We start from the raw sequence: 236,948 nt of genomic DNA on the forward strand, positions 1-236,948 counted from the left end.
AGGAAAACCAATAGGGATATATTTAAAATCTGGTAAAGAGTCAATTAGGTGACACAGTGCATAAAACTTTGGATCTAGAATCAGGAAGTCTTGAGTTCAAATATGATCTCAGGCACCTATTAGCAGTGTGATCCTAGGCAAGTCATTTAATGCCTTTCATCTATAAAATAATAATAGCAACTATCTCCTAAAGTTCTGTTAGAGATGATTCTAGGACTTGTGGTCTTTTAGTGTGGCTGCTATAAATCCTATATAATTCTAATTGTGGTTCCAGCATATTTGAATTGCTTTTTTTTTTTTTTTTCTTGTTTCTTGCAGACTTTTCCTTTTGATCTGGGGGGCTTCAAAATGTGGCAATAATATTCCTATTTTTTTTCACAAATGATTGGTGTATTTTTTTTTTATTTCTACTTTCTCCTTATATTGTATCACTTCAGGAAAAATTTTTTTAAAAATTATTTCTTATATTATTGTGTCAAGATTCTTTTTTTTTTTTTTTGGTCAATTTCAGGTGGTCCAATTATTTTTATATTCCCTTTTCTTGATCTGTTCTCCAGATCTGTCATTTTTCTTACAAGATGTGTTACTCTGTTCTATTGTTTCATTCTTTAGAATCTATTTTGTTATTCCTTGGTTTCTCATAGCTTCACTGGCTTCCCCTTGTCCAATTCGGATTTTGAAAGAGTTATTTTCATCTTTGAGACTCATCTCCTTTTCCAATTAGTTAACTTTTTTTTTCTCACAATTTTCTTGTTTTCCTTGGATGGTTTTATTTATTTATTTTTTTAGTTTATAGTTTTTCCTCAATGTCTCTCATTTGATTTTTGAATTCTTTTTTGACTTCTATAAATTCTATCTTAGTAAGAAGCCATTTCACATTACTTTTTGGGGTAGAAGCTTTATTTTACTTCATTGTCCTCTGAAGATGAACCCCAGTCTTTCCTGTTCCCATAGTAAGTTTCTGTGGTAGGATGCTTTCATCTTAGCTGGTTTATTTTATTTTATTTTTTAATGAGAGGTATTAGTGTATGCACCTCTAATCTCAGGTTGGGGAGATGGTGATACTACCTTCACTTGAACTCTCCCTTTTAACTAGAACTCCAAACTAAGAGCTCCACTCTCCAGCAAGTGACTGCAGCCAGCAGCATCACTGCCTTTCTTCCTCTGCACTCACAGGTGTGCTGGTTCCTTCTTGCCCAGGGTCACTTCTTTGCAGCACAGCTGGGCTTGACATTTCTAATCAGCTGAGGTTCCCTTAGTTTGCCTGGATTCAGACAAAAATTGCACAAACAAGTTCAGGAGGTGAAAGTTTCTGTGCTCAGCTAACCCCAGATATCCCCAGGGGTCCCCACTTGATATTTCTTTGAAGCTAGCCAGGAGGTGTTTGCAGTTTACACCAGTTAATTCTGGGCCCGGGTTTCAGATCTTCTAGGTTTGTATCCTGAGAACCCCTGTTCTAGCCCAAGTCTTTTTGATTTTTCACCAGTCTATATTCGCCCTGAGGTACAAATTTGTTCTATTTGTGGGGGAAATATAAAGAACTTGAAATTTACCAACTTACTACATCATCTTGCCAGAATCCTCCCCATATTGGTCACTACAATCCTCATTCCAGGGAAGTTATACTCTAAATAATTTCTAAAATATGCATATCTACTGATCTGGCTACTTAAATGATCTTGAGGGTTGGGAGTGGAAGGGAGGAGATTCTTAGTTTAGTCTATTTGTACATTAAAGATAAGACTTAAATATAAATCTCCAGTCCTTTGTGCATATGTACAAGACTGGAAATTAAGCCCTCCCTGAAAGCATTTCTGGATTTTTTGTTGGTTGGTCTGCAAATGGAGCTTATGTCCAGGAATCTTATACGAGGAGGGGATTTCATATTATTTTTAAGTGGCCAAACACTCATGTTTATATAGGGATATTTTTATCCCAATTTCCTGTTATCAATGACAGACTAGTGTCAAAGCATTGTGTGTGTGTGTGTGTGTGTGTGTGTGTGTGTGTGTGTGTGTGTGTATGAAGATGGAGAACATCTGAAAGTAATATATGTGATGAAGACAACATTTAGCTTAGTAAAGATGGGATCATAGACTATTCTGGTTGAAAGGGACTTACCATGGTATCTAGACCAATTTTTCTCATTTTACAAGAAAAAGGAAGTGTCCAAAGTCAAAATGGTTTTGAGGGAGGGTCTGGATTGGTGATTCATTGCTATAGTTCCCAATGAGGAAATTCTCTCTACCAATACAATTCTATAATTTGTAGTATTTGATTATTGTGTAACATTCAAGCAGTTATGACTAGAACCAGGACTAGAAGTCAAATATAAGTCCTAGTTCTGTATTTTTCCTTTGCACTATAACCCACTGAATATTGACCTATTCTGTGTTGTTGTTCTTAATCTTCATGACAAGAGCTGCAATTTAGTTTTTTTCATTTAAATCTATCTTGTTTCATTTCCTATCCCAGTTTTGCAACCTTCTCATTACAAGTGACATTTTTCTTGTTAAATAACTATCGCTACTTTTTTTTCCCCACAAAGACAAAGATTGGTGTTATATTCCTTTGAGATTTAGTCTGGCAGCTAAAGGCTTGCCCCAATCTCATGAGGTGTTTCCTTTCTCCTAGTTAATGTCAAGTTCCATTATGGAACTTGCCCTTTCCATCATTAATTGTTAAAACCCTTTTCTTGCTAACTATATGCTCTCCCACTCTATTTCATATTTACCATTCCTGGTTAATTTAGTTTACCAGGATCTATTGTAAATTTATTTTACCAGATTTATTTTATCTCTTCATTTTGTCTGTAATCTCTTCTCCAAAATAAACCTACCTTTTGCCAAAGTGAATGACCACTGTGAATTCTTCACATGACTGAAAACTCCAACATTTGGTGCTTCTCCTAAAGCACATCATCTGATGTCTGCAAATCACATCATTTAGTGCTGCATTAGCCATATCCATATAACTGGTCTTGGATTCCAAATTTTGAAATACTTTCTTTTATTTATTTTATTTTATTTCCAGCTTTCTGTGATTTGGGGTCAAGCCATATTTAAATATCCCTTTCTTTATCTTTCTTATCAATAAATTTAAAAGCAGTCAGTACTTTGTATGTGTCCAAACCTATTGTTGTTGCTTGTTCTTTGTTCTCTATGAAGACCAATGACATCTGAAGTTGATATCATGAGCTGAAACTGAATTGGATTTAAGTGAGGCAGGACTGTGCAGTGTCATTTACCCTCCAGAGCCATTTAGGTCCAGTGGCAAAATACAGATCAGGACAACTGGAGATGGCCTGGATGCAGTGTGAGACAGTGACCTTTTATCTGTTCAATACTACAGATACAGAACTAAAAGTGAAACAGTCCCTAGTCCTATAACAGCTTATAAATGCATTTATAAGCAAAAGAATAATGTTTAAAGTTCCTCTTCTTGGAAATGTGAGAATTTTAAAGAATTGAATTCATAATTTGAAAGGAATGAATACTAAATTGGAAAGTACTATATCTGGTATAGAAGATTTAAAGAATATTTGGAATTATAGAGAGTTGCAAGAAAAGCAAACTTTGAGACCATCCACCTTCCTTTTCAACATTTTACAGATGAGGACACTGAAGTATATAGAGGTAAAATACCTTAAAAAGTCATCTCAAAGCTCATAAGTGGTCGAGCTTGAATTTTTGTACAGTATACAGAATATAATTTTGTAGTGTTTGATTATCACAAAAAATTTTAAGTAATAGTTTTGAAAATAAAATATGGTAGATAGAGAAGCAGACTAGTTTGGTAGGAAAAAGCTCTGGACCTGGTGCTGGATTTGGAGTATAAGAACCTGATCAAATCACTTAGGTTTTCTGGGCCTTCGTTTCCTTCTGTGGTCAGTCACTTTATAAGTATTAAATATTTACTATGTAAATATGTACTGTAACAAATGCTGGGGATATAAAGGATCCAGAGGAAAAAAAAATCAATCCTTGTCCTTAAGAAGGGCCTCTTTTCTTGAAGGGGCAGAGCAGATATAAATAATTAGATATATGCAAGATATTTGCAGAATAAATGGAAGGTAATCTTAGAAGGGAAGGCACTAGTAACTGTAGAGAATTTTGAAAGCATCATGCAAGAAGCAGCATAGGATCTGACTCCTGAAGGAATTCAGGGCAAGTTAAAAAGTAATGTGTGAGGGAAAATATTTAGGCCTCTGGGCCAGCCAGTGTAAAGATGGGGGAATGTTGTGTTCAAGGGATAGTAAACAAGACAGTGTAGATAGAATATAGAATGAAGAAGAATGAAGTATAAATAGATGTGAAAGATAGGAAGGTTCTTTTCCCTTTTAATGATCCTAAACTTTGGCCAAACTCAATGAGCTTGATAATCACTCAATTTCCATGAGATTCAATTTCCTTAAGCACAACTAAAGATTCTTTTTCTATGTACTTCACAGAACCTTTATGAGGTTTAAATTAGATCACTTAAAGCATTTTGTAAACTAAATTCCCATGTAAGTAAATGTAGGCTAGGATTATGAGGTTAAATGTTTGCTTTAAGTTAGGTACTACATAAATTCAAGGAAATATAAATTCATATGTATATGCATATCCACAATAATAGCAATGATTTATAAATCACTTTAGGGTTTGCAAAGCAAACCATATATATATATACACACATATACATATGTGTGTGTATCATGTTATCCTACTGATAAATAGTCAAAGGATATGAACAGACAGTTTTTAAAGAAAGAAATTAAAACTACCAACTGCATATGAAAGCATAACTCCAAATAACTAGTAATTAGAAGAATGAAAATTAAAATAACTCAGAGGTTTCATCTCATGCCCATTAGATTGGCAAAGATGACATAAGAGGAAAATTACATATATTGGAAGAGAGGTAGGAAAAACAAGCACACTGGTGTACTGTTGATAGATTTATGAACTGGTCCAATCATTCTGGAAAACAATTGGAAATTATAGCCAAATAGTTATTAAACTTCTCTTATCCATTAATCTAGCAATATCACTACTAAGTTCATATCCCCAAAGAAATCATAGAAAGAGGAAAAGGATTCATATGTTCAGAAATATTTGTAATAGCTTTTTTTGTGTTGGAAAATAACTGGAAACTAAAGGGTTGCCAATAAACTGGGGAATGAGTGAACAGGTTACCCACATGTGAATGCCATGGAATTAGTTATCATGTGATAAATAAAAATAATAATGGGGCAGCTAGGTGGCACAGTGGATAGAGCACCAGCCCTGAAGGGAGGAGAACCTGAGTTCAAATGTGACCTCAGACACTTGACACTTCCTAGCTGTCTGATCCTGACCAAGTCACTTAACCCCAATTACCTCAGCAAATAATAGTAATAATAATTAAAGTGGTGATTTCAGAGAAACCCAAGTAAACTTGTTTGAATTGATGCAGAATAAAGAGAGCGGAATAATGAGAGTAATTTATATATTAACAATATTGTACACAAGTACAAAAGACTTGGGAACTCTGATCATCACAAGGACCAACCCACCATTCTATAGGATTCATAGTGAAACATTCTACTCACCTTCTTACAGAAAGGTAATAGATTCACTACGGGTTGAGAGATGAGTATCTGTCCATTTAATAAATTAAATTTTAAAATGCATCGTATCATTTGGTCCTTACTAAAACATTTTCCTGAGAAAGAAACTGAAGTAAACAGGTGAAATGATTTGCTCAAAGTAACGCAGCTAGCAAGTTTCTGAGGTGGAATTTGAACTCAGTTTTTCCTGACTCCAGAGCTAGCTCTTTATCCATTGTGCCACTTCGCTATGTGTAAATAGTTTCTATTTACTTGAGCACTATTTTTATCTCTTTTTATACTTATTATTCATTGTTATCTTTTCAAGTGTCTAATTCCGGACTAGATTTGTTATGGGAGGATGGATTTCAGAGGTGGAAAGAGCCATTGAAAGCAAATCCCTCATTTTGGGAGGTTCAGCAGATAAGGGACTTGGCTTTAATTGAGGAGGCGCAAATAGCAATGACAGAGTCAAATTTATTTTGTGTTCTTGCTTCTATACCTGTCAAGAGCGAGACCTGTCAAATCAACAAACCAAGCATTAACCTCCTATTATCTCGTAGAATACAAAGGAAGGCAACAGATTATCCTTATTCTTAATCCGCAATCTAGAAGTGAATATTTGTTGATTGATTTTTAGGTTTTGTTTTGTTTTTTGAAGGCAAAACACTTCTTTCTTTTTCTTTTTTTAAAATAGATCTGAACACTGTGTCCCGACTGAGGTTGGAGAGAGGTCATAGTTAGTTTACAGTATTTTATCCTCAGGCAAAAATACCTGTGGGGCTGAGCCTGATTTATTCGGATGAAACATCAGCTCCTCAGCTCCTTCTGCTCCCCACCCGCCCAGGCTGAGCGCCAGCCCCCGAGCCGATGCTCGGCCCCCTTCTCCGCCCCATTTCCTCTGCTCCGCCATCCCCTCCCCTGGACTTTCTAACTCTTAGGTGTCTACACAGCTTCAGAACTGGGCATGCTCAGTGATAGCAGGTCTCGCATGCCAGCAGTAAAGTTTGGTGCTTAATTAGACCTGCGGCTCCAGTCTGGCTGCCTGCCGTTGGCTCTCAGGGTTCCCTACGCCGGTGCAGTGGAGTGGGAGGGGGTGCTTTTAAGGAGCTTGGTAGTTACTGGAGATGACCGGCCAGGATCTTCTCTGACAACCCTGCTCCTTCGTCCAGTGCACGGCCGAGGGGCCTGTCCATCTGGGAGTCCCCCTCGCCCCCCGGTCGGTCCCGCTGTCCTGGCAGGCGGATCTCACTTTTTAGTCGGCCCGGAGCGAAGCTGCGCAGATATGGAGCAGAGCAGAAGGCACCGGGAACTGCTTATTCTCATGCAACTGGTCCTCGCGCCATTCTCCGGAGGAGGTGAGTGCGGCAATCCCCGATCTGCTGTCAGGGTCCGACTCAGGTCCACGTATGGGGGTTGGGAAGAAGTTGTGTTTTGCCTGCTTCTGTGTGTGCTCTTGAGTGTGTGTGAATACGTGTGTGTACGAGCACAGGCGTGCTTTTGTTTGCAAACGACTTCAGGCTCCTCCCGGAGTTTTGCTTCCTTCCTATCCTTTCTTACAGTTTGGGATTTGTAATCCGGCTGGGTGCTTTCATAAATACTTACTTGTTGATGGCTCCCCTTACACACACACACACACACACACACACACACACACACACACACACACACACACACACACACCCCTCCATCTCTCATTCCCCCCTCCTACTTTCACTGCCGCAGTGGGAGCTCTTGGAGGTAGGTCACTTTGGGGGTCCAAGATCCAGATCCAGAAGAGTGCTTACTTTGGCTTCTTTGCTTTGAAAATTGTTTCATCTGATAACATTTTCCGAGAGCGCCCAGAACTTCCTAAGGATGTTCTTAGGATAGTAGAGTTAAAGTAAGGAGGTATCTTCAAAATTGTGGCATAATTCTCTTATTTTACGTTAAGGAAACCGAGGTCCAGGATGGTTAACTCTGTTGAAGATCACACCGGTAGACAGAGAGCAAACTTTCCGAGTTCTTATGAAATGGGGAAAGGATGGAGATGTATTCCTTTTCCCTTCTTTTTATTATTGAGAATGAAGAACTCGGAAAGGCAGATCTGTAATATCCACCTTAAAAACCAGAGTCTTTGCAGTGACCACTAGGCTGTAAAAGCAGACACAAAACTTTTGCCTAACTTCTTTTTTATCTTTACATAATCACACTCGCTCGCTGTCCTGGGAAATTTTGAGACCAGCAGCAAGTTATTTCAGGCTGAATCATGCTTCAGATAGGAATGATAGGATATAGCTAGCTGAGCTGTTATAGTGCATAGGTGTATATAGTATATACAACGGCTCTTTGGACATGGATTTTAGAGATCATCTTAGTCCAATACCCTCATTTTCCATGTGAAGAAATTTCGTGATTTTAGCAAGCTTATAGAGGAAGTGTTACATCTGAAACATAGAGAATAACTTACAGAGTAACAGACTCTGAGAACTATATGTCCAACCTATACCTAAACAAATTCCTTTACTTCATATATAAATGACCATGTAGCCTTTGCTTTTAAAGATCTTTTCAACACACTAGACTTGCCTTTATTTATTTTTTTAATAGTTTTTTATTTACAAGTTATATGCATGGGTAATTTTACAGCATTGACAATTGCCAAATCTTTTGTTCCAATTTTTCCCCTCCTTCCCCCTCCCTCCTCCCCTAAATGTTAGGATGACCAGTAGATTTTAAATATATTAAAGTATAAATTAAATACAAAATAATAGACTTGACTTTAAACAAGACTGTGATTCAGATCATGCCTCTGACCATTGCTAATTCAGTCAATAAACATTTATTAAGCATTTACTATGTGCTAGGCATAGTGCTAAAAATTGCACTTAACTTCCCTCAGACTCACTTTCCTTATCTGTAAAAGTGGATTAATAATAACTATGTGTCTACCTCAAATGAGATAATGTATGTAAAGTGTTTTTGCAAACTTTAAAATGCTATGTAATTATTTTGAACTTCCAGTGTAGAAGACTACATTACCACTTGTGGTGACTTCTACCACTTTTGGATAATTATTAGAGTTTTTCCTTACCTGAAACCAAGTCCTCTAATTTCAAATTCAGGGTATTTTCCACTATGCCTCAGCTGCCTCTATGCAGAATGCTTAATAATGTTCAGACCACCGGGTACTGATGATCTCTAGATGTTGGAATCAATCCCATTTTTAACTTTCAATCACCTTGAATTTAACCTTAAATCATCTTTGGGGCTTCATCTTCATTTAAAAAAAAAAAAAAGATTATTCTTTTGCACCTATGCACTATAACAACAACTAGATGGCAGAATGGATTGAGCACCAGCCTTGAAATCTGGAGGATCCTAGTTCAAATCTGAATTTAAGACATTTAACACTTCCTCACTATGTTACCCTAGGCAAGTCACAATCCCAATTGCCTCAGGAGGAAAAAAAAGATTTTTGTGTTGAAATTCATGGTAGACTTCCCAGTATTGAAACAAGTTGATGGATTCTATTATGTTGAGCTGTATTGTTGCAAGGACAGAATTCAAAAGCTTTTCCAAATATGATAGCCTCTCCATCTCAGGAGTTTGAGAAGTTACTTGCAGTCTACAAAATCATCAACAAAAAAACCTTTAGCTTTTTTGCTAACTAAACATATACCAGACATTTTTCCTTAGCTAAGTGGTTTCTCTTCCCGTGCCACATGTGGTTTCTGTCTCTTTTCACTATGAATGTGGTTAGCTGACAAATTCAGGGTATAGCTGCAAATGTTAGCTTTTTCTTTCCCAGATAATATTGAAGCAGTTTTGAGGAACCCTTGGAAGTCTTGATTTGTGATAGAAATCCTGTATTCTAAAAGAATTCCAAATAAAAGACCCTTTTTGCATATGGATTACCTGAGATTAGACTCTTTAGTCTGAGGAATGCGGCAGTTTAAGGATTCAGGAATCTTGGCTGTCTGTGACAATTAAAAGCAAACTTTTTAAAATAGCCAGTCAAAAAAGCAAGCTTTAAAAAAATATTCTGAACTTTTTCTTGAACTTTCAGATAAAATCTGCCTTAGACTTCAATTGCATCAGGCTACTGGGGAGACTGGTTCCAGACAATCTTAGAATAAAATGCAAAAGAATTGAAAATAAATTAGTCCTAACTATGTGAACATTGTTTTAAGGAGGAAAATAAAATGATTATAAAAGGGGGAGGGGACTCTGTCATTTGTTTGAATCTCCTGCACGTGATTACAGTGTTTATTTTGATATGGATAAAAGGCTTTGCCTAGATCTAAAGGATGAAGGGAATGTCATAAATTGAATTTTTTAAATTGTTTTTTTTCTTGTGACTTTTCAGTCTGTTGAAGCAAAATAGATTCTCAATCTGAGGTCTATGAATATTTTTCTGGAAATATGTTTAATTCATTTCAACATAATTGACTTCCTTTGTGATCCTGTGTATTTTTTTTTTTTTTTTATGCATTTAAACCTCAAGAAGGGTCCAGAGAGTCACCAGATTGCCCACAAGGGTCCATGGCACAAAAAAGATTAAGAATTTCTGGGTTAAAGGAACAACTTTGGTCTTTTGAAAAATCTAAAGTATCGTTTCCTTTCCAAAAGAGAAAAGAAAGGTATTCTCCCAACCAAAAGTCAAGAAAAAAAATCATACTAGGAAATATATTTAAAGATAGAAATTAGATCATATGAAAATCCAGCTTTCCCTAGTTCTAAAATGTGTTTATTGCTAATAATTGATTTGATTTGCGAATAAGGTAAAAAGAGGAGAGGGAGAGAGAGATAGGGCCCACAGAAGACTGGATAAATGACATCCATTGAGCATTCAAAATATTATTTTAACCATTGGATTCACCTCCTACTACCAGACTTTTAATGGGATCTGCTGAACAAGAGATTCATTGGTTTGCTTTCCATTCCCTTCAGTTCCCAGCGACTTCTAGGGAGACTTTTAATAGGCAGGAGACACAGGCCAGAAAGGAAGCTTAATCACAAACTAGATAGTCAGTCCCTGGTCTTTTATTTGTTAAACTTTAATTTTAAAACATCTAGAGTCTCTTAAATTTCTGTCCAAAAACTAGATATTCAAATACCTTGATCCTCAACTAAAACATATATCATACTTACTGATTTGAGGGTTGGGAAAATGTCCCCACACTTGAGAAAACAGGAACAGTCTGAAGGGTTGCAAAACTAAGGATAGTAACCACTAGTTTGGCTCCAAAATTCCTGCTAATCAGTATCAACTAGTTGAGTAACTGAGAGATAAGGCAAGGCCTCAGGTAAAATGAGTTTCCCCTTCATCAGCTTTATTTTCATTGTCCTTATCAGAGCTTCTTAAATTTTTGCCACTCGGGACCCCTTTTCACCTGAGAAATTTTTATGTGACCCCAGACATATGAAGTGGGCATACAAATCAAACATTTACTGATAATAAATCGTAATTTTATGATCTCCACATTCAGTTGTAAGATTTCCAATGGGATCAGGAACCATAGGTTAAGAAGCTGGAGTCTATACTGTAGTTCTTCTGGTTTTAGATTGTCTTATAGTCAGAGAATTAAACTTTCCCAGATGCAGAATATATCAGGTTACATTATGAAGAGCCTTTTAGTATGGAGAGAATTCTACCTTGGTATTCAGAGAATTTACATTAGAATCCTCAGCCTCCTTTCTATGACATTGACTAAATCCCTCAAACTCTCTTTCACTCTAAATCCAGCAGCTTTTTTTGCTGGGGTAGGGAGAAGCAATTGGGTTTAAGTGACTTTCCCAGGGTGACCCAACTAGGAAGGGTTAAGTGTCTGAGGCCAAATTTGAACTTAGATCCTCAGACTCCAGGACCAATGATCTATCCCACTATGTCACCTAGTTGCCCCTCAATCTCTCTTGGTATCGGGTCAGGTTCCTCAGGAATGAAAAGCTTTTTAATGTTCCTTCCAGCTTTGAACCAAAGAACTCAGAAAGTGGCTATGCATTGTGAATACTCAAGAGTGTGTAGTTAATCATAAAGAACTTTTTTAAACTCTAGAGAAATTATTAACTACTAATGTTTCTCTAAGATAAACTTTCTTAGACAAAATGTATTAAAGCCATTCTTCATCCACCAAAATGTAGTCAGTATCTAAACATGAAATTAGGAGACATTCTTGATATGATAAACAAGCAGAGCAATAATTGAGTAAGGATCAGAACTTAAATATTATGGTCTTTTCTTGCTTAGATCATCTTTTTCAAATTTTATTTTGCTGTGATGGACTTGGTTCTTTTCAACAAAGGTGATTCAGGCCAATTCCAATAGAAGTGTATTGGAGAGAGCCTTCTGTATCCAGAGAGAGGGTTATGGGAACTGAATGTGGATCATAACATAATAATTACACTTTTTTTGTTGTTGTTTGCTTACTTGTTTTTTTCTTTCTTTTTTTTTTTTCCTTTTTGATCTAATTTTTCTTGTGTAGCATGACAAATCTGGAAATAGGTTTGAAGAACTGCACATATTTAAATTATATTGGATTACTTGTCTGGAAAAGGAGGAAGTGAGAGGGGAGGGAGAAAAATATGGAACACAAGGTTTTGCAAAGGTGAATGTTCAAAATTGAAAAATAAAAAGCTATTATAAAAAATTAAATATATATTTTTTGGAATAGGTTTTATTTTTCACCTAGCAGAAAATGCAAAAAATTTGTACCTAAGCCTTTAACAGTGACTTTAACAGTCTCTTTCATTTATTTATTTATTTATTTTGAGACGGATTCTAGCTCCAAAATTATAGCTTTGTGTTCTCTGGGCCTCAGTTTCTTTATCTATAAAAATGAAAGGGTAAGCTCTTTGCTAGTAGATAGCAGATTCTATTTGACATTTTTTCTTTTTGTATTCTTTGGGTTTAAAGCAGTTCCTGAAACAAAATAGGTGCTTAATAAATGTTTGTGAATTGATTGCCTAGGTGACCTTTCAAATAGAAGCCTTCTCACATTAAGATTGTAGAACCTATTATATATTCATTTTCTTTATTCTGAAAAATATTTTGCCAGTTAACTTATAATGTCACAGAATCAAAAAAGAAATAATTTAGAAATGGTAGCTTTGAATTTGATGATGTTGGGGAAAATAGGTCATTCCAAAATTCACATTACAGAGGAATGTCAAGTTAACATCAAGTGGGCGTGTTTCAGTTTTCTTTTGTGAGAAAGTTCCTTTAAGCAGTAACAGTCTCTGAATTGTCACCTATTTTATTTTGTTGTATTTTTAAGCATTCAAATTTCTTAAACTATTTTGCTTAATATTTTAGGCTATTAGTAGTATTAACCATTGAAAAGAGCGACAACAAAAAACAAAAAAATAAGAATGATGTGAAAGCTTCATTTACAGAACTATCTTTCTGTATCTTTTTAAAACTATATTTCTAAAATAAGAAAAGTACTTACTTGTTCTTATTTTATTTAAGTCCATGCTTTGATTTATCTTGAATGTATAGACCAACATTTTCGAAACATCACATATTCCTGTTAGCAAAATTCTTAATGGAAATGGGAAAATCTCCAGTGCAGTCAAAATGTTGAGGTTTAGATTTGGGGTACCTAAATGAAATTAGGGTTTAGTTGAGGTCTAGTGGCAGGTTTGGGGTACAGAGAATCAAGCAAAGCTCCCCTGCAATCCCCTTGGATTCAGAGCAAGGATACACAGTAAATGGGGTCTAGTAGCGGCATGAGTCCCCAATAAAAGCATTTATTGGCCCGAGAGCTAGATTGATAAAAGAGGTTTATTATTAGGTTTGGAAATAAGGAGATAGGTGAAGATAGAGATAAGGAGGGCACCAGACAGAGGGTCCAGTGGACAGAGGGTCCTCACATGGCTAGCATGTTTGGAATCTCTGCCAAGAGGGGTTTCCAGCCTGGCCTTTTTATAATAGAAGACTTAGCTTGAGGGGCTTTTGGGTGTATAGCCCCAAAGTTGGCTCAGATCTGGGTGGGACTGGGACAGGTCCGGATCTTCTATTGGAATTCAAAGGGACCAGGATTTGTGAGTCAAAGGGTAATTACATTCACTAGGAGGGGATGGGAATCTAGAAACTAATCTTTCCCATATCAAAAGGCCCTCAAAGCACTGAACTGAATTATTCAAAGTAACACCCATGCAGTACTACCCTAGTGGGTTTTAATTGGACTTGTAAAAGTAAAGCAAGATTTAGTTCAAAGTAAAAATTTTTTTTTGCCTAAATTATCCAGATCATTACTGGCCTTCTCCACTTTCCTAACCCAACCTCCATTTTCCAAAGGAGGATATTCAGAAGATAGATAGAAAAGATAGATAAGTTAGAAAATATAGAAATAGAAAACCAGAGAATTTCAACATGCTAGCTTTGGAGAAGATTGGGGCCAGGATAATGGTGGTGGTAAGAGGTTTGGGTGATAGAGTATGATGCTGATTATTGGCTAAACATCTTCATCAGTGGGTAGATTTTTCTAATTTTTGTCTTAATCATCTTCAGCACTGGGTGGACCTATTATTGATAATGTGTTTGTTTTTTCTTTGGTGGTTATTGTTTTGTTTTCTAGAGCCTTCATTCTTTCCTCTCCATTTCTTTTGCTTGCTGAGTCTAAAAAGGTACAATAGGAAAAGTAAATTCCTTGGACGTCTTGCCCTTCCCTCTTTAGAAAAGTTAATTCGTCTTTCAGCAGCTATAAAAAAGGGGGTGGGATTAATCCAGTATTTTAAAAATAGTTCACGAGCCCATCATTCCTTTAATTTCTAAGCTTTTTTTTGTTTATGAGTATTTTTAACAGCTCTAGGAATTCAGCAAATAGACTATTTGAAACACTTGTTTTAAAATACTTATTTCCTTAGTTTCAGCATCAGTTCTGAATTTTGTCACATGAACTTTTAACCTATCGTCTCCCTAATTTTGGTGTTTAGTTTTGCACTAGATTGATAGTGCACTAGGTTGCACTAGGTCAAAATTTGTTTCCGTTTTTTTCCAATCATGTCAAGACTTTAATATTATTATAGTTTTATTGGTAATCATTTAATAAGATGTAGCATCAAGATAAAGAGAAGTAAGCTATTCCTACCAGTTGTAGTAGAGGAAAATATTGTGATGTAGACTCAGAGCCAAGAATACTGAGGTTCAACTCATGTTTTATTGATGTTTCTTAGTTATGTGACATAGACAAGCTGCTTAACCTCCTTGGGAGAATGGAGTCAGAAACAGCAAAAACAATGGTTGCCTACTACTGAAAACTTGTGTGATTCATGATCTTTTCATCACTAACACTATTTTCTATTTATCTAAAAACAATAAAACTTCATGGATATACCCTCACAACAAACACTGACATTTAATAGGCTAATCATTGTTAAAAAAAAAAAAAAGAGAGAGAGAGAGAGAGAGAGAGAAAGAGAGAGAGACACACACAGACAGGATGTGAGAGTGACAAAGGTGGTGTGGGATAGAGTACAGAACCATTAGAGATGCATCCTCTCTAAGCTAAACATTCTAAGCTAAAAAAGAGGAAATAGACCAATGCATCCTCTCTAAGCTAAACATTCAAATTCAGGAAAAATGGCTGCCCTAAGGCAAGATGACTATTAGAAGACTTAATGTCACCAGATTAGAGTCCTTCACTGAGCATGAACTAGTTGTGATTAATCTGGAGAGAAAGCTAAGCCAACACACTGTTAACTATGGAGCAGAAAAGGAGTGGGAAGCTTTTAGAGATATGGTGTACAGCACCATCTTTACTCATCTAGGTCAGAACATTCAAGATTGGTTTGTTGAAAATAATAGGAACATTCAGAAGCTGCTAAATGAAAAAAATGAAAACTCCACAGGTTTATTAGAAGGATCATTTATCTCTAAGAAGAGAATTCCTTTAAAAGTTTACATTTCAAGTCTATGTTTCAAGAGATGCAGAATTCTTGAATCAGTAAGAAAGCAGATGAAATTCAGTTTCCTGAAACTAACCATCCAAAGCATTTTTATGATGCCCAAAAGGCTATTTATGAGCCAAAGATCTATAGTACTTCTTAACTATCCAACACTACTGGAGTCACATTGATTAGTGTTAAAGATGTGATCCTGAAGAGATGGACTGAACATTTCCATAATGTTCTCAACAGACCATTATCAAGCAGTGCTGAAGCCACTGACTTTGTACTTTAAATTGGATGTCAATAGCTCTCTAGCCAAACTTCCAACTGAAAAAGAGGTTTTGAATACCATTAGGCTCTTCTTATGTGATGAAGAACCTGTTGCTGATTCTATTCCAGCTGAGATTTATAAGGCAGTGAGTTCTCTGTTCATACAAAAGCTGTCTAAAATCTTATAGATTATATGGCAAGAGTTTATCCCCTAGGGATTCAAGGATGCCTCCATTGTCCATCTTTATAAAGATAAAGGAAATAGGTTTTCCTGTGATAATCACAGGGATTTCCCTTTCTTAATCATTCCTGCAAGATTCTTGTTAGAGTGCTTAATAGTCTGGATGTATATATAGACGCACACAACTTAAGCTTATGTCAGTGTTTGGGAGACTCCAAAGGAAAGTGTGGGAAAGGAGAGGTATTAGATTGCCTATCAAGCTGAAGGTCTACAGAGCTGCTCTGTTGACCTCTTTGTTGTAAGCCTGTGAAACCTGGACACGATACCAGTACTCATTCTAGGAAACTGAATTGCTTCCTCTTCAATTATCTCAGGAAGATTCTGAAGATCATCTGGCAAGATAAGGTACCAGACACTGATACCTTTCTTGAACTGAACTGCCAAGCATTCAGATTCTGCTGCAGAGAGAATTACTCTGCTGGGCTGGCCATGTTGTTGGTGTACCAAATATATGTTTACCTAAAAGACTATTTTACAGAGAACTCACCGAAGATAAGTGCTCACAAGGAAGCGATGCATAAACATTCTCAAGGTTTTTCTGAAGATCTTTGAAATTGACCTTGAGACATGGGAGATGGACACAGGACCTGTGTCTGATGGCATGCCTGCAAAGAAGGCACTGTGCTCTATGAGTAAAGCAGAATTGCAGTAGTTCAAAAGAAATATGAGTACACAAATTTAGAGACATCTCCATTCCAAATATTCATAAAAACTATTTGTGCCTTGTAGAGGGCTGGAACTCTGAAAAGGTATACTTGAATCTAAGACAGCAGAGCACTAAGGCTAATTACCTACTCAGTGTGAGATAATGGTTCTATAAGCACATATTTAGTTGATATGATGATGTGATGGCTCTCCTCACGATTGGCGCTTGTTGAATGTGATGAGATAATCGGAGGCAAGGATTTGAGGGCTGGGGGAGAGGATCAGAGTCTCAGTATGATGAGGAGAAGAGACTTCAAGCTCCAGACTCCAGAATCCAGGATTTGTCTTTAAAGAGCCACATGGCAGCTTGCCTGCCTCCTTCACTTCTCCTCCTACAGACCAAGAATTTTGACTGATCCTGAGGCCCTCCAGAGAGCTAGCCCAGACATTATAGTGCCTAACCTGTGACAGTCTTCTGAGTTCATATTGGTCTGATCAGCCACAATTGGACACACACACTGTACCATTGATTCTAAAATAGTAATGTCATTTTAGTCTACTTCAAGAAGGAAGGATAACAACATCAAGATAAAGAGAAGAGGTAAGGGTGTGCTGGAGGGAAGTATTGTGATATTACGGGGTGGATTTAGAGTCAGGAAAACTTGAATTTAACTCCTATTCCTAACATTTTTTGGCTGTGTGACTTAATCAAGCCATGTAACTTCTTTGGGCCCCAGTTTCTTCCATCTATAAACATAGAATTGATAATACTATAAACTTCCTTATAATATTATTGTGAAACTCAAATGAGATAATGTGTGTCAAAAGCTTTGTAAATTTTAAAGTGCTATATAAATTGCCCTGCTCTCTGGACTCTCCAGCAGACTTGCCATTTTGGCTGTCTTATCATCCTGCCCCTTCAGTTCTTGAATTTAAGTTCTTGCAATTGTTTTTGTAAAGGGTATGTGGTTTTATTCACAATAATGGTAACTTTCCAAATAAGATTGCCTCTCCCTGGCCACCCACTGGCCTATGTAAATTGTTTCTTCTCTGTCCAGCACCATGCTTGACACGTGCTTCCTTCCTTCCTTCCTTCCTTCCTTCCTTCCTTCCTTCCTTCCTTCCTTCTTTCCTTCCTGAGTAACTCTACACATGTCACTTAGTATCAGTTTATGTAAGTCTCTTTAGGCCTTTCAGAAATTATCCTGCTGATTAATTCTTATGGAACAATAATATTCAGTTTCATTCATATAGCATAACTTATTTAGCCATTTCCCAACTGATGGGCATCCACTCAGTCTCCAGTTAGTAGTATGGCATTTTTTAAGAGAAAGTCAAGACTTCAAACATAGAACTTAAATGCAAACTCACAGATAGCCAAAAAACAAACAAACAAACAAAAAAAAACAAACAAACAAAAAAAACAACCAAAACCCAAAACAAAGAACCAAAACTCTTTCTCTTTTACATTTCACTGTATTAAAGTAATTGTTTCTCTGGCTTCTTGCTGTACAAGCAGAAGAGATTCATAGCCCTTTTAGAATGGATTATCCAGGGCCAGGATAAAACATTCTTGTTCTTTTTGGCAATCCTGGGGTTGGAATGCCTCCAGGCCATTTAAAACTGTTCTTTGACCCAGGTCCCACAATCCCTTCCTTCCTTCTACACAAAGGATCTCCTTAGAGATTTTGATGACCTTCTCTTACTTTATTCTAAGTAAGCCATTCCAATTTATTCTTTCTCTCAATACCTGGGAAAAATGTTTTTCAGACTTGATCATCAATTCCCAAAGAGATTTTTGAGAGGATTCAAAATGGCTTTCCCAGGCCTTTTCCTTTGCCTATTTCCCATTTGTTTTGTAAAGTGAGTGGTCCTAGGTATACAAACCATCAAGGAGTTTCTCTGAAAAAACAATTTATAGCAACATTATTTCAGATAGCAAAGTGTTGGCAACAGCTCATGTGTTCAGGCAATGGTATATGAATGTAACGGAATATTGTGTCGTAAGAAATGCCATATATGAAAAAAACCAAAGAAATGTAGGAAACTTGGTGGTGTAGAGGGCAAAGCAGTAGACTTAGACTCAGGAAGGCCCAAATTCTGCTTCAAATATTTAGTAGCTCTATGACCCTACATTGGTCTCTTAACCTACTTCCCAGGATTGTTATGAGGCTCCAGTGAGATAACATATGTAAAGAGCATTGTAAGCTTTAAAACATTATTGTTATTATTATTTTATTATAAGAGGCTTATATCATACAGATTGAAGAAACTAAAACTAAATAATCATATTTGCTATAATTTGTAAAGGATAAATATACAATCTGGAAAAGATTCCAGAAAAGAGATTTTTTTTTTTTAAAAAGGTTCTAGTTGTAATTTGAAAGAAATGGTTTTGTTACTCCCTTGTAGGTTATTTTGCACTTAAATTTTTTTTCTTAACACATTTGAAATATTTGTGTTTGATTGATAATTACATTTACTTTAGTAGATCAAATGATGAGAACTGTATAAAAGTGAATACCTTAGGAAGGTATAGGTTCTTTTTCCTTAGAGTTTTCAAGTCAAGACTGATCACTTATCGAAAATGCTATATGAAGGATTCTTAGTTAAGCAGAGATTAGACTGGATGGCCTTCCATGTCCCTTCTAACTTCACGGTTTGTTGGAATCTTTACAAATTGTTGTCATTAGAGTTGATAGAGACAATAATTATCTAATTTAGCATGGTTCAGTATCATTAATCTAATCCTACAAGGAGAAGTTTTGGGCCAGAACCTGAAACAAGGTACTAAGTAGAACTAATTGATACAATGCTTGTGGTCACACTTTTAGAGAGCTCATATAAGCAAAAAGTATTTAAGTATTCATTGGAGTTCACAAGTATGGGAGATTCACAAAATAAACTTTGTAACTTTGTGAATTCATACCTCCCTTGAAGCTTTTAGGGTCAGAGAGCACTCTGGGAGAAAACCCATAATCCCATTCTCTCAGAAGAGTCATATATAAACTGTCAAGAGAGTTCAGCTGAATTAGATTGGAGAGGAGCACGCTGGGACAGACGCAGAACACTCTGGGAGACTGAGAGCCAGAAGCCCTCTCTCTGAGGCAAGACAGATCCATTCCATTTTCCACTTGGCTGGCTGGGCTGAAGGACAAACCTTTGGATTTGGAGACATTCGGAGGGAGCTCTTGGAACCAAGCAGAGAGATAGACCTCTAAGCTAATTGGGCTATATTGGAGACAATAAAAGATCTGAACTTTTATCACCTGGCTGCATTTGGGTTAATTATTGATCTGAATTGCAACTAAGGCTGCCTCCAAAAAACCTCCCCAAGAAACCTGCTTTCTCCCAGAGAAAACTATTATTTTAAAGAAGAGAAAAGAACACCACAATGGTTCTGGAGGAGGATGGAGTATATTATTCTTTAAGTAGATGCCATTTTTTAAACTTAGTCTTTTTTTTTTTTTTTTAATAACTTTTTATTGACAGAACCCATGCCAGGGTAATTTTTTACAGCATCATCCCTTGCATTCACTGCTGTTCCGATTTTTCCCCTCCCTCCCTCCATCCCCTCCCCCAGATGGCAAGCAATCCTTTACATGTTGAATAGGTTACAATATATCCTGGATACAATATATATGTGCAGAACCGAACAGTTTTCTTGTTGCACAGGGAGAATTGAATTCAGAAGGTATAAGTAATCCGGGAAGAAAAATAAAAATGCAAGCAGTTTATATTCATTTCCCAGTGTTCTTTCTTTGAGTGTAGCTGCTTCTGTCCATCTTTGATCAATTAAAGCTCTCTTTATTGAAGAGATCCACTTCCATCAGAATACATCCTCAAACAGTATCATTGTTGAAGTATATAATGATCTCCTGATTCTGCTCATTTCACTTAACATCAGTTCATGTAAGTTTCGCCAGTCCTCTCTGTATTCATCCTGCTGGTCATTCCTTACAGAATAATAATATTCCATAATGTTAAACTTAGTCTTTAATTTTTTTCCTTTTTAAAAAATATATTTTGTTAATGTCTTATTTTCTACATCATAGATATTTCTCATCTTACCACCCTTTTAGCATTATTCTTGTGACAATGAAAAACAAGCAAAAACATAAAATATAGAAGTTATTTATGATAATATATAAACAATATTCTGATTAAGGAATCTCCCACCTTTCAGTTTTAAGAGTAAGGATATGTCGCATTATCTCTTCTTTAGGACTTTTATTGGTTTTTCCATTACAAAGAGTTCAACTACCTTTTGGTGATTTTTTTTTTTTTAATTTGCCTAGTAATCATTGTTCATATTGTCTTCTTGGTTCTACTTATTTATTCTGTATCCATTCTTATAAATCTATCCATGTGTATCTGAATTTTTCATATTAGTCATTTCTTATATTCATATATCAAAACTTTTTAAGCCATTCCCCAATCAGTGGCTATTGACTATGTTTCTACTTCTTTGTTACTTACAGAGAGGTCTGTTAGGAACTTTGGTTGTTTCTTATATGTTCTGCAGGTATATGCCTAGGTGTGAGGTGACTGCAGAGTCAAAAAATAGGGATTTCAAAGTAAATAAATAGAATCAAATAAAATTCAAAGTATAAAAGAAGCAAGTGCCTTGTTTTGAGGGGAGAAAGGTACTGACTGAATGGATAATATTTATTGAATGAATGAATCATTAAGTGTAGAGAAATTTTTAATATTGAACAAGGCTTTCTTTTGCTATAATTTAAACTTTTTCCTTTTGATTTAAATCCATTCATTTTCTTCCCTATTTTAATTTGACTTTCTGCTTTCTCATTATAATTGACATTTTTCTAGTTGTATATTTAGAATTTAATCTTTTCATTAAGAAAATTTGAGAAAAGCATTCAAAATAATTTAATTTGTGCATTAATAACATCTACTTTTATACTACTTTGAGGTATGCAAAGCATTTTAAATTTATTCTTTTTTATAAAGCTTTTTTATTTTCAAAACATATGCACGGATAATTTGACAACATTGATCCTTGTATAGCCTTGTGTTTAAGATTTTCTCCTCCTTTCCTCCACTCCCTCCCTTAGATGGCAAGCAATTCAATATATGTTAAACATGTTAAAATTTATGTTAAACCCAATACATATATTCTTTAATTGAATTTTCCCAACTATATGAGGTAACTGCTACAGGCATGATTATGCCATTATTACAAGTGAGAAAACTGAGGCTCAGAGAAGTTAGTTAGATGATTTGCTCATAATTACATAGCTAATTGTAGAGTCAGAATTTAAACTAAAATTTTCCCGTCTCCAAGTCCAGCCTTTATCCCTTGTTCATATGGTATCTGCTTTCCATTTTCTTTTATCCTTAGAGAAGAAGGGTATCATGGTTTATTGGAAAGAACACTGTATTTGGAGCTTAAAGAACTGGATTTGACTCCCCAGTCTATCATTTATTCTTTGTGTAACCTTGGCCAAATTAACTTATCTCTCTAGAGCTTAACTTCTTCATCCATTAAACTCAATGATCTCTTAACTGTCTTTCTACTTCTAACTCTTATGTGCAAAGCATAATGCATAGGTAGGTATTGCAAAAGAGCACAGAAAATAATAAAATATATAGATTCAGAATAAGATAAATCAAACTAATGGTCTCTAAACCCCAGTTTTAGTATCATATATAGCAGAGGAAATTATGTCTTAAAATTTAAAAGTCAACTTTTAAAGTGATAAGGGGGTGAAGCTCATTTGTGGATTTTCCCCCCTTTGGAAAAAATAATAACATTGACTTCTTGCTTCTGAATCATTCCATTTTATTGTCGCCCTCAATTTCATCTACTGCCAGTCTTTTCTTGACTCAATGGCAAAATAGATTTTCTGCAAGTATTTTTTTTAAAAAAAGCTACCTTTGGACTAAGATTATCCATGGAAAGTTTTACACTAAAGGAAAAGAATGTTTGAGAAAGTTATGACCGCACAGAGAGCTATAATGAAAAACATTCTGTAATCTTAATAGGTGGAATCTTACTTCAGTAAATTATATACTGGCATATTTATGCCCTCTTGGGCATATTTTTTTCTCTTCATACTGAGCTATTTAAGGAGACTTTGTGAGTAATATCTTTTGTATCTTATAGAGTACATTGGCTCATAGATCTGGAGTTATATGGGACTTCAGAAGGCTTGTATTTTAAATCCCATATTTTATTTTATTTTTTAAAGATAATAGCTTTTTATTTTCAAAATATATCCAAAGATAGTTTTCAACATTCATTCTTGCAAATTCTCCCTCCCTTCCTCTCACCCCCTCCTCTAGATAGCAAGTAATCCAATATATATTAAACCTGTGCAAATCTTTTATACATATTTTCACAACTGTCATGCTGCACCGGAAAAGTCAGATGAAAAAGGAAAAACAAGTGAGGAAGAAAAAAAACAGCAAGCAAACAACAACAAAAAAGTGAAAATACTATGTTGTGATCCACATTCAATCCCCCCAGTTCTCTCTGGGTGCAGATGGCTCTCTTCATCACAAGTCTATTAGAATTTGCCTTAATTATCTCATTGTGGAAAAGAGCCATGTCCAGCAGAGTTGATTATCATATAATCTTGTGGTTGCCATGTATAATGTTCTCTTATGCCCCCTTATTTTAGAGGTGAAATCAAAACCCAGGCTGATAAAACAAACTTCCTAGAATTGTTTACGTAGTGTGATATGTAGCCTCTCAAAGATCCTTAAATTTTTTCACTAACAGCTTTCACATTAGACTTGAAGTCAGAAGGCTAAGGTTAGAAAATACTCTCCAAGACTCACTGTGTGATCATAGGAAGATCATAAAAGTTTTCTGAGTTTCAGATGCTTTATCCATAAGGAGGAGATGATAACACTTGTACCATATCAGTCTTTTTAAGAAGAAAATATTTGCTGTGTGCTATTATTTGGATAGTGGAACTTTTGAGAGCTAATTATCATGGAGACTAGGTATTATTGCCAAATCTTTCTGGCTGGAATGTTCCAGGTGTAGGTATAGTAGAAAGAAAAGTTCTCTTGAACAAATATTTTATGTTGTCTGTAAAGAAATTAATTCCCAAGGAGGTATGAGAGCAGGTCCTGGCAGTTAAATCTAAGATCCAGTCCTATCTGTAGTTTTCTTCATGCCTGTCTAATATGACTGCATCCCAGTGCTGTTGGAACATTAACTTAACTATTTTTTATTTTTAAAAAGTTAAATGGCTTATTAAAAACTTAAAATTGGACATTGCAATCAACTATATTTGCTAAGTAACTATATAAACTTAGCTAATTTTAGCACATTAAATAGCGCAACTTTTCATTTTCTTTGACTTTTTAAAAAATAATTTGACTTTCTTCAATTTTGAACTTAAACACCAAATGAAATGAGCATAATAGAACAAAAAAAAATAGAATTTCACATGAAACTGCAAATATGTAATAAATTCAGTATATAACTACTAAAGTTATTTTGCTTCTCTGTAATTCTTTCAGGTCTTTCTTTTCTGTGCATTTAAAAATGCTACAGTGTTCCCCTTTTGGGGGCAGGATGCTAAACTAACATCTTTACACTGAAAAAGAGAAATAAAACCTTTTAAAAATAAGCATAATGAAACAAAATAGGACAAATGTATTGAAAATATAATCTTATTATACCGGCTCTCAGAAGGTGATTAATTTATTATCAACAATGTTTTGTAATAGTGGTTGAGCACTGTGTTAATCACAAGACTTAAGATTTAAATTTTTTTTCTTTTAATTGTGTATAATTTTTTTCTGATTTTTCCCTTCACTCTCTATCAGTTCATATAAATCTTCTCAAGTTTATCAGAATCCATCACTTTCATCATTTTTAAGGAATAAATAACATTGTATTACATTCATATAGCATAATTGGCTCAGCCATTCCTCAATGGCTGATTAGCATCCTGCTTAATTTCCAGTTCTTTGTCAACACAAAACCAATTATTATAAATATTATATATTGTGGTTAGTATGGATTCTTTTTTTCCTTTGCATTATTTCATAAAGATCTTCTCAGATTTCTTTATATTCCTCATACTTAACACTGTCTTCTATTATATTAATGTAGCATGTTATGTAGTGATTCTTTTATTATGTAATTTCCTTTCTCTTCGTTGGCTGACCTCATGCCCCTCAGTCTTGGGCACAATCCCTTATTCTCCATAGTTTACCATATGAATGGAGGCTGGCCTTTTAAAACATACTTTATTAATAAGGAAGGGGAAATGCTAGAGTCACAGATGGCTGGTCTACATTTTAGCCATAACTCATAATAAGTCCTAAATGAATGTTTTGTGACTGACAGAAGTGCTTTGGTTGATTGTTTTTCTATTCTTGAATCTTACCAAACCATTACAATTGCATTCTGTTCATCTTCTTCCTCTCATGAACATGTGGGATTTGCTTCTGCACCTTACCTTTTCTTGCCAAGAAGCAGATCTACTTATTTCTCAGCCATTCATAAGCCATTCTTTGAATTCTTCCCTTCAATCCTTTTCCAATTCTCATATGCTCCTTTATGTTTTATCTTGCATTAGAATGTAAGGTCCTTCAGGAGATCATTATATACTTCAACAACAATACTATATGATGATCAATTCTGATGGACCTGGCCATCTTCAGCAGTGAGATGAACCAAATCAGCTCCAATGGAGCAGTAATGAACTGAACCACCTACACCTAGCGAAAGAACTCTGGGAGATGACTAAGAACCATTACATAGAATTCCCAATCCCTATATTTTTGCCCACCTGCATTTTTTGATTTCCTTCACAGGCTAATTGTACAATATTTTAGAGTCCGTTTCTTTTTGTACAGCAAAATAATGGTTTGGACATGTATACTTATTATGTGTTTAATTTATACTTTAACATATTTAATATGTATTGGTCATCCTGCCATCTAGGGGAGGGGATGGGGGGAAGGAGGGGAAAAATTGGAACAAAAGGTTTGGCAATTGTCAATGCTGTAAAATTACCCAAGCATATAACTTGTAAATAAAAAGCTATTTAAAAAAAAAAAAAAGAATGTAAGGTTCTTGAATGTAGAAACTGACCAACTAACTTATTTTTGTATTCTCGGTGCTTATCACAGTCTAGCGTATGGTAAGCAAATTTTTTTAGCTTTTTATTTTCTAAATGCATGCATAGTTAGTTTTCAACATTCACCCTTGCAAAACCTTATGTTCCAAATTTTTTTCTCCCTCCCTTTCCCCCATGCCCTTAGACAGCAAGTAATCCAATATATGTTAAACATATGCAATTCTTATATACACATTTCTACAATTATCATGCTGCATAAGAAAAATCAGATTAAGAAGAAAAAAAATGAGAATGAAAATAAAATGCAAGAAATCAGCAACAAAAAGGTGAAAATGCTATGCTGTGATCCACACTCAGTCCCCAGTTCTCTCTCTGGGTGCAGATGGCTTTATCCAATATGATAAGCATTTAATAAGCATTTATACTTTGATTCATTTTCTGGTGTTGTGACTTGGAAAAGAAGCATCACTGTAAATTGGAATGCCAGATTTGCCAGAAGACTTTGATTGAAGTCTGTCCTACAGATCCTTGAGAGGCAGCTAAGTAGTCCAGTGACTAGTGACACAGTGCTGGGTCTGGCGTCAGGATGACTAACCTTCCCGAGTTCAAATATGGCCTCATTCAACTTGCTGTGTGATCCTGTTTGTTTGGGCAAGTCACTTAACTCTGTTTATTCTACTTTCCTCACTTGTAGAAGGAAATGGTAAGCTATTCTACCACTTTTGCCAAGAAAACCACAAATGGAGTCAGAAAGAGTTGCACATGACTGAAAAACAACTTTTTAGACTAGACATTGTGCTAGACTTGGAGTTTGGATTTGAATTCCATTTCTGACACCATCTCTATCACATTGGGCAAGGTATTTTAACTTTTAGAGCTTTAGTTTCCTCATTTCTAAAAATGAATTTATACCTGTGGTCTTCTTCATAGGATCATTGTGAGACAAATGAAAAGTGTTCTCTTTAAAGCATTGTATAAATATTTCTTTTTCCTTTTCATTCAATTCTGTCCCTAAGATTCTCTTCTGGATCCTCTTTTTTTCCTCTATACTATTTTGCTTACTGATGTAATAGCAGTTTCCCATAGTTTTAATTATCCTGTCTTTGTAGGCGATTCTCAGTTTTATTAATGCAGCCTTAATCTTTCTTCTGATCTCCAGTCCCCATCTTTAACTGCTTACTATGCATCTTAAACTCAATATATCTGAGACTAAAATGGTTATTTTTCTTTCAAGCCCTTCCCTCTGTTTAATATCCCTATTATTGTTGAAGGCATCAACCCCCAGATTCATCATCTAGTTGTCATTTTTAATTCCTTACTCTCTCATCCCTCAATGAATCAGTTATCAGATTCTAAGGATGAAACCTACTTTTGTAACATCTCTAGCACATGTTTCCTCCTTTTCTCTGACAGTCCCCTAACCATGATATAGACTTGCCACCTTATCCTTGAACTATTATAATATTCTGCTATTTGCTCTCTCTGGTACAAGTCTCTATTCCATTCCATCTCAGCTAACAAAGTGACTTTCCCAAAATGCAGTGCTGACTTTGTCACCACATTCCACCCCCATCACCTACTCAGTGACTCCAGTGACTTTTGTCACTTCTAGGAGCAAATATAAAATCTTACATTCAGAGCTCTTTATAACTTGCCCCCTCTTCCAATCTTTTTATACCATATACTTTCTCACTATATTGAGTTTTCAATCCATTGACATTAGCGTCTTTATTAGTCCTTGAAGAAGACATTTCATGCCCTGACTGGCTTTTTCCCATGCTTGGAATATTCTTCCTCTTCATCTTTACCTCTTGGCTTCCTTTAAATCCCAAGCTAAAATTCTACTTTCTCCAGGACACCATTCCTGATTTATCATAATTCTAATTCTTTTCTTTGGTTAATTTCCAATTTACCCCGTATATAGCCTCTTTGTACATAGTTGTTTGCATATTGTGTGTTGAAAGCTCTTTGAAAGAGGGTCTGTCGTTGTCTTTCTTTGTATCCTCACAATTAATACAGTGCTTGGCACATAGTAAGTAATGAATAAATGTTTATTGCCTGATTGATAGCTTTAATTAGTTACTACTGGCATTCCAGAATGTAAATCTGTATGGCATCAATAAAGAGTTTCCAGGCAATTCCAATAACTTGTGATGCAAAGTTTCCAGAGAAAACTATGGAGACTGTATGTAGCTCAAAGTATAGTATTTTCACCTTATTTTTGTTGTTTGATTGTTTTTTCTTTCTTTCTTGTGTTATTTTTTTTTCACTTTTGTTTAACAAATTCTACAGTATATCTGTCAATATGCATATTGCTATCTGAGTATTAGATATTCCTCCACTTTATCTTTCCTATATGGATATGGAGAAGTCAAACTTCTTTGAGAAACTAGAAATCTCTTTCAAAAGACTTTTCAGAGACTACATTGTGCAATCTGCACAATGCTATCTGCATCTCCAATATACTGACATCCACAGGAAATTCCTCCTCCACTTGAACTCTGTCCTGGATCTCTTCTTACCACAGTGGCAAATACTTCTGGCAAGCAAATACCTGACATTTTATGACTTCAGTGACGTTTATTGTCAGAGGATTATTGAGGAGGATTTTTAAGATTTCACCTTTTCTGAGAACCTTAAATGATCTTAAAGTATATCAAATGAAATGCATCTTTTTTATTTAAAAAAGCCTATAAAATATTTCCTTTTTCTTGAGATTTTTCTTACTCAATAAGTAATTAATCCAATAAAATCTTATATACTCAACATTTTTCAGTCAATTGTGAAATGGTAGAGAAGTGATTCAGTATAACTTGAGTATCACTTGTTGGAACTTGCTGCTTCCTAATAGTCTCAAAGAAATGCCCTTGATTTGTTCAAAGGTGATTATCTTTTTTTTTAATTTAATTTAATTAATTAATTTATTTAAAATAATTTTTTATTGACAGAACCGATGCCAGGGTAATTTTTTACAACGTTATCCCTTGCACTCTCTTCTGTTCAGATTTTTCCCCTCCCCCAGATGTCAAGCAGTCCTATACATGTTAAATAGGTTACAATATATCCTAGATACAATATATGTGTACAGAACCGAACAGTTCTCTTGTTGCACAAGGAGAATTGGATTCAGAAGGTATAAATAACCTGGGAAGAAAAACAAAAATGCAAGCAATTTATATTCATTTCCCAGTGTCCTTTCTTTGGGTATAGCTGCTTCTATCCATCCTTTATCAATTGAAACTGAGTTAGATCTCTTTGTAGAAGAAATCCACTTTCATTGGAATACATCCTCATACAGTATCGTTTTTGAGGTATATAATTATCTCTTGGTTCTGCTCATTTCACTTAGCATCAGTTCATGTAAGTCTTGCCAGTCCTCTCTGTATTCATCCTGCTGGTCATTTCTTACAGAACAATAATATTTCATAACATTCATATACCACAATTTATTCAACCATTCTCCAATTGATGGGAATCCATTCATTTTCCAGTTTCTAGCCACTACAAACAGGGCTGCCACAAACATTTTGGAGCATACAGGTCCCTTTCCCTTCTTTAGTATCTCTTTGGGGTATAAGCCCAGTAGAAACACTGCTGGATCAAAGGGTATGCACAGTTTGATATCTTTTTGAGCATAGTTCTGAATTGCTCTCCAGAATGGCTGGATGTATTCACAATTCCACCAACAATGTATCAGTGTCCCTGCTTTCCCACATCCCCTCCAACATTCTGCATTATCTTTCCCTGTCATTCTAGCCAATCTGACAGGTGTGTAGTGATATCTCAGAGTTGTCTTAATTTGCATTTCTCTGATTAATAATGATTTGGAGCATATTTTCATATGGCTATAGTTTTAATTTCTTCATCTGAGAATTGTCTGTTCATATCTTTTGACCATTTATCAATTGGAGAATGGCTTGATTTCTTATAAATTAGAGTCAGTTCTCTATATATTTTGGAAATGAGACCTTTATCAGGACCTTTGACTGTAAAAATGTTTTCCCAGTTTATTGTTTCCCTTCTCATCTTGTCTGCATTAGTTTTGTTTGTACAAAAACTTTTCAATTTGATATAATCAAAATTTTCTATTTTGTGGTCAATAGTGATTTCTAGTTCTTCTTTGGTCATAAATTCCTTCCTCTTCCCCAGGTCTGAGAGCTAAACTATCCTGTGCTCTTCCAATTTATTTATAATCTCATTCTTTATGCCTAGGTCATGAACCCATTTCGACCTTATCTTGGTGTATGGTGTTAAGTGTGGGTCAATGCCTAGTTTCTGCCATACTAATTTACAATTTTCCCAGCGATTTTTGTCAAATAATGCGTTCTTATCCCAAAAATTGGGATCTTTGGGTTTGTCAAACACTAGATTATTAAAGTTATTGGCTGTTTTGTCCTTTGAACCCAACCTATTCCATTGATCAACTAGTCTATTTCTTAGCCAATACCAGATGGTTTTAGTAACCGCTGCTTTATAATATAATTTTAGATCTGGTATAGCTAGGCTACCTTCATTTGATTTTTTTTTTTTCATTAATTCCCTTGAAATTCTGGACCTTTTGTTTCTCCATATGAACTTTGTTATTTTTTCTAGGTCATCAAAATAGTTTTTTGGGAGTCTGATTGGTATAGCACTAAATAAATAGATTTGTTTAGGTAGTATTGTCATTTTTATTATATTTGCTTGCTCAATCCAAGAGCATTTAATATTTTTCCAGTTGGTTAGATCAGATTTAATTTGTGTGGAAAGTGTTTTGTAGTTTTGCTCATAAAGTTTCTGATTTTCCTTTGGCAGATAGATTCCTAAATATTTTATACTATCAGTAGTTACTTTAAATGGAATTTCTCTTTGTAACTCTAACTGTTGGGTTTTGTTAGTGATATATAAGTATGCTGATGACTTATGTGGGTTTATTTTGTATCCTGCAACTTTGCTAAAGGTGTGGATTGTTTCTAATAACTTTTTAGTAGAATCTCTGGGATTCTCTAAGTATACCATCATATCATCAGCAAAGAATGATAATTTGGTTTCCTCATTTCCTGTTCTTATTCCTTTAATCTCTTTGTCAACTCTTATTGCCAAAGCTAGCATTTCTAATACAATATTAAATAGTAACGGTGATAGTGAGCAACCTTGTTTCACTCCTGATCTTATTGGGAATGGTTGCAGTTTGTCCCCGTTACATATGATCCTTACTGCTGGTTTTAAATAGATGCTACTGATTATTTTAAGGAAAAGTCCATTTATTCCTATTCTCTCAAGAGTTTTTAATAGGAATGGATGTTGAATTTTATCAAATGCTTTTTCTGCATCTATTGAGGTGATCATTTGGTTTTTGTTAATTTGGTTATTAATATGGCCAATTATACTCATAGTTTTCCTAATATTGAACTAGCCCTGCATTCCTGGTATAAATCCTACTTGATCATGGTGTATTATCTTGGGAATGATTTTCTGTAGTCTTTTTGCTAATATCTTATTTAAGATGTTAGCATCAATATTCATTAGGGAAATTGGTCTATAATTTTCTTTCTCTGTTTTCAACCCGATTTAGGTATCAGTACCATGTCTGTGTCATAAAAGGAATTTGGTAGGACTCCTTCATTCCCTATTTTTTCAAATAGTTTATAAAGCATTAGGCCTAATTGTTCTTTGAATGTTTGGTAGAATTCACATGTAAATCCATCTGGTCCCGGGGATTTTTTTTAGGGAGTTGAGTAATAGCTTGTTCTATTTCTTTTTCTGAAATGGGACTATTTAAGCAATTTACTTCCTCCTCTGATAATCTGGGAAGCCTAGATTTTTGGAAATAGTCATCCATTTCGCTTAGGTTATCAAATTTATTGGCATAAAGTTGGGCAAAGTAACCCCTTGTTATTTCTTTAATTTCCTCTTCATTGGTGGAAAGTTCTTTCCTTTCATTTTTAAGACTACTAATTTGATTTTCCTCTCTCCTTTTTCTAATCAGATTTACCAAAGGTTTATCAATTTTATTGGTTTTTTCATAAAACCAACTCTTAGTTTTATTTATTAATTCAATAGTTTTTTTACTTTCTATATTATTAATTTTTCCTTTTAATTTTAAAATTTCAAGTTTAGTAATTGATTGGGAGTTTTTAATTTGGTCTTTTTCTAGGTTTTTAAGTTACAGGCCCAATTCATTGATCTTCTCTTTCTCTATTTTATTCAAGTAAGCCTCTAAGGATATAAAATTTCTCCTTATTACCGCTTTGGCTGCATCCCATAAATTTTGGTATGATGTCTCACCGTTGTCATTATCTTGAGTGAAATTATTAATTGTGTCTATAATTTGCTGTTTCACCCAATCATTCTTTAAAATGAGATTATTTAGTTTCCAATTACTTTTTAGTCTATTTACAGCCAACTTTTTGTTGAATGTAGTTTTTATTGCATTGTGATCTGAAAAGAAAGCATTTACTATTTCTGCCTTCCTGCATTTAATTTTGAGGTCTTTTTGTCCTAATATATGGTCAATATATGGTCCATGAACTGCTGAGAAGAAAGTATACTCCTTTCTGTCACCATTCAGTTTTCTCCACAGATCTATCATATCTAATTTTTCTAATATTTTATTTACCTCTTTAATTTTTTTCTTATTTGTTTTGTGATTTGATTTATCTAAGTCTGAGAGTGCAAGATTGAGATCTCCCAGTATTATAGTTTTGCTGTCTATTTCTTCTCGCAACTCTTAACTTCTCTTTAGGAAGTTAGATGCTATACCACTTGGTGCATATATGTTTAATACTGATATTGCTTCATTGTCTATAGTACCCTTTAGCCAGATATCATTTCCTTCCTTATCTCTTTTAATTAGATCAATTTTTGCTTTTGTTTGATCTGAGATAAGAATGGCTACCCCTGCTTTTTTGACTTCACCTGAAGCATAATAGATTCTGCTCCAATCTTTTACCTTTACTCTGTATATATCTCCCTGTTTTAAATGTGTTTCCTGTAAACAATATATTGTAGGGTTCTGACTCAGAAGTGATTATCATCAAGATTTTATATAGGAGAGAGAATAGGGATATAAGATAGTAGTCATATCTGTTCTCTGTCATCTTTTTTATGCTAATAGAATGGTTTGAAATTTTTTCTTCATGCCTTTGATATTTTCCCCTTCATATATCTTGAATATTATTACCTTCCTTGGTGTCTTCACAATTTTATTGTCTTCAGCATCAATCTAAGTATATGTACAAATGTGTATATCTTGTATTGGATCTTTGTAGAGACATTTCTTCCTCCAATAAGCACATATGGGACCATAAAATTAGTTTCCAAGTGTGATGAATCTACTGTGCTTGATAAAGAAGATAATTTCTTATAATCATTTTTGGAACTTTTTCATTTTTCTTCTCTTTTAAAGTCTTCCACTTTCATATTCCAAGTCCTTGGAGGGACTTTCCTTAGTTAATTTTGTCTTGCCAAGTTTTATTTAAAATGATTTGACTGTTCATTACTTCTCTAATTTAAAAGACCATACTGTTCATCATAACATTATCCTTCCTTGTACGATTTTACATATGAATTTATGATTCTAATTATTGTCTTTGGTAGTCATCTCTTTCTGTTTAGCAAATGAATAAAATGAATGTTGATTTAGTTGCTTTCAGGGTTCAAAATTCTGGCATTCTTATTGTAGCAGTTGTTATATATTGGTTAAACATCTAGATGAAATCATAGTAGCAATATCATTTATGTTGTCTGTCTCATTTTCAAATTTCTAATAACTGATTTAAATAATTCAAGATAATAATTTCAATTGTCTAAAATTTTTCTTATTATGATTCTTCCTTGTTTCTATTTTTTTTTATTAATTATCATCTCTAATTTACTAATTCTGAGTTCCAAAAAGGTGTCCAGAGAGCTCTCCTATCTTTTCCTATTTGTTAAAATATAACTTATTTCATTCTTATAAAATTATTGGGCACTCAAATGAGATATGTAAAATGTTTTACAAATTTTAAAGTGCTTTGTAAATAGTTATTATTCTGAAACCTCTGATGGAGAATCATCACCACCTGAAGCAACTCATTCTGCTTTTGGAGAGTTACAATTATGTCTGCACCTACCAATTCTTTTATTTAAGAAAGGTTTCTTGCAAGAGAACAATGTGGACTGTAACAACAAGATTATGTGATTGTCAACTGTGATGAACTTGACTCTTTTCAATAATGAGGTGATAGACCTTTGTTGAAAAGTGCCATCTATATTCAGAGAGAGAAGTAGGAAGACTGAATGTGGATCAAAAAATAGTATTTTCACCTTTTGTTGTTGTTTGTTTGCTTGTTTGGTTTTTCTTTTCTCATGGTTTTTTTGCCCTTGTTATCTGATTTTCTTTGTACAGTATGACAAATATGGAAATATGTTTAAAAGAATTGCATACTTTTAACTATATCAGATTGCTTACTATCTTTGGAAGGAGGTTTGGTTGGGGGGAGAGGGAGAAAAATTTGGAACACATTGCAAAGATGAATGTTGAAAACTTGTTCCATGTATTTGGGGGGGAAATGCTATTAAAAATTTAAAAAGAAAGGTTTCATGACATATAGGTCTTTCTTCCATGGAAAGGTAAAGAATAATAATTAGTTCTTTGTATCATATAATTATTTGAAATTAAAACTTCATTTGAAATTATTCAAAAAACAGCAAAAAATGAAGACCATTTTGCTAAAGTAGTAATGGAAAGACTCACTGATTTGGAGTCTAATCTCAGCTCTGCCATTAACAAATTGAGTGGCAACAAATTGCTTTTGACAAATTACCTTCATCCCATTAGGCCTTGATATTTAAAGGCGACTTTAAATAGAAAAGTTAAGACAAAAAGGTTAAATATGTAGAAAGGTCTTGCTTTTTCTTGACATTTTGATATAAATAATTTTATTATTTGAAAATATTTTTACTCTTGGTTATTATATGATAAATGGATTGTCATACTACTTGTACTAAAACTAAACTATTTCTTCTGTGAAAGGTAGAGTGGATTAGTGGAAAGAATGCTAACTTGGAATCTCAGGACTTGAACAGAAATCTCCATGTTCCTATCTGCCATTTGTGTGATGTTGGTCAAATTGCTTAATATTTGTGGACTTTAGTTTACCTTATGTGCAAAAATAAGGAAGTTAGATTAAGTGGCTTCTAAGGTCCCTTTTAAACTTACATCCATTATCCTATGTTTCTTTTAGATGAATGATTCTAGATCTGAAACAAAGCAAATCAAACTATCTGAAAATGGGAGTCATGGGCACAGGGTAATCTAGAAATTTAACTTCTAGGTACATGGACCTGACCCAATGTGTCTACTTCAAGAATTGGCTTAGAAGAACAGGCTAGGACTAGTTATTGGTCCTAAATATCAGGATGGACTCACGGAGAGGTTCTATTTCTAGTAGCAGCCCTCCTCTGCCAATAGTCTTCCTGCCCTGAGAGCCTGACATATATCTCCCTTAATTTCTCCCAGGTTCTTGGGAATTTGCTCAGGTGCATGATGAAACAAAAGAATACTGGCTTTATCTTTACAAATAGATATCAACCCACTGTATCCTGACTATGTGAGTGATATGACTAGTCATATGACTGGGTGAGTGTGTTAATGCCCTTTCTATATTTTGGAAAGGAAGAAATGAACGACTGATACTTTCCTGAAGCAAACTGTGACCTTTTTTTTTTTTTTAGTGGAAATCTGAGCAAAGGTGGCTTACTTTTACAGGTAGAAGAGACTAAGTAGGTGATTTCAAGTTCAGAGCCCTTATAAACTCAGGATTCTCAGAGAGAACTTTAGTTGCTTTTGTAACAGCAAGTTCAAAGATTCTCCTTTTCTCTATCTGGAAGTCATAAGAATTCGAATCCAGCTAGGAGACAAAACTGGAGCTATCTCCATCACAAAGCAAACCAAGAAGATTCTTATATAGAGCTGGCACAGGGCATATTATAAAGCAGGTAACTTCCTCCTACTATTCTTGGTACTCTCTGACCTCAAGTATTCAATGCCTTCATGGTGTCACACCCAGACTTGCCCTTCCTGGCCATGCATCTGTTTCCTACCCTCATTATCAAAGTTTGCCTCATACACTCCGGATACTTTTGTCCTTTGAAAGAACCTAATATATCAATCATACAAAATTTTCACTTCATTTGCATTTTTACAATTATTCCTTTTACTGTGAAAGATGGATTTCAACTAGTGATACCCTAGGTATCATTGCTGGGCAGAAGCTTTGGAGATTGGGGAAGAGATTTCAAGTTTTCCTTGAAAGCCTTTCTTATCTAAGAAGGTCTAACTTTCTACTAGGAGACAGTACTCAGGGAAGTAAATTACTCTTTTATCTCAAAGCCTGTTCTTGAAACCAGAACCAAAATCAAAGGAATGTGGCTTTTTTAGGGGAAGGGGAGGAAAAGGAAATCCTTGGGTTAAATAAATATTAATGCTTCCCTAGAAATAATTCGAATAGAGCACTTAATAACAATATCTGGTTCCGATTGTCTGAGAATAACAGCCATAGGAAATGGCTATTTTCAGTTCTGAAGCTTTAGGTCCTGATGAATAGCTACTTTGCATTGGCCTGCTTTTAGGGCCAATTTTTATTAGAGAATCATAAACATTGCATATTATTCAGGAACCTCCAATATTTTTGGGTCCTGAATCCATTTCTGGGGATATTTCTTTGTGATAGAAATCAAAACCTTGTCTGAGAGCCAACTGAATGAACCCTCCCTTGGAAGTTTTGTTTATTCAACTAAATACTCTCCACCTCATTAGTAAGAATAATTTCTAGTGGACTGACATAAGTGTCAGATTGTGGTAACATTCTCTTTCCTCAAGTATTTATATTGTGGAGAATGTCAATTGTAAATTGTTGGAGAGCTGAAATTATTTTATTGAGGGGAGGGGTTGTTTTTGATTACTTTTTTTCTTGATCTTTGCATCTTTAATCCTGGTATGATACCTTGTGCTTAGTGGGCATCTAATAAAAGGTTTATGGAATTGAATTAAGGTTAGTGGAAAAGAGATAAAATTTCCCCCATGGAAGAATTGATCTATTCATGCTCACAAGGTTTAGTCTTACATTCCTTTATCCTTTTTACCATTTTTCATCTCCAAGGCCTAACTTCAATATTGAGCTAAAATAATAGCTAATATTTATATAACACTAAGTTAAAAATCACAAAATTTAAACTTTGTAAGATTTGCAGGACATTACCTTTAAAAATATTATCCAATTATGCCCAAATGTCTATCAAAGTATACTCTTTGGTCCAGTTGTATCTCTACTGGGCCTATATCCCAAAGAGGATAAAGGTAAAAGAGAGTAAAAAGAGAAAAAGACCCACACATGTGCAAAAATGTTTGTAGCAGCCCTTTTTGTAGTGGAAAGGAACTGGAAACTGAGTGGATGCCCATCTCTGATGACTCTCTGAACTTGGTCTTGTGATGGAGAGAGCCATCTACATCCAGAGAAAGAACTGTGGGGACTGAGTGTGGATCACAACATAATATTTTCACATTTTTGTTGTTATTTTCTTACATTTTGTTTTCTTTCTCTCTTTTTTTGATCTGATTTTTTTCTTGTGCAGCAAGATAATTGTGGAAATATGTATAAAAGAATTGCACGTGTTTAACATATATCTGATTACTTGTCTAGGGGAGGGAATGGGGGAAGGAAGGGAGAAAAAAATTTGAACACAAGGTTTTGCAAGGGTGAATGCTGAAAACTATCTATGCATATGTTTTGAAAAGAAAAAGCTTAAAAAAAAAACTAAAATTGACAAAATAGGAAAGGAGATACAAAAAATAAAAAATAAAACAAAACCTGAGCTTGTTTTTAAACCTCACTTTACAGATGAGGAACTGAGGCAAGCAGTTCAAGATCACACAGTTAATAAATGTCTCGGGCCTGCTTTGAGTACAAACCTTTCTGACTCCAGATCCAGTGCTCTTTCTACTGCAGTATCTAGTTGTCTAGGTGAATCATAACTCTTTTCTTGATGCCTTTTTTCTTTTTTCTTTTCTCCCAGAGGAAGTGAACAAGTGAGTAAATGAGCATTTATTTATTAATTGTCAACCATCTGGTAGCACTGTACTAAACATTATGTAGATACAGATATAAACAATCAAGACAGTCTCTGTACTCTTAAAGCTTAGATTTAGCATCTTACTACCCTTCCTCATCTATCATCCCAGACCCCAAGGGAAAATCATTTCTAGTTCAACTTTGATTCTTTTATGGTAGGTTTTTTCATTGGTCAGACCTCTAAACTTGTCTTTACTCTATCAGTTTATAGACATTTCCTCAAGTTTCTTTGAAGTCTTTTCTTATTGTGTAATAATGTTCTATTACATGGATATGCCAAAGTTTTTCATCCATTTCCTGATTTTTAAATTTTTTTTTTATTTTTTAACACACATTGCTTTAGGAATCATGTGGGAGAGAAAAATCAGAGCAAAAGGGAAAATTCATGAGAGAGAAAAAAAAAAAAACAGAAAAAAGAAGTGAACATAGCATGTGTTGATTTATATTCAGTCTCCACAGTTCTTTTTCTGGATCCAGATGGAATTTTTGGCCCAAAATTTATTGGGATTGTTTTGGATCACTGAGCCATTGAGAAGAACCAAGTTTTTCATAGTTGATCATTGCAGATTCTTGCTGTTATTGTGTACAATGCATTCCTGTTTTTGCTTGTTTCGCTCAGCATCAGTTTGTGTAAGTCTTTCTGGGCCTTTCCATTTCCTGATTAATGGACATCCATTTTTATTTTGTTTTCTTTTGTTTCATTCTACCACAAAAAAATCCTATTATAAATATTTGTATTTTTGGAATCTTTCTCTTTGTCCTTGGCATTCTTTGGGAACATATGTGACAATGATATCACTAAGACAAGAACATACACAGTTTAGTGAATTTAAAAAAATATTTTATTTTCCCCCAGTTTATGCATATTATAAATATGTAATATTATATGTATATAAATATATTATAATTATATTATAAGGATAATTTTTAACATTAAAAAAATTTTAAGTCCTAAATTTTCTGCCCTCCCCCACCTCCTTCTTTCCTGAGACACAATAAACAATTTGTTATAGGTAATACATGTTCAGTCATTGAAAACATACATATTACTATAATAGTCACATTGTGGAAGAAAGATATAGACCTAAAGGGGGAAAAAACACAACACAGAAAATGAAAAATATTATGCATCTTTCTGTATTTGGACTTCATTGGTTCTTTTTTTGGAGGTAGGTAACACTTATCACCATGAGAAGTGACATTTTAAATATAATAATATAGATTGAAGCAGTATGACATGGTGGTTAGAGAGTGCTAGGTTTGCAGACAAGAAGATCTGGATTCAAGTCCTACATAAGATCATTCATTAATAAGAATCACTGCTCTTTAATCAATGGATTCCAAGATATTATGGGGGTGGGGAAACTCAACACAGAAGACTCTATGGAGTCGGCAGGTAAAAGGAAAGCAATTTCACACCCTTAAAATGTCACATAGGTTGAGCTAGATGGTGCAGTGGATAGAACATCAGCCTTCAAGTCAGGAGAACGTGAGTTCAAATCCATAGATGCTTAAAACACTTACTAGCCATGTGACTAGAGTCACTTAACCCCAATTGCTTCACCAGAACAAAACAAAATTGTCCATGTAGCACTTCTGGCTGAAAAAAACTGGTCACTTTTTTTTTTTTTTTTTTTCTGAGGCAATTGGGTTTAAGTGACTTAAGTGACTTGCCCAGGGTCACACCTAGGAAGTGTCTGAGGCCAGATTTGAATTCAAGTCATCTTGACTTCAGGGCTGGTGCTCTATCCATCAAACCAACTAGCTATCTCTAAACTAGTAACTTTTAAAGTTTATCTAAAAGACTAAATTGTCAGTCACTCCATTAAGTGGCATTCATTAAATACCTACTATGTGCCAGGCACTGAACTAAGCTCTGGGAATACAAGGAAAATGAAAAAACAAAAAAATCAGGCCCTTATTTCAAGAAACTCCTAGTCTATTGAGGGAAACAACATAAAAACAACTATGTACAAATAAAGCATATTCAGGATAATTTGGAGGTAATCAACAAAGGAAAGGAAATGGAATTAATTGGGATTGGGAAACAAAATAGATGTCTAGTACCAAGGTCACCCTTTGCATTCTGGGCCATTGCCAGTTGTTGGCGTTTATTTTATTACTGTACGTTGATGACTTGGAGGAGAAAATGAGGATGATGACAATTTGAAGCTCTATCTCAATTAAATCCAGTTTACTTAGGAGTTAAAACATTACCCTCATGATGTCATTGGTCCTCTTTGAGAATAAAGGCTGAAAACAGATACTCATCGACAATTGCTTAAAGAAGTTATAGTGTATGTATGTAATGAAATATTATTGTGTATTTAAAATGCCCAATAGGTTGATAGATGAAAAAATCTATATGAAATGATATAGAGTGAGGAAAGCAAAGTTAAGAAAACAATATATACAATGACTACAATGAATAAATATGTGGAAAGAACTACAAAAAGCATCAAAAGTAAATATGAAATTATAAAGAAAGAAAAGTAATGACTCAAAAAAGACATAAAAAGATCTCTTCATCCACCCCTTTGTAGAGAAGGGAGGTACACATATTTTAGACTTTTTAAAAATGTATATGTCATTTACACTGATTTTCCCCCTCTTTCTTTTCTTTCTTTTTTTTTTTTTGTCATTAAAAATACTATTTGTCAAATGGGATGACTGTGGGAAAGGATGTTGGGAGAAAATATGAGAGAACCAGGAAAGGATTCTTGTAGAAAGTGGAATTTTGACTGAGATACCAAAAAGGTGGAGATGAGGAGGAAAAGAATTTCAGACATGGGAAATAACCAGTGAAAGTCTCCTTCTTCCATCTGCATAGTGTGATGAGCCCTCAGAGAACAAAGGATAGATTTAGTCTTCATCCATGAAGAATAGAAGTGCCTTCCCACGAGTAGTATAACATAGGCTACTTTTCTCACTACTGTTAATAAAAGCAGTGAGATGAAACAAATGTAGGCGTCACGAGATCTCTGGGGAAAGGAAAGAGGTTCTATGGTCCAAAGAGAGAGGAAGGTGAGTAATCTATAAGGGAATACTGTGGAATGAGAAAGGACAAAGGAATTTTAATGACTGCCTGTCCCCAGCTGTGGTGCTGCCAAGAGACAAGTTCATCAGGACCAGTGAAAGGGCATTGAAACAACTGGAAGGAAAGTGAAGTCATTTGGTGAAACTGGTTCTCTCTTACAGTCACATTTTCCACCAGGGAGGGTGGGGATACTGGGCTATCCTAAATGTCCAATCCTACATCCCATGCCTGCCAGTCTCTTAGGAAAACTTTCTTTTATCTCTCTCCTCTAAACTATAGATTCTTAACCTAAAATCCATAGACCTTCAAGAGCTCCATAGATAGATTTCAGAGTAGTGTTTGTAAACTTGGATAGAAAAAAAAAAAAAAACTTATTTTCATTAACCTTTGTTTTCTTTTATAATTGAATATATTGTATTTTGTGCATTTAAAACATTTCCAAGAAGGTGTCATCCATAGGCTTCACTATGCCATTAAAACTGATTTTTTTCCCCTTGGTAGTGATATCAAGACACTTAATCAATCTGGGTTTAAATGCTGTTTAATTTTATTCTGTAAAATAAAACTCTTACTTAATCTGCCTGACAAATAACCTCTTCCCTTTTTGAACAGTGACCTATAGTGACCCATTCTGTGTTTAGGGCTGTGTCCATGTGACAAAATTTTTCTCCTTGAGAAGGTCACTTGCTCATATGAAAAGTAAACTTCTGTCCCTAAAATCTAGACTCTTAGACTCTTAGAAAGTTAGTTGGAAGTTGGTGTTCACATAATCCAATCTCACATAACATGGAGCCTTCTGTAATACTGTGACAGGTCCTTCAGCCTCTGCTTGAACACTTCCAGTGGTGGAGGCCTTAGTACCTAACAATTCGGTCTCTAACAAATAGAAATTAGAGATAGTTGATACAGGGAGAAGAGTGCTGGGCCTGAGTCAGAAAAATCTGAATTCAAATCTAATCTTAGATACTTATAAATTGTGTAACTCCGGGGAAGTCATTTAACTCTGTGGGTCTGTATTTGTCAATACCTGTGGCTAATTAGGACATTCTCATTTTGAATGGAAATCTATTTCCAATGGACATCCAATGGAACCATATACTTTCACATGACAGCTTTTCACTTACTTGAAGACAGCAATTGTGTTTCCTGTTGCCTTCTTTTAGATTAATTTGATTTCAGCATTGGAAGGAATCCTAGAGATTATGTTTTTTAGAATCATGTTTAGATCTAAGGAAAGCATCTGGCTTCAGATAGGTTATTTTACAGAACAGAATTAAACAGCATTAAAACCCAGATTGATTACATACTTACCTCTGAGTAACACTGCCACTTGCAAGAAAGATTATTTCTTTACTGCTATTAAAGAAGATTAAAAAAATATTTTTTTTTCCAGATTTCAGTGATATGTTACAAGAAAGAATACCATACCCGACACCCACAAGGCTTCCTTCTTCAGAGATTTTGCCAGCTAAAGCATCTGATGTCCTTCCAACTAACATGGACATTGCTAGTCTGCTGCTTACTTCAGAGTTGTCTGGGAATCCAAACACAAGACATGCAAAGACCCCTGCGATAGTGCCTGAAAAAGCAAACAGCCTCTTATCTCTTGCCTTTAAGCACACAATAGGACATATAATACTTTCTGAACATAAAGATGTCAAATTCAATTGCTCAATCAGTGTGCCCAATGTGTATCTAGAAACTGCATTTATCTCTTGGTGGAAAGATGGGAAAGAGCTCCTGAGGCCTCATCGTGTGATCACACAGTTTTACTCAGATGATGAATTTACATCAATTATTGAAACTTTCAGGTAAATATATCTTTCTTCCTTCTTCCTTTCCTTCTTATCTTTCTTTCTTTTTTTTACTTTCTTCCTTCTTTTCTTCTTTCCTCTCTCCCTCCCTCCTTCTTTTCTTTCTTTCTTCTTCCTTCTTTCCTTCCTTCCTTCCCTCCTTCCTTCCTTCTCTCCCTTCTTCTTTCCTTCCCTTCCTCCTTCTCTTCCTCTTTTTGCTGTTGTGTTAAGTGCAAAAAAATGTTTTATTAATGTAGTATTATTTCAACATTTCTTTGCCTATTAAGAAATTTGAATATCTTTTCATATGGTTATTGACAATTTGTATTTCCTTCATAAATTAACTAAAAACAGTACTCTTCAATGGAACAATGGTTAAAGGACATAAAAATGTATTAGGAATGTTATTTTTAAAAGTGAATCATAGGATCTTAGATTTCAAGGAGAAAATGACTTTTGATGTCTAGTCCTACTTTTTTTTTACTTTACATATGAAGAACTCAGGTCCAGAAAAGTAAAGGCACTTGTCAGAGCTCACCCAAGTTGTCAGTCATAGAGCTGGGATTCCAAGCCAGGACTTCCAAATTCACATCTCTTTTTAATAGGCAATATAGCATATTAAGAGGCAGTAACATATATATACTACCTCTTAATGGCATTTTAAAATACTACATAATTTTTTTTATTTAAAAGGCTAATTGCCAATTCTAATTATTAGAAATTAACAAATAGAAATTAGAGGCACTTGATGACACAGGGTTTAGAGTGCTGGGCCTGGAGTCAGAAAGATTCTGAATTCAAGTGTGATCTTAGACACTTATAAATTGTGTGACCCCAGGGAAGTCATTTAACTCTGTTGGTTTGTTTTGACAAACTGTAAAGTGGAAATAATAATAGCACCTGTTTTTCAGAGTTGTGAGAATCAAATGAGAAAATATTAAAAGTACTTAGCCCAGTGCCTAATAAAGTATCCTGCAACACCTTTTAAATAAATTACAGCCAATTTTTTTATATTGGCCTAATGTTTCTGCATATTTTCTTTGCTGTAGAGTATAAAAAAAATAAATCACCAATCTTTATAGACTACAAATTGCTATGGCCTGCAGTAGGGTTATTTCTAAAAGACAGTATGCAGTGATACCATATATTGATCAATTTATCTAACATTTTGGTTTTCAAATTTCTACTAATAATGTTAAATGACTCTAAATCCCAGTTATCTGATTTTCTAATTTTGTCCTATTCCACTTTGATATCAAAAAGCAGGTTCATCCAGATGAATATTAAGGGTTGTGATAATCAACAAAAATGATGAATTTGGAATGCTTCTTCATATCATTTTCATTTGGTTGAACAATCATTTGTTAGGTGCTTGTGCTTTAGCTATAATAAGGTAAACAACGTTCTAAGCACAATCAATTTATCAATAAAGCATGAATTTACCAACAAATGGAGTCTCAGTTTCCCTAGTAAGTGGGGAAAACCCCAGATGAGGGGCACAGTTTTATTTTATAGATTTTGGGAAATACAGAACAAAGAATAGAACATGATAGGTGACATCATGGGATTGAGGACAACATAATACATAGCTGAGACACAGGAAATAATGTGACTGGATGGCAGTTAAGAATTGAGGGGCTAGCTACTAGTAACACCTTCTTTTCCTCCTGTGACTTAAGAAGTTCATTGTTTCAGTCCATCTGCAAGATAGTGGCCAAATCTTCTTTGAATAGAAAACCAGACATTCTTGAAGAGTAGCTTGGTGGTGTAACAATACTAGATCCCAATTCCCATGTGGCCATCTCTCTCCCTGTAGGATAGCAGGATTCCTTGAAGCATGAATAGAATATTGATTAGTAAGAGAACTGGGTTTCTAAACTTAACCCTCCATAGACCAGCTTAATTCTCAACTAAGATCAGAGACAGAGAACCATGTCTTAAGCAGTTGTACAACAAAATCAATTAATAGCAAATAAATCAATTAAAAAGGATACAAAATATATATACATATATTGGATTTAACATATTTTAACATATTTAACATATATTGGATTACTTGCCATCTAGGGGAGGAGGTGGGAGGAAGGAGGGAAAAATGTGGAACGTAAGGTTTTGCAAGGGTTAATGTTGAAAAATTATCCATGCAAATGTTTTGAAAATAAAAAGCTTTAATAAAATAAAATTTTAAAAATGATATACAATCAATCTTGATCAATTCCCCTATTATGTGCAAAGCACTATTCTAGATGCTGGGGATATGAAATAAAAATGAAACCATCGCTGAATTCAAGGAGCTTAATTCTGTAGGAAGAAGGGATGTATCATATAGAGAGAAGTAAAAATAAAAAGTATTTGCTAAATAATTATAACTGGAATAGAAGACCAACACTAGGGAGAAGGCATTCACCTCCTGTAGGAGGTGCCCCCTGAGTAGGGATGTCATTGTGGCAGTGAGAAGGCATGGAGATGCTCTTGTGAAAAGGAATGGAGGTAGGAAATTGACCTTGGAATGTGAGGAAAGATCAGCTTGACTAACAGGGAATAACATGAAAGCCTGGAAAGGTAGGAGAAATCCTTGTTGCTTTAAATGCTAAGTTGATGATTTTGTATTTATTCTAGAAGCATTGGGGATCAATTGAAATTATGAGTAAGGGAATTACATGTCAGACCCTGTGTTAAGAATATCTATTTGGTGGATGAATCTGTGAGAAGAGAAAGAAGAAGCAAGGGAGTTAAATAGGAACTTATAGTCTTATAAGACTTAATATAGTCTTATAGACTTAATAGTCTAAATAAGAGATAACAAGAACCTGAATTATTACAGAAGCTGTGTGAGTTTAAAGAAAGAACAGATGGGAGGTCTCATGTGAAAGAATAGACAAAGCTTGGCAATTGATTGACCCTGGGGATTGAGGGAGAGTGATTGTGGATAGGGAGGATTGGAAGGATGATAATTTCTTCAATTTAAATAGGGATGTTTAGAGGAGCTATTGTCTGAATCTGTATGAAGTTTAGATTCCATATTGGAATGAGATGAAATCATTTCATGCAACAATTAACAAATTTCAATGCAGGTTATTCAGCAATGAATGAAAAAGAGATTTTATTTAGTCATAGCAATGGATGTTCAGCAGGGATATATCTTCAGGAGATGGGAACCTAGCATTTATTAATCATCTGTATGTACACGACACACAGTAGGAACTTTATAAATATTGTAAACACTTAAAAAACATTATCTCATTTGATCCTCACAACACTTGCAAGATAGGTGCTATTGTATAGTATCCTTATATAGTTGAGGAAACTGAGGCAGACAGAATGACTTGCCCAGAATCACAGTAGCTAGTAAACATCTGAGACCACATTTGAACTCAGATTGTCCTGAGTCTGGGTTACAGCATGTTAATTGAAGCTCCCCTAGTTTTACATTGCTTATTATAGATTGCCAGACAAGTACCTTTTAAGCTGCTTCAGTGGTTATTTTTTGGATTCAGGCAACCAGAAACTGATGTCAGGAGCCTGGATTTTTACTTTCTTGAGCCAATAAAATTTCAAAAATAGTTTCAGTGCTTTTTAAGGAAAAAAACCTACCCTGACTTGAATGATAAGTGGGAAGTTTAATGTTCTCATCTTAGTTGAGTTTGGGGGGACATAAGGAGTTACATTTTGGATATGGAAATTGAGAGGAGGCAGGTAGTAATAATATGGGATTAGTGTTGAAGTTGGGGGAGAGAGAGTAAGATTAATAATATTGAACTAAATCCTCATATTTGAAGTTTTACTAAATAAAGATTACAAGAAAACTGCTTTTTTTTTTTTCATTATAATACTTTCTATTGTCCCACTGTACATTTTGGGTCTTTTGCTCAAGGACATTTTGCCATGAGTTATTGGTTAGAACTTCTTAAGATAGATATTATTTTGCTTTTGTACTAAAAACTACAGAGAAAGGAATCATCCAAAGCAGGAGCCAAGTATTCCCCCATAATTACTCCACTAAGTAATCAAAATATAATTTTCTACCAAAAAAAACCTTTCTGCTTGTTGTTCTTGGACTTGGTTTTTGGTACAGTTCTATGACTATCAGATAAAAAGCAGGACTGAAAAGAAAGAAGGATATAAAAAGATTTTTCAAAACTTTCTATGGCTCCTTTATAGAAAACAAGATCAAAACTACTACCATCCTACTAGCAATCCCATGGTATGTACGCTATATAGTAGTGAATATGACACGGCCTTCGATCAGTCAATCAAACAATCAAACAAATAGCATTTACCATTTACCAGGTGCTATTCTATGTACTGGGTATACAAATGCAAACAAAAAGAAAGCCCCTGCCCTCACAGAGCTTGCTTTTTAACTGAGGATTAAAAAAAAGATTAAAAGAAACCTGAAAAGCAAGAGTCAGAGGTAGGTGGAGGGTGAAATAGGAGGGATGGCTGTTTTGGGAACTTTCTTCAAAATGGAAGTTCTGGGAAGAACTCCCCATTTGGAAAATGGATCCATAAAAATTGTAATGTTTCACTATTTTGAGCATTTTGACTAGTTATGTCAACCAGACTAGTTATGTCAAACCCAACAAATATTGTTTTTATTAAACTGATAAATTTACTTAATGAATACATTAAGCAGCTCTCTCTTAGCATTGTATACCCACAATCTATGACTTAGAAAATAAAATATTTAATGGCATTATTAAGTTAACAAAGACTGAACTGAAGCCCTAAATATTATAACTAGTTAGAAAGTAACTATTGGTAGTTAGGAAAGATGCCAAATTAGCTTTTAATGAAGTGTAATTTAAGAACCTGGTGTGTTCAAAGAAGCAAAGCATCTGATTTTAAGATCTTCATGCCTTACCAGAGGAAGGACTGATCCAGTTTGAGTTGGCATTTATATAGCATCTTAAGATTTGCATGGAAGTTTACATAGTCTTTCTCTTTTGATCCTGAAAACAATTCTGTGAAATTGGTACTACTATCATCCCCATTTTACAGATGAGGAAATTGAAGCAGAAAGAAGCTGTGACTTCTCCAAAGTCACAAAGCTATTCAGTTTCTAAGGCAGAATTTGAACACAGGTCTTTTTGACCTTAAGATTTATACTGTATCTACTGCACTACTTAGATGACAGTGATTGATGAATATGAATTTCTCTTTATCTGTTTGGTTATACCAACACTTAGCTCATTCTTCTTTTTGAAAAAAAGTTTTATTGATGGACTTTTTTTAAATCACAGCCATTTTTATTTAATTTTAGCCTCAATTAGGCCAAGAACTGAACCTGTTCTTGCAACAACAACCAAAAAAAAAAAAACCCATATAGTCCCTTGCTTTTCTTTCTTAGAAGTAATTTCCTTTTTTTTTTTTCCCCTGTGGCAAGCGTTTTAAGAACAGTTCATAATACAAATCATGCAACTTGGGATTTATAATCAGGTGGGGAAAAAAATTAGATTTTCTCTGTTTGGTCCTGGACCAGAGGACAGAATTAGGAGCAGTGAGTAGACATTGTATAGAAGCAGCTTTTGCTAGAAGTAATTTCCAAAGATAACTTTAAAGATGTTGGAAACTTGGGAAACACAAATAGCATGGGCTCAACAATGCTTCTTCCTATTTGTCAATCATTGGTATTTAAAGCATGGAAAACTGTGTGGGGTGTAGAAAATGTAGAAGGGGAAGAGGAGACAAGGAACTGAAAGTTTCAAAGCCATGCCGCCTTATCAATCTTTCAACTAATGTCAAATTTCTGTTGTGGGAATTGTTCAGGATAGGAAGTAAAAATCTTATGTTTTTTTTTTTTCTTTGAAGCATAAGCAATGTGCAACGTTCTGACAATGGCTCGTACTTTTGCAAATTAAGAATAAATAGTGATGAAGTCGTATCTGAGCCCATCTACATTGAAGTACAAGGTAAGTCAAAAGACAGATGATTGAAAGAACAGAACTGCTTACTAAAGGCTTTGTTAGGATCCTTTGAATTAAAGACTGTGGGTATTAATTCCTCCATTTTAATAGATAAAACACTTATTAAGCACTTATTAGTGTTTTTTCCCTGTTAGACTGTGAGCTCTGTAAGAGAAAGTATTCATTTTTGCTTCATTTTATATCTTGGGCACTTAGCAAAGTATCTGGCACATAATAGGTACTTAATAATAAATACTTACTGACCTTATGAAAGGCCAGATCCTGACCTGGGCATATAAATGCAAGTAAGCAAGGCAATCTGCAAAATCTGTTGGAAAAAAACACACTATAAACAAATGAGAGAGAGAGAAGATCCCTAAATGATTCACATTAAGACTACCTGGCTAAAAAGTGAGGTGGAGGACTGGATCTGGGCAAGATCTACAAGGGGCAGATTCCAAGCTTTCCCTGAGGAGAAAAATGGGGATAATTGCCGGAGATCACATAGCAATGGTGTGAGTAGAAAAGGAAACTGAGATTTAAGTTAAGAGATTTGCTCATGGTTACACAACTAGTTAGAGCTAAGATTTGAATCAAGATTTCTCCTGTTTTAAAGTTTAGAGCTATTTCCACTGAAAAATGAAGTCTCTCTGAAATTGCCTTCATATTTACTTGTTTGCTGTTAATATTTGTTATCTCTTTGGTGTAAATGGATATTTGCTTGCTTGGCATCTTTTATTACTTGTTGTTAGTTTACCATTTACCTAAACCTAACTTAATCTTAAAGGAAATGGAACACAAAGTGGATGAGTATCTTTCTTGGGTTTGTTTATACTGACATTCTGTCCTTTTCCTAAAATCTGAAGTCATGTTCTTTTTTTCCCCTAAGAGATTCATTTTGTTTTGTGATTAGAGAAAGAAGCATTTTTCCCGTGGAAACTTTTTTTTTCTGCCACCCATTTTTCTGAGAAATTGAAGAAGCATTTTTCCCGTGGAAACTTTTTTTTTCTGCCACCCATTTTTCTGAGAAATTGCTTAAAGAGTTAAAATCTCTATATAGAACATGATTTTTTTTTTTAAATTGGTGGAATAAAGGTAGCAGAGAAAAAGGGAATAGATGGGTAACTCAGAATATTGTTCAACATTTACCCAATAGAGGAGAGGAGGCTATGGAATAGCTTCGTTAAGAGAGGTTCTCCATGAGCAATCTGGAATTATGCCCAAAAAGTTATCAAACTGTGCATACCCTTTGATCCAGTAGTGTTTCTATTGGGCTTATACCCCAAAGAGATACTAAAAAAGGGAAAGGGATCTGTATGTGCCAAAATGTTTGTAGCAGCCCTATTTGTAGTGGCTAGAAACTGGAAAATGAATGGATGCCCATCAATTGGAGAATGGCTGGGTAAATTGTGGTATATGAATGTTATGGAATATTATTGCTCTGTAAGGAATGACCAGCAGGATGAATACAGAGAGGCTTGGAGAGACCTACATGGACTGATGCTAAGTGAGATGAGCAGAACCAGGAGATCATTATACACTTCGACAATGATATTGTATGAGGATGTATTCTGATGGAAGTGGATTTCTCTGACAAAGAGACTTAACTGAGTTTCATTGGATAAATGATGGACAGAAACAGCTACACCCAAAGAAGGAATACTGGGAAATGAATGTGAACTACTTGATTTTTGATTTTCTTCCCGAGTTATTTTTACCTTCTGAATCCAATTCTCCCTGTGCAGCGGGAGAACTGTTCGGTTCTGCAAATATGTATTGTATCTAGGATATACTGCAACATATTTAACATATATAGGACTGCTTGCCATCCTGGGGGGGGGGGGGGGAGAGGAGGAAGGGAGGGGAAAAAACGAAACATAAGTGATTGCAAGGGATAATGCTGTGTAAAAATTATCCTGGCATGGATTCTGTCAATACAAAGTTATTATTAAATAAAATAAAAAAAAAAAAAAAAAGAGAGAGGTTCTCCATAGTTTGCCACCCATTTGGAAAAATTTGGGGAACTTGCCTTTGTCAGGATGCCAGGAAAATACCCAAGATAGGAATTAGTCATTATATCCAAATAGCTTCACGTACATTCCTGAGTCTCCCAACAAGCAATTTTCCAACATTCCTAGCAGATCCAAATTAGAATCAATGAGTTATTCTAATCTTAAGATAAAAAAAAAAAAAACTCAAAAGCTTTTGGATTTGTTTAGTTTTTAGCACATGCACCAAATATACATCAATTGGAATGCTTGAAGGTATTGCTAAGCCTGTTTTAAGTGGCTCCATATTTGGGTTTCTAGTGAGAGATCTTACCAGTTAGGATTTTAACTTTTTAGTTGTTCAAATGAGATAATGTACGTAAAAGTGCTTTGAAAACTGTAAAAATGCAATTCAGGTCCAAGGTAACTTTACGGAATTTCTATCTTTTCTATCCTAATTTTTTGCCTTTTCTTTTTTCTCCATCTTTCCTCCTCTGCCTTCCTTTTTTCTTCTTCACTTTTCTTCTTGATCCCACTACTGATCAGCATAAGAACTTTGACCTGCAATGTTTCTGACACAAGCTAATTTGTCTTCTAGATCTAAAGCCTGGTAGTTCCTTATGGCCCTTCTGGAAGGGTTTACCATATTGGTGCCAGATTTAGCTTGAACATCTAATTAGTTTAACCTGTGGTAGCTCAGTATTCCTGCAAAATCAAGTTATTCACTAGCTCAGCTTTCAAAAGAATAGATATTATAGGCATGTGCCACCATTTATTACCTTACTTCTTTCTACCAATTTTTCCACCATCATGATTACTCCTTTCTGATTACTTTCTATTTCCATAATCCTGATGAGGGTATTTATTATAAGTCACATATGTAAAGCTTTTTCTTTGACTTTATATTTATTGTAGTAAAACAAAAATCCTATGAATTTGCAATTACAGCAGTGAGTTACAAATATTTTAATGGTTTCTAATTATTCCTTTTTCAAAATACTTCTTTTTCTAAAAAAACATTTTAACAAATCCAATTCCAAAACCTTTGGAGAACTTATATAGAAAATATAATTGTGGTCTGGGCTAATAGGTAGGTATTAGCTGTTGTATTCTTCTTAATAGACTTTTATCAAGTTCAATGAATCTTTTCCCAGGCCTTAGAAAGTTGTAAAAAAAAAAAAAAAAAAAAAGCAATAAATTACTTTTGTACTAGAATTCTTATTTTTTTTTTCAGGATCTTTTTCTGTCTTTTTTTAATGTTTTTTTTTATTCTCTTTTTAAGGACTTCCTTATTTTATTAAACACCCAGAAAGCATGAATGTTAGCAAAAACACAGCCTTCAATCTCACCTGCCAGGCCGTGGGACCTCCTGAACCTGTCAAAATTTTTTGGGTTCGAAATAGCAGTCGTGTTACTGAGAAGCCAGAAAAATCTCCTTCTGTTCTAACAGTCTCTGGTAAGTCACACTGTGTATTCTTTTGTAAGAATAGTAATCTGTGGCAAGTCTTTAAATTAGAGCTTTTGGTGAGAAACTCTTCTTTGTCTCATCTCTGAGAAAAGATAATTTGGCAGTTAAGATATTATTGGAAGGCAATTCTTAAGAAAACTTTCATTTTGATAATGGGGTCAGAAACCAACCTTCAAGGGGATTAGGAAGTGAGTAAAAGGAGAGGAAGAGGAGACATTGCATGGAGGCATTTTTTTTCTGTGAAAGTGAAGAGAAAAAAGAATCAGTTGAGGGGATCGTAGGGTTAAGTGAGAGTTTTTTAAGAAGATGGAGAAGAGCTAGACATGTTTCTGGGCAGTAGGGAATAATCTACTTCACAGGGTGAATGAGAGGAAGAGAGGCAAAGAGAGAGAGGCAGAGAGAAAGTGAGGGAGGGAGGGAAAAAGGAAAGGAAGGGGGGGGAGAGAGAGAGAGAGAGAGAGAGAGAGAGAGAGAGAGAGAGAGAGAGAGAGAGAGATAGAGAAAGGGAGGGGGAGAGAGAGCAAGGGAGGAAGAGGATAGAATCATCTTGGGGAGATGGATTCAAGATTCGTGAAGAAGGATGTGTCTTGGTAGTAAAAGGATATCCTTTCATCAGATACTGGAGTAGAGGAGGAGAAAATTAATGTTAGAGTTTTGAGCTGTAGAGTTAGGAAGAAATGTGATTATATCATGGTGAATAGACTATATTTTCTCAGTAAAATATCAGTCTGAGTACCCCTATAAGAGAATGGGGAAGTTAGTGGTTAGAGCATAGGATCCTGAGTCTTTCTGACTTAGAAATCCAGCATCTAACATTTAATCCCTGTCTGCCTCAGTTTCCTCAAATATAAAATGGGAATAATAAGTAGTAATATAAGTAGTAAAAGTTATCTATTTTGTTAGGAAAATAAAATAATTAAAACTAACATTGACTTAGCCCTGAGAGGAAAGAATATAAAGGAGGAAGAGTTGATGGTCAGTGATGTCAAAGGCTACGGGAGAGGTCCAAAATGATGAAACCTCAGGAAAAGCCATTGTTTCTTACGTTACAATGAGAGATCATAGAGACAAGATCATGTTGGTAACTTTGAAAACTGTTTTCTCCAGATTCTAGCCTAGTGCTTTGTACACAGTAGGCATTGATGAAATACTAGTTTGTCTTAGAATTATATTTACATTAACAATGGGCCACTGATTTCACTATAGCTTTTATTTTCTAATAGACAAATTTATAAGAATTTCTCTTCTTGCTGAAAATATGTCAGAGGTAGGTCCTGAATCCAAATTGTCCTGATTCCAAGCCTGTGTCTTTATCCACAATACTACACTCTCCAGATATGCTGGAGTGGGTGGGAAAAGACATTAAATATTTTAACAAATATGGTCTATAAGGAACAATGTTTTCCAGTTATTTTCATCATAAATTTAAGAGTTTCTGAAAGTTGTAGGTGATCTTCAGGATCAAGCTATTCAACAGATTGAATTGAAAATTAGAGTGATTTGTTCAAAATCATACAGTCAATTTAGAAAAGCCTGGAAACAGAACCCAGGATTCTTGGGGTCTACTCTATTGCTCTTTCTACAATACTATATTTTCTCAGTTATACTATGACTCAAATCTTATCCTCTATGTTCTCTGTTATATTCTGTGTCTTTCATTTTACTACAGAAAGCTTGTAATAGAAGTATCATTCGCATGCTCTGGTGACAGTATTATGGAATTCTGCCAAAGTGTAATTATGAGATTAGTCATGCTTTAGCCTAAACAATCTTTAATGTGTAGTTTTTAAGTGCTGAGTTCATCACTTCATTGGGTGACTTCAGTAATCAAATGGAGAACTATTTATTTGATATTTGCCAAGGTAGTAAATATCCTTCTCAGTCACTTGAGAAAGTGGGGCCCAGTATTTATTCTTATTTATATAATGACCCCAAATTTAGCTTTAAGTGAAAAACTCTGGCTTAAATTTAGTCTTCTGGATCTAAATTGAAGCCTTTTTCTAAATAATTATAAAGTATTCCAGAACAATTCAGGCTATTTTCTTGTGTTTTTGTGTGGTTGTGTTTTTTAAAGATTTTGAAAAAGTAGTCCAAGTTGATGCAGAAGACTAGTGGGTTGTTATATTTACATTGCCAGCATTTACACCTCAGAAATTGGCAAACACTAAGAGTTAGGACCTGATTTTATTTTGTTCATTATCTAGACTTAAGAAAATGTTATATGTAGATTCAATTTAAAAAGTAAATCCTGAGCATATTCTACTCTACTCCCTTTTGTTTTTTACATTTACAGTTTATTTATTTATTTATTATTCATTCATTCATTCATTTATTTATTTATTTACATTTACCAGTTTATGCCTTGGTGGTGATCAATTACTTATTAGTGGGTCTGGTAAATTAAATTGACCCAAATTAGTATTGACCCCAGGGGATTTACAATTTTAGTACTGGTATGACCAGGCATGAGAAAAATTGAGTAATTTGGATTTATGAAATAGTTTTTAAGTCTTTGAAGCTCCTTCTTCTGTTCTCTCCTTTTAACTTCAAGGAAATCCTGGAGTAGGTATTATTATACCAACATACAATATACATTGATCATTCGGACCAATGCATTTTCATTTATTTCCACACTATCTTTTATGAATATACTGGGTCTTTTTCACTTTGCCATAGAGACACTAGAATAGAAGTAAGTTCTGTTCTCATCCTCTATCCAGAGTTAATTACAAAGTACTACACTCTCATGACCCCTAGGACTGCAGATAATAATAGTAGGTACTTAGTACCAGCCCAATTATCTTGCAGTAGACCATAATCATTTTGAATAAGTGTGTTTTTTTAAAAGCAAGGCTTGGGTTGTTATTTTTTAACTTCGAAGTTATATATGAGAAAAGGGACTAATGTTTGGAATTTTGCTGCTAGAGGATTAGTTTGACAAACTCTTTGTTTAGACTGAGAGATTTAATAAGAATCAGAAGAAAGAGCACTGGACTCAATCAGGGGACCTCAGAATTTGAAAGCTGCTGCTGATACTTATTAGCTGTTTTCTTTCTGTGAAATGGGGTAATAGTACCCATAGTTTCTACCCCAGGGGGATGTAAATAAAATGCTATATCAATGTCAGCAGTCATTATAAAATTACAATATGTAATTTGGTGACCTGACAATCAGTTGGTCACACAGGATTTGTCTGGAGAACCCTAGTAATAGAGAATTCACTACCTCTTAAGACAGCCCATTTGTCTAACTTTAATTGTTGGGAAGGGTAGCAACATGGCTTGGTGGATAGAATGATGAACCTGGAGTCAAAAATACTTGAATTCAAACGTGACTTAAGATACTTATTAGTAGTTATGACCTTGGGCAAGTCACTTAATCCTGTTTGCCTTAGTTTCCTCCTCTGTAAAATGAGCTTGAGAAGAAAATGGTAAATCATTCCAGTATCTTTGTTTAAAAAAAAAAAAATGGGATCATAAAAAAAAAAGACATGACTAAAAAATGATTGTTAGGGACTTCTTTACATATAATTTTAATTGACCTCTCTATAATTTCTACCTGTTACTCCACTTCTGGTCTTGCCTTCTGGAATCAGGAAAAAAAAATCTCTTCTGTCTGCTACATGGAGGTCTTCAAATACTTATCTACCCTGTCTTTCCTTCTCTAGGCTAAATGTCCCTGCTTTCTTAAACTGATCTTTATCTCAAGGATTTTTATCCTCCTAGTCACCCTCCTGTATGCTCTCTAGCTTTATCTTGGTCCTTAAAATGTGGTGTTCCCACAACTAAACATTCTAGCTGTGACCTGCCCCTGGACTTAGTATAGCACTACTATCACTTTCCAAGCCCTTGAGATCATCTCTTTCTTAATGCAGTCTAAGATTTCATAAGTTGTTTTGGCTGCTATATCATGCTGTTTACTTACTGAGATTGTAATCTGGCAGAATGTCTTAATAAATTTTTAGACAATCAACAAATTTTTCCATCTTGTAATTATGAAGCTTATTTTTTGAATCAGTTTTTATACTTATTAAATTTCATCCCATTAAATTCAGCCCACAATCAAGATTTTTTTTGGACTTCTTTTTCAACATTAAGATGGATTTTTACATAGGGAATACTATAAAAAAAAGTATTGTGGGCAGCCCAACGCCAGATATAAAATAAAGGCTCTTAGCCTGTCATTGGATTTAAAAAAAAAACTCTTTCATCTTATACTGAAATTCTGGAGCCCTCAATCCTCACACTTTGTGGAGAAAATCATTAGAACAGCCCTGGTACTAAAAATGCCTTATACTGCCTTATAGGTGAAAGTCCTTTTGACACATCAGGAACAAAATTTCTTTGTTACTATTTGAATTTCTCTTGTGAAAAATTCAGATATATCAAGCAATTTAAGGTTCTAATAATTTGCATATCATTGGCCTAGAATTGTGCTTTTCTAATCTGCTAAGATAAAAAACTCAAAATAGAGAGACAAAAATGCTTCAGTAATTGATCATTTGTACTGATTTAGACAAACATACAAATTTGTGAACAAAAAGATAATGAATTTTTCCTTCCACTAATTTTTTGTCTGATATAACAGTTATATTTAAGGAGCTATGACTAATAATTGCTTTGGCATTGCTGTACTGACCAAGGAAGAGAATAAAATTAACTCATATTTGTGAATTTGACCCCATGAGTGTGGCAGGGTATTTGAGAGAACATAGCCCTGGATCATCAGTCTGAGAACTTGACTTTCAGTATTGGCTTTGCATTGGAAAAATCAGTAGGACTTGGTTTTGGAAAATGAAGAGGTTGGACTGGATTTGGTCTCATTTGTACCTGTGGTGCTAATTGTCATGTTTAATTTACATAGATAGCTAGATGGTACAATGTATTGGTGTAGGACTTGAGTCAGAAAGAACTGAGTTCTGATTCTGCTCCATGTACTTATTAGACAGGACAAATTACTTACCCTTTTTCAGCCTTAGTTTCAGTTTCTATAAAGTGGGAATAATAATAGCGCCTATCTGTGTGGTAGGTGAGCTCAAATGAATTAATATACATAAAGCACCTTGCAAATCTTAAAGCACTATACAAATTCTTATTGTCATTGTTATTATTACCTTAAATGCATTTTCTATTTCAGTTTATTTTGCACAAGCTGTCTCCCAGGCCTGGAATATAATCCTATATCATTGTTCCTTCTTAAGATCGTTATTTTCCTTTAAGGCTCCATTCAGGTATATTCTCTTCCACTCACATAACCTTCCCTGATACCCTCAGGTGAAAATTTTCTCTTCTCTTAAATATTTCCAGAGCATCACACTCTGGCTTATCTTATGTTTATCAGAATGTGAGATAGTTCCATTTCAGTTCTTCTCCATCCCTCTCTCCCCACTGCACTACCTTTTAGAGAATATAAATAACCTCTTGATGATGAGGACTTGATTATGTTATCTTTGTATCTGCATCTCCTATACAATTGATTGCATATAATTAGCATATAATACAGCTTTGTTGAATTTTAATTTGTGGAATGAATAGATGAGATAAGGTAAATATGATTAGTTATGATTATTTCTGTGATCCTATTAATGGCAGCATAGTTTCCCTACTAAGGGTTTCTCTGTACATTCAGTCTGACAAAAAAGACAATTTTAGTCACTGACTTGAACAGATTCTGTGGTGATCTAGATTCAGAATCTCAAAAGGAAGAATCATGGCTAGTAGTTTTGTTGCCTAGATAAACCACATGTAGTGTGACCTCAAAAATGACTTTTTAAGGCAAGTTCATTTGTTGGGGTGGATACAAGGAGAGAAACTCTGGGACTCTGTCCTGCGTTGGGCAAAGACAGACCGTGGAGAAGCTTACTTAAAATGAGGCTGTTGATGGGTGAGGGAATAAGGTGGAGGTGTCCCATGTGGTTTTTCTACATTTATCTACTTTTCTACTTTATTACTTGTCTCTCAGCTTTGTTTTCAATTTCTGAGGGAGGTTCAAGTGAAATCAATACCCTCTAAATTGTCTGTCAATCTCCCCATATGTTATGGCTGTGATTAAAAGTGCTTTGGAACTTTTTTACATCCCCAACAAATTAATTTTATTCTGAGAAGATTTTGAAGTTCACCAGGCTTCTTTGCAATGTCAGGGTATTAACTAAAGAAAGCAGCAAGGGATGCAATGGATAGAGGACTGCGTCTGTTATCAAGAAGAACTCAGGTTTAATACATCTTCAAATTCTTCCTAGCTGTAGCAAGTCTGCCTCAGTTTCCTCAGCTGAGGATGAGGAAAATGAGGATCCTAACAGAATCTACTTCATAGAGTTGATAGAAGAACACTTGATATATTTTAAAAACACAATACAGAACTTGTCACTTAATGAATGCTTGTTCTCCTCCTGTCCCCAAAGAACCCTTGTTTTTGACCTTCAGATACAGTGAGATTTTCTATGTAATTTATAACACACAAAGTAAAATAATTTACATTTAAATATCTAAAATTAATTTTTTTTTTTAGCCAACATTCAACTTCTTGTATCTCCAGATCTACATTTTATCTTTATAGATTTAAGGTCACAGTAAAACAAAAATTAATTCTTCTTTATTAATTGTTTCATTAAGAAAGCTAATATTAGTACAAAAGCAAAAATTGTTTAGGTGATTCAGTAATAGGATTACTTAATGTATAACTAACAGGATTCGAATAACTCTGCTTAAAAAAGAAAAACTAAAAATAAGCCCAAAACATTGTTTGACTTCACTCAGCAATTCTAATTGTCAAGGGGACATCCTGTTACTGAATGTTCCTTAAAACTGTTTCAGAGATACTCTTTGCATACAGTGCCCTACTTATTATTGCTTATAAAGGCTGTTTCCAGAAAAGAGCCAAACAAGAGGACAAGGATGTGTATTATAAGAAAACAAGGTTTATTTTAGATACAAAATAAACATTTCTTAATTGTATCATGGCATTAAATGCAGGAATGAATGGGACATTCAGTGAAACTCTATAGCGATATAATGGGCTAGGCATGCTAGAATTGGGTCCGTAAGGCTCTTAGAAGTTTCTAATCCAGAGAACTCTTTGAGTCCTTTTTAATTCTGAAACTTCTTGTTATACAACTCTGAATTTTTGCCCACGTTCTGTGCCAATGTCATTTTTGATTGCTTTCATCTGCACATTTTACAGAAATAAAGAGGAAAACAACATTATTTTCTACCAAATCTAAATTATTTTCTCATATTTACCAGCCCTACTTTTTCATATTATGGAATCCCAGAATTACAGGGCTGGAAGAGATTCAGTGACCATTTCTTTCAACCTATAATTGAAAAATAATCCCCTCTATATCGTATTCACAAAGTCACCTTTACTGGAAGGTTTTCTTGTAATAAGGAGAGGAATTTTATTCCATTAAGTCCTAAGAGAGCCTTTTAGGTAATTGTAAAAATAAATACATAGGGGCAGCTAGGTGGTGCAGTAGAGAGAGTATCAGCTCTGAAGTCAGGAGGACCGGAGTTCAAATCTGGTCTCAGACACTGCGTGACCCTGGGCAAGTCACTTAACCCTGTTATTTCAGCAAAAAAAAAAAAAAAAAATACATATACATTTTATAGCAACCTTCCCTATTCTATGAGTGGACTATGAAAAGCAAAAGTTCTTCAAATCTTTGATTTCTCTCCTTGCTACTTGCCCAGATATATTTTGATCTCTGAGGTAAGTAATACTTAGTAACACTGACCTGGATGGCAATTGATGATCTTCTTCCTTATCTCCTAAACTGGCATAGCCCTTCTTTCATGCCAAATTGGCCTGGTTTCTTTCCATTGCAGCCTTTTTGTCTCACTATTGTCCACTAAGCCACCCACTAATCTCTTGAAACCAAGCTGCAACTTTGTGCCTCCCACTCATGTTCTAAAAGCTGGCCCTTCCTTAAAAATAACTAAAGTCAGAAAGAAGACTCGTGAAGTCTCAGGGATGGGATGGATTTCAGAGGTCAGCTACTTCAGTTTGTACCATAAATGAATCCCCATTATAACATGCGCATTCTGGTGGCCTCCCTTGGGACATGCTGCACTTTATCAATGTCCTTCCTAAAGTACAGGTTGTGTTTCACAAGTGTCCCTGTTTTATTTTCCTTTTAACTAGGTACACTAAACTTCTCAGGCACCTAGCAGAGAGAAATAGAGAAAGATTTCTAAATGGTAGCACTCTGAACAGCTGGGAGATTATCTTTGTGTGAAGTTCTTTCTGGGAGACCCCCTTCACAGAGCCAAGCCTTGATTTTTGTAGTAAAATCGCATTGCTGAGGAGTCTAAAATATTTTCTACCATTGGTGCTCTTTTAAAAACCTCATTCCACTCACAATACTCCTATAAAATAGGTAACACGTTTCATAGGACGATTCTTTTTGATGAATTTAAGAGACTTGAGTTTTTCCTAATTTAGCATTATTTCATAGTCCTATTATCAGACTTCATGCTGGCTGCAGCTGTTCATGACACAGGAGCCTGAACCTCCCACCCTTCTATTCAGTATTCGGAAACCAAAATGAAGCATTTTTGTTATTTATCGTATCTGTTCAAAAGCGCAGTGTCAGGGAAACACAAGTGGTCTGACTGCCCAAGATTTTCTTCCCATTTTTGGCAGAAGAAAGCTCTTCAGAATAGAACTTGACCGATAGTGCCCCTTTTCTTGAGGGCAATGTTTTTTTCCAAGCTAGTTTTTTTTAAAAAGCCAGAAGCTGATCAAAACCAGCTTTTTTTCCCCCTTTTTTTTAGAGTTTAGAGAATGAACCCCCTCAAAAACAGAATTAGAAAAAAAAAAAACTTTTAAAAGTTTTGGATTCTGTATAATAAACCATAATTTGTTTCTTTGGTTGTTAAAGGTTAGAGATTAGAGAGGCTCCAAAATCCTTTTCAGTTCTACATTGATAATATTCTGATGCTTGTTCTCCTTGACCTTCTTTCTCTCATAGGTCTTACTGAACCAGCAACATTTAGTTGTGAAGCTCACAATGATAAAGGGTTGACTGTATCAAAAGAAGGACAGGTTAATATAAAAGGTAAGTGGAAGAGATATTATTATATACATTTTTTCCTTGCTTTTCATATTGCCTCATGCTACAAGGGGAGGGCACCCTCCTTTAGCCACATGGAAAAAAAAACTTTGGCATAAAAGTTTTTTAATTATAATTAGTTGCACATGTTATAATTAAGCTTCAAAGTTTCTGCAGGACAAGAACCCGTGTGGGATATGTTTTTCAAACCTTATTTAGCACACACAAGTACCCTAAAACAAAATTGAAGAAGTTCAAAATCCTATAAAAGCTAAGAAGAGTAAAAGATTATTTTGTTCTAATAGATGGAGTAAGAATTATAAAGTAATTGGCATTTAAACTCCTTGAAGGAGGCATAAAATTTCATTGGAGAATGAAGAAGGGAGGGATGTTTCCGATATGGAAAACCCTGTTATTTTCAGTATCAAATACAAATCCCTTGCTTGGAAATGGATGAAAGTGAAGGATATGTTTGAGGAAAAGGCATGAAGTCCTAGAATAAATCTGGGATGAAGGGAGAATGTAGAAGATAAAATTGGGAAGTAAATTGGTATTAAGCTGAGGGCCTTGAATACCAGGCTTACGAATTTGTATTTTATTTGGTAAGTAGTAGAAAATAATTGGGAATTTTCAACAGTGAAAAGAATTTAATAGAGTTATGAATTAGAAAAATTAATCTGACATCTATTGAGTAGGAAGAATTGGATGTGAAACTGGAGTCAGGGTAGGCAAGGAGTTAGTTGCAGTGAAAATAGAGTGATGACAGAAATATATGACTAAGGAAACTGATAAAGATTTTGAGTCTGAGTGACTGGGAGAATTGTGATATCATTAATAGAAAAACAGGAAGTTGGGAAGAGAAGTTTTTGGTGGAAGATGAAGAGTTCAGTTTTACACATGTTGAGTTTAAGTTGCTGGTGGTCTGTTGAGGAAGATATGTCTGGGGAGTAGAAATGTGAGGCTATATAGCTCAGGAGACTGATTAAGGATGAAGATAGATTGAGGAGTCATCCTTCTAGAGATAGTCCTTGAGACTGTGGCAGTAGATGAGTTAGTCATGGGAGAGATAAAGAGTGGAAAGGTCATCCTCCCTTGGGAAAGATAGAGATACTTAGGAGGCAGAAAAAAGAAGGAGAACAATCTGGTCACTGTGTGTGTTGTGTGTCAGAGCCCAAGTCTCAGAAGATCCATTAACTGAAGCAGGTTTCTCTGTGTCATCAACAGGCTGAAGAGTTTTCAATATGTGACTTTATCAATGTGAACCTCTTTTAAAGTCATATTCCAAGGTCTCAAGGTGGCTTCATTACAAAAGATATAGTCTATTGCCTCTTTCATAGGTCAACAATTTGATGCATAAAAGGAGTAGGCAAAAAATCTTTTTTATAATAATTATTGCTTAAAAGAACAACCAAATTTCATGTAAATAAATATAGGTTTCAAGTAAGCTATGAATAATTTGGGACAAAAAAATGAACCATGTCATAAATATATCTTAAATCATCTTATAAAGGATGTAGAGCTATCAAAAATGTAGCTTCTCTTCCCCCAACATTCTAAAGTGCAATTTAAACCAGATATAATTGAGAAATATTTAACAAAATAAATTAAAAAGCAATAAAACATAGATAAGGTTAAATGGTAGTTTTCTAAGTCAATATATAGCGCTTCAGGATCCATTAAATTTTGAGGTATATACTACTGATGTGGTTATACTTCTTTTGAAGAGGAACAGTTTGATGTTAAGTTTAAAAGAGGCAGAGAAAGAACTTTTATTTAAAACTACTAAAATCCAAGTATAAACAAGTGCAATTGTCAGAGGTACAGATTATTGGACATTTTTAGTTGGAAATACACGATATGGTGGTACTTCAACTCATTTGTAGAATAGTAATCAAATAACTGGTTGCACAGCAAGATTAAACGATGATCAATTCTGATGGACATGGCTCTCGTCAACAATAAGGTATTCCAGTAGTCTGGTGATGAAGAAAGCCATCTGCACCCAGCGAGAAAACAGTAAGAACTGAATGTGGACCACAACATAATATTTTCACTCTTTTTGTTGTTGTTTGCTTGCATTTTGTTTTCTTTCTCATTTTTTTCCCTTTTTGATCTGATTTTCTTTGTGCAGCATGAAATTTGTGGAAATATGTATAGAGGAATGGCACATGTTTAACATTTATTGGACCACTTGCTGACTGGGGAAGGAGATAGAGGGCAGGGAGGGGAAAAAAGAGAACACAGGGTTTTGTAGGGGTGAATTATTGAAAATTATCCGTGTATATATTTTGAAAATAAAAAGCTATAATTTAAAAAAAAGAAAAAAAATAGAATCAAAATAAGGTAAAAAAAAATTGGTTGCAGTCAATGAGATGGTTAAATACAAACCATTAATTTCATCAGAAAGAGTCTATGAGTTTTTATGTTGTAAGTGAAAAGTAAATCTGTGAGTACTAGGAAGTTTTAGTCTAAGTTACTGACAGTGGTGCATACAGATTGAGGAATCTGAGGAGTAAAGACTAAACACATTGCAAGAGATTATTTAAAAAGGGGGAGGGGGTATTTATGTGGAGAAAGATGAGGGTGGAGTACTCAGCTGAAGGGTGTCAGGAATGAGCTTTGGGAGTGAGATTCCAGCCCATTAGACAAAAGCTTCAATGTCAACCTCATGGAAATATGAAAGATGTGAAACCTCTCAGAAATGCATATTGTTTTGTTCTCTGCTACCACCCTTGGTTTGAAAGGGGAAAATAGAGGAGGGAAGTTTTATAGCTACTTTGCTGATAATTCTCCTTCCTGCAAGCTAATTGGTGATAGTAAGTAGTATTTTGGTACCTGAAAAATTAGCTGATCTTTTCTGCTTTGCTCAGAGCTTTTACCCAGTGTCTTCACTGAGTTATATTTGTTATTAGCTGATGAGATGATGCAAAATCTTGATGAGTGAATAGTTGTCTGTGGTTGTCTTCATTGCTTAGGGAAAACCAGATTAAAGGAAATTACTGCTTAAATTAAGAATATAAACTTCCTCAGCTCTCTTTTAAGAATTATAAATTTTAAAAAAAAAACCTTTTATACTCTTTATTTGGTTTTAGAGCATTTTGTCCAGGAATAAAGAAATAGGAGGGAAACATTTAGTAACTTCCAGTGGTGTAGATTTTCTTGAATATTTTGGTGACATCAAGGCCTAAAGTTCAGTTTTCAGATACATCAAGCACATAGATCCCTCATTTAATCCTCTTTCATGTTTCCATTAAGTGTATATTTATTCTCATACATAGATACTAAATTGCTGGCAGAGTGTATCCCACATTTATGTGTGGATTGTGATTATTACTGCATTTGCCTTGTTTGGGTGCTTGTTATGGTTATTATTATTGTTTTCACTTATTTTTAAATATATGGTTAAATATAAAATCTGATATGTTGTCAATATGAATGTATGGGTTTGTGTAAATGAAAGCATGATTGTGGAGAGTTCAAGAACTATAGAAGTGCAGAAGGGGAATGTATCCCCTAAAATGAGGCTATTTCTTAGTCCCTTGAGAGAATTTGTGTGTAGTCTTGTGGTTGTGATTCTTTTTTGGGAGTTCATTCTTATTAGTTTGAGGATATGTTGGAATGGACAAATAAACCTAGAGAATAATAAATGTGTAAATAATTGAAGTGAGGCACTATTCTGTATCTGGTTACTAAAATATGCCCTCAATAAGATTCTGTAAAATAAATGTAAATTAGTTTTTTTGAGGGGGAGGCATTAATAGTAAAGCAGGTCAGAAGAAGATTTATGGAGATGGTACTTGAGCCAAGCTTTAATAGAAATTTGGGGTTTTCTTAAACTATATATTTTTAAATAATTTACAAGAAAAAGAAGGGCTAATGTGCAAACAGAATACATGATAACTTTCCAATATTTTTTATAGTACTTTTTTAATAATTTGATTTTTATTTTCAAAATACATGCAAAGATAGATTTCAACATTCACCCTTGCAAAACCTTATATTCCAATATTTACTCCTTTTCTTTTTTTACCCCTTTCCCTAGACCTGTAATCCAATATAAGTTAAACATATGCATTTCTTCTAAACATATTTCCACATTTATCATGCTATATAAGAAAAATCAGATCACAAGGGAAAAGATGAGAAAGAAAAAAAACAAGTGGACAACAACAAAAAAAGGTGAAAATTATATGTTGTGATCCACACTCAGTCGCTATGGTCCTCTTTATGGATACAGAGGCTTTCTCCATCACAAGTCTATTGGAAATGACCTGAATCACCTCATTGTTGAAAAGAGCCAAGTCCATCACAGTTGATCATCACATAATCTTGTTGTTGCTGTGTACAATGTTCTCTTGATTCTACTCACTTCAATAGTATCAGTTCCTGTAAGTCTCTCCAGGCCTTTCTGAAATCATCCTGCTGTTCATTTCTTATAGAACAGTAATATCTCATAACATTCATATGCCATAACTTATTCAGCTATTCTCCAACTGATGGGCATCCACTCAGGGAAACAGGATTTTAAGAGGTAGAAGTGAGGAGGGAGTACAATTCTGGCATGCTGGACATCCTGTGCAAAGTCACAGAGATGCAGATGAAGTATAAAAATGATCATAGCAGTTATTATTTATAGAGTTCTTTAAAGTTTGCAAAGTGCTTTATAATTTATCCTCACCAACAGTGGGAGGTAGGTATTATTTTTTTGTTGTTTAGTCATGTCTGACTCTGGCTTCATATGGAGTTTTCTTGGCAAAGATACTGGAGCAGTTTTCATTTCCTTCTCCAGCTCATTTTACAGATGAGGAAACTGAGGCAGACAGGGTTAAGTGACTTGCCCACAGTTATATAGCTAGTAAGTGTCTGAGACTGGATTTGCACTCAGTTCTTCTTGACTCCAAATCCAGAGCTCTATTTGTGATATTATCAGATGAATAATTAGGAAAACTAGAGTTAGACTAGGTCTGAGATTGTATGAAGGGCAATAATAAATCAGAAAAGGTAGATTAGCACCAGAAAACTGTAACTCTGGAAAAACTAAGCATCTTATCCAGAATTACCTTAGAATTTAATTAGATTATAATCTTTTTAGTATTTTGCTTATTATATTAAAAGTAAATATTTATTGTCCTTTACGATACCAATATATCTTTAGATGATATTTAAGGAAAAGAAAGAATAATTTATCATCATAGCGGTAACCAAAGGATCCTAGTAAGGATACTTAAGTACTTTTAGCTTCAAAAAATCAGTGAAGTCTAGGTTTCTAAAGGGCCCTTTCCGAAGGTTCATTTGACAAAAAAAGAATTAAGCTGAAAGTTCATAGCAGAGGAACTGTATCACTTCCTTTCTTCCTTCATTCCATAGTTCATTATTATAATTTTCATGAGAAATGTTAGGAATTACAAAAATCTTTGAGTGAGAGTGACTCTGGGGGGAGGGACAGGGAAAGATGTAAAGGCATAAAACTTAACAATATTCAAATATTCTAGAATTTTTAAAAAAAATCTGAAATAAGTAGCATTTGTAAGAAAATAGACATTTTTAAACTTGGTGCTTAGAGCAGACCTGCAGCTGTGAATTAGAGGATTTGAAAAAAGATTTTCCCACTAATATCTAACCTCCTTATTAAGAACCAGATTTACTATGGTGTGTGCAATGTATCTTCCAATATGATTCAAGTACTCCAAAGAGGAATGGTTTCTTTAGGGCAGCTTTACTAATAATCTATTACTCAATTGTTTAGGGGGAATTCTACTTCATATTATGTTAATCAAACAGAATGCTGATTTTACTTACATTTCAAACTATTCTTCAAATGCAGGGGTGTGGGGTATTTTTATTTTGTAGGTGGTTGTTTTTAAGGCTTTAAATAGAACTGTGAGTAATGTTTGCAATTTTAAGTCAGATGTGGAGTTGAGACTCACCTCTGATACTAGCAGTATAATCTTGGGCAAATGTTGCAACCTCCTTAGGTCTGTTTCCTTATCTGTGTTAAAGACTTTTTTGGAAAGTTTTTTATTAGCATTAAGGCACTATATATAAATGTTAGTTTTTATTAATAGCTTAGTCTAGCAATAAAAGTTTAAAAAGAAAAACAAAGACTTTGGTCTTTTACTAGGCATACCTGGAAGACTTAAGCACTCTTATTATAAAAGAGCTGAAAAAGGAAAAATATTTTTCCAGGGAACCTTGCTCTATTTAAATGGTATGGTGGAAAGATTGGTAGATAGAGAGTAAGAGGATCTGCATTTGAATCTTGGTCATTTATTACTTTCTGATCAATATAGTGTCTACACATAGAAAGTCAGTAATTTATGAATGTTTTGAATTAATCATTCTTTTTCCAAAGTGTGAATTATTATTTCTCTCCCCATATGCACTAGGAGACTTGAACAATAACCATGTGGCTATTTGACAGATTAAAAAAATACATCTTATTAATGTGATTTGCCTTTTATCAGCTAAATTATATTCTCTTATAAGACAGAAAAATGTGCAAAAATACATGCCAAAGTATTTTTAATTGACTGCAACATGCAATATTTTTTCTAGTAATTCTTTAACTCTTGAAGACTCACATGCTTTTGTAGAACTTGATTATGTAATTGTCCTTGATTTTTATTTTTTCCCTTAGCCATTCCCTCTGCCCCAAGTGAAGTCAGCATCAAGAATAGCACTGCACATACCCTCCTGATCTCATGGGTGCCAGGATTTGATGGATATTCCCCCTTCATCAACTGCAGCATTCATGTAAGTCAAGAGTGAAAAAGAAAACTACCATGAAAACCGTGCAAGTCTCTCTTAGAAAGGCTACCTGTGATTTATTGCCATTCTTATAAATGGTATCTTTATTAATGGTATATTTATTCAGCTCTGTTTGTTCTTGTTGTTCACTCATTTCAGAAATGTGTAAGACCTCATTAAACTCAAATAAGAGTTAAGCGTCAAATAGCTAGTAAATATTGGAGCCCAGATTTGAATTCAGGTATCCTGACTCCAGGCCTAGCATTCTATCCACTATGCTATCCAGCCACCCCATCACTTAATATACATTATCTCATTTGAGACTCACAACAGCTCCATGAAGTTGGTACCTGTATTAATTCCATCTTACACATGAGGAAATTAAGGCCTAAAAAAGTTAATTGACTTGTCTACTATTATTAGTAATATAATTAGTAAGTATTTGAATCCAGGTTTTCCTGATGACAGATCCAGAATTCATTATTGCCTTCACCCTGAGAAAATAATATAAACCAATTCATCTGTCTGATCAGTGGTCTCCCTATGGACATATTTTCCACTTGAAGGGAGCCCCTCTCTATGTTCATCTAGATGAAATAAAGATCTTATTTACATAATGATCCCCAGATTCATGAAAATGAGCTGAAATATCTTCCTTCAGTTTCCTAGACAAGTTTCCTGGGTATTGATGTTCTGGAGTTGCATTCCCAAAGACAGATGGAATTTGTTTCTCAATACAGTTTTTCCAAATGCACTAAAAAATGTTAAACATTTGTTAAGGTAGGTCAGCTTCTGTTCTAGTCCAATCCAATAAGCATTCATTAAGCATTCAGTATCTGTAAAACATTATGAATAGATGCTAGGGGTACAAAGACAAAATAAAAAAGCAGACCTTGCTCTTGGGAAGTCTATATAGCTACTGGACAGAATATACATGAATATGTATATCTAACCAAGCTCTAATTGGTCAGCCACAGTCAGATACACTGGGATATCATTTTGGTCCTCTTCAAGAACAAAGGAAAACAAACATATATGTATATCTTAATGTGGGATCTGTATATCTCTATATTTATATTTGTGGAATAGTTTCGGGAAGAACTTGAATCCTAACAACTAAGAGGATACAGATATATGATATTGGCATTTTAAAAGGTAAAAGGGGAGGACAACCCTTGGAAGATAACCCTTGCAAATCATGGAACTGAGAATTGGAGTTCAAAGTTTTAGTAACAACTTTTGGCTAAAATATTAAGTTCATGAAAGAGAATGATATGAAATAATTCTGGAAAGGTAGGCTGTACTTCTTTTATTTGGTGAAATATCTTTTCCTAACTGTTGGAGTATTTAGTTTTAAAACCTATTAAATACTGTTAAATGGTAGAAATTTGCATTGGACAGACTTCCAGCAATTTCTTCCTAGATTTTTGGAAGTATCATCATACTTACTAAACTTATGAATTTGGGAAAAGTTCACTTCCTCATTTTATAAATAAATAAGTTTCTTCTTAAAAAAAAAAAACAAACTCAACAGCATGCCTAATAATAAGAATCTAAGTCTCTTTTATAACAAGGACTTAGTATTGTATTTTTTAGACATGAAGGACTAGGCTCCTAATCCTTATTATTCTAATCTGACTAGGATGAGTGAATAACTGGGTACAGGGATAAAAGGCAAGAAATCAAATGCACTAAAAAAAATTAAAGTTCTATTGTGGGGGAGATAATTTGCAAAGTGGGAACTTTATGGAAAACTGTGTTGTACTAGAAGCCTGAAATTAGAAATTAATTTCTGCTTCTCATAATAGCCTGTATGATAAACTTGCAAGTTATTTAACTCTTTTGAATTGTTTTCTCATTTATGAAATAGAATCAAGCGTTTAATACCTATTTCACATGTTCTCCAGAACCCTTCCTTTGCCCAAAAATGTGTGTCTAAAAAAGCAGCTCAGGAAATGAGGGTGGGAGGTGGCGGGACAAAGAAATTTCCTTTGATTTAGATTTTAATACTTGGTCACCAGGAAGTAGGTACAGCCTTTAAAGCCCTAAAACAAAATGTAATTCCTGGCAAGTGCCAGGAATCCCCACGGGACAAGTGCACGTGATTTCTTGTGCCTCCTTCCAGTGGCTTTTCATTATGAACTGATGAAGTTTGGCAGCTTTGTATAATCTGATGTGAACATGAGTCATAGGGTGAAACCCAAAGCTCGTAAACACCACCAGCCAGGAGAGGTGACTTTACTCTTTCCTCTCCTGAAAAGCTCAGCTCTGAATGTTTTTCCCTTATTAATACATAGGGCATTTGGAATTCCAAACATGTGTATTCACAGCTGCTTGCCCTGGATTTAGATATTCTAAAGTAAGAATAATGATATTTTATGCTCTGTACAGAAATTACAATGATAATCATGATTAAGAGGAATAAGTTACGTGACTTTAAAATCCCCCTGAATTATTATGGCATATTATTAACAAGTGAAAACTGGACAATTGGACATGCTGCAGAGTAGGTACCAGTAAGGACCTTTGACATCTGAGAGCACATGAGGATCTTAGTAGCAAATTGAGATGTGATCACCAGTGAAATACTTTGTTCAGGGAAAAGTCATAACTAGGGCAAGGTGATTGGAGCTTTGCCCCAGGGTATAGAATTTAGAGTGCATTGCCAGCAATCACAGTCATTCATCAGCAAAGAAACTTCAACATAACTGTTCCTTGGCATGAATTAAGAAAGTAGGACGCCAACATGGGGCACACTGTCTCCCCTTCCTTATCTTGCTCCCTTTCATGTGACAGCCTTCCTAGCTACATGTTTCTGACTCTTTACAATGGGGTCCTTACGAGAGATCCTACTTTGTACAACCTATTCCTGGCTTGTAAATTCCTAACCATAGCTGTGATTTAGGGGGTTACTCTGGGAAAGAACAGAGAAGTAGAAGGAAGAAATGGTATAGAGAAAAGAATACTGGATTTTCAGTCAAAGACCTGGATTCAGAGCCTGATTAATAATGTCGCGTTTATATCGCCCTTACTTTGTGCCAGGCACTGTGCCAAGGATCTTACAATCATCTCATTTGATCTCCACAACTGTCCTAGGAGTCAGGTGCTATTATTGTCCTCCTTTTATGGATGAGGAAACCAAGGCAAACAAAATGTGACTTGCTCAGGGCCACACCAATAGTTTTAAAAATAAGGTAATTAGAGCTAAGTGACTTGCCCAGAATCTCACAACAATCTTTCCGAGCCAAGATTTGAACTCCTGACTCTGGGTTGCTGTCTTCCTGACTGGACTGGTGCTCTATCCACTGAACTACCTAGATGTCCTTAGAATCAGGGGTCCTCAAACTACGGCCATGGGCCAGATGCAGCAGCTGAGGACAATTATCCTCCCTCACCCAGGGCTATGAAGTTTCTTTATTTAAAGGCCCACAAAACAAAGTTTTTGTTTTTACTATAGTCTGGCCCTCCAACAGTCTGAGGGACAGTGAACTGGCCCCCTATTTAAAAAGTTTGAGGACCCCTGCGATATACCTACATGACTTTGTCACAGGTCTATAAGTTTGGGAAGTAGTAAGTAAATAACACTGAAAATACTGGAAAAGGAATAACTTGTCCAATAATAGGTAAGCATTTATTAAACTCTGATTAAACTCAGGCACTGTTCTAGGTGCTGAAGAGTCATATGCAAAGACAAGACAGTCTCTGTTCTTAAAGATCTTAGAGTTTATGTGAGGTAAACATGGGAAACAGATTATAACATAAGCGGAGGTAAGAAAATTAAAAAGATAAAAAGTAAAAAGTAAAAACAGAGTAACTGAAGAGAGCATTAACAACTGGGGGAATCAGAAAAGGACTCTGACTGGAGATGGTCATTGAACTGAGCTTTGAAGGGAGCTGAGTATTCCTAGATATGAATATGAGGAAGAAGAGCATTCTAGGTATGAAGGCTAGACAGAGACAAGAAGTAGGATGGTTTCATGGGCATATTGAATACATGAAGAAGATTAATGTGTAATCAGCCTGGGAAGATAATTTGGGGACAAATTATAAAGTCTTTTAAAGAATGCCAAATACATGAGTTTGTATTTTATCCTGGAAGTCGGAGCATCACTGAATCATCTTTATTAAGTTTTGTTTATATTAAATTGTAGAGAAGTTCATCAAAGACATGATCAGCTTATTCTAGGTCACTATACTACCTGGGTCATTTGGAAATCTGGAGGGAGAAGTTAGTATTCATGCCGAGTTTTTGTGTTGGGTTCTGGGATTATTGAAATGAGTCTTTAGTGGATTAAATTTTTGCTATTCGTTTTTTTAAAAAAGCTTTAATGTCTTTTTATACTGCAGTAGTTTTCTGGTACAATTTCTTCCACTTTTACTGAACCAATCTTTGTAATAAAGAATAAGAGGCAAAATCTAATCAATACATGATTGTGACTGCTTTAGCAACACTTCTCATACCTAGTCTCTCTCCCTTGGTGAGAGATGGAAAGTGTGCTTCATTTCTTTTCCTGGACCAACAATAGTCATAGGATCACAGGATCATAGCTTTAGCTCTCTAAGAACCATGGAGGCAATTGAGGAAAGTGATGTGCAGAGAAGAGTGATGACTTGTGGGTTCTATAGTTAATATCTAGGGCAGGATTTGAACCCTCATATTCCCAGCTCCAAGTCTTGCACTCTACTAAATTATAGTTAATCTGAATTTAGTGATTTTTTTTATTATTTTCTTTTTTTAATTAACATTTTCATTTTATTATAAACTTAATAGACCTCAAATAAAATAGAAATTTCAGTATATATAGTATAACAAAAGAAGAACATCGTCATGAACCTCAATATTTACATTATATTCCACTTGCTTTTAACTATATAATAAATTCAGCATGTTACATTCAAAACTGTCGTCTTTGTTTTTTGTTTTTCTGGCCTCTTTGGTATATTTTTTAAAAGTGTGCTTCAATGATCCCCTTTTCTTTATTTCTTTTTGTTACCCTATCCCCGAACTTCCCTCATCTTCCAAGACCCTTCTGCACTCACAATGGAAAATAAAAATAAAAAGAAAGTCCTTATAATATATGAACAGACAAGAAAAAGTTCCTGTAGTGGCTTTGTCCAAAAATGTATCTTATCTTTCAATAGGTGGTTACATGCATCATCATCCATCCTCTGAAATCCTAATTGGTCATTACAATGATAAAATTTTTTAAGTTTTTCAAAACTTTTTCTTTATAATGTTTTTAATTTACAAGTTAGAAGGAAGCTAGGTGGCTCATTGAAGAGAATGCTGGGCTTGGAGTCAGGATGATTTGAGTTCAATTCTGGCCTTAGACACTTACTTACTATGTGACTCTGGGTACCTCATTTAGCTTCTGCTTGCCTTAATCAACTGGAAAAAGGAAATGGTAATCCACTCCCTTTTCTTTGCCAAAAAACCCCCAAAAAACAAAACAAAAAAAACCCCAAACCAAGATCCATAGATAATATAATCAGACAGAACTTAATAACAAATAGCTGCAACATAAAAATTATTTTCCTGATTGTATTTAGTTTATTCTGCATCACTTTTCATAGGTGTTCCCATTTTCCTTTGAAACTACCATTCTATCATTTTTGACACAATGTTCCATTATATTTATATAATTTCATAATTTCTTTAGCTAATTCCTAATAGGAGAACAAGTTCTTTTCCTCTTTAATTGATCCCTTTAGTGTATAGTTTTAGTAGGGGTATTGCTGAGTCAAATATGTTTAAATATTTCTTATTAATTTTATATAAATGGTTACATATTATAAATAATATATTAATATTCTTATTTATTTACATGTATGTATAAAACCTCCTTATCTCTCTGACTTCAATTCTATTTAGCTGTCCTTTAGCTGTCCCAACCTAAAAAAAATCCACATAAATGAAATCTTGGAAAGGGCACCAATATGACAGTTAAAATGCTTGGACTCAACTATTTTTCTAAGCAGGTGACCTTGAACATATTGTTTGTTCTTTCTTCACCTCACTTTCCCCACCTGTAAAGTAAAGCCGATAATCCATTTCCTATCTTCCTTAAAGAATATCCTCTACCAATACAGATTTTCAACTGCTTTATAAATTACAATCCTTATAAAGTGACCTGTCCAGTCAGACAGCCAGTATGTGTCAAAGGAAGGACTTGAACAGTTTCTCCACACTGTGTGGTGTTGCCTCTTGTTGTTCAGCAACATATCCTCCTCTCACTTTTTTGCTCTCATTCCCTCTTTTACTGGTTTAATATCCCTCTTTTTCTGTCAATAAGTAATGGCTTTCTTGCATGTGATTTGACTGTATTACTTACATACAGAATATAGCTCTGGGAGTTCCCTCCTTCACTGCAAATTTCATCCCATCAATTTCTGTCCATCCTGGGCAAAGTTTTGTTTCTGTTCTTTAAAAACTTCCATACAGGAGAATTGTGCAAAATAAATAAAAAGCAATGACTAACTCCAAAGCCCTGTTCTATTGAATGCGAGCTCATGTCTGTCAACACAGTAAAATAATGAGAGCATGAATGAGAAGAGGAGGGGAAATATCCCACTCATTTTTCCATGCGTCACAACTGTCATTTCAGCTGCCTTCCTTTCCTTGTAATCTATCACTGTCAGAGCACATAGAAAGCATTTCCCTTCTAGGTATCAGACAAATTCAGCCAGTGTGAATGACTCATGTTCGTAGAGGTAACATGTGTTCTCTAAAGGAAAACAGAGGAGAGGAAGGGAAATACGTGGCAACTCTATTAACATAGCTCATCAAAGATAAAATTTCAGATAACTTGCTAATTAATGTTAATCCAAATTTTTGTTTTTGTTTTAGGTCAAGGAAGTCAGTCCATTGACTAATGCATCAGTCATGATCTTCAATACATCTGCATCACCTCATCTATATCAAATTCAGCAGCTGCAAGCTTTGACTAATTATAGCATTGGTGTTTCCTGCATGAATGAAGTAGGGTGGTCTCAAGTGAGCTCTTGGATTCTGGGCAGTACAACTGAAGGAGGTAATTAATAATAGATATAAAAAATCAACCTAGCTGACAATTATACAGAATAGCATTAATAATGATTTAATTTGCAAGTAAATCTTTGTTTTAGTCTTTACTTTTGGAGGTGTGGAGGATACTATATTCACTAAGGATTTAGGCTTTGGGTTTTTCTTCACTATAGTATTTTTTGGGGGTAAGTTGCAATTCTTGTACAAAAATTTGATTATTAATGCACCATAGGTCAGGAATGCACTTTTGATTTGATTTTCTGTGACTAGGAATGGATTTATGCTGAGTCTGCCACATTAACTTTAACCCCATTATCAGCAGTAATATGCATTAAAAAAACAAACAAATAAACATCTAATTGGGAAGAGAGCTTATAATGTGTGGTCACAGAACCATTTTTTTCTCTTGGTCTGTTTTTGTGATATCATCAGGGTGGAAAATTCCCCAAGTTGAAAGAAACTTTCCAGTTATACTGATGAGCACCCATTCTATTCCTTAGTGTTTGTTATTTGCAGATCTGATGAGTTTAGCATTTCTCCAGAATAAGGGAACAGCTTTGTCTCTGAAAGAGCATAACACTTTTCCTCAGCTCCTTGCTAATAGTGGCTTTGAGTAAAAAGAGCTCAATACTCCTTCATTAGTGCAAAAGAAGTGCTAAGGATTAGAAGAGAACCAGCTAGCAGAGAATCAGCTTCAAGTCCTACAGACTGTTTTTTAAAATGACCAAGGACATTGAGGTCTAAAATCTAGACATGATTTGCCCTGGGCACATAGGTTTCCTTATTCATGGGCTTCTATGGTAGGTTTCTGTAAATTTGTGCCCATTCTTCTCCATAAACACTACATGTATTGATGGGAGAGTGTGACCCAGCATTTTGAATTTCATATATGGGGAAACTGAAATTTGTACCAAAAATCACATGTTTATTTTGTTGATGGGAAGAGGAACTGAGCTGTTATTATTGATGCATAGAATTCTTAGTTCGTCACCAAATGGCTGCTCATCTATAACCTGTAATTCCCAAAAGCTGCCAAGAAACCAAGATGTTAAACGACTGGCCTGTGGTCACTCAGCAAGTATGTGTCAGAGACACAGGTCTTTCTAGTTCCAAGGCCAGTCCTTATTCACTACCATGCTGTCTTGCACAGAGCAAGTTTTTCCAACTCATTCTCTTCCTTTCCCTATATATACATTATGAAGGTAAGAATGTATAATCCTTGTTTCCACTACAGAAATGCATTAGATTAGAATCTTCACTTCATATATCAAAAAAATCTTCATATATAAAACCTATATTGTAATGCTTGATAACCATTCATTTTTTACTCCAAATTCCTGAGATTTTTCCAAGATTAATTAGTACTTTAAAAAGTTTCAGCCAAAAATGCTACCTTTCCTTAAGGGTTTTGCTGACATGAGGTTCTTACATATGCCCAGTGTTTGAGTAGATGTGAGGGAATCCTTAGATACTTAAGAATTCCTGTAAACTAGGCTTGTAAACATGTGTTAGAAAGAGAATATTTGTAATTTAAAAATAAAAGTAAAATTATTTATAAACCAAGAGCACTAACTAGTATAACAACTATGAGCCACACTAACGAAAATATTGGAAGACTGATAGAATTATAATAATTCAATATTTTGATGGTTATAATATCAATGGGGGTACTCTGTCCACTTGTAAATATTGTACCCATTCCATGCCTGATAATCCTATGATACTCTTGGAAGTCTATCTCAGAAAATCTGTCTATTGTTCAAGAGCTTCCAGATCTCTAGCAAAATACCTATACTCTTTGGTTTCCATTCACTCTTGTTTTACAACCAACCATCTTTGTTCCACAATCATTACAATTTCTAATGACAACTTGTACATCTGCTCCTGAATATTTCTTTATTGGTTACATGATAAAACTTGCTTAACTCAAGCGTTTTCAATTCAAGAAGACTTAGAAGAACAGATCTGAAATAGAAAAGAATAGAGCTACTAAATTATAGAGTCAGCATGGAATAGTGATATAATGCTTCTCTTGTTATCCAGAAAAACTAGGTTCAAGTTTTCTTCTACAATGTGTGTTCTTAACATGAGTCTGTGAAGTTGTTTTATAAATAATAATAATAATTGTATTTTTAAAAATGTAGTTGGAATTAAGTGACTTGCCCAGGATCATACAGCTAGTAAGTGCCTGGGATCATATTTGAACTCAGATTCTCATTTCTCCAAGACCAGTGCTCTATTCATTGTGACACTTAGCTGCATATAACTGAATTTCAACATAATTGGTTTCTTTCGTAATCCTTTGTACTTTATTTTGTGTCTTAGATACTTTATTCTGAGAAAGATCCTTACGCTTCCTTAGCCTCATTATGCAAACATTGACTTCCTATTCTATTCAAACATGTTCTTGATCATTTCTTTTCTTCTATTTCTGATACTCTGGTCATCATTGGTAATATGCCATAGTTTGCTTATTTCCATTCTGCATATTAATTTAGTTCTCTTTTCAACAATTCCCTGTGTGAAAGACCTTTTAATTAAAAATAAAGCAAAATTAAAAACTTTGGGCTAATTTAGTGAAGATTAATTTAAAAAATAATTTTAAATAATGGCTAATCAAAATAATAATTAATAATTAAATTGTAATTAAGTTAAATAATAATTTTTTAATTTTTTTTGAGGCACTTGGGGTCAAGTGACCTGCTCAGAGTCACACGGCTAGGAAGTGTCAAGTGTCTGAAATCAAATTTGAACTCAGGCCCTCCTGACTAAAGGGCTAATTTTTAATTTTTAAATGAAATATATGGTATTGCTTTTTAAATTTTAATCCATATATCTTTTTTTGTTTTATCTTGTAATGGATTCACTTAATAGTATTTTTTTCCAATTATATATAAAGATAGTTTTCACCATTCATTTTTGTAAGATTTTCCATCATGTCTTTTGGAGCCATTTAGCTCACTCAGGGTTCTCTTCAGGATATCCTCTTCATGGAATGAATTAAACTTAGTTATCTCAGTTATCTCACCAGAGTTATATCTCTTCAAATTTTTTGTTTGACAATAACTTTATTGACAATAATTTTACTCAGTTATTCAGAAAAGAAGTTTTCTTAGTCCTTTTGGATCTCAAACAAGTCTTTCTCCAGTCATGATAGTTAAATTGTCTCTTCTCTAAGACATATTACCTCATAAAAAGTACAGTAAGCATATGGATAGTCTGTGTAGTAGCAGTTATTGAAGCTATACTTTACAAGTAAATGTTGCTTCCCTTGACAGGATGTAAGATCAGAGACTGACAGTTTTTTCTTTTTATGGTAAGGTGAAATTGGCTCTGAAGGAGGAGAGCTTCCCTTCAGGTTTTGCCTCTGCAGTTTACTATTTGCATTGACTTCTCTGAGCCTCTGTTAAATGAGGGAATTATACTAATTGTCCTTTGAGCCCTCTTGATTTGTGAGTCTGTGACTCAAGATTTAGCATAATATGTGCACATGGTAGGTGCTTAATAAATACCTGTTGATTGGCTGTCAGTGACCAAATTTCTTTTTAATACTTTTTTTTTTTGTTGTTTTGTTTGTTTCTTTTACAGCTCCATCAGCATCACCTCTGAATGTTACAGTATTTCTGAATAGATCCAGTAATAATTTAGAAGTAAGATGGGAAAAACCTCCACTTAAGCGCCAGGATGGTGAACTCATGGGCTATATGATACTGTACACGTGGCAGGATGCGGAGTCATCTGTAAGTCTCAATTAGAAAAATAAACGCCAATGTGCTCTTTTGACTTGCTCTTTTAGTTTCCTCATCATAGCTGCAATTAAGTAGTTTCTTGATCATTTTCTGTCTGTAAATAGCCTTGGGTTGTTCTCCTCAATCTCTCTTACTCTCAGCAACATTAAGTAACTATCTTTTGAAGGGGAGTGACATAAAATAAAGCTGGAGAATAGATGGGAGTCACATTGTATAGACCTATAAATGCCAGGATTCAGTAGTTTATCCTAGGAGTAATTAAAAACCTCTGAGGCTTTTTGATTGAAGTGATAATATTAGACCTTAACATGATCTAATGTGTGTTTTAGGAATATCAATTTGTTTGCTAATGTATAGTATGGATGGGAGAGAGAAGGAGTCTGGAAAAAGGGAAACAGATTAGGAGTCTATTGCAGTTACCCAGTTAAGAGTCATATAAAGAATGAATAAGCTTTCTGCAGTTGCCTTCTAAAATATATATGGACAATCCTTGCTCCTTACATTTGGAGGATGCTTTTAACTTTTATGCACTATGATTTAAAAATAAATTGGGAGGGTAGGTAATTGGGGTTAAGTGATTTCCCAGGGTCACACATTTTATAGAGGAGTTATATGACTTGTCAAGGGTCACATAGCTAGTACACATCAGGGGTTGGATTTGAACGCATGTCTTCCTGACTCTAAATCTAGTATTCTATCTACTGTACCATCTAGCTGACCCCACAGTAATTATTAATATTTTATTTTACTTAAACATATATAAAGAAAAAAAATCACTTTGTAAACTTTAAAATATATACATTTTATGGACACACATATATGGCAACATCCTCAACATTAGAGAACACCATCATAGAAGGTTATTAAGTTGTTCCAACTCCATTACAAAACTTCCTGTAGTATGACACAGATAAAATACTGAGTTGAAGCCTCTGGACTTCAAATTTCTTTATCTGTAAGATACAGATAATATTACCTTGATTACTTGATTTTCAAGGTTCTTGTGAGGCTCATTATCTAAGAGATAATATATACAATGTGCTTTAAATTTTAAAAGTATTATATAAACACAGATTATCATAGTTAGGCAGCTAGTTGGTACAATGAATAGAGAACTAGATTTGGAGGCAGGAAGACCTGAGTTCAAATCCTGATTGTGATGTATATTAGCTAGGTAACCCTTGACAAGTCATGTAACTCCTCTATAAAATGGGGATAGTAGCAATACCTCCATTCCATAGTTGTGAGAATAAAATGAGATAATATTTGTAAGATACTTAGCAAATCTTAAAGTGATATATAGATGTTAATTATTAACATAATTGTAAATTAATTTTCTTACCTATGAAATGAAAATAATATTAACTTGTCTACCTTACAGAATAACTGTGAGGATCAAATAAGATAAAGCATATGGCTAAGGTATTATTGTGAGCTTATGAGAAAGAGAAAATGTTGTTTGGCACATATCTAGAACTATTATCTCAGTTATACTTTTAGGGAAGTAAGTCTCTTTATCCTACTGGTTTGGTAGTGATATGGACTATTTTAATCCCTAATAGGACCTTGGGTTTTTCTGAAAGTAGGCAATATGTGGTAAAGCTTCAAATTTATACAATAATACTATGAAACTAAAGGCTTGGACCCGGCCACCAAAACAGCAATCCTTCATAAAAAGATAGGTGGCAAAATTTTTTTTTTAATAATAGCGTTTTGTTTTCAAAATACATGCAAAGATAGTTTTCAACATTCACTCTTGTAAAACCTTGTGTTCCAGTTTTTTTCTCTCTCCCTTCCCCTCACCCTCTTCCCTAGACAGCAAGTAATCCAATATATGTTAAATATGTATAATTCTTCTATACATATTTCTACATTTATCATGCTGTACAAAAAAATCAGATCAAAAAGGAAAAAATGAGAAAGAAAACAAAAAGCAAGCAATGGGTGACAAATTGTTGTGCAAAATCTACCCCAAATGTTCACAAGGATTATCTGTACTTGACCTGCGATAGAGAGTTCTGAGTTTGTATTGGTCTAATCAGCAACCGTAAGACATACTGTAATTTGACTCTATTATAATGATGTCATTTTGGTTCTCTTTGAAAATGCAGGATAATGACCATCGAACCATTTTCATATTATTTATTTACTGTTATTATTTATTATTAGCACATTTATGCTTATTCCATTTATTTGTTATCTCCAAAATATTTTTCAATATAGAGAGCAAAACATTTGAAGATATTTGGTTATATTAAATGATTCATGCTTTTCCTTAAAACACAAGAATACATTTTCATTTCCCCTTTTCAGCTCCACATGGCTCAGACACAATGAAATTGAGAAAACAATTCTATTGCCTTGTGACTTTTACACTTTGAGCCATTGTGTAATGTCTGAAATTCGTGACAGTTTCTCAAGTCTTTCTTACAAACTGTCTTGAATTGCCTTTATATGCTTACTGGGATACACTAGCCTTCCTGCTGCTGCTGGTGACTTGATAGACTGTTGATATTGCCCATGAAACTTTTTCACAGACTATAAATAGAAAATATATCAGAAAGTTTGGGAAAGGGGATATCTGTGAAAATTGAAGCAAGGTAGCTTATGCCTTTCCTTCTTTAAAATTTTTTTAATTTTTTTTTTTATTTATGTATCTTAAAATTTCCCCAGTATTTCTCTACATATTCTTATAAATTTGACACAGTTCTTTATATATTTTAGAAATGAGACCCCTATCAGAAAGATTTTTTCCCAACTTTGTACTTGTATTTTGTTTCTGTTAGTTTTGTATGTGCAAAACCTGTTTAATTTAATGTAGTCAAAGTTGTCCATTTTTCAAAAGGCATTTATTTTTAAAAAGCAAAACAAATAACATGACTAAGATCACATATCTCTTGCAAAGAACAAGGTAGTTCCATTACCAATAACTATACATTATTGTACCTCATTGCCCTCAAAGAACAAATAGTAAAAAACAAGAAAAAAAAAAACTCTGTCCTAAATCATTCTGTTAAGTAGGTTATGAGTTGTGTTTTTCTCAGAGGATGAGTCACTTTGGGGGAATAATTTAAGATCTTTATCAATTTCAATAATCAGGGATCAAATGCTTACTCCAATCTAGGTATGCAAAGGCCTAGAGAACATAGTCTCTGACTGGGAATAATTTGTATTCTATCACATTGTTCACTGGCTGCCATCATTCTTGAGTTTCTGTGAGTTTCTTATAAGCTTACTCCCCTTATCTCCCACAGTTTCTGATTAGAAGTGGGCTGGGAAACCTGATAACTGAACTCACTAAACATGTATGTAAATATGGGTCAGAGTGAGAGGTCAAGAGAAAAATGCATAGCATTCCTACAGAGATTTTTTAGCGGCTATTTCAAAGGCCACTTTTAACTCTCTCCCTAGTTTCAGCTTAAGGACTTCAACCTTTATAATAAGTGAAGTCTTACCTTGCCATAGTAAAATATGGTAACTTTATTTTGCAGAATGTGGTAAGCACCATAAAGATCAAAAGATCCTTTTATTGAAAATGAGTGAACTTTCCATGGAGTTGATATTAAAAAATATGTATTTTAAAAGACACTTGGAAATATGGCAGTGATGATGTGTGTTTTCCACTATTTGTTATAAGTCAACTACTTGAAAATCTTGAATATTATCACAGTGCACGTTTTCTTGGCTTTTAAATTTGGACAGTACAAAGTTCTATGTTACAATAAGGCAGAATGCAGGTTTCTGGAGTTTTGGCAAAATTCTGAAATAAATTATTTTCTGAAATAATAAAATTTGGAGATACTAGAAACCAAAAAACCAATCTAATACAAATGCTTTATGTTATAGATTCTAATTGGCAGATATGAGAAATTTATTATTTTAATAGTATTTTATTTTTCCAAATACATGCAAAGATGTTTTTCAATAATCACCTTTGCAAAACCTTGTGTTCCAAATTTTTCTTTTTTTCCTCCTCCTCCTCCCCTCAAAACAGTAAGCAATCTGATCAAACATGTGCAAAAAGAAACATATTTCTGTATTTCTAAACACATTTTCATATTTGTCATGCTGTGAAAAAAACAACAGATCAAAAGGAAAAATATGATAGAAAAAACACTAGCAAACAAACAACAAACTCTCTCTAGATGTGAAGAGCACAAGTATATTGGATTTGCCATGTATCACAAAAGGAGTTTATTTTGCCTATTTTCTAAGTATACCAGATATCAATCTTAACAGTTATCTAACCATTCCTTCACTTGGTTGTCAGAGAATATCTGGTTCAATGTATATCACAAAGCATTTCATTTGAGGAAAGTGGGGTTTATATTGTTCTGAGGATTATCTGATTATTAATAGAAATATTTGTTTAATTGTCATCTTGCTGATCTTGTCCCATGATGATGCATTCAGATTTTGAATATAGTATCAATTATATGCTTATTAATCACTACATAAAGCCAATAGTTTGTTAGCCCTTAATTCTGTGCTGTTGGGACAGAGAATGAGAATAAAAACTGATACATACAGAGGAACCTATTAATTTAATTTTATTTACATTTTTTTTATTAATGCCTTTTGTTTTTAAAATCCTGAACAAATCAAAATTGCCATAGTGTCTTTGGAATTGAATCTTACTTTATAACAAAGAAAAAAAGTTAAGCAAAATACCCAATATGATGATTGCTGGATGCCCTAGAAATTCCCCTTCTTTCTTCCATGAGAGGGAGATATCCTTCATTATTTGTTCACTAGAGTCATTACTGATTGTACAATTACTCAATGTTGGGCTTCCTTTTAATTCTCTTTTCATTAACATTGTTACAATCATTGTATGTATTAACTTCATAGATATTATTTTGATTCCACTTAATTCACTCTCCCTCAGTTCATACAAATATTCCTATTTCTCTGAATTCCTCTTAGTAAAATGAAACTCTGTGACATTCACATAACATAGTCTGTATAGCTTTTCCTTAAATTATGAACATCTACTGTCCTTGCAGGGTTTGCTATCACAAAAAGTGCTGCTATGAATATTTTAGTTCCTTCTTCCTGCCATCAAATGTGCCCAAGTTTCCCATCTTTAAGGAATTTTCATTAAATTCTAGCATTCCCTCAAACTATCCTATTTCTCCTCCTTTTCTTATCTAAATCCTTTGAAAACATTTTTCACACTCCCTTCCTCTATTTCCTGTTCATACATTCATTCTTCTGCTGTTTTCAATCTGATTTCCAAACATATCATTCAGTTGCTATTCCTCTCTCCAAAGTTCTCGATGATCTCTCAATTGCTACATCTGCTGGGTTTTTTTTTTAATCTTCATCCTTCTTGACCTATCTGCTAAATGTGACTGTTGACTGCTCTTACTGCCCGGATACTCTCTTCTCTGGGTTTTCATGACATTTATTGTTTAGTTGTATCCAACTCCTCATGACCCCAAGATCCATAGCATGCTAATGCTGCCAACGGGGTTTTCTTTGTAAAAATTCTGGAGTGGTTTGCCATTTTCTTCTCCATGGGGCTAAGGCAAACAGGTTAAATGATTTGCCTTGGGTCATGAAGTTAGAAAGTAGTGTCTGAGAATCAATCAGAGCTCTGGTCAACCTGACTCTATCTAGGTAGCTTAATGGATCTCTATCCATTAAGTATTAATTATCCATTAAGAATCAGGAAGATTTATCTTCATGAGTTTAACTCCAGTCTCAGAATTTACTGCTATGTGACTGGGTAATCCACTTAATCCTGTTCACCTTAGTTCTGTGAGCTGTCAATGTAAAATAAGCTGGAAAAAGAAATGGCAAACCACTCCAGTATCTTTGCCAAGAAAATCCCCAAAATGTCTCACGAAGAGTCAGACACTCCTGAAATGACTGAACAGTTTCCTGGATCCAGGCCAATGTTCGATCCACTAGGCCATCTACCTGTGTCTTTCATGACACTACTCTCTTGGTTTTGCCTTTTGTCTGATTCCATCTCCTTTGCTGACTTATTATTTACATCATCTTCTTTAGCTATTGGGGATCCCCAAGACTACCATGGGACCCTCTTCTTTTTTCCCTTGATACTTTTCTTTCTTGGTAACCTCATCTAGTCCCATGAACTTAACTATTCAGACAACCCACATATTTACATATCTACTCCAGTCTCTCCTCTGAGGCCATTCATTTTAATTATGAATTTAATTTAGTCCTTCAGTGAAATTTTTCTGGAGTTCTTACCAGACTAAGAAGACTTCTTTTCCTTTTCTGCTTATAATTAAGTAGAAATGTTAATTGATTAAGAAATTTGGGAACAGAAAGTGAGCAAAGGATAAAGGAACCTGAGTGTTCCATCATTTGGATTATTTTTCTATGAGTAATAATATTAATAACACAATAGAATTTCAGTAGCACTTTAAGGTTTGCAAAACACTTTACGATTGTCTAATTTTATGTTTATTACATTCCTGGGATGTTAGAGTTATTATCCCCATTTTACAAATGGATAAATTGAGGCAGACATAGGTTAAGTGGATTGTTTATGGTCATATAACTAGATAGTATTTAAAGCTGGATTTGAATTTAGGTCTTCCTGACCTTTCTTCTCCAATGTTCTATCCATTGTGCCCCCAAGCTGCTTATATCAGAAGATCAGAATATATGAACTACAATTTGAAAAATCTCACAAACACACACATACACACACACACACACACACACACACACACACACCCCTTCAGCTTTCTACTAGAGGCAATACTTTTTTCCAAATTTTTGGCACTATTTCTAATTACAGTGATTGCTATTAAATAGTAGAAATTCATGGATTTTCTTAGATTATTCTCTAGCTTCTTTCAAGGTTTAGTTCATTGCCATTTTCAGGATTTCCAAAGAAGCCTTCCTTAATTTCCTTAATTATTAGTGTTCTTTTCTTCTGAAGATGCAGTCATCAAATCTCTTCACCTTTCTGATCCTTCTGAGGGGTTGGACTGGATCCCTAAGATTCTGTGTAGCCCTGAAATTCACCTGCAAGGGCACTGTTGACATTCCTTGTAAAATAATGGAGGTTATGAGAGGAGACTCGTTTCATGCCTTTGTATCTTGTTGGCAGTGTTTAGTATCCTGGCAATTGAAGAATCAAATGTTCTTTCTAGAACTAGGGCAGATAATGTTTAATCAACTCCAATTGCATAAGAGGGACCCAGATTTGCCAATAGAAAGTCATTTTATGAAAAGGAAACCAACTAGTAATAAAAATTACAATTTTTTATAGATATTTCCTTGGCCTGGTTAAAAACTACTTTTGAAACAATGGAAGTGGAGCAGGTCTTGAGAATTAGAAAACAATGGTTGGAAAGGAATGATTCAAGGAATGATTCAAGCATCACAAGCTTCATCAGCTAGAGGTCTTTGTGTTAAATGCTATTAAAACTCTGTTGCACATTGTTAATGACCCTTGCCTTTTGTTCAGAATGTCCCATTTTGCTCACTGCTCCAGTTGCCTGTGACCTCTTGGGCCTTGTGCCTCCTTAGAGATGCAGGCTTAGACCAATGAAAAGATTGTTTGTATTGCACTAACTGTATACACTGCATAGCATAACAATCTTGTGATGATGGAAGGGTTTAGTGGATCATTATGTGCTAGGCAGAATTCACTATAACATGACTGAGCTCAAATTTTCAGAATGTGCAAAGTGGGAGGGATGAAAATTCTGATTGTTTTGTTGGGAAGAGATCTTGCTTCCCTTGTTTATCATTGAGTCCAAAAAGCATTCTTTTTTTGTTTGGGGGGGATTTTGAATGAGGGGTAATATTTTTGATATCATCTACTTTTAGATAATAATCTTATTTATTTTAAATAATGATTTTAATATAAAGAATTTAAAAAGGAAAAGAAAAAAGCAGAGGAAAAATGACTAATATAATCAATTGAATCTTACAGCATTTGCAGTATGTTCCAACTATAATTCCCCTCCTTTGCACAGAAAATAGATTTTTTTCTCTTCTCAAAGTTCAACTTTCTTGATAATTATAGTTTTGCAGTATTTTGAAAGTTTGAGTGAACCATAAAGTGAGTACATGATATATAATGAGAGTGAAAAGGTAGATTGGTGTCAGATTATAAAAGGCTTTAAATGTCAATAATAGAGTTTATATTTGATCTTAGAAGTAATAGGGAGTTATTGGGGCTTGAAACTAGGAATGTAGTGATCAAATTAATACTTTAGGAAAATCTCTTTGGTAACTACAAAGAATAGATGAGAATAGGGTAGAGATTTGAGATATGAAAACCATTTATGAAGATATTACAATAGTCCAGATAAGAGATGATAGGATGTTGAACTTCAGTGGTTGCTATATGAATAGAGAGAATAGGACAGCTGTTTGAAATGTGAATACAGAAACAAGAAGATTTGATAATAGATTGGCTATGTAGAGTGAGTATAAAAAGTCAAGGATGATGTACTTAATAGAAGTAGTGAAATTTGGAAGAGGAATGGATTTGGGGGTAAAGATAATTAGTCCTGTTTTGTACATATTGAATTTTATAGGCCCAAGAAAGTATAGAAGAAACTAAAGATTAAAAAAGGAGAGAATGTATTCTATATATGGAGAAACCCTGTGAATTTTTGGTTTACGTGGTTTTTAAAGAATTTTTTACTAATATATCTTGCATACATAGTAATGGAGCACACATATAGAAAATGATTTGTACTCATATATTCTGATATGGGTGATAAGAAAGTTCTCACAAATTCTTTGACACTGCCAAATTGTTTAACATCAGAAATTTATCTGACTTTATTAGGAAATGACGTTAAAGAAAAGGTATTACCATATATTTTGTCATGGGACCTGGGACCAATGTATATAGTTATATACAGAACTTTTCCATCTGACTTGCAGGTGAAACCCTCCATATATGTTGTCTCTCCTGTTAAAATGTCAGTTCTTAAAGAGCAAAAACTTCACCAGATTTTTCTGTATGGTTTTCTGATCTCAGCAGTTAGTACAATGCTTTGAGCACAGTAAGCACTTGATAAATGCTTTATTCATTCATACTTCAAATAATCTTGAAACTTACTTAAGAGACTGATCCCTGGCTGTAGTATGTAGTTATATAAAAAATAAATATGAATCCTATGTCCCGCTCCTATTACGCAGCTTAGAATGGTGGTACATAGAGTACTGGCTTTCCCTGCAAATCCTGTGCCTGTTACTACTGTGATCTTGGGAAACAATTTAACTTTCTCCATTTTCTTTGTCTATAAAATGAAGAGGCTGGACTTGATGTCCTTATGATGTTTTCCAGCTCTAGATTTATGATTCTATGACTAAGGGACACCTGCTGATTAGTACCAATCTCATTGGTAAATAGTCTTAAAAAAATGACAGTTAAACATTGTTTCTGCATATACCCACAAGACCCATTTTCTCTTCCAAATTTCCCTACTTTGGTCCTATCATCCTTGACTCTTAATTTTTATTCTCAATATATCCAATCTTTGACCAAATCTTGTTGCTTTCTCCATGTTTTATGCATCTGTCCTCTTTTTTCCATCCATATAGTAATATATAAAAGTCACATATTTATATGTGATGCATGTGTGTATGTAAATATTATACACATACACACATGTGTGTGTTTTCTACATATGTACATATGTATATATGTGTGTTTCTGTCTTTCTCTCTCTCTCTCACAATTTATTATACAACACTTTCCTTTTAACTATTAGCTTCCAAGTAAGAGGTCAAAGTTGAGAGTTAAGGAAAAAAGTTACACCCAAAGATAAGTTTTAGCTGTAAAGTGAATGATCCAATGATCCAATGATCCAATGAACTTTGATGAGTTGCCTTCAAATAAAACAAGGAAAATATCTAAAAATCAAAAAAACCTAAATAATTTCCATTCCCAATCAATGCAGAAAGAGCACTGCACCTGGAAGGACAAGTTCTAGCTTTGCCGTTGGCCAGCAGCCAACATGAGCAAAACATTCACTTCTCAGAACTTCAGACTCTTTTCTGTAAAATGGATCCAACACTTATACTGTCTGTCTCAAGACCCCAAAAGATCTCAGCTAAGTATCTGTCCCTTCTAATATAAATTTCCATTTAAAAATGACAAAGTTGTCAGATTCAAAAGGCTATTCGTTTTACCACTCAAAGATGAATAAAAGATACCAATAGATAGAACCAATAACAACAACAAATTGCATTCTATAAAACAGAATTCTAGTTTGAGCAGCAGAGAACAAGCACTAGATTTATAGATAGGAGAGCTGGGTTTGAATCCTGGATCTGCCACTTACTCCCTAAAGAGTAAAGAGTCTGAACTAGAGCCCCTCTCAGGTCCTTTTCAGCTCTAAATCAGTCCTTCTGTGAGAATATGGATATTCCTTTGACATCGGGAAATGGATCAAAATGCTGGGTGGTGACTTGGTTGTTCCAAAGGTGAGTTTATGTCATATTATTGCCATTTATAGTAAGTAGAGAAGGAGGCTCTGTCCCAGAGATTCTCAATACTCACATGAGTAATGTTAGCTGGGAAATTGTACATGGTAGGAAGGGATATTAAGCTGTTTTATCTCTTGAGCAATTGAGAATATATTGTGTTGTCTCTTCCTTGTTATGTTCCATTCAACCGTATAACATGGTTGTTTGTTTGTTTTTCTGGTGATTTAGATTGGAAAAGATTTGTGACAATTTACAAATAAGTTATTGTTCAGTCATGCTCAACTCTTTGTACTCCTATTTGTGATTTTCTTAGCAATTGTACCGAAATCGTTTACCATTTCCTTCTCCAGTTCATTTTACAGATGAGGAAACTAGGGCTAACAGGGTTAAGTGACTTGGCCAGGGTCACAATTTAGGAAGTATCTGAGGGCCAGATTTGAGTTTAGGAAAATGAGAATTCCTGACTTCTGGCTGGCGCTGTATCCACTGTGTCACCTAGCTGTCCTACAAATACATATACAAACATGTATAAACTCATATAAAACAAGACAAACAAAATGTAAATAATAAAAACACATTAAGAAATAAATATTCCAGAAACTTTGAGTATTAAATAGTTGAGTGTTGAATTTGTCTGCTGGGCAAGCAAAAAGTAAAATGTTACATAATTCCTAGAACCCGATAAAATATTGTCATGTTCATTTGAATTACAGATTTTCCTGGGATTGAATTAAATGAGAAATCTATTATGTGAATTTCTATCTATATGTATGTCATATTGGCTGATATATTAGTGTGGAATAATGGACAAATAACTAAATTCCTCTAGCCTCGATTTCAACTAGATGCCTTTAAGGTCCTTTTCTGCTCTATATTTAGATTTAGCTGTATTTTCACAAAGATAAATCATTAAATAAATTAAGAAAAATCACTAGATAAATCTAAATTTAGATTTAGCTGTAGTTTCACAAAAGTTCAGATGGTAATATAGTAGGCCCTTAATAAATGCCTATTGACTCAATGACCTAAAGGGATAGGGAGTGGAGATATTATTTCATTGACATTTGTTTGTGTTCTCTTGTGTCCAACTATTCATAACGCCATGGATATGTATGTGTCCATGAGATTTTCATGAAAAATACTGAAATGGTTTCCCATTTCCTTCTTCATGTGGCAAACATGAAGCTACATGATTTGCCTAAAGTTATATAGCTAGGAAGTTTCTGAGACTGGATTTGAATTCAAATGCTCCTGATTCCACTACTTAGCTGTCTCTTGGCTTAGAGAACTCACAAATAAGGAAATTCTTCCTGTTAATGTAGGTCCACAGCTTTAGAGTCTTAGAAAGCTGCTTAGAGTACCAAGAAATAGTGACTAACTAAAATCACATAGCCAGTCTGTTTAGGGACAAGACTTGGAACCAGATGTTCTTAGTCATGAGGTCAGTTGGCTTTATCCACTATTCTTCTACTACCACTTTAAAACAGTAATATTTAATCCTGTTGCTTGCTATTTTGGGGAGGGGAGAGGTAAAGGAAGGAGAAAGAAAAAAAATTTGAAACTCAAAATCTTAGAAAAATAAATATCGAAGACAACTTTATGTGTAATTGGAAAAATAAAATACCTTTAGAGATAGGTAGGGTATATATTCTGATCTTCCTCTTATGTAATGGGCTGAGGCTTACACTCTTAAGTCTTGTTTTCTTTCCCCAATACTGTACTAAATATAGAACATTAAAAATAGATGCATATATTATTCGTGTAATTGCCTCATTTCTAAAAAGTTGTACATAAGTCTTTTTTGGTAAATGGTATTTTTAAAGAGCTAAAGGGAGACTTTGTCAAAAGAAATTTTCTGGTGAATATTGCCATTTCTACCATAAAATGCTGAAATATATACCATTTGCCATTCTTAGTACCATACTGCAAAGCCATTATGAGGGTTCCATCTTTGTTGGTATTAATGGAGAATGGGAATATTTTCCAAAATGCTTTGCAAACACTTCAAAGATACTAATACAGATGAGCAACCCTTGGCTTCCTTGCAAGGTAGTGAAGTCCTGATTTATGGATTAGGATTAAGAGACTGAAATGGAAAAATAATTTGCCTAGATTTTCAAAGTAAATGATATCAGAGGAGCTGAGGTAACATTTATTTTTCTCTTTATTCAATTCCACTCTTTAATCTATGTATTATTGTATCAAAATTTTTTAACTTGAATTTTTATTAGGATTTTCGTTCCTATTTTTGGTTTTATTAGGATTTTGTCAAATGAGAGACAACATATGCAATAGTGTCAGATTCAAATGGGAAGGATAGCCACTAATCCATACACATGGCCCTAAAAGTCACATGTAGTTTTAAACTATAATGTTATCTCTGATTTACTGTATTTTTATTTACTTCATTAAATATTTCACAATTACATTTTGATCTGGTTCTTGCTACACTTGGAAGTATTATAAGCTGCATGTATTTGACACCTCTGGTGTACACATTGCCTTTCACTTTGGACTACCCTTTGGACTTGCTTTTGAGTTCAAAATTTGCCTCAGATACTTATTAGTTGTGTGATTATAAGCAATTCATTTAGTCTTTCCGACCCTCAGTTTCTTTACATGTTAATTAGACATTATGAGAGTTGTAAATTTACCACAGGGGCCTGTTATGAAAAGAAGTATCATGGACTGCATAGAGCTCTGCCTCTGGAATCAGAGGATGTGAGTTCAAAGCCTAACATGTTTACTTACTACTTTGGAAAAATTAATTCTTGCTTAGATTCAGTTTTCTCATCTGTCAAAGGAGGAGTTTGGATTCTTCCATCTCTAACTCTCTCATAGGAATGTGATTATTTTATTTAAAAGGTATTTCAACAACAATAAAAAACAAACAGTAGCAAGCATTTATTAAGTGACAGCTATGTTCTGAAAAACTAGTTGTACTCTGAGAATGTGGAAGACCTGAGTTCAAATCCAGCCCCAGATACTTACTATGTGACCCTACTTAGCCCTATTTGCCTCAGTTTCCTCATCTGTCAAATGAAATGAAGAAGGAAATGACCAGCCATGTCAGTATTTTTGCCAAGAAAACCCCAAAGAGGTCATGAGATTTGGACAGACTGAAATGACTCAACAACAGTAGTCTCAGCCTTGAGGACTTGACCATGTGGCAAGGGGAGGAAAGCTAATCTCAGCTGTAATTTACAACAGAGTGAGCTGAGAGGTTTGTGGTGCTGGGGGGTTCTGAGGTGGTCCCATTGCAGCTGTGCCCTGATTTCCTCTTGCGATGCACTGATTTCCCTCATAGACAATGCACTGTTTTGTATCTTATATGCAGAGATTAGTGAACAGATGGAAGGGAGGTTACTGTACTCCTTGTTAGTCAGCGTGCCTATTGTATATTATTTCAACAATTAGCTCTTTTCCACTAGTAAATAGCAAAACAACACTAGTCATTTTCTCAGCTGCTTGGCTGAGTAACTTCAGGCTTAAGAAATGACAGCATATGTTTGGGGGGGAGAATAATGACTGTACTTAATGATATTTTTCCTGAGAAAATTAAAATACAGAATGACTGATCAACATCTGAAGCTTTTGTTTAGGAAGCTTCTAAGCAGTTACATATAAGTGTGTAGCACTTAGATGAAGAGGATCTTAGAGAAAAAAATGCTAAAGGCAGAGAGGGGATTTGGAATTAGGGGATGTAGATTTGAATCTTGGCTACATTCATGTGACCTTGGACAAGTCATTTAGCTTTGCTCTCAGCTTCCTTTTGTGTCAAAAGAAGAAGTTCCACTACATACGAATGTAAGCTACTTCTAACTCTGGTATTCTGTGGGGTGTTTCTAAGGTGATGCCTTTTTTTTTTTTAAGTAACCTTTTGGTTGTTTATTTTTAGTTCCTGGCAGCTCTTACCAGGAAAAACCTCTGGGTGACTGGCATATTCTCCTGTAGACATGAATAATATGGTTGTTCTTTCCTTATAGACAGAGCTAGACTCCACCCTTCAAAATTACGGGGACAAGTGACTGGCACAGAAGTGAAGGTCATAAGAATATGAGAGCCATGAAAATCTGAATTTGGCTTCAGCAGCCTCTGATATTGTCAGCTGGGTGTCCTAAATATTTCTTGCTTATTAGAAATAGGAATGACCTCCTTTTATGGAATTAAACCAGAGTTCCTACATCCAGAGATAGAGAGTTCTGTTTCAAGGTTCCAGTGTTTGCCAGCATATGCCCTTTCTAGCAAAACCCAGTTCTCAATTATGATGGATTTTGTAGTTGGGTGAAAAAAAATGGTTCCCTTGTTCTGCTCCTACTAAATATTGTCCTGAAAAGGTTAGCTTCTGATTCCCAGTCTTCTTTGACTATATAAAAGGTTGCTCATATAGAACTACTGAAGTAACAATACTTGAGGGGAATGAAAGAGAAGGAAAGAGAGAAACAGTGACAGAGAGAACAAAGAGAGCTGAAAGAGAGAGACAGAGAGATATACTCAGAGAGAGATACAGATATAGAAATACAGAGAGACAGAGACAGAAACAGATAATATATATATATTTTGAAAATATGTATATTTACATATATATATAGAGAGAGAGAGACAGAGAGAAAGAGAGAGAGAGAGAGAAAGAGAGAGAGAGAGAGAGAGATTGCATAATCACTTAATCTTTGTTGAGTTTGGGGCTGAGAGGCACCCGTGCAGGTGTAATAGACTGAGTAGAACATTCATTATCAGAGGACCTGAGTTTAAACCCATGCTTTTTTATTTGTGTGATTTGTTTGTGTTTTTCAGACAAGATATTCCACCTCCATCCTCACATACATGCATAAACTTTCCCCTCTATAAAATGAGAGATAAGGATTAGAATCTATTCCCTAAACAATCTCTAAGATCCCTTTTAAAAACTTTAAATCTTATGAGTCATTATTCTCTGTACTTTAGAAATTCATTATTGCATCAAAAAAAAAATGCCTTGCAACATTCCATGGCAAAACTTTATTTGTAAAAAATAGAAGAGAAAGAAATAAAGCTGTTTATATAATTCTAAAAGTAAAAAAACAAACAAACAAACAGTAAAAGATGCCTACAGAATGAGAGAGTGGGGAAAGCCAGGGGTCTTGGGTTCAAATTATGGCTACTTCATTACCTGAGGGAATTCACCAGGCCTTAGTTTTCTCATCTGAAAAAATGAAAGGTTTGGACCTAACAGTCCAGATCTGTGAAGTCTTTGAAAGGTATCATTGTGCTACAACAGTGATGTATTGATTTTTATCTCCCAGCAGGAGCATTCCAAAGAAGTTGATCAGGATGACAGCTTTGCATTTATTTCTGTGTTAGCCACTAATACCACATGTACAGTGAAGATTGCTGTTGTCACTAAGGGTGGAGTTGGGCCTTTCAGTGATCCAGTGCATGTATTCATTCCAGCTAATGGTAAGAGCCAATATCCTTACTTGCTGCCAGAAAGTGGTATTCCAGGTGGCAACCAGATTGTCACTAACTATATCATGGGCCTAGGGAATAATTTAAGACTAAAGCTAGTGTCAAGATACATTTTTTTACAATCATAAAATTGTTTTTTTTTTCCCCTAGTTATCAAGTACTATAATAGCATGCTTTTAAATGGCCTTTGTTTGTTCTGAAAATTTTACCAAAGTATATAGTTCATTAGGAAGATAAATACATTTGGATTAGAAAATTTACTCTTTGGATTGTCTAACTCCTTGGAATGGGAAAAAAAGTACTTCAAGAGATCACTGAATTTTAACTTGTTAGATCAGTATTGTAGGGATTGGCAAGATCTTTTAATTCAACAGGGAAAGAAAAGACCCATCCAAATATTTACCTTTGGAATTAGTTTTGAAATGCTACTTGACACTTCAGTCCATTACTACTTCCAATATTACTTCTGGGAAGGCCAAATGGCCTTTGGATTGCTTATTTTAATATGATACTATCTATAAATAAGTAGATGTGAAAATGTCTCTTTCATTATTTCTTGGCTTATTGATTCAAAATCCTGAATTTTGGTCCTACGCTGTGATTTTGGTGTCTTTTTAATTTTGTTGACTTGGAATCTTAATTTTGCATCAGGTGACATAGTACAAAGTCTTTGGTTTTGCAGTTTAGTAGAACCACTTTTGTTCTGATTGTGACCAATCCTAGTCTAGTTTAAGTCTTTGACTTGCCATAAAAGCCCTTTCTTATTGTATTGTATCTGTTTGTGTTGTTTCTAGTTAGTTAAAATAGTAATGGTATTTTAGATTTTTAATTTGAAAATGACTTTGTTTTTCAGATTTAATAGATTTTGCACCTTCTTCAACTCCTGCACCAGGGAATACAGATCCAATCATAATCATTCTTGGATGTTTCTGTGGAATTATTCTTATTGGACTAATTCTTTATATATCTCTAGTTATTAGAAAGAGATTACAAGAAACAAAGTTTGGGTAAGTTACCAAGTTAAAATTAACTTAAAACAAATGATATTGCTTAATATTACATCTTTTTTTAATTAATTTTTTCCATCATTTCTATTTCTCTCTCCCTCCTTTCCTACAATTAAGAAAGAAAATAATATTACATATTAGTCCTTTCTTGGTTAGTCCTTTGGTGCTCCTGCTGAGCCCAAATTGTCATGTGGTCTATAACATAGTAACCTTTAAGATGATTAGTCTACCAAGTAATACAAAACTGTCTTTACTTAGGCAGTTTCTCAGATATTAACTTTGTTGTCAATGATTCACTACAGTTTGATTTTTATTGAAAGCCAAGCCTAAAAATCACTCTCAGAGACACAGAACCTATAGTATCACTACTATTTAATGATATTCCTTCAATTAGAAACTTAAAAGAAAAACAAAATTAGTGTAGTTGTTTGTTGTTGTTGGGTTGTTTCAGTCATATTTGATTCTTCATGATCCCATTTGGAGTTTTCTTAGCAAAGATACCAAAGTGGTTTGCCGTTTCCTTCTTCAGTTTACTTTACTGATGAAGAACTGAGACAAATAGAGATAAATGACTTTACTAGGATCACACAACATGTAAGTGTCTGAGGCCAAATCTGAACCCATGACCATGAGTCTTTCTGATTCCAAGTTCAAACTTAGCTGCCCTAAACTTATGTATAATTAATTCCAGAAAAAAAAATCTTAAATACCAAGTTATTTTGTTACAATAATCAGAATTTAACTCCTATAGGTTCCAAACTTTTTCCTGATGAGAACTTTTTAAAATAGTATTTTATTTTTCCAAATACATGTATAGTTTTCAACATTTTTGTAAATCTTTGTATTCCAAATTTTTCTCCCTCATTCCTTTACCTTCTCCCTCTCCAAGATAGCAAGCAATCTGATATAGGTTAGATTTGTGCTGTTCTTTTAAATATATGTCCATATTTGTCCTGTAAAGAAAAATCAAATCAAAAGGGAAAAAAATCATGAGAGAAAAAACCCAAACAAACAAATAACAAAAAAAAACAGTGAGAATATTATATTTTGATCCACACTCAATCTCCACAGTTTTCTCTTTGAGGTGGATGGCATTTTTTATACTAAATCTATTGGAGTTGTTTTGAATCACCTCATTATTGAACAGAGCCAAGTCCATCACAGTTGATCATCACATAATCTTGTTGTTACTGTGTACAATGTTCTCTTGGTTCTGCTCATTTCATTTAGCTAATGTGAACTTAAAAAAAATTTTTTTTTCTTTAAGTCTTATATTCACTAATAGAGGAAGACAGCTGGAAAAAATATAGAGTTATAGGAGACCCAAATTCATTCCCCACCACATATGGATGCACTGCTAGATATATCTCTCCTTTGCTATTCCCTTCTGATGGAATTCCCCAAAATGGGGAATAGGAAATGGTGGCGACAATTAGCTTGCCCATAATATGACTTAAATACTAACTAAAATTGCTATGTAGTAGATATCAGTTATCCACTTGGGAACCCCTAATTTACTTGTATTGTTTATACTACATATACTATTTATTATCTAAACAATGAGTGTGTAGTTTGACAGAGTGGAAAAATCTGTCTCTTGGATAGATGATTTAACAGGAGCACATCCCTAGTGTTGCCAATTGTTTGGACCCTACATTTCTTGAGTATGTTTTGTTTTCTTTCTCATATCTTCATGTATGTAAAAGACCCACAAAAGTTGGAATTGTGGTAGAGTAGACTATATCCTGGAATGGAAGTTATGAGATGTTGCTTCTAGTCCCAGATTTGCTACTCATTGTCTGGCTCCTGGGCAGATTACAACCACTTGGATTTTAGTTTCTGCATCTCTAAAATGAAAAGGTTGGGCTACAGGACCTGTGAGGTCTTCTGAACTCTGAAAATCAGTGAGATTAAATTGAGATTTTGGACTCTAATACATTCCAAAAGGATGTGCTAAGAGCCTACCTGTTGCAGAGTATCTAGCTGTGTGCCTGAGGATACAAAGAGAAAATAAAACAAAGCAAAACACCAGACTCTGCTTTTAAGAGCCATTCCACTGTCATTGATTTAGGGTAGGGATCTTGTGTTTGACAACCCATTAGAATTTGTAGTTAAACAAAATGTAATGTGTCCCAACTGGGCAGAAATTCCTAGTCTGGCATCATAAGAGCTATCTGATATATAGAAATAATATTTGCTACTTCATGAAAAATAGATTTATTTTCTTGAGGTCACCCAAAATGAATGATCAGCAAATGAAGAACCTGAGAAATAAAGGAAAAATAAATTCTTGCATACAAGAGGTACTCAAAGAAATACTAGTTGAAAGACTGGCTGCCTGACAAAAAGCAGGAAATATAGCTGTCTTAATATCTTTTGGCACTCTAGTTGCTGTGGTCAAGGGTTTGAATCACTACTGAAAGCTAGACTTCTCTTTCCAGTAATTTCACAAGTACCTCACTACATCCTTCACTTGCTATTCTTTCCAATTCTATTTCCTTCCTTCTTTCAGTAGAAAATTTGCCATGTCTGCCTGTCCCACAAAGTTCCTCTAAACCTTTTTTTTTTTTTTTTGGATCATGAATTTGAAATAATGTTTTTTTTTGGATCATGAATTTGAAATAATGTTTTATTGCTTATACTCACAATATAAGAAACTGATAAATTTCAATTAGTGGTTAATGAAAATAAAGATGTAATATTTCTTGCCATCTAAGTTCACTTAATCCTTGAAATGTATCCATTGCAGGCAAGCAGTCCAAAAAAAAAAAAAAGCATTTATTATGTGCCAGACAGTATACTAAGGGATAAAGAGGGATGAGCAGGGAAAGAAAGTCTATGGATTCCAGTTTAAAAACTTGTTCTAAAACAAGTAATGGTAATATGTTTTAGAAACTTTAGAAATAAAGTCCCGCTTAGATCTTATTGAGTCACAGGAACTTCTTGACATATCACCAACAGTGTTTCTATTTTAGTCTTAGTTGCAAATCACCAGAAATAGCAGCTATAGAAGGAACAAGCTTTGGGAGGAGGGATGCTTGTCTTTTTTCTTAGCCAAGATTTTTGACCTGACCAATGACTCTCCATTCTTTTTGGTTCCTGGAATTCAAGTTGTTTGCATATTGCATTGTAAAATTGGAAATGCAGTGGAAAGAAAATAGATAAGTTTAGTAGAATGAAAATAAAGTTTATCTTTAGGAGAAGAGTTTAAAAAACTCCCCAGAAGTTTTTAACTTGGGATCTGTAGATAATATTTGAAATTTTTTTATAGTTATTTCAGTATAATTGGTTTCCTTTGTGATCCATTATATTTTATTTTATTCACTTAATAACATTGAGATAAGATTCTGAAACTTCACCAGTTAGTTAAAGGGATCCATGACACAAAAGGAGACTTTTTTTTTTTTTTAAAGAATAGTCTGGTGAGCAATAGTCATGATTAGTTAAGTATTTGATTAAACATAGATTAAGTGTTTAGTAGGTCCTAGCATAGATGACTCAGAGTGCCAGATCTGGAGTCAGGAAGATTTATTTTTTGTGAGTTCAGATTTGGCCTCAGATACTATCTGTGTGATCCTGGGCAAGTCACTTGACAATACTTGCTTCAGTTTCCTCCTCTGTAAGCTGGAGAAGGAAATGGCAAACTATTTTGTTATCTTTGCCCCCCAGGTGGGGTCACAAAAAGTTGGACATGATTGAAAAGCAACTGAACAACAATAGGGACCAGACCCTGTGCTAAACTGAGAATACACAAATCCAAACTAGGAAAGACAGTCTCTGCCATCAAAGAGCATACTATTCTAATGCAGAAGATGACAAATAAAGGGGAATTGGAAGGGAAGTTTGAAAGTGAGTAGAGGCTCAATTTTGAGCAAAGTAATATAAAAACTCCTCTTTCAGCTCCAGGGTTCCAAGGAAATAGTCTAAGTGAATGGGTAGAATGGCAGTTAACACTAACATTTGCTATCTTTGTTTTATGAATTTAGTTTTTCAGAAAGATTATCATATATATGTGTATATTATATATAATGTACATATATGTCTGTCTGTATACATACATATATATATTTTTCCCCTCATTTAGGAATGCCTTCAGAGAGGAGGATTCAGAATTGGTTGTAAATTATAAACCAAAGAAGTCTTTCTCTCGACGAGCTATTGAACTCACCTGTAAGTTAATATTTGGTTTCCCTTAAAAGAAGTTTAAATTGTTTTCTCACTGGCAAAGGCCAAATCTGTTGGAGTTCTAAGAAGCACCAACTAAGTGAAAGAACAGCTATGTAGTGTGTGGTGTGGTAAAGGAATAAAGCACTGGGTTGGAGGGAGGAAGACCTGCATTTAAAATCTGATTCTGGTACTTATTGGCAGAATGATCCCAGGGAAAACAGTTAGTCACTCGGTGCTTCAGAGAACTTGCTAGGACTTTTCTACCAAATCGTGGAAAGTTGAAATCTGTTGTCAGAGATAGTTTATTATACTGTGAATTCCAAGCACTAAAAATAAAAACTAGTTACAGTAAAGGATTATCTATCATTCTATCTATTTTGTACATTTTTAACAAGTTGGTTAGGCTTGAATCTGGAGATGATGGGTTAATATACATAGACTTGTAGTAAATAGAACACCAGAGTAATAGAATGAAATCCTAAAACTTTTAGTATTTCAGTGACCATCTCTAGAAAACCGAGTCAGATGTCAAATGCTCAAATGAAAGGAATAAACAAAAAGACTTAATCTCAAGCATTATTTAAAATATTAGTCCCTTGATAACTGTTTTTCAAAACTCAGAGGATTATTTGTCCTTTGTACAAATTATGATTTCTTCTTTCCTTAGAGCACTTTCAGACTGCTCTAATATAATTAGAATTGGAGAGGAGGAAGACATAATGAGAGTGGTTGTGAATTACTTCTGAAATAATGTAAGGAATCATACAAATGTTACATGATACTTTTAGATTTCAGTAGAAGGGCTGTCATAGTTCAGAGATGGGGTATCTAGGGAAACGGTCATCTAGTCAACAAGCATTTCTTAAGCATGTACCGTATGACAGACATTGTGTTTCATGCAGGACCTATAAAAAAACAATAAAAACAAAGTTCTTGCCATCACGAATTCACTTTCCAATGGGAAAGTCACCATGAAAAAAAGTATTTCTTTAGTTGTATTATATGTATAAACATATATACACATACACCTATATGTGTATATGTACATACATGTTATATATAATAAATGAGAGGAAGAATAAATGGAAGGTTATCTCAGAGGAAAGATACTAGCTGACAGATCAAAAGGTGTACAGGGGAGGTGAATCAATAGAATGGAAAAAACTTTATACAAAAAGTAATATTTGAGGTGTCTTGAAGGAAGCCAGAAGTCAGGAAGGAATGGTGAGGAGGAAGAGCATTCTAGGTAAAGGGGGAAAAGGCATGGAGTCAGGAGATAGTGTCATGTTCAAGGAACAGCAAGAACTCCAGTTTTGCTACATTGTAGAGTATACTAAAGAAAGTAGAATGTAATGAGACTGGAAAGGTGGGAAGGGTTCAACTTGTAAACTTTGTGTCCAGTAAAGGACTTTGTATTTGATCTGGTAGAAAACAGGAAGCTATTGGAGTTTACTGAGTAAGAGGATAACTTGGACAGACTTGAACTTTAGGAAAAATCACTTTGGTGAGATAGATTGCAGTGGGCAAAGACTTGAAAGGCAGCCAAGCAGAATGCTAGTGTAATAATAGTCCAGGAATTAGGTGATGAGAGCCTAGAGTGGTAGCTGCATAAATGGAGAGAAGGTGATGTCTGTGAGAGATTTAAGTGGGTAAGTAAGAGGGAGAACTTAAGAATTATAACAAATAGGGGAGTTCAGAAGTGAGGAAAGAAAACAAATTCTGCTCTGACATGTTGAGTTTCAGATGTCTGTAGGTCATCAAATTCAAGATATCTAAAAGACATTTAGTGATTTGAACCTGGAGTTCACAAGAGGCATTAGGACTGAATATATAAATCTAGGAATCATTTATATGGAGATAATAATTGAATCAATGGGAGCTAATGAAATCATCAAGTGAGATAATATAAAAGGAGAAGAGAAATGAAAAGGATCTAGGATGTAATCTTGGGGAATAGTCACAATTTGTGAGTATGGCCTGGATGAGGACATAACACAGAAGACTGAGAAGTTACAGAGAGACACATAGGAGAATATCCGGAAGAAAACAGTATCGTGAAAACCTAGAGAGAGGAGAGTATTGAGGAGAATATGTCATTGATATTGCCAAGTACTATCAAGAAGTCAAGAAGTTTGAAGACGGAGATAACTTTGGACTAGAGAGGTTTCAGTAGAATGAATCAGATATCTAGAAAAGGATGAAAAGAGAGGTAATAGAGGCATTGAGTCTAAATAGTTTTTTTGGAGGGGTTTAACTGATATTAAGAGAAAAGTTGTAAGATTATAGAGAGTAGTAGGTACATTAGGATATAATGAGAGTTTTTTGAAGATGAGTGAGAATTGGTTATATTTGTAGGCAGCAGTAAAGGAAACAGTAAAAGGAAAAGATTGAAAATTAGATAAATAGTAGACATTATGGAAGAGACAATCTCAAAAGAAGGGAGAAAGTGAGATGAAAGGTACATGTTGGGGAAGGTGAGCTTAGGAAACAAAAGAATCACGTCCTCTTTAGAGATTAGAATGATGGAGGTAGTGTAGGATCATGTTAGATGAGATGAAGAGGAGGGTAGAAAAAGTGACATGGGAAGCTCAAGAGAGAAGAAAAGGTTTGAAACAACCCATTTTGTGGAGCTAGGAATCAATTAGTGAACAAGTAGCAGCATTGCCTTGCTTCACTGAGGGCACTGAAAATTGCTAATATAAATTTGTAAAAGACCTAGATAGCCTTTTAGAATAGAAGAATAGAGGTCATAGAGAGGTTGAAGAGTAGTTTTGGGAGCAGTATAGGGGGAGAATAAAAAATAAAAGAGTATGATCCAATCAAGGAGTTTCACAATCTCTGAATATGGAATAGGTCATTTTGGGGTGAGAGTGATGGCAAGATCCCTGTGTAGAGTGAAGGAAGAGTGGAGGAATGATAGGACCATAGTTTTATAGCTAGACAGAAGGGAACAAGCATTTATTAAGTATACACTATGTGCCGAGCTCTGTGCTAAGTACTTTACAAAGATTATCTCATTTGATCTTCACAATATCCATGAATGATAAGTGCTACTATGATCCTTATAACTGAGAAAACTGAGATTGGCAGATGTTAAGTTATACAGCTAATCGATGTCTGAGGCTAGAATTGACCTTGTTTTCCTGATTCCAGGCTCTGTATTCTATCACAACATCACTTAGTCACTTAGCTTTTAGAATTGGCCCCCAAAATTATCCAGTCCATTCCTTTTATTTAAACAATAAGGGAACTGAGGCTTAAAGAAATTACTTGTGCAAAGTCCTATAAGAAGTGAAAGCACATGTTTTTTATGTGTCTTTTTTGTCACCAGAAATAAGTTCTTTGTAGGCACAGACCATGAGTTATACTTCATTTATATCCATAGCATTGTACTAGCCTTCAGCCCTTTAGTAAAGTCAGTCAATGAGTATTTGGTTAGTACTTCAATAAAGTAAAAGTCCAAATTAGATTGAAGTGTCTTTGACAGCAAGGAGAACTATGTATTTTTGTCCACATTCTTAGAGTTTATCACAGTGCTGGCACTTAATTAATAAATGCTTAATTAATGCTTTTTTATTCCATTTCATTTCCTGCAAAGTACTAACCAAATACTCATTGACTGAAGACACTTCAATCTAATTTGGACTTTTGGTTTATTGAAGTACTAACCAAATACTCATTGATTGATCTTACTAAAAATCAAACAAGTCAAAAAGAAAGCTTCCTCTTTATCCCATTCCCTGCTACATTGTTATAGCCCAACATATGGCCAGTAAGGCTGTTAACACTGAGAAATCTTTCCCTCAGGTCATCTGGTCCCTGAAGGAGTATATTCCAATCATCTGAACTATAAGGGAATCCACTGTGATAATTATCATTAGCATTATTTCTGGATAACAATGTCTGAGTCAAGGAAACTCTTAGCCCTTATCACTCTTTCTGCATCCATTTTATTGCTAGCACTTTCCCTTTCTTTATTGTCTTCATTCTATCTGATGCATACATTATTTTCTCATATTGTTTTCCCCATTGGGTTGTAAACCTTAGGAGTTCAGACTCTTTTGCTTTTCTTTTCATCTCTGGCAGGTTGTTTGGCATATAAAAGGAACTTAATAAATGCTTGTTGAATGTACTGACTGAATGAAAAAAAACCCATTGGGGCAGCTAGGTGGTGCAGTGGATAGAGCACCAGCCCTAAAGTCAGGAGGACTTCAGTTCAAATGTGATTTCATACACTTAGTACTTCCTAGCTGTGTGACCCTAAGCAAGTCACTTAACCCCAATTGTCTTAGCCAAAAAAAAAAAAAGAAAGAAAGAAAGAAAGAAAAAGACTCATGATGTTGACAAGTATCTGTGTGCCTCTTTTTCAGTGAGAAGTTTGGGGGTCAGTGAGGAATTACAGGATAAACTGGAAGATGTTGTGATTGACCGGAACCTCCTGACTCTTGGAAAAATTCTGGGAGAAGGTAATCAATTTGGAGCCATTATTAAAAAGCAGAAAAAATGCCACAAGATCATCTCAGTGAATTTGAATAATGTAAAATGTGTCATTTTTACTTGAAATAAAAGGATTAATAAGGATGCTTGTCCTAAAGATTTGCTTTCTGGGGATAGTTCATGAAACAAGATGTTTTAATCCCCAGTAGGGAGAAACACAACTACTCTTGTGAGAGAAAATATCTAGATTCTTCAGTCAGATCCCCATGTGTTTTAAATTGGCTTCTCTGGTCTTTCAATATATTACTTCATTAGGAAACCTGGGTTCAAAGTTTGCCTTAGGCACTTATTAGCTATATGACCTTGGGCAGGTCACTTGTCAGACCCCCCCAATTTCCTCATCTTTGAAATAGCAATTTTTTTTAGACCATAACATATTATAGAAATGTGCACTGTTGTTATTCCTTTTACCTTTCTAATTATTCTAATAAGGACTAACTTGGAATATATTAGAAAAGCTATGGACATGCTGAAACTGATTCAAAGAAGGTAACTATCATCATGAAAGGACTTAACGCTATGTTTTAAAGGGAGTCTTTTAAGTAAGTATTTTTAGGTGAGAGAAGATTTGAGCAGACTTAGGTAGACTGAAGACATAGCAGCCATTGTTTGATATATAAAGGAGGGATTTTCCATTAAGAAGGAAAGATTAGAAAGAAGAGAACTAGAATGAATGAATATAAGTTATAGAGAGACCAATTTTGGTTCAAAGAAAAAGTTTCCTGAGAATAAAGAAATGTTGGAAAGTGGAATGGAATGCTTAAGGCATATGTTCAAATGAAGAAGGCCATTTGTCAGAGATGTGTTGAAACATTAAAGCAAAGAGATTCATCCATTGAGACAATGAGCTAGACTATATGCCCCCCCCCCCCAAATCCCTTTCAACTGTAGGTTTCTGTGATTCTATGTGACAGTCTATCCTAAATTACCTGAAAATAGTTGGTATATCCTCTTTCATTGTAGATCTTAGGCATCATTAATTTAATGATTTTTATTTATAGTATCCTTTTAATTTCTTAATAATCAAATTCAATAAACTAAAAGTCCAAATTAGATTAAATTAAATGCCTTAATTGAGGATTCATCACATGTTGATTATCTTCTTTTATTGAAATAATAGTAAAAGAAGATAATCAACATGTGATGAATCCTCAATGAAAGAGAATAATATCTGCCTTCCAGGAATTTACAAAATAATAGTATTAAATTGTAAATTCCTGGAAGGCAGATATTATTCTCTTTCATTTTTTTTCTTTGTGCCTTGAGCTCAGTAGGTATTTAATAAATGGGCTTGAGAAAAATATTATTGAATTTGATCTAAATTACATTAATTGTAGCTATGATCTCTTATGAAAAGTAGTATTCTTTCTGATCCAGCAAATCCTATCTTACAATTGTTGGGGAGAGGGGTAGAAGTAGAATGGAGTTATAATGGAAGGTATACTAGATGTGAATTTCAGTGGTCTTGGTCAGTGGTTCTTAAACTTTTTGATTTCAGAACTCTGTTACAATTAAATAAATTAGAAATTAAAATCAATATTTTAAAAACTTATTAAAATAAATATATCTATTTATATTAATACAATTTAATAAAATAACTATATTTTCCAAAATAAAAAATTGGCAAAGGATATGGCATTATTATACATCTTTTTGCAGATCTCTGTATATCTGGCCTAATAGAAGAGAGCTAAGTTCTCCTATCTCCTTCTACATTCAGTAGGTTGAAGAACATTAAGAAAATTTGGCTTCATACAAATATATAATAAGAAAAGGGAAGAATATTTTAATAGGCAAATAACTTTCTGATATTATTATAAAAATTGTCTTAATCTTGCATACTCCCCAAAAGGCCTCAGGCACCTCAGGTTTCCAGATCACACTTTGAGAACTGATGATTTAGATCAAGTCCCAACCTTGTACTTGTTTATTATATGAGCTATATGAATACTTTACATCTCTGAACCTCATCATCATTATATATAAAATGAAGAGACTGAATAAATTTATCATTATATTGTTAATTCCCTGAAGATAGGACCATTTTTTTGCATACCCAGAGCCTAGTTCAGTTCCTGGCACATAGTAGGCATTAATAAATATTTACTGACAAACTGGTCTCTAGGGTCCTTTCCATCTCTTAATCCTATGTCCTATGCAACTTACATGTATGGAGTAATGTATAAACATTTGCCTGCTGTGAGTATGTTACTTCTTTTAATCAAATTGGCAATTATTTTGATGTTCTTAGATTTTTTGTATTTGTGAAATAATTTTGCACAGGGTTAATATAAACTGTTTTTTTTTTTTATTTTCTAGGAGAGTTTGGGTCTGTAGTGGAAGGAAATCTTAATAAAGAAGATGGAACATCTCAGAAAGTAGCAGTAAAAACCATGAAGTGTAAGTTCCCATTTGATGAACATAAATACTGTCAAGATATGTTTTTTGCCTTATATATTGTGGGGATATGTGTGATCCACTAGATGTTGAAATACTCCTAGTTTGATCACATAAATAAAATGTCTGCTTGGAAGAGGAAAAGAAGAAATGGGGGAAATTTTGCTTTTGGGGAAGAGGTTGAGAAATAAAGGAAGAAATTTTCAGGTACCATTGTCATTTGTATTGGAAAAGATTCTAGGTATAACCCTTGCATCCCTGCCAGAAGTTTTTGGTTACTTGATCAGATCCAAAATTAACCAGTGAATCAATGGCTTCAACATTCTGGGATCAATAATTTAGTGCTTCAGTGGATCCATGATCACATTTGTATGGCCTTTTCTCTCATCCTGTGTCATTCTTATCCATGTGTTTCTGTAACTCCTCCAAAAGGGCCTTTTCTGGGTCTTTCAGTATTTTGCATATACTATGATTATGTTATATTATTTCAAATTAACAATACTCTTAGTAATATATAATAATATGGTGCATTTTAGTAAAAAAAATTCAAGACTCATAAAGAAAACTGTTAAGCCTACTTATAATGGGTCCACTATTAATATCTTCACTCTTGTCTTTTTATTAATTCACAGCAAATGTTCTGTGATATATTTAATCAAAGTTGAAAGGTAAATTAAATTCTTCCAGTATTAATTGGACAAAAGAAGACAAACCAAAATGCAAAAGTAGACTTTTATACTGCTACATATATTGCCTGGAAATTCATTACAATAAAAAGGAGTGATTTGTTCTATTAATTTATAGCAAAATTTGTTTCTAAGTATGGCCATTCAAACAACATGGACTGGATCTGAATTATTAATCTCTCCTTTCCTTTTTAGGGTTTTTAGATTAGATTTGTGAGTATACACTTCATATGTTTACTTGTAGGAAAGCCAGTATATTCTTTTGCCTAATGGCATGACTGAGGTTTGCATAAGTAGAAGTGAATAAAAGAAGGTAATATATTATGGATAGAACTGCTGAAAAATTTGTTGACCATTATTGTTTTGTGAATATCATTGGCAAGTTGATTAATTGTGATGACCACACTCGCACCCTGGATACCTTAGAATCAGCCGGAGTCAGGATAAGCAAAAGTCTTTAAGTCTTTATTCTTGGTCTTTAGAGGTAGGATTTTATTGGATGGACGCAGAATTTCCATGATCTCCTTCTTCCTCGTTTACTGCCGAAGTGACTCTGGCTAGTCTTACTCCTTCCCCTAGTTCCCCCTACAATCCTCTGTATACACCAATTATCGAGCCAGCACAGGATAGTGGGAAGGGCCATTCCCCAAGCACATGCCCATAGAGTATTGTCCAATTGGTAATTAGCCTAAAGTGCTCAAACTGACCTTAGTGTATAGACTCAAGAGCTTACGCCCTTTACGATTTATTTCCTGGAAATGAAAGAAAAAGACTGATAGGTTTTTTAAAGCTTGAACCCTCTGAATGGGGAAATGCTTCCTTATTTAATACAGCATTTTTGGAATCTTCTCCCTCCTTGAAGGCCTTGATCAATTGTTAGCTGATCCTTCAAGTTTCTCTGATTTTCAACTTCTTCTTCCCCTTCTCCAAGGCAAAAGGGCATGACTTTTTCCCTCTTGAAACTTCCTAGAACATTTTACCATTATTATATATCTGTTGCATTTTATTTGGGGTTTATTTATCAAGCAGAGATAGGATGTGTTATAAAGAGGATTATTTTTCAGGTTAGAACAGATAGCTATTGAAGCCCTTAAAAACCTGAAAAAAGTCTGTGAAATAAAAAAATTCTGTATTTTTGCATATTTCTCATCTGCCCAAATAAATGGCAAGCTCCTGCAAGTAGAATATGATTGTTTTTATAATTCTCTCAGTGTCTACCATTACATGCATATATACCAGACATTCAACAAATGTTGATTGAATTTTTTGAATTATGTTTTTAATGGAGAAAAAAAAAAAAAAACCCAAAACCAAGAACAAATCAAAGTGGAGGGTTAAAAGTGCTTCCTCCCTTTTCCCGCTCCTGTAATTAGGTAAAATAACTTTGAGCTCTAATTTTTTTTCAATTCTTTTTCAGTGGACAACTTTTCCCAGAGTGAGATAGAAGAATTTCTCAGTGAAGCAGCCTGCATGAAAGACTTTGACCACCCCAATGTCATCAGACTCCTAGGTATGCAGACTAGATATTAGAAGTAAGGCCTGAAAAGAGATGGTTCTCATAAAATAGAAGTATTGAAAGTAAACCCAGATGAAGAATTTCATTTTAACAAAATTTCACAGTTTTCTCTCCTCTAACCTTTTCTTGGACTTAATTTTGGATATTTGAAGACAGGAACCAGATCATTTATTTTTCTGTTAGATTGTGAAACCCTTAAGGGACTATCTTTTTGTTGTTATTGTTATTGTCTTAATATTTTTGTTTTTTCTCCAGTTATGTAGTTTTTTAAACAAATTCCAAATTCCAGTTCCAGATTCTCTTCCTTCCTCCCTCTCTCCATTAAGGAGCACATGTGAAACTATGCAAAATATTTCCACAAAAGTCACATTGCAAAAGAAAACATACTCTCCCTTCCCCAAAAAAACCTTCAAGAAAAAGAGGTTTTTTAAGTATTCTTCAATATGCATTCAGACACAATCAGTTCTTTCTCTGGGTATGGATGGTCTTTTTAATCATAAGTCCTTCAGAGTAGTCTTACATCGCTATATTACTGAAAATAACAAAGTCATTCACAACTGATCATCCCATAGCATTGCTGTTACTTTTATACAATACATTTCACTTTGCTTGAGCTCATGGAGGACTTTCCAGGTTTTTCTGAGAGTATTTTGCTCATCATTTCTTATAGAACAATAATATTCCATTATAATCACATATCACAATTTATTTAGCCATTCCCCAATTGATGGGCATCCCCTCAATTTCCAATCCTTTGCCTTAAAAAAAAGAGCTGCTATAAATATTTTTGTGCATATAGGTCATTTTCCTTTTCTTCAAATTTCTTTTCATGCCTAGTAGTAGTATTATTAGGTCAAAGAATATACGTGATTTTATAGTGCTTTGGGCATAGTTCAAATTTTTTGATCATTTATCAGTTGGGGAATGGCTCTTAGTTTATATACATTTGACTCAGTTCCTTCTGTGTTTGAGAAATGAGGCCTTCATCAGAGAAACTTGCTTTAAAATTCATTTCATAATTACTATTGCTAACTTATTGTACCTCATCCCCTTTATTCTAATCGCTCTCTCTCCTTTGACCCTGACCTTCCTCAAGTGCTTTGCTTCTGACCACCCCCGTGTCCTCTCTTCTATCACTCTCTCCCTTTCTCATTTAACTTTTCCCTCCTGATTTCTTGCAGGGTAAGATCGATTTCTATCCCATATTGAGTGCATATGTTATTTTCTTTTTGAGGCAATTTTGATGAGAGTAAGGTTCACTTACTTCCCCTTCCATTCCTCTCTTCCCCTCCGTTGTAAAATCTTTTTCTTGCCTCTTTTATGACAGATAATTTATGCCATTCCATTTCTCCCTTTCCCTTTCTCCCAGCACATTCTTCCCTCACCCCTTAATTTTATTTTTTTAAGATGTCACCCCTTCATATTCAAATCACGCCTGTGAAAATTCTACCTTTTGCTTCTTTTTGTACCCCTAAGACCTAGCACATAGTAAATTTGTAATAATAGTTTATTGATTGATTGCTTTTATGAACAGTATAGACACAATGTGTTTTAAGTAAATTCCTCACATATTCTCTGGGATCCTTAGACTTCATTTTCCTTGCTTCAGGCTGCCTGATTACCATCATCTTCCTTTTAATTTATATCTTCATTCTCTTCCTTTGCATGCTTTAGATCACTCTTGTATTTCTGTGTTTCACTCTATTCTTTTGCTTATCTCAGATCTCCTAGGTCTCCTTATGGCACACTTACTCTCCTGCTGCATCTTCCTCTGACAGTAATAATGGTCTTGAACTCCACCTCCTTGGAGGGTTTGTTTTCTTATATGAAACACTGAAGAAGCCTCACCTACTGAAAATAGACTAATCTAATACTGCTAGAGGTTAGTTTTCCACTACTGGAGACATTTATTATATTTTGCTGGTGATGGAATTTGGATGTTCAAGTCAACAGCTGGCACAGGATCAGCACAACTGGGTACTAAAGCAGGCAATCTGTATTGGGGATTTCACTCCTAGGCCTAATTCTATCCCTGATGTTCTATTTCATTAGTATGGATATGATTTCTCAATAAAAAGGGGTTCCCCACAAACAGAACATTCCCTACATAACACAGAAAAAGTGTGAGAGGAAATTAGATATTGTCAACAGAGCATTTGGGACCAAAATAGTAAATAGATGGAAAGAGTTACAACAATTCATATTTCTGTATTGCTTTGTGGTTTGCAGAGCAGTCTTTTTACAACTTTGTGAGATAGACATTGGGAATATTATTTCCATGCTGCAGATGAGTAGCTGAGGCTCAAAGAGGCAAAATAATTTGCTCACAGATATAGGACGATTGCTTGTCTGAATTCGGCTCAAACTGAGGTCTTTTGAGTTCTTTAGGCCACACTAGGTTGTTTCCCCCACTTTACCTAAGCATGATCAAATCTAAGTTATACCTGTTTGAGGTTAAGGGACAGGAGTTCAGAGTATTTACAACTAGCATAGCACATATCATTAATCTCTGGAAATTTTTTTCTCTTGTAAGATTTATTTTCCTAATTACATTTTTCTTAAATAGGTATTAAAACTATTTTCTTATCTGATGTACAAACAACCTGAGGTGCTGTAGAGGCAATCTGTACTAGGTAACTGGGCTGATCTACATTAAAATTTAGCCACAAATCATCCACAAAGTAATTCACTAGGAATTAGATTAGTTACATTTATGAATTTGTAATTATACAGACAATGACTGTTAAAATTAGATACACAGAAAATTTCCTTAAAATTCCCTTAAACAAAAGCATTTTAAAGACATTAGTTGTATCTGCTTTGTTCTATAGATTTGAGCTTCACAGGAGGCAAAACATCCAATTAATTTTTTTACTAAAAACATAATGAATTTGTCTTGTGGAGGGAGGGTTCTGAAAAAAATCAGATTTGGGTGGGAAAGTATAAAAATGACTCCTCCAAGAGGAAATGATTCTATGGTAACAGCTGGGATCTGACGATGAGCTTCCCCCATGGGCAGTTTCTGTGCTGGTAATCTCCTTCTTTAGGCTGCTCTGAGAAATAATGGAGAAAAATATTTTTTTTCTATGACTAGAAATACCAGTTCCACCTATTGAAACTATTTAATTCATCTAGGCATTTGAAAATATTTCCAAATTATATCTCATACCTAAAAAACTTATTTATAATTACCCTCTAAAGCCAATTGGTGTAATTGAAAGGGCACCAAATTTAGATTGACTCTGCAATGCTCTTCTATGCGATCTTGAGCAAGTTATTTAACTACTCCGTCCCCCAGTTTCCTTTTCTGTAATTTACAGAAAATGCTTACTGGGTTGTTGGGAGTATAAATTGAAATAATGCATATAAAGTACTTGTAAAGTATAAAGTACTATACAAACAGCAGTATATTTTTTTATTACTAGTGATTTGTCTGAACTTTAGCAATTCAAAGTGTTTATAAGAGAACTTTAGTAAGGATCTTTTATTAGATTATGAGATAGGTGTTAAGCATTTGTACAATGATTTTCCATTATATAACATCTAATTTTAAGGGTACAATGTAACGTACAATCTATCTATATTCTTTTATTTTCAAGCTATGTCTTTGTGGTGTGCTTTTCATTGTCATTAATTTTTGTTTACATGAAACTAAGACGTCAGGGAAAATTTCATGTCAGTATGCACCACAACCATTATACTAAATTAAGTTGAGAAGTGTGAAAATAGTAGATAGAATGCTGACTTAGAATCTGGAAGACCTCAGTTCAAATCTTTCCAATGGTTACTTACTAGTTATGTAACTATAAACAAGTTACCTTTCTGAGCCTCAATTCTTTCATCTGTTAAGTGAGGATAATAATACCTTCCAGAATTAATGAATGTGGGTGTCAATAAATCAGTCAATTTTTAAAATTTATTATATCAGATAAGAAAATATATATTTATTATGTTCCAAGCAAAATGCTAAATGCTGGGAATACAAAGATGAGATAATGTACTTAAACAGCTTTGCAAACTTAAAAAAGCCATATAAATAGTATTTATCATTATAAAAATAACTTTCTATAAAATACCAAGGGGTTCTACACAGCAGTATTATTTATAACTTTAATTTATTAAGTCAAATAGCTAGATGACAGTAATCTGAAAATTTTGCAAAAGAATTGGATGCTGTTATTTTTTCTGCTAATGGAATTTATGTTCTGTGAACCCTTCATAGAACTGTTATCAGGGAGTCATGTTTTTATTCAGTAAATTATTTCTCCAGTATTTTGTTCTGAGGCTATTTAACAAAGATGGGTTTCCTCATACTAATTCATTTTTTTAAAAAACAATCATAGGTGTATGTTTAGAAATGAGCTCTCAGCGCATTCCAAAGCCAATGGTTATTCTGCCCTTCATGAAGTATGGTGATTTGCATACCTATCTGCTTTACTCACGATTGGAAACAGGACCAAAGGTAATTATCACATCTATGGTCACAGTGATCCTAAATAGTCTTCTCTATTTCTGGCCAGGAGTCTCTAATTCCTCTATTTTAAGTTGTCCAGAAATCCAGATATTATTATTATCTTTTTTTAGAAAGACTTTTTTTTAAAGTTTGTTTATCCATTTATGTTTATTTATTATTTATTCTAAGTAAGAAATCGTGATAAAGTTCTTAACCAATTTCAGAAACTGTGTGTGTTATTGTTGAATGCAGACTTGAGAGGAATTCTGGGAGGAATTTCTGGGAGGGGAGAAAAATAACTATTAAATGGCTATGTTTGTCTAGAACATGATTTCTTATTGGGGCTCAGAGAAGGAATACATTAGGCAAGAGAGTATATAGTAGTCATGACTAAATGGGCTGATACTGAGGCCTAATTAGGAAAAAAGTGAGAAAGAAAGAGAGAGGGGCTGCTAAGGAGAGAAAAGAGTAGAAAAGAGAATGGAGAGAGAGGAAGGGAGGGAAAGGAAAGAAGGGACAGAAAGGAAAAGGAAGGGAAGGGAAAGGGAAGAAGGAACCACAATACACATGCAAGCTATATGCTGGATAAATAGGAAATAACCAAGAGAAAGCACTAGAATAAAGGAATTCCTCTTTAGGAATTTAGAAGGAACGTTTCTGATAAAAGATGAGATTTTAGTTGGAACATAATAAATATCAAGAAGGTCAGTATTCAGAACATGGCATGGGTGATAGAGAAAATGAAAAGAGGGAGAGATGGAGTGCTTAGGCTAGAGAGAAAGTCATACTGACAGGGAACTGGAGAGGAATCAAAATGAGTGATCCCTGCCTGCTCAGCACATCACTGAAATATCAGAAAAAGAATCAAAGATGGAACCTTTTGAGCCTAATCATTAAATAAATGATGGCATTTATCATGGAGTCAGAAACCCTAAAATTAAGAACTCTCTATTATACAATAGCTGCATGAACCTGTATATGTGACTCCCTCATCAGTGACAAGTTGTTCAATCATTTCTTACTCTCTGTGACCCATTTGTCCAATTTTCTTGGCAAAGTGGTTTGCTATCTCCTCATTTTACAGATGAGGAATCTGAGACAAATATGGTTAAGTGACTTGCCTTGGGTCACAACGCTCAGTATTTGAAGTCAGATTTGAACTTATGAAGATAAGTCTTCCTAATTCCAATGCCAGTATTCTATCTACTATACTATCTAGATGCCAGGTAAAGTTAGGGTAATGAAATATCTGATCCCTATGTTCACTTCCAACTCTGAATTGTTTTCTTTTTTTTTCTTCCTCTCACTTTTTATTAATGTCTTTTGTTTTTACATTATACTCTAGTAATATATTTCCCTCTTTTCCTTATCCAGTTGGACCTCCCTCATAATAAAGATTTCAAAAGCAAAAGGAGGGAGGGGGGAGATAAGCAGTTCACAAAAAACAAATGGCATATTGACCATTCCTGACCAGATATTATTCTTAGACACTGTCTTTTTAACTTAATGAAGGTTCATGTGAGTAGTCATAAAAGATCATTATCCTCTGCTTCTGTTGAAGTTAGGAGAATATTATACAAAGAGATCAGTGTCTTATATATTCAAAACTGCAGTTGAGTCACTGTAGAAAATACTAGGGTAGCAATAATAATTATAGTAATTATGATACTTGCATTTATATAGGGCTCTGAGGATTGCAAGACACTTTACAAATATCACATTTTATCTTCATAGTAGTTCTGGGAGGTAGATGCTATTTTTATCCCTGTTTTAAAGATGGGGAAGCTGAGGTAAAGAGAAGCTACCTGATTTGTCAAGGGTCACATAGCAGTAAGTATCTGAGTCAGGATTTGAACTTAGGATTTCCTCATGCTGTGTTAAGAGCTCTATTCATTGTGCCACACAGTTATCTCTAAGTAAGTATCAAGTGACAATAAACTTAAATACTGTCAAATCTTGGCTATCTTTTAATCTTCTCAGGGAAAGTCATATTCCTCTTTTTTCCCCTCAGCTCTTCTCCTCAGAATTAATGGGATAATTTTTTTTTATTTCCTCAAAAAATCATTTTATGTCCTCAAACCACACAAAATCTTAGCTAAATATAGAAAATACTGCTAGATCCCCGAGCCTATGAATATATACTAATATGAGTTTCTTCTAAGAAATAATATGCATAATGGAACCAAGTGAAAAGTTCTAAGTTAAGTGATACTGTCTTGTTAATGGCTATAGCTCTTTGGTCTATCTAGATTTGGGGATTTGGGGGGTGATAGCATTTCCCTCCAGGAAATAGAGAATAAATAAAATCTAGGCTCAAACCTGACTTTTCCAATATTCTGCTGGATGTCTCCTTTTGGGTATCTTCTTAATACCTTAAACTCAGCATGTCTCAAACTGAGCATATCATTTAAAAATTTTTTTATTTATTTATTTAAATAATAGCTTTTTTATTTTCAAAATACATAGTTTTCAACATTCACCCTTTCAGAATTTTATGTTACAAATTTTTCTCCCTCCCTTCTCCTCCATCCTCTCCCCTAGATATCAGATAATCCAATATATGTTAAACATGTGCAATTCTTCTATGCCTTTGTCATGCTGCACAAGAAAAATCAGATCAAAAAGGAAAAAAAAATTGAGAAAGAAAACAAAAAGCAAGCAAATGACAACAAAAAAGGTGAAAAAATTATATTGTGATCCACATTCAGTCTCCATAGTTCTTTCTCTGCTTGCAGATGGCTCTCTCCATCACAAGTTCTTTGGAATTAGCCTGAATCACCTCATTTTTGAAAAGAAGCATTTTCATCTTGTTGTTGCCATGACAATATTCTCTTGGTTCTACTCATTTCACTTTGCATCAGTTCATGTAAGTCTCTCCAGGTCACTCTGAAATCATCCTGCTGATCATTTCTTATAGAAAAATAAATATTCCATCACATTCATGGACCATAACTTATTCAGCCATTCCCCAACTGATGAGCATCTGCTTAGTTTCCAGGTCTTTGCCACAACAAAAAGGGCTGCCACAAACATTTTGGCACATGTGTGAGTGCATCATCTTATCCCCCAAAATTCACTCTTCCCCATTTCCGTTGATAATGATATCTTCATCATCATTCCACTTCGTCAGGCTTAAAACTCCACAACTGGATTTGATACTTCTTCCTTCTCCCTTACTCATTCCTCTATTCAGTTACAAGTCCTAATACTTCTCTTAGCAGTGTGATTACTATTTATCCTACCTCCTTCCTTCACATGGCTATCACTGTAGATCAGGCCTTCCTTGTCACTTAGCTTTATTACTGTAATAGCCTTCTAAATGGTTTCCTTCTTCAACTTCCCCCTTTTTAAATCTGTCCTTCCCACAGCTAATGCACCCTTTCTGATACATAGATCTAGAGAGACAGCATGGCAGAATCATTTTTTTAAAAAAAATATACACCTAAGGGAGGAAAAATTATATAAAAGAATGTTGGACTTGGAGTCTGGTTGTTGAGTAGTTATTGTCTCATTTTTTGTATTTCTAACTCTGTCTCCTAACGTTGTATTGGTCCATAGTAGGTGCCGAATATTTGTTGATTGCTTGATAGAGTTCAAACCTCAGCTCTGAAACTTACTAGTTCTGTGATGTTATGCAAGGCATTTAGTTTTTTAATGAAATAGGAATAATAATACTTATAAAACCTAAGCCATTGGGTTTTGTGAAGAAAGATCTCTGTGAACTCTAAACTCTAAAGTAAATTCTTGTGTGACTTAAATCATAAACTTCAGTTTTTTATCTTAACGACAATCTCTGAAGTTCCACCCAGCTTTAAATCTTATGATCCTGTGTCACTCCTTTCCTCTGAAATTTGTGCTTTCCAATTGCCTATAGGTTAATATGAAATTCATTAGAGCAAGGACTTTTTCCTTTCTGTCTTTATATTCCCAGATTCTAGAACCAGGTCTTAACTAGAGTAGGCAAAGAAGAAATAAATATTGAATTGGATAGAGCTGATTTGAATTGGATAGTCCTAAGACATAAGAAGGTAGAAAAGATACTAATTTTTATTATATTACTACAAAATTCTTTGATAATCAGTAAACATTGTAGCCTTCTTTCTAATAAATCAGTCAACAAATACTTATTAAACACCTACTATATGCTGGACACAATAAATTCTGTAAGGAGGTATGTGGAAAGCTTCCAACGCTATCTTAGCTACTCCCAATTTTTGTGACTCAGAAAATAGGTCTGGCTTAGGAAGTGATGAGAAAAGTCATATTTACTTAAGATTAAATTGCTGCTTTTTCTTGTCCACACGTATATGGAAAGCAAGAAGTCCTAGAAGTTTGGAAGGAGTTCTGAATCCTCAATGGCTATCTAGCAGACTCAAGTCAGCAAGCCATTGTTGACAAATAAGACAGCTTGTGTCACCTTTGCTCCTTTTTCTCCTGCTCCAGTCTGTAATTTCAAACCAGTAATCTCGTTAACACAAAACAGAAAAACCAATTTGGAAAAATCATAAAACAATATTTTTTTAAAGCTTCCTTTTGCTTTTTAATACCTGGAGACAGTCAGCAGGATTAGATTCATCTTTCTCCTTTGACAGAAAGAGGTAAAGTTAGGTGAAATCCTAGAAATTCTTGAGGTCTGAAAAACTTTAGTGAGCTCATAATCTCCTCAATGCAAAGATCCCCCTGTGACAGTGCAGTTTGCAACCATCTATGCTTTCTCATTCCTTGATACTATTAGCAAATTCTAAGGCAGTTGGTTGGCTTAATGCATAGAGTACTAACCTTGGAGCCAGGAAAAAGGAGATGGCAAATCTTTCCAATATGTCTGCCTCTAAATCCCCAAAAACCAACCTCCCCGCCCCCCAAAGCCAAACCTACAACCAAGAGAGTGTTGTGAAGAGTCAAACATGTCTGAAAAATGACTCAAAAGTCTTTATAGCTAGCATTTGTAACTAGGTTTGCTGCAACTTGAACCCCTGGTATTTATCACATTGGCTTTTGAAATTTTAAATGGTTTGTAGGGCACCGATCTGTGGTTTTACAAGAATACTTTTGTTACCTCCAACTGTAAAATATCTATCTTCCTCCACCTACTCCTCCCATCTTGCTGGAAACATTCCTTAGGTCTTTTAGCAATTTATAGGTACCACAGTTCACTATTGTTATACATAGGCTGTCTTTCTGTTATCCAACACAGTTTTGTAGTTTCTATTATTGTCACTGTTATTATTATTATTATTTGAGGTCATATTTATTATTACTTTGAAAAGATATTAAATGAATGAAAAGTAAGCCCAAAGATCTTAAATAGCCAGTGAAGTAGAAAGCACATATCTACTATCTTCCTTGTAAGTTTTCTTACTGTTTACATCTGATCCTCAAAGGTAACCTTTAGGAAATTAAATGTCAAAGATACCCATTATAAATGAAAAAGACATTTATTTCTAATTTGCTTGTAGTTTCCCAGCAGCCCTATTGCACATGAATAGATTAGAGTTGAAAGCAATTTATAATAGATACAATATGTGGTTGGTATGTAAAATCGTTCAGCTCAAGTCTGGCTTTGTGGGGAAAGTACTGCCAAACTTATGTTCCATGGAAAGGAAAGTCATGGAAAGTTAAGCTCCCCAGGGAGTGTGTGGGTCACACATTATTAACCCCTAGATGGCTGAATGTTTTTGAATATGGATTCATTTCATTGTGACTTCAACTCATACTTTCAGCAATTCAAAAAGTCCTCTCTTTCTAGATGGAAAGTTTTACTTAAATCAGCATCTAACGAACCATATTACACAAATCTGATGGGTGTTTTATAAAGGAATCATGACAGATTCATCACATTTGCAATTATCTCTAGGGAAACATAATTGTAACATTTTAGAGCTGGAAGAGACTAGATTTCCATGTATGCAAAGAAAAACAACTCTTTTATGTGTGTAAATAAAAATAAGTATTCTTACATGGATAGCTGGGTTTGGGGAAACTGCTTGCTGTTGTAACGAATTTGTCTTTGATGGTTAACCATCATCCAGTGGCTGGCTAGCCTGTTAGTAATCAACTTCTCTGTACTTAGTTAAGCCGGTCCTTGGAAAGCAGTCCTAGTTTGTCCCTGGCACTATACTCAGAAGGCCTTCCACAGTGGTAAAAACCTTCCAGGCCTTCTGTTATCCTGACCTAATCTCTTGAGACAGAAGTCAGGATCAATTCTAGGCCACAATGAGACATCAGAATAGGACTTTTCTCAACACTGTACACATGCACAGACACACATAGATATAGAATATATAAGTACATAATATAATATAACCATATAATATATATATTATAAATGTTCATGTTATAAAATATAGCCACATATTAGTATATATTCATTAATGTTTAATATGGCACCATGTCTTAATATCAAAATACCAAAAAGAAAAATTCATTTGTTTGACCCATATAACTTAGAGATAGTGTTTTTATTCTGCTGGCAGTCACTTGACTGATTTCAGGGATGGTTTCAAAGTGTCTGATATAGTACTGGGAATACTGAAATGAACCCACTTTTAAAAATCAGCATACACTAGATATTTAAGTTTTTTCCTTCTTGGATTTCTAATGCTAGTTTCTAGTAACCACATTTTACCATTTTCTGTCTGGTAGGAGAGAGACTATTATTTTCAACACATTTTAGAGCAAAAGTAAAATAAAACCATATGGCTTCCAGACACATATAAGTTAATTGGAAACAGGGCTGTGGATAAGGCTCACTGATTAGTGATAGATAGAACTCCTAGGAAGCAAGGCAATTTCAAGCTGGACAAATAATGAATTCCCTTGTGCATTCTACCAGTATTATCTTTCTACTGGCTATTTGATTACACAGTAATAGTACTGTTTTGCCTTCCTGTTTTATGAAGAGAAAACCAAGTGGATATTTACTATGTCTTAAAATGATGACATGAAAACATTTTTTTTTAAAAAAAACAAAGACAGTCTGAGTTTTAACAGTTTTTTTTTTTTCCCTTTTGGAAGTTTTATTTATGATACCAATAGTATGGAAATTTAGTAATTGCACTCTTTTGAAAAGCAAATGCTTATGTTTGATGTGGTGTGGAGGCCTTTGCTTGTTTCTTAATGATAAACAAAGCTAGAATATTTCTTAGTTCTCTCTTTCTTGTTCCCTCAGCATGTACCTCTGCAGACCCTACTGAAATTCATGGTAGATATTGCATTGGGAATGGAGTATCTGAGCAAAAGGAATTTTCTTCATCGAGATCTAGCTGCCCGAAATTGCATGTAAGGATTTTAGTGTCATCTTCATCTTTTTAAACTCATCATACTTTTTTATGATTTCTCTGTCATAACAGGCAAGGAAACGGTGATTCACTCCATTTTAAAAATTGTTATAAGGAAAAAAATCAGTATATAGGGGAAGATAGATATTTTGTATTTCAGAGAGTAGCACTACAGGTGAAGTTTTGAATAAAAACTGACTTTTACAAAATTGTAGCATCCAAAGGTTAGAAAATATTGCAGGGATCAGCCCGACAAAGTTCTAAACAATATTTGTGAAATAGAACTGGGTCCTTTATATCCCTCTCTTCGTGATTCATCATCTGGATTTTTTAAGTTACACAAAGGAATTAGTATTTTGAATCTGTTGCTATTGAAGTTCAACTTTCTGCTCCTAGGTTACGAGATGATATGACTGTGTGTGTAGCTGATTTTGGTCTCTCTAAGAAAATTTATAGTGGTGATTATTACCGCCAAGGTCGTATAGCCAAGATGCCTGTAAAGTGGATTGCCATAGAAAGTCTTGCAGATCGTGTCTACACAAGCAAAAGTGATGTGGTATGTATGAAAAGCTGAAAAAATAGCCAAAAATGAGGAAAATTATAATTTTTAAAAAAAGAAATGTCAAGTAGACTCTTTTTATTATTTCAAGTAATTGAGAATGTACTTTGAATTTTCCTTTGTGACACCATAAGATATTTTAATTCATGGGAAAAGAAAGCAGCATGGCATAAAGTCAAGGATTTAAAATCAGAAATACTTGTGTTCAGATCCTGCCTCTGAGACTTACTAGCTGTGTGAATCTGGGTAAATTATTTAACTTCTCAAAGATTTGAGGCTGTTCTAAGGATCAAATGAGATAACAGATGAAAAACAGCTGTCAGACTTTAAAGCATTATATAAATGTCAATAAAAGTATTATATAAATGGCACAGTAGATAGAATGCTGGGCCTGGAGTCAGGAACACCTAAGTTCCTAAGTCCAACATTAGATACTTATTAGCTCTGTGAGCCTGAGCAAGTTGCATAATCTCTGTCTGCCTCAATTTTCTCAACTGAAAAAAGGAGATAATTTGTGTAATTGGGTTGTTGGGATGGTCACATAAAATAATATTTGTAAAAGCACTTAGTACATTAGTGGATACTTAATATTTATTCCTTCCCTTCTGTATTACACCTGGCATTCATGAGATCCAAACTTCTTCACTCCAATCACTGACTCTTTATGAATTTAGATATGTCACTTAATAAAAGAGAATGATTTTGATTTTCAGATACCTTAGAAATATTACACAAGGAAATGAGTTAATCTGAGTAAAATTATCTGGAGTCTTCAGAAGAAAAATGCCCATAGCCACATAATGAGTATAATTACAACTTCATTTTCATGTAATTAAGTTTTCTGGGAAAATCACAAGATGGGAGTTGACAATAACAACGAAAGAGATCAAGTGAACATAACATTTCTGGGTGAATTGCTTCTGTATCTTTCCTTACAAGGTTTCCTGGAATGGCTTTATTAAAATTAGTGAGCAGTGAAAGTAGCACCATGTTATTTCCATGTTGTGGGAACATAACATCCTAGATATAATTATCAACATTGTGCATGATCCTTATGTACTACACGAAAGTGACCTTTTCTGATGAAAAGAGTCATTCAGTCTTTCTTGAAATGACATTCTAATTTGCTATTGCTTTGTCGTAGTGGGCCTTTGGAGTGACCATGTGGGAGATAGCCACCCGAGGGATGACTCCATATCCTGGGGTGCAAAACCATGAAATCTATGACTATCTTATTCATGGCCACCGACTGAAGCAGCCTGATGATTGTTTGGATGAACTGTGAGTATTGCTTTTCTTTATCATCTCATGTTTCTGCTATTGTCTTGAAAGTATTACAGATGATACCATAAGCTCCTTGAGACTAAGGATTGGGTCATCTTTTTCTTTTTTCATTAACATGCAATGCTTTGCACATAGTAGACACTTCATGCATGTTTGCTTATTAATTGCCAGTCAGAACTTGAACTTAGGGAGGGAGGTAGCTGCTTAGGGTGGCAGTGATGGGTGCAAGTGGGAAATAATGAGGAACATTTTCTAATTCTCCTTTTTTTATAAATGCACAAAATTTAATGGCAGAAAATTCCATTCCCCAAGGCAAGTGAGCACTTGATAAGTCAAATGACATGTATTAGAGTGACAGCTCAAAGTACCTAGTACTTTGTCAGTGGATTTGTTATCTCACTGATGTGGATACCCCTTCCAATAGCACAGATCACAGCCTATCCATACCATTCATTTTGTATAATTCTTGTTCATATCCTCTCATACATCCTTTCAGCAGTGCAGTCTACTCGGTGCAGTCTACTCAATAAACTAACAGCCTTTCTCTAGGCCTTTTTACATTCTGCAAGTACCTGTGCAAAATGTTGTTTATTCATCTCTTTCTCTTATACTCATTACATGGCCAGTCTACTTCTTTCGCTGACCTTTTATTTCTGATTTGTGTGTGTGTGTGTGTGTGTGTGTGTGTGTGTGTGTGTGTGTGTGTGTGTTTGCTGCACTAACACAGAGAAGGCAGGATTTTCCTTTAATAGATGGGAACTACAGATATCTCATCCTAATTCTGGAACTAGCACTTGAATCTGGTTCTCTTGCTTCCTTAGTCCTATACAATACCATCTTAACAGATGGTACTTTGAACTCCCAGATTCCTATTTGTGTAGTGGGAAATAAATATTTTGCCTGCTTATAGGATGTGAAACACAAATGATTTACTAACTTGTCATATTACTGTCACAGAGAATTAATTTTAATGAATGTATGTTTTGAGTTCAACTCATAAACTGTATTCATTCTATAAAATGCAAAGCAAGTGAATTAAGATAGAAACTGTGCTCTGAAAGAACTTATACTGTAGGAGGAAGAGGTAACAGAAGAGCAAAAATAACATATAAGACCAAAAAAGTGCTAGAAGAGATAAAACCACAATATTCTGAAGTTTCAAAGGAGAGGAGAGAGATCATATCCAGTGAAGAGAAATGAAAAAGACTTAATGAATGAGATAAATCTTAAAGGATAAAATGGAATTAGGTATTAGTCCTTTGATTTCACTATTACAGGGAACTCTCTGAATTTCAGATTGATATCTTATCAATAACTCAGAGGTCTTTGAAGGTTTCCTAGAGTATTAAATGGTTAAGTGACTTGCCTGGGGTCACATAGCCAAGATATCTGAGAGGTGGGATTTGACTCCAGTCTTTCTAGCTAAAAGGCCAGTTTATATCTTGATACCATTCATTTTTTAAAAGAGTGAATGAGGGAGGGAGAAGAGAATTTCAACTGAGGGAGAAGGGAAAGTGTTACATTCTCTCTGGAAGAAATAACATGAGAAAGAACAGACTGGAAAATCAGGGACACACAAAAGAATATTGGGGGTTAGTTTGTTTGGGTACTTTACTGATCATCCTAGTACTTGTGAACTTCATTATTTTTTTAACCTGCAGGTATGAAATAATGTTCTCTTGCTGGAGAGTTAATCCCTTGGACCGACCTACCTTCTCAGAGTTAAAACTCAGACTAGAAAAGCTCTTGGAAAATTTGCTTGATGGCCAGGAAAAAGCAGATGTACTTTACATTAATACACGACTTTTGGAGGACTATGAAGGAATGGTAGAAGACCCTGTGTTCACTCAGATGGACATGGACATTGATCCCAACTATATCATGGCCTCCTGTGCTCCCAAGCCTGATTCTAGTGTGGTCACAGTAGAAGTACATGAAAATCATCTCAATGAAGAACGATATATCCTGAATGGATTGAATGAAGACTGGGAAACTCTTGCTTTGACTGCTCCCCCGTCAGTGACTCCTGAACAAATGAATACAGTTTTATTGGAGGACAAAGTTTTGAGGAATGGAGCAACATGGTCACAGTCTAGCACTTTGCCAATGGGCAACACATTACATGATCAGCTGTTGTATGCAGATGATTCCTCAGAAGATTCTGAGGTTCTGATGTGAAAGAGGTACAGCAGTCAGACTTGGGGGGAATGAGAGGTTATGGATGAGAAAGGTTTATAAATGATTTATTGTCTGAGATGTTTGTCTTTCATCAAAGAAATGGTCTAGCCATTTGGATGTTGACTAATTAAGTGGCCACTAAAATATATAATACATATATATATATATATTTGTATAAAGAAAAATATGTGTATAGAAAGAGAGTCAGAGATTTTATTTTATTAAAAAGTGATCTATTTTATGTCACCATCTCTTGTAGATATGAAAATTTAGGTTTAAAAAATTTCATATTGGCAATGGCTTTTTTTCATATCAAGTATAAAAGTTTTAAAGATAAGCTGTTAATGTTTTCTTTTTTTTCTTTTTGTACATTAATAATAATAAATTTGTACAGTAAAATTTTAACTTTCAGTTTTCTTCTGCTTTTTATAAACAATTCCTTTATATTAATCATGAAATTGTCAGTGTGTTCCTAGTTAATCCCTGCATTGTTCTTCTTGGTATTTGTGTATGATTTTGCTCTCAACACTCTTTGGCTCTCCTCATGTTCTCTCAAATATATCTCCTTCCTCATGGCAGAGAAAGGGAGTTCTGCTAGATTAGTATATATCATACTTTACTAGATGCTCTCACTGTGTCTGATGTTTTAAGTTTAAGCCTTTTTTTGTCACAAGGGAGAGCACTATCTGGAAAGAGCCAGGCTTGAAATGGCTGTTGTTAAAACAAATGGTATCAATAAACAGTTTTTTGAAGAATGATTCTCTTCACTTTATCCCTGGTTGCCTTACCCTTTTAATGAAGGACTCTGCCCTTAGACCTAGCTGAGATACCAAGATGCTAATCTTTTTTTGGCATATCTTAGTTGTTGTTTCAGTCATTTTACTTGTTCAGTTCTTCATGACCCCATTTGGGGTTTTCTTGGCAAAGACACTGGTATGATTCACCAATTTTTTTTCCAGCTCACTTTACAGATAAGGAAACTGAGGCAAACAGAATTAAGTGATTTGCCAGTGGTCACACAGCTAATAAGGCAGGATTTGAATGCAAGTATTCCTGACCCCAGGCTCAACAATCTATCCACTACACAACCTAGCTGCTCAGTATTGGTATATCACCTTCCCCCTAAATCCGTTTTTATCTTTTCATAGACATGAAAGTTGAGAGGAAAACTACAGGAATAAAATAAATGATATTTCATTTATAAATAATAGTTCAATAATAAATTCAAATCAAAGCATATTTATTAATCATCGACTTTTTCAAGACATTTCAAAGTTTGGGAATATAAAAACAGATAGTTTCTGCCTTCAAAGAATTTTTAACTTATTGATAGAAATGATGCTGCACCAATAAATTTGAAACAAATAGAATTCAATAAATATGTCAGAGATGTATAAGCAAACAACTATATTATTCATCCATGGATGAAGGAGATTATTTCTGACTGATGTGGCCATAGCTCAAGGGAAGTTTCTTGAACATGAACTGTTTTGTGATGTATTTTTCCCATTAAACAGAACTCTGGAAGCATGCATTATAATTATTTTATACTATTTAAATCTGGAAGGAATCTTAGAAATCATCTAGTCTAACCTTTCATTTTTCAAATGAGGAAAAAGGCTCAGAGGGGAGAAGTTATTTGTTACACAAATGTTTAAGTCCAGGGTTTCTAATTTTAATGCAACCTTCACTTTTGGTTTGAGTATTCAGTCTCAGTAAAGATGATAATTCTTATAAATTTCAATTTTACTAAAAGTCAAATTTCCCCACCATTCAAGCTTGCTATGAGCTTGTTTATGTAATCATCCTTAGCAATATCTTACTTAGTTTTCTAAAACATCTTCTTGTAAGATCAGATCAACTCTAATTAGTTAGCAGTTTGTAAAGATTCCAACAGGAAACTACTCCCTGATCTTCAAAGTTGACAGATCCTTAAATTTTTAGATATGAAATTATTTCACTCTAAGAAGAAGGCAAGCCTTGGATTTTAGAATATTATATGATCTCACAGAAGTAGTCATCAGAGCTTCAAGATCTTTGTTTTCTAGGATCTTTCTCTAGATCTTGCTCTTTTCCTTCAGTTGAGCAAAAACCCTTGGCTCTACTCTTCCTATTCCCTCTTTACCCTGACAATTTTCCCCTCTTGTATAGTAAGCAAGAAGAGACCTGACTCTGCTCCTGGACTCTCTTCTTATATTCTTTACCTGGGAACCTAGATAGCAGAAGCTTTATGGCCCTACTCTATGCTACCCACTTCTTTCTTGTGATCCAGGATATTAGAGTGATCTGCCCTCCTTGTCTCTTCCTGGTCAACCTAGGAACACCTTTTATCTCATCCATGACTCTCAGTTGACCATCTGGTAAATCCCACTGGGTTTAAGACAAATGGTAATTGGCAATTTGTTGCCAATTTCTTTACAAGAATATTTGTGTCATAATTTTCAGGGATAACTACATATATTACATATTTAGGATTCATGTTATGATTTTATTCTCATTATAGTATAGTATAGTATAATATATACTGGAAATCAGAATTTCCTTTTTTAATATATAGACTTGATGCCTATCAACTTATATGTTATTTAGCTAAGCTTTTCACCTACAGTTTCTGTGCCTGATAATACTGGTAATTTGTTTTTTTCTTTCTTTTTTCTGTCAAATGAAATTTGCTGATTTTTTCCCTAAAACGAACTCTTAGTTTTATTTATTAGTTCAACAATTTTCTTACTTTCAATTTTATTCATTTGATTTTCAGAATTTCTAATTTGGTATTTAATTGGGGGTTTTTAATTTGTTCTTTTTCTAACTTTTTTAGTTGTATGGCCAATTCATTGATATTCTATTTCTCTATTTTATTCATATAAGTATCTAAAGATATAAAATTTCTCCTAAGAACTGCTTTGGCTGCATCCCATAAATTTTGTTATGTTGTTGCATTATTGTCATTTTTTTGGATGAAATTATCAACTGTTTCTATGATTTGTAGTTTCACTCACTCATTCTTTAGGATTAGCTGATTTAATTCCCAATTAATTTTTGGTCTATTTTTCTATGGCCCTTTTTGCATATAATTTTTATTGCATCCGTACTCCATTTCCAAAGAGGATAGAAGGATATGATTTTACAAACATTTATTAACTACTCTCTATTTGCAATGGATGAGAAAGATAAAACAACAAACCCTTACCTCAAGGAGTTGGGATGAGGGAGGAGATACAAAACATTCACAAATAAGTATAAATGCCAGATAAGGATAATAGTAGAGAAATAAGACCAGAGCCTTAGATCTGAGGAGGAAGACAATCTTTTCAATTGGGAGTGAGTGGGAAATAAGGAACTACATCGTGGAAGGGATAAAGTGATCTGAACTCTCAAGGAAGAGAATTCTAAGACTCCTTTAGAAAAAAAGAGTACATTCTAGGTATATGCACAAATATATAGAGACAGACAATCAGAAAATAGTAATCCAGTGTCATAGTCCTCCAAAGTAGTTGTGGTATTGACAGGATTTCAAAAAAAAAAAAAAAAATCAGAAAGGTCAGAGATACATAAAGTAATATAGCTTTTCCTATTCCTGAGGAGAGGAAAGCAAAACTCAGAGACAGGAGCACAAAGAGAGGGACAATGAAGAAAGGATACAACTAAGTCAATAGCTAGTGGGATATAATCCACAAGGAGTATCTGTTGGGGAGGGTCAGTAATGGTGGTAGTAGTAAGGGCCTAGGACTCTGTTTACTAATTTCCTTCAAGTGTTCTCAACTCCTAGCAGTCGTGTAGAATGTCCGGACTGTAGCCGCCCTCACATTAGGGAACTTTCCCAAGAATATATATTATAATTATAAGCAGGTGGTCAGATTCTTGCTACTGTAAGAATGGTCAGTGTCATGTCTCCTGTTAACATAGCAGGAAATGGTTATGTAAGAGACCCAGATATATCGAATATGGAATGGAATAGTTACCAGAAGATTGCAGAGCAGGGGTGATGAGTTAGAAGCTGTGTCCAGTATCTAGTGAAGAGGTCTACAAAGTACAAGTGGGGCTTGATCCCACAGGGGCCTGTGGGCTGACCTCGAGGAGATGTAAGATAAACTAATCAGAGATTGGCAGCTGGGCTCTTCCCTGATACTTGGTCATGGAGCTACAATTATTCGCTAGGACTGTCCCCTCCTTCCCCCTGCTACCCTCCTTTACTGTGCAGACTTAAGGATCTCTCTTACCCCGGAATACTTGCCTCCTGTCCCTTTATACCTCTGGGCCATCACCATTTGGAGGATCTAGAGCAGTGACCTGTGAGAAAAATCGCTGGTCCTTCCCTTTTCATTTAGAGTGGAACATAGTGAGCTGCATGGGGTGAACAAGCATGGGTGGGTTGTGATCTACAACTTAGATCTAATTATATGATCTTTCCCCACACACCAACCTATCTTCCATCTTTTCTGTTTCTATCAAGGAAACCATCCTCTTTCCAGTCTCACAGGGTCTTAACTTTGGTATCATTTTCAACTCTTCATTCTCGATCACCTCACATAAAATTACAGCTAAAAACAATTATAGCTAACATTCATATAGTGGCTTAGGGTTTGCAAAATGGTTGCAAATGATATTTCATTTGCTCCTCACAACAATCTTGGGAGGCCAGACCTATTATGAACTTATTTTGCAGATGGATAAACTAAGGCAAAAGCTAAATGACTTGTTCAAGCATTAAAAACCTCATAAGTATCTAGGTAGTATTCAAATTCAAGTATGTCCTGATTCCAAGTCCAGAATTCTATGCACTGCACCACACAGCTGTCTAACATTTATAACTAGTTACCAAATTTTATGGTTTCTACCTCTACAATATTTCTTGCAATTCTTTAGACTGTCATTACCTTTTGCCTGAATTTCTGCAATAGTCTTTTAATTGACCACATCAGTCAGTTAACAAGCATTTATTAAGCACTTACTAGGTAAGAGGTACTTCATTAAGTTCTGGGGCTATGAAGAAAAGTACACTGTCCATGTGTTTTTTTTCCTCCAAAAATATTTTATTTTCCAATACATGTAAAGATAGTTTTCAAGATACATTTTTGTGAAATTTTTGTGTTTTTAAAATTTTTCTCTCCTCTTCCCTCCTTTACCTTTCCTCTTCCCAAGATAGCAAGCAATCTGATATAGGTCAAACACGTGCAATTCTTCTAAACCTATTTTCACATTCGTCATGCTGTGCAAGAAAAATCAGAACAAAAATGAAAAACCACAAGAAAGAAAAAGCAAACAAAAAAAGTTGAAAATACTATGCTTCTACCCACATCCAGGATCCACAGCTCTTTCTTGAATGTGATAGGCATTTTCTATCCCAAGTCTATTGGAATTGCCTTAAATCACCACATTGTTGAAAAAAGCCAAGTCCATCATAGTTGGTCATTACATAATCTTGTTAAGTTTATACAATGTTTTCTTGGTTCTGCTTCCTTCACTCAGCATCAGTTCATATAGATTTTTCCAGGCTTTTCTAAAACCAGCCGCTTCTTATTTCTTACAGAACAATAACATCCCATTACATTCATGCACCATATCTTATTTAGCCATTTCCCAATTGCTACACATCTACTCAATTTTCAATTCTTTGTCACTATGAAAAAAGCTGCAACAAACATTTTTGCACATATGGATCCTTTTCCCTTTTTTATTATCTCTATGGGATCACTGTCCACATTCCAATGAGGGAGACAACATATGCCTTTGTACTGGGCTGCATTTGGAAAGGTCTCCTGCAGCTACTCCCCTACTTAATAAACTGTAATGACTTTATTAATAAATTATTAACACTAAATTATTGGCTTTATTAAAAATATGTCCTCTTTATCTCATTCTTTTTTATTTTGATTTTTATGTATATCTTATAATTCATTCATCATTAATATGTATTTATTAGAACATGTATATGATTTATAAATAAATATAGCAAGTGTATTCTGGGCCTACTATATCATAGTCAGTCTAATATACTGCCCAACTAAGGGGTTTGGGTGCTTCCTCTATTATTATCGAGTCCTCATTCTAGGTGTGCTTCTCCCACTATTAACTGCCACTAACTAGCACCCCAATTCCATTTAATCACTTAATACTAATTAGAGTTTGCAAAGGGATGTTTACTTCAAAGATATAGCAAAAATACAACAATACAAAAATAAACATACAAACATTGGCATTTCTTCCAACTCTTCAAGGGCACACTCTCCCTTAGAAACCTTGGTTTCTGGAGAAAACTGAATCAATCATTTAAATTTCTATAAAGTATTGGTTGTACCAAGTTCATGTCCACTTTTAGGATTATTTCTAGATGAGGTCTCATCTCAGCCACCCTCTGGGCAGGATCTGAAATTCTATCTTTAGTCTTTCAGGCACCAATGCTGGGATGGCTACAAAATCTGGCCAACTCTCAAACTCTGAAATTCTCCTGACCTTCTGAAACTCACAAGTTCATAGTTTCCAATTTCACCTAAATTAAAAGCTAAAACTAAAGAACAAAGACAATACACCAAGGCTGAGAACCAAGGGCCCTTCCAGTATTGTCTCTCAGCAGACATCATCAACAAAAGGATCAAATAAAGAGAAAACATTCAACGGGAGAGATAGAGGCCAAATAAGGATTTCAGAAAATGCCTCCAGTTCTGAAGCCAAGGAGGCTGCCATTTATGATATGGTTGTACCACAACCAGTTACAGAATGCTTATGTATGCTCTAAAGTGTCTCCAAGCCAATTTCATTATATGTCAGCTAATTACATAGTCAGCTTCCTAGAAGCAGACTTCCCAGCCTCTTCTACATAGGGAATTGCATCAGCTGAGAATTCTGAGTATATTACATTAGTTTATAAGGATTGGGTTTATTAATGCCAGTTTCCTTGTTGAGGTTCAAAGGAGACCCCAAAATTTTGGGTTCCAGGCTGATGATGTCTCAAAAAATTTGCAGGCTTGCACCCATCTCCAAGTGAAGGGGAAAAGTTTATTTATAATTGTAATTATAATTATAATTTCAATTAAAGCAGACTAAGTTCTCAAAGAATTTAGCAAAGAACCAGTAGCAAAAAGACAAATTTATAGGAAAAAAGAGAGATCAGGTGCTTCATGTCACTGCTAATTTTATGGAATTGAGGAGTGGTCTCTGAACGAATTCCATGACTTAGAGGTGGAGTTGAAGAGTGCTCTGATGTGCGACCTCATCCTTGTTTCAGAAACATTATCAATGACCAATAGATTGTTATCAGATAGCCAGCATTGTCTGTGGAACTACAGCACTCCCAAGGCCAGGTGGCCTTATGGTTAAGGCCAGGTAACCATAGGGTTATTGCTACATCCTGCCTAGGAGCTATAACACATCACTGCCCCCTCAAGCAGTTGGGATCTAATTCATCTGAAGCAAAGGGACAAAGGTCTCATCTTCTGGAGCTGCTTCAAACTGCCCAGTGAGGTCTGGACTGAGGAGGGGAGACATATGACCTGAGGATAGAGGCGGCAGCATCCAGGGTGTGCTGAGGCTCAGGATCAGATAACAGCAGGTTTCAGGTTAAACAAAATAGTTGGAAGTTCATGGCCTGGAGCCTAGAAGAGACAAAGCTCATCAAAAGTTTGAATAACAGTTGATGTGGAAACATGAGTAACACACCTTTGTAAGGAGAGGCTTTCTATTCCTAGGACAAAATACTTGAGAGGATCATTTATAAAAAATTATGTCTGTACCACAGGACACATAGTACAAGCAGATGTTATTTCCATACAAGTAACAAACTTGAATAAAATCAACTTTTTTATTGATGTAACACAAAATATCAACAGAACAACAGTTAGGTCCCATAGATTAGGTTCCATAGACAGTGTAACAAATCAGGAACCTAATTTCATACAAATATATATTTAGTAATAAACAGATGACTAGGCAAAATACTTATTTACCTAATTATTTAGGATATAATGACTACATATTTTCAGATTGAAAACAGCAAAATCTTATATACTTGTATTGTGCTCATGGCTTCTACTGACCACTTGCTCTGTTTATAGAAATTTGATATAAGAGGAAAAAAACAGGGATATGATTATAATAGCAACAAAATAGGTCCTTCAAGCTTCAGCCTGAAAGCACATACATGATAGGAGAAAGCACTTAACTCTGTTTGACTTTAGATAATTGACAACCAATCATGCAGTAACAATTCTACCTCCTAGCCAGACATGGGAATAATCAGGTGGGAAACAAACACAAAGAATCACAATTGGGAAACTGAGTCAGAAGGACTCCCCTTGAGCAATGGCCAAGGTTGTCCTCCCAGCTCTTGTCCAGATAGATGTCCACCTGTGATAGTTCAGGATGGCATCCCTCTGAGTAATTTATGGCATTTCTCTTGAATGGTGGGTTACTGACTTAATGATCTATCAGACAATCATATGCAAATTCAAAACTCAAAAGAATATCATTTACAATCCCAAGAGATTTTATCTCTAATAGCAAATTCTACTAATCATAGCTTAGGGGTAATACATTATTTGTGTTCTCATGAAGGTGCAATAAGCAATAAAAGTTTGTCAGGACTCACACACAAAAGAGATTTTTGCTTAATATTTTTAACATGTTTCTCTTTTCTTCTTCTTGAGTTTAAACTCATCCCGGTGCAAGGACCAATCATTAGAAATCATTTCTTGAGATGAACCAAATCAGTTTCATTTGTTCAATAATGAAGAGAACCAGCTATACCCAGTGAAAGAATTATGGGAAATAAGTATGAACCACAATATAGCATTTCCACTCCCTCTGTTTTTGTCCACTTGCATTTTTGATTTCCTTCTCAGGTTATTTTTACCTCATTTCTAAGTCTGATTTTTCTTGTGCAACAAAATAACTGTATGTATATGTATACATATATTGTATTTAACATGTACTTTAACATATTTAACATGTATTGGTCTATTTACCATCTGGGGAAGTGGGGGGAGAAGGAGGGGAAAAGTTGGAACAGAAGGTTTTGCAAGGGTCAATGCTGAAAAATTACCCCTGCATATATCTTGTAAATAAAAAGCTATAATAAAAAAATTATTTCTACACAATATACAAGTTTATAGATTCTTAGCAAACATATCCCTTGATTGGTAACTATATATCCCAAACAAGCTCATTTCTCAGGGCTGATGACCTTGCTTATTACCCTGATGGTTTTAAGAAAACTTACAAGTTTACAAATTGAGGGAAGTTGACAGAGACCTAAGAGAAGGGGCTGAGCTTGCTATTGCCCACCTCAACTATCAGCTTCAATGGTCTGTGCTGTTTGATACCACTCTCCACTCTGTGAAGGGTGGAAAAGGGTGCTGCATACTCTCATATTTGAAGGCAAACTGATAAAGTTTTTACCTGATCCCTTTTGTTTCACACATAGAAATTAGCAGTTTTAATTTTAACATGACAATAACTCCAAATAATGTAGTTAACAAATTTAGAATTTTCTTAAATAATAGCCAGATGGTTTTAGTTGTGATTCCTCTTAATTTTCTAACAAAGGTGGAAATACCTAATTCCTAAATTACATTTACAGAACAAGGCTGATGAAATAAATAAATGTTATACCTTCTTTAGTTGAGCAGTTTATTCTGTCTCCAAGCTATTGAAGTTTTGCAAGTTCTCAGGGAGGGTTCCAGATTCTCCTCTTGGTCCCTTAAATAAGTTTCTCTCTTGTTTTAGGGAGAAAACAATTCTTAAAATTGAAATAGAACAGAATCTCTTGCAAAAACGAATAGGAGTCTCATATTTATTTACAGTAAAGTGTCCAATTTCAACATACACACCACTTTAAAAAGTTATTTTAAAATAGACTTAATTTTAGTTTTTGAGATTCCCTAAATTCTAATTAAAGGTTCCAGTCAAACTGAATTACATTTGGTTATTTTCCAATTTACACAAATCTTTTCTCTTTTGTGAGCCAGGAAAGGGTTAAGTGCCAGTTTTTACTGCCAGAGTCCCCAGAAGTCTGAGTCCTTATAATACAAAAGCAAACTATTTCCTCCTAGAGTTTTTAAAGTAGCATCAAAATGCTTTTCTGTTTTCCTAAAGTTCTCAAATCCTTAAATCTTTTGTTAATACTGTCAGTACAAATAATTACAATTTCCATATCCCTTTAGTGGGCTTTGATTAGACCTCCTTTAAAACTTTTTATTATCATATCTCAAATAACAAATGTCACTGAATTGAGCATATTTTCTTTTTCTCTCTCACTCCTCTATCCATGTATCCCTGCTGCAGTCAAGGAAGGAGGGAAGGGGGAAAAAAAGAGAATGAGACTCTCTTTCCACTATGCACTATCCTAGTCCTAGAGAGCCTACCACACACACACGCACACACACTCAAATCATTTATTGCAACACTGGCGGTGTATGTATGTTAATCATATTTAAAAGCCCATATAAAGTTATCCAATATAAAGCAATTATATCCAATAAAACAGTTAATATACATACAGCATGTTTTATGCTAAGCACTTTTGCAATTGTGATCTTCACAACAACCGTTATTATTTTTCTTTAAAATCAGAAAACTGGGCAGAGATAAAATAATTTGCCATAAATTACATAGCTAATACATTTCTGCAAGTGAAATAGAATAGTGGACTTAGCAAGTGTAGAGGCTGATTGGCTTTCCCACCTCACACTGCCCTGTTTGGTACTTCCAAGGGCACCTGATTCTTTCCAGGTAGTTGCTGGACAGAACCCGCTGAAGGCAGAGGTGGCTGATGTCAGGATCTCCCTTTGATGGTAGTTTCAGGGCCCAGGGCCCAGGAAATGCTGACCATGGGACCTGACTCCTGATCTACTCTCACCTTCCTTAACTGGCTTGAGGAGGTGCTTGGGCAAGGTGTGTGGGGTCCCCAATGCTGTTGTTCCTTCCCTCATTTCTACAGGTGGGGCAGAGTTTGAGCTTCCTTACAGCTGTTCAGGATACTACTTTACGAATCTGATCTGAGATGAGAGGGGCTAACAGAGGGACACAGGCTATATCAATCTTGTTAGCAATCCACACAACTCAGATACACTCAGAAGCATGCTAAGTGAACAGGGTTGTGGAGAGGGTCCCTTAATGCCTTCTGGGGTACTTTCCCTTTTCAGCATCTACCTTAATCTTTTTTTGTAAAGAGTACCATATTTTCCATTCCCAGTGAAGCAAAAGGGGATTCTGGATAAGATAGAAGTCAAGGAAAGGTTAGCAAAAAGTTGTTATTTCCTTAAGTTTTTTTTTTTTTCCTTCTTTCAGAGTGGGTAAATTCTTGAAACACTCTTCAATTCCACAAAATCAGCAAGCAAATCAGTGACATGAAGCACCTGATCTATCTTTTTCCTATAAATATATTTTCTTGCTCCTGGTTCTTTGCTAAGTTCTTTTGGGACATAACTTACTTTAATTGACATTACAATTATAATAAATTTTGTCTCTTGACTTGGAGAGCGACCTGAGCCTGCAAATTCGTTTAAGACACTTTGTAAAGAGTTGAAAAAGGTGTGCTTGAATCACACAACCGAGCACTTAAGGCTAATTACCAATTCGATAGGAGATGACGAGTCTACTAGCATGTTTGGATACATGGCTCTTCTCACAGTTGATGCGAGGTGAATGTTTGGTGTTAAGATAATCATAGGCAAGAATTAGGAGGCAGAGGGACACTGGCCAGAGTCACTTTGCGACAGGATGAGGAGAAAATAAGTTGGTGATTTTGGACTTGAGAATCCAGGAGCCTTGGGGCAATTTGTCTGTCTCCTTCACTTCTCCCCCTAAAGACTTTAATTTATCCTGACTTTGGCTGATCCTGAGGCCTCCAAGGAGCTAGCCTAGACTTAACAACACTTCATGACATTGGTCTGGAACTCCAATTTTTTTTGAGTTCTCCCTTGAAGCCAATGTCTCAGGAATTTTTTCTTGAAGTCTTAAAATGACTAATTGCCAAACCCCTTACCTATTGCTCTCAAAACTTTGAGAATCTGCTAAGATATTATCTTAGTGGTTCTGTAATTTTTACTAGCTAACTTTATTTCTGTAGCTCTCAGCTTGGCCAGAACTAGAGTCCACAGGAAAAAAATCAGGCTTTTCCCTTTTTAAGGTGGGAGTCAAGCATGTTAAGAAATCTTTCCCAGTGTTCCAACTACAACATAGAACTTTTTTCTTGCTGGTTGCATTTTAAATCTTTCTAGGTAACAAAATCTAGCTCATTGAACAAACATGATACAGACATTCTGCACAGAGATGTAGACACAGACAAAAATGACATAGAAGAAGACTGTCCCATCTTTGCCAAAAGCCATAAAATTTCTAATCCTATACGCTTCACTTCTTCCAGCATCCCAAAAAGAGTGAAAAGTTAGCAAAGGTCTCTTGGTTAGGAGAGAACAACGCCAGGAATTATAAGAATTCCAAAGACAAGACATCCCCAGTCAAGTTTGCTGAACATGGAGCTCCTGATGACCCAAACAAGCCTTCCTAGATGCTTGGGGTGTCCTGATTATAGGATAGAGGGAAAAAAGAATGGGGGGCTTACCTTGACAAGAAGGGAATAAATCCAGGAAGACCATACTCTTCCTGTACGGGGCCACAAAATGTTGGGATTTGAGGGAGACCCCAAAAAGGTTGGGGTTCTAGACTGATGACATGAGATATATCAAAAGAATTTGCAGGCTCAGACATATCTCCAGTTCAAGGGGCAAAGTTTATTATAATTGTAAAGTCCATTAAAGTGGGCTAAATTACAAACGAAGTTAGCAAAGAACCAGGGGCAAGAGATAAATTTATAGGAAAAAGAGAAAAAAATGCTTCATGCCTGATACAGTAATTTTATGGCTTAGAGATGGAGTTGAAGCCTGGTTCTGACTTTGTGCATAGGTACAATACTCCTAATTCTCTGGGCAGAATGCATGAGGAACTTTCTGGAGGTGTGTATTTAGGCTTGACTTGTCGGATACTTAATTTTGTTCTGATCCTGAGTCAACTTTAAGCCCCTCATGATTGTTGCTCAATAGTCTCAGAAACTCTGTTATCACTAACTAATAGGCTGTTATCTGACAGCCAGGAATGTTTGTAGCCATATATCCTGGATGTATAGAGTAAACTGGGGCAGAAGAACCTAAGGGAAGAAATATATAATTTCCATCTACATCACTCTCAAGGCCAGGAGAGCTTAGGGTTATTACTACATCTCCCCTAGAAACTGCACCACATCAGTCTGGTATATACCTCATTATTGTCTCAGGAACTTTATTATTACTAACCAACAGATTGTTATCTGATAGTCAGCACTGTTGGAGACAGATGAAGAGAGAATACATTCCATGCATGGGGAATACCTGGAGAAAATGTCAGATGTGAGATGGAGGAGAAAAAAAAGAGACAGAGACAGAGAAACAGAGAGATTTGTGTATGAGGAAGAGCAAGGAAGCCAGTGTCACTGGTTTGTCGGGGAGAGGGGAAGTAGAGTGAGGTGGGATATAAGTTTAAGATGACTGAAAACGTCTATGGCTAATGATAATCTGAATTTATGTAACTTAAAGTTCATAAAGTAATATCACATATTATATTAGAAGCATTATATGCCCCTTACAACAACACTTGAGTTGGATACTATTATCATCTCAGTTTTACAGAGAAGGAAATGAAGGCTTAGAAAAGGTAAATTTGATCAGGATCACATAGCTAGTAAATATCTTAGGTGAGATCTGAATCAAGGTTTTTTTGACTCTTATCTGTTCCAAGACATTGCCTCTCTTGCTAAGGGATTTTTATTTTATTCTATAGGCAGATGGGGAGCTCTGAAAGTGTTTTAGTAAGGAATAACATGTTCATATTTCCATTTTAGGTTTAAATATTTTGGCAATCCAAAAAGAGGATTGTGGGGACTTTATATAGATCACATTTTCACCATTTTTGTTTGCTTGCTTTTTGTTTTCTTTCTCTTTTTTTTTTCTCCTTTTTGATCTGATTTTTTGTATGCAGCATGATAATTGTGGAAATATGTATAGAAGAACTGCACATATTTAACATACATTGGATTACTTGCTACCTATAAAGGAGAAGGTAGGTGGAAGAATTTTGAAATACAAGGTTTTGCGAGGGTGGATGTTGAGAATTATTTTTTCATACATTTTGAGAATAAAAAGCTATAATTAAAAACAAAACAAAACATAAATATTTTGTCAACTATGTAAAGGATATATTGAAGAAGGAGAATCAGAGGCATTTACAATTAGCCAGGTTGAAGATGATGAGCATCTAAAATAATAAAAGTGGCCATGTGAGTGGAAAGGGGAGGGACAGATTCCAAAGGTGGTGCAGAACTAGATTCAACAAGATCTGACACCTTAATAAATGCATGTATTGTGAGGGAACAGAAGGGAAAGGAGAAAAGGAAAAAGTTGAAAATGTCTCATGGGTCTTGAGCCTGAGTAACTGTGAGGAAAATGATGTCCCACACAAATAAGTAAAGTGAAAGAGCAATTTAGGGTGAAAATTTTTAATATGTTGAATTTGAGGTACTGTTTAAATCTGGATGGACATGTCCAGCAAGAAGTTGGAGGTGTATCTCTGAACTGGAGTTCAGAGAAACAAGGATTAGATAAAGATTTAGGAGTTGTGTATGAGAAAAAATAGCTAAATCCATTTGAAAATGGGTAGAGAGAGACATCAAGCTACAACCTGTAAAGACTCCTATGCTTAAGGGGCAAGACAAAGATAATGAACCAGCAAAGAGGCTGAGTAGGAAGTCAGACAGACAAGGAAACAAGTTTATAAGTATCATTTAGATTTTGGTAGACATTTGAATGCAATATATTCAGACAGACTAATAGATGGTAAGCAAATATACTGGGATAGACTTTTGAGGGAGATTCTGAACTCTCCTGAAGATTTAAAGATTAGGATTGAAAGTTTTCTCAAATACTTTAGGACTAAATGCCTTCTGTCCCATGGATTCACATTATCTCAAACTATCTCCATTGTTAATTTTTACCTCTGAGGAAGACCATTATAAATTAGACACCAATCTTTTTAATAGAATTGTTGTTAAGAGAAATAAATGAAAATGCTTGTAATGGGGATGGGGGGAGGTATGTGACATGCATAATGGCATAGAGAGTAGAGCCCTGGACTTGAATCTGTAATATGTGGGTACAAATTCCATCTCTAGTATTTGCTATAATATATATAATACTGTATTTGGAATCAGAAAGACCTGAATTTAAATCCAGCTTTAGATACTTAGTAGCTGTGTGGCTCTGTGTGAATTATTTGTAGAATGGGAATAATAATATTTAACTCAGAGTTTTTTGGAGATTTTAAAGAGATATATCTAAATGGCTTTGTCAACTTTAAAGTCCTATATAAATATAAGTTATTATCATAATCATGATCATCTGTGAGACCTTGGGCAATCACTTTATCTCTTACATATTCAAAAAATGCTTATTTATCTGAGTCAGAGTTGCACTAGAAATGCTAAAGATCTATGACAATTTTTTATTTTTATTTTCAGTTCCAAATTCTTTCCCTCTTTCCCTCAAGAATGCAAGAAATAAGATACCCTTTATGTAATATGAAGTATGACAATATTTTTAAAAGGCCTTTTAAGTGTTTGTCTTTTTGTCATTGAAAAGCCTGAGTGGTCTCATTAACTTAACTATTTAGTGAATACCTACTATGTGCAAGATATCTGATGTTGGAAGTAAGAATAATAAAGAAAAGAGGTCCCTAACCTTCAAATAGCTATTTAATTTCATAATGTAAAAATAGTAAATAAAAACATAAAAATGAGAAATACAGTACTCAGTGCTTCACAGCATACCTTCCTTGCCTTTGTTCCATTTAAGAAAAGGGTTCTATCAATTTTTTTTCAATTCTGGTTCCTTTATGCCATTGTTTCTAGTGGTTTACATAGTTAGATTTTAACTGGAATCTGCTGGCAGGACAAATATGAAATCACTAGACAGAAAAGTGAATGCAACAAAAGTTAGTCAACCAGAGTGGCTAGACTTTTCTTGAGATGTTAAAATATACAAAAGAGAAACTCATTGCATTGATCATTTGGCATGGATTATATGAACCAAGAAGAATGGGTAATCACTTTTTAATTTTTACAATGTAAGTTAAAAGAAGAAAGAAGTTTGAATTTTATTTTGGAAATATTTCAAGTCATTCAAAATTCTGAATGAATTCTGAATTCTGAAGTTTTTGAATTCTGAATTCAAAATTTCTTCTTTACAGTTGTAAAGTATTTCTCATTTCTATTGTTTTGAAGATGTTTACCAGAGTATGTTCTTATAAAAATAAACTTTATATGTAGATGAACATAGTCTAATTTTTTTCTCATCTTCTGAGCTAAAAGAATATTCCATTTTTCTTCTCATGTCTTCAATTCAGTGAGGAAACTGGCTTTTAGAAAAAGAAATCATTATTAAAAGAAGTAGGGGGAGAGAGGTATGTGAAAGAAGGAATGGATGCTATAATAAAAAGAGCACTCAATTTGGTGCCAGGCAGTCTGGGCTTGAACTGTACGTCTGCTAATGACTTACTCTTCGTGGTTTGTTGATGAAGTCACCCAAGGACTTTGAGCTTTCATGTTCTTACCTGTAAAAGAAATGGCTAAGTCATATAATCTTAAAGATTCCTTCTTGCTCTAAGACCTACAAATTTATTTATTTTTTTTAATAGCCTTTTATTTACAAATTATATGTATGAGTAATTTTACAACATTGACAATTGCCAAACCTTTTGTTCCAATTTTTCCCCACCTTCCCCCCATCCCCTCCCCTAGATGGCAGGATGACCAGTAGATGTTAAATATATTAAAGTATAAATTAGATACACAATAAATATATATGATCAAACCATTATTGTTGGAATCCTTACTAACTGCTAAGTAATTAGAGTTGATCTGATCTTACAAGAAGTTGTTTTGGCCAGAACCTGAAACAAGGTACTAAGTAGAACTAATTAAGACAAGGCTTGTGTTCACACCTTTACTCATTGGAGTCCACAAGTATGCTAGCTTCACAAAGTACACTTTCTACTTTCAGGGAGTTCACACCTCCCTTAAAGTTCATTGGGCCAGAGAGCACTATGGGAGAAAACCCATAATCCCATTCTTTCAGAAGAGGCAGATAAAAGGCCAGCGATGAGGGATCTATGGCAGAATACATTTTTTCCTCTTGGCTGGCTGATCGCGCTAGACTCGAGAGAAACGACTCTGCTGCAGAGAACACTTTTGGGATTTCAGTGGAGCTACGCCAGAAGCCCTCTCTCCGCGGCAAGTTGGTGGCTGGGCTCCCCAGAAGGAGATAAGAGAGACCTTTCATCTCTGTCTTGGTTGGAGGCAGAAGAAAGCAGAGGCAGAAGCTGAAGGACAGAACCTTTGGATTTGGAGACATCCGAAGGGCTCCAAGCCTCTAAACCAGCTGTGCTTTGAGAAGAACAAACTCCAACATTTGAACTCTAACACATTATTTTGCTGTACAAAAAGAATCGGACTTTGAAATAGCATACAGATAGCCTGTGAAGGAAATCAAAAATGCAGGCGGGCAAAAATATAGGGATTAGGAATTCTATATAATGGTTCTTAGTCATCTCCCAGAGTTCTTTTGCTGGGTATAGCTGGTTCAGTTCATTACTGCTCCACTGGAACTGATTTGGTTCATCTCATTGCTGAAGATGGCCACGTCCATCAGAATTGATCATCATATAGTATTATTGTTGAAGTGTATAATGATCTTCTGGTGCTGCTCATTTCACTCAGCAGTCTCTCCAGGCCTGTCTGAAATCATCCTGTTGGTCATTTCTTACCGAACAATAATATTCCATAACGTTCATATACCACAATTTACCCAGCCACTCTCCAATTGATGGGCATCCATTCAGTTTCCAGCTTCTAGCCACTACAAACAGGGCTGCCACAAACATTTTGGCACATACAGGTCCCTTTCCCTTCTTTAGTATCTCTTTGGGGTATAAGCCCAGTAGAAACACTGCTGGATCAAAGGGTATGCACAGTTTGATAACTTTTTGAGCATAGTTCCAAATTGCTCTCCAGAATGGCTGGATATGTTCACAATTCCACCAACAATGTATCAGTGTCCCTGTTTTCCCACATCCCCTTCAACATTCCACATTATCTTTCCCTGTCATTCTAGCCAGTCTGACAAGATTTACAAAATTTTGGAGGCAGCAAAGTAGCAGAGTGGATAACATACAAGAGTACTAGACTTAGAATCAGGAAGATTCAAATTCAAATTCTACCTCAGATAATTACTAGCTCTGGGAAAATTATTTAACTCTTTCAGCCTCGGTTTCCTTTTTCTAAAATTAGGATAATGATGGTCTTTATTTCCCAGGGTCTTTTTGAGATTATGTGCTTAAATACGTAGGAAACATCGTACAAACCTTGAAATGCTATATAAATATGTTTTGTATTATGAGGTTAAATTACTATAATCTATTGTTTAATAAGTATTTCTATACCAATACTAAAATATCTCTACCATCTATTGTTGTTTAGTAGTTTCAGTAGTATCCGATTCTTTGTGATCCCATTTGTTAAAAACACTGAAGTGGCTTGCCATTTCCTTCTCTAACCCATTTTACAGATGAGGAAACTGAGACAAACAGGATTAAGTGACTTTCCCAGGGTCACATAGTTGGTATTTTATTTGAATTTAAGAAGAAGAGTCTTTTTGATTCCAGGTCTAGCATTCTATCCACTATGCTGCCTAGCTACCATGTACCTCATTTCAAAAATAATTTGTGGAGATGCAGCCAGTCCTGATTTCTAAGGATCAACTTAATTTAATTTGGCAAGCATTTAGGCACTTGCAGTATGTAAGACACTGTGCTAGATGATAGGAATGTAAGAACAAAATTAAAAAGCACTATTGTCAAGGAACTTATGTTTATAGGTAAGTGGTGTAATGGATAGAGAGCTGGTCCTTGAATTAGGAAGAGCTAAGTTCAAATTCACCATCAGACACTTACTAAACTTGTTACCATGGGCAAGTCACTTAATCTTAGTCTAGGTGTCCTCCTTTATATATTGGAGATAAAAATAACACTTACCTCCCACAGTAGTTATAAGGATCAATTGAGATAATATTTATAAAGTTCTTTGTAAAGTTTAAAAGTGCTATTTAAATGCCTGATTAGGCTCTAACATAGCTCTAACATTCTTGGTGTGTTTGTTGTGTCAAATGTTGGAAGCTTTGTCATTTGGTTGAGGTTGTAGAGTAGAAGTCCAAGTGGGGTCTGGGAAAGGGATTCTGACAGAAATATAGGTCAGAAAGTAGGCTTTTCCTCCTATGCAGACCAAGACAGGAGAAAGCTTCTTGCTGAGAGAAGTCCAGCAAGAAAATGTTTTATCGTTGATCAGTATAATTCTGTCAAGTTTGTACTATCTTCAAGGAATCTACATAAATTCAGCTGAAACCCAAAGTGGACTTTTGTCATTCATCAGTGAGAGAAATTGTTTTCCTCCTTGTTCATAAACTTTTGTGACCTTTTGTAATTCTTTTGGTCAAAGGACAAAGCAAGCCAAAGCATATGACTATTTGCTGAATCAATGAGGAAATGGTTTAAACAGGGAGAAAATCAAAAGTGATAGCAGTCTAACTTCTGTTAAGTAATACAAAACAAAAAGTATGGGAAAAGGGAGGATTTATTTTTTGGTTGGAAGTTTCAATAATAAACTATGTTGGAATTGTGTTTCTCCACTTTTGCTTTTATCCCTTTTCTCTTCCCAAAGCTAACAATAGGAAGATTATAAAGTAAAATTCTCCCTTTTAGCATCTCTCACCAAAATAGAGTGAACTAAAAAATACTTATTTAAAACCAAAATATGTTTACTTGGAACACTAATAATTCCTGCATAAAATGCCCCCTATAACATTGGCTTTCTTGTTGTTCCTCACAAGTGACACATCTCCAAACCCCAGATTTTTGCACTGAGTATCCCCCATATGGAATGTTCTTCCTCTCTTAGCTTCCTTGGTTTCTTTCAAAATTCATGTCAAATCCCTCCTCTCTCAGAGATATTTTCCAGTCCCTTTTGCTTCATCCCACTCATCTGTGCTTTCCCTCTGGGATCACCTTCCATTTGCACTGTATGCATCTTGCATGTACATCATTATTTAAATCTTCCTCTCCCATTAATAAAATGTGGACTTCCTGGGATCAAGAACAGATTTCTACATTTCTTTATATCTTTAGCGCTTGGGATTTAGTATATCATAATGCTTGATACATGCTCATTGATTATTATTATTATTATATGTTATATTTGGGTATTTTGAGGAACCTATGATCTCAAAAATGTGGCATCCCCTCCAAAGGTGCCAGTCATAATCAATCCATGCCCTCCAATCCTGTGCAACCCTTGTCCAATCTTCCTATTACTTCTCCACAGAGTGCCTGTCTAATATGCTGGGGGCCATACTCTAAATCTCGTGACACTACATGATTGCCAATAGACCAAGTAGGATATCCTTCATTCTCAATACATAAGTCGACTCCCTCTTTCTTCTGGATATACCTATCTTAGTATATGTTAGATTATTTCTCCAAAGTTTTGTACTGGATTATAAATCTAGATCTTAAAGAGACTTTGGAAATCAACTAGTCTAATCCTCTCAATTTATCATTGATAAAATTGGATCCAAGGTAGAAAGATTCAGAGTAAGAATGAGAATTCAAGTTCTCTAACTCTTGAATTGGGGTCCTTTCCATCATGACATGTTGCCATTGTAACTCTTCACTGTAAGAAGTTTCCTTGGAGACTGTCATCTTCCCTGGTTGAAGACATATAGTCAAGAAACATTTATTAAACTTCATTTGAATGATGTTTTTGTTAAAAAGATGGATTTGTTTTTATTGAAAATATGAGAAGTTTGATGTTATTAAAAGCAATTTCCCAAAAGCCTTTGAATATACTTTCCTTTTTCCATTCAATTCCTGGCCCAATTTATTGTCTTACATAGGGCTTTAAATTTTTTTTTTTTTTTAAATTAAGATCCCCTTTGGCAGACTGGTGAAGTCTATAGACCTCTTCTTAGAGTAATAGTTTTAAATGTATAATCTAAAATACATAGGATCACAAAGGAAACCAATTATTTAAAACACTTTAAAAAACAGGGGTTAAGGACCCCCCCAGAGTCTTATATCAACCCATAGGAAAATAGATCAATTTGCATTAATATAATTAATATATTCTAAAGTAATATCTAAATGGGTTTTGTTTTATTGATATAAATTATCAATTTTACAAAATTACAAAAATAAAATACTATTGATATAGTATTCTTTGTTAATATATTTCCATGAAGTAAATACGTACATTTACGTTTACATTTCATGTTAAAATTTACAAAGTATTTTCCTGGAAGTAGCCCTATGAAGTAGTTACTACAAATATGACCACTCCCGTTTTACAGATGAGAAAAGTAAACTTTGGAAAAGTAAAAGTAATTGGCCATGGTCATCCTGCTAATAAATGCTGGAGGTGGGATAAGGACTTCATGCTATAAAATGAAAGAATAATATATTTAAAGCTGGAAGACAAATTAAAGACATCATTTAATTCAAACCTCTCCTTTCATTGTGAAACTTAGCCCAGTGCTAGGCTAGTTAGATGTAGCTGACAAAAGCAACTCCATTGTTTGACCACTAATTTACCTGCCTTGTACTAGGAAATTTCCCAAAAGCCTTTGAATATACTTTCCTTTTTCCTTATACTAGGAAGCTCCTATGTACCCAATATTAGGTTATTCAGCTATGTTTAGGCAATGAATGCAAGGCTCTACTGTTAGTTTAGACAACTTCCTCTAATCGAAGTGTACACAATTTACAAGTTTTCCTTAGAATGCATTGGTTGATAAGGGAAGGAGTTGGAGTCCAGACCACCAGAGGATTCACTGCTCCAAGGTCCCTTTTCCACTCAATCCTTATGAATCTTCCCCGCAACAACAATCAGATTAAAAAAAAAAAAAAAAAAAAAAAAAAACACACATAAAGGTCTGGATTCTTGATGGAATACTTATCCCATCATATTTGCAAACCCTATTGTTTTAAACTGGGACTAGATCTGGAGGGAGTCAGACTTGCATACTTGGGAGTAATAAACTATTTTGAGTGCTCCTGTTCTTTCTCAGTGCCTCATTTATAATTTTTTCATATTTACAGATTAAAAAAACACTTGAAGGCAGAGAATTTAAATGATTTATTCAATTCAAATAGAAAAGAAATAAGCATTTATTACACAATGTCAAGCATTTTATGCATATTATCTCATTTGATCATCACAGCATGTGAGGTAAGTGTTATTATCCCTATTTTATAATTAAGGTGAGGCAGACAGAAGGGAAATGCCCAGAGTCATATAGCTGATAATTGTCTGAGTTCAAATTCAAACTCCCGTCTCCTTGCCTCCAGGCCCAGCATTCTATCTACTGCTCCACCTTGATGCATCTAATCTCATACACAGTAAGATGGAGCTGCAGAGTCAATATTATACACGGATTAGCTTGCTTCACCAAGTTTTAATTGTCTTCACTCATTCTGGAGGATAATTTATCATCTATGATCCCATGGCAATTGATAGCTCTCAAGCTTTGCTTTGGGATTCTTGCTCCATTATCCCCAGTTAGAACAAAGACCTCATCAATAGAGTAATGAGAACTTTTTGGCTACCTCAGTGTCCCAGTAGGGAGATATCATCAGTGTTGGAGCAAAGGGCCACATCATCTCCTTAACAAGGCTTGAAATTGCCTTGACAAAGACCTCTCTTTGTCTCTTTATCTCTTTGATGCTTAATGAGGATTCTGGCTAGTTGAGCCCCTGACCTGTGCTTTGGTGCTTCATCTTTAAAAGAAGATGAGAAAGACAGAAGGCTGAGACTGGAGAATAACTTTGTTTTCCAAGTAAGACTCGGAGCAGCAGCTGAGCAAGCTATCTTTTTATTTCTCTGGGGAGGGAGACATTAGGAAAAACATTAGAAAATCACATTAGAAAAAACTAGTCACATTAGAAAAAACCCTTCTCTTTTTATGAGGTGTTAGGACCATCAAATCACATGGCTCTTATGCAAGAGAATCTCAGACTTGCATCACAGAACCATAAAATGGTTATGTCTTGGTATTGTGTGTCAATTTGTTTCCTCAAATGTCTTTTCAATTTAGCAACATTTTCTGTTTTCAAAACCTTGTTTAGATCTGCAGACACTACTTAAACATTATAGGTATTGCCACTTCTGTGGACTTCTACCCACAGTTCATTGTCTATAATCATATAGTATAACACCAATGGCTTAGGGTTGGGCTTATTACATGGTAGCTTAAATTATTAACATTTTGTCTACATAATTTTTTTTGGTCTATCCACCCAAAAGAAGTAGTGGGTTGCATTAAATGTCTTCCTTCAGATAATGGCTGGATGAACACTTGTTAAAGATTATTGATAGAGAGGATTCTTATTCAGTTAGGGGTTAGACAAGATGATATCTGGAGTCCTGTTAGGATGCCAGTTCTGAAGTTCTTACTTAGGATGGTTTCCTGAAGGGGGGGCGGGGATGGAAAGATACATGGTCCCACTTCAGCTTCATAGGAACTTGCAGTGTTTACATTCTATTAGCACAGCCTGCAATTGAGAAGGCATGCCATAGAAGAACACAGTATAGATTTTTAAAGCTTAAAGTACTAAATAAATGGGAATTACTATAATTAAGAAGATATTGAATATATATTAAAGATACTTCCACTTTTTAAAAATCCTCACATCCAATATCAGAATTACAGAGCTGAAATTTACTTATTATCTGTGACATTGGCCAAGGTAGCCAACCTCTTTGAGGCTCAGTTTCTTTCTATGGAAAGTTTTGATTAGAAGATGTCAAAGATTCCATTTCATTTTATTTTTTAAGATTATTATAGAGCACTTAGTTTTACAAAAAAAAAAAATCTTTGTTTTTGTATTTCATTGTTCGTTAGAAGGTTTATTTGCATTCTTAGTCAGGATTCCTAACTATTGCTTTGTGCCAAAGAGAAACATGATCTGCTTTCTAATGATTGAGTTTCTAATGAACTAAAACATGACCTACATTATAACCCAGTGTAACAGAATGAACTATGGAGAAATATGGGGATGATCTATTCATTCCATTTAAATTCTCTGTATTTGTTCTAATGGAATTGTATTTTTGAAAGAAGAAAGCAGAACTCTTAATGACTGTTTTCACTTCCCCCTTTTGAAGAGGTATCCTAAGTGATTTTTCTTTTTTTCATGAAAAAGTGCTGATTTTAAATTTTATACATGTATAAATTGTTTTGTTAGTAACAGAAAAAAAAAGTCTAGAAATACCCTATATGTCAAATAAGTGGGAAATGGTTAAATAAATTGGGGTATATTAATATATTATTGCATAGGAAAAACTAAAAATATTAAGATTACAAAGACACATGGAAGTGAGCATATAGAGAGGGAATAAAACAAGAAAAAATATATATTTCTCATTAACTACTAAATAACTCATTAACTGTATTCAATAACAAAACTATGCAATGTGATGCAAAAGAAGTCAGGAGAACATTTCATATTAATAATTAATAAATGATAACAAAATCCTCCTCAAGTCCCATTTGGAAAAGAGAAAAGAAGGGGACATAGAAAATATGCTATCATTATTACAGACACTTCTCAAAGGCTATACATTTCAAAGAAGATGTTGACTTGTATTGGTATAGGAAGTTACCTCACCCCAAAGTTTTCTGTATTAATGAAATCACAGATCCAATCCTTTTATCTATCCTTATCTACTGTGTTATATAACCAAGTAGGGCATTGGCTGGCTAATGTATACAGTATGGTTCCCTGAATAAATACACATATATTTACTTCTCATTACTACTGTCTCATTTCTGGAGATAGTATCATAACATTATGACCAAAACTAAGGTAAACTGAGGAACAAGGTTCCAAACAAAATTGATTAATTTACAAAGTACAAATCTGCTAACAAACAGGATCTAAGCCCTCTCAGAAAGCTATGCAGTGAGTGAAAGATGAAATGATTGAAGAGAAAATGGTTCGAGCTTCCAACTACATCAATTTATTAAGCAATGGATGCCAATTGCCCAACAGATATCTCAGCTAGAGCTGGACCCCTAATATAGGAAGAGATATATTTTTAAACATTAAAAATAATTAAATGATGTCAATTAAAAGGTAACAATATACTATTAGGCAATCTGATTAGGCAATTTTAGGCATTTGGAGGAAAGATTAGGAACTTTCTAAGTTGGGAGGGGGAGAATGAATAAGTGCAATTTCCTGGACTCAGGAAAAAAAAAAAAAAAGGTATCTTTCTTCCCTTCTTCCCCCCAAATATCTATAAACAATCAAAGGTACATGGAAACAAAAACTGACTGATCACTATGGGGCCAGTTTTCAAATAAGATATGTGGATTACTTGAGATGTACAATTCTGGGAAAATTCTTTGCATCAATCTTTGGATCTGATTGGATTTCTGGTCAACATAATCATAACAGGCACACACAGGGCTAGGTTCAAATAATGTAAAAAAAGTCCCTTCACAATTCCTACAATAGAACAAAGTACAGGACAAAAATCGGACTAGACCTATAACTGAACAGAAAAGGAAATAATAAAGGAAAGGAAAAGGAAATTAAAAAAAAGTCACAAAATGGAATCAGTGTGATTCATTCAATTCTTATCCCCAAACCCTGCTCCAAACCCCTCAATTCCCTCAGCTAAGATGCCAAATGAGAGGGACAACTCTCTACTATAGACAAAAGGAGAAGATACAGAATGGAAGGCAGCATCATAGATGGGAAAAATGGTATGATTGGGAACAAAGCTTGTGGCATCATAGACAGATGTCCTTCTTAATGGGCTAATCCTGCACTTGGAAGAAGGTCATCTACCTGAGAGCCAGTGGTTTCAGAAGGGGCTGAGGAACAATCAATATGGTGTTCATCCCCTGACAGCTTCAGTAGCAATGCCAGAAGCAGGACAGGGGTTTGTATACAGCATTTGTAGATCTGACCAAGGCCTCTGACACTGTCAATTGCAAGGGCTTATGGGAAATTATGTCAAAATTTGTTGTCTAGGGAAATTCATCAGTATAGTGATCCATTTCAAGATGGCACGCTTGCCCGGGTTCTGGGCAATGGACAATGCTCTCATGTTTTCCCATTCACCAAAGGAGTGAAACACGGCTGGGTGCTTGCTCCCATGATGTCAAACACCTTCAATGAGGATGAACATAGCATCAAAGTCAGCTACTGCACTGATGGTAAATTCTTCAACTGGAAAAGGCCACAAGCCAAAACGAAAGAGGAGGGAGCGTGGTGTGTGATTTCTTGTTTGGAGATTGTGCACTGAATGCAGCCTCCAAAGCTGAGATGAAAATGTACAGGTGAATTTTCTGCCACTGCTGTTAATTTTGGCCTAACAATTAACACAAAACATAGGTGAATCCTCAGCCAGCACCGCACCATCCATACATGGAACCAGTGGTTACAGCAAATGGGGAGGTTTCGAATGCTGCGCATAAATTCATTTACCTTGGAAGTGTACTTTTCAGGGATGTACACATTGATAACGAGGTTGATACATGCATTGCCAGAACTAGTTTAGTGTTTTGGAGGCTCGGAAGGAAAGTGTGGGAGAGAAAAGGTGTTAAAGACTACTGTTGCCCAGAATCACAATATCTGCATCATTCTTGACTCCTTACTCTCATTCTATAAATCCAATTCTTTTTTAAAAAAATTTTATCTTATTAAAGCTTTTTATTTACAAAACATCCATGGATAATTTTTCAGCATTGACCCTTGCAAAGCCTTCTGTTCCAAATTATCCCCTCCTTCCCCCACCCCCTCCCCTAGATGGCAGATAGTCCAATACATGTTAAATGTGTTAAAAGAATGAGAATGCTATATTGTGGTCCACACGCAGTTCCCACAGTCCTCTCTCTGGGTGTAGATGGCTCTCTTCATCACTGAACAATTAGAACTGGTTTAAATCATCTCATTGATGAAGAGAGTCACTTCCATCAGAATTGATCAGTCTTGTCATGGATGTATATAATGATGTCCTGATCCTGCTCATTTCACTCAGCATCAGTTCATATAAGCCTTTCCAGGCCTCTCTGAAATCATCCTGTTGGTCATTTCTTACACAACAATAATATTCCATAACATTCATATACCACAATTTATTCAGCCATTCTCTAGTTGGTGGGCATCCACTCAGTTTCCAGTTTCTTGCCACTACAAAAAAGCCTGCCACAAACATTTTTGCACACGAGGGCCCCTTTCCCTCCTTTAAGATGTCTTTGGGATATAAGCCCAGTAGAAACCCTGCTAGGTTAAAGGGTATGCACAAATTGATAGCCTTTGGGCTTAGATTCAAATAGCTCTCCACACTGGTTGGATCCCTTCACAGTTCCACCAACAATGCAAAATCCCAGTTTTCCCCATATCCCCTCCAACATTCCTGATTATCTTTTCCTTTCATCTTAGCCAATCTGACAGATGTGTAGTGGTATCTCAGAGTTGTTTTAATTTGCATTTCTCTGATAGTATAAATCCAATGCCAGAACTTATGGTTTCCCTCTTCACAGCAACTCTCATATGTGTTTTCTTCTGTCATAGCTACCACCTGGGTTTAGGTCTTCACTATTAGCTAAACTATTTCAATAGCCTCTTAATTGATCTCCTTACCTCAAACCCTCTTTTCCCCAATCCATCCTCAATGCAGCTGCCAAATTGATATTTCCAAAGTTCATGTTTAACTATGTAACCCAATAAATTCCATTGGCTCCCTATTATGCTTAGGATCAAATATAAACTCTTCTCATATTTAAAGCCCTTTATAACCCTGCCTCAAATATACTTTTCAATCCTTCCTATAGATTATTCCCTTTTATGTACTCTACCATCAGGTAAAACTGACCTATTTCTCACACATATTATCACATCTTTCCTCCAGATTTTTATGATTGTTTCTTGGAAATATACTCTATTTTCACTTTCAACTCTTAGAATTCCAAAATTTCCTTTTAGGCTCAGGTAAAATACAATTTACCTTCTCTCACAACTACTCCCTCATCCACTATTAATGCCTTTTCCTCCAAGGTAACTTTATATTTGATTTTTTTATGTTATATAAATGCCTGTATTCATACATTTGTCTCTCTGGAGAAAATGTAACCTTCTTGAGGGCATAGACTGTTTAATTTTAGTTTTTTGTAACTCTAGTGCTTAGCATAAAGCTTGGCACAAAATAAGTACATAATCAATGATTGTTGCTTGATTGAAATTATAGAGAAGATTTAGGTTTGCCAAAAAGAAAATTTTCCTAAGAATAAGAGTTACTAAAAATTTAGGTCAGTTAGTACTGAAAGAGCAGGTTCTCTAATACTAGAGAAACAAAGCTTGGATAACCATTTGTCAGCTATGTTATTAAAGGATTCTTATTCAGATAGGGATTGCCCCTTCCAATTTGAGATTCTATGATTTTACGGGGCTATGCAGGGCATATATAAAATGCATTTGTCTAGTGCCACCTTCTGGTAAAATTTATAAAATTTTAGAAATAGTTTGAATTGACCATGTCAATTTTTAAAGACTTTTTCCCCCTATCACCTGAGAAGTTATTAATATGGAGAATAAACAATTGTTTTCAAGGTTAGAGTAATAATTGAAAATATGCTATAAAATAGCAAACTTTATGAAATTTGAGATTTCTTTGCAAGTCCAAGAATTACCATCATGGATTTACAGAACGCTAACAATGGAAAGAACTTTTAAGATGATCAGCTTATAAACATCTCAAATTAGATGGTGGATTTTGAAGAAAGAATTTTAATAAAACTATAATTACATAAATAGTTTTTAATCCTAACTAAATGAAAAAGTGTTTTCTGTAAGCTATATGTTCCCTTCCCTAGGTAATGTGACTTGAGGCTTCTGCCCTTAAGCTTACAAAAAGACAACTTAAATCAATTATTCAGGAAGGGAATGGAATATGTGAGTTGCCTACCAGAGAGTGATTCTGATATTTATATGGAATAATTTTCCTTAAAGCTACAGGATCTCCCACTGGTCACTAGAGGGTATTCCACCTGAAATTGCCTTAACTAGTAGTTTTGAAATTTTTGTTCTCAGTATCTTTATACTATTAAAAATTAATGATGATTTTTCCAAAGAGCTTTTTGTTTATGTGGATTATATTTATAGATATTTATTATATTTGAAATAAAAACTAATTTTGAATTTGTAGACCTTTTGAAAGTGTTTCAGAGAATGCCAGGATTCTTTGAACTACATTTTGAGAACCACTGGGAAATTAGGAAAAGAAATGAAAGCTATCCAAGAGAGAAACATCAGCTTGGAAAAGGAGGGAGAAAAATTGACTGAAAAAACCAATTCCTTAAAAAATACAGATGCTCATCTGGAATTATGCCCAAAAAGTTATCAAACTGTGCATACCCTTTGATCCAGCAGTGTTACTTCTGGGCTTATATCCCAAAGAAATACTAAAGAAGGGAAAGGGACCTGTATGTGCCAAAATGTTTGTGGCAGCCCTGTTTGTAGTGGCTAGAAATGGAAATTGAATGGATGCCCATCAATTGGAGAATGGCTGGGTAAATTGTGGTATATGAATGTTATGGAATATTATTGTTCTGTAAGAAATGACCAGCAGGATGAATACAGAGAGGCTTGGAGAGACTTACATGAACTGATGCTAAGTGAAATGAGCAGAACCAGGAGATCATTATACACTTCAACAACGATATTGTATGACGATGTATTCTGATGGAAGTGGATTTCTTTGACAAAGAGACCTAACTCAGTTTCAATTGATAAATGATGGACAGAAGCAGCTACACCCAAAGAAAGAACACTGGGAAATGAAAGTGAACTTTTTGCATTTTTGTTTTTCTTCCCCGGTTATTTTTACCTTCTGAATCCAGTTCTCCCTGTACAACAAGAGACCTGTTCAGTTCTGCAAACATATATTGTATCTAGGATATACTTCAACATATCTAATATATATAGGACTGCTAGCCATCTAGGGGAGGGGGTGGAGGGAGGGAGGGGAAAAATCAGAACAGAAGCGAGTGCAAGGGATAATGTAAAAAAATTACCCTGGCATGGATTCTATCAATATAAAATTATTATAAAATAAAATATATTAAAAAAATACAGATGCTCAAAAGCAAAAAAAAAAATTACTCAAGAAAACAATTTCTTTAAAAGCAGAATTATTCAAACAGAAAAGGAAATACAAAAGCTAACTCATATCTTAAAAATGAGAATTGGGCAAATAGAAGCTAATGATTCCATGAGACATTAAGAATCAATCAAACAAAATCAAAACAATGAAAAAAATAGAAGAAACTGGAAAAACAACCAACCTGGAAAATAGATCTGACAGAAATAATTTAAGAATTATTGGATTATTGGACTACTTAAAACTATGACCAAAAAAAAAAAAAAAAAAAAAAAAAAAAGAAAGAAAAAGAAAAAGCAAAGCAAAGAAAAGATAAAGAAAAAAAAAAAAAAAAGACCAGCCTGGACAGCATCTTTCAAGAAACCATCAAAGTAAACTGCCTTGATAACCTACAACCAGAGGATAAAAGTTATTGAAAGAATCCACCAATCACCTTCTGAAAGAAATTCCAAAATAAGAGCTCCAAGGAATATTGTAGCCAAATTGCAGAATTATCAGCTCCAGAAGGAAATATTGCAAGCAGTTAGAAAGAAACAATTCAAATACAGAAGAGCCACAGTCAGGATTACTCAAGACTTAGCAGCTTTTACATCAAGGGCTTAGAATATGATTCTCCAGAAAGCAAAAGAGTTGGATTACACCAAAAATCAACTACTTGGCAAAATTGAGCACTATCTTTCAGAAGAAAAGATATATATTCAATGAAATAAAGAACTTTTAAACACTCTGATGAAAAGACTGGAACTAAACAGAAAATTTGATCTCTGAATACAAAACTCATGAAAATCATACAAAGGTAAATAGGAAATTTAAAAAGAATGTTGTTTAAAGGTTAAACTACTTATATTCCTATATAAGAAGGTGATACTTGTAACTTTTGAGAACTGTATCTTTATTAGGGCAGTTAGAAAAGGTATACATAGACTGATGGTGGACATAAATTGACTTGGATGTGATGATATATGAAAAAAAGAAATAAAGCTGTGGTAAAAATATTATACTAGGAGAAGAGGAAAGGGGAGGCAAAATGGAGTAAATTATATCACATGAAGATACACAAAAGACTATTACAGAAGAGGGAAAAAAGGGGGTGGATGAGGATTGTTTGAACCTTAATCTCATTGATTATGTTTCAGAGGGAACAACATTGAGTTGGGTACAGAAAGTTTTCTTACCCTATAGGGAAGTAGGAGGAGAAAGGGAAACGAAAATGGAGGAGGTGGATAGATGGGAGGGCAGAAATAATAGGGGAAAGAAGAAAGAGAAGGGAGGAGGAGTGATAGAAAGGAGGGCAGATTGAAGGAGGAAGTGGTCAAAAGCAAAACACTGGTCAAGAGGGACAGGAAGAAAAAAGTACAAATAAGGGAGAAAATATAATGGAAGGAATAATATAGCTGGTAATCCTAATTGTGAATGTAAGTGGCAGAACTCAGACATAAAACAGAAGCAAACAGCAGAATGAATTAAAAACCAGAATCCTACAAATATGCTATTAATAAGAAAAACATGTGAAACAGAGAGATATAAACAGAATAAAAGTAAAAGACTGGGGTAGAATATAAAATGCTTCAGCTGAAGCAAAAAAAAAAAAAGCAAGAGTAGTAATTCTGATTTCAAACAAAGCAAAAACAAAAGCAGATCTAATTAAAAGAGAAAAGAAAGGAAGCTACAACTTGTTGAAAGATACTGTAGACTAAATTAAATATTCGTGCTAAACATATATGCCCCAAGTGGTATAGCATCCAGATTCTTAGAGAAGTTACAGAAATAGCAAAACTATACTAGTGGGGGATTTCAACCTCCTTCTCTCAGAATTAGATAAATCTAACCACAAAATAAACAAGAAAAAAGTTAAGGAGGTGAATAGAATCTTAGAAAACTTAAGATATAGTTTGAAAGACCTCTGGAGAAAATTGAATGAGGATAGAAAAGAATATACCTTTGTCTCAGGGATACGTGGCACCTACACAAAAATTAACCACCTATCAGGACATAAAAACCTCACCATCAAATACAAAAAGACAGAAATAGTTAATGCATCTTTTTTTCAGATCATGATGGGCCATGAAAATAGAGATTAAAAACTCATCAGAATGTAAACAATATAATCCTAAAGAACAAGTGTGTCAAACAATAAATCATAGAAACATATAATTCCATCCAAAAGAATGACAATAATGAAACATACCAAAAATTATGGAATGCATCCAAAACAATTTAGGGGAAATTTTATATCTCTAAATGATTATACAAAGAAATTAGAGAAAGAGCAGATCAATGAAATGGGCATACAACTAAAAAAGCAAAAAAAAAAAGAACAAATTAAAAATCCTTAATTAAATACCAAATTAGAAATTCTGAAAATCAAAGAAGAGATTAATAAATTTGACAGTAAAAAACTTTTGAACTAAAATAAAACTAAGAGCTGGTTTTATGAAAAAAAACTACAATAAAATAGATAAACCTTTGGTTAATTTGATTTAAAAAAATAAAGAAGAAAACAAAATCATCAGTATCGAAAATGAAAATGTTGAATGAATTTACCACCAATGAAAAGGAAATTAAAACAATAATTAGGAACTATTTTGTCCAATTCTGTGCCAGTAAAACTGACAATCTAAATAAAATTTTAGGATAAATATTTACAAAAATATATATTGTTCAAATGAATAGAAGAAGAAATAAAATACTTAACCCCATCTTAGTTTTTTTTTTTAATTAAAGCTTTTTATTTTTAAAACATATGCATGAATAATTTTTCATCATTGACCTTTGCAAAACCTTGTGTTCCAAATTTTCCCTTCTTTCCCCCCATTCCCTCCCCTAAATGGCAAGTAATTCAATATATATTATACAACATGTTAAAATATGTTAAGTCCAATATATGTATACATATTTATATATTTATATATTTATCTTGTGGCACAAGAAAAATCAGATCAAGAAGGAAAAGAAAACCTGAGAAAGAAAACAAAATGTAAGCAAGCAACAAAAGAGAGTTAAAATGAACACTCAGTTCTCACTGTCCTCTCTCTGGGTGTAGACGGCTCACTTCATTACAAGATCATTGGAACTGGTTAGAATCATCTCATTGTTGGAAAGAGTCACATCCATCAGAATTGATCATTGTATAATCTTAATAACCCCATATTAGAAAAAGAAATTGAACAAGACATCAATGTACTCCCTAAGAAAAAAATCTTCCAGTCCAGATGGATTTACAAGTGAAGTCTACCAAGCATTTAAAGAACAATTAATAACAATTGCTCTCTTGGGGAGATGGGAAAGAGGGGGAGAGGGAGAAACATTTGTAATACAAAGTTTTGCAAAGGTGAATGTTGAAAACTATCTTTGCATGTATTCAGAAAAATGAAATACTATTTTTTAAAAAAGAGAAATATTTAATCTTTAAAAAGGTGCAGTCCTACCAAATTATTTTTGAATTTCAATAGGATTTTATTTTTTCAACTACATGTAGAGATAGCTTTTAACATTTATTTTTCTAAGATTTTGAGTTCCAAATTTTTTTCTTCCTCTATTACCTCTCCCCTTCCCAAGATAACAAGCAATATAGGTTATACATGTACAAACATTTTAAACACATTTTCATATTATTCATGTTGTAAAAGAAAAATCAGAACAAAGGGGCAAGAAAAAAAAGCAAACCAAAAAAGGTGAAAATGGTATGCTTCCATCTGCATCCAGTTTCCAAAGTCCTCTCTCTCTTCTCTCTCTCTCTCTCTCTCTCTCTCTTCCTCTCTCTCTCTCTCTCTCTCTCTCTCTCTCTCTCTCTCTCTCTCTCTCTCTCTCCTCTCTCTCTCTCTCTCTCTCTCTCTCTCTCTCTCTCTCTCTCTCTCTCTCTCTCTGAAGATGGCATTTTTCATCCCAAGTCTATTGAAATTGCCTTGGATCACTGTAGTACTGAGAAGAACTAAGTCTATCAAAATTGATCATTACATAATTTTGCTGTTACTATATACAATGTTCTCAAAGTTCTGCTCACTTTGCTTAGCATTAGTTCATGTAAGTCTTTCCAGGCTTTTCTGAAATCAGCCTACTCATACTTTCTTATAAAACAGTAATATTCATATACCATAATTTATTCAGTCATTCCTAAATTGATGGACATCCTTACAATGTCCAATTCCTTGCCACAACAGAAAGAACTCCCACAAACATTTTTGTACATGTGGATCCTTAGCCCAATTTTAAGATCTCTTTGGGTTACAGCCAATAGTGACAATGCTGGATCAAAGGATATGCAGTTTGATAGTCCTTTGGACATAATTCTGGACCCATTTATACACAAGTTGTAAATGCAACTAGAATGCAAGTGACATGAAGATAGGAACTATTTTTGCTTTATTTCTTTTCATCTCTAGTCTTTAGCTTAAGACCTTGAACAGAGTAAGTTCTTAAAGAATGTTTGTTGATGGATTAATGCTACCTATTTTGCACACTCCTCTGTGTGTATATACATACATATATATCCATATGTATATATACACATACACATATATTGTCTTCCCTGATAAGACTATAAGCTTCTTTTATTCTTTCTACTTAGAATTTCTACCATAGTGGTTGGCTCAAGGTAGATGCTTAATGAATATTTAATGACTCGTTGATTGCTCTTTATTTCATTCATCTTCAGAACATTCTTGTGAAGTAGGAGAAAATCAAATTCTTAACTCATTTTCCTTTTCTTTTTTTTATTATTAATTTGACTCCATTCCCTATACATTTGAGAAATGAAGCTTTCACCAGAGAAACTTCCTTCAAAATTCTTTTCACAATTACTAATCTATTCTCTTTCACCTTCTCAAAAGTTGCTATTGAACAACCTTCCCCTAATATGCCTCTCTTTTGTCATCTTCCCCTCTTCCTGCATGCCTTTCTGCTATTACTTTATTGTAGGGTAATACCCCATATTGAATGTGTATGTTATTTTATCTTTGAGCAATTCTGATGAAGGTTAAGTTCACTCACTTCCCCTTTCCCTGCCACTCTTCTCATCCATTGTAAAAGATTTTTTTCTGGCCCTTTTTTAGAAGTTAATTTATGCCATTGCACTTCTCCCTTTCCCATTCTCCCAGTACATTCCTCTCTCACCTCTTAATTTTTAATATTATTTTTTCATTTTCAATTTACACCTGCCCCATCCATCTATCTATATCTATATCTATCTATCTATCTATCTAGCTAGCTAGCTAGCTAGCTAGCTAGCTATCCTTTTTAACTGCCACAATAATGAGAAAGTTCTAATGAGTTACAAATATCATCCTCCCATGTAGGAATGAAAACAGATAAACCTTAAGTCCTTATGCTATCTCTTTCCTCATTACCTTCGTGGGTCTCTCCTGAGTCCTGTATTTGAAAATTTTCTACTCACTTCTGGTCTTTTCATCAGGAATGCTTGAAAGTCCTCTCTTTTACTAAATTCCCACCTTTTCCCCTAAAGGATTATACTTAATTTTGCTGGATAGGTGATTCTTGGTTGTAATACTGGCTCCATTGCTCTCTGGAATATCATATTCTAAGTTCTCCAATTCTTTAATGTAGAAATTGCTAAATCTTGTGCTACCTGGGCCATGGCTCCACTACATTTGAATTTTTTCTTTCTGGATGCTTGCAATATTTTTTCCTTGACCTGGGAATTCTAGAATTTGGCTCTAATACTCCTGGGAGGTTTCATTTTAGGATCTCTTTTAGGGGTAATGGGTAGATTTTCTCAAATACTATTTTACACTCTGGTTCTAGAATGTCAGGATAGTTTTCTTGGTAATTTTTTGAAAAAGGATGTCTAAGCTAGTCTTTTTTTTTCCATCATGGTTTTCAGTCAGACCAGTATTTTAAAAAATTATTTCTCCTGCATCTATTTTCCAGGTCAGTTGCTTTTCCAATTCTATATTTCACATTTTTCCTGGTTTTTTTATTCTTTTGGTTTTATTGTTTCTTGATTTATAAAATCACTAGCTTCCATTTGTTTAATTCTAATTTTCAAAGAATTATGTTCCTCAGTGAACTTTTCTATCTCCTTTCCCATTTGGTCAATTTTGTTTTTTAAGGCATTCTTCTCATTAGCTTTTTAAAAAAATCTTATTTTTCCCAGTTATTTTTAAAACATTTTTTTTTTACATTTTTAAAAAAAACTATTGGGTTCCAGATTCTTTCTCTTATCTCCACCTCCAAGCCTCATGTGAAGTCATGCAAAACATTTTCAAAAAAGTCATGTTGTAAAAGAAAACATAAATCTTCCACTCTAAGAAATAAAACCCTGAAGAAAATTAAAGTTGAGGGAGGGAGGGAAAAAGGGAAGGAGAAAGAGAGAAAGAGAGAGAGAGAGAAAAAGAGAGAGACAGAGACAGAGAGAGACAGAGAGACAGAGAGACAGAGACAGACACAAAGACAGAGAGACAGAGAGAGGATTTTTCATCTTAAGTCCTTCAGAGTAGTTGTGAATCATTGTATTACTGGGGATAGCAGAATAAAGTTGGTCATCTCGGAACATTGCTATTATTTTGTATACATTTCCTTTTGCTTTACTGAGTTCATGGAGGAATTCCCAGATTTTTCCCCCAAAAAGCATTCTGCTCATCAGTTCCCACAGAAAAACAATATTTCATGAAAATCTTATACAATTTATTCAGCCATTCCCCAGCTGATGGGCATCCCCTCAATTTCCAATTCTTTGCCTCAAGAAGAGGGATGCTACAAATATTTTTGTACATATGAGTCCTTTTCCTTTTTTTTTCCTTTTAAAAAAAATCTCTTTTAGTATTCATGCCTAATAGTGATATTATTAGGTCAAAGGATGTACATGAATTTATAGCCCTTTGGTCATAGATCATATCTTTTGATCATTTATCAATTGAAAATGGCTCTTATTTTTTATAAATTTGACTCCATTCCCTTTATGTTTGAGAAAAAAATGCCTTATCAGCTCATTGTACAAATGAGTTAACTGAGCAAACAGGGTTAAGTAACTTGTCCAGAGTCACACAGCTATTATATATCTGAAGTAAGTTTTTAACTCAGGAAGATGAATCTTCCTCATTCCAGTCTTGGCACTCTATCCATTGTGCTACTTGGATGCTCTCTTTACATGTATAATACATATCAAGTTGTTTGCTTTTTCAAAGTTGGCTGAGAGGTGAGAGGGAGGAAGGGTATTTAAAACTCAAAACTAAAAAAAAAAAAGATAAATTTTTTTTATGTGTAATTGGGAAATAGTTAATGAAACAAATAAAAAAAATTAAAAAAAAAAAAAAAAAAGAGTGCATCTGTCCATAGCTGCAAAAGCCTCTTTTTCCTAATGGTGTAGATGACTAATATGCTGAAAAAGATGGTTATTGGGGGAACTTGGGAAAACGTTTTATATTGAAGAATGCAAGAATAACAGCATTGTAAAGGAAAACAATTTTGAAAAAATTAAGAACTCTGATCAAAGGAATGGCCAAGTATCCTTCCAAAGGACTCACGGAGAAACATGTTATTCACCTCTTCATAGAGAGGAAATGAAGTCAGGAGAATTCAGTGATAGCCAATGTGGGAATATGTCTTTTTTGAATATACATGTTTATGACATGGGTTTAATTTTTAGTCAGTTGTAGAGGTGAAAGTGGAATGAAAGAGGATGCTAAAACAAAAAAGAAAAAGGTCATTGAAAAATTTTTAAAAATCACGTCAGAGAAAAAAGACCAGAAGGAAGCACAGAAATATGATACAGTTTTGAAAATTGTGTGTTGAATTAATTAAATGCTTAAAGGTCAATTAAGCTTACCCTGTGCCAGTACTGTGCCCAGAATTGGGGGATACAAATTATAAACAAAACTACTCATTTTCTTGCATGATCTTCTTTTTCTCTCCTACTTTATATGTGAAAATGATCATGTTATTTGGTGTTAAATTCATAATATAAAACTAAGATGCTTTTGCCAAATGTGTTATGCAGAGTTGATATAATATTTGATGAACTTTATTGATCATATTTTAAGATATAAGTTTTATTAAACTGATTTGGATGCTAAGTACAAGAGTTTAAGGAGGAAATGTTTTTTTAGAAAGTGGACAAACCTAATTGATATAACTCTCAGGAAGTCTGATAGTGAAAAGAAAATAATCCATGAAAGAAAGAATGATATCTAGTTCTAGTAGGCAGGTCAAAAGAGACTTTTGTTTTTGATATTTAAATATTAGAAAGGGAGCGTAAGTAGTGAACTGAGGCCAGCCTTTAGGCAGACCTGAGTTTCCAGTCCTGCCTTTAACCTACATAAAATGTTTCTATAGATATGCCCTCAGGCTTCTCTCTTAAACTAAAGATGAATTGCTCAGTAGGACCAGGTCTACTACCACCAGTACTACTTGGCTGCTATTTCTAAAGTTGTTCCATTTTCATCAATCCATACAGGCAGTGGGTCCTCCTATTACTAGTGCTGCTACTGCTTCTATTACTACTATTGCTGCTGCTGCTGCTATTACTACTACTACTACTACTACCACTACTACTACTACTACTACTACCACTACTACTACCACTACTACTACTACCACTACTACTACACCACCACCACTACTACTACTAACTACCTACCACTACTACTACCACCACTACTACTACTACTACCACTACCACTACTACTACTAACTACCACTACCACTACTACTACCACCACCACTACTACTACTACCACTACCACTACCACTATTACTACTACCACCACCACTACGACTACTACCACCACCACCACCACCACTACTACTACCACTACTACACCACTACTACTACTACTACTAACTACTACCACTACCACCACCACTACTACTACTACCACTACCACTACCACTACTATTACTACTACTACTACTACTACCACCACCACCACTACTACTACTACTACTACTACCACTACTACCACTACTACTACACCACCACTACTACTACTACTAACTACTACCACTACCACTACTACTACCACCACCACCACTACTACTACTACTACTACTACTACTACCACTACTACACCACTACTACTACTACTACCTCTACTACTACTACCACTACCACTACCACTACCACTACTACTACTACACCACTACTACTACTACTACTACTAGTATTGGCATCCTATTTTCATCAATTTAGAGGCAGGAACACATAACTCTCCCTTGGTTGTCCCAAAAGTCTGAGTTCGATTTCAGGCTTGAATAGTTGAATACCGAGCTTTTAAAGCCAAGCTTTAGTCGCTTAATTCTTTGGGACATGTGGCCTCGTTGCCCCTGCTGTGCAGCTTTCTCAGTAGGAGTCGCTTCCTCGCCTGCCCAAGCCCAGGAGCTGCGCCCCCTGCTGCGCTCCAGCCGCTTCCGTTCTGGAGTGTCTGTGCTTCCTCTATTCTTTCACATTTTGACAGTTACCTAGTTGCCGGTTTAGAAACCTTGTGTAGAGGATCCGAGTGCCTGGGCCGGGGCCTAGTGTAACCCCGGCCCTCAAAGACCGCAATTTCCTCCCTCCCAGACCAGCAGACAGTATGGCAGCAGCAACCGCCACCCCGCCTGCCACCTTGCGCCTTCCCCAGACTCCGGCGCCCGAAGGAGGCGGGCGGGTCAAGGGGAGGGGCCGCCGCGTGGCAGGTAAAGGGCCGGAGGGGGGCGGGGGCAGGGGGAGGAGCGGGCGTCACGCGGGCAGCAGGTGAGGCCTTTGCATCAACATGGCCGCCGCCTGTCCACACGGGGGCCAGCGGCTCGCCGATAATGACCCGGCTAGCCGCGGCCCCCGCGCTCTCTCCCGCCGCCGCCACTCGCCTCAGCCGCCCCAACCCGGTCTCCGCCGCGCGCCGCCGCTGCTGCCCTTCGTCCTGTGCTGGCTGTGTGGAAGCGCGGGGGCTGTCCCAGAGTCGGGACGCTGGGCAGTGACCGTCCGCAATGTAAGTGGCGTCTTCGTGGGGTGAGGCCCGGACCGGACGCGGCGCCTCTCGGGCCTCTCTGAGCCGTTCAACCCATCCCCCGCCCTTGTAACGTCAAGGCCAAGGTCTCCTGGTTGGGATCGCTCTTGGACCCAACGGGCGGGGATAGACCTGGGCCGTCCCCCTCGAGCCCCGGCACGGGTGTAGTGCGGGTGGGTGTTTGAGAGGGGCGACGAGCCCCTTGACTCCCCTATCTCCGGCCTGCCGCTTGGCTTCCTTCTCCGAGTTGTATCGAGAAGTGGCGGCGGGGGCGTTGGCTTCTCCTCGTACTGGACACCGAGGACGACACACCCCTGGCCGGGGCTTTAAAGCCTGCTGTAGCTTGCAGTCGCTTCGGAGAGTGGGCAATTGGTGGGGTTTGGGCTTTGTTTTCTTTTTTGCCGAGAGTGCTGGGCTTGGGTTCAGCGAGATGCATTCAAACCTAGCTTCTGGCGGCCGCTACCAAGCATTTATTTCTATAGAGCGTATTTTTCGCCAATATGGGGACACCCGGAAAGGCCAAAACCGACTTGCAAATAGCCACGTACTTATAGTACCCACATACATAGAAGGAGCGTACTGGGTAGATGCAAGGTCATTTACGAGGGAAGAACTTAGGGGAGCCCTGGAATTCTTTCTGCAGAAGAAGGCGGACTTTGAGTTCGGGGAGGCCGAGGTGTTGCAAGCATGGGGAGTAGCTGGGACAAAGGCACAGAGAGAAGATGGTGTGTCCTGCCTTACAGGCTGCCAGGACCAAGGCCAAGTTTGCTGGATTTAGCTGTAGGGTGAGAAATCAAGTGGAAGAAGAGGGAGCTCGGTGGCTCAGTGGCTAGAGCTCTGGGCCTGGAGTAAGGAAAAGCTGAATTTAAAGTTGGTCACAGATACTCACCAGCTTTGTGAGTCGAGGCAAGACACTTACCCCCCCCCCCCATCTTCCCCACCCCCCTTTGCTTTATTGCACTGGAGAGGGAAATGGCAAACTACAGTATCTTTGCCAAAAAAGACCCACAGAGTCGTGCTTTGACAATCAAAAATTGATTTTAAAGAGTAAGAGCATTGGGAGGATAGGGTTATGAAGGTTATGAAGAGCTTCAAATGACAGGGGATCTTGTATTTGATTATGGAGGCATTGGGAAGCCCCTGGAGCTGAGGATAGGAAGGTAGAGTGTGTGACTTGGGCAGATTTTGGATAAATGACTTTTGAAACTGAAGGTGAATTGTAGTGATGACTTGAGACAGTGTTATCTCCAGTTAGAAGGCTAAGCATGCCATGATGACATTATGTGACCCAAAACATGATAGCATGGTAGATCTAAAATTGAAAGGGACCTTATAGGTCTTCTATTGAGTTCCTTATCTTACAGGTGAAGCAGTGAGACAGGTCATATAGATGGTAGAACTGGAATTTGAACCTAGATCGGAGTCACAAATCCAGCACTGTACTGCAAGGCTTATAGGAAATCACTTTACTTCTTTGATCAATTCTTTAGGAATTAATCTACTAAATTAGTGTTAATTAATCTACTAGATTGGTGTGTAGAATTCTCATACTGGGAGTCATAGAATCATAGATTTAGAGCTGGAAAGGTTCTGGGAAGACATTCAGCCCAGCCTCATTATTTTATAGATGAGGTCAGGTCAGATGACTCTGCTGAAGCTTCCACAAGTGATGTCTGAGAGGGATCTGAACTGATAGGACTGCTAATTAATTTACTTGTGTATTTTGCACAGTGTCTTGCGGCACTCAGTAAATGTGATTGTTGACTTTTAGTGAATGTACAATTTACTTCTAGATTGTTACCATATCATTTCAGAATATACTAAGGTGATGGGGGAAAGCTTTTGAGGAAGTGTTTGAAAGGGTAATTGTAGGCTGATTAGATGAAGTGTTTTTGTTTTTTTTTTTTTTTTTTTTTTTTTTTTTTTTTTTTTAACCAGGGAACGCCTTGAAAAAACATAAGGAATTAATAGAGGTGGATTGGAAATGTGTAGGAGAGTAATTATTATAAAATAAGAGAAAGGAAAGGGCATAATTATGGGAAATTCTTGCAAGCGAGATGCAGACAGAGTAGGAAGAAAAAATGGTTGTTTCTTGCTGTTCTTGGATCAAATGACTGATCTGGTAGTTTGATGAGAGTAGCATTTTCTCCATGAGAGATGTTAGTGTGATGTTTTGACATGATCTCACCATAAGTCTGAAAATGATAGCAATATCCTCAGCTAGACTGTGAATGTAGTTCTAGGAGTTAGAAAATTTTCTTATTGCATTAAAGCTATAAGAGAAAAAAAGTGTATCATTCCATTAGAGAGGAGGAAGGAAAATGGCTTGAGTATTCTATTTGTATTTTTCATCTGCCCCTGCAGTGCTTCTAGAGAATCATAAACTGTAAGTGCAAAGCACTACTAACTTCCTGGTTAATTACTTCCTATAAACCTGACTAAGGAATTCTTTCTTTCTTTTTTTTTTTCTGAGTAAGGAATTATTAAAAGTAGGGGTATTAATTTATCATTGAACTTTGGGAGCAAAAATAAATTCTTGTTCTTAATTGTATTAAGTTTTGCCATTTACATTACAAGTTAGAAGTTACGGTCAGAAGTAATTTAATATAAAGAAGGGGAAGAGCAATTACTGAAGGAACTAAAAGATCACTTGAACATTAGACATAGAATGCCTCCTGAGTAGGGAGGGGGAACCATGCTTTTTAAGATTAAAATAACTTTGGTCCCCAAGGGATGATGCTGTAAATTCAAAGAAGAAATTAGATGAGAGATCATTCAATCTGGCAGGAAAACAATTTGTAGCAGTGATTAGTAATATCTTGATGGGAGATACTGAGGCAGCTACTTTACAGCAATAAAGAAATCCTTGGTTCTTTCCACTAATTCCCCTAACTCGCTAATGCCACACATGTTAGCTACATTATAGGAAGAATAGTAGTTGTAGACATGCCTAGGAGTTCACAAGAAGCTAAATCCATGAAAAAAGTAACAATAAACCCATTCATAATACTTTAAAAAAATCCCCAATAAAATCCATGGCCTTAGATGTATATATACATATGTCCAAAGTATTAATAATAAGAAAGGCAAATTAGAAATCATAAAATAAGGATGAAAACTTGTTATCAAAGGTATCACTGAAACGTGGGATAGAACCAGAATATGACTTTGAAAAGGTATCACTATTTCCTACTCAGTGGGAACAGGGTGGAAGAGTAGGTACAACACATACTAGAGGACATACTTCTGTAAGAGATATTTTGATTTTGATGTCTGTAAATCTTACAGTCTGAAATGTCCACAACATTTGGAGATGCATGGTATGAGACATTTGGTAAAAATCAGTGGAGGCAGGAACAAAAGGATGTCATCATTGGGATATAGATTAGGTTGGGAAGCAGATTGGTTGTTGAAATGACATCACTGTGTTAGAGCTTAAAATGCTCTGCCACATGTTGGGCACAAATAATCCCTGTGAACAATTGGGGTAGATTCTCTAAGTTTGCACATCCCTCATTTCTTCTGAGCTACTTCAATCCCGCTTTGTTCATAGAGCACAGCATCTTCTCTGAGAGGGCACACCATGGTGGGTGATCCTGTGCCAATGTCTCTCATGTCTTACAGTTGATTCCAAAGTTCTTCAGACAGCTTGAGATTGTATCACTTCTTCTGACCACTCTGTGAGCGCTTGTGTTGTGTGAGTTCTTTGTAAAAATAGCCTATTCCACTTGGTGACTTCTATATCCTTGGAAGGATAAAACTGCCATTGAGTTACCAAGAAATCCTTAGCTGTTCTTTTTTTATTCAGCTAGTGGCAAAGTGGGTTAAAGTGCTAGATCTGGATTCAGGAAGCCTGTGTAGTCTCAGATAGTTATGAGTTTTGTGATCTTGGGCAAGGCACAACTTTTATTTGCCTTAATTTTCCTATGTAATATGGAAATAGTATTAGCATCTATCTCTCAAGGTTGTTGTGAAGCTCAAATGAGTTAATAGTAAGTAAAGCTCAAGCCTAGAGTGTTATATAAGTGTTAGCTATTTAGTTATTAGCTATTATTATTTTGGGCAAAGATATACCTCCAAACATATGTCTAGATAGTTAAAGTCTCCCATCTGTATCTATTTGATGGCTTCATGCCAAATGTATACTTTGCCTAAAAGATTTGCACAGGTTTCTATGGCTAAGAAGCATGTGAAGGATGCTTCAAACGCAGGTCTTAGTCATTTCAGGTTCATTATTGTATCCACTGTGCTGCACTTGTCTATCAAAAAAGAAGGAAATTTGATTTATTATCAGCCTTTATTAAGACTCAGATTAGTTTATTGTGATGAAGTCCAATATCACATAGCCTTATAGTTATCTGAGGGAGATGAACTTTTACTCCTGGAAGTTTTTAGAACATGCCTTAAGGGTTGAGAATTGGATTGATGATTGTGCTTCTTCACAAATGGACTTTTAACTGATAAACAAATACATTTTCAGTATCTTTGCACTGTATCTGGCATTGAGTGGGTGCTTAATGTTTATTGATTGAGTTTTGTTTCTGAATAACTACCAAGGTAGCTATCTTTTTTTTAATCACTTATTTTTATTTACCTGTTTACTGATTATGGTTTTGTATATATTCTTTAGTAAAGTAGATGTTTTGTTTTTAACTAGTGAAGGAGTAGTTTTATAAACTCTTTTAACATCTTTAGGATAATATGTTTGTTTTTCTTTGTAGGGATCAAGACCATTAATATTTAGGAAAACTATGTTTAATTCTACTGAGATCAAACTTAAAAGTAAGTATAACATTAGTAAGGTTTTTTTCAGTAACCTTGTAAGGTTTTAATTTTGTGTGAAATCTTAATATTTGCAAGACTGAATTTTTCTTAGTCACCCACATTTCCCATAGTCATAAATCTCATCAGCTGAAAAATCACAGATGACTTTTTTTTTTAACTTGTATTCTCCTTTCAATTATATATTATTAGGAGAGGAAGCAAGGCAAAGTCCCAGTCTATTAAATGTTCAGACTGAGAATTAAGAAACCTGGATTCTAGTCTCAATCTTGCCATTATCTAGCTGGGAGATTTTGTACAAGTCATTTAATGTGGTTTTTTTTTTTTTTTTTTCCACCTGTAAAATGAAGAACTAGATGATCACTAAGATTCCTTTTAACCAGGGTCTCTTGATTATAATCCTTTATTCAGTATTGATTAAGGAGTTACTGATTTTTTTCCCCTCAGTGGAAAAGAATAAATGAAAGAGCTTTGTTTTTCTACTACACTTCTTATGTCTGTACAGATGAAAACATAGAAAACAATTGTAGGATGATATAAAACTTGGTGAGTGAAATTGATTATCCTTCTAACAAGTTATACTTATCACATTGGACTTAATAGTATGTATTAGGAATATTTAAGTTTTTGTTATATTTTAATGAAACTATTTCCTTTGTTTGGATTGAATAAATTGATTTTATTAAGTTAAAACAAACTCTTCAGAATGTGTTACTTTAAAAATACTAAGTTTGAGTTTGTAATTTATATTTTTAATGTAAAATGAGATTCTTTCTTTCTAAACAGTTAAGTCATTCAGCTGTCCTGAGCCTGTGAATTTTACCATACAGTGGCATTTGAAATATCATGCATGTCACAATGAATATACTAAATTGGAAGTAAGTAAAACACAAATGTCTTAAGGACTGTATTGCTAATTAGGTTTGGTGGGGACCAGGAGTCTAATGAATTATTAGAATATCAGGATGGGAGATAAGGCTTTTATATTTAATTTAATACAGCAAGCCCTTATCACTAAAATGTTCCCTCTTCATTTGTGCCTTTCTGCATCTTTATTATCCTTCAAGGCTGAATTTACCTGATATAATTTCCTTGAAGTTTCCCTGATTTCTCTGAGAAACCACTTTCCCTGTTATTAATCCTCTTTTCTCCCTCAAATTATCTTAGGTATAGTTATCTATGTATGTGTTGAATCCCATAGAATATAAGTTCCTTGAGGAAAAAGGATTTTTTTTTTTGTCTGTTTCTTTGGCACCTTGCATAGAGCCTTCTATATAGTAAGTATTTAATAGAGTTGAATTTTTATTGTTTTCTTAATTTTGCCACAGATTCGGTTTAGGTTTTCTTATAAGTCAATTAAGCTATCCTTTATGAATACTTAGTTCCCTAATATCCTCAGAAATGTAGTATAGATAAGTTAAATTAATAAAAGTTTAAGAGAACCACTTTTTCTCCAGACTTTAAAATTAAGGATGGAGATCATAAAACTTTAGTAGAAAGAAGAGAATAAACATTTAAGTAAAAAGAGGGGGGGAAAGGGAGAAAGCTAGCAGAAAAATGAAAAGGGTAGTGGAAGGGAGAAATTAGTATTTTCTAACTTCCTCACCATTAATCTCAAATTTTTATCAAATCCCACTCCTGGCAAAGAATGCTATTATTTTTCCATATTTGATTGTATCCTTTCTATCATGTCCTTTGGTGCTTCTCTTAATTCTTTAGCTACTTTTAAAATTGGTATATTAATGTTTTTAAATAATTTCTTATGATTGCTTTTGGAATATCTATGTACTCTTCTTCCCTTCTATTCCTTTTAAAAACATTATTTTTATTGATTTTTTTGTTTTTAGCATTACTTTCTTTTAAAAATTTATATCTGTACCTCCTCTTGGCTTCTGCTGTATTATTGATATTTTAAAATTCAGTATTAATTTTTTCCCATGGAATTCCTGTATTTTGCTCCATTTTTTTTCTAAAATTGAATAATTGCATGATGGGGTTAATTTGTAAAATTTGAACAAGTGTATTGAATTTAATTGTGTTATGACCACTTCAGTATAGTGTCTCACAGAGAGGAAGGGTTCCTTTTCTGCATTTTTGCATTCTCCTATCCTGTAGCTTTTGGGGATGGGATTACTAATAACTTAAAAACCATGTTGCATTTTCACAACTAAAATTATTTTGGGGGAGAGAAAAGTGGTCCAGTAGACATGTGACTGAAATTTTTTTAAAACCTGCATTTCATTCAATCATTTATTAAGTGCCTTTTTGTGGGGACAATGGTTCTAACATCAAGCAGAGTAAATTAAACTGAAAGCATAGATATCCATTAGTCTGAGGAGTCTCCAATTTGAGTAGATACTAATTGTAGTTAAGCATCATATTTATTAGTGATTTCTATATTTCATACTTACATGGCATGTGGCAGTATCTGTCCTTCCTTATGCACTCTGGCATTTTAATATGTACATTTAATGTGGATAATAATGTAAAGAATGATGGTCTTGATGCTGTAGACTTAAATCATCCCCTGATACTGGCTATGTGATCATAGGAAAATTAGCTTCCCTAAGCCTATTTCCTTATCTATGTGTAGAGATGGTATCTACTATATTTATGTCATAGGCTAGGTAGCATTTATAAAGCAAGGACTATTGCCAAGCATTGTGCTAAGTATCAGGGATACAAATGCAGATTTTAAAAAAGTCCTTCCCTTTGTGGAATCTATATCTTAGTGTGGGAAGAAAACACATAACAAGAGATCTGAAGGGGGGGAATGGGTATGATGGAAGCTAAATGAGGGCATGATAGCACAGTCTAAGGAGTCAGAAGCATTTGCAGCCTGTCATGGACAGCTTGACTTATTCTTGGGAGGAAACCCCTGGAAGGAGGGTTATTGTAGTGGAAGGAGAGAGCCCCAGGTGCTGAGAGAAGTTCTTGGATGAGAAGGCAGGGGAATGATTATAACAATGAAACCTTAGCAGGGAAAGATTAAATAAAAAATTAAATATGACATTTTGCAAAATGCCAGTTAATTTTTAAAAATAGAATTGAACAGTTGGATATGATTCTTACCCAGTGCATTTCTCTAGAAATAGCTCATTTTGAATTTACAGAGAGCAAAGCATTCCTTATAAGTAAAATTTCTATATGACCATAGCTTGCCTTTCTAAAAAAAATTACTGATTTTTTTTGTTTTTCTAACAGATCAGTTTCTGAATTTATTTCTTCTTTACTTCCCAAAGATTTTTCTATTTTAACAGATAACAAAAAAAGAGAGAAACAAATGCAGTTCAGCCAACCTATATGTCAGCCAGGTTTAACAGTATATCTAGAATTCCATACCCATGGCACCCCTCCTTTGCAAAAAGAAGGAGGTACATTTTCTCATCCCTCTCTTTGTGGCCTGTCTTCATCATTGTCATTATACTTCATTCACTTTTAGTTTTTTGTTCTTTTCATTAGGGTTTTTGTATTTTTTGTTTTCTCTGCTTATTTCACTTTCTGTGAATTTATCAGTCTTCCCATGCTTTTCTGTATTCTTCACATCCATTGTTTCTTCTGCTGCAGTACTCTCTGAATATATTCATAGATTAAAATTTGTTTAGCCATTCTCAAGTCATTGGACATTGATTTTGTTTCTAGTTATTTGGTATCACAAAATATGCTATTTTGAATATTTTGTTGTATGTATCTTTTTGTCTAAATGGGGTATTTGCTCAGCAATGAGATCCCTGGGTCAGTGTATGTGAATATTTTCGTTACTTTCTTCACAGTTACACATTGCTTTCCAAAATGGTTGGACCAATTCTTAGCACCACTAATGGCATATTAGTGTGCAGAGGATGTTTCAGCAGTCCCTACAACATTTACTGTTTTATCTTAGGTTATCTTTACTAATTTTCTTGGTGTGAGGTGAAATCTTGGTTTGTTTTGATTTATATCTCTTTTTAAAGTATTTTAGAAAAGCCTTTCATATTGTTGTTAATAGTTGGCAGTTCTTTTGAGAACTATTCATTTAATATCCTATAATTATGTATCTCCTGGGGGATGGCTTTTGATCTTATATATCATGGCCAGTATACCATTATTTCATAATTTTATTTTTCCTATTCAGAGATTTCCTTTGTTATTATTGTTGGGTTCACTTTTGCTTCTGCAAAAACTTTTCAATTTCATTTAATTAAAAATTATGTCTTTATCTTGTGTTATCTTCTCTGTACTTCATTTGGATAATAATTCTCTAACCATAGTTGCAAAAGGTAGCTGTTGGATGGGAAAATTCAAGGAGAGGGAGAGAATTTGGAACTGAAAATAAAGTAAAATTGAATTTTAAAAATGGTGGGTTAGGGAGGAATAGAATTTGGAGTTGAAAATTAAATTAAATTAAATTAAATTTAAAAAAAAGAAAGTGCTTGTTCTCTTTCTCTTCTCTTTAATGTGACTTTTTATAAACACTTACATATCCATGTAAGTAAAAATTGAGTTACTTTTTTTTGTTAAATTTATGTGCAGGATCATTTTAAACTATTTAAAAACTTATTTGAATAAGCAAGTTTTGAAACAATTCTAAACTTTATTTGATAGGAACTGTTAGACAAGCACATACTTAGTGGCGATGAAGACTTCTGTGAAAATTATTTCCAAGGAAAACAATGTCGCAAGCAAAAACGTGAACATTTAAATTGTGACAGTGATTTACAGATGTTTCCTATGTTAAATGTGAGTATATTGTGAATTTCCTGAATATTGTATCATTGACAGCTTTTTCTTTCCAGTTAATATAAATGTCAACTAATCACTAAAGAAAAGGTTTTAATTTTCATCAGCTATTTGGTTGTGTGTTTTTTTTTTTTTTTAATTACTATATCCTTGTATATCACCACCTTCTTTACCTCCTGAATTTTCTACTTCAGCTAAGGTAAGTCTTAGATAGAGTCATATCTCTTTGTGACCCACTTGACATTTTCTTGACAAAGATACTGCAGTGGTTCACATTTACTTCTCCAGCTCTTTTTACAAATGAGGAAACTAAGGCAGTCAGGGTTAAATGACTTACCCATACAACTAGTAAGTGTCTGAAACCAGATTTGAACTTAGGTCTTCCTGATGCCAGATTTGGTACTCTATCCATTATCCACCTAGCTGCCCTAGAAGACCCTTAACTTATTAGCAAAAAAAGCCTGATTTTTATACCATCATATTTTAAACAGCAGCCTCTGTTAATTTTTTGATAATATCCCTCCCCCAAAAATGTGTTCAGAAAAGATTTGTGCATCAAAGCATCAGTCAGCAGAACTGCAGTGGGTTCTTCCTGGAGGGTCATGGCATTACGGAGAATGAGAATTATGTGATCCGTTAGTCGAAATGGGGGGGGGGGGGGTTATCATCTTCATTGCAATAGCCAATCACTGAATTTGTTTTCAACATAACATCTTTCTTCTGCTTTAGCTGTTGGCCCCAAAGTTTAGTTGTAGCCTAATGCTTATCTAGTGACCTATTGCAGCAGCTTTGCAGGGCCCTTTAGGAAAATTCTTTGCTCTGAATCTGCCTCTTTTCTCAATTCACTACAATTCTTGCAGGTCCCCCTTCCCTACTTTGCAGTCAAATAGAGAGCCACAGGGAGAAGCCATGGTCCTCTCTTTGTTTTCATTAAAACTACCTCTTTTCTTTGTCTTCCCAAAAGGGAGATCCACCATCAATTTGTAACTTAGCTTTTTTTTTTAATCTGTATATGTATGTATACATGTATGCATGCATACATCTATGAACACACATATTTGTGCTACTCTGAAGTTAAAATTGAAGAATTTTATTACAAAATGAGTCATTTCCACCTCCCGCCATGTTCAGAACTTTATTCTAACATTTTTTTGTATATAGAATGTGTGTATGTTATTGAGTTTTAAGCAACTGTAAGTCTATATTCCCAATCATTGTATATTGTCTATTCTAAATAGTCTGAAAATCATAAAAATTACAAAAGAATTTCAAGAGAATATATGATCCCTGTCATCTTCTTCCAAAATAATTGTCAAATCTAGTGGCACACAAAATCTAGTCTTTTCTTAAATCCCTGTTTTTTAAAATTTCTTCAAATTCAGATCTAAATTATTTTAAGTATCATTTTACTTTTTTGCCCTATTAAAACATGAGGTCTCTATAAAGCAACTAACTTGTGCCACCTGTTATTAGGGAAAACATATCTGTTAACATTTTTCATTGTAAGCTTAAGAAAAGTATAGCAGGACTTCCTTTTGTCCTCTCATATTTAATTTATCCGTTAGTAGTCTTAGATATTTTATGTAGAAAGAGATTCCCCATTTGGTATGTAATATCTTCATCTGCTGTTGCTTTTTTTTTTTTTTTCCTTTCAGAAAGTACTGTAAAATAGTTTTTATTTCAAGTTGAACTTTCTGGTCTCAATGATTTGTTCTCTTTTTTTTTTTTAAGAGTAAAGAACAAACAGTGGTAAATATGAAAAAACTTCCAGACTTGCAAGGATCAATGGTAAATTTAAATTTTTATTTGTTCATAAACTAAACATATAGTACAATAGGATTTTAGAAGACTCTACTAAGGGATAGTCAGTTTCATTATGCTGAATTGCAGTTGATATATGTTTAGGGAGAGGAGGCAGAATAAATGGTTTGCAAATAGTTATTAGAATTGAGATTATTTAAATGAAGATATGTATTGTATTATATCTACATCAATCCCACATTCATTTGTATAGTTTGAAGATCTCTTTGAGGTTTCATTTGATAATCTCAATAAAACATTTCTTTCTTCTTTCTGTACTGTTATTCCTCTGCCTTTTACCTTTTGCCCATGAGGAAGGGAGGAAAAAAAACATAAATTAGATGATGGAAATTAAGCTCATAGAAATGGCTCAGGCAAGGCATTCAAGAGAGCAAAAGCAACAGAATTGAAAAGTCCAGAGAGAAGGGGGCTTTTTTAAAGAGTAAAATGTATTTTGTCCTTTGTCTTTAATCTAGATAGGTTCTTTTGAAATTCTCTAATGTAATTTTTGAAAACACATGTTTTAGAAAAAAATGTTGACAGTAGCTACCAAAAAAAATAAAAGAGGGATGTATAGAAAGATAGAATTTGGAGAGAAATTTGAGAGAAAACTACTCCCTTTTTTTGCTCAGTATGGTAGTAAAGCATTGGAGCAAAGATTTATTTGGATAAAACAAAGATTTTCATCATCAAATCCTTTATGTTTGCTACAAATTGAAAGCAAATTCAACTCATATTTGTTTTAAAAGTTAAGGAACAAATAGTTGCTATTTTAAATGTTCATTTTCCTTTGCTATGAAAGGATTTTTCCTCTTTTATAGGATGATGTTGTAGCTACAACATGGAGGGATGGACCGCATCTCTTTATTATTTCTTTTAAAACAGAAAAGGAAGATACAAATTGGAATTTGAATGGTAAATTACTTATTCTAAAAGCATGGTTTTTTTGTGTATTCAAAGTACTCTGTCTCTTATTCTAAGGGTAACAACTATGTGAGTAATACACCATTTAAGACTTAATTATTACTAATTAGGTTTTAGAAAGTGATTTTTTTTTTTTTTGGAGTGGCCTTAAATGTCTAAGATGAGAGTCATACTCTTTTCCTAAGAGCAAGTTTGCATTACATTTCAAATAAGTGTTTTTAATTTCCTTTTGAATTAGTTTTCAGTAAAAAAAAACTGTTTAAAATGTAAAAACTTAAAGTTACTAAATTTACTCCACACTTGCAAATTTAAAAATTTTTAATTAAAATAGTATTTTTGAGAAGATTGCCAGATATTATGAGGTCTTCAGAATGAATGAATATTGAATGTTTCTAGGAGGCCTCATTGGGCCTTTGAGTGGTTTTGATTTTTTAGAAATTTATTTGTTAAATACATTGACTTCTTCATAAGATATTATTTCCTTTCAGTAAACATTTACTGGAGGCAGTTAAACTCTCAGTAGATAGATCAATTAATCCTACTTGCTTTAATCTACTGGAGAAGGAAATGGCAGATCACTCCAGTGTCTTTGCCAAAACAAACAAACAAAACAAAAACAGAACCCTACATGGGGTCACAGAGTTAGACACCAGTAATAACTAAACAAAAACAATGACAGAACATTTACTAAGAACCTATCACTTGCAAATATTGTTATTTGCGTGTGACAGATACTTTATAAATGTGAACTTCAATGAGAATGCCTTTAGGAGATTTCTAGGCAAGTTGCAGAGATCTGTAATAGTTCTGTAAATAACTATATTGGATCTCTTATAAGAGTAGGTGCTATTTCTAGAATAGCTAACATATCTTTCACCTTTTTGTCTCTTTGTGATTTTTGTCCATATCTTTCTAGAAATCTTGCATATCAGATATACTTTATTGTCTAGGGGCCTTCATTTGGTCCTCTTGGCGTTTTATGAATACTAATAGAGCATTTGAGGTATCCATATGTTATCTTTCATCCTTATTTTATAAATTTATGTCCAGTTTAACAGTGTTTGCCATAGCTTATGTCTCATTGGTATAGACTTTGAGAAATCAGTAATATGTCTATGGAAAGAGTTAAACAAATTAGAACAGAAATGCCTAATTGGGGAAGTAGAAACTGAACGCAGATAGCTACTTCTTATTTCAGATAATGCATGTACACCATACAATAATGTCATTAAGAATCAGAAAGAATTGTTAAGGATTATGAATGTTTGCCAAAAAACTGAGACCTTAAAATCATAGGTGGGATTTTTGTTAGTGCTGCTAATCCAAAACTTTAGGAAAGTTTCACATTTGGGATGTGAAGATCTGGTTAAAAATGGGGATTTGGGAATGGGATTTGATTTCTCGTCAATGGTTCGAAATACAAGAATGACTGATTCCTGGCTAAGGATGAATTGTACCTAATAAAATCTATTAAAAATAGATTGAAATGGAGTAAGATAAAACTGCTTTCATAACAGCCAACCTTATATGGTTATGTCTACAATGTGAAAAGAAAAGAAGTAGAAGAGATAACCAGACTTTCATAAAAAAACAACCCATAAAAGGATACAGAAATAAAACCCCATGACTTTAGATGAGTATTTTCTATGAAGTATAGGGACAAGGCAAAGTAGAAATTGTAAAGTAAAAAGGGAAATTAACATTGTGGATATTTCTGAGATTTGGTGAGATGAGACTCATGAACAGGATATGACTATGAAATATATATGCCTTGAAATATATGGAAGTGTAAAAGAAATGGAGTAGGGTAGGGGGCAGGAAACACAAGAGTAGTATTTTATATGAGGTATATTAAAATTAGAGAAGATTTCCTAGTGACCAGAGAAATATCTGAGAGAGAAATGGAACCCAAGGTAAATAGAAAGCTGAGAGCATCTTTTTGGGCTTGATGAATCTGTTGATATGCTTAAATGAACTACATGTGTACTAAAGAACTGACAAAATAGATGAAAGAGCTATTGTCATCAATTTTTGAAAAAATGAAAGAAAGAGAGATTTTGTGGGACTGAAGAACAACAAATGCCTTAATTAAAAAAAAAAAAAAAAGAGGACGAATGATAAGCAAACTATAGGTCTTTGAGCTTGCTTTTGATTCATGTCAAATTATAAATGTAAAAATAGATTTTAATTTGTTCAGTTTGTTCAGTTCAAAGTTGAAACATGAAAAATGTAGAAGCCACAGAGAGGTAGATTTTGGTATAACATAAAGAAAATCTTTTTAACAATTAGAATTGCTGAAAAGTGGGATGTACTACCTGTGGAAACAATGGGTTTTTCCTTGCAGATGTCTTCAGACCAAGGCTGAATGTTATAAATGAATTCTTTTTTCAGATATAGAGAAGACTAATAGGGTTCTGAGGTTTTGTCCAACTCTTGATTCTATAATTCTGAGAGAAATGAAGAAGAGATTCCATCTAACTTGGAGAAACAATTTAAATTTAGATTAAAATTAGATTTAAATGGATGAAATGACATTTAATTTAGTCTGGGCTTTCAAGTATAAGAAGACTTTATAATAACATAATATAATAATATTTCAGTGGGTGAATATTGAGGTGTGTAGAGAAGAGCAAAAGTAGAAGCATGACTACTAATTATTGGAATATGGAGTCAAAAATATATTTAGTTCTTTTGGTTCTAGCATTAAGCTTGAGAAGGAAAACAGTAGAAGTAAGGTCAGAAAGGTTGTCAAGGTCCTTTGTATTCAGCTGAGGATTTGGGACCTTATTGGTAGGCAAGGTGGGTAATGCCATTGAAAATCATTAAGCACTACTAAGATATGATTAAAGTTATCCCCTATGAAGAGTGCTATGAGGATTAGGTAAATTAGATTGACCCAGGAAGAGGTTGGAGGCCTGAAATGAGTTCAAAGCCAAATGCAGGATTCTAGGTGAGTGAACGGATTAATTTAGTGACAGTGGGAATAGAAAGGAAGAAACAGATGATGGGATTCTGGTAGATAGAACCAATACAACTTGGTGACTGACTGCTTGTAGAGAGGGAGAAGAGGTGAGTTTTAAGCCTGGATGATTTAGAAAATTGTAGAAAAGATGAGGGCAAGATTGGATTTTGGGAAAAGATCCTTTGGTTTTGGACATACTCACTTTGAATTAGGTCCATGCAAGATATGAGAGTCAAGATATCTAGGAGGCAAGAGCTTCTGGTCTGGAGCGCAAGGGAGGACCTGTGATGGAAGTCAGCCCTAGTGAGGTGTAAAGAATCCTGAAGATGTATCCTCATCTAACCTTTAGGCATGAAAGAGGGAAAAGCAACCAGAAATAGGTATAAAAGAAGCAGTCAGAGCTAATGTGAATAGAGGCCTGATCATGAATCCAAAGAGGAAGCAGGTAGTAAGAAATTAAAAGTAGCAAGTATAAACTAATTTTTTGTTGTGAAAGGAAGGTGAGAGATAAGATGAATGTACAAAAAGACTCACAGAACAAGTAAACAGTTTAACCATGGCTCTTTCCACAGCTTTTTACTTTGGAATACAAAAGAGTGCAAGGTTACAAATGGGTGAATATTGAGATCTGTGAAGATTAGGAGGCTTCCTGCTAATTCTATCTCCTCTACTTCAGCTAATTTTCCAAATATTTATTCTCTTTTTTAACCTATCCTCAGTTATTGAATATTCTAAGAATAGGAAAGCATTGGCAATATTATATTAGCTGTTGTGAGAGATCCAGAAGAAGGCTAAAAGCTTTATCTTGTCATTTGAAAACAAGGCATAGATATGGAATAGGTAGCTCTAAAACCAGCTTTTCTTAGATTTAGACATTTAAAAGGCTAGATTATGCTTCCTGTTGTAAATGATATAGATATATTTATAAATGAATTTGGTTTAAATCATTTAACATAGCATGGGATAGATTATTGAATTAATCTGTCAAATAAGTAACTGTTGAAAACTATTCTGCACCTCACTTTGTGTATAAGTTTTTGTTCATTTGAATAAATGAAAAATGACTAAGTATTTATATGTGCTAAATAATGTGCTGGTTATAAAGTTAGAAAGATAAAATAGTCCTTCTTCTCAAGGAACAGTTTTTCTCTTTGCCAGGGACAGTACACATAGGAGCGTAGAGTTACAGGGAAGAAGAGATAGAGAGACCTATGTCATCAGGGTAATGAGTGTGTTTTAAATAGCTTAACAAAAGAAATTGATAGAAAACCTGTTTTTTTTCCCATCAGTTTCTCTTTCGATGGTGGGCCTTCATGGATATATCTCTGCCTCAGAATGGCCTTTAATGATTGTAAGTAGAGTAAAAGGAAACCAACAAATGGTGGGATATTAATGTTAATGTTAATAGTGATAAAGGTGTAATTTCCTCTAAGCTTATTTTACAGATGAGTTAGTTGAGACCTTGAGAATTGAAATGGCTTTTCTAGAATCTCTCAAGTGTCTTATAATGTCAATTGTCCTCTATTTTTGATTCCAAGTACCAAAAATGTATTAAGTAACTGAGAATAATATTTTGACACAGGACAGCCAGTCTTAAGAAAATTGGCTTACATAATCTAAAACTTCTTTTTTTCCTACAGTTTTATATGGTGATGTGCATTATTTACATTTTGTATGGTGTACTCTGGCTGATGTGGTCTGCCTGTTATTGGAAGGATTTATTAAGGATTCAGTTCTGGATTGCTGCTGTTATTTTCCTGGGAATGCTGGAAAAAGCAGTATTTTATGCAGAATATCAAAATGTCAATACTACAGGACTGTCTTGTAAGTTGCTGATCTATTGCATATATGTTATAGAAGGCATTCGATTGGTTGGGTTCTAGAGATCTGACTTCTAGAAATTATTATAATAAATGTGGGAAAGGAAGGAGGTGAAGGGAACCATGTGGTTCTTAGAGTAGCAGTTGGATTTATGTTGGCATATATTCCTTATCATGTAGTTTTTCAAGTATAGCTTGGTTAATCACTTGTTGGGTATGTTATGGAAGAAATTCTTCAAGTAAGAGTTGGATTAGCTGGCACTTAAGCTCTAGCTGGCACTTAAGCTCTTTCCAATTCTAAAATTCTGGAATTCTGTGATGATTCTTTTATTATTTCCATCCTTCAAATGAAATTCTAGTTCACTTTTGTGGATACCAGATGACTTAATCTTCCATGTTTATTTGTATTCACAAAAAATAGTTTATTAAGTAAAAGAATTTTTGTTAGTGAAAATTAGAGATTTTTTTTGTTAATGATCTTTAAAAAATTTATTTTTATTTGCTTACTATTCTCTTTCCCATTTAAATATAACAAGGAACTCACCTTATTTTAGTAGCATTGCAACTATATGCTATTCATATGCATTCATTTTTCACCTTTCTAAGAGTTTCTGTACCCAAGAAGGCTTATAGATGACAAATCTGAGAAAGGGTTTGCTACATGTAATTTTGAAGAAATGAGAAATCTTGCATGTGGAGAATTTCTTCTAGTTCACTATTTTTTATCAGAAGTGATTTGTTTTCTTTTCAGCCCAGGGTTTACTAATGTTTGCTGAGCTGATTTCTGCAATTAAAAGGACACTAGCACGCCTTCTGGTTATTATTGTGAGCTTGGGCTATGGCATTGTGAAGTAAGTATTCGGTGTTATACTATAACCATTATGCTTATGAATTTTCCATTTAATAGTGCCAGTACTTGCCCAATCAAGCTTAAATCCTTAGAATCACTCTTAACTCTAATTTATTCCTTGTCTTAATGTATTTGCTCTTCTTTCATATCTACCCTTTCTTTTCATTCTCATTACTGCTTATGTAGTTTAGGATTTCTTTATCTTTAGCTTGGTCTGTTACAATAGTTTCTTAACCAGTCTTCTTGCTTCCATGTCACTAATGTAATCTTAATAGATAAAGCTGTGCTGGAATAACTTCTTCGTAAACCTGCCATTTATTTTAGTGCTTTTATTTCATAAGTTTATTCATTGTGTGTGCTCGCTCTCGCTCTCGCTCTCTCTCTCTCTCTCTCTCTCTCCCTCCCTCTCTCCCCCCTTCCCAGAAACACACATATGTATTTGCATTTACGTTTTATTATATATTAGTTTCCATGATAGAACAAGAATAGTTTTTCTTAAATTTTTTTTTTTCATTAACTTCAGGATTTATTCAGTTCCAACATACATTTGGGAAAGAGAGTTCTGCCTTTTTTCTCAGAGAAACAAGTGTTTGAATTTTATTGATTCTAATAAAGATATTAGATACTAGAAGGTACTTTTTTTTAATAAGTATTTTCTGTCAGTTTGCTTTTTCCTATTTTGAAGTTGGATAGTGGTTGGATTTTGTTGTTGTTTAATTGGCTCTATGTTTATTGGTGCAGAGAGCTGCTAATAAGAAATCTCAGTCTATAGGAGTAGTCTGTAGTTGAGAGTGTTAAGTGACTTGCTTAGGGTCACAGCCAATAGGTGTGAGAGTAGGATTTGAGCTCAGATCTTCAGAATGTAAAGTCTTTAGGATTCCATTTATTGTCTATATATTCTCAAGACCTTATACAGTACCTGGCATATAGTAGACTCTTACCTATTGCTTATTGATTGATTTTTGACTGAGTCTGGCTCTATCCATTCTGCTCTAGTTACTCCTTATAAAAAGTCAGCAGGAAAGGAATTTTAGTTATTTAGGGTTCTGCATTAATTTGGATCCAAAATCTCTGTTGAAATTATGTCTTCTGAGTTCTAAGTGTGAGTACTGTACCATTTTGGATTTCATTATTACCTAATTTTTTTCTTAAAATGAATTTGGATAGTTTGTAAAACATAAATTTATGTAACTTATTAATTAATTTCATAACTCTGATGGGTAGATGTCAAGTATCCTGAAAATATCAGTAGCGTTAAATTTGTTGACTCAGGGTAATTGAATTTAATTCTGCTTTTACAATTTGTGTGAATTTTCTCAAGATGCATTGTTCTAATGAAGGACTTAATGTTTTAAATTTACTCTGCCCCTAACTCTTGTGTCTTGCTTGGGGAATACTAAAAATCAATTCTTTTTTTTTGTTCACAATTTCTGCAATTTGCTGACATGAGTTTCAATAGCTAAATGTAACCATATAGTTATAACAAGATAACAAGATATTTTTAAACTATGGCACTTCAGAATATTTTGGGTTTTCCCCCTGCTACTTCCTTTTTGATGAGTGCTATGTCGTTATGAGGGCAGTGAGGTTCTCCAGATTGCTTGGTGGAAAGCATGTCTGCTTTATATAGAACCTTTAGATGTTGTCTTAGATGTGAATGTGAAAAATGAATTGATCTTGTAAAAATGTTTTTCCCTCTTTTCTTTTTGCTTTTGATTCTCCTAAACAAAGGAGGCAAAAGAATGGAAAGAAGGCTGAATTGGGGTTCAAAACTTGCCTCTGCTGCCTTACTACCTGTGCAAGTCAATTCAGAAGCATTAAGTACTTACTGTGAGCCAGGAGCTGGAGCATTCTCATAGGGACAAATTTCAGTTTCCTTATTTTTAAAATGAAGGCATTGAACTTGGCTGATCTCTGTGGTTATTTCTAGCCTAGAAGTGAGAAAAGAGACTGATACAGAGCAAAGAAAGCTGGATTTGAAATCAAAAGACTTTGATTTGAATTCAATCTACCACTTACTCTACCTGTGTAACCATGAGCTTCATCTTAACCTTAAGTTTCTCATCTATAAAGTTATCTCAGGCCCAGTTTACATCATGAATCCTACTGATGGTCTTCAAAAAAAAATTACCAGGGCTACTTCTACTTAACACCACAATTATAGCCTCTCATATGCAGATAACCATGCATTCTTTTAATTTTCATTTGATATACTCTGAACAGTACTTTTTAAAAAGCACATTTTGTTGCAATCAATCTATTTTTTGGTCAGTTTTAGGTACTGCTTCCTCAGTCTGTAGATCTAATCTGCATAAATGATTTCCTTTTGCTTCTTTAATCCCTGGATCTCTATTTCAATGACCTGCTGTTTGTTGCTGAAAAAGATAGCTAACTGCAGGAAGAAAAAAAATGGGAACTGTTTCTGTATGATTATTGTAACCAGTGTTTCCTTTGGTTGTATTTTACCTTACTCATGCTTTGTTTTTCTCTTTTTCATTGATTCAGACCCCGGTTAGGAACAGTTATGCATCGAGTGATCGGCCTGGGTGCTCTTTACTTCATTTTTGCAGCTATTGAAGGCATTATGAGAATTATTGGGGTAAAAAGTGGCTACTTTTAAAAAAATTGTTTTTAAGACATGTTTTACTTTGTCAAATATTTTGGTGAGTTTTTCTAGAAATGAATTTACATAGTCTAGTATTCTTATTATATATTTTTAATTGCATACATTTACAAAAAGTTTCATTTGGATTACTTTGATCTTTCTGCTTATGTGATATTTTCATTTTAAGAAATTATCATTATTTTTCCTGAGCATATGAAGAACAGGATAAAGTACTAATTAATGTAAAATATAATTCACTCTGAAAGTTTTTGTATGTACAAATTCTCTACACATTTGATGTATATCTTAAACATCCCATATCCTTTTGTTCTGATTCTCTTTGCTGTGAAACTTTTACCGTGCTTTTTGACCAAAAGCAATTGGAAAGCTTATCTGACTTGTTACTTAAAAAATTGCATGTGAATTGAAAATAGTACAATAGTTTTCAATTGATTTTTATTATCGTTTCAAAGATAAGTATTGGTAGGTTGATATGTAGTGGTACGTAAGAAGAAGGAATATTGAATTTTTGCTATTAAAAAAATTTTAAGAATTAGGGTATTCACTTCAGAAAACATTGTGCAGTCTGAGTACTTGGTTTTCTCATGTAACCTTGCAAATTATTAACCAAATGGACAACCTAAATACTCTTTTGCATGCAGTTGACCAGTTTTGAACATTAAAATATATATAAATATATATAAATATATATATATAAAAGCAGTTTTAACTGATGGCATTTGAGCTGACATTTTGTTAGATCTTTTTTAGATGAATTATACATTTATACTCGTTAAATTTCATCTTTTTAGATACACCCCAGTGTTCAAGCCTATCAAGATCTTTGTGTACTCTTTACATTTGATAAATGTTAATTCCTTTATTAAAGATCATTGATAAGAATGTTGAATAGTACAGGGACAACTAGCCATTTCTTTCCAAATTGACATTGAACTGGAACCACCAATAAGTACTTTTAGGTATAACTATTTAATTAATTAGTCTTGTGTCTGCTTCACTGTGTTACCACCATGCCCACATTTATTTATAAGAATGTGATAGACTTTGCCAGAGGCTTTGCAAAAATCAGTAAATTATGTCTCTAGCATTCCCTGATATGCCAATATAGTAACTTTTCTGCAAAAGGAATAGCATGAGGGTGGCTAGGTGGTGCAGTGGATAGAGCACTAGCCCTTAAGTCAGGAGGACCTGAGTTCAAATCTGGTGTTAGACACTTAATCCTTCCTAGCTATAAGTCTGGCAAGTCACTTAACCCCAATTGCCTCAGGGGAAAGAAAAAAAAGAATAACATGTCTTGATGAAGCCTTCTTGGGTTTTGGGGGTTCATTATTTTATTTTCTGCATGTTCAGTAGCCATATCTTTGATATAGTCTAGAATTTGGCTAGGAATAGCAGTCATCTCTGGGGCTTGTAGTTTTAATGTGCAAGTTTCTTAAAAAAAAAAAAAAAAAAAAGGACAGTATTGTACTTCATCAGTCCTGTGGCAACTCTGCCTTTTCAGCAAAGATCACAAAAAGTCAAGTAGCCCTTTAGTCACATTTGCTGATTATTGAGTTCTTGGGGATGTAATGCATCTGGGCCTGGTGCACTGATAACCTCCCATGCAATTAGGGCCCTTCTTTACCTTTCAATATAATCAGGACACAAGTGGCTCTTCTGTGCAGGTGCCTGGCACATATTACTTGCTTAATCAGTCCTTATCATTCATTCGCTCATTCATCTATCTGGAAGGCTTTAGGGTCACAGAGATAACTTGAGAAACAATATACCCTCAAGGATCTTATCTTCTCCTGAGAATACAACATATATACAGGGAAGTACATCCGTGGTCATTTTAGAAGGAAAGAGTGTGTCAGGAAATGCTTCCTGTTTCCTTTCTGAACTTTAAGATGCAAACAGCATTCTTCTTGATAGAGGAAACATAGGCATAAGGACTGGCCCTCCTGTGATTTTCTTCTCAGAGAAGGCAGTGTGAGAATTGAGGGACAGTGATAGCATCCCTTCTTCTAGGTGGTGCAACAGAGAAAGCACTGGGCTTGGAGCCAGGAATGAACGCCTCAGTTCACATGCAGTCTCAAGCAAGACTTCACCGCTGTCTGTCTCAGTTTCCTCAACCCAAAGATGGGGGGGTTGAATAAGCACCCATCTACTAACATAGTTGTGATGATCAAATGATATAATATTTGTAATACACTTACCCCAGTCCCTGGTGCTTAGTAGGTGCTTAATAAATATTTTTTCCCTTCCCTTTCTCCTTTTTCTTCTTTTTCTTTCCTGCCATCCATTCTAGTTGTTCAGTTTATCTAAATTCTAATTTTCCTGACATTCTCACTGTACCACACTTTTTGTGTTTATCTTCAATTGTCTGTCCTGACTTCCATCATCTGTATAGTTGTTTTTTTTTTTTTTTTTTTTTTTTTTAATTATGTTATTTGGTGGGTTGTTCTTTCTGCATTTACTGGGTACTATGTAATTACTCCTCTTTCCTTCTGATCAGAATTGCTTTTTTCACCTTTATTTCTTTAGTGTTTTATTCTTGAGTTTCTTTACCTCATTAGTAGGATGTGAGCTCCTAAATATAGGAATTATTTTGCTTTTGTGTTTGTTTCCACAGTACCTACTATAAATAAATCCTTTAATGACTAGTTCTTCTTAGACTGATTCTTAACAGATGCTCTCTATCTTTTTTCTATCACAAATTTTAAAATGAAGTGACCACATTCTCCCTAATAATTCCCAGTCAGAAATGAGTTCTTCCTTATTGGTGAGAATCAGGTGCAAAAGACTTATTTCCTTTGCTGACTCTTTCAAATTTTGAATGAAATTATCATTAAGAGAACTCATAGAACTGCTCATTATTTCTTGTAGACCTATATATATTCATTACATTCATATTCCATAATTTACTCAGCCATTTCTCAATTGATGAGCATCCATTCAATTAACTGAACACATCTTTAAACCTATAGTGTTACTCTGCACCTCCCTAATTTCCCCTTTAATTGTCTTCTTCCTTTGAATATGGTCCATGCTTTCAGAGTCATATTCTCATGTATTTGTTTTAATCATGACTGAGTGATATCTATGGTGTCAAATTGTCTTCTTTGTGCTAAGCTCTCAAGTTTACCTTTCTTGTTACCCACACGTTGAATACAAAATAATGTTAATAGCTAGTATTTATATTGTGCTTTAAAGTTTTAAAGTGTTTTACAAATATCTCATTTGAGCTTCACAATAACCCTGAGAAGTAAGCATTACTTACTTAATAGTAATACTTATTATCTCCCTTTTATAGATGAGGAAACCAGAGCTGACAGAGTGTAAGTAATCTGTCCAGCATCACATGGGTGATAAGTGTCTTAGGCTAGACTCGGGTCTTCCTCTATGTCCAATACATTGTCCACTGTACCACCTACCCATCTCACCTGCATAAACATATGAAGTCATTGGTTTTATTGTGGGCTTTTTCTTTTTTTTTTTTTTGGACTTTGTCCCTTGTGAACTTCTAGGCATCTTTATTGTTTCTTCTTATCTTTTACTTTTATCATATCTGTTTCAGTAGATATACATAAGCCGTTTTTCTTCATCCCCACTTCCTTATTTATTTAGACTACTTTTAGTTAGCCATGTAAGAGTCTAGGTACTTAGCCCTTGAAATTTCAGTATATCCATTTAAATTTTTTTCTGGGTTAGGGAAAATTCAGAGGTGTATGTGTGTATGTATATGCCCACATATTAATCATTGACATATATAGATTTTAGGACAGCTAGATGGTTCAGTGCACAAAGTTGCAGGCCTGGAGTCAGGAAGAGTTTTCTTCCTGAGTTCAAAACTGGCCTCATATGCTTACTAGCTATGTTGCTTTAGGTAAATCCCTTAATGCTGTTTGTGGCAGTTTCTTCATCTGTAAAATAAGCTAGAAAAGGAAATAGCAAAACATTCTAATATCTTTACCAAGAAAATCTGAAATAAGAGCTTGAAGAATTGGACATGACTAAAACTACTGAACAAATTGCATAGGTTTTAAGATTTGCATATGTCTTATCTATTTTCTTCTTTGATTCTCATGGTAATTCTGATATTGGTCTTTGAGATATTATCCCCAATATATAGATGAGGAAACTAAGATCCAGAGAAGTTATGATTGGCCAAAAGTCACATAATAGTAACTTTTGGGGGCAAAATTTGAACTTGGATCCTTTATAGCAGGGTAATAAAACTTTTTAGGCAGGCCACAGAACTCCCAAGCCCCAATTTAAATGTAATTTGGGAATATTTAATAAAATAAATAAAATAGAATACAACACATAATATTAATTTGTGGGTTTCTAAGTCAATATATTTGGAAGAGATTAGTTTTTACTTGAGTTTGAACTTGCTGCTTTATAGTGATGACTTGCAAGAAAAAAATGGTGTAAAAGATTGTTCATGAAGTTCATCATAGGAAAAGGATGTGATCAAGTCATGAGGTAGAATGGGAACGGTGATCAAGTCTGTAGAAGTAGTACTTGGAGAGTATTGTTGTTTTTTTAAACACTTTATTGGAGAGATCCTCAGTGGGACATTTATAAGAAGTCATAGAAAAGAATTTCAGAGAATGAGATTACAGGGATGAAATAATTGCCCTCTGTACTATTAGAATATTAATGTATTATATTTCTGATGAAATTTTAATTAAAAATATAGTCCATTCAATTTATGTAGTATTTATATAGTTCTCATATTTTCATTTCAAAATTTTCATTTTGAATATTTCTCTTATATGTAAACCTCCAAAAATTGCTAGGCAAGAATAAGTAATAAGCTGTCTTTTTAGTTGTCAGTTTTATCTAAAGGTGTGTTCTGGGGTAGAAATTAAAATTTTGGTTAAAATGAGAAATTGGGATTACATAAAATTTTAAACTATAATATAAATACTTAGGACAAAGAACTGACTAATATAATTACAATCACAATGATTACAAAATTAGAGATTATTTGTTACTGATAATGAGCAGATTGTGTAGTAGAGGGAACTCTAGATTTGGGATCAGAAGACCTGAGTTCAAATTCTGCTTCTGCTGCTAATTTTGACCTCGGGTAAATCATTTTGTCTTTATTTATGGACCTCTTCTGGAAGAGAGAGTGTGATCTTTTCCACATGTCAAGAAGACTCTTGATACTCATTCTGTATGCTTTCTTGCCATTTCTACTAGGCACTAAAATGAGAATCTCTTAAATGTATCCCTTGTTCTGTAGAGATCAGATGTGAGATTGATTTTACTCCTTTTTCTTTCCCCCTCCTCATCCCCCAGGTTAGAATGGTAATTTATATTGTTCTGTGTTACATGTGACTTTTCCATTTTTTTTTCTTTTTTAGGGGTCTAGCCATGTAGCTGTTCTCATTTGTGACATTATTTTAGCAATCATTGACTCCATTTTTGCGTGGTTCATATCCTTTACTGTGTTTTCTTTTTGTAAAAATGAATGAGAATATGATAGCTAATGATCATGAAAATGATCTGTAATGCCAATTTAGAACTTGGAAAGAATTTCAACAGTGGTAGGGCTGCTTTTCCAGCTGAATATAGTGGAAAGTAGAATGAAGCGGTTTAGCTCTGAGAGGGGAGTCAGTGGGTAGAAAGATTTAATTTTAAGGGTATGAAGAGGTTTCTGACAAAGAGATTAATAAGGGAAACTATAAATTTCTTACCTGAAAAAATTTAAATGTAGAATTATCAAACAGATCTGGAGACAGAAGCTTGTACTATAGTAGATTATCCTGCATCTCCTTGAGCTGAAATCACAGTCTTGAGCTGAAATCAGTGACTGTGAACAGTGAAAACAATTTTTGTGCAAAGGAGATTTGGCTTCTATGGTCCCTCTGCCAAAAAATAGTGTCATCTTGACCAAGCTAGTGAGCCTGTATATTTTCTGAAATTAGAGAGCTGGGTTAAAATTGTAAAGGTCTTTCTATTTCAAAAAATTCTGGGATATAACAGAATTCCTAGAACAAATAATTCCCTGAACATATATTTATTTCTTCTCAGTTGATTTTCTTTAATGTTTCTTGCCAATATGAAATTTACATTTAGTCATGGTCTGTTTCCAAGTATCAGATAGGGAGCCACACATATATTACTATCTTTTTATATCAAGTTATCCCTGCATTTTCTGGTTTTTTAGAAAACAACTTAAATATTTGAATCATTAATGTTATATTTCTATATTTCATAAGTTGTTCTTGAGTTTTAAGGAATTGGGATTTTAAAGAGTTTTTTTTTTTTTTTTTTTTTTGGCTAAAGATTTTGTTTGAAAAATTGTAGATCTCTCCCAAGTTCCCCCTCCTTGTCTCAGAAAAAAATTAACACTTTTCACTGAGCTTTTTAGTGCTTTATAAATTTTAAAAATTATGATAAATATGGGCTATGATTTTTTTTTAATCTAAATTCTTTCTATGATGTCTCATTATGCCATGGAAGTCATCTGGGGTATTAAAGTCTGTGCCAGCATACATCAGCAGCTAGCAGAGTCTACCGCACAGGAAAGACTTTAAATATGAGTTCCACGATCTGTATGTCATCCAGGGATTATTCAAGCATAGTGCAGAAAAGTTCATGACCAAGTTATCTGAAGGATGATGAATTTTTGAGCCTAACTCTACTAAATCTTAGCAAGTTATTGTTAAAAGACATACTTTCATCAGTGGAGTTATATGTGCTTCAGTGATTGAAGCAAAGAGATGGATAGGCCTACTCATGTAGAATCCAAAGCTTCTTTTATATAGATGAAGCTGGAGTGAAGCTTTCATAAGTGAAAGATAGTAAATATGTTGATTTTTTTTTTACTAATACTATTATTAGATCTTATTTTCATATCGAAAGGAAATCTTTTCAGCTGTCAATGTGATTCATTAACCTACTTTAATTTTACTATTTCTTTTATCTAAACGTGCAAGATATTTATAGCATTTCACTGCAGTAGAAATATTTTTCAGACAGGTCCTTTGATCCCTGGATACTATGGAATTATAAATTGGCATAATGTCATTAACTAGAAGTTAGTCAGCTTTATATAGAAAGGAGAAAAAATATCAACATTTGTAGAGTCTTTAAAGACAAAAATCTTTTTCAGATAAATCTTGTTGCTGCTTTGGCTTTACTTAACAAATCTTTAAGCTTTTCATCTCTTCTTAACATACTTTTGTTCTAAAACTTCTTATCTTTTTCTAGAATCTGCCAAGTCTTTATGTAATACATATATAAAATCCTCAAGGCTCTAAAAGTTGAACTAGGTTTTTAGGGAGAAACTAAGCAGTGGACCCACAAAGGATATTATACATAGTCTTTTTCTTAAGAAAAATTTTACAGGTGTAAATTATAGAAATTAAAAAAAAAAAACCTTCCTTTAAGGTAGCTCTAATAGGGAAACTAACTTTAATGTATTTTGTGAGAAAACTTGGACCAAAATTCTGATAACTGTAATTGTAACTGTTAACAAAAGTCACTACAGTTATTGAAACATATTTTAGACGGGCTTACGTACTACTGTCATACAAAGCATAAATATTCCCCCATTTCTGAAAGCAAGGTATTAAACTTACTTGCTCAGATACCTAGTTCGCTCAGATTATTTCTTTTAATGATTATCAAAGGAAAAAAACCAACCTAATGTGTACATTTATATCACACAGATGGTTTTAAAAGTGAAAAGAATGGTTATGAAAAATGGAATGGTTATGAGACGTAAATGTTTCAAATTATTAAATAAGTGATAGCGAAATCCATATTATGAGCCTGGATTTCTAAAATTGTCAAATACTAAAATTATATTTTTTCTTCATGGAAAAGAATATTTTCTTGTACCATTGTAGAGAATTAATGAATCTTCTACATGACTATGGACTACAAAGTGTATAGTGAGTAGTTTTAGATGTGGCAGGTAGGTGGCGCCATAGTGCCCACAATTCTGGACCTGAAGTTAAAAAAAGGAAGACATCTTTCTTAGCTCAAATCCAGCCTCAGATGTTTAGGAATTGTGTGACCCTGGGCAAGTCACTTAACTCTGTTTGCCTTAGTTCCTCATCTGTTAAATGGGCTGGTGAAGGAAATGACAACTCCAGTTATCTTTGCCAAGCAAACTTCAAATGGAGTCATGATAACAACAACAAAGTTAAAACTATTTGGGGGAAAAATGAAATTCAGTATATCTGAGTTTGACTTAATTTGGATAGTAGCTGGACAGGAAGACAAGTCAGTATAGTCTGAAAAAGTCAAATTAATGATTTTATCATCCATATCTATATTTATTTGTGACTCTGAATTTTTTACTTTTTTGATGCAGGCAAAAGAATCTGATCTTGTTCCTCTGGCCAGCATCCCTTTGGCTTTGCTTGATTCTGGCTTATGCTGGTGGATATCCTTTTCTAACTAAAGCTAGCATGTTAATATGTGTTATTTTGTTTCTCTTTGTTGCACCAGCTTATTTTCTTCCTTTCACTTGATTTTTGAATATTGTTTTAAATTTTGCCTATATACTACAGCTGCTTAATGAAAAATACTTTTTCTAATTTGAATTAAATTACTTCCCTTCTTTTATTCTTTGGCCTATCATATGCCCTTTTAATTCCTGGTAGAGCATTTTGAGATGTATTTGGTTAGTACTTCTACTATAGATATTTAGAAAATCTAAGATATGCTGGGGATGTTATAGTGTATGGCTTATATATTTAATATATATTTGGTTGACACATATAAGCAAAGCTTAATTGATTTGTATTCTTGTCTTTGAAATCTGTTGGACCTTTAAATTTTTAAATATTAGTTTTAAGAGTAGAATGGAATATGGGAGAGGCAGTAATTGTTTTTGAAGTCTAAATTAATTATTGTGTGATTTTTATCCCCTCAATCTATCTTTATAATTTTAATAAAGATAAATATACATTTGTGTCATGCAATTTTAAACTTTGGCAACTTAATTTGGAGACATCCTGTGTTTATATGGCAAGTAACTAGTTAATACAAGAAATTACCTAATGTAATATATTACAAAAGGAATTAAAAGGCCTGCATTCTAGGTTCATTGCATCTTTCATATTTGGAAAATAATTTTGTTTTGCTGGACTTAATTTTTTATGTATAAGCAGAGATAATATTGGACCTCGATAGGATAGATAGATAATATGCAATAAAATGAGACATTGAAAAAAAATATTTTGTAAATGCTAGCTGACAGTTACCCCTTTGTTGTTTGCTTGGTTTTTTTTTTCCCCCTTTTGATCTGATTTTTCTTCTGCAGCATGTTAAATTTGGAAATATATCTAGAAAAATTGAACATGTTTAATCTATGTTGGATTGATTGCTGTCTGGAGGAGGGGAGAGAAGAGGAGAGGGAGAAAAAAATTGGAACTCAAAATCTTACAAAAATGAATGTTAAAAGCTATCTTTACATGTATTTGGAAAAATAAAATACTACAAAAAAAGAAAAATGAAGTAAAAAATAGACAAAGTACAAAATATTTAAGAATGTGGCTTTCAACTTTATTCATTTCATATCTTTAAGAATGTTCATTTATAAAGACAGCACTGAGTTGTACATTAACATATGAGGAAAAGGAGAGTTGAGATAGAATTATTAGCTTTAATGGCATTTCCTACTGTTTTTTTGAAATATTTGATATAGTTATTTTAATTTGGAATTATATTAGAATGGAATAAAAGTAAGATTTGAATTATGGCTTATATATCCTTTTTCCCTTATATTAAGAAAATTACTTTCCTTAATATGTATGTATACATATTTGTAAGTTTGGCACAAACAATGAAGACCCTAAAACTAAGAAAGAACACAGTGAAATTTTCACTCTACAGACATTTCACAAATACTCTGATTTTTGCTATATTGGGTAAGTTATTTAATTATATTATTTTGCTGTTTTTTTTTTTTTTTTGTTGTTGTTGTTTTTTGTTTTTTTTTTTTTTAGTAGTGATCATTCTTTTAAAAATAACTTTTCTTTGTTTCAGCTTCTATAGTATTTATGATATGGACAACTAAAAAGTTTAGATTAGCAGAATGTCAGTCTGTAAGTATAATTCTATTTAAGCACAATATTATAAAATTATAAATTAATTTTTAAGAATTGGATTTATTTAAATGCAGGTAGTAATCTCTTTGGAGAATTGCATTTTAATTTAAGCAGTTTGATCCAAAAGATCTAGTAATTTTTGCTTTGAAGTGAGCCATTGAAAAAACATTTTTCACTCTTCTTATCCTTATGTCTTCTTTTAATTTTTCTTTAATGGTTGTGATTTCCTTGTTTAATGTAGAGTAATGTGAAATCTTTTTTCCCCTTCCTCTACATTAAAATTTCTTCTTATTTATTGGTAAGTGAGAAGTAAGACCTAATTTTAATTGTCTAGCATGTAGCTAGTAGAGTTTTCATGTACCTTATAGACATTCACTAAATATCAATGCCTAATTATATTATTCAAAGGAACATGTATATTTTTCACTGGAACTTTAAAAAGTATGATTTTACTGATTGTGGCTTAATGAATCCTTAATCTTGCAGTTTAAATATTTTTAGGTTATTCAATTCAACAAATATTTAATAAACATTGTGCCTGGGGATATGAAGACAGTTAAAATTGTTCGTGTGGAAGCTAGGTAGCCTAGCATATAAAATACTGGGTTTGGAGTTGGGGAAATCAGATTTCCTTACCTTTCTTAGACAGATGCTTACTACTAGTTTTGTGATCCTAAACAAGTCACTTAAATTCTGCCTGCATCAATTTCCTCAACTGTAAAAGGGAGATTATAAAGCTTCTGATAGTGGGATCAATTTTTAAAGTACTAGCATAGTTTTTGGCATGAAGTAGGCACATAATAAATCCTTCCTCCATACCTTCTTCTGTCCTTCCCTCTCCCTCCTTCCTTTCTTTTCTTCCTTCTACAAAGAGAATGCAACATTTATACAGACAATGCAACTTGTTGGAATTCAGAAATTTGTTTAATAAGAATTTTTACATACTCTGAATAAAGTTGGGAAGTTCAGATTTTCTCATTCTTCTCTTTTAACTATAGCTCATTAGTAGAGCTAATCTTTTTGAAATTATTTTCCTCTTCTCTATACTCTAGGTTTGTGTATTTTTGTTTAAAATTTTGTAGAATTTTAAGATTATTCCAAGAATTATTATTATTAGTATTGATGATGATAGCCAGCATTTATATAGCCCTTTAAAGTACTAAAATACTATACTAATATTATCTGCATGAGGCTGATAGGTTAAGCAACATGCCATAGGTCATGCAGTAAATGTATGAGGTTAAATTTGAACTCATATCTTCCTGACTTCATGTCCAGAATTCTACTCACTTCTCCCAAACCCATGTCAAGTTGCTTATGTCCATTTTTTCTTTTGATTCTGACAAGAAACCTGTGCAGTTGGTATTGATAGTTTTATCATTTTCAATAAATAAATGAGAAAACTGAGAATTAAGTGACTTTTCTAGAGTCACACAACTGCCAGCAAGTTGCAGACCTATTATTCCAGTTACTCTTCTATCTTCCTCCCACCTCCCCTTCTTGCTTAATTCTTAAACATTAAAGCTAGAATATCTGGAAAAAAAGGTTTGCATTAGAAATTTTGTATTAAGGATTGAATCTTGATAAATGATAAAAGGCTAGCTTAGATATAAATTAAATGTATTTTTAGATCATGTCCCTATAATTTTGATCCTTCAGAGTTCTGTCCTGGACCCTCTTTTCTTTCCCTTCTGTACTATTCTGAGACTTTGATCTTTATGCTAATGATTCTCAGATCTACTTATCCTACCTCAGTCTCTCTGCTGACATTTGTTCTGGTTCTCTCTCAAGCCTAAATGCTTTCTGTTCTCAGCTCTGTTCGTTGACTTCTGTGGCTTCCAAGTAAAGCCCCATCTTTTATAGAAAGCCTTTCCTAGTTGCTCTTAATTCCAGTATCTTCTTCTGTTAATTATTTTCTATTAATATGTAGGCTAATATATTTATTTGTATGTTGCTTTCCTTATTGTCTTGTGAGCTCTTGGAGAGTAGAGATTGCCTTTTGCCTCTTTTTTTTTTTTTTTTTTTTTTTGTATCCTCAGCACTTAGCACAGTGTCTGGCAGATAATGAATGTTTAATAAAATATTTGTTGTTTGATATAAATTCAATTCATAAATTGACATTGTCTATTTCATCTTGAGCAAATCATTCTGGGCTAACCTACACTATAATAGATAAGCCTCTAGTTTTTTGTTCATGTAGCATGCGCTGATAACAAAAAAAAAAATACTAACCAATTTCGTTTATAAGTAAATTTAATTTCCTGATGAATTAAGTTGCTTTTGTTTTTGAACCTTCCTTGGTATAGGATTGGATGGAACTCTGGGTTGATGATGCATTTTGGAGATTCCTTTTTTCTCTGATTCTTCTAGTAATAATGTTTTTATGGAGACCATCAGCAAATAATCAAAGGTATTTGAAGTATGCAAAAGTGGTGTACTATGGCTAAATGTTTTATAAAATCAGATTCTTTATCTATTAGGGAAAAAGTATATATTTGCCTTAAGAAAAATAACTTTCACTGTCACTTCAGTTACTTCATGATTTTCATTTTTAGCAAAGATTGCTACCAAAAGGGGTTTATTCATCTCCCCAAAACTTAAGGTTTATAGAGACTTACATGAACTGATGCTGAGTGAAGAGAGTAGAACCAGGAGAACATTGTACACAGTAACAGCAAGATTATATAATAATCAACTATGATAAATTTAGCTCTAATAGCAATATATTGACCGGAGACAATTCTAATAGACTTGAGATGGAAATGTCATCTGTATTCAGAGAAAGAATAATGAAGACTGAATGTGATTGAAACATACTATTTTTACCTTTTTGTTTGTTTGTTTCTTTTTTTTCCTATGGCTTTTCCCTTATGTTACAATTTTTCTTTCAAAACATGATAAATATGGAAATATGTTTAAAATGATTGTATAATAAGGATTAATAAAAGATTACTTGCTCTCTTACGTGAGGGGAGGGAGGAGGAAAGGGGGAGAGAGAGAAAAAAATTGGAATTCACAATCTTGAAAAAGTGAATGTGGAAAACTATCTTTATATGTAGTAGGAAAAATGAAATAGTATTGAGCAAAAACCCTAAGACTACAATATGCTACTGGAAGTAGTCTGATTAAGCTAGCTGTGTATTAACACTAAAGAGCATCTGAGAAAAGCATACTTTTTTAAAAAATTTAATATAATATTTTATATTATATTATCTATTATAATAATATATAATATAATAATAATAATTTAATATAATTTAATGAAATATAGGAATATATTTCAAAATATAAGGAAAAATAATTAACAATTCAAAACAGTAGAAGACCTTTTGTTGACTTTAACATTTTTTATCTTAATTGCACTGATATTTGTTGTTGTTATATCACTTTTTAAAAATTTGATTTTTCATTTAACAACTTTATTTTTTCCCTTCCATTAAACCCCAATTAAAAAACAAAAAACAAATCATTTTAACTAGTATGCATAATCCTACAAAACAAACTATGCCACAGTGCCCGTATTTAAAACTTTGTCTCATTCTTCCTCCTGCTCTTCTATTTTTTTAATTAAATTTTATTTTTTTAAATTAACAATCTTATGAGCAGAACCAGGAGATCATTATACACTTTGACAACGATATTGTATGAGGATGTATTCTGATGGAAGTGGATTTCTATGACAAAGAGACCTAACTGAGTTTCAATGGATAAATGATGGACAGAGACAGCTACACCCAGAGAAGGAACACTGGGAAACGAATGTGAACTATTTGCATTTTTGATTTTCTTCCCGAGTTATTTTTACCTTCTGAATCCAATTTTCCCTGTGCAACAGGAGAACTGTTTGGTTCTGCAAATATGGATTATATCTAGGATATACTGCAACATATTTAACATATATAGGACTGCTTGCCATCTTGGGGGGGGGGGGCGTAGAAGGAGGGAGGGGAAAAAACGAAACATAAGCGAGTGCAAGGGATAATGTTGTAAAAAATTACCCTGGCATGGATTCTGTCAATACAAAGTTATTATTAAATAAAATAAAATTTAAAATAAAAAAAAATAAATTAACAATCTTATTCTCTTTCATACCACCTCTCTCCTCCACCTCATTGGAAAGAAATGAAAGAAAAAAAAGAAACCCTTGAAAGGAATATATGTAGTCAAGCAAAAACAAATTTGTAAATTGTCCCTGTTCAAAAAATATATGCATCATTCAGCATTTGAATCAAATTACCATTTTGTCAGGAGATTGGTGGCATTCTTTATTATCTGGATAGCCTCTAGAATAGAGATAAGTCATTGTGTTTGTTGTTAAGGATTTCAAAGTTTATTTGCTTTCAGAATATTATTTTATATGTTATACTGCTTCTGTTTACTTCATTCTGTTTCAGTTAATACAGGTTTTCCCAATTTTCTCTAAAATCACCTCTTTTTTTTTTTTACATTATACAAAATTATTCATATATCATAATTTCTTTAGCCATTTTCCAATTTATAGTCATTCTTTAGCACAACGAAAATTGCTGCTATAAATATTTTTGTACATATGGTCCTTTGATCTTTTAGGGGGCATAGATCTAGTAGCTGGGCCAAAAGTTTATCACCTTAAGTGATTTAAGAGCATAGTTACAAATTGCTTTCCAGAATGGTTAGACCAATTCACAGTTTCACTGATAATGAATTTCTCAGGCCTTCCCCCCAAAGTTTGTCATTTTCCTATTTTTGTCACCTTTGCCAGTCTTATAAGTAAGAAGTAGTGCATTTGCATTTAGTGATTTGGAGTATTTTTTTTTTTTTTAACATGTCTCTAAATAGCTGGATTTCTTCCCTTGCAAACTGCTTGTTCATATGCATGGACCATTTATCAGTTGAGGAATATCTCTTATTTCTACAAATTTGAATTGGTTTAAAAGAATTTTTTAAAGGAACAAATACCTAAGAGAACATTTTAGTATCTTTCCATCAATCTTTTAACTTTTTATTAGCTCCATTTTTCTCACTGCATGTTATCTTGATTTTGTATTATTGAAATTTAGAAATGTTGATTTACCATGAGTCATGGTTAGGTTTGCCCTTTACTTCTAGCTTTGATTCAGTTCAGTGTTTCCTATGTGAAAGATACTTTGAGTCATTGTTGAAGCATCTCTGAGTTGCTTAGCTCTTAGCTATAACTGTTATTTCGGCCATAGAGGATTTAGTTATCATTCTTAGACTATTCAGGCTAATTAAAGTTAGGTAGTATTGTGTAGAAAAAAGACCACTAGATGTTGAGTTTTAAGAGGCCTCAGTTCTAGTCTTTTCTCTGTAACTAATTTACTGAATTTCAGTTTTCTAATTTATAAAGTAAGGCAGTTAGATTGGGTGATCTTTGATGTCTGTAAACAGCTCTTTTATTTTCTTTCCATGGAATGTCTTAGTTTGTTTTTTGGTATTTCTAATTGTCTAGAAAGGTTAATACTGTTAATTTTAGCATCAGAGTTCAAAAATTTTCTGCTTCTCCTATATGACAGAAGCAGGTTGAAGGAGTTATTATGGCAGCTGAATATGGAAAAGCTCATTAAACCTTTTTTTTCCCTAGTTGAAAAGTAATGCTTTTAAACTATTGTGTCCTGGGTATTCTCAATCCAAAATACCAAAAACCTAATAGTCCAGGACCTGATTTCTTAAATCAACAAATTAATCTTTAATTCCTTTTCAGTTATCTGTGCTTTTTTAGAGCAGATTTTTGCATAAATCTGAACAAGACAGTTCTTTCTAGCAGCTTGTTAGGTCATTCTAATGTTTTACATTAGTGGTTTAGAAAAAAAAAAGAAGCTTTTCTTAAAGCGTTAGTATCTTTTAGGCTGAGAACAGTTTGAAGAAAATATTTTGGATAGATTTAAACTAATAAAATTACAGTCCTCAAATTGCATTTTGGTGTTTTTGTTTGTTTGTTTTGGCATAGATATGCCTTTACACCCTTAATAGATGATTCAGATGATGAAATTGAAGAATTCACAGTGGTGTCTGAAAATTTAGGTAAGTATTAGTTTTGTGATTTTTTAAAGACACTTATTGAATCAAATCAATTGTTATATCATTTAAAATTTGTCCAGAATGTTTTTCTAGATAGAAATAATTTTTTCAGAGGTTACCAACAGCATTTATTAACCTCTGGATTAGCCATTGTTTTATACAAATCACTCACATGATGTGTCAGTTTTTTTTGTAGGTCTTATTCCTTAAAACTTTACATTGTGATTTCTTGGGCATTTTCCTTCTCAGTGCTACTTATGTCCTAGTAACCATCAAAATAAAGTTATTTTCTACTTTCTTTATGGATTTTGTTGCTTTTGCCAGTCATTTGCTTGAAAGTTTTTATTGTTAATAATATCTATTAATAATTACTATTTAGGTTTTTCTGTCCTAGCTCTTATTAAAATACTGACTTAAGTAGTTTAAAGAAAGTACCATGGGAAAAGCTACATAATTTATTCTTTTTTCATTTTTGTCCTATTACCCTTAATTTGATTTTTTAAATTTAATAATGCTTTTTTTCCTGGTAATAGTCTTATTCATTTCTCTGTATGTTTTTCTGTCTTCATTTTGCCCTATAGATTACTAAAAATATTATGAAAAATATAGTTTAGCCAATCTAAAATAGTAGTTCTCAACATCTTGTACTTGTGTCTTATAGTCAAGGAGAATGTGGGCAGTATTGAAAGTAAGAAAAAAGTCTTCTCTGTGTAGGTCAGAAATGAAATTGATTGTATTAAATAATTTACACTAAGCTTTAACTTAACTTTAACTTAAACTTAAACTTGAGGTTTTAAGCCCTGCTTGGGACTGTTTGTATTTGTTTTGATGTTTTATTGATGCTTAGCTTCCCAATATCAAACTCTCAAGTGCCTCACCTTCTAGCTAAGAAAAAAGAATTACACAAGAATAACCATAGCAATCATATTTAATAGCTTCTATTACTACTTCCACTATCTCTCTACCAAGAAGAGTAGGTCATCATTTGCTGTTGCTTTTAAGGTATATGTATTTTAAGAGTATACTTGGAAATAAAATTGTTTAACTAAGTCAAATGAAACCCTGAATAGTAGGGTTTCAGGAATCAATAGACTGAAATATAGCATAACTCAACTTTATGTGTAAAGCCAATTCCATCTATAGTGTATTAGTTGTAATCTCTATTTAATCAGTGCCTGTTCAGAAATAATATTTTTGTTCAAGCCATTTCAGTTCAACATGTATTTATTATGTAACTTCGTGTCCCTATTAGGTACAAGGCCTTGTGCTAGATTCAGGTGATAGGAAGATGAACAACAATGATGTTCTGAAGAAATTGTTAATAATTCATGCTAGCTTTCTACCTCCCACATACAACAAATATCTACATTTTATCTAACAAAAATGTTGAAGAATGCACCTATGAAGATTTGCTTTGATTCTTGAATATCATGCTCAGAATGCTTTGGGCATTGTTGATTTTTTTAAAATTAAAAATATATAGTTTTGTTTAAACTTTATATTATAAGAGATTGACAGGTAGAAGGAATCATGAAAAGTGTAATAAAATTTTTTGAAACTGGCAACTTAGGAAACTTGAGTTTACTAAAAGATGCAAAGAATGTTTCTAAGTGAAATTAATCATGTTACTCTACTAGTGACATAGCATTAGAGAAGCATTTAAAACTAGTTCACACATGATCAACTGAACACTTGTGCTACTTTATGTCATATTTAGCCCTGGACTGGAGATCTAAGACCTCGGGGATTTTATAGTATAATCACAGACTAAATTAAATAGTTTAGAGAGAGAAAATGTCATTCTTTGAAACAGTTGTGTGTGTGTGTTTTTATGTATGTATATAATTCTTTTAGTTCTTTTTTTGAGTTAATACGTATGTAGCTTTTAAAAAGGCTATCTCTTTGTAGAATTTTACATATAGTTTTTCTTCTATTACAGCTGAAGGCATAAAGCTAAGAGCTTCAAAAACTGTTTCCAATGGAACAGCTGCACCTGCTTCTTCTAATAGTGTTGTAAGTATATTTTTTGTAAAAATAGTGGGAGAAGTATAGTATTTGTTAGGATGTGAATGCATGTCCCTTTCACTCTGTAACAATTATTTTACGTTTTGTAGGAATGGAGGCAGGATGTTGGGTGTGTATAGGTATGTGCTAAAAGAAAAAAAGAGAAAATAAATAGGACTTTTTGGGTTAGGATATAGAATATAATACACATTATATGTAATTATTTGAGATTTTTAAGCAAAGATTGAAAAATTCTGATCATTTAAAAATGTTTACCTAAGATTTTTGAAGTCAGCTAAGATGTCTTGTTGAGGCAAGATGTTATCAGCCTTGTATCATTATCATTATTGCAATATAAGTGTTTTAAGGAGCAGCTAAGTAGCCTGATAGATAGAGCACTGAATCAGGGACATCTGAGTTCAAATTCAGCCTCAAATACTTACTTAGAATAACTTTAGACAAGTGATATAGTCATTGTTTGCCTCAGCTTCTTGAATTTTAAAATGGGGATAATAATAAACTTCCAGGGATTGTTGTGAGTATCAAATGAGATCAAAATTATAAACCTCTAAACATAATAGGTACTATGTAAATGCTAGCTATTTATAAGACTTATTGTTACTATTATTCTTATAAAATTTTACTTTAACATTTACCTTCAATTTAGATTGGAAATGAGATGGACAATTACATCTTTATGTTTATAATTTTGTAGTAATTGTAATCTATCAATTATAGTTACCTGACGAGCTCATTAGAGAATGTTGTGTCATGAATTTTGGTGGTTAGGGACACAACACTTATGTAAAAAGCTTACTTGCACAGTTTGAGGAAGTGTTCATCCTGACAAAATTGCAGATCTTTTGAAGCATAAGACTAATCTGTTTTTAGAAAGTTATTTTCTTATTTTGGTGATGTTTCTGTGCTTATTTCAAAGCACTTGGTATTTTTATAAGGGTCATAAGGAAGTATCTTTTTTTAAATGTAACTGTGAAAGTGAATCTGAAGCAGATCAATGTTACATTGTCTTTTGTACCATATCATACTTTGGGTTCATTAAATTAGAAGTCTTCTAAATATTCAAGTATTCTCCCCCTTTCCCCCCCCCTCAATTTGCTACTTTCAAGCATAGTTTCTCTATTTTAAAGTAAGACAGGAACCCATTACCTGTTGAGGTGGCACATACCGTTTTTAAATAATTCAAGTTGTTAGGAAGGTTTTCCTTGCACCAGGCTTAGATCTACCTCATTGCCACTTCTACCCCTTCCTCCTAATTCTGCTTTCTAGGGAAAAAAATCTAATCTCTTTCACATGATACTTGTTGACAGCTGCCTAGTTCCTCCTAAATCTTCTCTTGAGGCTAACCACCTCTAAATCTCTTCCTTGTATGGCATGACCTCAAGTTCTTTCCCCATCCTCTGGATAGTTTCTGGTAGGTCAGTATCCTTCCTTAAATATGACATCTGGAACTGAACATAGTGCTTAAGGTATGGTTTGAACATGTCAGTCCAGGATTTTAGACAGTTTAATGTAGCACGATATTCATTGGCATTTTTGGTTCTTGTAGCTTGAATTTCTCTTGCAATCTACTAAGCCTCCATTAAAAAAAAAAAAAAAAAAGATTTGTGCCTTCCCTCTTACTTTTGAAAAATGAAGAAAAAGTAAAACCACTATTAAAACATGTATGAAAAAACAAGTTGCCGAATTAACCATGTCCAGAAGAACTTATCTTTCGCTGTACTTTGAATCCATCACCTCTCCATCAGGATGTAGGCAGTTTGTATCAGCATGAGTTTTCTCAAATTTATTGAGCATTACATTGAGTTCCTAAATCTTTCAAATACAAAACTGTTACAATATCATAATCAGTTATATTATTGTTATTTTATAAATTGTTTTTCTGGTTCTACTTAATTCACTCTGCATTGGTTCATACAAGTCTTCCCAGATTTCTCTGAAAAAGTCTCCTATATCACTTACAATCATTGTTCTAGCATTCATGTACTATAATTTAATCATCTACTTCCTAGTTTATGTGACCTATATGCTTAATTTCCAATTCTTTACTACCAGGATAAGTGCCGCTTTAATTATTTTTATATCAATGGGTCATTTTTTTTTTTTTTTTTCAAACAAGCTACTTCTGGAGGCTTTTTTTTTTTTATTTACAAAATTAAGGTGCAAAACTTCATACTTATATTAATTCTATATTCCTAAATTTGGTTATTGTTTCAGCTTGTTGAGATTTTTTTGGGGGAGGTCTAGTTCTTTCATCCAGCATATACTGGATATACTTTATATCCAGTAAAAAACAAAAACAAAAAACTTCATACTTATATTAATTCCATCTAGCATAACTGTGTTGTTGATGCAAATGTTAAATGGAACAGAGCCAAAGATAAAAGTAGCCTGTAGCACCTCACTAGAAAAATCCCTTGCACTTGATATTAGTCCTAATTAATTATCATTCTTTGAGTCTGCCTGTTGATTTCCAGCTTCGTCTAACCGTACTGTCATCTAGTTCACAACTCCTTGGTCTTATTTTTTTAAAAAATCATTTATTTAAAACTACAGAATAAGAAAAAACAAAATAGAAAAAGAAATACAATAAAAGGAAAATTAAAAAAAAGAAAGAAAAGAAAAACATTGTCATGTGGCCAGCAGAGTATCAGGGAGGATTCAGAATATGTAACAATAAATTTCCATTTCAAGGAAGCATATTTAATTATAGAAGACATATTCATGACTGTCCATCTTTTCTTTGGTTCCTAGTAGGTTTTTCATTTGTTCTCTACTGTGCAGTTTTTACTTTATTCTTGTAATGACCGCGTATTTAAAATCATCCAGAGTCAGGAATTCAGGTTAAGGGAAAAATCTTCAATCTTTATTGAAGTGAAGAGGTGAAAAAAGATTGCGATAGCAATATGGGTAAGAAGGATTGTGATAGCAATATGGGCAGCTGCGACAGGAAGCCAGCTAGCAGAGAGAGACCTGAGCTGAAAGGCCTTTGCAATGGCAATGCAAGCAGTCTCTCCTTCCCTTTCCTTTTCCACTCCCCTGCCTCCACCTACCAAAATTGTCATTTCCTATACAACACATCAGGACTTGCACAAAGAGTGGGCGGGGGCCATTCGTTCTCCAAGCTTATATATTAATAGAGTATGGTCCAATTACTATTTAGCCTCATGTGCTTGGGACCTCAATGCAAATACCCGAGCCTCAGCCCATTACAATTCTCTCCCCCAGGACTATCTCTACAGCATACTCTGTCAAGGACTCTTGTCAGGGAGATGAAAGTTCCTGTGGTCCAAGCTGTAGCTTCCTCCAATCCAGCTAGCCCTAGAGCTCCCCACTTGCTGGTTCCATGGCTCTAGACTGGAGATGTTTACACTTCACATACCTGTTAATGCTCAGTCCTGGAGCCTTTCTTCAGGTCTTCTCGAGTTGTCCCAGAAACACCCCTGTTCTGCCTCAAGTCTTACTTGTTTTTCACTGGTCTTCTGTGTTTGCTCTATTTGGTTTGTGGGAGAAATCTGTAAAGCTGGAAATTTTCTGATCTACTCTGCCATCTTTCCAGAATCCTTCCTCTCAGTTTTGATATTGTCTTAAGAGATGCTGTTGAATCCTTTATTAAAATCCAACTAAATGGTATATAGGGAATACTACTTATGACCAGTAAAGTAATTGTCAAATAAAGAAATGAGTTCATTTTGGCTTGACTTTTTCCTTTGAAACCATATGCCTCAATCATTGTCACATCTTTAGTTAAAGAAGTTATCTAGACTAAATACCTCATTTTGGACAGATAGGAAAACAGCCACAGTGAGCTTCATTGACTTGACTTGGATCACACAGGTACTAAATGAAGAGCCAGGATTATCCTGACTAATATGACTAATATCCTTTTACTTTTAATCATGGCTAGGGGGGGGGGAGGGAGGGAGGAAGGTAGAGAGCAAGAGGGGAGAAGGGTCCTGAATATGTCATACAGCTCTTGTGTCATTTGTTTTATTTTCTGGGATTGATCAGAAGTGATAAGTTAGTGGCTCATCAATAAAATCCACAGGTTTGTCAGTCTCCTAGAATGGAATTCATTCTGGCTAGGTACTTGAGCTCATCTAGGGCAGATGGATGCTATCTTATTATTCTTTTACTTAACTTGGATTCAGTACCCTGTTAATCACTTGTCTCCCTGAGTCTGAAAATCAGTTTCTTAATAAAGAAAGTAGAAGCAAAGAAGTTCATTCTTCATTGTCCATTACAATTATCTTAAGCAGTAGAAATGTCCTGTCCAAGCAAATCCAAAATGAAGCCTTTTGTAGTTTTGCTATTTATTATCAGCCACAGCTCATACTAAACCTTAATGTTGTTGATATTATTCTTATAAGACTGCATTGCTCTTACAATGGTTTTCAATTACCTGCTATTGCTTTCATCTCTTATTCATGTTGTTTTTAAATCTGAATTTGTCATTGTGATCTCTGAGTAGCTTTTGGCCTCATTTTAGTTTAGACATTTTGTTCTTTGTTCCCCAAAAGAAAAAAATTATGAATGTGAAATCAAAATGAATTCTTCAAAGACACATTTCTTTTGAACCCATTTCTTTTCTAGAGATTTAGTCCATGAGATCCCAGTGAATTTGTCTTTGAAATCTAGATTTTAAAATCTAAGTCCCTGTGAGACTGTGGACAACATTCCTTTGCTAATGTCTTTTGATCATTGGCACAAGCCACTTCTCTTAAAAGTTCATATTGCTTCATTTCTCCACTAAGTAATTCCATATTGGCCCCTTGGTTTATTCCTCTACTTTCTGAATGGTGAAATTACTAGTAAGGCAAGTCAAGAATTTATCAGGTGCTCTACATTCAACAGAGACATTTTAGTGATTAATTATTATTAACACAACCATATTAATATTATTTATAATAGATAATTAACAAAATTATTAATATTATTTATAATACATAATTAGCAAACATGTTACTAACGTAATTAAAACCTCTCATTATTACATATCTTGCCTTTGTGCTGGCTTTGCCATGCATGTTAAAGCATCATAATTGAAGTTTTTTTTTTAGTCAAATAATTGCTGAATATAATACAAGATTAAATTAAAAAGTTTAAGAGATTTTACCAAAAGATATTGTCAAAGATATTGTGTATGATAAACTCTGTGAAGATAAAAATGTTTGACCTGCTATTGATAAATAATATTTGGAAATCTCTCCTCTTTTCAGGATGAAGATTTAAAGTGGGTAGAAGAAAACATTCCTTCTTCATTCACAGATGTGTAAATATCTTCTGTTATTGTACTTGGGATGGTTTTAAAAGACTGGTTTTCAGATTTTCAATATGTGATTCTTTCCCTATGATTCATATGCCTTTATTTACCTTATATGCCCTGTTTATATAAGAATAGTCCCTTCTTCAGTGACATAATGGACTTTTGGAATTCTATTCCTGACCCTTCTTGTGGTTATTATTCTGCTGAGACCAAGGCTGGTCCTGAGACTTCCAGAAAGCTAACCAGAATATTACAAGTGACAAAACTCATTTTTTTTAAAGTAGGATCTCCCATCAATGAATTAAACTGATTAGAAGGAGTCATCTGTTTCCATTAAAATCCTCTAGACTGCAAAAGTCTTTTTGGTCCAGTCCTTCCTAGCCATGCAATGATTTTTATGAAAAATTAAAAATAAAGTAGGATTTCAGTACCTTCTGCTATTTCTAGGTTATCTGAATTCATTTTTGAGGTCAGAAGGAAAGGAATGTGAAAGCCACAATGATTCTTGAGATGGTGGGATCTTGTTTCACCCAATTGTAAGAGTCTTAGGAGAATGGTGGAGAATTGTAATGATGCTGTTGAAATATGAACAACATTGTTTTTTTGAAATAGAATGAAGCAGGGCAGCAAAAATATCATCTATGAAAGCTCTCCAGTGTCCCATTAAACCCAGATCCAAGCAATTCATGACATCTTTTTATAATACTAGTACAATGCTCTAATATTGTGCTAGTTTCTGTGGTGCTCCTATGGCAAAAAGAAGGAGCCTGGTCATTTTTCTTCCTACCAGCACTTTTACCTTTAAATACAGATTTTTCTTGGAAAAACTCGTTTTCATTTTAAATCAAGGGTGGTGATATACCACCATTGAGTTCTTCCATACTCCTAAAGACAACTTTCTGCACACAATATATTTACTATTGGGTTTATTATGATCAGATGAGCTGTTACTTGAAGCATGATAGAAATATGTGAACATTATAATTTATTTTCCACTCTCTAGAATAAAAACCTCATAATGGAATAGTATGGTGATATAATAGTTTCAGGATGAACTAAATGGTCATGTAGGCTAATTTTTGCTTTATTCATCTTAAGAGATTGATCTCAAGTTAAGCCTTAGACTTCAGCTAATCCAGCATGTACCTGGCACATGAATTCTCTCTCTGACATCCCCATATCCTCTGTTTGAAGACTTCTAGTACCTAGGAAATCATTACCTCAAAACACAAGTACTTCACTTTTAGAAAATTCTAAGGCTAGGAAGTTAATCCTTTGGTTAACTGAAATAAGCCTTTCTCTTAAGCCTTTAGGATAAAGCACAAGTCTTATCTCTCTTCTCTAGTTAGGCTGTAGGAGAATCTTAATTTATAATCATTTTGTGATTCTGATCTTTTTTTCTCTTTTCAGAGCTCTTCCAGTATTAGTGGACTCAGATGAGGTAAACCATATTTTTATATATAGTTAAGATCTATTTTTTATATGTAGTGCTGCCATGTGATACAGAGTCTGAAATGCAGAAAAAAAATTTTAAAAATAATTGCAGATACAATGGTTGCCAAAACCCCTAGAAGATGAATAAAAATAAAGAGAAGTTTAATGTAGGGGAAAATATCCCTTATGTTCTTTGAATTTTTCTGATAATGGGTTAAAAATTGTTAGAATGCAGATGCTATATGGTCTTGTAAAACAGTATATTAATTAGCCAGGTGAATGCTTTATCATGGAATTTCAGAGGTTGACACTAAATTAGCAATTCAGATAGAGTTCTATTAGCAATGTATAAATATTGACACATGCCTTTTTTTCATTCAGGAAATAATGATGACCAAATATGAAATGTCAGAAAGAATGTTATCTTCAGAAAAGATAATGTGATTAGAACCTGCATAAATGAAGCCTAGTTAATGGCCATGAATTGTTCTCACCCAAGCTCTAAGAAACCTTCACCAGCTATGCATATAAATGTATTGTTAGCATTCAGCTGTCTGGCCTTTTTGTTTTTCATACATGATAATCCTATCTCCTGTGCTGTGCCATTAAGCTGTCCCCCACACCTGGAATGCATGTCTTTCTTCAGTCATCTGCACCTCTTAGAGTACCTGGTTTTCTTCAAGACTCAGCTCAAGCACCACCTGCTACAGAAGGCCTTTCTTGGTCATCTCCCCCACCCAGCTACTAGTGCCTTCCCCCTAAATTATTGGGTGTCTTTTTTGTGTGTGTACATACATATATATATTTATACATATTGATATGTGTGTGCGTATGTGTTTCTCCAATAGAATGTAAACTCATTGAGGACAGGGACTGTTAAATTCATAGCGCCTAAAAAAGTGCCTGGCACATATAAGGCGCTTAATAAATGATTGTTGACTGTAATTTTTTTATTATAATATCATGGAAGATATACATATTAATATTAAATGCTCTGGTATTGGGAAGGAATTTATATATTTTTTAAAGATGGCTCTTGAATGTTGTCTTAGTGTCAGTTTGCTCTAGTTTCGGGAGCAATTTAAAGTATTACATGCAAGAAGTGCATAAAATATGTTCTTGCCTAGTGCATATTATGTATGTACTATTTTGAAACTATTTTCTTTGGGAGTAAAAGTTTAGGGATTTAAGATAGCTATTTATTATTATTTTTTTTACTTTTATACAGTGTTGTTCTCTGTACTTTTAGAAAGAATGTGAGTTCTCTGTGGTATTGCAAATCATATTTTGTTTTCTTGGGTTTATGCTTTATAATTTGACAATTTTCTTTTTTTAATATATAAAAATGATTCTCTACTAAGTAAAATATGGGTAAAGTTGAAGTGCAAATATGTAATTTCTTGATTTTGCTCTTTTGTTTAAAACAAAAGATTCTTTATAAGTACTTCTATATTAGCATAAAAATGCTTATCTCAGTTTTCTTCTTTAAGTTGGGTATAGTATAAGCATTATGCCATCTCTGATAAGAAGTGAAAATCCTCTCTCCACTTCTGTTGGACCTGCGGAGCTAGTCATATTATCCCCAGAAGATCACTCAGCTACTGTTGTCATTATGTAATTTAACATATGGAAAATGCCAACAAAGATAAATGTAAAGAGCTCTAGATAGCCAAGTTACTCAGATGAAGGACCCAGGAAGCAAAACACTTGAAACATAAGAAACTACTTTCTTATAGGTGTGAGAAAGAAATCTAGCAAACTACTAAGACTTTCTACTAGCCAGCTAGTCTATCTTGTCAAGAGAGAGCAACCTCACTTTGTCTATAATCTTGATGTGTTTTCTGTTTAGACAACTATCACTGACATTCTGTAACTGAGTTAATCATTTATAACTTTCTAAGTGTTAAAGCCTTCTTCCTCAACATTTTTATATATCAGTTTTTATATTATGCATTTATAACTTGACATGCTCATGTATAACTTCAAACTTTTAATTTTGATATATTTATATATAAAATGTTCTAAATATTAAGATGAAGTATATAGTATAATGAAAATGTGAATTATTTGCAAATGTTATTAATGCTGCTTTTGTAACCAAAGAAGGAGAAGGCTTTAATTGACATTTAGAATGAAAGTATTATAACCTGATCTGTTTATCTTTTGAAGGAGCTTTATTGATCTGGTGAGTTTAAGAGTTACTTAAGATAATGTAGGCAAAATTAGCTTTAAAAACTTTTACTTGCAAGTATTTCTAGTATTTTGTAGGAAGGTGAAGAATTTACCTTTCACTAATTCATTCAAATTCTTTTATTTACCACTTTCAAGCATGTTTATAAGAGGAGTCAATTCTGTTATATTTGTGATCCATGTCTATTGAGTAATATATTCTCAAGATTGTTGACCTTGTATTCAACAAAAAAAATTTTTAAAGCAAGATTTTTGAAAATGAAAGGTTCTCATTTGAAACAGGCCAGATATTTTATATGCTCAAAAACATTGATTTTGGAAATATGATATTGTGTTGGGATATAGGTCTTAGAATGAAAAATAATAAATAGGAATGTGAACTTTATTTTACTTTCCACCATGCATAGGACAAATCTCCCCCCACAAAAATGATCCATTAGGACAGTTAGGTGGTGCAGTGGATACAGCACTAGCCCTGAAGTCAGGAGGACCTGAGTTCAAATTTGACCTCAGAAAGGAATATTTCCAGCTGTGTGACCCTGGGCAAGTCACTTAACTCCAACTGCCTCAGCCAAAAAAAAAAAAAAAAAAAAAATCCACATGTGAATGTATAGATTCAGGAGTTTTGATTAAACACAATTAGGTGTGCATAGGACAAAAATCCTTGTCACAAAAATTACCCTTTTTCAAAGTTATATTTGTCTATGCATATCTAATTGTCTTCTGAATGCAGTTAATGCAGTTATATTTTGAAGAACTGGGATGATTTTCTACTTTCGGTTTCTAGCACTTTACATTTAATCCTTTCAGTCCTGGGAGTGGGTGGGGGTGGAATAGAAATAAATTTGTCTATTATAGTATATTAGTGGAATTTGGAAATGTAGCATTCTGGCTGTCTGGCTGCAGTAGCTACAAAGTGATGTTAGCAATGATGGTGGTTGTGAATAATAGGGAAAACTACCTCTAAAACAACCTGACCTCTTTTCCTCTTAATGTTTGTTAGACTACATAACTTTTCCTTCTGTAATCAAAATCATTTAAGAAATTTTCTTACTCAAAACTTTTTTCATCTTATCCTCAAAGAAAGCAGTATGTTTTTCTTCTCCCTCCCCTCCATTAGAATGTAATTTTAGATACATAATATGAAAGTTTATATTTTTAAGGAGATGGTGCTGGTGAGTGAAGCAATAGCAAAATACACATAATTGTAAGTTTTGTGACTGAGATTCTTGCATTTATTATTCTCAATATAATGGGGCCTAAAGAAATTCTTTAGGGGCTCCTAAATAGCCTCATATTATGGGGATTCATATCTCTCACACTGAAAGTTAGAGTGAGGACTAAAGATTATAATTTATAGTAAAACAATTTGAGGAGACACTGTGTAGGGGTCATTATAAATGTTAGGCCTATTGATAACTGTTTTAGTTACTGTTGTCTATGGCTGTTTTCAGCCTGTGCCTTATGGGATAAGATAGAATGTTCTTTTAAATTCCCAAACTAGCACTTTTTGATCAGGTAAAAGGAAAATAATTTACTCTTCAAGAAATCTCTTGATTTATGTGACTGCCTATTAAAGAGAGAATATGAAAAATAATAGTATGTAATCTTGTATTTTGTTCTATATGACTGCCTCTTTCCATATAAAGCATTTAAAATGGTCTTGGATTTTCTTAAATGGACACCTTTTTTCTTTTATCTTTAAAGTGATAATCCATTGCTTTAAATTAAGAGAATGTATGTTTTATTTAAAGGTTGGTGTGTTCATTTAGTTGATCCAAAACTCCAAGAAACATAACTTGGTATTATTAAATAGATTGGTGGACAGCCTATTCTAAGACTCTTACTATTAGTGCAAATAACTCCTTTCATAGGGACTCATAATATTTCCTCTGTAGTAAAAAAAGTTGTTGCTGATTGATGTATAGTATTTGCTGTATTTTTGTATAATTGTAATGTTAAGACCTTGTATATAAATATGCACATGAGGTTCATAATTTTATACTTTATCTTGAAGGATTTTTGGTCTGTTGTACCAGATTACAATTGACTATATAGATGGAGAATGTTATACTAGATTATTAAGATAATACTTCTAGACCAACCAAGTAGCAATAGAAAACACAGTAAGCCTTAAATTAAAATTTTTAATTTAGTCACTTGGTTAAAATTCTAAAAGAATGAAATATACATGTATAGTAAAAGAAGTTGTTGTTGTTTTCCTCAAGGGAATGTTTTTAAACATGTGAGAGTAGAATTGCATTAAATTGGTATCATTTTCTAAAATTAGAAGAAATTCATTTGAGAATGAAGTTAAGTTGGGGATGACATTGAATATTATGATTTTTTTTGTAATTAAAGAATGAATGATGTCTTCATTGAAAGTTTGATTTGGAGCAGGTTGTCCTGAATATGAGAAAGAAATTGAAGAATTTTCATTACTTGAAAAATAGCTGTATTACTGTGCCTTAATGTTTGTTCTGACTTTCAATAAAATAAGTTCTGAAATTCTGTATTATCTGCTCCTTGAAAAAATTCCAAGAGTAAGGTAAAGAATAGATTTGTCAAATTTTCTAAGAAAGCAGTGGACCATTAGTAAATTGGGAGGCTCATCATACGAAGGTTGTGTCAGAAAGGCACAACTATCAGTAACTCTATTTTCCTGTTGTATCATTGTATGATACTATCATGATATATGACACTATCATACTATATGATATGATCGCGAATGAAAATAAAACAAAAAAGTCCTTTGAGTTCCTCAAAGTACTATTGGACTGTGTTCTAGAATACATAGCAGGTTTTCTTGGTATAAAAAGGCATAATGATAGCTGCTTTATAATTTCATTTGTTGTCTTCAATTCAATAAACATCTATTAAGCACTTAAGCAAATAAGATGTCTTGCAGCAGAGCTGTTGCTGGGTCAAGGTCAGGTTAAGATTGACTTCTCCATATACTGAGCATTGGGGAGCCTCACTTGGTAATCAAAGAATTTTGAGTTAGGGATCTAAGATAACTGGCCCCATTGCAGCCAGATCTGACTGGAGAGAGAGAGACAGGAGCATCTAGTACTAAGACAACCACAAATACTACCAAGTTTTGTACATAAAACTGTATAAAAAGAAGGTAAGACGGGCTTCACCTTCTTCCCATATATTGTCTGCTCTCTCCCAAGTTGTATGTTTTATTTATTTATTTTTTACATCCTCCCTGACTCATTTGAGCCAAATGAAAATGCTGGTAATGGGGGATGGTGGTGGTAAGGGAACAATCCATAAAGTGTTCCCTTGGTGCCAGGACCAACCTTAATGGCCCTGTTTATAGGGTCTAGAAAAGTCTGAGAGACCAGTAAGTTACCTAGGGCCATATAACCAGGGGAATTTGGGACCAAGGTTACATGCCTTTTGGAATTCCTTATACTATGTGGGAATTGTTTGCAAAGAAGCAAGGAGCTGCCAGAGTGAAGTTAAACTAGTTTGTAATAAATTGCTTCATGCCCACCATGTAAGTTCCGTTGTTTTCTAGATGATACTTGACATAAAGTAATTGGTTTAAAAAAAGTGGGACTTTGAAATAAAAAGTTGGTTCATTAAAGAAGGCCTGTTGTTTTTCATAAATCATCAAAACCTGTCTCCTGTTTAGTTCTTGGTCTGTCTTAATTGTGCAAAATCTCCTAGGACCCCAGTTAACCACTGTTAATAGCCCAGGACACAGGAAAGCTGCAGTGTATTCACTCGAGTGAGACTCGGTCAGTAGGTGGTGGATGGCTGTACCTGGTCATTTGGGTGAGGTTTCTTGTTAGGATTCTTGCAAGGTGCCGAGTCTGTGGAATTGATGAGATAATGATTCTCTCATTTACATCTAAGTAAGTACTTAGTACTATAATTCCACAAGATTCACACCTTTAGTGAGCATATAAGGAGGAGCTCTCAGGGCCAAAGGACACAAGCCTATTGGAAGGTAGGAGGAGACAGATTCATTCTATCTTCCACCTTTGGGCTGGCTGGAGACTGAAGTACAACCTTTGGACTCAGAGAGATTCAGAAGCCAGGATTCAGTCTGGGATATTCACAAGCCAGAGAAAGCAGCTTAAGCTCTCTCTCGGGACCAAGACTACAGAGGGCCTCCAGAAAAAGTGCCGAGCCCCAAGTGAAAGAGAAGACTCTGAAGGAGACAATAAAGGATTTTGACTTTAATCCCTGGCTGCACTTGTAATGATTACTGGCTGCCTCCAGAAACCCCCCCAAGAAATATCCCAGAGAATATTATATTTTAGAGAAGAATATTACATTTCTCCCCTTCACAGTTATTTTCTTAAAGCTCAGATCTCATGATCACGCGCATACACATTCAAAATTCTCTGGCATTCAAAGCCATTCATAACCTTAATCCCTCTTGGCTTTTTAATCTTACACCTTATTTCCTACTCCCTACTCTTCACTGTCACCGGCCTCCTCGTTACAGCGAGAACAAGACATTCTGTCCCAAGCTTGGAAAGCATTCTTCGGGTCCACCTACTAATTTTCCTGGCTTGCTTGAAGTCCCAACTACAATTTCATCTTCTAGAGCAGGGGAAGGGAACCCTTTTTTCTGCCAAAGATCATTTAGATATTTATCACATTGTTTGTGGACCAAACAAAATTATCAACAGAACTCAAGCAGGAGAGGTGCTTGTACATACCATTCCCCTCAGCATCACCTGCAGTTGTCTTAGCAAATAATTTCGCTGATTTTACATGGCTCACTAGCTGAATGTGCCCCATTCCCAGCTAAAGAAAGCCTTTTTTCCAGGCCTACTTAATTCTTTTTTTTTTTTTAAATTTGTAATTACTGTTTTTTTTTTTTTTAATAATAACTTTATATTGACAGAATCCATGCCAGGGTAATTTTTTTTACAACATTATCCCTTGCATCTGCTTCTGTTCCGATTTTTCCCCTCCCTCCACCCCCTCCCCTAGATGGCAAGCAGTCCTATATATGTTAAATATGTTGCAGTATATCCTAGATACAGTCTATGTTTGCAGAATCGAACAGTTCTCTTGTTGCACAGGGAGAATTGGATTCAGAAGGTAAGAACATCTCGGAAAGAAAAACAAAAATGCAAATAGTTCACATTCGTTTCCCAATGTTCTTTCTTTGGGTATAGCTGCTTCTGTCCATCATTTATCAATTGAAATTGAGTCTTTGTCAAAGAAATCCACTTCCATCAGAATACATCCTCATACAATATCGTTGTCGAAGTGTAAAGTGATCTCCTGGTTCTGCTCATTTCACTCAACATCAATTTATGTAAGTCTCTCCAAGCCTCTCTGTCTTCATCCTGCTGGTCATTCCTTACAGAACAATAATATTCCATAACGTTCATATGCCACAATTTACCCAGCCATTCTCCAATTGATGGGCATCCATTCATTTTCCAGTTTTTAGCCACTACAAACAGGGCTGCCACAAACATTTTGGCACATACAGGTCCCTTTCCCTTCTTTAGTATTTCTTTGGGATATAAGCCCAGAAGTAACACTGCTGGATCAAAGGGTATGCACAATTTGGTAACTTTTTGGGCATAATTCCAGATTGCTCTCCAGAATGGTTGGATTCGATCACAACTCCACCAACAATGCATCAGTGTCCCCGTTTTCCCGCATCCCCTCCAACATTCATCATTATTTTTTCCTGTCATCTTAGCCAATCTGACAGGTGTGTAGTGGTATCTCAGAGTTATCTTAATTTGCATTTCTCTGATCAATAACGATTTGGAACACTTTCATATGAGTGGTAATAGTTTCAATTTCATCATCTGAAAATTGTCTGTTCATATCCTTTGACCATTTATCAATTGGAGAATGGCTTGATTTCTTATAAATTTGAGTCAGTTCTCTATATATTTTGGAAATGAGGCCTTTATCAGAACTTTAACTGTGAAGATGTTTTCCCAGTTTGTTGCTTCCCTTCTAATCTTGTTTGCATTAATTTTGTTTGTACAAAGGCTTTTTAATTTGATATAATAAAAATTTTCTATTTTGTGATCAGTAATAGTCTCTAGTTCATCTTTGGTCACAAATTTCTTTCTCCTCCACAAGTCTGAGAGATAAACTATCCTATGTTCTTCCAATTGATTTATAATCTCGTTCTTTATGCCTAGGTCATGGACCCATTTCGATCTTATCTTGGTATATTGTGTTAAGTATGGGTCCATGCCTAATTTCTGCCATACTAATTTCCAGTTATCCCAGCAGTTTTTATCGAATAATGACTTCTTATCCAATAATGAATTCTTATCCCAAAAGTTAGGATCTTTGGGTTTGTCAAACACTAGATAGCTATAGTTGACTATTCTGTCTTGTGAACCTAACCTTTTCCACTGATCAACTAATCTATTTCTTAGCCAATACCAAATGGTTTTGGTGACTGCTGCTTTATAATATAATTTTAGATCAAGTACAGCTAGGCCACCTTCATTTGATTCAGGCCTACTTAATTCTAGTGCTATCTTGTATGCAGTTCATTTGTGCTCACACAGTAAGTGCTGATTGTGAACTCAGCCCAGTGCCTGGCACACAGTAGGTGCTTAATAAATGTCATGACTGATTCCAGTCTGTGCCCCTATCTTAGGAAAATGCCTAATGTGATGAGGGCTGCCCCCACATGTAGCTTGGGGATGTGTGACTCAAAAGAAATGAAATAGGCATCTCTAGCCCCTTCTTGGAGGGAGACATTTTCCACCCAGGAGGGGAAGTAGGAGATTGGGGAAGGGGGGAGGACGGGGGGAGAGAGAGGACAACTCAGAAACTTGTTCACTCCTCGGAGAAAGAAAATTTGTCTAGAATGAAATCTGCTCTTTTAAATATTGTTGGTTTGGACATAAGGTTCTCAGGTTTAAATTAAACATCTGATTGTTATTATTGGGGAAAAGAGAACCTCAACTTCCTACTCCAGGCCTGACCTCTTTCCCACTGAATACCCGTTCCAGAATGAGCAAACATTTCATAGGAAGTAGCAAAGTTGACAGCAAACAGAAATTAGGAAGCATATATAGGAGAATACACATACCAGACAAGACAGAGTGAAGGGAGCGAGTTAACAGCTCAGCCAAGTACTAGATCCCACCCCAAAGGAGTTTCCTGAAGTCTCTGGTGTAGCAAGGTGGGGACAGGGACTGGACAGACTGCCAGCTGCTTCCCAGAGCTCCGCCTCGGAAAGGCAGAAGCACCCAAAATCCAAGAGCGAGAAACCTCCAAGAGTTCTCAAGGTACCAGAGCTCTCCTTTCTCCCTCTAACTCCATCTGGGTGATAACTTTCACCAATAAAAAGAGATACCCACGTCAGTGAATTTGTGAGACTGGAGTTACACCAACATCGAATCATCACTTCAGAAAAAATGCTACACAGTATTGAACGGTCAGCTCACGCACCTGTCCCAGCTTTGCTGTTTGGTAGAAGGAGCACACAGCCTGAAGGTATTCCAGAACTCTGGGGCTCCATGACACTTGGGGAAGGAGTGCCTTGGTGGAATTATGTAGTATTTCATTAGCTCTATGGTCCCCCCAAAATGTACATTCCCAACAAATATGCCCAGAAAAAGCTAAAGTTCTTTGATATCATGATTTCTTGTGACAGATAGTTCAGGTTACTTTCTACTTTTGTTCTATTCCAGTCATTCTCCAGGGCCATCTCCAGTCATCCTGATCTATATCTGGCTACTGGAGGGGAGAGTGAGGCAAGTGACCTTACCCTACCCTCCCTCACTGAAATCTAATTCCCTTGCATGTCACAGCATCCCATCCTTGACTCATGGTCCTCCTGGAGAACAAAGGACAAACAAGACCACCTTAGGAATAATTTATTTAATATGTGATTAGGTCCTTTGCTCTAATATACTTTTAATTCTATTTTTTCCAATTATTAAGAATTTACTTCTCCCCAACCTACCCCAATTTAAAATATAAAAACAAAACCCTTGTAACAAATATATTTAGACAAGCAAAATAGATTTCCAGACTACATCCAGAAATGTAACGCTTGCTCTGTCTCAGTTGAAATTTATTGGTGTCTCCAGCTAACAACTGGACTCTCTATAGTTAAGGCAAGATTAAAATACAGGAATTATTTTGGTAAAAGAAACAGCGTGTTACAGGATTTATTGTTAGACAAGTATGTAGTGAGAAAATTGGGGAAAACAGTCCAGTCTGAAGAGATAAGAAAGATAGATTCACTCTGTGTTCTCTTCTGTGAGATACTTTCCAAAGTCTGATGGTACAAGTATTTTTTGATTTTTTAACTTTTAAACTATAAATTATTTGGGATCTAGTAGAAAGAATGTTGTCAATAGAATTTGAGTCTGAATTCCAGCTCTGCTATATGTTACCTATATACCCTATGAAGTAACCATGGGCAAATCATGCAATTTCCATCAATCTATGGAAAGGACCTCATCATGTATAATTTTACAGTGGAGTGGAGCCAAGATGGGACCCAGCACCAAATACTGTTTAGCACCTCCATTGCCTATACTCACTTCTGGATTATAGTTCAAGGGCAGAAAAGAGCACTTCTGGTCCAGAGGGAGTGGAAGTCCTGGGTAGCAGTATCATTTCTAGTCAGAAGGATTCAAGGACTTTAGAAGCAGTATCAATTAGAATCTCAAGGTTATCAGGGACCCTTCTTGGGTAAGGACCAGAGCACAGACCAAGGGAGACCACACCTTTTCACAGGTCACACAACTTTGGAAATATTAAAAACTTCCAAACTTTCTGCTCCAATTCTGAAAAGAGCAATGTGAAAAATATTGAAGAAAGAGACAGGGCTTCTTTCCATCCAAACCCCTAATCCCAAACTGGGAACAGAGCCCAACATTAACATAAAGTTCCAATCAAGAAATAGGGTGGAAAAGTAAACAATAAAAAACAGCCTGACTACAAAAAGCTTCTATGACAATAGGGAATATCAAAACACAAACCTTTTATTTTTATTTTTTTAAATTATAGCTTTTTCTTGACAAAACATATGCATGAGTAATTTTTCAAAACTTTCTGTTCCAAATTTTCCCCTCCTTCCCCAACTTCCTCCCCTAGATGGCAGGTTGATCAATACATGTTAAATGTGTTAAAATAGATGTTAAATTCACTATATGTATACTATTTATAGAGTTATCTTGCTGCACAGGAAAGATCAGATCAAGAAGGAAAAGAAATCTGAGAAGGAAAACAAAACTGCAAGCAAACAACAACAGAAAGAGTGAAAATGTTATGCTGTGGTCTATTTTCAGTTCCTACACTCCTATCCCTGGGTGTAGATGGCTCTCTTCATCACTGAACAATTGGAACTGGTTTGAATCATTATTGAAGAGAGCCACGTGCATTAGAGTTGATTGTTGTATAATCTTCTTGTTGCTGAGTATAATGATCTCCTGGTTCTGCTCATTTCACTTTGCATCAGTTCATGTAAGTCTCTCCAGACCTTTCTGAAATCATCTTATTGGTTGTTTCTTACAGAACAATAATATTCCATAACATTCATATACCATAATTTATTCAGCCATTCTGCAGTTGATGGGCATCCACTCAGTTTCCAGTTTCTTGCCACAAACATTTTTGCACATGTGCATCCTTTTCCCTCCTTTAAGATCTCTTTGGGGTATAAGCCCAGAAGAAATACTTCTGGGTCAAAGGGTATGCACAGTGTGATTTGCCTTTCTCTGATGAATAGTGATTTGGAGCATCTTTTCATATGACTAGAAATAGTCAAAACACAAATCTACAAGACAATAAAGTCATAACAGCTACAAGCAAAACTTTAAAAGGACATAAAAATTTCTAGAAGAGCTAAAAAAAAATATTTTTTTTCAAAATCAAAGTTATAGAGAAAAATTAGGCAAAAATGAAAACAAAGGAAGAAAATTATGAAAAGATAATTAATAGCTTGGTAAACGAGACACCAAAAAATACTGAAGAAACTACACTTTAAAAAACAGAATTGGCCAGATGAAAAAAAGATACAAAGTTCATTGATGAAAATGTATCCTTAAAAATTAGAACTGGGGGCGGCTAGGTGGCGCAGCAGCCCTGAAGTCAGGAGGACCTGAGTTCAAATGTGACCTCAGACACTTAACACTTCCTAGCTGTGTGACCCTGGGCAAGTCACTTAACCCAATTACCTCAGGGGGAAAAAATTAGAACGAGGCAAGTGAAAGCTAATGGCCCCTCAGGGCATTAAGAAAAGTAAGAGAGAGTCAAAAAGACTGAAAAAAAAATAGAGTAAAGTGTGATCTCACTGGAAAAAAACTGACTGGAAAATAGATTGGGGAGAGATAATTTAAAAATTATTGGATTATCTAAAAACCATGATCAAGAAAAGAACCTAGACATTATGTTTCAAGAAGTTATCAAGAAAAACTTCCTAGAATTAGAAGCTAAATTAGAAATTGAAAGAATCTACTGATAACTTCCTGAATAAAATCCAAATTGAAAATTCTCAGAAATGTTATTTCTAGGTCAAAAAGAAAATACTATAAGCAACAAGAAAAACAATTCAAAAACTGTGGAACTATGACTAGGATCACATAGGATGTAGCAGCTGTGACATTCAAAGAGCAGAGGCTTAGAATATATTGAAGAAGGCAATAACTTAAGCAGCAAACCTGGGGATAGTACTTCAAGGAGAAAAATGGATTATTTAGTGAAATAAAGGACTTTCAAACATTCCTGATAAAAAAGAACCAGACCTGAATGGAAAATTTTAACTTCACATATAAGACAAGAGAAGCATAAAATGTAAATAAGAAAGGGTAATTATAAGGGATTCAATAAGGTTAAATAGTCTATCTCTTTATATGGGAATATGATACATGTATCTTCTAGGAACTTAATCATTTTTAGGGCAGTTAGAACAATTCTACATAGAAAGAGGGTGCAGGAGTGAGTCAATTACGTTGAGATGTAAAAAAGGGGAAAGGAGGGGCAAGAAAAAGGAATGTCCTTGAAGAAGAGGGATAGGAGAGGAAGAAAGGGGAAAATTATCTCATAAAATAGAAGTGCTCAAGGAAGAGCTCTTACAGTGGAGGAGGCAACACTTGAACCTTACTCACATCTAAATTGGTTCATAAAGGACAATATATTATATGCATATTCAATCGGTAAAAGAAGTCTATCTTACCCAACAGAGAAGTAGGAGGGGAAGGAGATTAGTGAAAGGAGAGCAACAAAAGCAAGGACTGATAAAACATGGCAATGCTCAAAAGCAAAATCGAGGAAGGACAGGATAAAGAGAGAGAAGGATAAACAGAAGAAAATAGGATAGAGGGAAATGCACAGTCTGTTATCATAACTGAATATTAATTGGATGGATTCAACTATAAAACAGAAGCAGATAGAAGAATGGATTAGGAACCAGAATCCTATCATATGTTGTTTACAAGAAACAAACTTTAAACAGAGAGAGACACACAAAATTGAAATAAGGAACTGGTGCAGAATCTATTTTGCTTCAGCTAAAATAAAAAAGGCAGGAATATATATCCTGATCATAGACAAAGAAAAAGCAAAAATAGACATGATTAAAAGGGATAAGAAGAGAAATTTCATTTTGCTAAAACATACCATAATCAATGAAATTATGTCATTCTAATGACATAATTAATAAATATATATGCTTCAAGTTATAGCTTCCAAATTATTAAAGAGAAAGTTAAATGAAGATGGGAAGAAATAGACAATAAAATATTTTTAGTGGGGGACCTCAATTTTGCCCTCTCAGAAAAAAATAAATCTAACCATAAAATAAATAAAAAGTTGGGATGAATAGAATTTTAGAAAATTTAGATATGATGTACCTCTGAAGAAAGCTGAATAGGAATAGAAAGGAATATATCTTTTTCTTTTTACATGACACTAAAATTATGTGGCGTATTAGGGCATAAAAATCTCACACCCCAAAGCAGAAAAGCATAAATATTAAACACCCCACTTTTCAGACCATAATGGAATGCAATAAAAATTACATTTAAAAGAGGGATGTGGAAGTACAGGTTAAAAAACTATTTGGAAACTAAAGAATCTTACAAAATAAGTGGATCAAAGAATCCATCAGAATCAATCAATAATTTCATTAAAGAGAATGATAATGAGACAATATTCCAAAATCTGTGTAGTCAAAGCAGTACTTAAGCGAAATTTATAACTAAATGTATAATCAATAAATGAGAGAACAGATCAATGAACTGGGCCTGCAACTTAAAAAAAAAAAACTAAGGAAAAAACAAATTAAAAATTCTTAAATGCAAAAATACAAAATACAAAAATGGAAATTGAAATAAAGAGAGATTAATGAAATTGAAGGTTAAAAAAATTGAACTAGTGAACAAAACTAGGACATGGCATTATGAGGAAAAAAATGACAAGCATGGTGATTTTCAGAAAAAAAAACATAAAAAGATTTATATGAACTCATGAAAAGTGAAATGAACAGACCTTCTACAAAGGAATAGCAACTGCTCAAGAGTTAGCCATTCTGATCAAGACAATTCCAAAAGATCCATGATAAAAAGTGCTTTCTGTATCAAGAAAGAGAATTGATAAACTCTAAATGTAGATCCAAGCAAACTTTTTTAAAGCCTTATTTTTATTATGTTTTATGTGTTTTCTTTTGCAACATGGTTAATATGAATGTTTTTGCATTACCTTACATATATAAACAAAATCAAAGTTCGTACCTTTTCAACGGAATGGGATAGAAGTGAGAGAAAGAATTTGTAACCCAAAAGTTTAAAAAATTATTGTTAAATTTTTTTTTACATGTAATTGAAGATAACAAAATATAAAAAATTTTAAAACATATTTCGCACTGTTTAATGTTCAAGGCTTTCCAGTAGATGGTGCTAAATTACTTAAGTAATTTCTTTTTGTAGTAATCCAGTCAAAGTCCTACTGAGCTGGGATAGGATTCAGAAAAGGTACCTTAGCAATCATTTAGGTAGAATCCGTTTTTAAATATTTTGATCATTACATTTAAACATAACTGGTTTTCTTTGTAACCCTTTCTATTTTGTTTTCTGAATTTTAAAACATTATTCTGAGAGAGGATGCAATGTACTTTATCAGACTGCCAGGTGGGTCCATGACATACATACACAAAAAATTTAAGAACTGTAGGGCCAGGGGCATCTAGGTGGCACAATAGATAGAACACACACATTTGACACTTACTCTCTGTGTGACTTTGACCAAGTCTCAATTGCCTGATGTCCTCCCCACCTTCCTACTCACTCCTCCAAAAAACAACCAACCTCATTTTATAGATGAAAGAACTAAGAAAGGAGAAATAATTCAACCAAGATCCCATAGTTAGTAGCAAAATAGGAAATAGAATACTCCCCTCTGTTTCTCACATCTATGAAGAAAAGATAGACTTGGAAAGTTGTTATACTTAAAAATTGAAGTGACTCTTTAATTTGATATTTAAATTTTTAGACTCAGCCTGCTCATTCCACTCTATGAAATCTTCCCTTCCTTTCTTCCTAGTTTATAAATTCTTGTTTCTTCTACCCTTTAATTTCTATCCTTACTTTCTTATATGTCGAGCAACACAACCCAGCAGGCTATGGAGAAGACTGGAATCTGTAAGGAATTTCAAATTCTAACTTAAATATTTTGCTGTCCATGAAAGTCCCTTCTGTTTTGTATATATGGTTTGAATAAGCCTATCTGTGTGTCAATTATTTCTAGTTTCCAAAGAATTGATTTTATAATAATTTTTATATCATGAACTGAAGGAATGATTTGGATTTCCCCCCAGATCAGTAGACATAAATTACTTAGAACATATGCATTTTTATGAAACAAGCGGTCCTTATATAAAAAGATCTTTCTTTTTACAAGAACACACATACTATTTTTATTACCTTTTAACAAGTATTATTTATTTTCATGCATTTATTATCTTTCCCTCTCATTCTTCTATCCAATTTAACAATAAAATAAAATAAAAGCCTCATAATAAATACACACCATCAAAAACATACATTCATACATTGGTCATGTCTAAAAGTACATTTCTCATTTTGTATTTTTAAGTCAATCCTCTCTCCAGCAGAAGATAGACTAGATGACTCTGGAGACTTCAGTAAACTTCCAAGCTCATCAAACAATTCTTGAAATTTGTAACCTATGAAATAGGTGTATAAGCACTGGTAGAAAGGCTTTCCTGGGAAGTTTTGTTTACCTCCCTTTCTTTGCAAAAAGAGAGAACTTCCTTTTTGGAATATAGGACTGGTCCAAAAAATCCCCCCAAAACAGATACCCCCCCCAATGACGAAAATGCAATTGATCAAGCAACTTAATTATCCCCACACACTTGCTATGGGAAATACAAAGACAAAAACATGGAATTCTCTTCTTCAAAGAAATCACACACACACACACACACGTATATATATATACACACATAGGAGATGGGACCCATAATTTCATTGGTTCAGAAAGCTCTTTCTACCAATGCATGCTGTCACCTTCTCTATAACTCATGTATTTAATGTCTAGAATAGTTGTGTCTTAGTCTTTGTGACTCAATTTGGAATTTTTTGGCAAAGATATTGAATATTGGAGTAGTTTGCCATTTCCTTCTCCAACTGATTTTACAGATGAGGAAACTGAGGCAAACAAGGTTAAGTGACTTGCCCAGAGTTACATAGCTAGTGTGAGAGGTTAGATTTGAAAGAGATGAGTCTTCTCAATTCCAGAAATCGTGGTGTATCCACTGTATCATCTAATTGTGCCATTGTTTTACATCTATCCATCCATCCATCTATATATATATATATGTACATATGTATATATATATATATATATATATATATATAATGTAACATATGTATGCAGATATGTGCATGTCTCTAGCACAGCAACAATAAGGACTAAGCTAGGAAACAGGGGCTGGTGGTTCTCATAACCTTTATCAAGCCCCTGTCTTCCATCTGCCTTATGGTTTGTTCTGGGAGTGGGGGAACAGATTCCAAGTGCTGTAACTCCATTTCCATCTCAGATTTCTGAAGAACAATTCTCCTGCTGGCTCCAGTGTAAGGGGGTCCTCCTGAGTAGAGACTAGAGGGGAGAAGTAAGGAGGGATACAGCACATAAACATGAATCAGATACAGAATAGGGAATTTTATTTCCACATGGAAAGAAAATGCTAAGCATTAAAGAATTACAATTATAATCATGACCACAATCAATTGAGAAATTTAATACTCAAATCTAAACAGGATATTTGCAAGCAGCTTCATTGTGAGAGCTGCTAATAATTTGTTTTATATTTTACCTCTTTTGAGTGCAGTCTGATTATCACCAAGGAGCTATTTCTTTCTGTTGTCTCTCTTTTTCTCTAAGTGATTCTTCTTCCCACTGCCTTCCCCTGCTGTTTCTGTGACCACTGCCCTGGTAGCTAAGATCCCTGTTGCTTGGGAATCAAGAAGGGGGAAGATGTCAGTTACTTTTTTGAAATCTCACAAGGCCCTTGCCAAAGGAAAAAAAAATGATGCAAATTGGGCAGCTCTATCCTAGAAACAAGCTTGACTAGGAATCCATGAGCTCATGGCTTGTGTCTCAGGGACAAGGGTTACCCCATGATCCTCTCCAGCAGTGAGAGCTGTTCTAACAATTTGAAGCTAGCAGGGAGAAGAGGTCAAAGGAGTAGAAATTGTCCCTTTAATATGTCTTCAGAGTTCTGATTAAACAGTCAGTTAAGAGTATACCTGCTCTTAAGTGGAAAAGGGTCCATCCATTCCACGTCCCCAAGGATGCAGAACATATATGTGGACTGTAGAATGTGAAGAAAAGAAGGCTGGTTTGGTTGGACCCTATAGTAAATGAAAGAAGAAATGCATAATAGACCTGGAACAATATTTCAACATGGTATTCCCAAGGACATAAGTTTTTTTCCTAGGACATAATTCTATATAATTCTGCATAAATAATTTAAATACTTCTGATTTATCAAATGTGGTTACAATGTTTTATAAACAAGTACCATTTCTCTGAGGTAGCTGGAGTCAAGAAGAACTGAATTCAAATTCCATTTAGATGAATGACCCTGGGCAAGTCATAATCTCACTTAACCCTGTTTGCATCAGTTCCTCATTTGCAAAATGAATTGGAGAAGGAAACGGCAAACAAATCCAGTATCTTTGTCAAGAAAGTTCCAAATGGGGTCATGAAGAATCAGACATAATTGAAAATGACTAAACAACAACAATAAAAATCATTACTCATAAATAATTTATTTATTTATTTATTTTGCTGAAACAATTGGGGTTAAGTGACTTGCCCAGAGTCATAGCTAGGAAGTGTTAAATGTCTGAGGCCAAATTTGAACTTAGGACCTCCTGACTTCAGGGCTGGTACTCTATCCACTGCACCAACTGGATGCCCCTATCATTTTTAATAAACACAGAAAATTAGATTTGAAGTCAGACAACCTACATTAAAAACCCAGCTGAATCATATTGCTTTTTATTGCCATGTTATATATACAATCTTAAGAACAATTATCATCTTTCCCTTTTTGTATTTGTATGGATTTTTAAAAAATGTCAAATGTAGAATCTTCCACTTATTTCTATTCAGTTTCATTGTAATAAATTTGTCTGAGGATTCTAGACTATCAGTACATTGTTGGAAGTTGACTCATTCGATGTGTTATTAGCTTTCCCTGCTTTATTTCATTTGCAAAGTTGATAAAATTTTCCAATTCTGTCTTCATCCAAATCAAATTATTATATATTGTCATCAATAATAAATATTTATACAAAGACAAAGTAAGAAATTGTTCTTGCCCTCAAGGAGCTTACCTTCATTGGGGATGTACATCATGTTCACAGATGAGTTTAATATAAGTTAGAGTATGAGAACATAAAGGAAAGACTTAGATAAAATGTTCTAGGGAAAACTGTGCAGGGAGAGGACACTTCTGCAGAGGGAGGGGGAGCAGGACAAGCTTCTAGGAGGAGGGGCATCCAAGTTAACTTTTATTGGGGATAATAATCTGATTTCTCCTCAGCTGGATAAGTTGTGCTAACAGGAGTAGTACCTCCAGCAGAAGTAACACCACCAGCTCCTGGAGGACGTTCACAACTTCTGTTTTGTTTTTTCTTTTTTTTTTTTCTCTTTTTAAAATTATTATTATTGTTTTTTATTATCATAGCTTATTTACAAAACATATGCATGTGTAATTTTTTTCAACATTGACCCTTGCAAAAACCTTCTGTTCCAATTTTTCCTTTCCTTTCCTCTACCCTTTTCCCTAGACGGCAGATACATGTTAAATATGTTAAAGTATATTTACATATATATACATATTTATACAGTTATCTTGCTGCATAAGGAAAATGAGATCTAGAAAGAAAGAAAAAAAAGCCTGCAAAGTAAAACAAAAATGGAAGCAAACAATAACAGAAAGGATGGAAATGCTATGTTGTGGTCCATACTCATTTCCCATAGTTCTCTCTCTGGGTGTAGCTGATTCTTTTCTTTACTGAACAATTGGAACTGGTTTAAATCATCTCATTGACCAACTTCTATTTTGTAGATGAGACTTTCAATATTGACATTGGACAGTGTCTTTGCAAATAATCCAGACCAGAATGGTTCAACATTTATACCTGCTGCTTTAATGAGAACACTAATTTAAGTGACACACAGAGAAGTGCATTTTGATCATGAGGAGATGGCTTGTATTTCTTCAATGACTTAATTATTTTGTTCTTTAATGAGTTTGCATGTATTAATTTTGTATACTCAGTTACACTGTCTTTTCTTTTATATTTCCTGGGATCTTGGGCATTGCTGGGCAACTGGAAGATGCTTAAACAATTCTTGGATGGCTAATTTATTAGTTACTATAGCAGTGGAATAGACAGATCCCTCCAAGGATTCATCTTCATTTAGAATAAGCTGAACCTGTTTTCTCTAAGAACAGCAAATATTCTGGTACTACAGCTCAAGCTTTTCAAAAATGATGCTTCATATTGATTAGAGAAATGAAAATTAAAATAATTCTGAAGTGCCATCTTGTCCCTATCAAATTAGCTAACGTGAAAGAAAAAGAAACTGATAAATTTTGGAGAAGATATGAGAAAATATTCATTTGAGAAAGAAAAAAAACAAGCAAGCAAACAACAACACAGGTGAAAATGCTATGTTGTGATCCACATTCAGTCCCCATAGTCTCTCTGGATGCAGATGATTCTTTCCATCACAAGTCTATTGAAATTGGTCTGAATCACCTCATTGTTGAAAAGAGCCACGTCTATCACAGTTGATGATCACATAATCTTGTTGCAATGAACAACTTTCTCTTGGTTCTACTCATTTCGCCTAGCATCACTTCACGTAAGTCTTCCCAAGCCTTTCTGAAATCATCTTGTTGATCATTTCTTATAGAACAATAATATTCCATTATATTCACTTTCCATGAATTATTCAGTCATTCTCCAGCTGATGGGCATCCACCCAATTTAGAGTTCTTTGCCACTACAAAAAGGGCTACCACAAACATTTTTGCATTTTTGGGTAAGACTTCAATCTGGAAACAAGATACCAATATAAAATATTTTACTAGTCAAAAGAAGTGCTCTAAGATGGTATGTCAAAGATAATAAAGCCCCAATTCTGATTTTTCTTACATAATACCTTATTCATGACAGAATACCATATATATTTGTTGATTGATTAATTAGTTCACACCTTCTCATTTACCATTAAGTTAATTGGAGCAGGACTATGATATAGTGGGAAGAGTACTGGATTGGGTTCTAGTTTTAGCTCCATTAATAAACAGCTACGTAACTCTGGACAAGTCACTCCATCTGTAAAGCAATAACAAGGCATGAAGTTACCAAAAAAGCTAATGTTTTTCTAGACTTCATTAATAATAATTGTTTATATGTTTATATGCTGCTCTTTCATTAAAGGGAGGTTGTGTCCAGGATTAGGGAGGTGATGCTGCTGCTCTGCTGAACCCTGAGAGAGTGTGCCAGGGGTCTTGTGCTCAGTTCTGGGTACTCCCCAAGGGAGGGGGAACAACAATCTGGAGCACTTACAGCAGAAAGCAACCAAGGGAATAGGCGGGATGGAGAACACATCATGGGAGGATCAGCTGGAGGAGCTGGGTTGTTAAGCGTGTAAAAGAGAAGACTTAAAGGGGATATTATTATAGATATCGTCACATGGAACAGCTATGTGGAGCCTTAGAATAGAACCTCAGGTCTGGAGTTGGGAAGGTTCATCTTTCTGAGCTCAAATCCAGTTTCAGACACTTACTAGCTGTTTGACTCTGGTCAAGTTACTTAACTCTGCCTCAGTTTCCTCAGATGTAAAATGAACTGGAGAAGGAAATAACAAGCACTCCCATACCTTTGCCAAGAAAACACTAAATGGGGTCACCAAGAGTAGGACATGACTAACAACAACATGCTGAGTAGGGATTCTGCCTGTTTGGCTTGATCTCAAAATAGGCATTATTAGGCATAATGAGTGGGATTTGCAGAGAGAAGATTTTTGTAATGAACAATGTGCTATCCAGAAGCAAAAAATGTCTCTTTATGAACTCCAGTGAGTTTTTCCCTCATTAGTTGTCAAGGCCAAGTAACCTCTTGGTGGGGATGTTGTATTTCCCTCTCTCTGTGTCTCTGTGTCTCTGTGTCTCTGTCTCTCTCTCTCTCTCTCTCTCTGTCTCTCTGTCTCTCTGTCTCTCTCTGTCTCTGTCTCTCTCTGTCTCTCTCTGTCTCTCTCTTTCTCTCTCTCTCTCTCAGAGGTAAGGTACATATAGTAGGTCCTTAATAATTACTAATTTATTGTTAGCATTTTATTCAGCATACATTAACTTCTCTCTCCTTCAAGATATTTTTCCCTCCTTGTTTTTTGTAAAACTATTCTCTCTTGGGACTGCCTGTCTAGCTTCACCTTCTTAAGTCTCCTTTATTCTAACCAAATTAATCTCTTTTCTGTTGTTTCCTTGCACAACATTTCATCATCAATGCTTTTGTCTTTATGTAAGTTATCTTCCATGTCTTCAGCCACCTCACAGAAAACCTAGATTCCTTCTAGGTTCAGCTCACCACACCCTATAGGAAGCCTAATTGGTAGAGTTCAGGAAATTATTTCGTATTTACTTTCCCTAGATTTTTATTCACTTTTCTGAGTAAAATCCTCTTTTCCTTTGAATTCCCTTGTTCGTTGTGAGCATTTGTATCCTTAGTGCCTAATGGACATTGTAGACACAATAAATGGCTGCTGAATAAATGAATCCTATTTTCTCAGGATGCTGAATTAGAACAGTTCTTTCTCATTCTAAGAAAGTATAGTTATATGTTTCTTTTTGACTTTTAGCATAAAGTTGACTGAAAATATTTCTCCAAAAGTTTGGGATCAAAAATGATGACATATGGGGCAGCTCGGTGGTGCAGTGGATAAAGCACTAGCCCTGAATTTAGGAGGACCTGAGTTCAAATCTGATCTCAGACACTTAACACTTTCTAGCTTTGTGACCCTGGGCAAGTCACTTAACCCCAATTGCCTCAGCAAAAAAATAAATAAAAAAATTTTTAAATGATGACATACTTAAACATGTAGAATGTTTTTTTAATTTCATGTTGCATGACAATGATTTACATGATTTTACTTATATAAACTGTAATAGATTACTCATTATCTTGAGATAGGGGAAGGGAAAAGAAGAGACAGAATTAAGAGCTCAAAACTTTTTTAAAAAAGTTTAAAATTATTTTAACATGTAATTGGAAAAAAATTATATATAAAAATTCTTAAAAATAATCTTTGGGTAAAATATTAATACTCATTCACTATTAAAACATTGTTGTTTACCTTAGTAATTGAAGGATATAATGGAAAAACAAGGGAAATGAAAGAATAAAATAATAACACACCTTGAATAGAATAAGAACTCAGAAAATATTTATTAAATGGATAGATATAATACTAAATTTATTCTATTTCTATCAAGTCCTAAGTCCCCACCTCTCTGTCACTGATTGCAAGTTCATAGATAGAGGTCATGGGATTCAGAGTAGGAAAGAACCATGAACCTCTCATTTTATGTATAAGGAAACAGAGAGAAGGAACTTGTCCAGTCATACTATACTTAATTTACTAATAAGTAATATAAACAGGACCTGAATATTTGTTTGGATTAAGTGAATGAAAGAATGAATGAATTTTCTGTTCTTGTTCAGTCGCATCAAACTTTTGCTTTAGAGTTTTCTTAGCAAAGATACTAGAGTGGCTTACCATCTCCTTCTCTAGCTCATTTAACAAGCGGGGAAATTGAAGCATACAGGATTAAATGACCAGAGTCACATAGTCAGTAAGTGCCTGAGGCTAGATTTTAACCCAAGAAAATGACTCTTTTTGATTCCACACCTGGTGCTCTATCAATTGTCCTATCAGAAGCTATATTTGGTCACACAGTGTCTGAGATCAGATTTGAACTCATGAACATGAGTCTTCCTGATTCCAAGCCTGGGCCAAAATTTTAAAAATACTTATTGAGTGCTTATCATGTACCAAGAACTATTTTTAGTGGCAAAAATAGAAATAGAAAAACACAGCAATCCCACAGGCCATCTCCCACCTCCAAGTAGCTCAGCAAGCCATCCCCCTTACTTGGAGTATGCTTAAGGAGTTCACATTCTAATGGGGGAGACAACAATTCTGTGTACTTTTAGTTTCAAGTCAGATGGAAAATTTTTATCTTTAAAGTGCAAGAGAAAAGTGTATCCTAATACATCTTCTTTACTGTCATTTCTTTTGATAAAACCTTATCTCTTTCTGATATTGAACCATATTTAATAGCATCAAGTCCTTTAGTATTAAGAACTTGGAGTATTAAGAACTGTACTAAGCTGTCTCTCAAAGATCTGGTCATAACTGAGTTTCAATTGATAAATGACAGACAGAAGCAGCTACACCCAAAGAAAGAACACTGGGAAATGAATGTGAACTATCCGCATTTTTGTTTTTCTACACTATTGTTCTCAAATTCTTGAGTTACCAAATGTCCATTAAATAATAATACTAGTTGACATATCTTATTTGATCTTCACAATAATCCCTGTAAGATAGGAGATATTGATATAATTATCTTCATTTTAATGATAAGGAAACTAAAACTCAGAAAAATTAGATGAATTGCCCCCAGTGACACAACTGGCAGATATCACAGGACATCTTCTGAATCCAAATCCAGCATGCTTTCTATCAGCAGTGTTGCCTCATTAAAAAATGAACATCTTCCTTTCCTACCCTTCTTATAACTTCCTTTTAGCTCTTTTTATTTAAAATCACAAAGGCTGAAGCTAAATGGGACCTGAAAGCTAACTTCGAATCATCCCTTCATTTCATGGTTGAGGAAACTGAATCTAAACTGAGAAGGAATTGTCCAAAATTGCAAGTGGTAAAGAGCTGACAAGTAATCTAGCTCTCCCAATCCCCAGTCTAGGTCTTTCTACTATATTTTACTTGACATTGTCATTTTTACTTAGGATTTTACATATTTAGGAAGATATATATATGTTCACATATATCCACAGTACATATAGGAATATTGATGCATGTATATGCATACATATGCAAGCATATACTTACACTTACAATATACATATGTACAAATGTACAAATACATATACTTGTGCTTTTGTACACACACACACACACACACACACACACACATATATATATATATATATTATGTGTAACATTTATCTTTCTATCTATCCATTTTTAAATCTATGAAGGGTGTTGAGGGAAGACTAGGACCCCTGGTATGAAGACTTGCCAAACATTTTTTTGCATCTACCTTTGGTATCTACCTTCCACCAAACTCTCACCTATGGCTCCAAGAAGCTCTAGTATTTTCTTAGCTGCCACACCTGGTAAACAATCCCAGCAGACAGGCCAAACAAGATTAAAGGTAATTGACAGGTCCCAAACCCATTGGTGAGTTTGAAGGATGTCTACTGCAAGTATGGTGGAATGGAGAGATCTATTGCAAGCATAGTGGAATAGTGTCAGAATAAATTGTTTCAACAGCCATGAAGGCAGCTGAAGTTAGTCCTGTAGAACGTTTAGAGCTTGGTTAGACATTGAAGACCCCAGGGTCGTCTACTGCTTGCCAGGCCATTGCTGGTCATCTGGACTTTTGTCCTGCCACTGGATTTCGATAACTTTGGATGAGAGAGTGAGGCTGATGACTTTGTGCAACGTTGCCTCACTTAAATCCAGTTCGTTGCAAGTGGAGACATCATCCTCAGATAACACTGATCCTTTTTGAAAACAAAGGATGATCAACAATCTATACAGTATCTATATTTATCTATCTATCTCTATTTCTTCATTGCTTCCAATCTTCTAATGGATCTAAAATCTCAATAAAGTGTGTTCTTCCATTGCATTGTGCTTACTTTTGTGTATATATCTTCTCCAATAGAAAGTGAGTTCTTTGAGATCAGGGTCTATTTAATTTGTACTTCTAACTCTAGTATTGATTTCTGCATTGCCGAATGTTTAATAAATTGAAGTGAAGTTTGATTATTTACCAGATTCTACTCACTGAAATGGGAAAGTAATTTTTGGGTGGTCCTTAGCTAAGTAATTCCTTGCATATTGAAAGTTTTGTTGCATTTTTCTAATGGGCATTGGGTTTTAAAGCCATAATGCTTATTTCTAGTTATCATAACTTCTCAAGCACTAACAGTATGGTCTATTAACACTCTACCAAAAGAATCAGACTTTACTTTGGGCAGGTGCTTTTGGAAAATATTACTCCAAATGAAATAATGCTATATTTCCAAAGAAGTACAGAATGAAAGAGGAACATTTTACATCCTTGATTGTAGGAAGAACCTGATCACTCCAGAAGCATTGTCTTTTTAGTGTTTTCAAAATGTGCAGAAAATGACAGTCCTCTGATTTTCTTATTAACAAAATACAATTGTGGCCTATAGTTCACACTACCCTGCAAATTTGCCATCACTCTCTATTTAGAGAGAAGGGAAAACATCTGGTTATCTTTAGAATATCCCCTCAATTATCCTATTGTCCCTAAATGGGATGTAGTAGCTAGGTGGCACAGTGGAGAGAGGGCCAGGTTTGGAGTTAGGAAGGCTCACCTTCCTGAGCTCAAATCTGCTCTCAGACAATTTCTAGCTGTGTGACTCCGGGAAAGTCACTTAAGTTTCCTCATCTATAAAATGAGTTGGAGAGGGAAATGGCAAACCACTCCAGTATCTTTGCCAAGAAAATCCTAAATGGGTCAGAAAAGTCGGAAACAACTGAAAAATGAGTAAATAATGAAAAATAGAGTAGTTCCTGGGTGCTGTATTCATTGAGTTGAGAAGGTCCAGTTAATTTGAATCTCTTAATATGCCCCAATGACCTAAGGTCAATTGATTCACTTTGGTGTCACAGTTCCCTCATCTATTGAAAGAGAGGGGTTGGACTCATTGATCTCTAAGGCCATTGACAGCTCAAAAACCCCTATGAAATTAAGCCTAGAACTTGGAGCTCTTGAGAAAACTACAGTTTTTTTAGCCTTTTCTCTTGGGTGCTAATTTTCAGCTCTTTAGTCATCTTCATGGTTCTTTCTATATCCCCCAAGAAATCACCAACTGGCATGACTTTAACAGCCAACAAGGACATGTGTCCTGTTCTCCCCTGAGAGATTTCTATCATCTCTTTTCTATCAGATGCTGAAAGAATGTGCTGGTTGTTCTCAGAGGCTTTCTCTGCAGGAGCAGCCCTTCTCTT

At 34.5% G+C, this 236,948-nt stretch overlaps 2 protein-coding genes and 1 long non-coding RNA gene across 5 annotated transcripts; 2 read left to right on the forward strand and 1 right to left on the reverse strand.

Annotated features, from left to right (window-relative positions):
• Nucleotides 1–6,517: 6,517 nt before the first annotated feature.
• Nucleotides 6,518–124,830, forward strand: MERTK (MER proto-oncogene, tyrosine kinase). The gene is made up of 19 exons (XM_051975807.1): nucleotides 6,518–6,927; nucleotides 42,189–42,606; nucleotides 48,400–48,500; nucleotides 51,765–51,938; nucleotides 60,919–61,005; nucleotides 67,637–67,752; nucleotides 74,594–74,777; nucleotides 78,359–78,510; nucleotides 94,242–94,395; nucleotides 95,258–95,411; nucleotides 99,496–99,581; nucleotides 103,949–104,044; nucleotides 106,395–106,475; nucleotides 108,576–108,668; nucleotides 113,018–113,136; nucleotides 120,296–120,405; nucleotides 120,801–120,960; nucleotides 122,108–122,244; nucleotides 123,909–124,830. Exons 1-19 carry the CDS (start codon nucleotides 6,855–6,857, stop codon nucleotides 124,423–124,425), a joined length of 3,012 nt encoding a protein of 1,003 aa, XP_051831767.1. The 5' UTR covers nucleotides 6,518–6,854; the 3' UTR covers nucleotides 124,426–124,830.
• Nucleotides 44,059–60,734, reverse strand: LOC127548404 (uncharacterized). Its single transcript, XR_007950378.1, has 2 exons — nucleotides 59,683–60,734; nucleotides 44,059–44,417 (listed from the first exon to the last, which is right to left on the reverse strand). It is a non-coding gene; the product is annotated as an uncharacterized LOC127548404 (long non-coding RNA).
• Nucleotides 124,831–163,867: 39,037 nt separating the features above from the next.
• TMEM87B (transmembrane protein 87B) lies at nucleotides 163,868–214,646 on the forward strand. 3 transcript variants are annotated; one of them, XM_051975811.1, is made up of 19 exons: nucleotides 164,333–164,643; nucleotides 169,383–169,443; nucleotides 170,230–170,321; nucleotides 174,028–174,162; nucleotides 175,894–175,950; nucleotides 176,784–176,877; nucleotides 181,138–181,199; nucleotides 181,489–181,672; nucleotides 182,420–182,519; nucleotides 185,024–185,117; nucleotides 190,505–190,575; nucleotides 194,919–195,028; nucleotides 195,147–195,205; nucleotides 197,515–197,618; nucleotides 201,156–201,229; nucleotides 203,166–203,239; nucleotides 208,468–208,520; nucleotides 209,925–209,955; nucleotides 210,330–214,646. In XM_051975811.1, the coding sequence occupies exons 1-19, from the start codon at nucleotides 164,428–164,430 to the stop codon at nucleotides 210,390–210,392; spliced, it is 1,734 nt and encodes a 577-aa protein (XP_051831771.1). In that variant the 5' UTR covers nucleotides 164,333–164,427; the 3' UTR covers nucleotides 210,393–214,646. The 3 variants fall into 3 exon arrangements, with proteins under 3 accessions (XP_051831772.1, XP_051831771.1, XP_051831769.1); XM_051975809.1 differs by lacking the exon at nucleotides 190,505–190,575 and adding an exon at nucleotides 193,468–193,539 and having other exon boundaries at nucleotides 164,334–164,643; nucleotides 194,920–195,028; XM_051975812.1 differs by lacking the exons at nucleotides 190,505–190,575; nucleotides 201,156–201,229; nucleotides 203,166–203,239; ... (1 more) ...; nucleotides 209,925–209,955; nucleotides 210,330–214,646 and adding exons at nucleotides 193,468–193,539; nucleotides 198,815–199,464 and having other exon boundaries at nucleotides 163,868–164,643; nucleotides 194,920–195,028.
• Nucleotides 214,647–236,948: the final 22,302 nt, after the last annotated feature.

Source organism: Antechinus flavipes, chromosome 2 (genome assembly GCF_016432865.1).
Source record: "Antechinus flavipes isolate AdamAnt ecotype Samford, QLD, Australia chromosome 2, AdamAnt_v2, whole genome shotgun sequence".
Taxonomy (NCBI): domain Eukaryota; kingdom Metazoa; phylum Chordata; class Mammalia; order Dasyuromorphia; family Dasyuridae; genus Antechinus; species Antechinus flavipes.

Coding starts and splice junctions, on each gene's coding strand:
- MERTK (XM_051975807.1), top strand. CDS start 6,855: ATGGAGCAGAGCAGAAGGCACCGGGAACTGCTTATTCTCATGCAACTG. Junction 106,476..108,575: donor AGCAGTAAAAACCATGAAGT/GTAAGTTCCCAT, acceptor ATTCTTTTTCAG/TGGACAACTTTTCCCAGAGT. Junction 108,669..113,017: donor CAATGTCATCAGACTCCTAG/GTATGCAGACTA, acceptor AAACAATCATAG/GTGTATGTTTAGAAATGAGC.
- TMEM87B (XM_051975811.1), top strand. CDS start 164,428: ATGGCCGCCGCCTGTCCACACGGGGGCCAGCGGCTCGCCGATAATGAC. Junction 201,230..203,165: donor AGTGGTGTCTGAAAATTTAG/GTAAGTATTAGT, acceptor CTTCTATTACAG/CTGAAGGCATAAAGCTAAGA. Junction 209,956..210,329: donor TATTAGTGGACTCAGATGAG/GTAAACCATATT, acceptor TTTTTCATTCAG/GAAATAATGATGACCAAATA.